This window comes from Neodiprion virginianus, chromosome 1, assembly GCF_021901495.1.
Source record: "Neodiprion virginianus isolate iyNeoVirg1 chromosome 1, iyNeoVirg1.1, whole genome shotgun sequence".
NCBI lineage: Eukaryota > Metazoa > Arthropoda > Insecta > Hymenoptera > Diprionidae > Neodiprion > Neodiprion virginianus.
This window is the reverse complement of record NC_060877.1, coordinates 1,654,339-1,881,275: the sequence shown is the minus strand read 5'-3', so window position 1 is coordinate 1,881,275 and position 226,937 is coordinate 1,654,339. Positions and strand designations below refer to the sequence as shown.

General features: G+C 39.7%; 18 protein-coding genes and 1 long non-coding RNA gene across 32 annotated transcripts; 9 read left to right on the top strand and 10 right to left on the bottom strand.

Annotated features, from left to right (window-relative positions):
* The first annotated feature begins 10,491 nt into the window (after positions 1 to 10,491).
* On the top strand, positions 10,492 to 18,446 carry LOC124310436 (uncharacterized). The gene is made up of 5 exons (XM_046774386.1): positions 10,492 to 11,312; positions 16,301 to 16,517; positions 17,332 to 17,505; positions 17,965 to 18,074; positions 18,165 to 18,446. Exons 1-5 carry the CDS (start codon positions 11,162 to 11,164, stop codon positions 18,329 to 18,331), a joined length of 819 nt encoding a protein of 272 aa, XP_046630342.1. The 5' UTR covers positions 10,492 to 11,161; the 3' UTR covers positions 18,332 to 18,446.
* LOC124310471 (uncharacterized) lies at positions 16,511 to 18,181 on the bottom strand. The gene is made up of 3 exons (XR_006909676.1): positions 17,697 to 18,181; positions 17,444 to 17,611; positions 16,511 to 17,345 (listed from the first exon to the last, which is right to left on the bottom strand). It is a non-coding gene; the product is annotated as an uncharacterized LOC124310471 (long non-coding RNA).
* An 851-nt stretch (positions 18,447 to 19,297) lies between the features above and the next one.
* Positions 19,298 to 21,977, bottom strand: LOC124310352 (CDK5 regulatory subunit-associated protein 3). Its single transcript, XM_046774198.1, has 9 exons — positions 21,723 to 21,977; positions 21,423 to 21,597; positions 21,071 to 21,309; positions 20,700 to 20,970; positions 20,492 to 20,613; positions 20,135 to 20,410; positions 19,839 to 20,050; positions 19,525 to 19,696; positions 19,298 to 19,417 (listed from the first exon to the last, which is right to left on the bottom strand). The coding sequence occupies exons 1-9, from the start codon at positions 21,726 to 21,728 to the stop codon at positions 19,343 to 19,345; spliced, it is 1,548 nt and encodes a 515-aa protein (XP_046630154.1). The 5' UTR covers positions 21,729 to 21,977; the 3' UTR covers positions 19,298 to 19,342.
* Positions 21,978 to 22,540: 563 nt separating this feature from the next.
* On the top strand, positions 22,541 to 24,449 carry LOC124310441 (UPF0389 protein CG9231). Of its 3 annotated transcripts, none has more exons than XM_046774406.1 (4): positions 22,541 to 22,748; positions 23,142 to 23,332; positions 23,435 to 23,528; positions 23,632 to 24,449. In XM_046774406.1, exons 2-4 carry the CDS (start codon positions 23,152 to 23,154, stop codon positions 23,852 to 23,854), a joined length of 498 nt encoding a protein of 165 aa, XP_046630362.1. In that variant the 5' UTR covers positions 22,541 to 22,748; positions 23,142 to 23,151; the 3' UTR covers positions 23,855 to 24,449. The 3 variants fall into 3 exon arrangements, with proteins under 3 accessions (XP_046630362.1, XP_046630372.1, XP_046630353.1); XM_046774416.1 differs by having other exon boundaries at positions 22,736 to 22,862; XM_046774397.1 differs by lacking the exon at positions 22,541 to 22,748 and adding an exon at positions 22,913 to 22,953.
* LOC124310457 (protein MIX23) lies at positions 24,004 to 25,907 on the bottom strand. Its single transcript, XM_046774444.1, has 2 exons — positions 25,640 to 25,907; positions 24,004 to 25,243 (listed from the first exon to the last, which is right to left on the bottom strand). The coding sequence occupies exons 1-2, from the start codon at positions 25,679 to 25,681 to the stop codon at positions 24,857 to 24,859; spliced, it is 429 nt and encodes a 142-aa protein (XP_046630400.1). The 5' UTR covers positions 25,682 to 25,907; the 3' UTR covers positions 24,004 to 24,856.
* Positions 25,908 to 26,136: 229 nt separating this feature from the next.
* Positions 26,137 to 30,330, top strand: LOC124310308 (importin subunit alpha-7). The gene is made up of 4 exons (XM_046774122.1): positions 26,137 to 26,332; positions 27,168 to 28,262; positions 28,376 to 28,679; positions 28,769 to 30,330. Exons 2-4 carry the CDS (start codon positions 27,168 to 27,170, stop codon positions 28,963 to 28,965), a joined length of 1,596 nt encoding a protein of 531 aa, XP_046630078.1. The 5' UTR covers positions 26,137 to 26,332; the 3' UTR covers positions 28,966 to 30,330.
* Positions 30,331 to 30,722: 392 nt separating this feature from the next.
* Positions 30,723 to 33,785, bottom strand: LOC124310397 (uncharacterized). Of its 2 annotated transcripts, none has more exons than XM_046774288.1 (3): positions 33,617 to 33,785; positions 32,330 to 33,226; positions 30,723 to 32,235 (listed from the first exon to the last, which is right to left on the bottom strand). In XM_046774288.1, exons 1-3 carry the CDS (start codon positions 33,632 to 33,634, stop codon positions 31,942 to 31,944), a joined length of 1,209 nt encoding a protein of 402 aa, XP_046630244.1. In that variant the 5' UTR covers positions 33,635 to 33,785; the 3' UTR covers positions 30,723 to 31,941. The 2 variants fall into 2 exon arrangements, with proteins under 2 accessions (XP_046630244.1, XP_046630253.1); XM_046774297.1 differs by having other exon boundaries at positions 33,523 to 33,772.
* A 56-nt stretch (positions 33,786 to 33,841) lies between these two features.
* On the top strand, positions 33,842 to 36,109 carry LOC124310406 (palmitoyltransferase ZDHHC6). The gene is made up of 7 exons (XM_046774310.1): positions 33,842 to 34,099; positions 34,429 to 34,610; positions 34,723 to 34,807; positions 34,899 to 35,173; positions 35,253 to 35,465; positions 35,549 to 35,736; positions 35,854 to 36,109. Exons 1-7 carry the CDS (start codon positions 34,045 to 34,047, stop codon positions 35,993 to 35,995), a joined length of 1,140 nt encoding a protein of 379 aa, XP_046630266.1. The 5' UTR covers positions 33,842 to 34,044; the 3' UTR covers positions 35,996 to 36,109.
* A 976-nt stretch (positions 36,110 to 37,085) lies between these two features.
* LOC124310450 (putative defense protein 3) lies at positions 37,086 to 42,229 on the top strand. Its single transcript, XM_046774432.1, has 4 exons — positions 37,086 to 37,490; positions 39,770 to 40,019; positions 40,593 to 40,800; positions 41,874 to 42,229. Exons 2-4 carry the CDS (start codon positions 39,791 to 39,793, stop codon positions 41,953 to 41,955), a joined length of 519 nt encoding a protein of 172 aa, XP_046630388.1. The 5' UTR covers positions 37,086 to 37,490; positions 39,770 to 39,790; the 3' UTR covers positions 41,956 to 42,229.
* Positions 42,230 to 46,205: 3,976 nt separating this feature from the next.
* LOC124310418 (uncharacterized) lies at positions 46,206 to 71,750 on the top strand. Of its 5 annotated transcripts, none has more exons than XM_046774354.1 (7): positions 46,206 to 46,256; positions 47,781 to 47,953; positions 66,039 to 66,191; positions 66,322 to 66,462; positions 66,997 to 67,111; positions 68,639 to 68,853; positions 70,633 to 71,750. In XM_046774354.1, exons 2-7 carry the CDS (start codon positions 47,833 to 47,835, stop codon positions 70,770 to 70,772), a joined length of 885 nt encoding a protein of 294 aa, XP_046630310.1. In that variant the 5' UTR covers positions 46,206 to 46,256; positions 47,781 to 47,832; the 3' UTR covers positions 70,773 to 71,750. The 5 variants fall into 5 exon arrangements, with proteins under 5 accessions (XP_046630310.1, XP_046630300.1, XP_046630320.1 ...); XM_046774344.1 differs by lacking the exon at positions 46,206 to 46,256 and adding an exon at positions 47,339 to 47,651 and having other exon boundaries at positions 47,779 to 47,953; XM_046774364.1 differs by lacking the exon at positions 46,206 to 46,256 and having other exon boundaries at positions 47,339 to 47,953; positions 68,639 to 68,826.
* An 8,752-nt stretch (positions 71,751 to 80,502) lies between these two features.
* On the bottom strand, positions 80,503 to 82,375 carry LOC124298674 (zinc finger protein 830). Its single transcript, XM_046751000.1, has 4 exons — positions 82,083 to 82,375; positions 81,531 to 81,978; positions 80,958 to 81,127; positions 80,503 to 80,847 (listed from the first exon to the last, which is right to left on the bottom strand). The coding sequence occupies exons 1-4, from the start codon at positions 82,193 to 82,195 to the stop codon at positions 80,703 to 80,705; spliced, it is 876 nt and encodes a 291-aa protein (XP_046606956.1). The 5' UTR covers positions 82,196 to 82,375; the 3' UTR covers positions 80,503 to 80,702.
* Positions 82,376 to 92,816: 10,441 nt separating this feature from the next.
* On the top strand, positions 92,817 to 146,858 carry LOC124298689 (calexcitin-1). Of its 2 annotated transcripts, none has more exons than XM_046751049.1 (7): positions 92,817 to 92,967; positions 136,305 to 136,369; positions 139,932 to 139,984; positions 142,331 to 142,450; positions 143,427 to 143,541; positions 144,931 to 145,028; positions 146,031 to 146,858. In XM_046751049.1, exons 2-7 carry the CDS (start codon positions 136,312 to 136,314, stop codon positions 146,142 to 146,144), a joined length of 558 nt encoding a protein of 185 aa, XP_046607005.1. In that variant the 5' UTR covers positions 92,817 to 92,967; positions 136,305 to 136,311; the 3' UTR covers positions 146,145 to 146,858. The 2 variants fall into 2 exon arrangements, with proteins under 2 accessions (XP_046607005.1, XP_046607015.1); XM_046751059.1 differs by having other exon boundaries at positions 92,821 to 92,967; positions 136,308 to 136,369.
* A 2,450-nt stretch (positions 146,859 to 149,308) lies between these two features.
* Positions 149,309 to 152,261, top strand: LOC124298678 (leucine-rich melanocyte differentiation-associated protein-like). Of its 3 annotated transcripts, XM_046751025.1 has the most exons (5): positions 150,424 to 150,502; positions 150,814 to 151,065; positions 151,219 to 151,479; positions 151,564 to 151,759; positions 152,028 to 152,261. In XM_046751025.1, coding segments are annotated over exons 1-5 (744 nt in total). In that variant the 5' UTR covers positions 150,424 to 150,500; the 3' UTR covers positions 152,061 to 152,261. The 3 variants fall into 3 exon arrangements, with proteins under 3 accessions (XP_046606990.1, XP_046606981.1, XP_046606971.1); XM_046751034.1 differs by lacking the exon at positions 150,424 to 150,502 and adding an exon at positions 149,309 to 149,724 and having other exon boundaries at positions 151,564 to 152,257; XM_046751015.1 differs by having other exon boundaries at positions 151,564 to 152,259.
* Positions 152,262 to 152,356: 95 nt separating this feature from the next.
* LOC124298592 (uncharacterized) lies at positions 152,357 to 161,307 on the bottom strand. The gene is made up of 14 exons (XM_046750790.1): positions 157,151 to 161,307; positions 155,702 to 157,051; positions 155,485 to 155,626; positions 155,147 to 155,390; positions 154,844 to 155,055; positions 154,596 to 154,769; positions 154,320 to 154,507; positions 154,054 to 154,249; positions 153,782 to 153,979; positions 153,556 to 153,706; positions 153,327 to 153,483; positions 153,058 to 153,228; positions 152,782 to 152,980; positions 152,357 to 152,614 (listed from the first exon to the last, which is right to left on the bottom strand). Exons 1-14 carry the CDS (start codon positions 161,288 to 161,290, stop codon positions 152,436 to 152,438), a joined length of 7,701 nt encoding a protein of 2,566 aa, XP_046606746.1. The 5' UTR covers positions 161,291 to 161,307; the 3' UTR covers positions 152,357 to 152,435.
* Positions 161,308 to 161,955: 648 nt separating this feature from the next.
* LOC124298639 (peroxidase-like) lies at positions 161,956 to 174,690 on the bottom strand. Of its 2 annotated transcripts, none has more exons than XM_046750909.1 (14): positions 174,560 to 174,690; positions 168,539 to 168,663; positions 167,470 to 167,578; positions 167,036 to 167,247; positions 166,011 to 166,187; positions 165,753 to 165,949; positions 165,293 to 165,488; positions 164,818 to 165,015; positions 164,580 to 164,727; positions 164,261 to 164,423; positions 163,284 to 163,454; positions 162,995 to 163,193; positions 162,592 to 162,697; positions 161,956 to 162,505 (listed from the first exon to the last, which is right to left on the bottom strand). In XM_046750909.1, exons 2-14 carry the CDS (start codon positions 168,657 to 168,659, stop codon positions 162,394 to 162,396), a joined length of 2,109 nt encoding a protein of 702 aa, XP_046606865.1. In that variant the 5' UTR covers positions 168,660 to 168,663; positions 174,560 to 174,690; the 3' UTR covers positions 161,956 to 162,393. The 2 variants fall into 2 exon arrangements, with proteins under 2 accessions (XP_046606865.1, XP_046606874.1); XM_046750918.1 differs by having other exon boundaries at positions 174,528 to 174,656.
* A 3,951-nt stretch (positions 174,691 to 178,641) lies between these two features.
* Positions 178,642 to 185,388, bottom strand: LOC124298636 (peroxidase-like). Its single transcript, XM_046750895.1, has 12 exons — positions 185,253 to 185,388; positions 184,830 to 185,136; positions 184,509 to 184,726; positions 182,111 to 182,290; positions 181,832 to 182,028; positions 181,566 to 181,752; positions 181,117 to 181,465; positions 180,867 to 181,023; positions 180,613 to 180,783; positions 180,268 to 180,466; positions 180,080 to 180,185; positions 178,642 to 179,970 (listed from the first exon to the last, which is right to left on the bottom strand). Exons 1-12 carry the CDS (start codon positions 185,383 to 185,385, stop codon positions 179,883 to 179,885), a joined length of 2,292 nt encoding a protein of 763 aa, XP_046606851.1. The 5' UTR covers positions 185,386 to 185,388; the 3' UTR covers positions 178,642 to 179,882.
* Positions 185,389 to 185,395: 7 nt separating this feature from the next.
* Positions 185,396 to 214,567, top strand: LOC124302732 (uncharacterized). Its single transcript, XM_046759205.1, has 24 exons — positions 185,396 to 185,768; positions 199,534 to 199,572; positions 199,692 to 199,853; positions 200,412 to 200,574; positions 200,657 to 200,778; positions 200,867 to 201,108; positions 202,513 to 202,691; positions 202,795 to 203,223; positions 203,290 to 203,417; positions 203,509 to 203,626; positions 208,684 to 208,764; positions 208,889 to 209,193; positions 210,235 to 210,264; positions 210,827 to 210,886; positions 211,133 to 211,294; positions 211,392 to 211,554; positions 211,629 to 211,750; positions 211,833 to 212,077; positions 212,291 to 212,448; positions 212,528 to 212,717; positions 212,881 to 212,995; positions 213,108 to 213,267; positions 213,326 to 213,453; positions 213,529 to 214,567. The coding sequence occupies exons 1-24, from the start codon at positions 185,726 to 185,728 to the stop codon at positions 213,603 to 213,605; spliced, it is 3,621 nt and encodes a 1,206-aa protein (XP_046615161.1). The 5' UTR covers positions 185,396 to 185,725; the 3' UTR covers positions 213,606 to 214,567.
* Positions 214,568 to 214,793: 226 nt separating this feature from the next.
* On the bottom strand, positions 214,794 to 222,868 carry LOC124302729 (uncharacterized). Its single transcript, XM_046759190.1, has 24 exons — positions 222,572 to 222,868; positions 222,372 to 222,425; positions 222,146 to 222,307; positions 221,902 to 222,064; positions 221,679 to 221,800; positions 221,354 to 221,598; positions 221,102 to 221,280; positions 220,858 to 221,041; positions 220,660 to 220,774; positions 220,404 to 220,563; positions 219,964 to 220,131; positions 218,892 to 219,030; positions 218,418 to 218,553; positions 218,296 to 218,349; positions 218,061 to 218,222; positions 217,804 to 217,966; positions 217,612 to 217,733; positions 217,301 to 217,545; positions 217,041 to 217,222; positions 216,789 to 216,969; positions 216,576 to 216,690; positions 216,327 to 216,496; positions 216,109 to 216,236; positions 214,794 to 216,032 (listed from the first exon to the last, which is right to left on the bottom strand). The coding sequence occupies exons 1-24, from the start codon at positions 222,708 to 222,710 to the stop codon at positions 215,849 to 215,851; spliced, it is 3,672 nt and encodes a 1,223-aa protein (XP_046615146.1). The 5' UTR covers positions 222,711 to 222,868; the 3' UTR covers positions 214,794 to 215,848.
* A 69-nt stretch (positions 222,869 to 222,937) lies between these two features.
* Positions 222,938 to 226,657, bottom strand: LOC124298656 (synaptic vesicle glycoprotein 2B-like). Of its 3 annotated transcripts, XM_046750967.1 has the most exons (13): positions 226,374 to 226,657; positions 226,162 to 226,309; positions 225,983 to 226,036; positions 225,611 to 225,772; positions 225,110 to 225,272; positions 224,875 to 224,996; positions 224,542 to 224,786; positions 224,275 to 224,453; positions 224,031 to 224,211; positions 223,817 to 223,931; positions 223,554 to 223,713; positions 223,359 to 223,486; positions 222,938 to 223,260 (listed from the first exon to the last, which is right to left on the bottom strand). In XM_046750967.1, the coding sequence occupies exons 2-13, from the start codon at positions 226,166 to 226,168 to the stop codon at positions 223,208 to 223,210; spliced, it is 1,569 nt and encodes a 522-aa protein (XP_046606923.1). In that variant the 5' UTR covers positions 226,169 to 226,309; positions 226,374 to 226,657; the 3' UTR covers positions 222,938 to 223,207. The 3 variants fall into 3 exon arrangements, with proteins under 3 accessions (XP_046606923.1, XP_046606913.1, XP_046606930.1); XM_046750957.1 differs by lacking the exon at positions 226,162 to 226,309; XM_046750974.1 differs by lacking the exon at positions 226,162 to 226,309 and having other exon boundaries at positions 225,868 to 226,036; positions 226,374 to 226,455.
* Positions 226,658 to 226,937: the final 280 nt, after the last annotated feature.

Here is a 226,937-nt window from a genome sequence, read left to right as displayed (position 1 = left end):
AATACAAAAATCGCAACACAGCCACTATAAGAGGATCAAATGAGATATAAAAAAAGTTCCGTCTTTCTCTATTTTCAATAATGATCGTCGAGAATCTGTTTGTTGAATTACCACTATCGAAAAAAAAAAAAAAATAAACAGACTGCGTCAGTCTTAGATGAGAAGAATAAAAAGACAAGAGCAAAAATACAACCCCTAGTTAACCGAATGCGGAAGGAAAGCTGCGGTACAACTTTGCCAAAGTAATTAATATTCACGGATGCAGAATTCTTGAATGCCAATACTGAAACAGCAAATTGAATCAAGTGTTTAAAAACTTTTATTCAGAATTAGCTGAAACGCGAATTTCGGTAACAAAAATTGAGTGATCGAAAGCGTTACATGGATTCACGTTGATCATGAACACTGCGGAATTTCACAGCGAAATTGCAGGTCACGGATGGCATCCATCCACTCCATTGTTGGTCAGGTTTGACACGTTTGCGGGGACTGGATTTAACGATGCAAGACGAGAAAAGTCAGACAATGCAGGGTGAATAGTTCCGACTGAGGTCTATAGCTCGTTTCTTGGCATTGGATTTGACAGCTCAGCTAGACCTAGGTACATATTTTGAATAAATTTCCGGCAGGGTGGTGAAATCGATGAATTATAACAAGAACGAGGGGCTTTATAAAATCGCTTGTGCAATAATCGTCGGATGCACGAGGCGTGCGCTTTTGATCGGCTCAACGAGCCTCCGCGGCTAATCTGATTTACAAAATTTTCCACGTTAATTACCGTCATCGATATTATATAATATAATGCGCATTTGAGGTCAGCGTTGCAGGTTTCAAATCATGGTAGATTTATTTTTCTCATTTACCGTAATCTCCCACCATTAGTTACTAACTACTATAACTTATACTGTAAGAGACGTTGCGCAGCGCGAGAATTTTTTGACATTTCTTCGGGTACTCGGAAAGCAAATTTAATGCGTTATACGGGTAAGGGGGAAAAAGAAACACCATCGGCGAAGAAAGTGGGAATTATCCCCCTTGCAAACTCACTTCTCCGTTAGCGCTGGATTTGAAATCTTTCGAAAGTGCCATATTCTGAATTTTTTGCGGGCAAAACTCCGAGTAAAGAAATCAAACTTTGACGAAATATTAAAATTTCTAATGGTCCGAAGCCCGATACTCAAAGTTCGGAAAGTCCAAAGTTCCAAAATGCCAAAAGGGAGTAACTCGGACAAGTCAAAGTTCCAAAAGTGCAAAAATGAAAAAACTTAACAATCTGAAACATCGAAATACCGAATGATCGAAGATTTACAGTTCTGAGAATTTCTGACTTGGTGAAAATTAACCACTTTGAGCATTCTTTGTTTTAGATGTTCGATACTTTTACGTCCGGTCGTTCTAATTTTTTACACCCTCTCGTCGAGTAAACTACGCTGTGTGAGTATATTTTAATTTTCATAATTTTACTCTATCGAAATTTTATTTTCCGGAACTTTGCTCGGTCGGAAAACTTCTATATCCTTATTTCAAGTTTCGCCACCGAATAATTCGGAATTAGGTGCTCCCGCACCTTCAACCCCGTCACAAATATGTTGTCAAAAAAAAACACCCAATAAAGAAACTAAAACTGATCCAAGTGAAGCGTTAACGAACGTCAAACGATTAACGGCGAAATGCAATGGGGGATGAAATCACAGGTAGCCAAGTTCAAAGCACTCTAGTATAGAGATTGCATTCGCAATTGGCAAAAATAAGTATAACTCCGTGCTCGATTAATTTCCGGGGTTTGAAAATAGAGCCTGACGGCCACGACGTCGATCGTCGAGAAATTCACTCTTCGAATTTGCAATCCCTGCAGCAGCTAGATCGAACGATGCAAAAAAGGAATTGAAGCAAATTATAACTTCTGAATAATTAATCGGAAAGATAACAAAGTTATTCCCATATTTGTAAATTATCACAGACAGCTTGAAGAAGAATTCCAGGCATCATCCGGCATAGCGAGATGTGCGGAGAAAAGCTGCCGGCAAGACGTCGTGTCAGGGCGGTTTCGCAAACAAATTCTATTACTAACAAAGTACACTTTCTTCACCCTCGGGCCTCGCCTCCGGTTTAACTCGGAACAAGAGAGTCGAGACTCTGCAACGTCGCTCCGACAGATTTAAACGCTTTTACGATCTATCATTTTTATTTTCATTCTCTCTCTCCCTCTTCCTCCACCACCTCGAGTCGAACCGTTTATACCTCTAATTGTGATCCAATTCTTCCGCGCCAATCAATCGTCGCGTGGTTTTCATTAGCAGATCGTTTCGATCTGTACTCGAGTAGGTTGGTTGGCCGAAATAAACACGTTTTATAATTAATTTTATACCGAGTTTTTCCTACGTTTGGTAATTGACAAATTACCATATTCGTGAGCTCGGATATTTTTGTAAAAATAAATGTACGGAAGATACTGGAAGTGTGAAGAAAATCTTTATACACAGGGATAAAAGCATCGAAGATTCTTTCGCTTTCATTCTGCAGTGGCACATTTTACTCTAAAGACTATCTTCTAAAAAGTTACTGGAACAGATTTTCGTTTCCTTTTTTTTTTCTCAGTAGTCAATTCGATATTGCCGCTTTTTGATAATGATCTTTATCGGTGCGATGTTGTGAAATTGAATATTTAACGATGCCAAAACGATGAAAAGAAGTGTTCGGTAAATTTCGAGAAAATAGTCTTCCGATGAAATTGAAATAAATATCTAACAAATCTCCTAGACTTTTAACCGTTTTGAAAAAATTTGAAACGAAGCACCGATCGATGAAACTTTTGTTTATAATTCTAGTCTATTTTATATCTGTGTTTGTATACACAGTTTCATCGTGCAACCATCTCGTAACGAAAGTAAGAAAAAGTATCGATTTTTGGCACCCCAATCTCCTCGAGATAATAACTCTGGGCTTAAAAGTTGTAAAAAAACCAGTCCCATTTCTGTGAAAAATCAAAAAAAAAAAAAAAAACAACACTATCGTATAGAAAATCCAAAATGCCAAATTTCTTCGAAACGCTTTATTCATCCCTACAGCGAATGTGGGTATTATACCTACGATAAGTTACCTAAAAAGCGATAACGAACGCGGTCTTTGTAACGCGAGTAGAAGATCTTGTCGCCGACGTAAAACCACTCTGTAGAAACTAGGGCAATTCAATTTCAGTCGTTAACGATGATTTGTCGCGAACAGTGTGAAAAGTTCTCTACGTTTTACCGCGTTACGTTCTCACATTTGAGTGAAACGTCCGTTGAAGTAACGCTGCCGAAGCTGTACGTTAAAATCATTTTCCATCCGCAGGGATGGGAACGAAGAACCGGAGGTGCAGCGACCAATGATCGTTTTGCTACACTGCATGAGAGTTGAGAGCCGCACGTTTCTGCGATTAGAGAGAGTGAAGCGACTTTCCCTCATTTCCACTCTCATCTCGTCCGAGGCTCGTGCGAAGGGCGATTTTAAAAATAAAGATCCGACCGAAACCGAACTCGGTACGATATTAAATTATCCTCCAAGTCTCGCCGTCTGTAGACGTCAAATTTTCTGTCTGGTAATAGGATCAAAATTCCTGAATAAAAATTTTTCTCAACAAAAATCGTCCGCTATAAGAAATAAAAGAGATATTTTCATACGTTAAAAGCAAAGCAGGTATGAACTGTTGACATGTTACGTGAAATACGTTCCGCTGTGTTTGAAAACGCGGAAGAAATATGTCTGAAAAAACTAACCGGACGCGAGTACGAATTAATAAAAGAGAAAAAAATATAAAAAAAAAAAAAAACGGAGAGCTTTTAGCCGGCAGTCACAACAGGTTATAATCATTCTCTTATATGTGTATAATATATATGGACAAACCGATTGAACGGTACAGATATGGCAGGTGAAAAAAATTAATATGTAAGTAGAACGAAAATGTTTCGAGTGATGACGCGTAACAGGGTATAAAAAAATAAAAATCTTTATCTCGTTCATTACTATTAATTACAAGAAAAAAATCTCAGTTCCAATGAATTGACGAAAGGTGGATGAATGGGGTCTGAGATGAACAAAATTGATGAAATCACGCGACACAGGTGCTCGAAATAATTATTAAGTGACACGGTGACTGCGTAAAACGACGAACGGTACGTAGATTTAGATTATCTCCCTCATAAATTCGCGATGCCCTTTTCAGGCACGTGTGTAAATCTCGGTGTATAAACCTTTAATATAACAAAACGTTCCCTAATTTTCATAAGGTTGTCAGGGGTGTTGAGAATAAAAATATACAATCCCTTTTATTACCCCAGCGAGTAAACTGTTGTTACAAGAATTTCGCTTAGGGAACAAAAGCTTGCCTTGAGAGAATAAAAATTTCATTATTATTTACTTTTTACAGCTCCACGTGTGGTGTGCAATAAGGGATTAAGGATAAAATTTAATTTACATGTTACACCTTATAACCTGTGTTTTCAAAGCAGTGACACATAAGACTAAAATTTTCATTATATTTTTTCATTCAATTCTTGTTTCATCGTGTACGAGTAATCTTAGATCTATTTTTTCCACAACGCGGGTTTATATAAATGTTCGCAATCACGAATCGCTTACGCGTCGATTTCCCCGTCTTCGAAAAAGTCTCAGCCGGTCAATCGGCGATAAAATTGGATGTGATTGAAGCGCGTTACTTGAAAAGAGCGATGGATTGATGCTCGAAATCGTAACAATTTCGAGTAATTGAGGATAATGTTAGAAAATCATTGAAAGCACGAGGTTACATTCAGTCGAATTAGTTGCCGAAGAAACGTGCACGAATCTGATAAAAATAACAACAATAATAACACTGATAACACGAGTCTTTTATTAAAAAAAAAATAAATAAAAAAAAACAATTCGATGCGGAATATGTGGGACATTCCATGATATCTCGATCAGGATCCTACGTCAATATCTTATATTGGCTTCATAATTTTTTTTTTTATGAAAGTACATGACGGAAAACGCAATCGCAAATTTTTTCATAATTTTTCGACTCAGCGTATCTGAAGTATGAGTTAAACACATTGAGCAAAAACTTCGACTTTTTAAAAAGTGAAAAAATTTTGTTGTATTTCATAAAAATTTTCAGAATTTTTTCAGATTTTCGAAAATGGGGGCTTTTGCATCAAGTTTTTAAATCATACGTCAGACAAGCTGGGTGAAAAAATTCTGAAAAAATTGGGATTGCGTTTTTCACCATATAATTTCCTACAAAAAATTATAAAGCCAATCCGAGACATCGACGTAGACTTTTGATCGTAACGTCACGCATTGCCACGTATGCATAATTGATTCTAGCAGCCCTTTACCCTCCCTTGAGACACCGCGAATTTCCTCAAATTAATTACACCATTGTTACGATACGTGTACATTATATAATTTTTCCCAAGAAACCCTTCGGCCAGCTTCAATCCCCTGCGGAGGGATGAAATACCGATCGTTGCGTTTTTCGCAACCGATGATAGGGATCCGAATGAATATCTCGGGTCGTTAGAGGGGCAGCTCTTTCGATCTTCAACGCACCGTTGGAGGGAAAAAGTTTCAGCAATGCGTGACCAGCGGCGTTCATGAAACCGAGCTGAAATCGTTACGGGGAAGAGCTTTTCCGCGATGTAAAAGCCGCGCAATTCCCAACGGAACGTAGACCGATTGGTAAGAAAGAAAAGGAAGATCCGAAAGTATCCCTCGCAAGGTGAAGGTGAAATTTTGTGAATTAAGGCGATCACGTGAAGAGGCCAGCCGCTGGACCGCCGCTTCACGCACAATTTGCAATCGAATTATCGCACGTGACAGGTTTTCACCGGATAGTGAATATTGCGCAGTTCTCGTGGTATAATAGGCCGATCGGAATCAGTTTAAAGAAGATAAAGCCGATCCAATATGCCGTGGGAAGTCGCCGCCTGTACATTAACGCACTTATTTTTTCACAGTTAAGATTATGACGAAGCCGAGCGAACAACAAAAACCAGCAAACATTTGCTCTATCGTCGATATGTGCAGGGTATCTTGACTGTTCGTCGATATTTTTTCCCTTCCAGTTCATTATTGCCGTTATTATAATCGTTGTTTTTTATTTATCCATTTTTTGTTTTTCTTTTTTTTATCAAACAGTCGGGTCTTATCGCTGTTCGAAAGTTTGAAAGAACGATAAGGGGAAAAAGAAATTTTCTCCCTTGGATTACGAATTGTGGGTGATTAAAGAGCCGCGGTATATCACAACCCCTTCTCGATTCCCTTCGTGGATTGATTACCGTTCTACGCAATCGGCAATTTCGTATAATATAATATGGTTTCGACAGCCGAGAGTGAGGGAGGAATTCACGAAGCCACATATCGTTACCGAACGTCACAGATTACCGCGTATCGTTTCTACGGCTAATGAAATTGACGGCTGGCACCCGCATGCGTATTTAATATCGCAGCGTAAGCCGGACGGTGGATAATCCACCGAGACGCCGATTCCCTGTGGATTTGCAAAATTTCTAAATATAAACATAAAGACGAACCGCGCGGTAAAGCGAGAATTAAACAAAAATCTTTCGCAACGCTGGAAGACGGCAACTGACCACGATGACGTGTGAATAAACGTGTAACGAACGAAGGCATGTGACCGGAACATAACGTGACCGGTCGCATTGCAGGTGTTAATTTAATAATCACACCCCGCTAAGCCTGCAGATAATAAAGCAATTTCAGAGGTATTGAAAGTTCCACCAATAAGATACCTCGCGATTGCACAATTTGGGACCATTGAGAGTTTCTATCCAATTAGCCGCAAATATTAATTAACGTTCAGAGTTTAATGAGTTAATTGCCAAATCGAGAAAAACAGATTCATATCCTTACGCAAAGACGCCTCGACCACCGGTCGTAACGTTAAGGGATTACATCTGTTTCGAAGAGCAGAAAAAATTGTTATTTTTATTCAAAATAATAAAAGAATTATTACGTTGAAAACTCACCAAAAAAATTAGAGGAAATATAGCGGTGCAAATGCCAAAAATGCGTATAACTTTTTTTTTTCTCATCGCCAATCGTTCCGCAGACTTATTTCCAAACTGAATACAAAAAAAAATATACATACATATATATTATATGCCCTTTTAGGATTATCACCGCGACAATTCTTTCTTCGCCCTTAAAAACCCACGTAACCCCTTGATCCAGTATCCTCGATAAATGGGAATTATCCTCTTCGCGGTATGCGTGCCTAGAATTGCACGCTCCATAAATTTCGACCGTGCAAATAGGGCAACAGAATGTAAATTATAAGCGTACGAGGAAAATGCACGGTCGAAGGTAAACCGGATACAAACTGCAGCGGAATAATTTCACCAGAATGCCAGACGCCTTCTCTCTCTCTCCCTTCATCTCTCATCTTTCACCTTTGAATACCTATAACGTACTTACGCAGGTACGTACGTACGCATATATAAATGTATATGCAATATACATGCGTGTAGATATAAAGTCTACCTATATTTATCGTACGCATAATTTTTTATACTATAGGCGCTGTCTGCTTTATTCGCCTCCGCAATTTGTCTATACATATATCTAGATGTATATATAGGTGTATGATAAATTTTCATCATCGTTGCAACAGGTGGAAATTTCTCTGCCGATTTTTGCTTTCCACGCGCATGTTTGACGAATTCAAAGTTTCCATCGTCACTGGACGATAATTGTTCAGAAATGAACGACTCTTCGTAGCACGGTAAACGATATCGAGACCGAGCCAAAGCTTCTCTCGATTCGTTCTTTCGATATTTAATATCAGCAAATGAGTTTTTCAATTACCTGCGAGTGAACGCGTATTCCGTTATTATATTATTATTAATATTATTATTAATAATAATAATAATATTACTATTATTACTAGCTGCTGTCGCAACAGATGCGTTACGTCAAATATCCAACGTTGAAAGATAGAACTCAATCTATTTAAGTGGCATTCGCAAATGCCTTCGACAACTTTCGCTGCTGCAGCTTCCTAATATAAATTGCACGATAGTTTGTCTTCTTCAATTTCACCCCTGCAAGTTTTCAGTATTACCGAATATGCACGTAGGCGGGGAGAAAAGGCGTTCGTATTATAACACGTGAGATTTTGCCAAGTCTTTTGTTACCTGTACTACATTTTTACTCTTCTCGAAACAACGTTGAAAGAAGCTCTGCGCGATCGTGATATAAAGAGAAAAGTCGGAGGATAGTGTTTCGCTTAAAATATAATTTCAGGCGTTTAGTCGTTGCGTAATTGAATACTGCTTATACTTGTCCCATACGAGCAGATAGAATAGTACCACAGACGAAGAAACGAGGTGCGAAGGCACGTGAGATTGAAACTGAAACTGAAAACTGAAATCTGTTTGTCACTCCGTACCTTGTAGACGAGAACAGTAAATGCTTTCAGAACTTTGTGCACACACATACGTACACGTACATGTACCAGATATTCTGCCTATTGTTTCTATTACAGAGCGATGTAACAACGGTTATACCTTCCAACAGTTTGATATCAATTCATTCACGGAGCAGCAGCGTTCGGTTACAATTAAGTGGATCAACGAAATATTTCCATTGTGCGTATCAATATAATTCTTCTCGTGTTAAAATCGCGGACAATACCGTGACAGGTGAATCGATCCAAAGGAAAATTGAACAGAAGACTTGACGGCTAAGAATGACCAAACATAATCGGTTTTTGTTTTCTCGCTCCCATGAACGACGCAACGCAATATCAATTTATGCGATTAAATTATCAATTATTATCATTGCCTTGCTTACTAAGTACCAGTTTGATATAACAAATGAAAGATGAATGAATATTTTCGCCTGATATTGACAAATGGTTTGAATGAAACTATAAACTATCAAAAAACTTTTCCGCCATCAACACTGCACATACCGAAATTTACGAAATTTTGATTTCGTATGCTCTGTTTAATTAACAAGAAATACGAAATGATCGATTAATCGATTAATTTCACCGATTCAATCTAGTCGTGTTCGATTATTTTTTCGGACGCGATTGATCGATGCATCGATTATTTGCAGCTTACAATTACTGCGCGTCTCTATTAACGGCAATTAGTATATTTTTTCCGCCCGCTCGTAGAACATGTGTAAAATCTTTGGGGCATCTGCCGAGGCTTTATACCCATCATAAACCGGGTCGCGTAATTGCGGAGGCGAGATAAAAAGCAGCTGAAACGAGTCCTCGACGGGTGTCGAGAAGAAGAGATTACGCCAACTTCTTCTCTTCATTGACTCGGTAGAGATTTCAATTTCCCGTCTCGCGCTCGAGTCATTTCACGGCTCCCGCCCTGCGAGCGTTTACTTTCTCATTTCTTTACTCCATTTTTCTGCTTCGCTCTCTTACGTCTAAATTTTTGAACGCGAATAATCTCACCGCGGCGCTCCAATTCGTTACTAGGTAGGGATACAAAACAATGCGCGGCCTTAAGACCATCTAGTCCTTACACCGCGTAGTGCGACAATATCTGGATGAGAGAGACAAAGCGTTACATACCTATATTTGTGAGTAACAAAAGGGGGAGCTTGGAATGATACAAAATACCGATGCGTGTGCGGAGCCGCGGGATTTTCGCATCACTTTCACGTCTAATAACTATAATACATCCCCCGACTGATCCAGCTTCGTTATTTGCATTTTATCATTATTCTCAAATAAGGCCAACCTTAACGAACTTTAATGGCCTTCTGTGACCTACATAAGATCGACGTTTTTGAAAATTAGAATAAACAATCGAAAAGAGTAGAGAACGAAAGGCGTGCAACGCACTTAAATCCATTGTTGGAAACTTTTGACCGTCTCTTGATTCAGATGATACGATTGCGGTAGATCTCGAAAATGTTTCAAGCGTAACCGTAACGGGTTCCTTTCTCTTGCCGCGGATCATTAACATCGGTAAAGAAGATACACCGAGACGTATAATGTGAAAATAAATATCGCAGACCGAATAATAGCAACGCACGCACGGCGGTGAACTTTCGCGTATTTGGATAACGAACAATTAGGTATTCGGCTTGAGTGTAAAAGATTGCGGGCATGGGTCACCCACCGCAATGTCAGACAAGCGCCAAGTCCCGCCATTGTCGTAACAACAAACACTGGAATGTTCGCAACGAAATGGAGTATCAGAGCAATCGCGCAGGGTCTTCGAAACAAACGGTGAAAGTGAAATCCCTCCAGACCCTCTTGCCTGTAGTGTCGAAACGAGGGTTGTACAGAGCTTGAGGTACACGTGGGTACAAAGCGTGCGTATGTACTTTGGTTTAAACGAGGGACGACGAGAAACGTCGAGGACTCATAGCCGGAGAAGGTGGAAGGCTCTGTCTGTCCGTACCGGCGAAGAGAGAGGAGTTGTTTGTCCGTTCAACGGCTAAAAGCTAGGAACAACAGTCACTCGAATCGTAACGTCTGCGAGTAGTGGAGCATTAGAGTCGGTGGAAGCTTGCACCTTTAACCATTTAGCATGGTAACACGTTCGTGGAAAAGCCCTTGACAAACTTTGTCAACGTCGTGCACATCGCACGGATTATATCCTCCGACATCTCGGCGCGTTATTATAATAACGATAGTTTAATTAATCCTCGAGCGCGTAAACATTCAACGATAAAATATTACAGAGGCGTACGGTAACAAAGCGAGAAATCAATCGCCTCGATCCGATGAATCCGAAGCTTCGAAACGGCGAGGTCGCATAATTCGGGCTGTTTCATTTCCGTGATTCGTCATAACGATGAGGCTTTATCGTACAATCAGTGGAATTAAATACACGTGACGTGAGGCGTGATGAAATCGGTCGGATGGTCGAGCCGATCGGCAACGCTGTCGCGGACTGAAATCGACTTGTCGGAAATCGGATGTCGTTTTAATATCGATGATCGTCCGAGCGTCGTGAGCAGGTCGGGAATTTTTCACCCGATACCGGGAATTCGGGCGAGCTTTTCCGCTCTTTCTCTGCCGCCCGCGTGCCTGTGTGCTTTTTAACACGAACCCTCCTTTTGGATTTTACGCGAATGGTACAGCCGTTGGGCTTCAGGTTCGGGAATTTCCGTCCTGAGCGCCCTTGATTAGTAGGGCTCGATGTGCCGCCCGCTCCACGAAGGGATTATCGCCCAACGCTCAACGGTCTTGTCGGAAAAAATTTACCGGACCAATTCAGCCGGCGCCGGATTACGAACCTTCTGCATTCTGGCGCTGCTCGTCGCGACGCCCCGCGGCGTGGAGTCTGCAGGTATGTACAATGTGTGTACGATATACACACATGTACATGTACGTTAAGGTGTCGCAGATAAAAAAAAATAATCCACGATTTCACACCACGACACCCTCTGACAAGTTTGTTCAGGTTGAGAGAAAGGTTCTGTCAAAAGATGAACGTTCTACGTTACGTGGAAGATCGCGCTCATTGATTTTTTATTTTTATACATTTTGTTTTAAATTTATTTAGTATCGTTAGTGAAATTTTTTAATTTTTTTTTCGTTATTGCTTGCAGCAATCGTAATATCGATATGCCGTTGGGTTATGGGTCGTGATCTTTCGGTTGAATATAAATTTCGGGAAGGAAATAATAATTCAAGTGCCACAACGTATTTCTTCTCAAAAAATGTGAAAGCAAAGTGAAAAATGAAATGAGCGCGATCCTCCGCGTAACGTAGAAGGCTAATATTTTCACAGAACAATCTTTCCTTTAACCTAAACAAATTTTCTTTGCCACTGTGGAAAATCGTGAATTACTTTTTTTCCGAAACACCCTAATGTACATGCATAATCGCCCATGTGAGAATATAAAAAGCGTGAAAATGAAAAGAAATATACGAGTGGGTGTACGCGTAATGCGAAATAATTTTTCGCGAAAGGTAATTAATTTTAATTACGTGACGTCCGGGAATTTAAGACTGCCGAGTGTGACTGAGGATTATCTAATTTTCGAACGGGGGATGATTACCTCACGTATAATTATTGGCAACCCGCGCTCAGAGCGTTTTTATGAAATCTGGGATGATTATCGAAATTCATTATACGACGGCTTGATTTCCCCAACGCTTCAATGTTTTCTTTTTTTTTTAAATAAAGAAGTCAAGATAAAAAATTGAACAAACACAAACGGAGAAATTTATACGCCTATACCTACTCTTTACTTAGGTGTAGTAAGGGAATTCAAATGACTACCCACCTAATTCACGATGCAAATTAATCCAAGACATGGAACACAGAACCACGGACGGAATATAGAATGACGTTACATTACACCACCTCCGAATTCGCGAGCAAAAATGTCAACATACCGAGCCAGCTGATACGCTAAACATGCGCCATAAGTTAGAGGAAAATGTAAAATATGGACATTAAATTAGAGAAGACGTCGTCGGCACCTCGTGCGCGTTGTTGGGAGTTGGACAAGATTCTGTGAAACTGATTTTTCACCCCGACTTCGAATTAACGGACGAGTCGTACGGTTTGAAATAAGGTAAGGCTGGAAAACCGTGATCCGGCTTATTTGCTTCGCACGAGATTGCGATTTTGGCATTATATGTTGGACCATATTCCGTACCTGCACACGGCAATGGACACGAGTGGTAATTTGAAACCGTGGAAGAGGCGAACAAAGACGTGTAACGAGAATATAGGAACGTTACACGAAGCACATGCACCGTTGACCCAAAGTAAAACAAACTGCAATACCGGCGCTGTTAATAGTTATACGCGGTATAATAACGAAGACAAGCGACTCCGATGCGATACACCGGACGTCGTACGGCATTCCATACAAATACGGAATCTCAACTATTGCTAACAAGTTTAATTAACGTATTCCCAGGAAGGGCAACCGCGGGCGAATCGGACAACGCGTGGGAAGATCCGACTGAACGAATCGCTTCTTCGGAAAATCCAATTCATAAGTCATTGTCCAAGTTCAGGGTTCGTACGCTTTTTCGAATCTGATATTCCCCGACTTTTCCCAGCTATTCCAGCATGAAAGTAGAATTTTTCCGATAAACTTTCAATAAATATTCCGCTGATAAACGACAATTTCTTTACGCATTAATGCTAATACCTTCAACATTATCTAGTAACCGACTTACTGGCTGACTGTCAATTACAAACAAGAGCCTGCGAATTTTCTTAAGAAAAATACAAAAGGCAAATCCTTGATTCAAAAAAGATCAATCCTCCGTCAAACTTCGATATTGTCAATAGTAGTTCCAGTTTCTCAACGAGCCATTCATCCGCCCTGAACGATGACTCGGTTGGGAAAAGTTTCGCGAGGAGAAAATTTTTACACGAAATCAGCACGTTTCAAATTTCCTTTCGCTCGTTTCGCGCTGTGGAAAATAAAGTCACGCGGTTGCAGTCTTGACATTTTTCCCCGTTGCTTGCTTTCCGAATTTTCCGTGCTTGGCGATTGAATCCGACGAAGCAGACTCCGGTCTTTCGGACCCGATACGCCTACTTGTAAGATTAAATACCCGTGCGGCGGTTCGTGGTCGCCTTGCTGCTTTCGTACCGCGTTAATTAGGAATTTCCTGAAATTAGAAAGAAAGACCGTTGTTTGTCCGGCAAGTAGACTGCGGATCCGAAATCCGTTACAACTATTGCAACAAATACCAACCCGAAACGGCGGTTTCGAGTATAAATCGAGCATCGTACCGTTGTTGTAATTTCAGCAGTGATTGCGAATTGAGACTCGATCCTTTTTCTTTTCCTTTTTTTTTAAATTCTCACTAGCACCGTTATTCCTTGCAGCTTACGCACCATTTCAGAAACGAATCGCGAAATCTCGCACGATTCGCGCACTTCCAGAGATCTTAATACCCGATTCGGACGTGACAATGACCGTGACCAAGTATACGGTTACCGCTAATTACTCTACGCGCTGACCGCTATTCCGGCCAAGTTGCTAGATACAAGCTTCGTTACAGCTGGCTGGGAACATAGATGACACGCAGGTGTTACAGCCGCTGGTTCCTGATATCAAATAGCGAAAAAGGTTGTGCGATTTCTGAGCTTAATTCGTAGGCAAAGAGTAAAATCGTGGAATTTCTTTACCGAGTGAATATCAGCAAAGCACACTTAACAGCCTTTGAAGATATATGAAAGTTAGACCGAGTCACGATTCCCCGAAGGGATTTTCACCTTGGAAACTCGAATGTAAAGCTAGAAGCGCAGAGTCCCATGTTACATACATATGTCATACATATACACCAGAGTACATATGTATATCTGTCAAAGTATACGTTATTGGAACTCTGAGTGGATTTCGAATACCCGGAAGTTTGCCGATCGAATAAAGACTCGCAGCATCGAGTATCGGATGAAAGGAAGTTTTTCTTTTGACTTTATACTTTTAATACATGGGACGGTGTTAAAAATATGCTCCGAAATTCCAGTAATTTGATGGGCTGATTAGCGCTCGGAGCTTTCTTCAATAATTAAAATTTCCAGCATCCCGGCTGTTATACTTTAATTTTGCGAATGATTCGGAGAGCGTTGAGAGAGAAATTCGCCGGACATTTATTATGCGACACGACCCTAAAGACCTTGCCTAATTGCACGGGTACTCCTCGAAATGTGTTCTGCTTGAGAAAATTTCGTAAACGCAACGACTGGCTGATTTATATTTATTTTTATTATCAGTTTAACTATCAGTGTTATTACAGCGATTCACGCTGTAAACAATTTCCATCGTACTCGGGGGATGTGTCAACCCGTTATATAAACAAGCAGCGACATTATCGCGGCATTCCTCCGGTCGATTCTCCCTGCGAGAGTTAAGGAACGAGGGTAAAAGAGGAACCGAGTAAAGGAAAATAAGACAAGTGCAGGCGAAAAAGAAAAAAAAAAGAACAAACAAAAAACAACAAGAAAAACACAAAAGGAACGATTCTCACGGGCAATTCCCGACAAGCTGGAACAACAACCTGTGCGCCACTTACTATTACTCGTATTTAGTTGATTTTTTTATTTTCACAAGTGCAGTTGTGCCAAACGGAAACTCTTGACCCTTGGCTGCGGGGTAAAAGTTATACGCGGAAAGAACTCGTTTTTTTCCCCGCTCACTTTCTTCTTCCAACGCGGGTTTCAAAGGTTAAAAAAATGATATCGTCTGTAATTATTTTATTTTTTTTAACATAATAAAAGAATTATTTCATTCAAACTTTAAGCATACGAAAGAACAGCATAGGAACGACATTTCATAAAATTTTCATGCCAAAAATTTGGAAAATATAATTGTTGAGAACTGATTTTTGTAAACAGGGTATTTTTGCGTTGGACACGACAACTCACGCTAGCTTTATCTGAAATCAAAAAATCAAATATTTTCTGTTAATAGGTGAGTATAGCTAGTGATTGAACGAAGGCTTTTCGATTTCTTCGATCACAAATTATCTTACAAGGCAATAAGTTTTCAATAATTTTGCCTAAAATTCTACGAAAAATTAAAATTTCAATTATCGGAAAATATTTGATTTTTTGATTTGAAACAAAGCTAGCACGAGTTATCGTGTCCACCGCAAAAAAACTGGGCTTCCGAAAACGACTTCTCAACGACTAAATTTCCAAATGCTTTCATGAAAATTTTACCAAATATCGTTCAAACGTTGTTCTATCATACTCGTAAGCTTTGAATGGAACAATTCTTTCATTGCGTGATAAAACGATTAGAGAAAACATCATTATTTTTAAAAATTTTCAACAATTCGTATCATTTATTAGACGGCTTTGCCGGTCTTGCGTGGCTTCTCATCAGAAGCAAAAATTCAAAAAGGGTTAACATATCATCTACACAATACTGTTATAAAGGGTGAAATCATCAATCACCCGTGTTATCGTCTTTCTAATGATCTAGTAGGCTTCTTAAACTGAAAGCTTTCATACGTCTTAAAATGAATAGGGTTGCTGGTCAACAAATATTATTGTAAAAACAGTCAGTCTCTAGACTTTAAAAATCGAACTTCGTGACCAAATACATCCACTTTCTTTCTAAAATATTCCTCGTTTTGTGAGATTTCTTTCGCTCGGCGTTCGCTTAATTCGCACAGAGAACCCATTGATTCTCTCAGTCCTTTCTTAATTTTCCCCGTTGTTAACAATACATTCTCACAACACGCAGTGCTTGAAGAGACAAAAATTCTTATTCGTTATTTTTAACCTTCGAAAAGAGAACTTTGCTTATTCGAGGAAATTATCGAAGGTTCGTTGCTGTTTCATCGTTTCAGGGGTGGACCCCTGTGTCCCGGTGAGACGGGCGTATTCCTGGCCGCCCGGATTCGGCCCTGCAGGATCGTCGGAATCGGTATACCTGGGGTACGGGGGTGACCCATGGGGCACGTCCTCGGCAACCACTCACGCCGCGAAGGAGCGTCACGCGCGTTTTTCCTGGCAGACACAAAGTGCCCCGGCATCAAGAAACGTCTCGAATAAAACGGAGACCGAGTGAGTAAAAAATACAAGCGCATTCGTCAGATGGCTGGGTGGCAGCCGTGTTCCCGGGTTAGTGGAAAAATGGGGACCTCACGGAGGGTGGAAATTTCAAACAGACGTGGTCGCCGTGTCCGATAAGAGTGTTGCTGATTAACGCTTTGGAAAAAAGAGAAAAAATACCGTCGAGTAAAAATCTGAACGATAGTTAACCCTTTGATTCGCCCTCGATTTCGATTTCGATTTATCGCACTGGTACATTGGGATTTTACAAACAAGGGATACAATTCACTGATGTCATTCTTCTCGCGATATTGATATGAGCCCAGCGTCCCACCTTTTTTTTCTACAGCTTTCTATTTATTAAACTACTTTTTTTTGTAATAACGGCCAAGTTTTTTGGTTCCACATGGTCTGTGAAATATTGCCAAGTTTAAAAAAATACAAAATTTATTTATTCATCTATTGAAAAAACAGCGCATGTAAACGAATGGTCGAAATTCGTACTCTTCCACGAAAAAATTAATTCCATACCAATCTACCACGAAAATTCGAATGCCAATTTTTACACAAGATTAATACACACCGAAATACTTTACAGAATTTTTTCAAAATTTTCCCTCTTGTCGTTTTTCCTTGTCCGCCGTATTGAATCAGCAATTTAAAATTTTCACGATGAACAACTCGAGAAAAGGTTTCTAATTACAATTGTATGTTCAAAATGATTAAACTCTGGTGTCTTGTTTATTTTCAATCCAATTCCGATGTTCTCGGGCCCGTTCGTCCTTTAGGCCTCGATGTATAAAATTACGAAAACCGATATTCTCAGACTCAATTCCGAAGCTGAAAACAATTCGTCCCGGTTAAGAAGATCAAAGCGGGGCGTGGTACACCTCTACAACATGGTATTTTGTGCAACCGGGTGTAACCCCCTGGCTTACAAGGGATACGGATGTTACTGCGGTTTTTTAGGATCAGGATTTTCCATAGACGGTATTGACAGGTGAGTCTACGAGGAAATAAACACTCCTCGATTTTCTCTTTCGAGTACATTTCACCTCGAGTCTATACTTTTTACTTCTGCATAGATATAGAGGAAACTGTTCGTTCTGAAACGGTTTGAAAATTAGGCGATCAAGATAAATTCTCGCAAGGCTAAAAAAAATTTGTCGAATTAGTATGATCGGTACCTACGGTATTACTAGCGTTAGAAAATCTGCAGCCCGCACGTTTTTCTCGTCAAAACCTGTGAGAAACTTTTCGCTTCTCGACCGTGCGGGGGACGTGATTAAAGAGAGAAGGGACGATGCTTCCACTAACAAGCTTCATGCCTGAGGTGAAATGTGATACGCGACAGCAATATAGATACGTTGAATTTCCTGCTTCTCACCTTCGAAAGATAAATGAAAAAAAAGAAACGGGTGAATATGACATAAAATAAAAAAAATTCTCTTATCCACAGATGTTGTAAGATGCACGATTGGTGCTACGAGGCAACCGACTGCCCGATGTTCTTGGAGTACTTCGTTCCTTACTACTGGAAATGCTATCGCGGCTATAAACCGATATGCGGTGAGTCTACGTCGGACGATGAAAAGAACAAAGCCGCGGTCGGCAATCGTTTGCAAATTGCATAAATTAGTCATCGTCGTCTTATTACAGCCGTCGAGCACGGGGAGTGGGGAGGGTCTGGATCGTGTGCCCAACGTTTGTGCGAATGCGATCGTGCCTTGGCGGAATGTCTGCGTCGGTATCCTTGCCCAACTACCAAAGCCATGTGCACGTCTTCCGCCTGGAGGCTGGTGCAAAATTTATTTATGGTTATGTAAAGTTGAACTACAAATATAGAATTTAACGAACCTATTCAATTTAAGACTATTTAAGACTAATTAAACCTAATCAAACCTATACACATACATATATGTATATACATATAAGACTTTCTCTTAAGGTTGTAATTGTTAATTTGTAAAATTGATTCGTTCGTTCTTTCAAACATTGATAAATGAAATCTTTGCATTATTCCCATAGCACCGAATGTTTTTTATACCCTTCTACCCCTAATTCTATCTCTCATCCCCTGATTCTGCAAAGAAAACCGAGCGTAATTGAACGGTTTGTTGTCAGTCCACGTTTTTGCGATGGATAATTTCACCTGCGCGTTTCTTCGTCAAGAGGTTGCGCCCCTTAATTCATATGCATGAACTCACCCTAACGGGGGTTGGAAACTTTTAGGTTCTTTTCGCTACGGGAGATGAAAAAGGGGGGATGGAAAGGTGCTTCCACTAACTAGCCGTATGTCTCAGGGGTAAACGCGATAGCCATATAAATAGGGCACGATGTTATCGTAGGGAAACGATTGGAAGAATTTGGATATACTTATAATTGTTCGTTAACGAACAAGCGAACAATCCCCGTAAAAGCACTTGGAAGAAAAAAAAAAAAGAAAAATTCTTTGCAGATGCGATTTTGTGATGGGATGTTTCTTCGTATGATCGATAATATAACATGGGACGCATATACGATTAGGAAAAATATTCATTTCGATACGTACACACGAGTAATATTATACATGTATAAATGATTCTGTGTGTGTGGGAGTGTGTTGTTAAAAAATACTAGACTCGCGGATAAACGCTGTTGATTATCACCGACGTTTTACAGCGTGTGAATCTGATTGTGAGCGCAAATCTTGATTCATAAATTATTTGAAACGAAATAAAATAAAATAAAATAAAGTAACATAAAAAAAAAACCAACGAAAACAATAAAAACCCTCAGCCCAAAAATAAGTGTCTTCTCAAAGTCTGCGTAGCTTATGATGGCAAGAAAGCTACTTTTTATTGAAGGTTATTTACACCACCAGTCAAATGTACAATCCTGTTCTTGTACTTTTTCGATATATCTTGTTCTATCTGTAAATGAAAATGTAATTGCATTAGGTAATAAGTTACTAGTAAGGATGAGAGAGAGTATATATACATATATATTTTTTTCTTTGTAGATAAAAAACAGCAATAACCTCTGTCTGCAGTTCCTTGGTTCGTCGAATAACCATTTTCAACATTGGTTGAAGTGCCAGAGCTTGATTTATGATATCTTCTCGCCTTTGACTAGTTAATTTTTGTAGCGAAACCATTTTCTCAGCCATCTTTAATTTCTGTCTCAGCGACGCGGCGAGAAGATCTACGTACCTGTGAAAAAAAAACAACGTATCCTGATCGAGAATATTTGGTTCGTTACTAATCTGCGGACAAAATTTTCTCCTAGAGTCAAAATCCCGCTTCGACAAGAAAAGCTATTGTATTATTATTATATATATATCTATATTATTACCTGGGCGAATGCTTTATGTTGTGCAAATGCTGTACTCTGCTATCCAGGACCTCAGTGATGAGGACCTGTACATGGTCAAGCATGCTTTTAGTGCTATCGGGTGTGGCGAGTTGAAGGATAGGAGATGCTTGCTGCATTTGGCTCATGCTGAGTACATTGTTTCTATTGTCTCCTTGAAACTCGTACAATCGAAGTTTTAGAAAAGATTCGAGCTGAAAAGTTGACGGTAGAGGACTATGAAAATTCATGTCAATATGAAAGAGGTTGAAAAATTAAAGTATGTACTCTGTCAATACCTCTAATAACTGGTCTATAAAGTCGTTTCTAGTCGATGGATTGTCAAGAACCGTCAAAGCCTCAGTCCCAGTCGCGATACCGCCATCAAGACCAGCAGCTTCTACAACAATCCCAGATTCCTCTAGAGATATGTTAAAATCGATTTCTTCCGCGGTACCGTCGGCAGACTCGATGTTACCCCAGTCTATGTCACCCCTCGCACCGAAATCGATTTCCCCTTCACCGTCCAGTTGACCAAAGTCAATTTCTTCCTTCGGCTCATTTCCAAAGTCAATCTGTGGCAAACGATTGACAAATGATAAATATAAAAATCCGACAAATCGTGCACGATAAGTTTTTGTAGATTTATTCTTTACCTCGCCATGTTCTTTAGCTTCCTCCTCTTCGTCGTCGTCAAAATTGACGTTCAATGCAGTTTCGACAACAGATAAGGGAGCTTCTCCGTAAGTCCATTCATAAGTTGTCGTGTTACCCTTATCTGGAATTAAAAAATAAAAATAACTTAGCGTCGACCGATATATCAAGGTGAAATTAATTCATCAATGCAGCTCGAAGCTTGCTTACCGATTACGTATTTAACCATCGGAACGCAACCACCGTCGTGCTGCCTTCCCAAAGTGAATTCCACAAACGAACTATAAAATTCGACAACGTTGTCGATGGATTTTGCTTTTTCCACTAATCTGTTGTAAATCTCGGGCAATTCCGATACTCTCTCAACTAGTTCCTTCTTTATTTTTTGCCCAGGTATTCCCAGCTGCTTGCAAAGTGTGCTAAACTCTGTTCGAGCTATATTTTCTGACTTTTTATACTCTGCCTCCTTTTTCTCTAAATCCTGTGGAAGAAACATTGATTGAGATGAGCACGATTACAATTGCTTGAAAGATATAAATCTCTGAATTGCTTTGGTAAAAAACAGGTAACTGGTTAATTACGTTCTGTGTTTGTTCCAACTTCTGAATCTGCTTTTTGAAGCTTGGTACTTCGAAATTGATATTTCTCATCAACATTTGAGCAGCTTCCGCAAGGTACATATTATCTTTTTCATAAAGTCGAACGATCTCTTGCCAATCTTTCATTCTCTTCGAACCGTAACGACCAAATAAATTTTTGGAGTCAACCTCAGTCTCTTTTAAAATCTCTATTATCTTCTTGCAATGAAAATAATTGATATCTGCAAAAAGAAAAAAATGCGGAAATAAGAAGCAGAAAACAAAGAATTGCTTCATCATACAATGAACTTAGTAAATGAATCTAGAATATTTAATATAGTGTAGGCATACTCACATGTGCCAGAGAGTAGCTGAGCGATTCCTTCGTGTACGGGCATGTCCTGAATGGCATTATTAATTTTTTCTCTGATGGCGATAATGTTTGCCTGCCAATCCCTGGTACAGTGACGTCTGTTTATCAACCATTCTAACAGTTTACCTGAATTTATATCAATCGGAATATCCTGTTCCTGATTTGAATTTAATAAAAAAGAAGAGGTTAGTTTTTGGTTACGTTTCCAAAGGTTTAGTAAAACCGCATTACAAAATGTATAAATATTCCGGGATTCGCGATGTAACTTTATCTTTTACTTACCTGCATCCTGACTGCTGGAAACCGGCCTAATTAGTAATTTACAAAAAATCGTATCACAAACAGCTGTTCTGTTGACGTTTCCAGCATTCATACGCATGGAATTTACGTTTTTCATTCATGCACACACACCCACGTGTGTACGCATTAATTCCAAAAATGACCGTGAGTAACGCTGCAAGCATTCATATAATACAAAAGGTTTCTCTCTGTAAAATGTCGTACAAGAATGAAAATTCTGACACCCGGAACCACCTATCAGAGATGCTAGATAGCACTAAAAATATCGGCAGATAATAAAGGATCTCTGTATTATTTACAACAATAACGATCATAATCATATCGCGTCTCGGTTTCCTGGAAATTGCTGTACAATCTCATAATTAAAAGACTAGCGCTATTCTGCGGCGATAATGCCTGATCAATGAATTAAATACCACAAGACAACTGTCAAATCATTGTCACGATTGCCAGCCCTTACTACTAATCGAAATATGAACATAATATTATGATTACGTTGCAGGTTAATGCAAAGCATTAAATTTTATCGGCTACAGAAAATTGGAGCAAGGCTCAAATGTGTTTCGAGGAAAAGAATGAGTTGCTCGAAACTCCCGAGATCAAAGAACCCGCGTGTAAATAAAAGACTCGGCGCATCGTGCAAGACGACATGTATGTACGTTCCCGTGTTTGATTCTTCTCATTTCTACCCCTCGAGCATAATATAAACCGCGGTGAGCCATCTACGAGTCCGAAGTCACGTTGCCCAGCCACTTCTTACGAGCTGTATGCAGTACATGCAATTACTCCGTTACTCTCGGGCATATAATACCTGGACCAAATGTCCGTAGAGTCAGTACGCATTTTCTATGCGACGATAGATGTCCTCAACGAATAATCTGCGTGACAGCAAAGCATAGCTATATAATCCTTGAATACTGTATCGCGTAGCGGAAACCGTTCCAACTGTTCTCAGAGCTTAGTTTGGCATCGCAGATGTGGATATAAGTAGTCAAGTTTTTATCAGCGGTGAGTAAAAGGTCGAGGCTTTCGATTTTCGAATATCATTGCAGCCCAGAGATTCGGAGTAATTTACCGTCCCTCGGATCTGTCAAAACAACAGTGTCATTAATTCATCGATAGGTTCGAATCGTTGCTTCAAATTGCGCGAAATTCGGCCTATGTGGCGAATTGTTAATAAATAAATTATGTTATGTCAACTTGATGCAAGAAGGTTATGTAAACGACGGACATTGCGCACAGTAAAAGTTGCTACATAACTATAATAAAATTTTATTGACGTTCGATTCTCAGTGATGAATAAACACTGGCAGTAACCTATGACGGATATTCGTTAACAATTTGGGATTAACCTAGAACTTGACGCAGCGTCTTACACTTTGATAATCAATGGTTTTTCAGGATTTTAAACATGTACTCCCTGCGGTTGGTCAATCGGGTCTGCCAGGCTCAACGCGGTAGATTAATTGCCACTTATCCAACTTTACGAGACTCTAAGTCGACTAGCGCAGCTACGACAAATTCAGAATCTACCACCAACGCTACTAAGAATTCTACGCCGAAAGAAACTCCTATTGATTCAAATGTCTTTGGTGCGTGAGAAGATCCTTGGTCTATTAAAATTTGCCTGATATGTTTTTTTTTTTCAACATTGTACGTGTTCAATCTGACATGGAGTTTGGTTTATTTTTCAGGTACAAGATGGGTAACGCCGACAAAACGTGATAGGAGAATGCTTGTGTGGTTAAAGTACTACAAAAGCGTTGACGAAGTACCTGAGAAAATGACGTGAGCATCTTGCATTTCTACGCAAGGTCCAATTTTGTATGAACAACGATTAGAAAAATAAGCCTTTCGCTTTTCACCGATAAATATTCCTTTGCTCGTACAGGTATGAAAAGTTGGACAAAGCCCAAAACAAATTCAGGATAAAAGCTTGCACGTACATGATGATTGCTACGCTCATTGGTTGCTATATCTCTGTGTACTGGGGAAAAATGAAGGCTGAACGAGGGGAGTCTGTCGAACAGTGGAACATTGACTGGCACAATAGAATGAATGCCGAATATCAGGAAAGTCTAAAGAAGGAGGCACTTGCAGAAGATAAGAAATAACCATTGCTTGTATCAATTAAGTAGATTATTCAATGTTATTTATATCACTGTGCAAAGCAATTGGCGTTCTTTCTCCTTCTTTCTAATATTGGAGATGAATTATTTTTTTTTTTTCTGTAAAATATACAACTATATTTTTTTATGCATTATCCCACGTGGAATTTGAATTTTTCTGCAGAGTGGAACTGTTTCTGATTTTACTGAAAAGGAAAAAGTGTCATGTCATGTTTATTAAATTGTAGCAAGTTATTTAGAAATTATATTGATGAAAAATTTGTGTTCGTCATAGTAGAAATCTATAAGTGGAATTTAGAGTGTTTAATTATTATAATTCACAATTGTTAACCAAGGTTGACAATTAGCTATTGCTCACGTTTTAAGATGAGCGTACATTATTTGTGATGATTAGATCATTTTAAACCAAGCTTCCTAGTTTGGTCGAAAAATTTTCATGTTATATGTTTGGGTATCCTGTACAAATTATAGTATTAAATAAGTTTGTTGATCTCTGATCATTGTTAAAAGAATTCTACCTTTATAATATGCTTGTACAGAAAATCTACATTTTGAATTAGAATAAACAATAACGAAAATAAAGTGCTGACTTCAGCTGCTAATTCTTGATCATCCGATTATGCTGATTTCAGTGAATCACAAATTTATTTCATTGTAAATATGGCATTCTATAGGTTGCAGGACATAAGTTTTATTACAGGTATTTATTTACAAAGTCAGCACTTTCATTGAAGGTGTGATATTCATTCATAAGTCATCAATATGTTTATAAAGGGTGTAAATAGAAAGAAATGATTTCATTTAGATCAAATAACACTTGTAATCTGACAGTAACGTTGTTTCACTCAATTAAACATTGATTATACGACTTCTGTTAAAACACCAGAGGTCAAAAAAAATTTCTAGTTTATACACATGACTGACAGTATAACGACATTGTATAAAACAACTACTTGTCATAAAAATAATGTCCGGATAAAAATTTTTTCACAATTGTTTACTAGGTGGTTTATAATATGAACGGCATCGTTCACTATAAACCCGGGTTGTTTGTTGTTTAACAACGTCTTCTACATTCAGTTCAGTCTGAAGTAAACGTAACTTATTTTGTTCTTTTCTCAGAGATTTTAATAGCTCAGGATCGTCTTTTCCAGAATCCCTCTGTTCCTTCAAACTTTTGACACGGTCTTTGGTAGCATTTATGCACGTCTGAATCGCAACTTCTCTCTGTGCGTGACCTGTTTGAATTTGTTGAAACAGATCCTTACACTTTGCGGTCGCATTCACCTGGCCTTTGAACGAATCGGTGGGTATCGCAGTGTTCAATGTATAAATTATTTTGTCATCTAAAAGTCTCATTTTCTTCAGATTATCCTGAAAGTAATTAATACCATCGTATTTCAAAAATGCACACAATAGTCATAAAAAAAATTGAAAATAGATTAAATCAAAAACTGGGTCTCATCCACTTTGGTTTCTACATGTTTCTTCAACTGTATTTACGATTGGGTTGACGTTGTGAAATACTGATACTCCAATAATTGTTGGAGTATAATTTCAATAACCGAAAATACTTGTTCAACAACGTTTTTCTTTTCTTTTTCAACACAAGATAACCTTCAACAGGGTTAGCGATTTGCCGGTACGAATGAATCGATGTCGATCGTGACTCGAAAGATAAGGAAAATATTCTAACGATCAAAGGACAGTTACTTTGCTAACAATTAAAGAATAGTTTGCACATAGTTAAAAATTTTTATTCACAAGTACCTGGAATTCTAAAAAATCGCCACAGTCTGCGATCCAAGCCATGATCACCGTGTCTCGGTTTAACGAGTAACGATCGAGTCGAACGACAAACTCGAAGCGCTACGAGAAGCGGTTCTCGATATGTCGAACATTTGCATCACTATTTGAACAAATTTTCTTTATTAGCCTAGTAGAGCAGGAATTTCGGCATGTATCGGTGATAGAATATTTCCAGGCAAATATGCAGGAAACCGATAAATATGTAAAATACTCGTTCTCGTTATTTCCCGTAGGATATAAAACGTCATGGGCGTTGCGCCATTTTGTGACCAGCTTCAGCAGGTTCGGAGAAGTATTTTGGCGAGTTTTGATTGGTCCTTGCCGTTGGGTTTTGAGCTATTTGTGACCCTGATTGGAGGAACGTCTTTCCTCGGCCACGGCCGTACTTGTGATGCCTGCGACCTACCTACCTACCTATGTATGGTATAAATAGGCATTGGTGTGCGCAAGAAGACAGGCAGCAGGCCGAAGAGAACTGAAGTGAAATGGTGATTTGAATCGGCCTATCAGAAATCAAACCCGTGATACCTTGCGGCATATCTTGCACATCACGCCAAGGCTTTTCGTTCGCCTCGCGCAGCCAAAAGTGCGGTAGTGACGAATTATTCTTATGATATTTCACAGATAGCGATACAACTGAGTCAACTAACCACCGTAAGTAAAAAGATTTTTTCATTTTCGCATACCGACAGACCCCCGGGAAACGACCATTGCAAGAATACTATTGCAGATAAAATAAACCGTCGAGAAAATTCGAGAACTAAACGTCAACTACGCTGGTCTCTTAGCCTTGCTAAAATGTCCATCACAATTCCACAAATAACCCGAAAATATCGTCGGCATGAGTAATACCCCGATTGAAAATATGACGTTCGCCGCGAGCGAAATATCCACGATTTCGAGTCACGATGCTTCTTAACGTCACTTATTCCCCTCGACCTCTCCAGTTCAATTATACCCCCCATTTGACCAAAAAATCTTTAAATAGCATCAAAGTTGCACTATAAATTATAATCGAATCTGTACTATATAACTATGACTATGCGAGACATGTTCCATTTTTTCCGTCTTTTTCACGTAACGTCAATTGCGCCAATATAAACGTGTATATTTAGCTCCGATCATACCACAAAAGCTATTTGTAGGAATTCTTCAATCTCAAAACCTGTACCTTCATATATTTTTACTCGCATCGTTGTTTCATACCGTCATATAGACTAGGCTGTGAATCCTGTAATACAAAGGTTAAACAGAACCATAATATACAGACCTTGTTGGAAGCGTAATTAGAAAGAAAAGATCCTCCTAAGATTGAGTGTAAAATCTAATTGTAATACTTCTATAACTACCCATGGTATGTTCGTTCACGTAATGGATGGAAATTTCAATTATATCGACTATTATTACCTATTAATGAATTTAAACAAATACAAATCATCTTCGATTCTTTTGATCAAGTTGTTACTTGCCCCTTAACTTCAATTTTCAGATGTCCACCGGTCAAACGCACAAATACCGATACAAAAATGCCGGGCTTGACGCCACCGAATTGCGCCGGCGGAGAGAAGAGGAAGGAGTACAGCTTCGCAAACAAAAGCGCGAACAGCAGTTATCGAAACGACGAAATGTCCCTAGTGTTGTTACAGACGAAGACACAGCTCCCGCAACAGACGAGTATGCCGTGCCAGCTGCTATACCCCAACCACCAGTGATAACAACAGAGATGATACAAGCGTTGTACAGCACGGATCCTAAGGAGCAGCTAACAGCGACTCAAAAGTTCAGAAAATTGCTGTCCCGGGAACCAAATCCACCTATAGATGAAGTTATACAGACAGGAATTGTTCCAAGATTTGTTGAGTTCCTCCAAAACGATACAAACGCGACGCTACAGTTCGAGGCCGCATGGGCGTTAACGAACATAGCTAGCGGTACTTCCCAACAGACGCGAATGGTCATAGAGACAGGAGCTGTGCCTACGTTTATAAAACTTTTGGATTCGGAATATGAGGATGTACAGGAGCAAGCCGTTTGGGCCTTAGGCAATATTGCTGGTGACAGTCCCGAGTGTCGGGATCATGTCCTTGCCAGCGGCATTCTTGTCCCGCTACTCCAACTTCTTTCAAAAGCAGCGCGTCTATCCATGACCCGCAACGCCGTTTGGGCATTGTCAAATTTATGTCGAGGCAAAAACCCAGCTCCAGCCTTCGCAAAGGTTGCTCCTTGCCTCCCAGTACTTGCCCGTCTACTTTTGCAAACAGATCGTGACGTCCTAGCTGATGCTTGCTGGGCTCTTTCCTACCTCAGCGATGGGCCAAATGACAAAATTCAGGCTGTTATCGACGCCGGAGTTTGCAGGCGTCTAGTCGAGCTTCTTATGCACGAACAAAACAACGTTGTTAGTGCTGCGCTGCGCGCTGTTGGCAACATTGTGACGGGTGACGATGTGCAAACACAGGTAGTCCTGAACTGTTCGGCGCTACCTTGTCTTCTACATCTCTTGAGCTCTCCCCGTGAAACCGTACGTAAAGAAGCTTGCTGGACGATTTCTAATATCACTGCTGGTAATCGTCAACAGATACAGGTTCGTGTTGTTTTATTTACTACATTACTCGCATTCCAGTTACGAATTATCCACAACTAGCCTCTCACTTTCACAATCAGTAAATTCCTTGGTGTGTCTGTTTTTTGTTGCAGGCGGTAATTGAAGCCAATATATTCCCAGTTCTCATCGATATCTTGGGCAAGGCAGAGTTTAAAACGCGTAAAGAAGCTGCTTGGGCAATCACCAATGCAACGAGCGGCGGCACGGCGGAACAAATTCGATACTTGGCTACACAAGGCTGTATCGCTCCACTTTGCGACCTTTTAACAGTTATGGATGCCAAGATTGTACAGGTCGCGCTGAATGGCTTGGAAAATATTCTTCGATTGGGCGAACAAGATGCCAGTACACACAATGGTGTAAACCCATATGCCGTTCTGATCGAAGAATGTTACGGTAAGACGATGAAGAATAAAACCTCAACTACGTTGATCGCTGGCTCCATTCGCATCTTCATTAACAAACGATCGTCACGTTTATTTCAGGCTTGGACAAAATAGAATTCCTGCAGTCCCATCAGAATATGGATATATATCAGAAAGCTTTCGATATAATAGAACATTACTTTGGTTCGGAGGAAGAGGACCTCAGGATTGCTCCGCAGGTCGATGCTCAGGGTCAACAGTTTCAATTTACAACACCTGATTCTTCTCAACTACCTGTTCAAGGTTTTCAATTCTAATTTTTCCAAGTCAGCGCTGCAATTTATTCAAGTTGACACCGAAGCCAATTCTTGTTTTATTTTTACAATTTATTTTTCGCTTGTATACAAGCGACCATTCGTTGTTGTTGACATTTGAAAAAAAAAACAATATATAACTCGTCGCAGCAAGTGTTTCTCCACTTGCTCGTACTCGACTCGTACAAGAAAAGGTTAACGCATACGTATTGGCGGATTTAATTTGATTTCCAGGATTTTAGAGCAAAATATATATTATTTTATTGTATGAATTACAATTGTACGAGTAGGTAATGTGTACGTATGCGTACACGTACGTATTTTGATAATTGAGGCTTTCATCAATTTCTAAAATTCAAGTATTCAAATCGACTAATTTGTTTTGCATTATAGGTATCTCTTAAGCTCGTACCCTGTTCGTATATTATTAGCTAATATATGCTATACATTTAGTTTATCAGAATGAAAAAAAAAAAAAAACATCTAAATGTTAAGTAGTATTATAAAGTAACTACTAAAATGATCATTGATAAATACACTAGAGGCAGAAATGGGCCCCGCTCGACGCTCGACGTTCGACTGACTGATAATTACTGAAACTTGCAAACGGCAAGATACTAAAAATGACTGAAGTACGCGACTACGTAGCCAATACAGATAACTTTACGCAACGCGGTACTCAACTCTTTATTACACTAGATAGGATCATGACCAATTAAAGTTTTTTACTGTAAATACGTATCTTGTAATTATAAGGCCGTTATATACAGATTGCCCCTAAAATGAAGTAAAGAACGAAAAAATCTAAGAGAACTAAAAAATATTCAGGGAAATTTCCTTCTTTTGTTTACTTAATCCAATCTGGTTTCTTACTTAGGTAAATCTTTCTTATTTACGAATACATCGATCAGTTTTAACTGTGGATTTGTTTTATGAATGGTAATACCAAAAAGGCTATTCAATTGAAAATTGAAAAAAAAAAAGTCAAAATATCCCGAGTGTTACGTTAGAATATTATTAAATTTGCTCAGAATTTCGGATCTACTTACTTTTTTGACATCAAATTCTTACATCGAATATTCGAAGTAGAGATTGGTGATTGTTATGTATGCAATATGTTTAAAAAGTCTCTTATAATTCTTTTTGTGCAATATGACTTTTACCAACCTTCCTTAGCTTTAATTAAAAGAAGGAAAATATATATATATTATGCATCGTAATGATAGATGAATCCTCAAAATTTTTCCATGCTTGCTAAAGCAATACCATAACACGAAAAGATGACAAAAAAAAATAAGATCACCTCTGTTGCAGCTAATGTAAAAGTATATTAACGAATAAATTGAAAAAAAAGAGAGAAAAAAATAATACTGCATGCGGTTTAAATGAAAAAGAAATTAGGTGGACAAAGCCATACGTATAGTTAGATTGGTGTTTGTTATGCGTAGCAAGTGTAAACAAAAATTTCGATCAAATGGAATAAAAATTCGTATAAAAGATACGTATCCTCGAAATCTGAAATCAATTGTTTCGGAAGTAATTTGTACAGCAGTTTAAATTTCGGACATTCTGTATAAATGGTCTGTGACTGTATAAAATGTATTTATTATTTAGGTTCGACGATACCATACTATATTATACAAACTATATATACTACTCTACTTTTAGTTACCGACTTCGATCATTACGACAATTAAACTTTTGTCATATTACTCTAAGGCTCTCGTTATGCTTCAGATGAAATATTTTTCAACATTGCATAACAGCTCTTGAGTACCCCTTGCCAATTTTTGATAATTTGATAGTTTCTTGTGCACGATTCGTTTTTGTATGTAAAAAAATTCCTCTGGAATTTTATCACAAAGGCGGGATTGCATGTGTAAAGTTCAATAACATTTATTTTATGCAAAAATATTTGGGAATAAATATTCCCAATTATTGTGGAAGAAATATTGGAGTTGAAATCAACATATCTTTACCCGAACGCATTTACCCAGATTGTCGTTCCGAGTAAAATATGGACATTTATTTTTATTTAATATTTGAATTGAGGCAATTCTGGGTAAAGATTGATTACAAATTGGCAATGGGAGCAAATCTATGTGATTCGTGACGTTATGTATAACAGTACAAGGACTGCTGACTGCTACGCCACAATGCCAACACAATGATTCAACATCATACACATAGAACGTTATTTTGATCTTATTTTTAACTCTACTTCATACATACAGGTTGAAGCTAGTGAAACATTACTGCGATATGAAAAATTGGGAATGTGTTCTTCATTATGGAATACATATTAATTACAAAAAACAAATAGATTTTGAAATAGTTTATGCCAATAGAACCAACGGCAAAAAACCTCAGGAAACGTTAATCAAAAGCAAATACACAACAGAGCTAGATTTTTTCTCATTATATTACTAATGAGAGATTCATTGACATGAAACATTGTGTTTTCTGTGTATGATCATTTGGCATAAATAAAATAAAATTGAAATAATAAACCATCTACAATCACTTCAGTTTAGACGGAAATCCTATCCAAATTTAAACTGTGAGATACTAATTATCAGTGTCAAAATGTGGTAAGTAAATTCACTAATTTTTTTTTTTTTCTTTTCAAAAACAAAGTTTTACTGCTTTAATAAAAAAACGACATAAAAATGTATATTATGTTATGTTTTCATTTAACATTCACATTAGTCCTATCCTTCAATTACTTATGATATTAATACTTGAAATAATTACAAATTTAATGTAGAATTAATTTACGGCACTTAGGGTGATGCAAAAAAATCTTTGATAAAAGCAACAAAACGTATAAAATATTATGGTTGAATATTATCAACTTAGAGTATAAATAATGATCAGCTTCGTGTACAGTTAATTTATAATATTTATAAATCAGGTAAGGATTAAATGGTTAAGCATCACATTGTTACGTATGTATAAATGTCGGTGAGCAGCTTTAAGTTATGATATATCGTATTTTGAACATGGCAGATTCTTTTCTGCTCTAATAGGTAGCACCGCGCCTGCAGTGATCCTGGTAATTAATGGACGCAATATATCTTCACTTATAACACTTGAAAACGTATTGTTAAGTTGCTGCTCAGCAAAACCTACCAAATTTTCGGATTCTTTGTATAATTCCGATTTCATAATAATCAGATATACAGCCTCCTTGACCAACGGATAGTCCGGATCACATATATCGTGTAATGCCCTGAGAGCCTGTGGTTTAATGTTCAATAAGTCCAAAAAAATCTGCAATAAAAGATTAGAAGTGATTAATACTTGCTTGCTTCAAACCATAATGCAGTACACGAACATCGACATGAGTCTTAAAATGATTAAGTACCGCAGTTTTGGTTCTCGTGACTTGCTCCTTTATCAATTTGAATACTTTGTTGATATCATTCTCCAACTCATCCGGACTCAGCATTGCGTCGCCGGTACCCCCAAGAGTAGAACGAGTTACTTCGGCCACCTTCTTAGCCAAGCAAATTGCTGTAGTATCACTTACAGGCGCCAATAGTAAAAATACTGCAGGTCTGTGCATTTTATTTTTCACTTCTGCTATGCCAGATGTGAAATATGACCAAATACTTTCGTTTTGGGATGGAAAAAGTTTTACTATGTCATTCATCCTTGAATTCACATCATCAAATACATCAAAGTCGACTGTTGCGTTGCTATTTTCCGCATACGGTAGATTAAAATAAACAGGTACAAACACAATTACAAGTACAATTACAAACAATACGAAGGCACCTATCATAATCTTCGGCATGAACCAATTCGATTTTTCGTCTTTATTTCGTTTCAAACGTTTTTTTGATTCGGGGGTAAATTTTGGCTTAGAACTGATACTGGAGCTTGAAGTATCTCGAGACTGATTGGCGTGTTGGTTGCAAGTTGATAGATCCAACTTATCATTCACTTCCTCCAATCCATCAAGCAGTGGGTACAGATGAGGGGATACAGGCCCTCTTCTGCAGCGAAGAAATTCAACTCCTTCTTCATCCCTGATAGGAGAACTTTCAGTACTGCTAAAACTAGGAGAACTCGGAGAACTTGGGGAAGAGCTTTCTTTCCGTGGTTCGAGGCCTGCCTTAGCTGGACTACTACACGAACCATTTTTGAGTGATTTTTTCTTACCCATTGTGTCACTCTGATCGTTAAAACGACCTCTTCTAAATTCAGATAAGGATTGACGTTTCTTAGGACCAGACGGTTTTTCTACGCCATTTTGTGGCTGCAACGTGAAAATTAGTAATCAGTGAGAGTCCTCTTCAAATTCTGTAAAAAGGTCAATTGCTTGCTCAAGACCAAAAATTTCATTCATCAATGTTTGCCAATTGGTTTTAATCGAATGCGAAAGCTTGGTATCTTAGGCTTTGTCAGATTACTCGAGAGGTACTGAGGTTTATTCATTTTTTGTTGTTTTTTTCTACGGTACAACTTATTTTTGCCAAAGTCAGTCAGATCAGCGAACGAATAACACGACATGTATTTTGAGATTTTGGAGAGTTAAAAAAGAAAAACCCATACACTCGAATTTCACACGCTGTAAGTGTGGATGATCGTCATGGCATTGTGCAAAATATAATTTATCGACATAGTTTCAAAGTAAAATTATACATACGGGGTCATGATCGTTCATTCCGTTGCGAAGCTTGACGACTTGACGCAATTCGCACGGAACTCGGCTCCAAAGCCGCAATCAAGGTGTGCGTCAGTGTGCGTGAATGTGGCGAGCACTCCTTGGAGCATATACCGTATATGCTCTAAAGGACTCACATGTGCTCACATGCTCTTACACTTTTGTGTGCATTAAAATTGTGCAATGATGCCAACCTCAGCTGTGACGTCACAGATTCGTGAACGGCATGACGTGATACGCATGAGTGAATTGAGAAGAAACAGGTGACTTTTGCATTACTTGATTCTGCAACCGGCGTTTTTCTCGGTCGGTGAGTCGGCGAGCCCCGAATTTTATAGGTTATCTTGTTGTCAAACAAACAGCCCGTCGACGGAAATCCACTCGCCGTTAGTTGTGTGTTATGAAAAAAAATGTGCTTTGGTCCTTTCAAGAGGATTTGTCACTGGGGACCCTTGACAGCCCTTGGTAATCTTAGTTTTTTCATTAATCTAAAATCTTTTTTACAATCCCCCTCCCCTTCCGCCTCTTGAAAATAAGCAGTCGAGTTGTAAAACAATATTTTTTATTTGTTTATTAAATTCATTTATTTATTGTATCTAAACGGGCGTACACCCTTTGAACACTCGTTCAAAAAGGGTTCGGCTAGCCGAATGTAAAAATAATAGATGTACACAAACATTTTCTAGTCTTTGAAAAACGATCGTTCAATTTGCCGGGCGTGGCGATTGCTCTGACTTCTGTCAATTTTGACGATTGGTCAGGACTGGATTGTTTAGCGCGATTTATTTTTACAGGTATCATAAAAATTATTACGCTGATGACGATACATTGCAGCAGACAGTGGTGGCCCCCCGAAGAGAGCATTTCTGGCGCCGTTTATTTCCTCTGCTTTTTTAGTCTCAGCGGCTCTACGCTTTATCATTTCATTAGTTCAATTTACGAGGGACCAGGATACCTGCCGTTGAAATGGACGCCGGTAATTTGTTGCAAATTTTTGTTACCACATAGGTTTTTGACCTTTACTCAGAGTTCCGTTCTTATTTAGAATTGTAGCAAAACTTGTGCAATTCTCTTTTTCTACTTTGAAGGCGCAGATATCCGACGCTCAGTACTTGCAGTTCTGTTCGACGTGTCTTGGGTACAAAGCGCCTAGATCGCATCATTGTAGGAAATGTAAGGAATTCGATATTGCCAGTAAATATACAAAAAGCTTTTGCGTCGCCAAAATTTTTCCTTTGAAAGATTGTTATTCGTTTATCAACAGGTAATCGCTGCGTTCTAAAAATGGACCATCATTGTCCGTGGATAAACAACTGTGTGGGACACCACAACCACGGCCATTTTACGGCATTTTTAGCGAGCGCGGTTGGCGGCTGCTGCATGGCAACGTTCACTCTCGTTTCATGGCTCATGAGCGTTTTAGCCCTCAAAATTCACCTGTTCCCACCCCCTTCTGTAATTATATTGATTCTAGCAGTCTTCAGTAGCGGTCTGTCCATTGGAGTTGTTCTGGCTGTTGGAATGTTACTTTATTTCCAGGTAAATTTCACCTTTTTTTAAAATCTTAGCACGGACTGATCGATGAACAGCTGTCACACAAATTTTTCATGTCATTCAGCTGAAGGCGATATTCAGAAATCGCACCGGTATAGAAGACTGGATAAATGAAAAAGCAGAATACCGGAGATACGGAACAAACGAAAAATTTATACACCCCTACTCCAGGGGCTGGCTTAAAGACACGAGAGACGTACTTACGTGGAACTGCATTCCAAAAGGTGACGGCATTACTTGGCCAGTCATCGACGGATGCGATCAGTACACTTTGACCGTAAGATACAAATTTTTGTCTTTTTTGTTCCTCCACAAAGGAAACAAATCAAAAAGAAATTAAAGAAACGAATAATTTTACAGCGTGAGCAGCTAGCGCAAAAGCAGGATAAACGCAAACGAGCTCTAAGGTACAGAATAGTCTCCGCCGCATCTGGTTCCTGGGTGCCGATCACTTACGGATGTGCAGTTTTGTGTCATCCGCCTTGTACAGACGAAACGCGTATCAAGCTCAGTGTAAACGACACTGTTATAGTGACGAGATGGCGAAGGTTAGTTCAAAGTTTGTTTGACGAAATAAATGATCGAATACCTGTCGTCAATATACAATAGCTTCATAAATATTTAACTAACCGATAAGAAGATAAATAGTATAATTTCTGCGATAGGTACTGGCTCTTCGGGGAAAAAGAAAACAACGGCATAGGAGGAGCCTACAAAAAACCGGATCGCGTTCGTGGCTGGTTTCCAAGAGCGTGCGGCGTTGAAATAGTAGGAAGTCAATATGTACAGTCGTTTAAACGCGATTAGGATACAATAATGGCCTAGTTAATGCCTTAGTAGAAAAACAGTCAAAGAGAAAAAAAAAAAAAACTTGACAGAGTGCGCGTAATAGTATGTCTGACATTACTTTAGCCAAGGCGCGTAATATTGCGTGTATTTATGTGTGTTCGAGCATATTTTCCATTTTTCCACTATACGTTATATATGTCGATTATTTTTTTTACTCAAATTTTTTATCCGCCAAAGGGACAGAATCAAGCTAGTTGTTAAGTAAGTATTAAGCATAAGCATACCTGTAAACGTATGCATAAGGTAATTTTTACATACGATTTACTTTATCGGATCCATCTGTTCTATACAGTGTATATGCACAATTATACCTCTGATATATCAGGGGATGATTTTTACCAGAACGAATATTTACATCGTAAATCAGTCCGAAGATACTTTGCATAATTATGTATAGTTTACACTTATATAGATTGTTATAAATTTACAAAGAGTATTGTTTACCGTGTTATGTGCAACGTGTGCGTATATACAACGTTGTTACGTTTACGTCATTTTATTTCTACAGGCCTGATTGATTCTGCTATCTTATAACGTGTATAGTATTTTTAATATCTATTCTACTTCTAAAATATTTCACCCGTGCAATTCGTACGGGTGCATATCTATTACAATACGAAAAAGGAACGTTCCATCGGTAAATCAATTATTTTTACATTTTTGAAAACTATATGTTTATATCGAACGTACAGTAAGCAAAGAACTTTAGCCGAATAAACTGTACGGAAAACACGGTACATTGCTGAAAAAAGAAAACCACCAATTGTGTATCCATATTCTGCTACACTAATGAGTGGAACAGTCATCGACGCTTTGAAAATCAAAATGTATGGATAATATTTGCAATCGTGCAGGTATCAAAAGTCTCTCTCTAATTCCAAAGATATAAAAATGAAACAAAAAAAAAAAAAAAAGTAAATAAAAGTAGAATTGAAAAAAAAATTTGTAAAAATCCTAGCCTATTCCTTATTTGCGCCTAAAGAAGCATACTCGTTATAAAACTCAGCGATCGATCCGGAATTTGGAGCAGCGTTGTGAATAAGGAAAGGAATGTACTCCGTGCACAACACTGCAACACGTTACGTCAAGTATAAAGTAAGGGCTGAGAGATTAACCGAGTGAGTGAAAGTAACAATTAGCAAAAGTGAATTGCGAGTGGTTCGTCCAGGTTTTGCCCACCTTTGCTCCTTCCGATTCATATCAACGGTGGGGATTGTACGGCAGCAAACCTTTGACTCCGTACACGTATTTCATTCATTTACGTCTGGGTGAGCGTATTTCGTACGTTACGTATTAAAGTATTAAACCGCATACGTTATTATAGTACGTGTAGCTGATTGCGAGAGGAAGAAGGAGGAGAAGCCGTGAGAAATGAAACCTGGATAAATAATTTACTTTCAGTTACTTTGGAGCGGTTCGTTCGTCGGGACGTTTGTTTTATATACCGTAAAATGTAAGTCGATCATATATTTTCCTTTCTTTGTTTCATTTTAACAGCTTTTGAAAAACAAAAAACCAAAAAAAAAAAACATTCATTCACACTCGTGTTACAACTTCGAAATCATTTACAGACACACGATACAAAATATATAATCAGTACGATTTTTACCGTATTTTTGACTGTAAGAAAAATTTTCTTTTTTCTTCTCATTATAAATAAATAACTGATCCGTGAACAATTTTGAAATGATTACGCTCGTTGAATTGATACCGGAGCACGTTCGTTTTCACTGAATTGTTTAAAAATAACAACTTGTATCGTACATGTTTCAAATTTCTTTTTCTTTGATATTAAACTATACAATTGAAGCATATGAAATTGTTCATCGCTGCAAAGCGAGATAATAAAATTTCAATCCCCGTCTTTTTATTCAGTCTCTTGCCGCGTCAAGACTTTATAACTGCAATTATTTATTACTCAACGCCTTACAGCAATTGGTACAGATTACACCGTGAATCGTGTATTCTCTTTTACCTCCACGTATTCTGTATTGCGAGATTTGTAAAAGCGGCGGCGTAATCCCCGAGAGCATTCTCTTTGAAAATCGCCAGCTTATACTGCACGTACGTCCCGTTCTCTCTTCAATTATAAGACCCAGGTTAAAGTGCACTTAAAACACGAATGCAGCTCGTGTAGGTATTAAACAATTTTACCGTATGATGAAATGCTGCAAATTCAATCTCACAATATACACAAATTTCTTATTTTTAACAATGTTTCCTCTTCTTTTTTTCCTCAATTTTTTTTCTTCCATTATCTTTTTCCTCGATAAATTAAACACAACTCGAGTATATCGATACGTAAATAATTTTTAATCGGTCAACTGATTAATTGTATCTCCGAATCACGTTTCGTCACGTTGATGTAATTGCTTATTTTCAAATCGGTTTCACAATTTCATTTTCCAAAGCATAGTTGTATTAATTAATTAATTAATTAATTAATCACTCAATTCATAATCACCGTATCGATGTACAAACATTAAGTTCAGTTAATTAATCGATACACCTATCTTTCTAAAAAAGAAAAAAAAGAACGGTTGAACCTAGAAACGTGACGAGACGTGATTCAGAGCGATTTCGGAACGATACGCGATCCTTGTCAGTCGCTGAGTGCAGCAGGGAAATCCGCAAAAGGTATTCCGTGAGGGCTGGGTGGCTGACCGGGTTAGCCGGAGGCGATGTTAGCACATCGCCAACTATCTCCTTTTTAACGCGGGAGAAAAGAATCGTCGATAAAAAGACTTTCACCGTCTAATCCGCGATACCAATCAATTATCCTCGATCAATTATCCGGTCCGGATAGCGCCCGAAGCGACGCTAATTAATATCTGTTCACCCTTTTTGTACGTTTCAAACTCCCTGTCGAACGAAGCATTCCTCATATTTTCAACAAAATTTTTATCTCACTGCGTTATCCAGTTCTCCAAAAATCTCCAAAAGTCTCTTTGTTTTAATATTTCAAACGGATTATCGTATAACTGTAGAAAAATTCGAAAGACGATTTTTTTCGTCTTGTCCGATTTCACCTGACGAGTCCACGAATTATAACAAGTATAAGGAGACTCGGAGATTCTTCGAGCTTGATTGAAAACAATGCTGCAATATTTCTCTCTCTATCTCTCTATCTCTCTCTTCGCGCTGTTCTCGCGATAAACCAGCGGTGATAAATTATTCGCGAGAATATTAGCCCAGCCATAGGTACGTATTTGAATCTATAGAAAAGGTACCCACACGATTATACATATCGTGCTCGAACGCGGAAGGCAACAGGTGAATTCCTTACCGTATTCAGTACTAACAATAATCTGCAGTCTGCGGGATAACTGTGGCAATATCGACAAGTGTTGACCCGTTCACGTCGAAATGTGAATATTGACTGAAAATGCTTTTCTTTGAATAAACAAACACTTTCCCAACGATTCTGAGATGTTTCGAATACATGTTTGAGAAGTCGAGTTCTTTTACTTGGTCAAAATTTTCGTTTTTCTTTATTTTCACAATGTGAGAATAATTCTAAAAAAATAAATATATACAATTGATGTGTCAGAATATTTTACCCCTATTTTCGTACACTTGACAATTTATTATTCAATATACGGTACATCTCAAGAGCATCGTAAAAAACAAATAGAAAAAGAAAAAAAAGAATGGGTTAAAACTAGGTATAAATCCAAGACTTGCGCTTGCAAACCGACAATGAAATCCATCGTCGAATATCATCATCCACAGATCGTATCCGTGGATCCGAAGATGGCCTGGACGAATATCGATCGGATCGCACCTTTGACGATCCTGTTATCACTCCTCGTCGGGGTGAATTTAGTTTTTTGTTTTCCCGACGGAGCCCCCGTCGACGCCTGCGTAAAACCTCGCCCCAATCAACCCTATCACGGCCAAGCCAGGCCACAGCCACGGGAAACGAATCCCTACACGATAACGGCGTCCTCCGCCGAATACGGACCTGGTTCGCAGATAACTGGTAAATCGAACCAATTCTTAGAATCGATATTTAATTTTACAGACATAGGTAAGAAAGGTATCGATAATTGAAAATAACAGTTGCGCGAAATTCTATTCGAGAAACTATAAAATCCTCTTCGCGTTATAGAAAAATAATTGAGAACTATGAATTTTTGGAAAAAAATCTTCGGTAATTTACAATCATAGAAAGCGTCTAATTCCGAATTGCTTGGCGGCGAAATCGGATGTAAACAAAGTCAACTTCTGCGAAACAACAAAGTTTCTAATATCCAGAAACCCGACGGCTCAAAGTTCCAAAATGCAAGTTCCCGAAGAGGAGAATTCCGAAAAATAAATTTTCGAGAGGAACCAAGTTTCGTCGTAAAAGAATTCGGAATCCGTCGCTTTCCGAAACTTTTGAAATTCGAAATTTAAACCCCGGCCCAAATTGCCAAGACTATCCGACCAGCCGCGTTAATATTGAGCGATACGAATAACTCCGCACGTCTTATCCTCCGTTGTGTTACAACTAATACAATAATTATCGGCGAATGAGTTTGTCAATTGTAACAACGAATCGTTAACGACGCAGTGACCATCGAAGGGGCAGCTTTCAAGGGATTCTTTATCCAGGCGAGAGACGCTCAGACCGACAATTGGATCGGGTCCTGGGCCCAGACTCCGAACACAAACACTCACGCCGAGTGCAGTGCGGTGACCCACGCCGATCCTCGGGACAAACAGCATGCGACTCTGATATGGAACGCGCCCCACGATGCTCGAGGTCGCGTGTACTTTACGTGAGTAAACCTAACGATTTCACCTTCTAAGGCTGCTGTGATAATGATAAAAACAACAGCAGCAACAACAAGAAACAAATAAATAAACAAATAATTCAGAGGTCTCCGCACTCTTGTAGATTAATTCGTTCAACTTGTCGTCTCATCTCCTTGTTCGTTGCATTTTTTTTTTATTTATTCTTCTCTTTTACTTGCATACGCTTTTTGCCCGCTTAATCGGTTGCGGAATACGAATCGGAAAAGGTAGGGAAAAATTCTGTATCAAACGCGGCTTCCTGTAAAATCATTTAAAAATCTCGAATGTGTTGTAACGACGAGGAAAGTTGGGTTTGAGCTGATTTCCAGTGTCGAATTATACGGCAAGATTCGATCAAGAGTCGCTGATGATCGAGATTGATATACGAATAATAATATAAAAAGTAAATAAATGAAAAAAATCACTACACGTTCGCGTGCCCGTGAACGCGAAATGGGGTTTATAAATTTGCGCGTGTTAAAATCGCGTGCAATAAATATATCCGATGTGTAATTCGAGATCGACGATGAATAACAACGATTCGGTTACACATGCGAAAATTCCTTCTTACAAAATTTCGCGATTATATTTTATAGCATGATTCGTGATTACAATTGTTATACGCGGTGCCGAAAATTGCACACACTTAAATACGCATATACATAGCGAACTGTAACGAAACAACTTTCGCACAGCTGACTAACAACGGTCTAAAAAGAATTGGCAAAAAATTGAAGAAAAAGAAAGACTTTCGCAACGAGTTTGAAATTTTTTTCTTTTTCTTCTTCTCGAGCTTTTGACTTTTTGCCTCGTTGACGGTTGAACGAAAAATTGGCGTAATAAATTTTTACGCAGACGCAATATATATACACACACAATGCACAATTCAAGTCTCGTGACGCAATATATTTGTTCGCTATTTAGACAAATTGATCGCTGCGGGAAGTTATTTATTGGATCGCGATCTTTCACGTATTTCATCAGGCCGATTCCGCAGTTTTGCAATTCCGCGCCGAGCTTCCAACGGACATGTAGAAATTTCTTAATTTCATTCCAGGGGAACCGTGCTGAAGGATTACGGAACTTTCTGGTCTGACTGGAGGCTGCCCGAAAATCCCCCGGCTCGTTTCGGAAAGTAGAAAATATTACTGACCTCTGAAACTGGAGCTTACTCTTTCTTTTTGCCTTTTAATTTTCTCGAACATTGTCAGTGTCACGAGTCGAAGGGCCGTTAATTATTGGTACAATGTCAAGGTGGGCGAAGTCGAGGTATCACATTTAAAACGCAATAGAGGTTCGATGCTGTGAATTCGAAAAAAACCGACAGAAAATTGAACGGCCTAATTCGAGCTTGCGTGTCATTCAATTATTTATGTATATATTAAACAAATGAAGAGTGTGAGGCCAATTCTCAAAAAAAAAAAAATATAGAAAATACCGTGCTTGTGTCTGTAATTAACGTACGTATTATATTGATCATTGTCACGAATCTGCTTTGATTATCCAACTAATATATAATTAATATTTACGTCGATACATTTAAAGTAACGCTGACAATTGTAATATATTTTCTAATGTGAATGATTTTTTTTTATACCATAGTAGATATAGATTAGCATACATATAGACATAAATGTTAATGGATAAAAATAAAGAATTTGAAGTAATAAAGAAAACATCATCAACTGATCGTTCCCTATAGAATTTAAAATTATTTAAATATTCTATGTACGACATTCATCTAGCCATCTAGCAGTGTGACAAACGTGGTCGGAATACTCGGCCCGGTTTATTTATTACTCTCGACACGGATCTAATACTTCGAATGGATTAATATTTCTTCTCGCGTCGCTGAGATGCGTAAATGTATGGTGAATGTATTCGTACACCTCACGGACCTCGTGTTATGTAAGGATGAGAAGAGAGAAAAAGCGTTCCACGGCAGATTCGGGTTAAAAATATATATGCACATGTAACCATACGATAAATAATAAATACACACTTGCCAATTGGTTGTATGTTATATAAATATATTTGCAGTAACGTAACACCGTTAATGGATTTCTCTTCCTTGACATATGAGGAGAGACTAAAGTGGGGGATAAAAATTGGAGCGAACGAATACACACACACACACACACACACACACATATATATATATATACCATGTATCTTGCAGAACACAAACAATGACCGGTTCGCCGAGCTTAAAAGGTTCCGTACATTGTACACATGACCGGCATGACTATTCGCTAAATTTCGTACGACACTAAAGAAAAAAAAAAAAAGTTAAAGTGAACAAAATATTTCGGAAATTGTATTTTTTTTTATGCCATGTGAATATTAATTCGGAATTTGGAGCAGGTGAAAATTATTATTTGGCAGCATGGAAAAAAGAAAAAACAAATTTTAGGGAGTGGTTTTCGATTGACGTGAGCGTGAAGAAAGTGACTTCATAACCGCGGCTGTACGGTCGGTGTAAAATTCAAAAACAACGTACGCAAATCGACGTCTTGCGTGTGTGCTGGAGAATTTTCGCGAATTTATTTCTTTTAGGATTATTTTATTTTACCGCGAACCGCGCGAGTTAACGCCGTATCTTGTTCAAGTTTGTATGGGAGGTACAGTCAGGTCAAGGACGTGACGTAAGATACGTGATGTAGAAAGTTTTTAACTACCTAAGATAATAAAAATTTTAAATATAGTGAGAAAAACTTGTGTAAATAAAAATTTTGAAACATCAAATTAGAACTGTGAATATCCTTGTTCTCGACAAAGTGCAAAGAAGTCAAATTATTCAGACGGAAAATTTCACATATCTGTTTGTACGATTCTAAGTAAAATTAAACAATATCGCACGCTTTATTTGTCGTTGAACTTCTTGAAAATCATCTCAGACTTTATTCTTCATTTTGTCAGTCGGTGTAACAACAAGATATTTTAGGTGTATAAAACTTACGGTCGCGTTTTAGTTTCGACACTTTTTCAACCGGACTGTACGTCCCATAAAACCTTAATACGGGCCACCGTAGAGTAAAGGCCATAAAACACGTTTGTTACCTCCAAATTGTTCGCGTTAATCCCATAAAAGAAGGACCAATGTCTCGGAGGCTTTACGTGTAAGACACAATAAGAAACTCGACGAGTATAAATATCAAAACTGCAGCCCCGAAATTGTCAGAAAAAAATTAGAGAAAAAAAAAGAAAAAGAAAAAAGAAGACGAAAACGGTAACGAGAAATTTTATTTTTACAATTTTTGATCTTACCGGTGATAGCAAAAATATAAAAATTCCACATTTTGCGCAAAGACTTGTAATTCATCGAGCTGCGTAGGCGTTCGTTTTGAAATTGATAAGAGGCCAATTTGGCGCGAGTCAAGCTTGCCGATTAACCCACTTCGTCCAAGCGGCGAATGGTGATTCAAAGCGTTTACATAGATCTAGTTTCGCGACAATTTCTTAGCTATCCGAAAATAAAGGAAGCAAACTCGACGATTAATCGAAAGCTGCGTGATCATCGGATGAACGAATCAATTAATTATCCAGACAGCCGCTATCAGGTATATGTATACTACACACCTACGTATATACGTTATACGTAATACGTATCTCAATATAAACTCGTCATCGCGATCATGCTGCATAAATTGTTAGATCGATTCGTCCGAGTTGAAATGTAAACGTACGTGTTTGAAAAAATGTCACGCCTGCAAATCAAATTATAACAAAATTGCATTAATCAAGGAAAATAATTCTGCTGATTTCATACCGTCTTACAAATATCGATCGGAGTATAAAACCCTTCTTTAATAACCATGCATCCATATCCTGATGAGTTTGCATAAAGTTGTACGAAAATCGGATAGAAAGTGATCCCCCCCACCCCCCGTATGATTAACAAGTATAACCTACACAACGAATAAATTTTTCTTGGGTATGTAAAAAAAACAAACCTAGGTAGGTATACATCGCATTCAATCGTGCAAACAGGTGGATAGACGGGAAAGAACTGTGGGTCTTCAAATGTGTACAATTTCACCGAAGAAACAATGTTTATGTAAGACTAGAGAACCCGGATTGACATTATTTGCTCTGCATACCGAAACTGGACCGCGTCTAGACGACTGGTCGACGTTCGATAGCGAATTACATATAAATATATATATATTTATACACAACACGCACATGTGATGCATGGTGGGGAAATTCTCGTACATTATATAATAAAAGCTGTGCAGAATTCGGTTGACCTGTTTCGTTATCTTTTTTCTTGCTTTTAAATTCACCGCGTTACTTTTTTACCGTCACAGATCGACTTGTATTTATTTATTAATTTATTTTTTGTTCATATTTTATACAAATTTCGATAGCAGAACCCGATAACAAGAACAAAGTAATGTAATATCAATGTTAAGGTGGTTCGTCGAAATTTTTTTTTTTCTTGTGTCGTCAGTCGAAAAATTTGCGATAAATACTGAAAAAAAAATTATCGTAAGACCTGGAGAAGGTTGGAAAATGTATATAGGTCGCTACCAATTATTGCAATATTTTTTATTTGTTCTTACATGTGCATCTTAATATATATATATATTAGTTTATTTTTTTTGGGTATCGTGGTCCAATAATCATTGTTCATAAAAATCAGTACTGCAAACGAAACAGGGTGATTAAAGTGATGCGATACTCCTATTTCCGTAACGAAAACTGTTATTTCAAACTTCTCCGAGACGATTAATCTTTCCGATTTGAAAAGACGAGAACAGCCAACTGCGGAATTGTTAGGCGCAATTTGCTGCTGATTGGTGGATGATTAATTGGACCACGGTACAAAATAAGACACAAACTAATATACGTACAAGTGTAGGCATAAAAATGAATAAAAAATATTATTATAATCGTTAGCGACCTCTAAAAATTTTCCTACTTCCTCCAGGTTTTACAACAATTTTTTATTCAGTATTTATCATAGATTTTTCGAGCAATACCTTTATAAAAAAAAAAAACAAAAAACAAACAAACTTAAAACGAACCACCCTAATCAAAGTATAAAGATACAAGAATTATACCAGGACAACTGCAAACTGCGTAGGTACACCTCGCATAGATATAATATTGTTAAAAACCGGGTTTATAATAATACAGAGAACGACACGCGATTCCAAAGTTGTCCTACGTCGATTGAACCAACATTCAGACGTCGGCGTGTCTACGCGTATGCGTGTGCAACGGGTACACGCGTACGTGCAGGTATACGCAATTTACACCTACGAGTATTTGTTCCATGCTGAACGCAAAACGCTGTGAGTCAGACGTAGGTATACGAGGTACATGGTGCCAGAGCTTTATTCGCCACGGGTTACCATCGAGAAACTACGGAACCAGCACGTTCGCGAGCTTACCGTACAGTCGGATTCACAATTACAAATGGAAAACGTTACGGGTAATGTAATAAAATTCTACGCGTAATTACGCGACGCGCAACTGGATTTACTGAAAATTTGACTGATCGTGAGAGTAGAATTTTTGAGAAACGAGTACGGATAATTTGCCTAGCTTGGAGAAATTTCCAAAAATTTCTGTTTCAATATACGCCAGATATACGTGAGACGAAATATTTTAATTCAAACATTCCAAGAGACAAAACATACACGCGATTCTAATCGACAACTTAGAAAAATTTGCTTGGTAGTGAAAAAAATTCCGTACGTAAGGTTGAAAACTTAACCCTTCGTTGACACCTCGGATCATTTTTTGACACGAACGAATTTTTCACAGAACGCTCACTTCAATTTCTTCTCAACAATTTAATTCTATATTTTACGAATTTTAATTTTTCCACACGTATTAAGGAATGTTCAATGTATACGTCTGAATCCTTGAGCTGAAATCCAACCAAAGCGTTGTTAACGAATGACGAACGAAGCACCATCGGAATAAAATTGACCCGGTGTGTCAAAGAAGGTTTAACAACGTCCGCGCTATTGAACGACGATAAATTTTGTTGTGACAAAAAGGTTGTTAAGGAAAAAATTTCCATAGAAGAGAAAAAAAAAAAAATCATCGACGTATCGAATTTCGCAACAATTCTTGCACGGCGCTGTACAAGAGTCACAGACGAATGTGACGCGTCTGCGCGATGATCGTCGCGACGTCGTCGTCGCCGTTGGCTCGGGTCAAGACAGTTTGAGCTTCGCGTGGCGTTGGAGAGAATCGGAGCTGCAGGTTGCAAGCTCGCAGCCTATACATGATACGTGGTGGCCTGCAACGAAGCTCCGTTGAACGCGAACGCCTAGCGCCTGCCTGAAAAGCTCGCCGATTGTCGCGGCAAGAATGTCAAAAAAGTAAAGAGAAAAAGAAAAGGATTTACAAAAAACAAACAAACAAAGCGACGACAATTAAATATCGGAGCAGTGTGTAAGGAGTCAACACCCTGGTTGACATCGAGTCATCGTGGGGCCACGGGGGGCGGAGGGGGGAGGGGGGAGGGGCGGGTGGGTGGGAGTGGGGAGGGGCAAGAGAGAATTTTCAAATTCATTACTCATAAAGCCGCAGCGGTCAGTGGAGTGCCGCAGTATAAAAGTGAATATCGCGAATGTGCAGGATTGCATCGTGAGCAGCCGCGTTGTGAAGCAGAGCCGGTGAATCCGCGTGCGGCGGAAAGGCGGATTTATAATATGAGGTCTTCCCGATAGCGAGGATCGAACCCCGTTCTACCCCATTTCGTCGTTCTCGTTAATCATAAAATATAGACACACGCGCACACACACACACACACGCGGTTGGTTAGACGGACAGACGGACGGACGTGGAAACGTACGATACGAGTTGAAAAAAAGGTGATATACTCGATATTCGATAATTTTGAGGGTGACTACGAAGAGGGTGAGGGGATGACAAGGGGGAGGAGAGGGAGGATAATATCGAAGTAATCGCTTCTTCTTCTTCTTATCTCCTATTATTGCAGCTGCGTGTGTATAAATATATGAGATGTGATCGGAGCCGCCGTTGTCTGCAAAATGACTGCGTCGTTACGACGGATCTGCGCCCTCCGGGTCCTCCTCGTTGGCTCCTGGTGGCTGCTGCTGTCCCGGCCAGTTATCGGGGCGCCGGATTCTTCCGAGATAACGACACCGCAAGGTGAGTCGCACACCGGCAATATCTGTTTTTTCTCCCCCCATTTTTCAACGACGGAAATTGATTTTTTCTTTTCTTTTATTAACCTTTATTATACTGCGATAATTAATAGCTAGATTTCTTTTTCTATGTCGGCCTTAACGCTCGTTTTGTTCGTAGGTATATAATTAAATGTAACGTTTCGCGCTATTTTGTAAAAATCTTTCGTTACTCGGTCGAGGAAGAAAATAAATAAATAAATAAACAAACAAATAATCGATGATTTTTAAATTGCCGGTAAAACCTCTTTTATACTCGCGTCTAATGCCGGCATTACAATGTGTAATAAGTCATGTAATAATGGATAATGCCAGAGGCAAATTGTTAAATATGACACTCGACACGCGCAACGATTATACGTACGTATAATTACTGCATCGGCTGCATATGTACTGAAAACATAATACAGTTATTATCTTACGTCGCCGGTGCGATTAATACGGCTATCATTTTTTTCTCTTTTTTTACTTTGAACAAACAACGATGATTTCAGTCGTATCGCTGTACCTGCAATCAATCAGCCACACTGTTAAAAATGATTTGGAACTTACCGAAATTTATTTATTTATTTATTTTTTAAAAAGTACTTTGAGTTTACTAAATTTTGTAGTAACTTCATTATATTTTCAAATTGAATAAATAGTGAATTAATTCATTGTTCCATATCCGAATAAAGCTTCCAATACAGTATAGGAAGTTCCATACAGAAATTTTTAACAGCGCAGCGCTTATTTCTCTCTCTCACTCTCTCTCTCTTTCTCTCTTTCTCTCTTTCTTCGAGTAAACATAATCGATATCACCGCCGTTTCAATAATAACGCCAAGAGATCATTTGCCTACATGTATGAGGCACGATTTGCATCGTACACTTGAATTGTGTGGAGAAAAAACATAAAGAAACGGGTTCAATCACAGCCTACGTATAGTCAGAAACTTTATCTTTCGTACTCAATGACGACACTTCGATACATCCATTCTTTCTCTTTACAAATCAATATCTCATTCATTCAACACTGACTTGCTTTTACCGTTGTGTTTATAAATAATCTGCATCATTGTACGCGTATTATCTTCACGATGCGGAAAATCTATTCGATGGTTTGAACCGACGCCGAAGTAAAAGAAACGAAAAAAAAAATTAACACAATCATTATTACGAAAAGCATAAGCGATAAAAATTGCCGATGTTTTTGAATCCTTTTCGACCTCAAATCTGATACAAAACTATAATTAATGTACATGTACAAAAATTCTTGCTAATACCGCTAATGGAACAAAAAGATTGCCCAAAAATTCAACGAATGATCATCGGATAAAATTCTGTATACTTTAAGCGGAGGTTGCAGAAAGTTTTTCGGTATTGAAATTTTCCCTATTGGCACGGCTCGTAAGGGAAAGATTGCACGTCAAGTTATATACGAATCATGCCTTGTACTTCCGTCATCTGTGTCGCATTGCAAGTAGATACTTAAGTACATGTACGTATGTAAAGTTGTGCCGATAACAGAGCCACTGTTCATCTAATCACTGCTGGCTTGTTTCTTTCTCCTCATCTATCGTAGATCTGTAGATAATTTGAAACTTCTAACGTAGCTGCAGCGTCTCACCCTGATATATATATATATATATTTTACGCTTCGCGAAAATAAAACGAGATCCTTCGATATCGAAGGCACTTCGAATCGAAGATTCAAAACGCCAACTCACGATTTCAAGTTTTAAGTAACAAAAGCCCATTTTACTAAGACAATAAGAAAAAATCCGGGCAAAAACGACTGGTATCCATAATTATAACGAGTAAGTATAAGAAACAATTTTCTTCCTTCGTCCAATTATTTCTTCGAACAAAAGAGATCAAGCGAGATAGAAGGAAAGAGAGAGCGTAGATCGGACGAAGTGAAGAAAAATTCGGCTCAACGTAGAAACGAATTGGCAAACTTGGTATATTGACATCGATCGGATCGATCACCGACTGCGAGAATTTCTCATTCTCCACAAGAGACTAGAAGGGCTGGGGGAGGGGAAACGTGACGTTGCCCGGGATCCTTGTCTCCTCACTTGAAAGGGTTTACAGTCAAGGGTCCCTCTCTTATTCCTCCCGGCTGTTCGCGATCTGCGCCGCTCCTCTCATCGCCGTACTATATAATGTATATATGATGCGGTACATGATACCCACTAAATGGATTTATTTCTGTCTCCACATAGCCGGTTATCTTCTATTTTTCCCTTCAATCTACAGTTTACAACGCCGTTTTGCATCGAAACCTGCATTATTTTTCACAATTTGCACTCTCGGATCAAAAATTAGTGCCATTTTTTTTTTTTTCTTTCCAACCCTAGAAAATGAAAAATTTACAAGTAACGAAGAAGAAGCAGGAAGAAAGAAATTGAAGGTTAGATCATGCGTAGAAGTGAGACCTACTGAAAATATACACGTGTAATAAAGAAACCTAAGCGAAGAATTGACGCAATTTTGAAAAATCGAATTTTTGTCCCCGTCAGCTTTGCTGTTGTTTAGTTTTTTCTTCTTCTTCTTCTTTTCAAAAATAGCAAAGGGAGAAAAACCTGCGTATTTTTCCCGCTACGCACAGCAGCGAATAAGCGAGAAACCGAGTTTGGATTCGCAGGATCGATATTCCAGAGTCAGCACCACTACGCCGTAAAGAAGTTATACACTTAGGCCCGCATCTTTCCTTCACAAAGCTTTCCACTCCAGCTTCTCTTTCACCACAAAACCGTGTGCTTCGTACTTTGAGCATTTATACACTTCTCCCCCGTTTCTTTTCCACAATGTCCCTTGCAAAAAATTTCAAACTCCGCGCAATACGAGGCAACCAATTTTCCCCCCGAACGGCAGCAAAAATTCTCACGCCTACGTGAGTTTAAAATCAATTCTGAATCGTGTGTAAAGAAGAACGAGAGAAAAAAGAAATAATGTTAGTTACTGGATGAAGAAAAAAAATCTAGTTCGAATGCAAATACAAGTTGCGTATACAAGTCTGGAGTATACGTAATTGTTCGATAGCTTGTATTACACGTGACATATTTTTACACAACAACCGGAAATTGTATAACTTGTAAATACATAACGTATAAATTGTATAATAAGATCATTTTGGATACACGTGAGAAGATTGTAATAAAAAAGAAAATAAGAAAGAAACGAGCTGGAGAGAAAGAGAGAGAAAAACGTAATCTTGTACATAAATCATCCGCGGTTGTAGAGCAGAAAAGGAACGAGCTTCAGGGATAGGAGGAGGTAATATTTGCCTGACAAAGTGGTCAAGAGGTTAACACTGTCAAATTACTCTTATGTCGTGAACGCAATTTCATCGAAGGAAGTCGTCGACGGACCGAACGGCGTCGGTGGTCAAACAACGGAAGACGAGGCCTGGACAACAACAACAACTGTATTCAACGTCGTATTTATATACATCGTGTGCGCATATATATATATATATATATACATATATATGCCTATATTCATAGCAAAGCCGGTAATTTCCCCGCACAAGCCGCAACAATAACGCGTGGGGTAAATGAACAACAATTATCACGCCTGTATATTTTAATTCGCGTTCAATCTCACTTCATATTTTTGGGATGGGGTTGAAATTCCGAAAACGCCAAGTGCCGAATTTTTCGACGGCGAAACTTAAAGCAAAGAAATCAAACTTTGTCGAAAGATCCGAGTTTCGAATTATCCGAAGCCCGACGCTCAAAGTACCGAAAGTGCAAAAATTTCTAGAATTTCTAAATCTAAAACACCGAAATTCCGAAATTTGATCTTTCTTTGTTTTGGATCCTCGGTATTTTCACGTTCGGAACCCTGGTAATTCTGATTTACCGTTTTTCGGCTGTTTTGCACTCACTTGTTGATTAAACTACGCTGTGCGAGTATATTTTAACTTTCGGAACTTTGCTCTTATACCGTAACTTGAATCTTCGGAATTTTGCATTTCCAAATTTTTTGATCCGTCGGCTTTCCGGCCGTTCGAAACTTTGTTGTTTCTGCAAAGTTTGATTTCTTCACTTCAAGTCTTGCCACCAAATAATTCGGAATCTCGGCACTTTCGGAACTTGTCAAATTCGAAACTTCAACCCCAGCCCACCATGATTTTGAGATCAATTCAGAATCAGAATTCGCGAAAAATTGACTGCACGGGTTCTTCTTAATACCGGCGCTGTTATTAACTTGCACCCTCTCAATTCCAGGGAAGATTTAAAGCAGGGGGGAAATCCAAGGGATGCGTGCGATGTAATTAATTAGCTTCGAACGAGTGGCTGTCGAGGTGCAGGTGAACCGGGAAATTATAAACGGACAGAGCGAATTAGCTTATTCGAGCCGCTGCTGCATGCGAGGTGAAAAGGGATATCAAATAATTAGACCGCATGGAAGCTTCGGCCGAAGGAGTGTATGCCTTGAACAAAGTACACATAATTACAAACTTTTTGTCATAATTAATTGACGCGCAATATTAATTAACGTATCCGACTTTAATTATTACAATTACAGTCTTACTCGCTTTACCGGAATCGATGTGCGGAAATAAATGCACCCTGTAAGATTATCAGCTTTGGCAATATTCGAATATGTCGAATAATCTTTGCGCGAAAATTTTGCACCACAGTGCCATGGGAAATAGTAAAATGTACATGATTTAACTTTTCAACACAGAAATACAATCGAAGAATCTTTGTATAATTGCCTATGCTTCGAAATAGGGAATAGATAAAAAAAAATGTTGTACAAAAAGTTAAAACATGGCCGCATATTTCTTGTACTGTATAATGTACGACTATGACTTCATTGGTAATTGCTTTTCCGTGTTTCAAGTGAAGTCGATTCTTGCGGAGCTGAAATAAAGGTAAAAAAAGAAATTAAATAAAAAAACTTGCGGTCGTGTCGTAATCTGAAAATCGCAAGGCAAGCAGGTAGATCATCTCGTCAAGCAGCGAGGTAAGGAGTTTCAGAAAGTTCAAATCGTTCGTACTTTCCAGATATTACACCTCTTGCCCATTGTAGGCAATTTTCGATAATGATCGCGTGGGCGGCAGTGAGAAATTCCGCGAAAAATTAAGTCGCAATTTATCCTTGAAAAGAGAGAGAGAGAGAGAGAGAGCGAAAAGCCTTACAATAAGATAAAATATAGCGACATCAAGATAAGCTCGTGCACAGCTGATACGAAAAAGCTTTTAGTTTCTGTTCCATCAAGCATTCTGAATTCCTGTATTCAGGCTGTCGCTCGGGAGGGTTGGCGTAAAAAAAAAACAAAATGTAATTACAAATGACGGTATCGCGTTCGTGAGAAAAAAATAATAAAATAAAAAAAAAAAAAAAAAAAACAGGAGTCACAGTTTGCAATAGTTGATGCAAGTAGCGAAATCGCGCAGCCGTCGAATCAGCCAGCCGAGCTGCAGTAGAAACAGACTCGTACGTCAGACGGAACAAGTAGAAAAGGAAAACGTTCGGTTCGTCCCACTGATTTTAAGACTGTAAGTAGTGTGAGTTGGCGATGCACGGACGCGTTCCGATTTCGCGATGAAATTTCAAGGCGGACCGCATAGAAATAGTTTCTAGTAAGAATGACCAAAGATAATCAATTTTTGTTTGTTTTTTTTTTTACTCCCATGAACGACGCAATGCAATATCAATTTATGTGATTAAATTACGAATTATTATCATTGTCTTACTTACTAAGTACCAGTTTGATATAGTAGGTGAAAAATGAATGAATGTATTCGCCTGATATTGAAAAATATTTTCTATGACACTATATTATCTAATTATCAAAACACTTTTCCGCTATATATACTGAAATTGACGAAATTTTGGTTTCGAAAGCACCGTTTCAAAAAAAAAAAAACGAAATAATCGATTAATGTTTACCGTTTCAATCAAGTCGTGTTCGATTACTTTTTTGCACCCGATTAATTCGACGCATCGATTACTTTTAGCTTAGTAGCCATCGCTAGACTTTCCGGAGAAAAACTTGACAAAAGGAAGAATAAAAAACATTTCACTTCTATCAGAGATTGGTCGCATTTGCAGATCTGAGAAAATATTCAGCACACGTCACCGCGTCGCTGGAATTTTCTGCCGTGTGCTGAAAACTGCCTTGACCGTAAAACAAGGCTGAGAATTTTTAGTGCCGGATCAATCATTCAATTTACCGCAATTCGGTTTCATTTAAAGTTAAACGTAATATCGCATAATGACACTGCGAGACGATCCGCATAATGGGATAATTATATTTTGACACACGTATATTATACAATGAACCAAAAATTGCGGCGTTTACAAATTTGTCGATTTCGTAATATTAAACTTTCTAATATAATCGTGTAGGATTATTCGCCGTTATTTCATGCAAATCAACAATTCGTATAATATACAAATATCCGTAATATAGATTTAAAAAAAATATCGAGAGAAGCGAATAAAAATCCAAAAAAAAAGAGAAAGAAAAAACAAAACCTCTTCAACCGAATTCGCAATGCACGAATAAAGTGGAGAAACACATTTGAACGTGACTTAAAATTTGGTAAAAAATGAATCATTCGACGAATTTCAGTTCGTTTCTTTTTTTTTTCTTTTCCTCTCTCCATTTTTCCCATCGTCACCAGTTATTATATTCACCTGACAAAGGTAAAGATAACTTTTGCTCGATTAACTTTTTGTGGTTGATATTCGGAGGCCTCGAAGAGTTTAAAAAGTGTATCAAACGGTTGGTTACTTATATTATATGCCTACAGCAGAAACTCGGAGTACAGGATTAGCTTGCAGAAACAGCAAACTGGGTGCAAACGACAGCACGTTTGGGGGTAAGATTGCGGTTGGCAGGTGCGGACAAATAAAGTTTCGCAGTTTGCGGCAGTACGAACCACGTTTGTCAGTTTAAACCACGGATGTATTTTTCACCTTCTCAAGCTTTAACCAAGGCGTATTTGTAGCAAAGCTCGAGCGCCGAAACTTCTCTGCAACTTCTCTTAAATCCCTGAAACCGCGATTCTCGTCGTCCTCGTCGCCATTTCGCAAAGACAAACTTTCGCGAGAGAGTTGCATAAAATGTTCGTAATAATATTATCTGTCTGTCTGTCAGTCTATCTATATACGGGGCATTCCACACCAACTCAGTAATATACATATATATATACACATACGAGTATCTATCTGCTTATCTATTTAATCACGCATAATTCCTTCGAATTTTCTTTTCGCTCTATTGTCAGGAGACGTACCTATGTATACTATACCTGTCAGGATTTTTCAAGAGGTTCGATTGCACGCGAAAATCGATCGCGAGTCGCTTAAAAAAATAAACAAATAAATAAATATATATGGATAATGACACGGTCACAATATAAATTCGCGAATGAATTCAGTACGTGCGTATATATCGGAACTCGAAGCACACACGCAATAAAATCAGCAAGCGAAGGTTCGCACGCAAGGTTTCAATACATCGAATAAACCAACCCTGATCCTAGCGTCCGTCTACGAACGAAACCCTCGGCTCAGCGAATAAATCGTTACCCACACCTAGAAGCTCCGGTTTCTAGCTTATCCCGAAGCAAGCCTCTTGCGTAGTCCCCAAACACTGTATACATACATGATGCAACATTCCACAAGTTACAGACACCCGTACATATGTACATGTAACTATATAATTTCGTTGCACAGAAAGCACGGGAATAAAAGAAGAAAAAAAAAAAAAAAACACGCTACAGTTAAATAAATTTCAATATTACGATGCATGGTAGACATAAATTTTACAACTTGTGAAAAGCAGAGCCTCGACTTGTTATTTATATCGCATATTTCGCCTTCAAGATCGTAATATTATAATAAATCAGTCAAACTTTGCGAATCGGTGACTTTAAGCTTTCGCTCATTTTTTTTTTCTTTCACCCCTGACCCGCACGACCGTACATCACAAACAAAAAAAAGTCACGTCTGACATCACCGTGGAGTGATACGGAAAGAAAGAACCGAAACAAAAACAAAAAAATAAAAAAAATAGTCAAAAGATGAAGAAAAGAAAGAAGCGAGAAAGGTAAGAGGTTAAAAAAAAAAAAAGAAAAGAAAAAATCCGCAACGTCAATCAGCGAGGACTATCGGCTCTTGTAGCGGGAAAATAAACGGATGATTTATCGGGAGCTGAAGTCCTTTGCGCATCGCCGTAACAAACTTAAGTGATCTATTGCTTTGCTTTTCCTCCGATAAGAATCCTCGTTGCCATTATCATCGTCGTTATTATCATTATCATTATCTTTATTGTTATTATTGTCATTATTATTATTATTCCGATACCTTTGCTGTTTTTCAATCATAATTGCATATTTAAAGCCATACGATTATTGAATTTCATTCCGTACATCGTTTTTAAATTCAACAAACAGCTGCAAGCGTGTAAAATAAAGCTTACCCACGTAAAGATAATGCATCTTTATATTTGTCGCAAGCTTACAATCTAGACGCGTTGCGTGCAGGTCAGCCGCACGCGTGTTCGTAAACGGAGATAAGAATTCTTCGCGAAAAGAGAAGAAACCAAACGAGAATTGGGAAAAAAAAGGTAGGAATTATCAATAAAAGAGAAACCCGCGAAGATAAATTGAACCAACTAGAATTAAAATACATCGATGGCGAAAATTGTCGTATCAATGTAGGATAATTTGTTATTATTTATACACAATTCTGAATCGTTCGAAATCACTGACAGGCGATTATTTCAATTCAGCTAACAGTGGCAAGAAATGTAAAAAATGACTGAGCGTCGATAGGCAAACTAATAATGATACAATAACAACAAAAAAAGAAAAGAACTGCCATTAATTCTCAGTTTATACGTACATTCAACTCCAACTCGTAAGAGTAACGATGTTCGAAAAAATTTATAATTGAGAGATTACAGTGAGCGTTAGCTGCTACTTTGCGAGAAAAAATTCACATCATCGTACCAGATAATCTAGAAAAATTGCGCACTTCCTCCAAGTGGAATAAAAGTCACATTTCGAGGAAGTGCAATTCGTCGAGATTGCATCATACGGCGATGTGAATTTTTTCTCACACAGTAGAACCAACGCCCATTGAGACCTCGCGGTTGTAAATTTTTTCGAACATTATTACCCTTGCAATAAAATATATGCCAAGAATGGGAAAATCCACCCTCTTTCAGTCACGGGTTAGAGTTGAGATAAAATTCTAATAAAATCAGGGTATTGTTTTTGAATTATTCAAAGTTGATTTGGGATTCGGCCCGGAAAAAATCATCACCATCCTAAATGGAAATCACCCTAGTATACATACACATGTATGTATTGTATACACTCCACGTACTAATGTACGTAAAAATGAACTTCTCTCAAAGGTAAAAAATATTTCCTCCATTTTTCGCATAAAATTCACCGTGAGATTGAACCTTCGATTTCTATACCTATATATTACACATGTAGTACCCACGCATTGATCCTACAGTATATACATTATACATATGTTTGCATATAATATTTTATAAAGTGAGGCAATAGACATGAAAACATACAGTACATATGTAATACATTCGCTCGGTCGAGTGCCGTATACGTAAACACATACTATATAAATTCGCAATCGGAAAACTTACGAGAGTTGAGAAAAATCGGAGTTTCCTCTCCTTTCTTTCTTCTTCTTCTTCTCAAATCTTTCTTTGTACGGCTGCTGTAGCGTTGATTAGATATTTCAGCAGCTGTGTTAACAATAAACGCGTGTATAACGGAAGCGTAGCTGTACCGCGTGTAGAAGAAAAAGAAAAGCCGCGAAACTTTGTATTGTTGTACAAATATCCGTACAAGGTATATTTCCCACGTACACAAATGCCAGATATGTGTAATCCACGATTCTTTAAGTGGGTCAAGACCCAAGATTTGTCTAATTGGATAGCAAGTTCTCTCGAGTATTCACGTACAACAAGTGAGTATGAAAGAAGAAAGCTCGAGACAAATTAGCCGGGTTTGCGACGTAATCAAAGGACCCCGCCTTTCGAGATATCGACTCGCGAATTTTCTTTTCTTTTCGCAAACAACAACGCTGACCGAGGCCACGTCATCGTTACTCTGTACATACGGTATTACATTGTTCGCTTAACAGTTTATTTACTTTAAACACGAGTGTTATTCCATGTCCCGGAATTGAATTACAACATTGTTTGAATACATTCACCCCGCGGCGTTCATTTTACTCCTCATTTTCGACGTTTCATTCCTTTCATTTAACGACTTTATTTTCTTTACATTTTGTATTTCAATTCAAATTAAGCACACCGTAGTAATTAGATCCTATAACGGGTTGGAAAATACCCAGTTCCATTACCTTTTGTGTTACGAGTAAAAATGTGATTACTTGGTCACGCACATTTCTCCCTTGCCCCCCCCCCCCCCCCCCCCCCCGTCTTCTCCCGAATTTCACATTACGCGTCTCCGTTTCTTGGCGGGGGTAAAATAATATACACAATAAATTGGCGTCTTTCGTGCAAAAATAATTTTTTGCCATTTTCCGCTTTGGCATCCCCTAAAAAGTTTGTTCAGGTTAAAAGAAAGGTTCTGTCAAAAGATGAACGCGTTATACGTTACGTGAAAGATCGCGCTCAATTGATTTTTCAATTTTGTACATTTTTAAAAAAAAATTTATTTAAAATTTATTTATTTATTATTGAGTGTTGCCGAGTCGGCGGTGACCGAATGCGAACTTTCAAGATATTCTCTCGGTATATACCTGTATACGTACAATGTTGCACCCAGATTAAATCCAACACTGAATACTATAAAATTATTAAGTATAATAAACAGAAATAATGATGAAAGCGTTAAAACTCTAACGATAAATTCAACTTAATAAAAAAAAGAAATTAGCACAATAAATTAATTTGAATAAACATTTATGGGAAGCAAATTCTGTCAACGAGGCTCTTGCATAAATAGCACAGTAAAACCTCAACAATCTGTCAATTAAAATAATTACCAATTACTTAGCAGATACTTATCGCTATAGCAGTTGTAAACTGAAAGCTCAATTTCTCATCGTGCACACCCAAAAATCAACGCACAAAAATATCATTCGATTTACTACTAAAAAATATAATTTAAAACAAGTTCAACCATATTTTTCACAATATCAAGTCATCACAGTTTACACGTCAGATTGAACAAATTGAACCGTTCGTTCTAGTTTAAGTGATAAAAAATTCACGTACTACGTACCCCGGTATATATACACGGTAGGTATATTATCATTCGCGATAGTTACAATTGCGGAACGAAGTTTATGCCGCGTTCGCAGAGAAACAGTACAGTTCTCGTTTCGATATGCGAATATGTGGGAAAATGTTGGTAACCGTTTCGCGTGTTCGACTAAATTGGTCGTGGCGTTAATCACGCGGCGTCGCGCGTTTTATGCAATCGACAAAACGTGAAGTCGAAGAAATTTAGTCACAGACTTGATACTTGCAAATAATAATGGTAAAATCGGAGCAGGAAAGTAAAAAAACTGTCGATAAATTCTATCACGCGACCGTTCGATTATTAATCATCGGTTACGCAAGTATAAAAAAATCGTCTCAACGTTCGTTTAAATCGTCCGAAATTTGTCGATTTTTTTTTACATTTAATTATAAAGAAATTGAAAATCAAGGAGCGAGTTAAGCAAAGAGAAAACAAAACTGGATCGACATTTTATTTGGCCGCATGGCAAAAATGGCGCCAGGCACCGCGCGACGCTCGATACAATCAAAACGTATGTATAAAACTTACGTAAAATCGTGCGGTACGTATAATAACATAATATACGTAAGTCAGTCGAAGTGTAGGTGTAATATTATACCCGTGTATGAGGCATTCCGCGGAAATTTTTTCCTACGTTAGTACGAGCCCTGAAAAGCGTCCGAAACAATTTTCAAATTATTTTAGTCACTCGACCTTAGCCTACGATTCTTTAAACCCATCTCAAAAACACCCTCGCCTAAGTTTCAGAGCGGCCCCCTCAGTTTCTTCTAATTTTTTTGAACGTCATATCTCGTATTTTTTAAATCGTTTTTTCTACCGCGTCTTTGTGGCAAAAGATTCAGAATAGAATAAAGAATTTTTGACAATTATCGAAACATTGAAACGTGGCGTTTAAAACGTTTAAAGTGCTCGAGAAAAATAAAAGTAAAATACGATTTTTGAGAATCGTTTGAGATATCTTTAAAAAAAGATGCCAATTTTTAGATAAGTTTGAATAATCGAAAAAAAAATTGAAATACTCAAGCAAATAAAAAATTGTGAGAGAAAATAATTGGTCGCGTTTACACGGAATGCCCCGTATGTATATAATATTGCACACACATATACAACGTGACAAAAAGCGACCGGCTTCCACCGCCTTCGGTGATATTTCGCGTGCTCGTTCGCCTTTCGCCGCGATTAGAACGTTCCTTACTTCCTTCGCGTATCCGCATCCGCATCCGCATCCGCATTCGCATTCGCATTCGCCCCCCATCTCTCTGATTCTCCTTTCCCCTCGTCCCCCCTCCCCCCCCCCGCGCCCCTTCCGGAATTACGTAAAAAGTTGTAAAAGCTCGCCGAGCTTGCGGCATATTGGGTACACAACTTTTAGGGGTGGGGAAATTTCTTCCCCCGTACAAGATATAATCAATTCGTGGTGAAGCTTAAAGGGTCTCGTCCGTCAAAGCCGAGGCAATATCGCAGCAGCTTTCGGTCTGTGAGCACGATTGACTAATATAGTTGTTGCGTTGTTGCTGTTCTTCTTCTTCTTCTTCTTGTTGTTAGGTGTACAAAAAATGCGGTACGATATCCGTTATGGATAAATCGAGCGACAAATATTGCAATACGGTACTAATATTGTAAAATACTTCAAAGTCTAAACTTATACTCTACGCCTTCGATCCGCAAAGCAGGAATTTAATCTATACGTTATAAGGTTATACGCGCATAATACACAGCTGGTTCATAGGCAGAGAATCGCATAATTACTCAAGGAATTATCCGTTTCAAACTTATATATACACATATACGTAAGCGTGTATAAGTATAGAGCTATATTCCACTCGCGTTTATATATCCGCACTGCAGGTTTTACCCCCAGCAACTGTAGTATATACACATATAGCGTATTACACAAACCTCAGCAATTATACCTAATTCTTCGAATGATAGTCGTAGAGCAGCGTATTTTTTATACTCGTTTATATTTTCTCTTCCGTTTCATCGTTGCCGACCGATGAGATTCAACTGTACGTTATACTCGTGTTTCTTCGGACTGATTTTTCTTCACAAGTTTGTGAGATTGTGTGAAATTCAGTACAATCTTGTACAAGTGAAACGAATAGTAAGTAACTCGATTCAACACTCTGTGGCGCAGCGTCGGTTATTCAAGCTTTATACATTCACTTTTTTGACACATCGCTCTTTTATTTCGCATAATTGGACTACTAAAATGTCAATGTTCATGTTTTAAGAGGGATTATGATGATTCTGCGAATATAGCGAGCGCTGTAAATAAACAAAGTGTTGAAAATGCCTATTTTTAAAGAACAAATGTAATTATGGGAAGATCAGAGTGACTAGAAAAGCGAAACTCGGTACTCGGGTTTTTGGTGTAGCGCTAAAAATGAATCCGTTATCAAAATTTCGAAATTCAAGATGGCGGCTCCGATAGGTCGGAATAAAAGTATAAAAATTAATCCGATTCGCTTGAAATTTCTTACTCGTGAATTTTCGGGGTCATATTTGTCGACCGAAAAAACACCCGAGCGTGCATTTCCGAGCCATTCCGATCGCTTTCGCGTTTTCACTTCACCATGTTGAATTTCGTAAATATCTCCGATCCGACCCCAATTTTTCAACCTTCAACCAGCGACCTCGAGAACCCTTAAATTGTATCTCCGGTCTCAAGGAATTTCAATGCGAGAAAAAATGTACGCATCAAATGGGTGTAAAGCAGAACTCGTACGTCTTTACTGACATTTTTCAAGCTCAATCCCGAATTCATTAATCCTCTGAAGGATTGTAAATTAGTAATAACGTAGGTACAACGAACGTCTTCAATTTCGCGAAAGAACTTGAGTCGGTTATCCGCATTTTCACACGTATTTCACACGATTATGGATCGGTGTAAACGTCGACTTTTACGTACATCCGCATTACGCGACGCAGTCCTCGGCTTGCGGGCGAATGTGTTTGTAGTCGTAGGCGTAACATGCATTGTACCTCGTAGATGGAAATGCGGTGGATCACGTGCCCGAGGCCTCGGTTCTGCATTACGTAAACGTTCGTGCAGAAAAATGCGGGAAGAAAAAACTAAAAACCAAACTCTTCAAAACGGCCGAACGACGTTTTTATCCGCATTTTGATTTTTCCATTTCACCGCGACGCAAATTATCGATTCTCAGGCTAAACCTACGTGACATATGTATTTAATTCGATCGCGAACAATTTTTTGCAAAAGTATTATCTTAAAAATATATCGAAGAAATTAAAAATTTTTCAACCATACGTTTGATAATTACAGGCGAAATTTTGCCGATTTCTACACGATTTGACCCTTCGAGCTTTTCGATTTATCAATGTTAGTTAGCCTGTTTTGATCCTGACTTCGGAGTAAAAATTTGTACATTGCGGAGAAGAAGACGCGGCGTAGCGGGTATTGATCGCTTTTATGGGCCTCAATCACCGTGTTTGTTTGTTTGTTGTTTTTTTTTGTTTTGTTCTCTCCCTACCATCACGATACACCGCGTTAAACTTGAACTTTACCAAGCTTCACCCAATTCTGTATTCCAATTTTGCCCCGATAATGTTTATAGTATATATACGATATATGTGATCGATAAAATTCTTTCATCGGATTTTTCTTTTCCGTTGTAAATTCGAATATAACGACAGACGAATTCTTAACGATAAAATTGCAAAATATAACAAGCGTTTCTTTTTCACGTTCAACTCTTTTCCTAAATATATACTTCGTTCAAACGCAGTTCCAAAATTTATTCTTTCTTCCAAGTTTTTTTTTTTATTTTATTTCTAACCATGCACTTGCGTGCTCTACTTTACTTATTGTATATCCAATGTATATCAGTAAATCGTACTATACACCGTGTATTCATTTAGTCCGAACGATAAGAATTTCGAACAATAAATTTAAAAAAAAATATATATCATAAACTCCGTACAAGACGACAAATATCATAAACGGTTAAACTTTAGAACATTGCACGGTAACGGAAATTGGTTGGCATTGATCCGAATACGAGGCAAACGCTACAAACCGGAAAGGGATCTGCTTTATACGCATCAGTTGAATTTCATCGTTTTTCGTTAAAGCCCAAAGGACTCGTTTCGGCGTATCGACGTCGGTTTTACCGCAGGTATATTTCCACGCTGCGGAACAGAGAGAATCGAGAATATTATACCTTGTGCATGTATATATCATAGCTTCGTACCCAACTGCGTGTGCTGCCCGAGAGAAATGTAGGGAAAAATGGGCGGTAAGAGGAAAAGAAAAAAGAAAAAGAAAAGAAAATAAAAACGATAAAGGCAAGGAAGGATAGAATGAAAAAAAAATAAAATAAAATCGCACGAAAACAAATTCGTCTGCAGGTCGTAAAAACCGTGAAATAGATTCGCAAGAAACCTTTTTGAAGTTGAAACGAAACGTCATATTAGATCCTCAGACCCATTTTTTTCGGTCACGGCTGGAGGGAGGGAGTAAAAGAAAAAACTTCAGATCGTATAACGTAACGTGTAAAATATTGTAATGCAACTGCGCCTTGCGCCTAATGTTGCGCAGAAATTTGCGCGAATCTACGTTCAAACGGTTTTTCATTTCCACAAAGAGAAATAATACAAACAATAAAAATATTGGATAGAATTTTAACAAGCAAATAAGAGATATGAATTTTTATCGCAGAAATTGAAAGAAACGCTTTCTTGGCGTTATTAAAGGTAAAATTTATTATCCTATACTACTTTCCGCAAAAAAAACATCGCTCGTGAATTTACAAATTCCATATCCCTAACCCGTCGTTCATTTTTCAGTTAAATTATTCACTCGCGAATGTTACTTCACGTTCCGTCCGGGGAAATTTATATTCCCCAAGAGAGACGGGACGACGAGAAGTGGATAATATAACGTATACAAAGATTTCCAGAAATTCATCATCTCTGATTTTTTCAAGAGCTTTATAAAAGCTTCTCCGCGAAAGTAAGATTTATCTCTTGCTATTTGCTTAAACTTATAATTATTTTTTCTACCATGTTGTAAGAAGAAAAGACAAAGTAATATTAATACAACTGCCGCAGGCAAATGATAATAAATTCAGACTGTAACAATTTTCGTGTCTCTTTTTTGTATTTTACACCACATGTATATTACAATCACAAACGGATCGAGCCTGCAGACTATATAATATATAACGTAATAACGGTAATTGGTAAAAATGCAACATGTGAGGGCAGACTTGCGTGTCGGTCTGGTTCGTAGGCCCTGCAGAATCTCGCAGCAATCGCCACTGTGGCGGTAACGTCACGCAACAATGGGACCCTTGTATGTATTATTACGTTCTCGTACCAACCGTACTCACGTACCTCGCGGCTTGGGTCGCAAAAACATTAATTCATTGTATGCCAGAAATGAAAACGAAGCCAAGAGACCGGTCGTGACCGATAAAAGAATTAAAAAAAAAAAACACACACACACACGCGCAGACAAGTTTTACGATAAAGAAAGAGAGAGAGAAATAATGAAAATATAAAAGAGAAGAAAAAAGGTTTCAAAAAAAAAGTGTGTAAAATTTTGTAATCTTTTATGCAACATGCAGCGTAACGTGACGTGGTGTTCATCTCGCCGTCACCGTCTGTCAATACGAATGTTATCGCTGTTATACGCCACGCATCGTGTATAATTTACAAGGCGTAGGTACGTGTACGTATAGGTGTGCAAATATACGTAAATATGCACTCGAGTTGACTCTGGGAACGAGGGCATTGTTACCGTTTCATTGTCTCTACTGTACGTACATTATATACTTATATTTCCCGTCAATATTTCATTACTTCGCGTTGCTGCATCGGTGGGGGTGAAGGATTCCGCAGTATAGGTATTACACGAGTCATACGTTATACGAAATCATACATTTTGCGCAGATATTCGGCTGTGCGCAAATTTGATACGCGTGTGAAGCTTACGGACAGAATTAGCAGCCGAACGTTCCGATGATGTTCGTACGAATAAGGTAGCGAAGTTCAGAAATCTAATTTTTGTTTTTAATGTCTTGAACCCCCGAATACTTATTTAAATACTAATTTCGCCTGCGGTAATGATATCATATTGATGTAAAAATCGCATGCGCGCAAATTAGAAATCTTGCGCATTCCTCCGATCGTCATGAAATATCTGCTTTAACGAATTCAGTCTTGTTCGATGAATTGTATTTGCCGAATCCTTGTTATAAAATATAACGTGCCGCAAAATTTTAACAATACCTCACGAGGTATAAAACATTTGTACAAATTGTCGGTTTTCCGATTTTATTCAATAATTCGTTATCAGGTGTACGTATTATCGGTACAGCAAAAACGAAATAATGACGAAGTAAAAAAAATTTCCCATTAATTATGTGAAGAAAAATAAGACAAAGAATGAAACAAGATACTTTTCATAATATGAAAATAGTGCGTCGCTGTTATAAAAATCTGGCATTAACAAAATGTGCCTAATAATTATATACCCGTCTTTGTTAGATTATTAATTACTGAATTATTTCGATTGAAATTTATGGTAGACATTTTTTTTTCCTCTCAACGAAGGAATAATTTTCCGATAAAACTTATCGCTTGTCAGAACTCTTCGTTCAATACATTGATTCTGAATCCCGGTTAAGTGTTTCTCAATGATTTCTTTTCCCTTTCGCCTTTCGAAATCCAGCATTCGTTTTTACTTCGATCTATCCGTATGAAATAAATTTTATCTCAACCAACCGTTGTCTAGACTAAATAATGATAAAACCCGTGTTTCGCAGGTCCAGCGACGCCGGGTAAGCTGAAATTCGCAGACAGATGCCAGCAGGACAACGACTGTGGATTTGTCGGTTCTTACTGCGAGCCAAGAACGAAAAAATGCAACTGCAAGGAGGAATTTCCGGCAACGAATCACATCGACAAGTGCGGAGTCAGTAAGTGCGAAAATTTTATTACTTTCATATTTTAATCAATTACAGCGCAGATTTTCGCGCGCCGTTTCATTGTAGAACTTTCACAAGTGTGTATAATACCTCGTACATATTTTTCGACCTAATTTTACAGAGGCTAACATCAACGAGTCCTGCTTCTTCCGGGAACAATGCGAGTCGATGGTAAAACAGACCGAGTGCCGGGACGGAAGATGCATCTGCATTTTCGAAATGATTCCTGTACCTCGATACGACGGCGAGATAGAATGCATTGGTAATACGAAAGCAGATGCGAACAGATCGGATCGGATCTAAAGACAAACAAACGAAACGAAAAAAAAAACAATTCACTATGCATGCAGGAAAATAAGGGCCACGTAGTACTCCTGCCCTTACCGACCGAGCAAACTCAACCATATTATTCAGATTTTCGGGATATGAGTGATTTTTTTTAATTCCGCTAGAAGCGATCCATGCACCGTCGAAATTTGAACCCTTTCCCGTCGTTTGTTTATTTAATATTGGAAAAAAAAGATTGAGCATGCTCGGTCGGTAAAGGTAAAGGAGTACCACATGGCCTTAAACTCGACTGTCGGTTGAATTCGAAAAGAGATACAAAAGAGAGCTAAGCTTTGACCGTAATTTCTTTCGATTCAACGATAAATATCAGAAACTTTCACTTCACCGAAGAATTATTTGTCACGCCAGTTTCCTTTCTTTTATATCTCTGGGCATATATGTGTAACACACGCGACAGTCGCAAGTCGTGAATTTTCGGCCTGTTTGTTTAATCTGTTCAATTTTTTAGCCGAGCACAAGGAGCCACCGAGTCTACAATACGTAGATCCAGCAATGATTTGGGTTCTTGTAGCCATGGCACTAATGTTCATTATATTATGCGTCGTGCTTAGACTTTTCAGCAAGTGAGTATCCCATTTATTTACACCTGAGTATTTACCGACACACACACGCACGTTCTACGTGTTGTGTGAAACAAAAAAAAAAAATAAATAAATAAATAAATACCTTTCCAAATTGATTTTGCGTCCCAAATAAAGGAAGAAAAAAAAATTTCTTTGAAAAGGGAAAAAAGAATGTTTCCGCACGACGACATTGACGACCGGGAAAACCGTATGAAAAAAAAGTTTGAAAAAAAATTTCAAGCACGCTTTTGATAATTTCATTTCCCCCTCAATCTGTCACATATTTCTACCCCCCCAGGCCGCAATCGCGCTTTTCTCATACATACATCAGTGAGTAGGAAAATCAACGAGAATCCCTCGGGCGAAGTAATCTGAACTCTTGTTCTCCGCTGAAGAGAATATAATGATAATAATAATAATAATAATAGTAACCATGCATGACTATAGCGGTAATCATAGAAACGCGATCTCCGATGCAGCATCGAAATATCACGATATAACGCTCATACGGTAAAAAAGAAGAAGAGCAACTGTTCAAAAATGTAAGACCGAATGAAAAATTGCCTCGCGGAAGAAATTTGTAAAGATTATAGAACGAAGCACCAAATATTAACGAAAAATCGCTCCGATAAATGGACAATCCGAGTGTAAAAATTGCGTGGAAAAAAATATGTTTACAATATATGTACCTAGTAAGCCTTATATACCGGTTATAAGGGAATAGACTAGCGTGTATAAGAATCCAACCACCCCACCTCATCAATCATTTCCTTCGTCGAGTCACATTAATTCCGCGTACAATTCCGTATTACACACGTCATACAATACAAGATCTAGTATATAGGCATAGTGCAGGTATATGCATATATCCGAACTAAAATGTAACATGACTCACGGGCAAAATAATTTATATCTGCGCAATGTATGACAAGACTGCTTCTCCAGTCATGACCGTCAAAATATTTTTACAGCATAGTAGTAAAAATGATGCAAATGAACAATTACCGTTATTGCGTACGTTATACAGAAATTGAAAGTAATTGAATACTTCGATGATGTGCGATTGATAATTTTTTTTTGCATGCACAGATTAGTAGAGTAGCAAGGCCGGTTCTGGACAAAAATTCCTACATTACCGACACAGAACCATTTTCTAGAACGTTCAAGCTTGGGGGGATATCCTGATTACGGATAATTATATCGATGATCGGATCATTTTGTTGTCCGTCCAATAATATCCCCACCCTCGAACGATCTGGAAAAAGAAGGTTTACATGCCGGGCAAGTGTCGGTAATGTCGTCAATGTCGGTAAGTGTCGGATACAGGTTCCTGTCCAGAACCAGCTTTGCTGTTCTACTCAGATTTGAGAAGAAAAGAGAGAAAGACAAAAAAAAAAAAAGAAAAAAATAACAAATAAATAAAAAAATACGATAACGACTGTTTGATCGCGCGTGTATCGAAAAATGAATAGAAAAATAAAAATTCAAACTCGATCGATATCGCGATATAAAATGATCGTTTTTCAGGGCTCGCTGGCGGGAAACCCGGACGATATTCAACACGCCGAATCCGCGCTTAATGAACGTGTCCCTGCTGAGGGACAGCAAGCTTTTGCACGGACAGGAGCGTCGTGGCTCCCGAGGGAGCGTAAGGGGCCCGTCGAGGCAGCCCTCTGTGGCGTCTCTAAGGGCTCACTCACCCTCGGCATCGCAAGGTGCGAAAAACTCTCAACGAGTGAACCGTACGGGTTTTTATCCATTCATTTACTAAGCAAGCAACTTTCACCCAATAACTAACTCTCCTATAATACGCATACGTAATTTACCTACCAAGAAAGAGAAGAAGTGAAAAATAGAGTGAAAAAAAAAGAAGCACTCTCTTCTTGCAAATAACAATTTTCAACACTAACTGCAATATAGCCTCTCGTTATACAGACGTATCTTCTACTAATGCATATACATATATATATATATACACCTACTATACTGAAATAAACTAGTACGTATTTACCGTCATATATACATATATTATATATACTCGTACTAACATAGATTCTGTATTTATCTGTTCGATCGATCTAGATGCCTCTATACTATCTTGATTATGGTATACCTGCCTATTTATTTTTTCTCTTGTATACCTTTCTTTTTCTATATAGATTCGCATCTGTTGTGTATAACGACCTTATACCCTATTAGCTACTGATAGATTATATATACATACACACTATAGAATCGTAGATGGTATATGGTCAGAGATTTGTTCGAGATTTTTTCATCAGAAGAATAATTATAAATAAATTCGTTACGGCCATTGATTACAATCTTGTGCAAAATTTCGTCGCTGTATAAATTATCGGGATTATTCGGCGTTTTGGATAAATTTTCTCATCATCGCAAAACAAACTTTTCAGATAGTTAAATTTTTGTTGAATTGAAATTTTGTAAAAAAAAAAATCCATCAATCAAAAGTTCAAATAGAAATAGTTATGTCGAGACATAACAAACTTCGACGAGTTGAATCGAGATTTTTTTTGCCGTTTTCAAATGGGTTTTCCGACCGTGTTATAATAATGTATCGACATCTTTATCCACTTATGGATTCGATTAAGTTGTTTATTTTTTTTTTTTTTTTCTTACTAATGTTTAAACCGCAATGACCGATCAGTTGAAAAGTACAGAGAAAAGATTGAGAGAACGAATCTTTTGATCGTCAAAGTCATATTATATCCGTGAAGCTAGTTGCTTGCTGTAGTAAGAATTTCCGCACGAATGCATGGGTTTATAAAACACTGTATACATATTATCTGACTTGTATCGAATATTGGTTAACGGATGAAGTACGAATTTCTCGCTATTTCGTACCAAACATTTCTCTGCAGGCTCTTATATTACGTATTGTATAACTTCGGGATTGTCGGAAATGTGGCAAAAAAAAAGTTACAGGTTGAATAACGATTTTTGAAACTGTGAAGGATCGCGTAAGGTGAAAAAAAAGTAACCAACATCGATCAAAATTCGAAGAAGTTATGTAATATGAAGCGTTCCACTGAATAACTGCAGACTTGATTCGATCAAGTGAAAAAAAATAGCAAGTTGATTTCAAGTATACAAAAATTCAACGACGGTCAATTTTTTCTCCCATGAAGCGTCCGTAAAATTACAAGTTCAACAATCGCTCTTCTAACGTACACGGGATCGAAGAAGCTAAAATATGACTGATTTCCGGTAATAAGTATAATAAAATCGAACTTTCACAAATATACAATAATTTTGCAAAATTAAATTCACTCTACTCAACAGTTAAACAGAAAACAATGGATGAAGAATTTTTCGCACTTTGTATACCAATAATTGAATCGATTTAACGTAAAGTTTATTAAAAATATCGTTAAAATTTCGTCGCGTAGTGAGCAAAAAAACGTACGGATCGTTGAATTTTTAACACTTACATGTATAGTAAAAAATTACCGGTAATAATCAAACAGCTACAACGTTAATATTTAGGGATATGTTGGCAGGATCTCGAACAGGGTCAAGAAGAGGAAGTCGAGGAAGCACAGGAAATGCATCAGCAACATCAACGAGATCAAACAAATCGCCACCAGCAACGCAACCGAGTAACATAACCGTCGAAATTCAAGACGCCGCCGTCGCGTAGACGGATCGATCAATAATGCAGATAAATCAACATTCGTTATGTTTTCTTTTTTCCATTATTTTCCGATGCAAGAACGCAAATAAATTTTAAAGCGTCACAAAATGATTCGTCGTCCGGTATGTGAGATTGACGCGTTATTTAATACGATTATTATTATTGCTATTATTGTTATCGTGAGTCTGCATAAATAATATATACTTGCGAGAGAAATGAAAATTACAGCGCAAAATTAATCAGCGTTGGCCTTTGCTTGACAATTATAAAACTTTATATACATACACATGTATATATATATGTATGTATGTATAATCGAATCATGCGTACAATCAGCCATTCTATATTCTACATGCCGCGTGATTATAATACCGTATTATAAATCATATTATTAATATATATTAAACAGTTGCACAGTTTCTCAATTTGCGCAGTTTTTGCACGATTAGTTCGTCGCGATAATTTTTTCGAAACATTATAACTAATTATAATACTATTGATAACTAATTTCGTCAAACAATATATTATTGTTAAACCGTTACTCGATGGTTATTCTGTACGCGAACGGAATAACATTATTTCATAATCTAGTATTACGTAGATAAAATAAGCGCGTTTTGAATAGACCTTGATATACTTGAGATAATTCCAAACATCACCTAATCGGGCACCGCGTTATATAAGAATAATTAATCAATTGGCACAAAATCGCGAAGTATAAAATTATAAATCTGCACCCGCGCACGCACGCAATTAGTATTTAAGCGTAGTACGTAATATAGATAAATAATGGCGAATTATTATCGAACCATGATTACTAAATTCTCAAAACTGAAGGTATAATAATAAAGGTTAAATCATCCCTCGTAAGAGACGATTGATTTTGCAATAACTCTAACAGTTGTCATTTTCGCAAGGGACCAGAGGACGAAAGTGGGTTGAAGTAATCATCACGCTCGACGGAATCTAAAAAGTGACGAATTTTACAATGTGAAAAACAAAACAAACCTTCGAACTTAGACACTCACGCTTTTGATATAGAAATTTTCATCCCAAAATATATTAATCGTATAACGATATATTTATAAAAAACTCTTCTGTGCCGAGTTAAATGTCACGTTCCGTTTTCACTTTACCATTTTTTTTCTTTTTTTTTTTTTTTTTTTACCTAAACACATAAACAAGCACCGCGTATGTTATGGTAAAAAACATACGTCCCACGTAATCTAACTATGTACACTTTTCGATGACGAGTAAGAAGAAAAAAATAAAAAAAATACATAACAATAAGCTTATAATGGCAATTTTCGACGGTACAATTTGGTATTACATACTTATATATCATATAATATATATATATATATTTATATATGTATATATGTTGTATTATATATATCGTTTACTTAATGGTGCGCGTAGTAACTGTGCTACATTGTGATTACCACGACGAATATTTCGACATGTTAAAATCGATACCCATGATACATGCCTATATATGCTTAGAAATGATGTAAAACAATTTCGGTATATTCAACCGTCTACAGTTTCGAGTTTCTGCGAAAATTATATGTAATATTATTAAAGCACCGATAGAAAAGTTTTCTAATCCTTTATCGAAAATCGATAATATATAATCACCGTGTAATAGTAAAATTTTTTGTATAGCTTGATTAGTTTAGTAACGTTCAGTTTTTGCGGCTGGCCTAACTCTGCAGGTGAAAATTAGGGGAAGATTTTCACTTAGAAGTTTTAGGTTACAGCTAAAAGCTCTCTTCGATTCAGCCGATGAGTAGATAAATATATTCAATTGTTTACGATCAGTTGGTCAGAATTAGAATAACACCCCGATAAAGAGTGCAGATTAGAAGTATAAAACGTTGCAATTAATTAATGCGAACTATACGCGATATTTGCGCGAGTTGAACGATAATAATTTTTTATTTCAAAAATCTTATTTGCAATATCGTTTAATTTTTGTCAATAGTGAGTCGCGCGGATGTTTTGCAATTGAATAATCAAATAATTAAACCCGAGGCTGAATACACATGATGAATTATTACGCTAATTATTACGTATAATTATATAATATACTCGATGTTGTAACGATTAGGTAATGAAAAAATCACGGTGAGGGGAAAAAAAATGAAAAAAAGTAAATAAATAAATAAAAAAAAAAAAAAAAAATACCGCGGTTCGAGCGATATTCATTCAGCGAAGAAATATCTGACTCTGACAAATCATATATTCAGTGTGGGGACCAAAGAAAATTTTTCCTCGAGAGGATAATCGTTTTCTTGCGTCGAATACGTCCTTACTCTTTTTCAAACAAATCGTCGATAAACGAAACGATAAAATTTTTCACATCTTACTTCAACGTTCCAAAGCAATGAAGAGATTCGTGCAAAAAAAAAATACTGGATCATAAAAACCGAGGACGGTTTATATTATGAAAAAGAAGTCGTTTTTTTGTTTTTTTTTTTTTCTTCAAACTAAAAAGTCGATTCGATTAATTTCAATCGAATCATACAATAAGGACCGTTTAACCTGCCATGCGTAAATTTAACTATGCCTCTAAATATCTATACAAAAGAAGAAAAATAAAAAAAAAATACAATAGAAATATGTACCTAATTAACGACGTCTGTCAAATAATAAACATAAATAAACAATAATATGTCACTAGATCTTATGACAACATCACAATCAGCCTTGTATTGAATTAGAAATTCGCTAGTATATAAAACTTTTAGAATGAGAATTGCAATCTTTTAGAAATCACCCTTCACAATTTTGCCGCTCAAAGAAATATACGACACGAGAAAAAATAAAAAGAAAAAAACAAGAACAAAAAAAAAAAAAAAAACGAAAACACTGAACAACCTATTTTCAAGCTAATCTGTGAATATTTGTATGATATGAAATATATGATATTGTATACATATATATTACGCAATAAGAATGAAAACGTGCTTCAGTGAAAAACGTCTGTATACAAATATTAAATTATAAATACACCCGTATATGTATATCGGGTAGCCCAATCATGGGGAAGTGTCTGGGCGACCTGATCATAATATATATTCACACATCATTATACAACGTTCACATTTCAGCTTTTCGTTATGTTTTCCACATTATATACGGTGGATAATTTCGTATTACGACGGTACGAATAATTAGAGCCAAAGCTTTTTTTCTCACCGCTGCACCCTTCACTTTACATCACTTGTATTATCTACATGACTATAAACGCACTTTTTATTATGATTAATTATTATTATATATATAAAATATATACTATACGTATAGACCTGCGCAATTTAAACTGTTGGATTAATTTTTTCTAGAGCTATTTATATACCTATTATTATTATTATAGATACGACGATATTATAACGACGTATAATATACAGTATGTATATATATATATATATACATATGCTATACTATTCATAGAAACTTCTAGTCCAATTCGTGTCTGTGATTGACATTGTTACGCGGTATAAATAATCACATGAAATCACTCTATATTATATATATAAATGATGAAAACTTGCTAGAGAAATTTAGTGAGACAGAAAGACAATTGAATCATGATCCGATGAGCAGAAATTTTGCTACCTTATGAAATATGAATAAATAAACAAAACAGACGTACTCTGTATGTAATATAGAGAATCTTGAAGAAAGAAATTCAGACACTGATTCTGCTTGAATATACATAAATACGAATCGATGATAGAACTCGGGTTTCAGAAATATATACAGGCGATTAGCCGTAACTAGTTTCGTATTTATGCCTGAGAAATTAATATTTCCAACAAGCTCCATTACCTGCATTATACCTATACTATGCCAATGTCGCGCGAAAACTTTTGTGAGACAGTCTATTTCAGTCTGAAGATTACTTTATACTATAATAGAAAAAATATAAAGTATATAGATGAATAGATATAGTTTGGACCATAAAAAATGGAAAGTAAATTGACGATATTAGCTATAATACATTTATTTACGTATACTATATATTGAGGTGTGTAAACAAAAGAAGATGATTTATTTTTCTTTTAAACTGGTTCAAAAGTTTCATTTAGATATAAAGATACGCCTGTTAAAATTTCAGCTCCTAATATTAACATTAAGAGGATGCGCATCGCACTTTTCTATCTGTCGTAAGAATGACACGGGAAAAATCTTTTTTATAACTAGGTAACGATACGTCGTACAGAAAACTCGCGGATATATTTTTTTATTCAACTTCAACGCTCTAGAAAAAAGGTCTCGTATCATTTTACGATAAATCTACTCTTTCAAAAGTTACTCAAGGTACTTGAATAATGTTTAACCTCAAATAACTTTTGAAAGAGTAAATTTATTATAAAATGATAAGAGACCTTTTTTGTAGAACGTTCCATTCGCTGTAAAAACATGTCTGTGAATTTTTTGTACGGCGCATCCTTAGCTAGTTATTGAAATCAAGAGGAGCAGAGACCATTTTCCTCCTGGAAAATAGAAAAGTGCAATGCGCGACCTCTTAACGTTAATATTAAGAACTCAAATTTTAACGAGCGTATTTTTGTAGCTAAATGAAACTTTCGAACCTGTTTCCGAGAGAAAAAAAAATTTCTTTCGACACACCCTAGTATATGTATATAATATTGATTCTACGTAAATACAATCCATGATTTGTATTAGATATTAGTTTTAAGAATTTCACGTATTATATTATAATAACGAAGACGATTATATATTATTATAGATTCCCAGCTAACGATATTATATAATTCTATAATATACTACATGCGTCATAGAGAAAGAAAAGATATGAAAAAAAATGCTTAATACCACGTGATATACATAATACTGTGTAGCTGAATATACAATATACACATTATAGCGAATTTAATTAAGAAGAAGAGAATAAAAAACAATAACCTTCGCGTAACGCGTGTGTAACGATAAAGTAACTTTATAGGGCGTAACAAGATTATTATATCTATAGCTATCAGCCTAGTGGACCCGAGTCCCTCTTTTTTCACTTCTCGTATTTTATATATATATAATATAAAACTAACACGCGTTATTATATAATTGTGTGACATTCTCGATTACATAGACTTATTGTTAGTCTCCTCTATCATAGTTCTTTATATATTATATATATATATATATATATACATACATATGTATATAAATATATAAATATATATATATATATATATATATATATTCATATACTACTTTAGCTTACAAAACTGCGTATTTAAAGACCTCGTATATTATATCGTAATAACCACTCTTTGAATCAATTTTAATAAAATCATAATACATAACACGATATGCTGTGCAAATTTTAACCACCCACGTTACTTTCAATAGCCTAACCTTTTTTTCCCTTACACCTCCGACATACCTCGCAAATACTAACGACAAGATTCTCCGTTATCACTGTACACTCCGCGATTTTTATCCCCGTGAATTGGCTGCCAGCCTGACAATGCCGCACTTTCTCTCAGAACTAAAAAGTATCACATCAACGCGCAACAGGCACGGTCAGCTGAAGCTTGAAAACTCAGTTGTTGGTAAAAAAAAAATTGATCGAAGCGCTGCGGGCTTCGCACATTGAGATTGCTTTATACTTTTTTACATACCGATTACGAAATCGCTAAGCAAAAGGCACGATCGATCGATTAGCATTATCAGGGTGGCGACAATTTTGCTCAAGTATAATATTCCTTAACTTTTCTCTGAACTTTTCCCGTCAAAAAATTTAGAAGTCCCTGACGTTTACCCGCGGAACTTGGGTGATGATGGGCCTGTATGCCTTTACGGCCAAAAAATCCAGAAGTTATGCACCGTGAATATATAAATTTGGATCTAAAAAACACGTAATATTGCTTCGTTTCACATGAATAATTAGAAATTGATCGATACCATGTCCGAAAGGTGGCTTAGCTGAATTTACGAAGCATAGCTGAAGATTGAAAACAATTTATAAAAAAAGTGCATTCTTCCCTATGGTACATCATAATTCCCTGACTTTTTCCGACGGACAAAGTTCCCCGACTATTCCGGGTTTCCCCGGGGTTCCCGATTTGTCGCCACCCTGTTTATCAATCATCGAGCAGAAGACGCGTCCGATTCCCGTGATTAATCTACGCGCAAAAAGGCGCGACCGATTAACCTGTCGAAAAACCTTACATATCTAGGACTTGTCGCAAAATTCTGTAGAAATCCAATCCGTATCTGCGTCTTTTTGAATCCGACACATTGCGATGCGAATTGGTCTTCGGAGATGCGAGTCAAGTCTGGGAGGGAGGTTGGAGGGCATGCATTATTGTGTGGCGTGGCGGTCGGCGGTCCTCTTCGACGCGAAGTCTTCGAGCTCAGCATCTCTCCCCATCTAGCGTACCACGGAACGCGATAGATGGTCCAGAGATGCGTTTTGCCCATTCAGACGATCACAGAGATCAATCGAGTGAAATGGTTATCGACAATGATTGAGTAATTAAATTGAATAACGACTGGAAAATGATTGCAGAGCGACAAGAAATGGGTAATTGAACCTCGTTAAAACTTGAAGGCTCACTAATAGTTTGGAGACTCTGATACCGAGTCTTTCGCGTGCTTCTAGAGGAAAATCACTGTGATCGTTTGACGCTGTGGATTACAAAAGTTAGTAACATCACGGTACATCGCGACCTTCCTACCCTTGTCTGATTCCCAACGGAACCACCCAACGGAAATGTTGAAAAGAGATTCACACGCGCATCTACATACATTAAGCCTCGCGACGGATCCCAAAACGACCACATACCTACCCGATTACCTATATTCGGTCTAAGCGATTCTCCATTCTTTCCAACACACATCATTCTTCCTCATTTGCGCCGTGGTCACTGTGACTTACTTTTTCGTTGGTTACCTGTCGGGAGCAAAATGTTTTTGTACCGTAGTCAGCGAAAGTACTATTTTAGTGATTGCTGGCTGACTATCGGTACATCAACCTTTTGTAAAATGGATTAAAAACATCCTGTATGCTAATCAGCATTTTTCTAAGCGAGCTAAGCCTGTGGTTGTACGACAGTTGCAGAGTATTAAAAAATTGAAAATGATTCAAAATATATCGTGCAAGTTGAATATGTTACGTTGTGCCAGACTTTGAAATGTTATTGATTAAACGATCATTGGAATATGTTTAAGCCTCAGGCGTATCCAGCACTTAAACGACGTGATTTGAAATTTCAAACATACGTAGGTAATCATATCTGTAACTAAACACTACTTGTTTTCGCGAATATCGAGTAAGTGATGGTAACCTGTCGCGATGCTCATTCCACATTCGGCAACGTGCAAAATTTCTAACTTTGAGTGACTACGGTAAAATAGGTCAACTGCAGCAAAAAAAAATAAAAATTATCCAACTTGAAGTCAAGCATCGTTGCGATCATGAATGAGCCTGTCCATGCAGGTAAGAAATCGAACATTCATATAACAATTGTTACCGCCACGCCACGTGATGGAGGAGTCCCAGGGAAATACCCGTAACCTAACGCATGCAAACTCACCAACGTTGCCGAGTAATGGAGAAGTTACTCGGATGTCTCTGCTTAACTCTGAAAAAGCGAAAAAGGAAGCTCGAATTAATTTCGTAAAGAGTGTGGAAACTGTTATACAATAGATTCATAGTTTTTGTACTCATCCCTATCGCTACATTTTCTTGCATTTATTCATGCTTCGTTAACATAAAAATTCAGATGCAATCGTACCATCTCGAGTTATTGAACTAGTATTTAAAAAATATTCTCACCTTTTCATGGCTGCTCCATACTTCACACCTTGCTCACGTTACATCTGTCCTGGTCTGGTGTTGAAGTCTCACTAGATGCACTGAAATGACAATGAGACAGAAAATTCAGGTACATCATTTATTCAGTTAGAGTTCATGCGGCTATAGGCTGTCTGTGTTAACAATCTATTTTTTTTTTTTTTGATAAAATCTTGGATTTTTTTTGTGCGTGTATAAGTTAACTTTAAAATTAGCTAATCGGAGGCATAGATACCACAAATGAATTGAATATGTGAGTAGAAATCAGTATCAGAAATAATGGACGATTAAAAGTCACTGGGTAAATAAATCAATCATTTCGATTACACACCTTTCATTGTTATTCATTGAAGTCATTTGGTTTTATTATCACTTCGTTTAAAATAATCAGTTGATCGGGTTACTCAATTCAGATCATTGCCAACTGCAATCAATAGTGCTGAAGATGGTTTAGTTCTGTATAATCAGGGGTAAAAAGAAAACAATATTTCGTTAGTATTGTATCTTGAAAATCTGTCTCCGTTTAACAGCGCTGAAATCATATTAATATTTTTAAGAAATATGTATACTATATGGAAGTAATAGTAATATTTTTCAACGCTGAAAACGGATTATGATTGTACTATAAAATGGTTCGATTGTTTACCTGTTTTTCTTCACTCAGAGGTAGTACAATTTGTTCGGTTTTCGTATAACTTTTCTTACGTAAGATTTGTCGCTCAGGACACGTAATTCGGACAGTTTCTAATTTTGACTGATGTTACAGCAGTTAATTCTTCTAATGAGGTAAACCATGAGAATGCACTGTCAATATTTCACCTCCAAAATCTACAAACACGTAATTCAAGCTGCTTAGATTTCTCATAAACGTAATAAAAGGCCTGAATAACAATCCACGATAAAAAATTGCTTGCATTTTATACATTCGAACGCATCACTTCGTCATTACTTCCAAGATACGCAGCATTATATATAAGAATGTATATAATAATTATATAAAAGAATTTGATAAAATACGCAATGCAGGCTCACAGTATCGATCCGCAAGAAGAAATTCGAAAGAATTGGATACAACTGTCGATTCGGAACTTGCATGAATACTCGCAACGGCATAGTACATAAATTAATACTTACAGAGGCTTATTTACGATGAGTTATACGCTGCATCGCACATTTCTGGATCCCAAGTACAGCAATTTCCGAATGAGAATTCTTCGATGCTCGTTCGACACCTCGTCTTTCAGCTAAACGTCCCGATAAACTTTTTCTTACAATTAGCCGTTAGAAATGACGCTGAGAGAAAAAAAAAAGCGAACGACGCGAAGTACAAATTTGTTGCAGCTCTGTTCAGACTGTTCCGCGTTCCGCGACGCGGATAAACAATTGCGAAGCGCGATTCAACAAACCGTCGTATCACCGGTTTCTTCCAACGTGAATCGATAAACCAAATAGAACTCGTAAACGCTAAAATTTACCACAGCAATGAAAACGAGACAAACAACTCACTTTCAATGTTCGCAGGCTTTTCTAATTTCAATAACTCCTGTCTTTGTGAAGGTCAAGCGTCCATGGTTTGTGTACTAAAACGAACGTGCAAATTCTGGACCGAACACACTGAACCTGCCTCTTTTCACAGCCTGATCAGAGGGCTCTGGATTTCGAATCGTCGAAGTGCGTGTTACTCGTGAAATGTCTCGGAAGCGAATGACGTCGCGTTAGCCGAAATTATCGAAGATTTTTCTCCGGGCAGTCTCCATTTTGTCGAGCCGATCGCCGGTCTTTGTGTTTAAACGAACGCGTCGCGAAGCTGAGCTCCTTGCTTTTAAACAAGGTATGGTCGACAAGTTTATAAAGAATAAAATAACAATAAAAGTGAGTTTATATTGAGTAAAGAATTGGTCAGTTCGATTTCTCCAAACTGTTCTAGGAAAATTTATTTCTTTCATATCAGATTATTCAGACTTAATTTCTATACAACTGGGGAATTGTTTGTCACGCTAAAGCAACGTGAATTTCGTATACCCTTGCGAGTACGACAGACAATTACGAGAGTATTTACAGATGAAAAAAATAATGTACACTCGGCGATATCGTGACAAGTTTATTCATTATTTGTACGATTTTTTAGCCCGCCAATCGAGGAACTCGTCAAACTCAGCCTCGTCTCCGCTGGAAACTTCCTCCTCTACAGCTATGCTCTTTCTCTCGACCTGCTCCAGCACTTCTTCCCTGCGTCGCTCCAACTCTAGGACCCTGAGAAAACAACAGATTCGATCAAGGTAAGAAAATTGAAAGAAACCTGTAATAATTCCGTATAAATTTTGGTGGCAAAAAGGTTTGAAGATTATTTGAGATTTCGTCACCTAGACCAGTGTCGCATCTGTTCCTCTATTTCGTCTAATTGCCTCTCGGTCGTCGCTTCCTCCTGATCATCCGCTATGATCTGAGCCGACTGTGCAGCCTCCTCTTTAATCTCTTTTTGAAACTTTTCCCACTCTTCTTCAATCGGGTCTTTGTACTCGACGTTTCTTACCTGCAAAAACCAAGAAACCTTAAATATGAATATTCACTCAAAACAAGCAACGGTTATTGTCGAAAATGTATTCAAGACAGTGAGAAACTAGCTGAGAAGTAGAATTTAGTGGAAATACTATCTTGACCTCAATGTTGGTGAAATGATAGATTCTTGGATGTATAGGTAAGTAAAAACCATGGGGTTGATGTTTTGGCCCGAGATCATTAAAGATGATTCGCATTGAATAATCCGTTCTGAGGAGAGCTTTCGCTTGGGCTGAACCGTCGACCATTTTTTTTTCACTGAACAGTATATCCAAGAATCTATCGGCTCGTTAGAATTTAGTTTTCGTGACGTTGCCTCAACTATTTAAAGTTTTTCTAGTCAATCACCAGCTTCTTTTCACCCAAGTCTACATCACCTTAGCGTCCATGATAGGATCGTCGAAAAAGCCCTCTGGGAGCTGAGCCTGACTGAGATCCTTCTCCTCCTCCTTCTCTTCCATCTCGACATCCTCACTTTCCGCCGATTCCTTTGTCACTTCAGTTTTGGCCTCGTGAACATTACGAGGAGGTTTAGATGCGGAGGTTTTGTCGAAGAAATCATCAGGCAGTGCAGATGACACTGCAGGGCCATTTTTCAAAATACTCTTCAACTTTTTACTCGGTACTTCCACATTCGCAGATGAGGTAGGCCGTTTAAAACTGTGTGGAGCGATCGGAGCAGGTTTGGGAGGCTCGACATGTTCCTTTTTTGCGAGGATGATGTTTTCTTTGTGAATCTTGGAGTTCAGGTGGATATTCCATACCGCTTCACTGCGCACCAGTGTCTTGCAGAGTATGCATATCAGCTGACCCGAATCTGTGTACGTGCTTACATTCATAAGGAAATATACGAGTCAAGTTATAGCGATGAGAGGGGGATGCAAAAATCGTAAAGTATGATGTTTATTCTATTTTACATAAAAGGATATTTTGCGATTGGTGATTCGATTCTCGTCACTGTGGTCAGCTTCTTTTTGTGCTCATTCATAACTCGACGCAAGTCTGTCTGCGTCACTTTCTTCCCAACGTTTCTCAGAGACATAATTGATTCTGGTTTTTGTATCTTGTCAAATATCACCAAGTTTACGATTTAAAACAAAATTAGGTTAGGATGTGTACGTTGTGTGTTGTTTTCGGGGTTGTGAGAGATTATGTCAAGCAGATTGTCAGGTTACGATAGATTTAGTCAGTCTGTTCTACCCTCACGGGATCTACATACTTACCGACCGTCATTTTAACTACAGAGAAATCAACGATGCATAAATCCTCGCCAGGTAGCGCCACCATGCGTAATCTTCCATGGCGGTGGAATAGGCTGCATGTAACTAGGCGAACCTACTTTAAAGTTTATTCAAAAAGCGCTGGTAAAAACAAGTAAAAATAAAGAGAATAATCACGGAAATAAATTACTGCGACAAAAAAAATTTGCAGTGGAGAAGATTGTCTTTCTCTCGTCGCTTCTCGTCTGTTGTACGTCGTAGCTATAATTTTTTTTAATACCTTCTGGTATATTGAATGAGAGTATACATGCAGGTTGCATTAAATCAGCCACGTATCGCGTTCGATGGTGCCATATATTTTAGTTAAAAATTCACTACAGCGGGTATTCGGAGTCGAAATATGTCAAAACACGATATCGCGCAATTACGATTGAATTGTGAAATTTTTTTAACCAGCTAATTCTCGCCGCACTACGGGGTATTCCAGATGACGGTGATATTCCGGAGTTGTTGTATAACTTGTTAGATTTATGACAAAGAGAGAAAGAGAGAGCGAGAGAGAGAGAGAGAGAGAGAGAGAGAGAGACAATGCCAGAGGGAGAAACGGAGAATAGCACACGTTCTGTGTACCCTTAAATCACGCGTGGGACATATTAGTTAAGTTCGTGGGTTTCTTGGGTATGATCAATACGTCGTACGAAGCTGCTTTACTCGTATATTAAATGAAAACGTGAAACATGCTGTATAAACGCAACAGTATCGATTATCGGTCAAACGAACTTCAGCCGTGTATACATACCTATACATGCGTATACACACAACTCGCTCGCACCTCGCACCCTCCAGCGATAACTTTTCCGCGCAACCGATGATATATAGGCTTAAAAAGTTTTCCATTCTTAGCCCCATTCTTATCAAAATTTTACGAACGGCTGTATTTGTACACCGAGTATTTATGCCCACGTTGCAAAATATCGCCTCCATTGTGAAACGTAAAATTTTAAATTTTCAATGGCAACACTGTACAAACGCACATGCGAAAACAGAACATCTTTTCGAGGCGAAGATATTGCATTTACGTGTTTCGAACAACGATTTGGAGCTTATCGTCTCTGGTGAGAATTTAGCTCATTAGAAAACTTTGAAAAGATCAATATAATATATTGATGAAAAGATTATGGCTATAATGAAGTTCCTTCCGTGCACAAAATCTACTTAATTAATTAAACAACTTTCGAAATGCGCAGGTAGCTGGAGGGAAATACGTTGTATAAGGAAAATTCACAACATGTACGTAAAGGTAGCAACGCTGCGTATGTAAAGGTAGTAGGTGGTCGGGTCCTTGTTGACAAGATGTATACATAGTTACCACATACATCTACGATGTACAGAACTAGCTTGCGGTAAAGTTTCCTCGGCCTCTTTCGAGATCTGCGAGTCTAGGGAGGTTTTAGACTGAAATTCGAGGTATCTGTGCATCTGCTGACTCGGCGATCGAAGCGATTTGAACTCGCTACGTATGGCGTCTTTCGACATTATTGCTCCTTATAGACGATTCGTCGAGTGCTTCGTCGCCTCGGGCGTTAGCGTACCAACCCAATATCTGTAGTGCCCTGCATAGCTGCTGCTTCTGCTGCTTTTGCTGCTACGGCGGTAAATTGACGACAAAAAGTAAAGAGGCGCAGTCCGTCGTGTCAGGGTCCTCTTCACATCGCCGTCTAATTACAGGGTGGAAGAGTTGTGGGGAGAAAAAATTTGACAAGTAATTGGCCCGATTCGACTCGATAACGGTATTAAAAAAGCATGGATATAAATCGGTTGAAAAGCTTATAAAATCTGATGAATAAATAATAGCAAAAGTGTCGATCAACATTTCAGAGCTGAACTCGGCCGCGCTATCGCGAAATCAAGATGGCCGCCATTGGCCCACTTGCGATTTAATTTTAACCCTGCCGTTATTTCCTGTGCTCTTCGATCATCGAGCGATATTTAATGCGAAACACAGCGATGGCAAGAACGGTTTAGTAACGATTTGCATCATCGTCGAAGGTCTGATAGCCGAAAATTCAGCTTCGAAGATAATCGGCCAATTCGTATGCGACTAATTTTTAATCAAGACCTTGTTGCATGGAATTGAGAAACTCGGGCACGCGATCTTCGCAGCGAGCAGGAGTCCTGCCGAGTTTCAACTCTATCCCGGAATTAGTTTTACCCGGGAATATCGTCGTCCTACGGCTCGCAACGTCCCTCTGCTCACTACTAAGGGAGGACCACGTGTGCCTAATGCCGTGTAGCTGACGTAGCTAATGCTGTACGTCTAGTCGCGTATACGGCGTATTGCCAGCGGAGGACCGGGTGGAATTTTCAACCCCCAAAACCCCCGGGCCTCGAGGGTGTTGCTTTATGGACAACTTTCCGCCTCCGCAGTAGCTGCACAGGGTACTTCCACGCATGGCCGTCGTAATTCTTACCAACCTCGCCGTGTATTTTCTCTTCAAGTGATTTTTCCTCTTCCTTTCATTCATTCGCACTTTAGCGTTAGTCTCGATAATTTCACGCATCTCGCGAAAATCGCTGATTCGCTATTTATACACACACAGAGTGGCAGGCCTCATGCCGTATTTATGCACCAGGAAGTTTATACTGCCGCAGAGTGAAATCCGGGGAATTTCAACTATTCGATTACCCTGGCAAATGATTCGAATCGAACAGAGTCTCGGTTCGTCTTTCATTTTTATTTTACCCGTTATAACCGTACTTTCGTTCACCGATGGGCTGAGATTCTGAAATCCTGCCAAGTTTCAAACTTCCGCAGGGACAGGGACCGCTGTAATCCGCAGCATCTCTCGAAATACACTGCAAATGAGTTTCCTCACACTTTTCTACCCGACTCTCATGTTTTGCACTCGTTATTTCATTTTCATTGTCCTTTTTTATCTATTTATCTTACGAATTTTGGCATTTCCACAAATTTGAATCCTTTTTTTTGTGAAACTAGAGTTAACTGTACAAATATACGTACTACGCAAACGATCCCTGTTTTTTTTTCGTTTACTTATTTTTTTCCCGGACACTGGGTATATAACCTGTTCGCAATACATTCAATACTGTGCGCACGTCGACATAAATTAACTTTGTCAATTTCACGGGGCGGGTGTTCATATTATATTGACTAGGAGAATGCGAAATTATTCAAACGACCGATTACGCTAATTGCAACGCTATATGCGCACCTATATAAACCTTGTTTTACGCTATCGTACAAATTCTTCGCGGGTACGCAGGTCCGAGATTCACATTCAGAATTACCTAACACGAAAGACCTCCACTGACCCATAAACGTACCTTAACGATTCTATTAAACATACCGAAATGAATTACAGAAATGTAATATTTTGGATTGAAAATTTTGGGAAGGGGGTCTGATCAGTTTAAAATCATACTGCTTTTTAGAATTTTTTTTTAAAGAAAATGTGAGCGCTTGGAGCAATTTGAGTTTTAGGTCGTTATTACGTATAATTTCAGGAACATCTTTGAATTTTGTTCGTCGAAATTAATAACAAAATGGCGGCATGGCGCATACATACTCCAAAAAATATATATATTCCGCCCTTTTTGGAGTATCCGCAGAAACTGACCGACGGGCGGTCAAGGGTAGTTAATTTTCATTAGCGTCTTCGCGGAGTGTTTTCGGGTAAAAGGGTTTCAGGCTAGTATGAGATCTGATTTATTCCTGGTCCCGCGTATACTTAGCTCGTGCGGGAAAATTGCTCGAGTTATTTCACCAACAATTATCCCTTCTCATTACTCCTCCGTCGCCCGTGTTGCGTTTGTCCGAATTTCTCACCGGCGTCTCATCCAACTTTTCCGAATACCCGAGTCCTTCGGGATCTTCTTCTTCGAGCCCGGGATCGATACACTCGAAAACGGAAGCTGCAGGGGTGGCTGGCCTGACATGAGAGTGTAGTAGAGTTAAAGGTAAACTATTAGAAAAATCATTGTTGTTTCTTACATTTCTGTTGATGAATATGACACAATTTTTTATAATTTTAACATTTAAATCGTGATATTAATCAACGGTGAATTTGTAATTTTTACATATTCTTTTTTTTCACTTTGTTATACGTTACAAAAAATGGTCAAATCGATCCAAAAATTTTGGCGCACTTGCTGGGACATGTTTTTTTTCTAACAGTGTAAAGTACGCGACTAGATTTAATCGGTTTTGCGGGGGTTAAAGCGGCCACGAAATACTAGAAAATTCCAATTTATGTCCGGCAGTGGATTACAGCGGTTTGGAAAATAAATTCTCGCTCTTTTTTCCGTCTTGCTTTTTTTTCCTTCACACTTTCCGCAAGGACTCCAAGGCGGAAGGATGAATTTAAGGGTCGTCAGCTCCGCGTTCTCGGAACCGAGTCAGCGACCCTCCATCCTTATTGTATCCACCAACGCGGTAGGAGCTAAATGAAAATTGCCTTCTTAGTAAAGCCCCTCTTCACCTTCTTCTTCTTCGTCTTCTTCTATTTTTTCTTCTACTTTCACCAGCTATACAAACGACGTTGCGCAAAGCCGACGACGAGCCCGTTCGTCGTTCGACCCTCTATCTATCATCAACTGCGAACATGTGCAGCGGTTTTTGGGGCCCGAACATTAAAAAAAAACTGACACAACATTAATTTCGGTTTTGTTTTGACTGAACTGTACATCTGATACGTTCTGTCAAACTACGGTTGAGAAACGATTGCGAAAGTTTCTCAACGAACGTAGTAAGATCGGCGAGTAACGTGCAACAGAAGAATGTTCGAAATTCCTGCTTCCGAAGAACGGAAGGAAGGAACGTAAGTGGAGTGCAAAGATATTGCAGTTTCGGTATTGGCTCTCTCTGATTACCCTTCGCAACTCCCTGATGCTCAAAGGTAATGGGAAACTAGTGATCAAGTTCAGTGCGGGCTGCCCAGGGCTTCGATAATCACTTAGTCTGCTTGCGTCGCGGCAATTGTGACAAAATCGAATCCAAACTTACACGAGATAACGACTAGCGATGGCCACAAGATAAAGGTAATGAAATCGATGCACTCGATTAATCGAGGCCAAAAAAATAATCGAACGCGACTCCATTGAATCGGTAAAAATTAATCATAGATTATTTGGTATTTTTTTGAAACGGAAATTTTATAGATTTCAATACGTATTCTTAATAGCGGAAAAGTTTTTTGATAATCTATAATTTCATTAAAAAAAATTGTTCAGTATCAGGTGAAAATATTCATTTATCTTTCGCTTGTTATATCAAATAGATAATTAATAAGTAAGACAATGACGATAATTGATACTTTGATCACATAAATCGATATTGCATTGCGTCGTTAACGGGAGTATAAAACAAAAATCGATTGTACGGTAAAATAATCAAGTCGGTCGGTTAATCGAGTTTGAAAAATAATCGATTATACTAAATCGATCGGGAATTGAATCGATTATTTTTGGTAACTTTTAACAACGACTCACCACGATTCGAATCGTTCTTCTATAAGATGTATGAACTTTCGCGTATATGGTGTCGAATCCGAAGGGAATTTGAGCCGGGGAAAAATCGAACGAATCTACTGTACCTAGTTATACACGTAACTTTTCAAATCATCGCCTCTTCCGGTGCAGAGAGGATTGCATCGATTCTGCAGAAACTTTTGAGAAATAAATCAATTCTTTGTTCAAGGTACCTAGTACACATACTTGTACAAACGATTCTGCTGTCAAATGAATCAATTTACATATTCATTTTCAAGTTCAATTTTGAATCTCGAATTCCGGGGAAATGCACCGCGATTATCATGGTTATAAAATTTCTTACGAGGCTGAAGTTAGTAATTTTAGAATGACTTTCAAAATAAGAGTACGTTTCGTTCATCACGGTTTACTAAATTTCAGACATTCCTAAAGGTTCCAAGTAATTAATTTTATCCAAACACGCATCGTTACAGTAACGTTACCAACTTCATCCTCATATTTTTTCTCCACAGTAAATCCAAACTCCGAAATGCAACGGATAATTTCCGTGACATTGTTTTTTTTTTTCATTCAGATCCTGCGATTTTATTCGGAGTATTCCAAAGCCGAGAGAATTTCGAAAAGAACGCAGTCATTCCGGAATCCGCGAACTTGCGGGTAAAATAAGCTCGGCGTCGTTCGCCGATCCCGACGGTATCTTCCGTTTGAAATTTTATTTATCCATTCGCTTCCGGCCTTTTTATATTCATTCAAAGCCCCGCTCTGTCTCCCCGCATCATCGGCTGCAGGCTGTTTTAGGATTCCGTCGGCCTTTTCCACGAGACTACAGTGCCTGTAGGGTGAATTTCGACGGTTTCTTAGTCACGTAGCCGGCCGCACGCGTCTCGCGCAGCATGGCAACCTTCGTGATACCAACGATATGTACCCAACCACCTACCTGGAACACACAGGCTTGTGTGTCTAACTGTTTGCCCCGGTCCGCAGATTTCGGTAGATATCCGCAGCAGTCAGGAGCGGAAATAGTTCCGCGGGTCGAAGGTGAAAACAGGGCGGCCACCGTGGTCAGGGGATTCCGGAAATCCTGGAAATGTCTTGGAATTCGGTAATTCTGGAATAGTCGGGGAAATGTCGGGGGTTTTTGCCGAAAGTCAGGGAAGCGTTTACTACATTTCTTTTTCGTACGAATACGTCCCGCAATTTTTTTTACCTTTAGATAAATTTAGATCGAATACAAATTTTTTTTATAAGAAAATTATAAGATTCTTGTCTGAAAAAAAACTGGACAATTCAGAGAATTTTGCGATGGAGATTTAGTGGCCACCCTGTGAAAATCGTATAAATGAACGGGGGGGTGAAAAAATAGGGGATCGAGTGTTTTCTTTTTTTTTCTTTTCCTTGAGATCCAGGCGCGCTGCTTTTGCAGATTGTACGAAGAAGATTACTTTCGCAAAAAACGCGCTCGGCCAGCTGACGACAACTTTTTTCACCATAGTTATCTATGGAGGAAAATCTGCGGCCTCGAGGATCGAGTCTTCCGCCGCACACAAGCCGCGAATTCCACGCACGTTTTCAGCCTTTTTCCATCAGCTTCCTACTCTGCTTTTTTTTTATCATTGTTCTTATTTTCATTTTCATTTCTCGTTCCTCTCCTCGTCCAGCTTTCGCAAATCTGTACTGCCCGGATTTCAGGACCAGCGGTTTCCAAATTGGCCGTCCACCTTCCGCAATACGTCTACTTCTCTAAATTACATCAACCACTCGAGCCGAGATGCGGTGCGGAAAACGTCACGTACCCGTCCCGCAGGTTACGTATGTACACGTATACCGTATACTTCGCGTCGAGGAGGGAATTTTACACACATGCATTAAATTTCTGCGACATCACGATGGGTGACAACCGCACGAGTAGGTATAATTTTACGGATGATTTTCCCCGATACCTTACTGTCGGCCAATCCGCAGCCTGGAAAAGTGCCAATTTTCAATTCTTCCGATTTCCTTTCCTTTACAAATTCTCAGGTATGCACTTGTCGGGAAGTTTTACAATATACTAAAATCAATTTTCGATACAGAGGCTTGAAATTAATATTTTGAAGACGAAATGAAAAATAAACGCAGAACACTTTCGATACGATTCTGAAAGAAAAGGAAAGGAAAAAAAAAAAAAACTACCAGCAGTAAAGGAAAAATTTCCGTCTGCATTAGGCCAGTTTTTTTTCTATGAACTTAATTTTTTTCTTCTTTCGCACCCTTCGAAAAGTTAGTTTTTAACCTCAAACGAAACCTTTTGAAACCGGAATTCGGTAGAAAAATTTCAAAACGCGTCTCATCCGGGTTGAATTTTTTAAACACTCTGATCGAAATATCGAAGGGTACGTAAGGATAGGAGATAAATAGTTAAAAATAAATCAGCCTAGTGTACATACAATAATGAGTCACAAGTGAATTCACGTGACATAATCGTGATAAGATTCGTATCTAAATAACGTACATCTCGCGCGAATCTGAATGCTGTGATTTAATTCGCGATAAGAAACATTGCATTGACGTAAGTAAATGATAAAAAATCCCGTCTCTCTCGCCCCTCGCATTACTGTCGTTTTTTTTTTTTTATTTTTTTTTTCTTTCTATCTTACGCCGCTCCGTGCTAAAATTATTTTACACAAGATACCGTTGCAGCAGACAATATATTACAGCGTGTTTTATTTATTTATTTTATCAAGATTGTTTCTTCTCTCTTGTCTTCTCGGGTTGCAAGCAATTACTAATGAATTTCGAAAGGTTTTCATTCTTCCTTTAAGGTTTTTTGTATACGCGATTGATGAATGTAAATCTGGAGAAAAAAGTAAAAATATGAAAGGAGAAAATCGTCGGTTATAAATTCGTACACATATTTGCAAAACAGCAAACGCCGAATTTGAACTAAAATGTGAGAATCCTTCTCGTGTAACGCAAGTTTCTGACGCGGGCGCCTTCGGGTTGATTAAAATCTAAGCATAGGAGGCTCTAATTACTGACGCAAGTAATCAAACTGCGAGAGTTTCACTCGGTACACAATTGTGTAAATTCTTGTCGCTTGTATTTTCACCGTTAAACGTGCCTGCCTGTAAATGTATCCATAATTTACACGCGTGTTTAGGTTTTTCATATTTTCAGGTAATTGTAGACGAAACTGATCATTGACGAGTCTACTTATTTTTTACCGACTCGGTGTGCAGAGTTTTGTTGGATTTTCGGCAGGTTAAATTAAGGTGGCGATGTAATTTCTCGACCTAATTTTTCACGCAAAACGCAGCAGCTTCGTTCCGTATCGTAAATGCCTGTATTTGCTTTTACGATAAAATACAACTTGGGAGACTTAAAGTATCCGGAATATTATGCACGTGTGATATAATTACGTGTGTGTGTAATCAACGATTAACGTCAGGCGGGGAAATTAAACGAGAAAAGACGTCACGATCAGAGATTAACTTTATATGTTATATTGTTGACTGAGAACGATTGAATGATAACACGAAAAATAAATAAGATCTCGCGAATTGATCGATGATCTGAAATCAGATCAAAGTTACCTTTTATTTTCGTATAGTATGAGTAATTCGGTGATATTTGTGTAGAATAGAGTGTTCTCGAAATCAAATTTTGACTAATTTCGTCGCATTTGTAACATCCGAGAGATGATAAGAAGAAGAAGAAGAAGAAGAAGCAGAGATGACAAGAAATAAGAGTATAGAAAGTAAAAGAATATGGGAATGGAGAAGAAATGTGATTTTCGTGGAAATAAAGGGGAAAAAAAGAAATAGGAAAAATGTGAAAAGAAAGGTGAGGAACGCGAGAAGCGAGGGGGGAAAAATGGGAAAACTTTTGACTACTTGGCGTCGATCAATTTCAGGACAAAGACGAACGGTTCTGTACGGTGATTTAAAACTTTCAGGGGAAATTGTTTACCGACCTGAGTGAAAGGGAAATATGGGTGGGAAAGTGGCGAAGGCAAGGGGATGTTGTCTTATAACGTCGTTTCGTCGGAAACACGGATATCTTATCAATGAGTAAAATACGAAGAAAAAGGAGTAGGTGTCGAAAACGAGACGAAATGAAAGCCAAATTTCCGAAAGTGCGAAAATGAGAAAATTTTGCAATCTGAAACATTGAAATTCCGAACGATCCAAGATTGTCGGTTCCGTGAATTTATGGCTTGGTGAAATTTCACCACTTTGAGCTATCTTTGGTTTAGATTTTCGATATTCTTACGTTCGGAACTCTGGTCATTCTGACTTTCGGTTTTTCTAAATTTTTACACCCACTCGTCGAGTAAGCCACGCTGTGTGAGCAGACTTTAACTTTCGTTATTTTCCTCTATCGTATCTTGAATTTTCAAAAACTTGCATTCTAGAACTTTGAGTTATCGGCTTTCCGACCATCCAAAACTTTGTCGTTTCTTCAAAGTTTGGTTTCTTCGCTTCAAGTTTCGCCACCAAGTAATTCGTAATCAGGCGCTTTCGGCACTTTTCAAATTCCGAACTTCAACCCCGCCCTTTTGCCGTTAGAAAAAATCTGTGCGTTGTTTAAAATTTCTCTTCGATCTCTATCCTCTTCCTTTTATTCCCTGCTGCAAGTTTCGTACGTTAAAATTTGAAAGTTCGAGGAAATTCGAGAGTAAGACGTTTCTTTTTCGTTCTCCAAGATCGACGCACGTCATCGGTGCCTAATTGGCAGGTGAAATGAATGAAAATTGTATGTCCTTGGATGTTCCGGATCCTCCGATCTCTCGAGGACGACGCGGGGTGCAGCTTCGCGTCGCCGCGACGCCGGGCCTCCTCCTCTCCTCTCCTCTCCTCTCCTCTCCTCTCCTCTCCTCTCGATCCGAGGCGGCGAACGGCGCCCTCTGCGCAAGCACAGGTGGGCAAGCTCTCTCTTGCCACCGTATAAATGGGAAGCAGTAGACGCGGCGGGACACTCCGTGTTTGGTACGTGGGAAATAACGAACTTCTCCATCCATTCGCTACTTGCGTTCTGCAACTTTGCACCCTTGCGCTTCTCAAAGGACCTCTTCTACCGCCAAAGAATATAACAATCCTCGCCAAAGGTGAGTCAAGGATTAAATACCTAGCAATGACAACGTTTTTAGTGGAGGAAGGAAAATTCGTTTCATTTGCGAAAGAAATCGATCTTGACCGGTGATTGTTTTTTATTTTTTTCACTTTTGCAATTCTCCAACTCTTTTCTTATTATATCTTTCCTCTTCGCAAATTCATACATTGTTGATATATTTACCTTCGATGGGAAAAATTGTGGATGATCGAAAGATATTTATCATTATTATTGTTGTTGTTGTTGTTGTTATTATTATTATTGTTATTTGCATGTTTTATGATACCAAGTGCGTAGTGTGAAAATTGAAGAATAACAATCGAAAAACAAATCGAACGAAATAGCGACAAAAAAAAAAAAGAACGAAACAAATCAATTAAAACCGAACGTGAATAAATAAACAATTTTTAAAAATTCGTCCAACGATCGTAATAATACCCACGACTGTATGATCAATAGTATAATTATTAGCACCGCGATTGCAAAGGGAGGAAATATTTCGGTCGGCAAACCGCGTGAGCTTTTTTTTAATCGTGATAAACAAAAAAAAAAGGAAAAGAAAATAGAAATATTCCTGGGTTTTTCACACCGTACGCGTGAATTTTTTATTTCTTCGTTTATTTTCTTCTCTTCATCATCGTATCTTCTAATTCTTTCGATTCGTTCCCTCATCTCTTATCAATTCATAACATGTATCGCGAATTGATCAACTTGAATTTATATCATTGAATACTGAACGCCGTTTCGATATCGGAGTTCTCGCTTCGCAATTAGCCAAGAGTTTGTTTTTTTTTCTTTTTTTTCATCTTCTTTTAAACCATCGCCCAACAGATTGCGTACATCGCTATACATATACATACCTTGCATCTGTAATTTGCATGAAAAAAATCAAAGCGGTTTAAACGGTGATCGAGATTTAATATTCTTCATTTCCTCATCGAATACGCGTTGGGTTTCACCTTTTTTTTTTTTCTCTCTTCTTGCAATACTGGAAATTCGTTTTTCATATCGTTTCGTATTTTTTTCTCACCTCTAACGCAAAATCGTTTCGACGACAAATAATTAGCCCCGATTATCGAACCTCGTAATTTTTATTCGCACGTCACTCTTGCGTGTACAATGTGATAATAATAACAACAACAACAACAACAACAAAAACAATAAGATTAATAATAAGAATAATAATATTATTAATGATTTTCTGCAACGCATCGCGTACTCGTGCAGAATTGATTATATAAATTATAGTAGTTAATGCGGTGAGAGGATTTATTATAAATTACATGTGGAAAATCTTGGCTTCGTCGCCGAGGGAAATTGAATTCGTACAGCGACGTTCTCTCGCGCATAGATTATACACGTTGCATGTACCGTGACGTACGTATATAGGTATGTATCAGCGTATCCGCATTCTCCAACTGTTTCCGATCTGACGAGAGGAATTCGATACCCGTTTCCTATCCTCCCTCCCAATGCCGCCAATATTCAGGGTGCCTAAATCATACCGGCCGCGAGGATAGAAATCGAAGCTTCGAGCCGCATTTCGCGTTCCTCGGTTCATCCGTTGTGTCGAATCGAAACATCGAGCGGATTCGGCAACGGCACGATTTAAACGCGGAAGCGAATCCGTCGACGGACCGCGTTAATCGGGGTTCGGATCGCGGTCCGGTTATTCATTTCTCGATCTATCTGATCTAGTTGATAAGAAATTTTATTTTTCATGCTTATTACCTAAGTCAAGTTTACCGGTTATCGATACGCTTGGACCATTTTATTTTCAAAAATTATAAATTTACGGCACAAATTGCGAGTTTCTCAATAATCGAAACAACATTCCTCGCGGATTAAAAACTGGAAATTTATTTTTTTTTTCATTTTTGAACCAAGGATCGAACGAACGCAACCAAAAAAATGTTAATAATTGGTACACTTACTTTACCTTTGTACGTATTGTGATTGAAAAATTGAGCAAAAGGAGAGAAAAGATTTACAATACGTTGTGTCTATGATATAATAATAATAATAATAATAATAACAACAACAACAATAATGATAATAATGATGATGATGTTATACGTTTAAGACAATGGCTTCGTAAATCATTTTCTAAATCGACACAGCGTGCAGCATGAAATAGGCGATATATTTTTAGTGTGCAGAGGATTGAACGGAAACGCAATACGACGTCAATCGATAGCCCATATGCGATGATAATATAGACTAAATTTCTTGAAAATAGAAGAAGAAGAAATAGGGGAGAGGAATAAAGGACCGAAGTAAAATCGAAAATACATGACGGGTATAATAACGCGTCGGAAATTGTTCGACAAAAAGTAACTTTCATCACATTTGTGCCCGTGTGTGTGTGTGTGTGTGTGCGTGAACGTGTTTCGGAAAAGTTTCATCCCTCGCAGCTGCAAAGAAAAATTTTATATTCCAGGGGGATGAAATCGAGTCAGGCTTTATTACTTTCGATTCTACGATTCGAGTTTTGAGATTGAATTTTTCTTTTCTCTTTTTTTTTTTATCTTACTATTTACGTAGGCACGATTATGGAGCTCATTTCACGAATCACGTAATTCGTACAAACGAGGATCTAAATCGACTCTGATATCGCTGCACGCGAGATGCGTGAGACCTGAGTATATTTTTTTTTTCGTTTCTTCTTTTTTTTTTCTCATCATTATTCTTCACTTTCCTCCCCCAAATTTTCGTTTAATCGATAAAAATGATTAACGACTGTGCGTAGGGGGGAAAAGATTGAACTCATCACACCTGCACTGCAGTGGTAGCCTGTTTTCTGGTTTCTTTCCCCCCCTCATTTTCCTTCTCTTCTCACAATCTCGATTTCTGATCTCACGTACATCGTTGTGCAATAATCAAGACTGAGAAAATTAGCTCCTATATACTTGAGTGTGCGTAATTAACATGGTAATAAACGAATATATTACCAGGCTGATAATCGTATCGCGGTATGAAATTTCACGTCGATTTTCAACGACGATACAATAAATAATCGCGAAACAAAATAAAAGGCGAGAATCAACTTTTAACCCGAAAAACTCGAGGCTCTTTGAACAAACGTGGAGCCTTATCGTTTCCTGGGAAACGATAACCAGCCTGTCGATATCTCCTCTTGTAATATACTTAAAAACTTTTCATTGTTCTTTTCCAAACATTATTCAGCTATCATTCAATACCGTTAATTAAAATCTGTAGAGCCATGAAAGCGAGAATCGCCAAAAGTTGGGATAATTATATTATTATTATTATTTAGGAGATGAAAGATGAGAAGGAGGAGGAGGAGGAGGAGTGATGAAAAAAATTTAATCAGCAAATTTCAATCAGCTTTTATTTTTTTTACTCACAGTTCTCAGTTTTTCCCACGCTTTTTCGCTTCAAAGGTTCGCGTCTCCTTTTCTACGCATCTTCTCATCTTCTCAACAGACAAGTTCACAGCTGAATGGTGCAGACGTTGGATCGTAAAATCTATGCACAGATCGCAGGAACGGGAGCTGGGAAATTGTTTTTTCTTGGTTAAATGTTTTGATTATATAACCATAGCTGCGTGTGTAACAACTTCAAGGAAGAACTTATGGATGATACGAGACATGAGGAAATCGTTTCCCTTTAGTCACTTTGTTCCGTTCATTTTTTTTCTACAATATTTCTAAGTCAAGCGTCTGTTAAACAAGCTAGAATTCAAAGAAAACGTGCAGGAAAAATTGGCATCTAATTAAATGGATCAGAATCTTTGTTAACAGTTTAAGTTTCATTGTATCGTTGAACGGTTGAATATTTGTATTATTTTTCCAGTCGTATGACAAAAAGAAGAAAAAGAAAAAAAAATAAAAATCGTACAGAAAACGAAAAGAGTGAAGTGAAGTGAGGTTGTAATAAAGTGGGGAAGAAAGAAGTGAAAAAGATTTATAACACGAAGTAGTTGGACGCGCAAGACTTCTAAGTTTACGCGACGGAAAGGTTGAACTTTTATTCGCATGAAACGCTTAAAGCTCATCGGTTATTCCCAAAGAGAAAAATGTTCGTACATGTATAACGGAGTCGAAGTTTGGCTCACGCGGATGGAATTCGAGCTGCTTCGGGAGAGCCGTAAATTTCTTAACGTGACATTTTTACGAAAAGTCGTTAAAATCGAGACGCGGAACCGCCGTACCTGCCTCTGCGGTGTATATATTCGCGGCTCGGGGCCGATTAGTTCGTTACGTTTACGGGGTACGAAAACTTGGAGAGTTGGCAGAAGAAGAAGACGAAGAAGAAAAAAAAATCGAGAGAAAAAGGAGGGGCGGGGGGGGGGGGGGGGCGGTAATTACTCCGCTGATATAGCGAAGAGCTAATTCTTTATTCTTCATTCCAGGCGTTTAAAAAGCTATATCATCATGAGAAAAGTTTTATGCAGCGTTACAGTTGCCGGAAGATTTTTGTAAAACAAGCATAGTTGTGAAAGCTGTTTCAATTTTGTTGAAATTATGTTAAAAAAATATCACTTTGAGAAGGTATCAAGATCGATGGCGGAGAAAATAAAAGAGCAGATTTTTCTGAAAACTGCAGAAAAAGAGAGACGCGTTAGGGTTTTTGGTGAAATGTGTTTCGTAAAATGCAGAAATGAATGATAATGTAGAAACATAAAAGATTTGTAGTAAGAAATGTACAGTCGACATGTATGGATATTTTTTACCAAAAATCTTCGCGTCTTTCTTTTACTGCATTTTTTAGTAAAATCTGCTCGTTTTTATTTCGCCGTCATTTATTGCCGAAACAATATCATATTATCGCAATAGTCAGAAAAAAGTACAGTGACGGTGATTGGTAATCTAAATCAAATGTTACACAGACTAGATTTTCCGACTACCGCAGCTATGAGACTGTGATTTTCATTTTACAACCAGAACTGTATTTTTCGAATGCGTTGAAAAGCGACGAGTAGTTAGGGACTCTGTGTACTAATGACGACAAAAAATTTATCTCGGTTATAGAAGAGGAAAAACAATCGCGTACGTTCCTGTCAATTTTCCGTAAAGTACAGATATAGCAACAAAAAAGGCGAATTTTCCACACCGTGCGAGAAATATTCACGCTAGACTTTTTATACAGTTCCATTCCAGGTTTCGAGTTTATAAATTTTGACGTGCCGTAGAAAAAATGTAAACCGTCGATTCTATATAAAGTTTAATTGCAGGCGATTCGTAGGAATACGCAAACCCCCGAGACTCGATGTGTTTGACCTCGTCTTACAGAGTCAGGCAAACTCAGCGATCTCAGATTCTAGCTGCTACGTCTATTTAATATCGTGTTTGTATTTAAATAAGATGAAAAGCGACTCTAACTCGCCTTTGACAGAGTCAATCGGTCAGGAATTTTCTCCTTTGGTATCTCGTGCGATGATATTGTGCTGTTTTGTGTGGGTAAAAAATTCAGGCTCTCCACCAGTTGAAATTTAGTGGCACTTCTTCAGGGTGGCCACACTCCTGAAAAAAAAATGGAAAACCTGGAAATGTCGGGGGATTTTTAATTTGGTCATGGAAAAAACTGAAAATATCAGTTTTACCATCACGGATGATAGAAATGATTTTTTGAGGTAAAAAGTTTACTTTTTTTTTCTTTTTTTTTTTGTCGAAAAAACAAATTGGCTTAGACTGACTTTTTTGTAAATTATATATATATTTTTATTTTTTTTATTTGAATTGACTTTGAACCGAATATAGAGTTAATAAGCTGAACAATTTCGGTTTTAGTAACTTACCAGAACTGACAAAATGTCAGTGAAAACTAGTTTTTTAGGTCCTGGAAAACTTGTGGAAGTGTCGTTGAATTTTTTTTCGCAAAAATTAATGACCAGCCTGTTTTCAAACTTTTGATTCATCGCGTTTTTGCTTGACGAATTTTTCTTCCAACACATCCTCGCATCGAATCTCGATAGTCACGTTCGATCAAATAACGTCTTTCCACTTTAATTCCACATCACCGAACATCTTCCCGAAATTCCTGCTCCCTCCGTCCCAATAAATCCTCTCTCTCTGATACACGGCGGAAGTTGTACTTCGAATTAATAACCTCCTCCTCGGGTCGCTGTTCATTGAAACATCCCGTCATTGGGTCGGTTGGTCGACAGGATCAGGCAGGCACTATATATTATATAATGCATTCGAAATCGAAAGCTGCACACTCACTCAATGTAGCTCGTGGTATAATGATACACACTTTTGCACAAAGTGCTCCAACTCTCTTCGAGTTTAGCGATGTTATAATCGATCCGTCCTGCAGCCCCAGGACTCGCATCCTTACGTGTATAACATACGTATCTATAGGTATACCATACCTTGTATACCTTATAATATCTTCCTCCATATCCCATCCGATGAAGCATCGAATCCAATACGCTTCGGAGAATTTCAGGGCCATTGATTCGAATCAAGGGTAAATAATTTTCTTTTCGTGTTCGTGTTTTTTTTTTTTTTTTTTCTCATTTTCGTTTACGAAAGAAAGAGAGAAAGAAACGAACAAACGCCCAGGTATCACGAGGGTTGTCAAAAGTTCTTCGAGGAATGAGGTAAAAGAGAAAGGAATGAAACAAAGCTTGTAAAACGCGTGGAGATACGGTGGAAAAAATGTACGAATGACGTATCCAATTCAATTATCTTGCATAATTAAAGGGTGTGTTATATGGTGGCTAAGCTTCGCGCTAGCTTTACGACGAGCTCGCAAAGTTCAGGGACGTGTCAAACGAAACGAGGGGCGGGGAAAAGGGGGGAGGATTCCGGCGATTCGAGGAAGAAAAGCTGGACGCAGAGTTTCGACCTGGCTAGTTTGGTAATAATCTCGGTCCGCTGATTAACATCTGTTCTGACCCAAAAACCGAATTGTTATTAAAGTTAAGCTCGAAATGGAATTATCAGGAAAATCCGAGGATTTCGGCGCAGCGGTCGTAATTTTGCAGGGAACGAAATTACGAGCAACGCGTCAAATCTCCGCTCCTCGCTGTTATAATACAAATGTATAGGTATATTTCAACTTGGCGAAAACAATTACGGGACTTGAATTCTTTTTTCGCAAAAGGGTGAAACTCTGTGAAACTGCTCTTACGCAGAGACAGCTTGGATAACAAAGCTGGGGGGAAAAAAGAGCTTCTGCAAACTATCACCTTCCGCCACTTTGTTATTCTTTTTCTTTCTCTTTCTCGTCCTCTTACCGTTATCTTTGCATTATAAATTAGATTTCTCATATTTATATAAACAAAATAATAAATGTGGATAAACGGATGCAATATTCGTTCAAAAGCTTAATTTATTCTCGCTTTCGGTTATTCTTATCTGATTTATGTTTTGCGCGCAGCGGGAGAATCGCGTATCAACTTTTTTCGAATTTTAGTTTACGATCGCCCCGAATTTCCTTGGTCAAACACGACGTTTCCGAACTCGAATTTCGCGTGATATTTGAATATTACCTGGAGCAGGATGGCCGGACGTCTGGAAATCCTGAAAAACCTAGGATTGTCAGGGGATTTTTAACGTGGTCGTGGAAAAAACTGAAAATATCGGTTCTGCTATCATGGGAATTGAAATGATTTTTTGAGACAGCAAGCTTCCTTTTTTTCGTCGATAAAATAAATTGGTTAAAACTCATTTTTATTTTTTTCACAATATTCTTCTTCAATTTGTACTGAACTTGAATAGAATTTCAGTAACTTACTACTAGAATTTTTTTCCAATAAATTTGTCGCGGCGACACCCTGTCGAGGTCACACCTCGGATATGTCGCAGACGATATCGAAGGGTCGGAATTTCTCTCTCGACTTGTTTGCAAGACGCTGAGCTTCCAGCGCGCACTCCACGGTTTTCGGAAACGCACGAAGTTTCAACCGAAAGTAGGACACGGTTTTCCATGTGGGCGTGGCCGGCAGCCATGGGATGTAAATAGGAAGTCCCTAACCTCTGCAGCTAGTCCGATAGGAATTCTGCTCCGACAAAGTTATTTGCAAGGGTCAAATACTGATTAAGGTCGGCAGGGCTTACCGCTTTTCGCTGCTCGCTCAGAGCCCAAAACTGACGTGAAATTTACACTTGTCAAGCAGCGCGAAGAGTTTGAAACGATCGATTTTCAAATCCCTTCACTTCGCGTGTGTAATGGATCAATTTTATCGGCGCGTTGAAACTTGAATATATTTCCTCCGTCAAACGTTTGTTTCCTCAAAGCAATGAGCAAGTTGAAAAATAACTCGAGCAAAAACTGATTAAACGAGAAAAAATAAATAAATAAATAATTGCTTGAAGTAATCGTGAGGGTTCGATTTAATCAGAGTTCGGAGGGAAACAGGTGAATAAATTTCAACAACCGCGTAATTTTTCCACACCACACGGACACATATTTCACCGATGAAATTAGAATATTTAATTAAAACCGGTGTTCGGATATCGATTCTGATAAAAAGAACGAAGAGAAGAAGAAAAAAAAAAAAAGTATTGGAATTATAGTTGCTGAAATTTAGCGAAAAGGAAAAACTTTCGTGATTCGATTTTACTTCCTTTTTCCTTATCTCCTGCTTTTTTTTTCTTATTTTTCTTACCGGATAATTTTTATCAAGAAAGTTCTGTTTTACAGCCGGCAAAGGATAAAAGAGAAGCGCTGAGAAAGTATCCACCTACACACGTATAAAATCGAATTTCCCGTAAAGTTTGTCGCAAAATTTTTGCACCGAATGGATGGCGAGTTTCGCGAAGCGTCGCCGGTTATTTCCTGGTCCTCTGCAGAAGATCGACCCGCTGCAGTTGTCGTATCAAAGCTCCTCGTATCCTGCACCCGAATAATGCGATATATCTACAGTTTTGTGCGCGTGTGTGTTTGTGTAACGTACGTATACGTATACATGCGATGTAATACAGCTCTAATACTTTTCCGCTGCACGTCGATTTTCTCGTTTTCTTTCTTTTTTTTTTTTTACATTTTATACTCGTCGTGTTTTCCTTCTCCGCTTATCCGTACATCCTGTATACTTATACTATATATAATACATGTATATGTATGTAACTATGTATGTACGTGTAAGCTATCTATCTATTGTCAACGAGGAAAGGAGCCTCGTTTTGTCGTCGCGTTGCAGTGTACCAAGTGCGGCTACAATAATAAAAAAGAAAAATAAAATGTAGAAGAAGGGTGAAAAGGAAATAGATTGCAGTAATGCCGCGGTGATGGGTAAAATAGTTATATCGAAACTACTGAATTTCAGTCTACCTGAACTTTTATGCCTCTCTCTCTCTCTTTGCGGGAAACGGAAATTCCTCTAAAACAATTTACTTTCCCGCCACTCTTGCATTTTATGTAATACGCGTGGGACGAAAATTGTCACGTTTAAAATTGTTGCCTAATAAAATGCGGAAGAAGAGGAAGAAAAAAAAAATACACATTTACTACATACGATATGTGCAAGTTATTATTCTCGTGGGGATTAAACCTGTGGAACGATTTTTGCAATTACATTTGCTCGAGTATAACTGGTTGGAATTTTTTTTTCTCCCAGATTTCGCGTTAGGAAATATTAATTGAAAATGTAATGAATTATTAATTCTCTCGTCGCTGAAACGTGGCACCGATTTTATTTCTTATTATCCTGCAACTTCCATCAGATCATTAATTATTATACATGTGTATAGTAATAATAATACATCGGTTGTACAATCCTCATTTATTATTCACAATCTTTTGTCCATATACTTAGCCTATAAACGTGTATTACACGTATTCAGTGCAACGTAAGTTGATCGATAGATTTGTTACGGGATCGAGAATCTGGAATTGACACAATATATATATATATATATGTGTGTGAAATATTCTGTGTATTCTGTATCCAAACATGATGAGGCGTATTATAAACCTACCTTATGCAGCTTGCACAGTTTCTCAATCTCCGATGCATATGTATAGCTACGTATATACGGCACATACATTCTATATGTATATACAAAGCAAGCATATACATGGCACATATTCCGGCGGGTCGCAGAGCCTTTGACTCTACTCTACGAGTGCGTCTCGCCATTAATCACCCAGGGTAAACCTAAATAATACTTCGGCTACATATGTATATATATATATATATATATATATATATATATATAATATACATATATATAGGTATAGGTTACATGTAATGTTGCAGCACTCATGCACGGGTATATACTCAAACAATAAAAAAAAAAAAACAATGAATATTATATGGACAGCACTTTTTTATGACGTTAAAGTTAGCAAGGTTGTCGTAACGATTCATGCTGACAAAATCCGTTATTTTGCAGTTTTGGAATTGCTTGGAATTGAGCGAACCGTAATAAAACAAAGTATACTCATATTTCAAAATCTCTGTTTCTTCAAAGTCATTTCGAATAATGAAAATTAGTTATTTTTTATCCTTCATTTTTTCTTTACGATAACATTCGAAACTTCAATCTCGTACTTTTTTCGAGTTAAATCTACAGCACTTGTGGTAAGATATAAAAAAATCGATAATTAGAATTGCAAAACAAATAGTAAGAGTTAATATGCTTAGAAGGATACACCGCGATTCGTGTAGATTTGACTCAAAAAAAAAAAAAAAAAAAAAAAAAAAACCTGCGTACTGTCCATTTCATATTCATCACATGAGACCTGAAATGTTGAGATATTTTTGTCCCGCATAGACGTGCGTATGTAAATTCCTCGCGTGGAGAAAATTGTGTTCCAGTTTTTCACGTTCCTGTGAGAAGTAGAGTGAAAAAAAAAAAAATAGATGAATAAACAAAAAATTCTTCTCCCGAAAAACTTCTCTCCCAAATTCAACTTTTCACTGCATTATCGCAACGGCAGCTGCGGCAGCAACAGTTTCACTTGCCACTGGCAGGCGATAAAAAAAAAAAAAAAAACATAGAGAGGGGAGGGGGGTGGATGAAAGCTATTAAAAAAACTCTCGTACTTCTGATCGTTGTATGTACAAAGTGAGAGAGAGAAAGAGAGTGCACACGGAATTTAAGATCAAATTGTGAAACTGAATGTTTTACGGAATGCATTATATATGTATGCATTATATATATATATATATATATATACATATTAAACCATTGACCGCAGGATGAAACGACCGTTGAATTCCTTCGTACGATAAATTTGCTTGGCGCAATGTTCTGTCCGCTTAAAACACGCGGGGTGGAAATCATTTTAGGGATAGCTACACTCACGTATGCGTACATATATGTATATGTAGTTATGTTACATACAACGCACGATTAAGTCTCACGTAACTGTTATATCCGCTTAGGTAGATCGTTGAATAAAATTACACTCTGCAAAGGGCTACGGAATGGAATTTAGTCTAAATTAGCGCGTATAAGCGTATAATTGTTGAAACAAAATTGAATAACATGTCTAAATTAAGAAACTTGTTTTTTTTTTTTCTTTTCGATCATATTTTACGTCAAAATCGAGGTATCGCAAATATTCGCGTATCGATATACAACGTAATATTACAGTATAAGAATACAACGGAAGTAAGAGGAAAAAACCTGAATTTTGTGGTTAATGTTTTTATTTTTCCCTTTATTTTTTTTTTTTTTTTGTCACTTTGCCCAAACGTTTGACATGAAAAAAAAAAAAATTCACCATCGCAAGTCAATAAATTGCGCAACGTCGGGAATTTCATATTCGTTGCACGGAAAAGGTATACAGACGTACACGCGTGTGTGTATAAAAAGTTGCGTTACGGTTCGATATGAAAAAAATTGCTTTGAGGAAAAGTGAAGGGAGGGGAGGAGAAAGAAAAAGAAAAAAAAAAAAAAAAAAAATTAGCGAGCGAGCGAAAAGGCGAGGCGATCGTGTTTGTCGGGAAAATCCCGGGGGAACATCGTTTCGGTCTGACGTCTGAATTTAACGTTTAATTTTCCGTTTTAAGAGTGCCGCCCGTTCGTCTGTCTGATGCAGGTATTGCCAAACTGAAAACGGCAACTTTGATCCCGCAGGCGTACGTTATATAATGCGAATTACCCACGTAGGTATAAAACGCGCGAGTGTTCGGATGCGGGGAGCGAAATTAAGGCATTGCGGCAATTAACAGACTCAATTTAGCGGGAACTCTATCCTCCTCTTTCTCTCGATTCTCGCCTTGCGGGGCCAAGTTATTTGCGTAAATAGCCAAGCGGTAGGTTTCAACCTACTACCAAGGTGCCCGTTGAACCCGCAGGTCGCCAAATTGGCTCGCGGCAAAGCGGCTGCGATACTTTACGCGATTATAACCAGCTCATAGGTAAACCACTTGTAATCAAGACGCGAACCTCAGATTCTACCAACTCAATATCGCTAAGCGATCCTCAACGTTGAATTCCTAATTTTACATCGGAAAAACTCCGCGATTATGTAATTCGAGATTTATTGTTTTGGTTAAAATCAAAATATTTACTCAAAACGCTTTTATTTGAATAAAGAAACAGTTTTTGAACGAATTTTTGATGCATTGAATACATGTTTCAGAAATTGAGTTGCTTTTTTATTTTTTTTTTTTTTTGGTAATTTTTTTGGGCAAAATTTTCTTTCCTCTCGCAATGTAAGAATAATTTTAAACAATAAATAGCGGCAGTCGATTTGTCGGAAAATTTTACCCCTATTTCACGTACTTGACAATCATTTAATACTTAATAATATTACGCGTGTCGAGAAAATGGTAAAAAAAGCGAATGCGTCAAGTTCGATCTTCCGGAGAGTTGTTTACCTTGTCATATTATTATTATATTGGATCGATCGATTGCGTAAATTCCTCGACTCCTCGAACCAAACGAATAATACTAGGTATAGAATATCACTGTCAAGATACAAATTTACTCCCTGAATTGTCTAATCGATCGGATGAGATCGATTCGCGTATACTTTATACGAAGAGTATAACGTGTATCAGAAATCTATACCAGGATGAAAATATTTTAAGACGCGTTGTATTATATACGGTATACAGGTACGATGTTCAGCGTAGCTGGTATAATGCGGACTAATTTACGACGGCGGTAAAATTTAACAAGAGGTATTAATAATCCGGGATTTTGGGGTCGTTACTCCTCCGAGGGTGGCAAGTCGGTTATTATCTAGGGAAAAACGAAAAGAGAAAAGAATAAAATATCCGGCTCCTCGTTCAATCGAGTCGATGATTTTTCACTTATTTATACATGAATTTTTACGAATACGCCAAGTAGGTAAGTACGGGTCAAAATCATCACGAATGTTTCGATCAATTTGTTTGAACGACCAACGGTAACAATGATCGAAAATAATCGATTATCGTTCCCCGAACAATTGAGTGTAATCGATTATTTTTCGAACTCGATCAATCGATACATGGATTATTTTTAGCTTACCAGCCATCGCACCAACAACGTAATACATATTTGATAAACACTTACTGCACTTTATTAAATTCACGATGCAAAATACACGTAATATGCATCGACCTTGCGACGAAACAGTTATACCCATGTACCTAAAATACTTGCAGTAGCTGTTGAATATCGAATTCGCGGGTCAGGTCGGTTTCACTTTGGGGATGAATTTTTTATCCCTCGAGAATGAATAATTTTCCAGGTTCTTCGAAATATTTAAAAGAGCTGTATATGTATAGGTATATTTTTTGTAATATATATATGTGGAGAAAAAACAAAACAGGCCCGGGAACAGAAACTCTCGACGCACGCAGTAAAATCCGTCCTAATTCACTTCGTCAAATACATTATACATTACACATTATATATATACATATATATACATATAATTCTATTTATATACTTTGCGACCTGACAAAATTCTTTCCTCTTTTTATGCCAACGCAATATTCATAAACTCCACGTTCTCCAAATCAGCATTCGGTCAGATTAAGCTTTCGAGTTTTTTTATTTTATTTCTTGTTACCTTTGTTTTTTTTTTTTTTTAATCCTTAAACTGCGTGTGTTGGTTTTTTCATTCAGGCATCATTCCACGCGACACTGAAACATCGATGTATCCAGGGATGGAATAATGGTAATAAAAAACAGGCAATTGCAAACAATCCGTTTCTGAATTATCTTCTCCGTATCATCAGTCGGATGGATACAATTTCAGCCATTCTTCGAAACGTGGATTGCATTCTGCCCACGCGGATGAAAAATTGAGCATGACAAGGTAGACGGAAAGTGGAGAAATAAAAAGACTGAAAACAAATAAAAAATGTCGGAGCATCGTGTCGCGTCTTGTCGTATACTTATATAAATCGTTGAGACGTTCTCAGGCTTATCACGGCGAAAAAGGGGGTAAAAAGAAGGCGTGAGGATGGTGGAAGAGGAGAAGAAGAAAAAAGAATGCCGAAAGCGTGAAGAAGAAGAGAAAAAAAAAGAAAAATTTCAACGCCTCGTTAGATCGACTTACGCGTTTTGTTTTTTTTTTTTTTTTTCATATAATAATAATAATACGCTAAGTATGCGGAAAGCAAGATGAAACGAAGGCGCGGAAAAAGAAAGAATTTTTTTATTCTCTCCTCTGTCACGCGTATAATAAGAATGTATTTCTTTGTTTAAACCGCGGGGTGACAAAAACCTGGAACATCTCACAGCTTCTTATCTATAATACATTATTTAGGCATACGATACGAGTAAAGATGATACTTGGAACGAGATCCTTTTGAAATTCCTAAAGGATGAGGGCGGCTCACCCCAACAATATTATCTTAGAGCCTGCAGGCGTAACCTAAAATGTGAATTGCATTTTGGGGGCCGGGTTTATGTTCCGAATTTTAAACCTTCCGAAAGCGCCTAAGTCCGAATTATTTGGTGGCGAAATTCGAAGTAGAGAATGCAAACTTTCGAAGAAACGACGAAATTTCGAATGGTCGGAAGGCTGATGGCTCAAAGTTTCGAAATTCAAGATTACGAAAATTCAAGGTACGACATGGGAAAATTCCGAAAGTTGAAATCTACTCACACAGCGTGGTTTACTCGACTAGTGGGTGTAAAAAATCAGAAAAACTAAAAATCAGAATTACCAGGATTCCGAACATTAAAAATATGAAAAATCCAAAACAAATAAAGATCAAAGTGGTGAAATTTCACTAAGCCATAAATTCACGGAACCGAAAATCTTGGATCAATCGGAACTTTGATGTCTCGCAAGTGTTTGATTTCTGTACTTTAAGTTTCGCCACGAAAAAATTTGGAGTTTCGCGCTTTCGGAACGTTTCAAATTCGGAACTTCAACTCAGCCCCGCGTTTCGCTTGACAGTTAAACCGCGATTGTCTTTCCCTGATCAAAGCCGATATAAATCTGTGTCACCTTATACGTGCCTGTACATGATACGTGCATAATATATCGCATATAATCTGCGCACACAAGAAATTGGAATACGTGCGGCGGCTAGTCGGCTTTGTAACGCCGTCGGGAATTGTCAACTCGGCAAGATAAACGAGCGAAAATAATGATGGAGAGTGAAAAAGCGGCGTGGGGGGGGGAGGGAAAAGGACGAAATAAGGGAAAAAAGTCGGGGGTGGTTCGACCGGATTTGCATGTAAAGCTACTCGAACAACAACGAATGTATCCGTCAGGATCGGCTGATCCGAGGCCTTTTCTTCTCCCTCCTCCCGTCCTCCATTTTTTCTTTATTTTTCCATCCCATTTGTTTCCCCGAAAATTTGTCGTACCTTTCTCAGCCAGCTTTAAGGCCGACGGAATCCCGACGATTTTCCTTCGCTGCGAGACAACGTCCTGCAGGACGCGGGCGTGTCGGAATTAATTGAAAAGGTTATCGCTGCTCCTGCAGCTATACGCGATCCTGGAAAGAGTGCAGCAGCATCGTAAACTTTTCTCTTAACTGCTTTCGGCAAAGCATCCCTAGGGATGCAACCTGCGGAGCCAGGACAACTATATACGCGAGACGCGAGACGAGAACTCGAGACTTACAATCAGACGCAGGCAGTTTTCTCAATTCTATGCGGTCGGGTTACTCAAACTTGGACGGCTCACTTTAGGCGAATGAATTTCTTTCTACTACCGAAACCAATTACACAGATAAACCAGAAAAAATAAAAAACCGTTTTGGTCTGTTTATATTTAAATAAATAAATTTTTATTCTGTAGATACATCGAATGATAACAAAGTTCTTCATTTATTATACTTATGAAGTTTGAGCTTTGCTCGTTTTTACGCTGATAAACCATGACCTGTCGACACGAGTTTTGTGTCTAGATTCTAGATGTCAAATTTTTATTAAATCCACGTAAGTAATAAGAGAAAAAATAGCTTCATTGGACAAAGTTTGCTGTTGTAAAAATCAGAACGATATTTCGAATTTTGAGAAAAATTACCGATTTTCTCAAACATTTATCGTAGATAGTAATTAAACAAACTTCAGTTTCGTATTCAAATCACTTTTATCCAAAAATTCAAATGCGAAACTGATGTTTGTTTAATTATTATTTTCGATAAATGTTTGAGAGAATGGGTAATTTTTACAAAAGCAAACTTTGTATGATAAAAATATTTTTTCTTTTATTACTTACTTTGCAGAAATCAAAATTTGACGTTTAGAACACAGACTCAAAATTTGTGTTTTTATCGTTATTTTCTTAACGGTGAAATAACGCTGCTTACAGTTCGACGAAAATCAACCGATCAGTTGCGTGATTATTAAAAAAATATTTGATTTCAACGAAATATTGTTTCGTGCAAATCCAATTTGTTTCCCTAAACGCACCAGCTTGATTGTAAGCTTTCATTTTACCGCATTCCACGTCACTTTTCTATACTTATTTCTCTTCTGGATCGCGTTATAGGCTTTGCAGATCCCTGGATAAACAAGCCGGTGTTTACGATGGGGGTTGAATTCGATGAATAATTGAATCGTGACGAAGGCCCGTTTCGCGCGGCGTGGTAGAAAAATTTTCTGACGAGGGTTGAAAAGATCTATATCACAAGCGCAACGGTACCAAATTGCTATTTCCCTAATGATCCCCACCATTGGGGTATGCATGGGATGTGTGGGATAATGCTTCGTGCATTTTCATTATCTATACAATAAAGCGTGCACGATGTTGTACACGCTGTTACACGAATGCCGAGACGATGATTAGACGCTCGAGGAAACACGTGATGAGCTTTCTCCGAGATTTCTCACATGATCGCCGTCTAACCGCAGACCGCATTTCACCCTCCGCTTTACGACCTGCTTTCCAATCTGGCTTTTATTAAAGAGTGTACGAAGCGTAGAGTCGGGTCAAAAATCTGCTGGTTGAAAAGCGCGATGGCAAAGCGAACGGTTCGTTTAACCCTTTCGGGCACAGTCGGATGCTCAGTTTCCTACCCCAAATATTTCACCCGATAATATCTTAGGCCCGAATCATCGAGTTAATGGAATAATACTATGTAATATTATTAACTTGGAACCCCTTCTATGGAAATTTCACCTCACGTATAAGAGGTCTTGACGGTATTTAATGTAAGTTGTCTCTGCTCAATTTAACTAGGATAATCAAATAATTCTCTAATCTGAATAATATACCTTGATTGATGATGAAACTTGAGTTCCTGACTTTTTTATTCATCCAAACGTCGAGAATTATTCAGATATACGAAGATAAGGTCATGAAAACATACAACAATAATATTAGGCCACTCTATCGGAAGGATAGATAAGTTCTGACTTTACATTTGTGTTCAGCAACCTCAAAAACCCCCGAGTAACAAGTTTCGGTTAATTTTTTCGATTTAACATCCACCGTACTGGATCCGTCATTTTGGATTTAGAAATGATCAAATTCTGACTACAGATTTGTGATCAGCGACCCCAAAAATACCCGAGAAAAATAATTCAGGCCAAAATATCGAGTTGAAAAACGTGTGGACCGAATGGGCAATAATTTTCACCGAAGCAGCTATTAATAATTTACTTACATCGACGGTATAATTTATAATAAATCATAAAAAAGACTCAACGTCGGTACAAAGAAACTGTAATTTTTCAAAATGCGCATTTACACAAATTATTTTCGTTCCAGCCTCTTCACGTTTCCCGGATTCGTGCATTTCACCCTCACAATAATCACAACCGCACGGAGAAAATTGATTCCAGTCTCTGCCGAATAGCGAAAAATTAGTCAAATTAATTCTAGCAAAATACGCTCGCAATTATTTCCACAAATTACCTACACCGGTAATCACATCACCTTGGTTCAATAACTGTACGCCATAACCTGCATGCAGTTCGCGACTAACACGGCCGAACGTCAGAATTCTCGTTACATCTACGCATAAGAAGTAAAAACGTTACGTTACAATTAATGTTTCATCGCTTCTCCACCTTCTTTTCTTTTCAATATCTTTTTTTTGCCAATTAGAAAGGGACTCTGCAGGTGATGAACAAAAAAGCAAAACAAAAAACAAGGTATTTGTTGGCTTGTCAAAGAGGACTAATTGCAGGGTCTCTCTCTCTCTCAAGGATCAAGATTAACCGCAACGATTTCTCCGTCGAAGATTAACGCTCGATTCGCCATATATATATATATATATATATATATATATATTGTATATATGTGTATATATATACATAGACTAATAACACGCGTTGTTTATGGTAATCCACGGGTTTACCCGCGGGCTTTGCGTTTCCCCCGCAGCTCCGTGGCGACCAAACTTAAGCCTCAAGGTTCACGCTCGACCGAATCACTCGATTCATCAGTTTTACCCTGAATTAGCGGACTTTCACTTAATCGTCTCGCGGAAGTTGAGCTGGGGAGTAAAAATGTGTAGAAAGATTAGCAAACGGAAGGGTCATCGTATCGATTTTTCGAAAACGCGAAAATCTGGTTTATAAAATTGTATCAAATGTAGAATATATGTTGGAATATAGAAGAGACAAAATTTAGACGGTTGAAATATATGGAAAACCAGAATACAGAATTTTCAAAATTTTGCTGTACTTGAAGTCGTTCTGACTTTCTTATATCACGGATTTCTACACTTTTATCTTTCTAGATTTTGACTTTCCGAAGTTTCGATTTTACGTGTTTGAGAAATTCGGTCAAATACATCTTCGAGTCTTTGAAAATTCGACGCTGTGAACCTTCTACACTCCGATATCTCTACGCTTTTTCACTCCCATACGGAATTTGAATTCGATTTCGGCTTTTATTATTCTCACGCGCAGATGTGATAGAAAATAAGGAATCAGTGATGCGCGCAAGATATTGGAAATCGGTTGTTAAACGCGGTAATTAAATTAGCACATGTGATTTCCAGGCTTGAATGGGATTTTTAAAGAGGCGGCCGCAAATCCGCGCTTCAAACGCTTATTAATATATAACCGGGGGTTAGCTTTTCTCATTCATTGTCGGTTAAATTAATGTCCTCCCCCCTAATGGCTTTGGTTCACGAAATGAGCCTCGAATCGTTTTACGTAGCTTCGTTATCATACCTTATACCCGTACTTTATATCGCTATATATTTCGTCGCTTTAAATTCATCGAATTTTCGGAAAGTCAAGACTTGGGAATTAGGACTTTTACATAATTCCAGACCGCTGTAGTTATAACCGTATCGGCCTGAAAAAATAATATTTTATAAAGTTTACGATTTATAATATTTTACGACACATCGCACGTACGTATAAAATAATCTGTATACGTATATATTATATAACGTATAATAACTTTGCCAAAATCGACCCATATAACGTCTATATAAACGATGGCAAAAGAAAAACAAAAGAAAAATAAAAGTATATAAATACGTGTCGCTGCCGTTGGTCGTAAAGTGTCCGACGCGTTTCCAGACGTCGTAATAGCGTTTCTAATATCGCTGGGAAATTACTCATCGATATACGAAACTCCGATACCTACGTATATGTATGTACACGCGTGTATATGCTCGCCTCGAAGTGCGAGTTAAGGGGTTGACAAACTGACGCGAAACGCTCGATGCATTTCTTTTATTTTTATTATTCGCCTTTCAGACACCAGCTGAAACGCGTTTGATTATATTTTCGATCCCAAAATTACGAAGTCTCTCTTATCAACTTCTTGAAAAGAATGAGATTGCGGGAAAAGAAAATCGCGAAAACGGTAGGAGAAAAAAAATAATCTTTTTCTCCTCGTATTTAACGAAAGAAAATAAGGGCGGAGGAAAACTTTTGAAGAAATCCCTTTGAGAAAAAAGAAGAGGAGCGGATGACGAAAAGACGAACGAAAACTGATAAATTGTAATTCTGTTCACGAAACGCGTAAGAGTAAGGGGAGGGGGAGGAGAAAAGTTGCCCGACCGTGGGAAACAAAAAAAGGAAATAAAATTTCAGATGATTTCGCGCCAAAGAAAAGCTCTTGTACAACTGTGTCTGTATAGTGATGCGTATTTTATACACCCTGCCAGATCCGAGGCACACGTCGATGAGCAGAACCAGATGTAGGAGGACTGGAGGGTTCTTCTAAAAATTCTTCTTTATTCTCTCTCTTTCTCTCTCTCTCTCTCTCTTCGCCGTCCGACCGAGTCTTTCTCTTCCGCATTTCCGCACGCTGTGCAGCAGCTTAGATCTTCTCCCTTTTCTCTCGGAGAGCCAATAACTATAAGCGGCCGAATGTTTCATCGAGAAGTATCGTATACTCCTTGATCGAGGCTTCGCGTCGCGTTGGAGTCCTCCTTCAATATTTTTTTTTTTTTTTTTTCTCAAAATGCGATGAACGTCTTCTCCGATTCCGTGCTGTGAAAAATTTTCGAACGTCAGTGAGACGCCCGACATTTGTATAACGGTTAATACAGAACATCCCCGGGATTTTCATTCGTCGATTTCGAACCCATTTTCGTTACATATATTACATCCGAGATCTCGTATCTCGCTTATCCGTGTCTTTATATTTCTTTATTCCCGATTCAACCACAATGCATGTTAACTTTTTTGATTTGAAAAGCGGGACGACAGTAGCATATTATTCCATATTTACTTTTTCTCTCATCCTTTGGGAAAAAAGTAAGACTTTTCTTCCGCGTTAACTTTCAAGTTTTTTTTCTTTCTTCTTGTTTTCTCTATTTTTTCCGTTTCAAAACACAGCTCTGTGTATTATTACAATCTTTAAACAATATTACAATTTTCAGGCCGACAAATCACACTTGGACTTAAAAATAAAACACTCTTAAGTCAATAATGTGGCGCCAGAGTTGAGTCGGGGATAAAGTCCCATATGCAACACAGGAATAAAAATCGATTATTCCCTTGGTACGTAATGTATTACTGCATTATACGTACACCTAAATCTCTCGTTTCTCGATCGTCTTGTACCCAATTACATCCCCTTCTCTATCTTAGCCCTCTAATCCCATGGATTTTTCCATCTGCTCAGGGAAAACACGATCCGATCTCACGTTGTATTCGCGGAGCTTGCAAGCATGCACGTTGTACTTGTTCCTTTGCCGTTCGAACTCGTCAGGACCCTCAACGCGCGGTCGACTTCAGGTATAAGGTACTCCTGCAGGATTAAAGGGGTCGCGGTCCCGGAAACTTCCCCGGGAATTCCAACCGTCAAAATTCAACCCACCGGAGTAAAGTCACGGAGGAATTGATCCTACGGGACCGCGCATTGCGGGCTGCCCTATATCCGGGGCTTGGATAGGTCCCAATTCTCTCCATTTTTTTCTCTCTTTACTTCTTTCTATTTATCCGTTTGTTTACTTATTTTGTGGGTAGAACTCGTCTCGGCATTGTTTAATCTTTCAAAGAACCGCCGGTTCGTTGCCTATTTCGCGTTTACCGTTATATTCACTCCGTTTCAACTTACCTCAAATTATTCTTTACCGTATATTTAATGGAAATGGCCAAAAAAAGTCCAATCCTTAAATCAATCTCATTCAGTCTGGATAGCAAATAAAATAAAAAAAAATTTGTTCGATGCCGCAGATGAATTGGAACTTACTAGATTGAAATAATTTCATCTAGGTTGCAACGTCGTGAAATAAATTTACTAAATTTAGGTCACGGTTATTGTGTTCAGGCTCTCTTTCTGCTCTACTTTGCTTTTCAAAGTCTCTTATTCATATTCTGCCAGAGCTACCATTCATCGATATTAAAAAATCTATAATTTTCTGTGCCAATTAGCCCTTTTCTTTTGCTCTCTCTCTCTCTCTCTTTATCTCTCACTCATCTATACATCTATCTCTATCTCTGTCTCATCCACTCGACTCACCGTGCAGTGAAAATGGGTTTCAATTTGAGAATCACACTCGGGGAGTGAAAAGCGGCGCATAAAGCTTTCAGCTGCAGCACGCGAGCTGCCGTTTCAGCCGGAAACGGGTCGACATTAATTTCGTGTCAAAGAGCAAGAGGTGGGCAGGTGACTGCGCGATAAAAGAAAAAAGAACGAAGCGCAAAAAGGGACCGAAGAATCATTACTGCAGTGAAAAACTCGTAGGAATTAATTGACCCCCGTTATTACACCCTGATATTTCGGTGAAACACGCCGCTCAACACCCGCAGCATTTACTACGTTGTACCTTGGCATGTAAACGTAGCTTCCATTTCCTGCAAACTGTGGACGTCGAGCGATCAGTTTCACCGAAAACTCTCGGTACATAAAACTGCAGGTATACAATGATCCGTTATACAACGTACAATGATTATACCTGATACATCCATAAAGACTACGGTGTTTCTGGAAAAGGATCTCAAATAACTTTTGAAAGAGTAGATTTGTCATAAAATGATAAGAGACCTTTTTTGTAGAGCGTTTAATTCCGTATAAAAATATTCCTGTCAATTTTCTCCACGACGCGCCGTTAGCCAGTTATAACAATCGGTAGGATCAAAAACAATTTTTTCCCGTGTTATTCTTGTGGAAAATAGAAAAGTGCGATGCGCAACCTCTCAATGTTAATATTAAGAACTTTTTAAACTGTTTGGAAATTATTTTTTTTTCTTCTTAAAATCCTAGCAAACACTGTACCTGCGTATTATACACATCGAGGCGTGTTTCGTTGGAGCAAAAATCGTCACCATGATTACATGTTTCAGGATTACTTACATTTTGTACAGTAATTGCGAGAGATTACTCGACACAAACAATTTTACTTCGTTTGGGTGATTTCGCGCGATTTCACGTGTATGTGATTTTCTAATATTACAAAGAGACCTCTGTGATCCCAAATGATTTTTGACGAGTCACCAATAATTACTAATGCTGAATTTTATTTGAATACCAGTGACTTCGGTGTGAAATTCGTAGATTACGAAATTATTTCGAACGATAATATAATTACAACCTGAATCGCTTCGATTAAACCACCCCTTGATACACAATATATTGTACATACGATAGAGACAGAATTTCCGAGGATCGATTTTCCGGTTCGTGCGTTGAAAAGTGGGCGGAAAGGCCGTTCGTGCAGCTTTAGAAACCTGCAGCGAAACTCGTGTGCGTTATAGACGAGGCGAGAGCAAGAGGGACGTGTAAGTAAGTAAGCGAGTAAGTCGGTAAGTCGGAGAGAGCCGAATGGAGGCGAGATAGGAGGGTGGTTGTCGGGAGCCTTTGGGGTGAGGGGGTGAAGGGTAAAAGTGGCGATCCTTTACGCGCCTCGCCATTACTCGCGCTTCACGCGATGCACGCGTGCATGCCTTTTATACCTCTTATACGTGTACGTATACGGCTGTAACATATACGGTGGATTCCGTGCCAACTCGACCTGGTTCCGACCCTCGACTTCTCCGCTGATTTGGATCGTGATTTTTCAAACGATCGTTTTTACTCTCTCTAGGGAAACTTTCGAACGGGTTTGAACTGTCTACAATTTTTGAAAACGAACATATTTATCGAGTCAATTTAACAAATTTTGAAATAAGTTTGAAAAACGATGTGTCATTTGTCAAAATTTTCAAGATTTGAACCGGAGTGGATGAATTCTTTCTTGTAATGTTTTGGAATGTATCTGTCGAAGAACACAAGTTGGGAAGGTATCAACACTCCAGCTCAAAGCTGAAAAATTTCGATACCCGACACATGATTTCTCAGAATTATTTCAGATTTTTGAACAGTGTCGTAAAAATTGTAGATAATTCGTTCAAATCGGTTCCCAAAATTTCTAAATAAAAAACAGAGTGTCTATGAGAGTCAAAAGAAACGTAAAAAAAATCGTTAGCCAATTCGTAGAGGTCAAGGACCAGACCAAGGTCGAGTTGGCGTGGATTGCCCCATATATAATATATACCTAATACCCTTTGTTAGCCACGTGCAGTTTTTCGCTCTTAAAATCCCCCGAGACGAGGTCGTCAAAGATGCAGCGATACTCGCGTTGTACGCATTAGTCCGTAAAAAAATTATGCCTCTCGGGTTGACAGGCTTGCAAAAAATTAAGACACGAATCTCGTCTCGAATCTTTTACCCGACTCTTGCGGAGCGGCAGTCAAGCCGCTGCTACGGAGAGGCGAGCACCCTCTCATTTCATCCCTCGACTTTAACGGTAATGAAAACCCTCGCGTCTCGCTACCCTGCAATTTTCACGACCGGGAAACCCGGCGTCAATTTCGTACGGAGTTGACCCTTTTGGTCAGAATTTCCTCCTCATCCTCCTCCTCGGCGGAGTGTAGTTTTAGTTTTTTTTTTCTCACTCTTCGGACTAAGAACGTCTTTGTATTTTACTCCCACGAACGACGCGACGCAATATCAATTTATGTAATTAAAGTGGCAATTATTATCACTGTCTTACTTACTAATTACCTATTTGATATAACAAGTGAAAGATAAATGAATAAATTGATCTAATATTAAAAAATATTTTGAACGAATCTATAAATTGGCAAAAAAACTTACTGAAATTTACGAAATTTTCGATTCAAATGCACCGTTTCAAGAGAAGAAGAAGAAAAAAAAAAAAGGAAATCATCTACGAATCGATTAATTTCAACCGATTCGATCGATCCGTGTTCGATTATTTTTTTTCACACGATTAATCGTTGCATCGATTATTTTTAGCTCAGTAGCCATCTGATCAAACCATTTCATAATTCGCTCTACATTCGATCCATGGAAAATCTTTATCGTACAGAATTTAGCTACTTATTACTCATAAGTTAATCACTATGGTCGCTAATTTTGGAAAAAAATATGGGACAAAAAAAAAAAAACAAACTAAAGATGCTTTTAAAAATATTTTATCCGTTCCGAATTCAACTTGTAACACGTATCGTCAGTCGATATCTGCACTGCTTATTGTTACGTTGTATATCCGTTGGTTCGAAGGGTCTTTCACCAGCGGTTTCATTGGGAAGAATTTCTCTGGCCTTTGCTCATTTCACCGAGTTGTACAGAAGCGGCGTGGAGGAGGAAAAATTTAGAGAGGGCAGTTTATACCCGTAAAGGGAATACGCGAAGCGATCTGCAGGGTGATCCACTTGGTCGTTGAAATCCCTCCCCTTCCCTTATTCTTCTGCTTTTTTATTTTTTCTTCTTTCTCTCTTTCTTTCTTTTTTATTTTTTTTTTTATTCCGTTTTCTAGCCCCTTCTCAATTCCTACCTCGCCGAAAAGCTTCCCGATAGCTTTTTTGAACGGTCTTTTTGGCGCCTGCGGCAGCTCTTACCAAGCGGATTTTTCAGCCTTTCGGGAATACTTACGGCCCACTTCATCCTCCCTACTTACTCTGATTCTTCGTGGGGGAAATTACCCTGCTATAGATCGTCGAACGACTCGATATGTACGATCTGCTTTTCAGGAATTTTTGTAAGTACACGGGATATAGCTGCACGATAAGGGGACAGGTTTTGAAACATTCCGTTACGTATGGCATTCCGTCTTCTTCGATTTAAATATGTTTAACCGAAGATAAGACGTTTCGGTAACGCGATTCGACGATCACGTCGTACTCGTCGAAACTGACAGCGCCGATCCGTTTTCATAAAGAGGATCAATTATTTAGGCGTAGCCAAAGTCTGAGCTCGCTGCTCGAGGCTTCGAAATCGGTTAACCACGTAGATCTGCATACCTTTCTCCCTCTCTCTCTCTCTCGTGCACAAATCTGAGCATATTAGCCCATACTACCGTATGCTTGGATGGCTTGATTTGGCTGATAGGCGCAAGTACCTGCTGGGAACTTTTCTGTTCAACACTATGATTCTCGGGTCACCTAGTTATATCTCTGATGAGTTGGTTTACTTGTCAGCAGTACGTCACCGATTTACTAGAGGTGACCCAAAGGATCTGTTTGTTCCTTTACACCGAACAACTGTATATCAAAGATCGTTTCTTGTATCGGCTTGTGTCCTCTGGAACACATTGCCCACCTCAATTCGTGAATCATCTTCCGTAAATGTCTTTAGGTTAAAACTTAGGGAATATTTGGCCAGTAATACTGTTTAATTCTATTTCAATAAGCGCAAACTTGATTTAAATATTTTCTATATATTGTTGTATGTTTATATAACACTTTATTTTATTTATATTTCATTTTATTCTATTTTTATTTTATTTTATTTTATTTTATTCTATTTTATTTTATTTTATTTTTTGTATTTTTCATAGAGAGCTGTACATGTTCAGCGCATTTTGTGTTGTCCTTAGGGGGCACATTGCTCCAGGACATTTTTTAATAAACGCTTTTCTCTCTCTCTCTCTCTCTCTCTCTCTCTCACACACTTTATTTCTCTTACCTCTCACTCTCCTTTTCTATAATCTCTCCCTTTGTGCTCACTCAAAACGTCTCGTACAGATTCACCGAGCAGTTTTCAAACCCGATGGGCGTATAAAATCTGACGTGAGACATGATATTCCCCCCCCTGATTTTCCCCATCCCAGTTCAACCCCCGGAATTTAAATCCGGATCCGCATTTTAATGGCCGCCGTGCCTTCGTCGTCTCGACGCTCGTCGCGACGCCGCTTTTTCCATGCCTTTTGCGGTTTATTTCCATGTAAAGAGGATTTCAAACCGACCGAGCGAACTGCCCCCTTTCCTTTCCTTTCCTTTCCTTCCCTTCCCTGCCTCTCCTGGTCCTTCAGCTGTATTATTATTACCCACTAAAAATCCTGCCGACGCTGCTGTCGCGAAATCTGGACTCTGATTTTTTCCAAAATCCTTCTAACCATTCTCCGATATTTCTTCTTCTCTTCTTTTGAAAAAAAAAAAAAAACATTGTACTTCTTTGTTTTTCATTCCTGCACGACGTTTTACTGCAGAGTCGAATGTAGAGAGAGAGAGAGAGAGAGAGAGAGAGAGAGAGAGAGAAAGAGAGAGAGAGAGAGAGAGAGAGAGAGACAGAGTGAGACAGAGAGAGATAGTACATTTATTGATCCTGACGTGAAACTCCTTAAGGACCGCAGGCAGAAATAAAAAATAGATAATTATCTTCTAGCAAATTCATAGGTACAAAAAGAAAAGGAAAGAAAAATACCATAACGTAATAAACATATACGGTTATAAAACATACAAACATACGGTTTTTCACCGACCTTCATATGCAAGAATTTCAACGTACTATAATAAACTTGGCGATAAACAAATAAAGAAAATAGATTAAGGTTAACAAAGAAAAGATAAATTTTGGTCCCTTTTTTGTTTACGATATTCGTTAAAATTGAAACGAAATTCGAAGATAATTAGAAAGAACGGATATAACGTAAATTACCGTTTCACTTCTTTATCAGGCACTAATAAGTATAAACGTGATTTTCTTCTTTCCCACAGTTACAGGCACAAAAACACATTCTGCGAAAGATAATAAGCCGGGATAACGTTCTCGTATTACGATATCGCGGCAATATGCGGTGTATAATACAGCAGGTCGTTGTACAAGAAACACAAAAACACAGAGGGAGAGAATCTCCGTGTATTCATGGGACGGGGTATTATTACCTCGGCATTAGAGGCACCGCATGGTTTTACTTTACACACGGTACTACAAACACACGTGCATCGGCACGGATACTTTAATTCCGCGAGTCTCTTTTTGCTCTAGAAAATTTGAACGAACAACCCTTCGAGGCTCGCGGGGACAAAGATTAGAGAGAATCGCGATCGCTGTGCGGCGATTAGCAAGGCACCCGAAAATCTTTGCCAAATCTGGAAAATGTTGGCCAATTTTTTTACCACGACAGAAACGTCGATCTGTAATTATTTAACAGGACATCTTGTGGTATACACTCTAAAATCACACGTGATAATAAACTTCAATTTTTATCCTCACATTACTGATCGATTTTTGAATTTTTTTAACATTTTTCCGTCGTCGGAGAAAAATATTGAACCCGATGTGTTTTCGTTGGGGAAAAATTCCGATCTTTCCCAATACGAAATTCATTTTTACGTAGACTCTCCGAATCTGCCGTAAAAGCAGGGAGTTTGTTTTTATATTTTTGGCAATGTCTTCGGTCCTTCGTGCAAACGCAAAGTGGTTGAAAACTAATCATTTTAGGATATATTTTGAAATTTTTACAGTGACGTGAAATCAGGATCATAATTAAATTTCAATAAATGTTCCAGAGATTTGGAATATTACGAGAAATTTTTAAGTTTCTAGTGCGACTTACGTATTACACATGTATGTATATGTATACTTTTTAGAATCATCGGGCACAAAAAATTAAACTTGTACGTCTCCTGCGAGATCTAAAATCCGAGCAGTGTTTCATATTATTTTTTATTCATTTGGTCTAATAAGATAAAATTTCATTTTATTTAACGTTTTACACATTTCTGTCACGAATAGCGGTCCTCGGACGTGTTTTTTGACTCGTTTACTCGGGTCACGGTTTGCGGCGGATCGCGTGTCGAAGTGGAAGTTAAAAGTATATACGAGCTTCCGGTCAAATTGCTCGGCGAGATGTTGGAATCGCTCGTTACAAATCTGTTACAGCTATCCTCGTAAACCCGGATCGAACTGATCGAGTTTATCACACGGTTTAGAAAACTCTCCTTCAGTTTCACTTCTCTAACATGGGCATGTTATTTGGATCGATGATTTACTTACTTATTTTCATTAAAAATAAGACGCGGACTGGACGGAATCGTTTCTTTGGCTTTTCGAGGATTTTTTCATCGGAAGGTTGCATTTTCGCAACGTGGATCATTCGGACTTTGTCGGGTGAAACTGGAGAGCCTGCCGAGCGATAAGCTCGCGAGGTTCGTTCGTTCGAGATTGAAACTTTAAATAAACACTGCAGCCTGAGGAATGTTTCTCTAAATCAGTTTTCAATATTTACTTTAGGTCGGGTTATAGCCAGAGACTTGCCTCTCTCTCTCTCTGCCTCTCTTTTATCTTGAGCGTCAATAACGTAAACAATTATATTTCTCAAATCTTACTTGAAACCAATTTTTTACACTCTTCTCATTCATTTTTTGTTTCTCAATTTCCCTTCTCTGTTTTTTCTTCTCTTCGTAATCACAGCAGTGCTTCAGCGTTATAGGTACACCTCTACTCGCATCGTGTTCGCAATCATCCGTGACGATGAGATAGTTTCCTTTTTTTCTTCCGTTCTTTCATCATATCGAAGCGCCATTTGATCTCGATTGTACGTATGTATTTATTTTCTAAGCTCTGTTTCTTTTTCTACAACGCCAGATTAATCTTTCTACCTCTTTGGATATTCTTCGATAGTCGGGAGTTTCCGCGTCCGATATGCTGGTAAAAAATCAAAAGAGGGGAAAATATGAGAGGAAATATGATGGAGCAATTTCTAGCCTATGTCTTCCTTCACCCTTTTTTTCTTCTTCCTTCTTTAATTCAATAAATAAGTTTCGGCCCCGTAATCCAATAACATCTGCACTTGGCCGATTCCCAAGCGTAGGAAGGCATGCGGCATTGCTTTAACCGAGATTTCATCATATAAATATGAATTTAAGTATTACCTTGTCACGTGTACGCATACATGGTAACATATACACGTGTGCGGTAAAACGTTGAGTGGAAAATCTAACAGATCGCCGGGTCGTGCCAAGTTTGAAACTAAATATCGTACGTAGATACGTAAGAAGTTGGTGTATTTACCCCGCAGTCGATCAACAAGATTGATGTTTATTTATTTATTTATTTAAGGTATTTCTCGTATTTTATTTACTTTTCCTTCACGCTCGGCGAGAGGGAAGACGTTCGATACTAAATAACGTACTGCCTATACGCAGAATATATAACGTACCTGTACACATATGTGCATATGTACGTATACATATACTGTGCATGTACATAAAGATATCGCAAACCCCCTGCTTGAAACGAAATCGCTTTTTCCTCAAGCGTTGCAAAAACAATTCTCATGTACCGATACAGCTATCATCCTTCTGCTCTGCGCAGCTTATTTTATATACATGACATACGTTACTCGACAGGCTGCCTGTGATATCGTATGAATAGGCGAACATGATTGATGATACGACTCGCGGAGCGGGATATCTTCTTATTCTCCCTGAAGAACAGTCTGCGAAATAATGTTGTACGCAGTTAGAACGACCGAAAATAATCCATTATTTTTCAAACTCGATTACTTTTCCTCAAAATCGGTTTTTGTTTTCTTACTACCGTTAGGAACGCAACGCGATATCGATTCAAGCGATCAAATGATAAATCATTATCATTGTCTTACTTAGTAATCACTTGTTTGACGTAATAAGTGAAAGGTGAATGAATATTTTCAACCGATATTGAAAAATATTTCGAACGAAACCGTAAATTGTCAAAAAACTTTTCCGCTATTAAGACTAGGTACCGAAATTTATGAAATTTTGGATTCATGTGGACCGTTTCAAAAAAACACGAAACGATCGATTAATCGATCAATTTTTGACTCAGTGGCCATCGCTATTGTTAAGCGAAGTGAATTACGTTGCGGTTGAACGTTACGTGCAAAGCTTTTCAGGCTATACATAATTAAAAATTGCCCAACCATATTCCGAAATAAATTAAAAAACTGTTCGTTCACGGGGGGAAAAAGGGTGCTGGAATGGCGGTAAAAAATTAATAATCGAAAGTTGGTCGGAATTACTCGAACGTGCGATGGAAGTAATTTTGGGAATGGGATTATTCCGGGGAATTCGAAACGCCGCAGGGATGTCGAGGGAAATCCGTAGGTATACGTTACGCGTAATACGTAGAATCGTGCCGAGGTATCCAGGTATGTACGGGAACTCGAGTGGAGACAGGCGGACGACTTGATCATACCTTTAATCACTGCAAAGTGCTGCCGCGATTCCGCGACTCGGATTCAGGTATGTAGAGGCATGCATGTGCGCACATATGTAAAGGGTTGGTTATGTGTACGTGTACGACGTACGCGCCGTAAGCGTAGATACATGTGTAAAACCGTGTAAATGAAATCGTGACAGGTGCGGGTGTCGAGAGCTTTGACGAGATGATTATTCGACGTGGAAATTGAATCGTACCTAGGCAAAATATATTCCATCGGGATGACGGGCGAGGATGGAAGGTGAGGAGGATAGAACGCGACTCGTCTCGTCTCGTCTCGTTTCGTTCCGCTTTTCCTCCCCCTCCCTTATTCTCCAACGTCTTGAACGAATAAATTTCCCTCGTTCTCCGGCAAAGAAATTAAAAAGAGAGACAGAGAGAGGGAAGGAGAATTGTGCACAAAATTAAAAAACTCGAGTTAAATATAACAGTACGGATATTTCGCATCCATCTTATTCGTCGAGATATTGTTACAATAATAATAACAATAATACAATATTTAATATGTATGCGTTGCACATACACACATGTACATATATACGATCAGTGGATTTGAATAGGTAGCGGTAATTCGCTGAATATAAAAGTGATAAATTTTCCAGTACGTATATACGAGCAGATAGCGATACTATAAGTGCAATATGTAAATCCTCGACGGTAATAAAACAGAAGGATATAGCAATAGTAGTAAGAATAACAATGGCCGATAATGTAGGATCGTTTTGCGAAAATATACTTGTTTTATCGCATGCAGTGGAAGCTTTTTAATCGTCGATACGGCTGCTTATAGTACTGTAGTAAGTGTGAGAGTTTGAAAGACAATTCCTCCTTTTCTCATGCTATTATTATTGCTATAAGTACTCGATTATATTGATCTGATTTCTCAACGATTTTTCAAACTTGCGTTGTTTCCACGTTACACGTTGTAGCCTCAATGTGTAACGAAGGCGTGAACAAAAATCAATCAATCAATCAATCAGTCAATCCCTCTCCCTCTCTCTCTCTCTCGTCCCAACTTTTGCGGAAAACGCGGTAAATTTTTGGCAACGAATTTCCCCCTCCGAATATTAGCCGCAATTTTGTAGCTAGCTGTAAGACTCGTAACGATTTTCTCTACTTCGATGATAGAAGCCTTTTTACCCTTTTCCCCCCCGGGGGGTTTCGGGAGGTGAGGAAAAAGCACGAATAAAGCTTCGAACCTCGAGTGTAGATCCCAACCCTTCTAATCTTCGTTCGGTTAAGGGACTGAGAATTTGCGGATAAAGAAAATTCGGGGGATGAAGAGAATTGAAAATATATGTAGGATGTAAGAGCCAACGAAATAAAATCACGTATTTCTTACTACGAGTCATAATTGTCCTGCGAGAAATAATTAGAGAAATGCAATAGTTTGAAGTGAAGCATAATTCATCCCCCTTTCTCGCACATTTCATCTTCTGTCTCCTTTTTCGTCTTTCTTCGTTTATTTTCGTTTTCTTTTCATACGTTTCTTTTTTCTTTCATTACGGTGTTGTTTTTTTTTCCCCCGTTTTTTCATTCATCTCTCCTTCTGCTAAATATGACACAATCTCGTCAGGCGTTCCTAATTGGACGCCTCGTTTATCCCCGGGGTTTCTCGGTTTCGTTTTTTCTCAGCACCGTTGTTGTTATTACTTTCTTTTTTTTTTTTTTCTTTTACCCAACCAGTTTTTTTTCGCCACCCTTCCGCGGATATTCGGCATGCAAACACGTTACAGGTGTACGCACATTCGACGCAAACATGTGTGTTATACGTATACAACTTAGAGCTCAGCGGCGAGGGCAAAAACTTAATCGTACAGATAAAAGTGATAATTTCTCTTGAGTTTTTTCTTTCTTTCAATAGTCGAGTTTCTCTTCTCCCCAAACACTGTTAGCTTTTTCTTTTTCTTCTTCTTCTTCTTCTTCTTCTTCTTCTTCCGAATATTCTTACTCTTTAGTTACAGCGGCAGGTTTCGTGAGCTAATAAGCTCAGCCCTGCTGCGACGAATTTCGCCTTTTGTTGAAGGACGAAACGCGATTCAAGCATCCTCGCAAAACACGAGAAACACAATGGACCGAGAGGAGCTTGAAGCGATCTTTAAAGAGCTCGTTCTACCCTCTCTCCTCTCTCCTCCCCCCCACCCCCCACCCCCCCCCCCCCCCCCTCTCCGCTCAACTCACCGCCTTTGAACAACTTTCGTTGAATGGCCTGTTTTACGAAAACTTACATTAACGCGGTTGTTAAACAATGTACAGATCGTTATATATACTTCGATGGAATTAGCAAGAGGGGTTTAAGAGATTTTATTGTTGTTATACCTTTGATAAATTTTCACCGCGATTTATGCGAACATTTGCGTGACTGCTGAAACGGAAAATTCTTCCTCATTGTGCAATATTTTTAATAAAATTCTCCTTGCCGTAATCGAGAGGAGTTTATTTATTATATTATTAAGGACGAAATTCATCCTTGATCAGCGAAGAATCTGTCTATTTTATTCTCATACTTGGGGATCTGTTGTTTGGAGCGGAAAAGGAGGGGGATGAAGTGATTAAACATCCTCGGCGATAGCCGTAGAGGATAAACTGAATTAGTTGCGCGGAATAAGGCCGAGAGTGAGAGAGAAAATGAGTGAAAATCAAGCCGGAGCATTCTGGTGCGGAACTACAGTGTAAGGGCATAATCCGTCCGTCCAAACGAGCTTTAATTGTTCTCGTATAATTGAACGTGATTAATTAATTAAGCTGCGCGCGCGGGGCACAATGGACTGATACAAACAATTAGACCCCGAGCTACTGAGCAATTATATACCCTATGTATATTTATATGTGTATTCTTGCATATTACACATTCAATTTTCTGTAGGTGTAATGCGTTGTTTATCGGATAACGTATGAGATAAACCTTCCGTCAAAATCAAATCGAACGACGAGGAAAATTACAGAAGGTAAAAAGGGGCGCGAAGACGACGAAACCTAAATTGGCGGGAGAATTGATTAACAATGTTATTCTTCGAGTAGGTTTTTATTTTTTTTAATTGATAAATAAAAAATTAGAGACGAAGATGAAAGTGAGAGTAGATGGATTTTTACGGGAAATCAATTGACGATGTTTCAAATGTTCAGGTTTTTATTAGGTGTCCTTTGTTTTAGAAAAATCAGATGATAAAACGAAACGTTTTTCGTGAAAAAATAAAGTATTCGAAAACTTTTCATCCGTGTGATAACGATGATTTATGCTTTATAATTTTTAAACTTGTAGTAATTACAAAATAAGTTGCTCAAGTTGAAAATTAATTCAATGACCTAATTTTATAGCGGTTCAAGTGCTCCACAAAAAAAAATTCCATAATATTTTCCGACGAGTCTAATATTTTCGCTGTTGATCTTGAAAAAAAGGGAATTTTTACATGATTTCAACCTTAACCTTGAATAACTTTTGAAATAGTTTAATTATCGAAAAATCATAAGAGACCTTTTTTGTAGACCGACAAAATTAAGAAATCATTGAAATCATTTTTGCGTGTTATTGAAATGGAAGATGGAAAATTGCGTTCGGGAACCACTAAATACTAACGTTAAAGGCTCAAATTATAACAGGCGTCTTATTTCTTTCTCTGACAACTATTAAACATGTGACTTTGAAGAAAAAATAGTCGATTCTTTCGGACCACCCTAAATTGCACACCACAATGTTAGTGTATTATTTTATACCTATTATAACGAAATGTGGTTCTGGTAGTCGTATATATATATGTGTGTGTGTGTGTGTATAACCGAGGCACCTAAACACCTTCTAAACCTGCAGGTGTTTAGAACAGTTCTCATTGTCGGTCGAAAAGCAGCACGGCAAGAGAGAGCCGAGCCGACCACTGCGTTTTGCAAAATGTGGCAGAGGGCGGGTGGAAGGGAGGGTGTCGACTCCATTCGGGTCCGAAAGTTACGTCGCATCCCTCGCGTTATACATCCTCTCACTCTGGCAAAGTTTCCTCCCTGCCAGAGCATCCCTTACGCCAAGGCGAATTTCATTTACTCCGAAATGTTGCGGTGTGAGGTATGTGCGATGAGATATTACGGTAAATTCGCGAAAATCGTATCGTGGAAGAATACGCGACTCGTGCGAAGTTCGGGAAAGAGAGGAGACGATAACAATTTTCTTAAAGAATCGCCTGAAAAGTTTACGGGTCGAAGAGGAGGGTTTGAATTACGCGCTAAAAATTAGCGTCGCAATGTACCGACCGAGTAATCGAATCGCTTCACTTTCGTACTTCTTCCCCCCTCGCGAGTAATGCAGAAGTCGTTTCGAAAAATTAGAAAATTTATTTAAAACAGAGATTGCCATGATGCGCTCTTGTGGAAATTGAAAAAAGTCGGAAAGACCATAAATTTACAATTGCGGCCGATTCTCGCTCCCTTTGAGGTTACGTAGGTCGGATTCTCCGTAATTTCACGAACTTTCATCCAACTTTTCTACACGATTCTAATTAAAGCTCGTGATAATAAGCCCGAGTTTGAAGCGATCTTATAGCTCGGGAAAGAAGGGAAAAAGCACATTAACGGAACCGTTACGAATCGAATTAGCGACTCGCAGTGGAAAATTTGCAGATCTATGGAGGCGAGGTCGAGTTTCTGCCGACGACACCCGCGCTTCCATATCGTGTAATTCCTACACTTCAAACCTCCTAAAACACACTGCGAGTGTATCGCGAAGCCGCTGCATATATAATTGAGATAGGAGACGACGTCGACCGCATGCCGGCGGTTCATTTGCCTGCATGAACGGCGAAACGGCATTGTTTTTATTACTCCGCCGACAAAGTTGCGAACTCTGTTACCATTCGACCCTACGAGTGGTTAAATTTGTCCCTGGTTGCCTCGGGGCTTTTACCTCATCGTTTTGTAATTTTCCCTTTCAATTTTCGTACTTTGTTGGCTTTTGTTTTTTAGTTTTTTTTTATTTTTCATTTAACTTTTTTGTCGCTTCTGTATTTTTGTCATACAACTTCTGGATGTGGTGTATTTTTTTATTTTTCTAACGAACAGAGAGGGAGAACGGGATCGAGTCGATCTAATTATTCCGTGTCCCTTTTCATCCCTTTTCCTGTTTTTTTCGCCCTCCGATTGCAGGTTACTTATAGCTTTTCCGGAATCCCAAGGGTAAAACTCGTTTGGAGTAAGCTAACCCGGTCAATTCGTTCCTATAATATATTGGCTCACCTGCAGATGGGATGCGGTGACTCGATCCTCTTTATACACGATATGTTTACGCGATTTTTTTCCCTTGTCTACAGGGATATTAGTTTATAAGTGATCAGCCCTTTCTACACGTTATTGAGACTTGAACAATTTTAAGCAACTTTCAGCATTGTCGATTATGTAATTCTTCTCCTTATTTTTCTTCCTTTAAGAGGTAAAGAAAAAAAAAGTGAAAACAGTTTACTGTATCTTCGCAGAAATGTAATTTAAGAAATTTCGGTACCTTGTGTAAATTGAATTTTATACAGAACACATTGGAGGAATATTTGAGTTTCGGTTTTTTTTTTCTTTCCTCCGAAGTTGCGCAAGAAATCATGATTTTCTTTTCCTACTCATATAATGACGCTGTACTTTAAAAATCTCCACTCAAAGTCTGATGAGAAAACTTTAAAATTTGCTTTCCCTGTACATTATGTGGTTAAAAGTAGTGTACATGATGCGGACATGTAAGTATATACATTACGCACATAGGAAACGACAAGTATAATACGTACATGAGAATTCTGCACGTCTTACATATCTATATACTATATATATATACTTCGCCGTGCTGATCAGCCTAGTTTCGGCACTTCGTCCTTTTCCTTCTTGTTTCTCTTCCCTCACACTTTTCTCCACCTTTTGTTCGGTCTTATATCCTTCAGTGGTTTTTGGTTACATACCTTATACATACATGGAATACTAAACCGCGAACCGTTTCGTAGGTGTATTAGCATGTGTACGTACGCATACATTATACCTACAAAACAGCCACGCGACGACGTGCCACGAATTTCGAAAATCGTTGTCACGTATGGATGTAAACGCACGTATCAAGCTTCGGTTCTTCCCGATACTCGCGGCGCGTTACTCAAGTATATATATATATACGCATACGTAACATGGACGCTTTGGATGGGATCGCAACTTTAAAGCTTCGATCCGCCGTTATAAAAAATCAATATCTATAATCAGAGGATCACCTTTCTTGGTACATTTTTAGGAAAATCACGTCAGCTTACTTTTTTCGATAAAAGACATCGCAGTATCCTTATGAAAATTGGTTCTTGGTTGAGTACATATCTTCCCGATCAAAATTTCTCACGGATACAAGTCCCAAAAATCACTAGTCACCGAGATACAGGCCTCGGTCGAAGGGTGTTCAGATTTATTTGATATCCATGGCTTTCGTGATTTTCATAAATTATGAAGTCTTAAGGGGACTTGAAATCAAACAAATCACTTAAAAAACTGCACGGCCGATTCTCAAAGATATGCGGGAATAAAAGTTTTTTGTAAAGGTGACATACTAACAATCCAACCAATATTCGATCGCAAGCCAATTTCCATCAGAATTCTGCGGGGTCCTTTGTCGAAAAAATATTAATTTCGATCCCGTTGCGATTCGTGTGAAAAACGTGGGTACATACGATAGAAAACAGCGCACACTGGTCGGCAAAGAGAAACTGAATGAGCGGCGACGAAGAAAAGGCTTAGAAAACCGAACGAGCTGTGGGAAAAGGGTCTCCGAAGGTGATGAGAAAAAAGAAGTTTATAAAGAGAAGGATATATACGATTTACTTTCCAAGCTTCGCACGCACGTGACACAAGCATATGGAATATACCATATGTATACATATATACCTATAAATAGGCTCTTCGCACATTTCTTGCTCCATGTATCTCCCTCGGGATCTCGTGTCATTTTTCCAAAGGGTTGCGTATAACTTGCGTGTGCGCGCGTTCGCGTACAAACGTCCGTGCACCTCCCATATAGAATATAAAAAACATATAAACGTGTCGGGCCGGGGATGGAAAAGATACCCTCGACGTCGCACGTATTAGTTCTTGTTTGGTATAAAAAATATGCCGCGTATGGCGAGAATCGAAAGTCGTCCTTCCGCGTGCACGCGTGTCGGGATCGATCTTACGGGGGAAAAGCAAAGGCGAAACCCCGGGCCGCCAACCTGCAACCTCCCGAATTCCATCTTCATTATCCAAAGATGGCCACCGACGTCAACTTCTAATTTAATTAACGCATTTCCACCCAGGCAGTAAATACCGGAGGCTCTAAAGCTCCGCCTGGGTTTTATGTACACGCAATATACGTATATAGGTATGAGAATTTGTATCATTTCATCTGCTGGCTATTAAAACATGCGTGCTTCGGGGTATTATCCCTACAATGGAGACGATTTTTCAAAAAACCTCTGCAGGATTTTGCTGATCACGAATTGAAATCTTACACACCTGCTCATATATATTGCATATACATTTTATTGATAATTATTCTTCATTTTTTTTTTTTTCATTTCTCCAGTCTTCTTACCTTTGTTACTCTTTATTGAGACTCTCCCTTTTTTTTTTCTCCTCACCCTTTCACTTTGTACCATTGAAATTCTCGACTCAAGTTTATACGCCCGTTTCTTTTTTAATATAAAAAAAATGTGGGACCTTGAGTTATACGGAGGAGAGCTTTATGTCGGGGAAGGTAACTCGATAGGATTTATTCTCGTCCCCCTTTCATATCACGCGCGGGGCGGCTAATTATTAATACTGCATCCGACATTTTCCATGATACATATACGTATTAGATATAATAATAGATACGATGCGCGAGGGATTGAATTTCTTTTTTTCATACCGCAGTATACGGGATAATCTTCAAAGCGATACGGGAATTACGAGTCCACGATGATAAATCCTTTTTTCATTCGGGTAACCATTTTTAACCACTTTTCTGGTCAAGAGCTTTTTGAAACAGTCTTGTGTTTTTTTTATTCTCATCCTCTTGTTCCGATGAAAAATTCGATAGCAACGAATCGTGGGTATACGTATAGTATTTGCGTGAAAGTTTAATCGAAATCGTTGCCGTTTGATTTTATATATGACACAGAATCGGTGCAACGATGTCGAACAATTTCCTATCGCGAAATATTCACTTGTACTCCGCTTTCGCGTTCGATCGTATCGCCGAAATCATGTAATCATCGTATCTTTTAAATTGATAACGCAGTACGCGTACAACTTGCACGTACGTATACGTATAACGTGAAATAATAACGTGCAGCGTGAGTATTATTTTTCAAACACGGGAATTGAAAGAAAGAAGCAAGTGAATAAGAATAAAAAGAGAGAAATAAAAACGGAGAGGAAACGACGAAAAAGTCTGTCACGTTTTCCGACCAGATTATATATGTATCTGTACGTATATACATACATATATATATATATGTAAACTCACGCGATATCAAAACTCGGTCAGTGACACATCCACCCTTAACTTATGTGTCGGTAAACAAAGGGTGTAATATATTACCTATCCATGCGTGTACAATAATTTACGATAATTGTTCATTCGCGCGTTTTTGTATATTATGTTGTCACGAACTAGGCGTTACGGAATAAATAATTAGGTTCGCGAACTTATTAAGCGAATTATCAGATAGCAAAGTTAAATGTACGGAGATATGCTTTACATGCTTACAGTTTAAAGTCTGAAACAGGATTGTTTTTAGGATAATGATGGTTGGCGCGGTAAGCTCACTTTTCTTTTAACGCGTGAAAGCTTTGCGAAACTTTTATATACGACGACCACTAGAAAGGGAGGGAAAACGGATGATTTCACCGTTTGGAACAATATTACGCGGACAGGTACTATAAATGTACGTATTTAAATGATAAACTTTCACAAGCAATAAATAACAAGTTTCAATTACGTGCAGCATAGGTAAAAGAAAAACGAATTCTTGAACTAGTTTTATTTCCGATTCATTCATTATTTTTTATTATTTACAATCATCGCGATTAATCGCTTGCCCGCACTGTTTTACAATAATTAGGTATACAGAAGCTTGCACGTTGTTCAATGATGCATGTACATACAAATCGTGAATTTCCGTTCGTAGGGAAAGCTCGACTTTAGCATCGTATTGTCACCGTCCATTGACAAAAAGTTAAAGCTCGTCGATAAACCCGCGAAACGAGTCTGCGCGGTGCTGCGGCAGTTACGCGAGTAACAGCCGTTGCCATTTATCCCATCTACCACGTACCATATACCATATATATGTATCGTACACGTATATGTATATATACATATACACACACACCTACCGACCCAGACATAATATTATACTAAAGGAGCTTTCTTATTCCTGAAAGAATGTAAAGCTCCCACTCGAAGGTGAACAAGAAAAATATCTCAATCGTCGAGGTCCGCGCTGTCGTTCACTTTTTCTTTCCTCTCTATCTCTCTCTTTCCCCTTCTGTTTCGTCTATCTCTTTCTATTTTTTTTTTTTTCTCTCATTACCTCGACAGTAAAAGAGGAAAAGGAAACTCCATTATCAGAGTCTCTACTTTGCAGTGCTGCTTGATGGACGCGGATTGCATCCACGTGCGGTCATTTTGTAGGAAAAAAGAAAAGAAGAGAAAAAAAAAAAATATGGACAGAAAGAGAAAAAGAAGCGTGTGTATAAAGGAAGCAAAATGAAAACAAAAAGCTTAGCGCTCTTCTGCTATGATTATTTGCGAAACGTGTCACCTTTACAAAGCCAGCTGAGTGCAGGATCTGGTGTTTGCTTTCAATTTCTTTTTTTCTTTACTATTTTCTCCTTGTTTTAGACGATTTTTTGGATACCAGTGTACCGCAGCAAAGTCCATCCTCCTTTATCATCCTGGTCATGTCTAAATTGAGGGATGCAGTCCGTAGAGGAGTTTTGAAAAAGTATATATTATTATACGTACATGTCTTTTGTTTTGTTTTTTACCTTTTTATCTTTTACTTATAACTTTGCAATTTTCGGTAGTCGGACACTCGACGATCAAAATTAATAATCAATAATAACTATACCAGCGACATTGTAAAAATATATTCACAATCTGAAAGCTCTCAGATTTTTACAATCGTTTGTCGATCAGTTTATACTTGTATAGAAAACATTTATACAAAATTTATTACAGAGACAATCCGTTCGTATAACGGCAGGTATTTTTTAACGCGATAAATTTTCCGTCGCGTTTCATTTCCTGCACGACACGCTTCAGAGGATCGTGAAATATAACGAAAATAATTAAATCAACGCTTGATAAGAGACGTCGCGTAAGACTGAACGGAGCTTTTTATTCGTACTTTTATTTTTGTACATCTCCGGAATTTGAAGCTGCTGCGATAAGCTTTCGCTACGTTTTTTTCTGTATTGTGTATATATATATATATATACATATTCCGTATCTTTTCTTATTCTTTTAAATACGTTTCACGCTTTTCTTCTCCTTTTGCTCCCTTCTCGCTTTCTATTGGTTCATTCTTGGACCGTGTATTGCGAGATCGTAAAAGGCGAGAGAATCTTTTCTCGTCGCCTGTCGCAGCCGGCGAAACCTTCTCTACGAGTATAATCTAAGGCGTAACCGTAAAATTAGATCTCGTTTTACGGAAAATGGGAACCTGCAAAGCAGTCTAGGCGGCATTATAATTCTCTTGTCAGGCATACCGTCCCCTGCACTCGAGACGCGGAGAGAAAAGCCGTCAAGCGAAATGTCCTCTCCTCCCCCCAGCCCCATATATATATATACCTATACCAGATTAAATCTATCTACATCCCGACACACACGTATTACGTACGTATATTATAATTATACTCATCGTCCGTCTCCGATTCTACGGAAATGCAGATACATATTCTCTGATACCTAGTCGCATAATAGCATCTCGGACGAGTTTACCTACATAACCGTTGCGAACTTTCCACGTGTAGGCGAAATTATTGAACGCGCTTTATACATATTATATACATATATGTACGGTGTACCCACATGTACGTATACGGAAGTAAAACCGTACTCGAAATACAACAAAGGGAATAATAATTATTCAATTTGGCTTTTTCGCCACGCCTGGTGATGACCGTTCATCTTTTTCCGTCCGTATTTGCATACGTGTGTGTAAGATGCGCGATTTGTCAGCAACAATCGTTTCTCCGAATCAATTTCATTCGAAGCTGCATCCTATTGCACCAGTTTGTTTTATATGATCGCAAAGAAAAAAAAAAAGAAAAAAAAGAAAGAAATCTACAACGTCTTGTTTTATCGTAGATTGCAATAAAATTTTTTTTTTTAATTATAGAGAAAAAAATCCTACGCCCGAATGCTGACGCTGAGAATTTTTTGCAGGGTGAAAAAAGTAATGGAAACAAAAAAAAAAAAATAAGAAATAAGCGAACTGCGACGGAAATTTCGCGAGACTGAGAAACGAGAAGTGTTTTTATCCCATGAAGCGTTTATTTTAATACTCGTATCGCAGATTCTATGCAGATATTTTGTTTTTTTCTTTCTTTTTCTCTTCTCCTTCTTCTTGTTTTTTACCCGCAGATGTTAATATTCACGGTGAATTTCGGTGAAGACGAACGATTAAGATGAGAGCTTCCGCTCCCGTGCCGGGATAAAATTTATTACAGCTTTCGTCGAATTGTACGAGGCGAGATCATTGCGTGGGTGGCGAGGAGACGGATTGTTGCGGATTTTGGAACCGTGTGCTTCGCGACGAGCCACACGCTGTGCATTAGCATAATTGTAACGCCCCGCGAGGGCGCGACGAACGTGAAAACGAATTTTCCTCGAGTTTCGCTCGACGGAGGGGTTGATCCGAAAAAATTTCTCAACCGGCGATGATGTATTCCCGAGCTTGGTTGATAAATATAAATTCACATTAACCCCTCGCCAGGACCACTTTGGGGGACTCGATTCTCCCCTAATTTTCCCGTTTTTCACGAGGATTGTTTCCGGCCGTCCCGTTGATCCCGACTTGAACTTCCGGGGTGGGGGAGGGGAAGGGGGATATTTTCTTGATACCGCTGGCGGCTCTCGACTAATCACAACCCCTGAAACTAATCAAACTTCTTCCTCCTCTTATGTTTCAGCAGCAAGATGCCGATCTCAGACTTCCGCAAGAACAAGCTCCTCTACGTCTTCAACGTTTTCTTCGGTGAGTTTTAAACGGAGGCGAGATGAAAACTTTTGATCTCCTTATTTCTCATTTTATAAACAAGTTGATAAACGCAACGGGAATATTATACGTATTGCATATACAGGTATGCGAGTATTTTTCCTCTAATCAAATTGATTTGTCGGCATGTTTTTTTTTTTCTTCTTTGCACCATCCTTTTGTTTTCGATGCGAAATTTCGAAGCAACTGATTTTCGTTACGCCGACGTTTCATTTTCGTTAATTCATATTTTATTAACACCATTTCTCATCCTGACTTGGACGTGAAGTGAAGTAAAGTTCGAAAACTGGGTGGGCTGGTTGGTACTCCTCACTTTCGGAGGAACCTCGACGCAAACAGCTTATGCCTGTCGAAACTTGGGAGGTTGATCTAGGTGCGCATGCCTGTCTATATAACCATTCCGTCAGTCGAGACTACCTTGAAACTCATTATAATTCCCCCGGACTCCTTGCCTTGGTTTAACCACCCATCCTACGACGGATTAAAGGCGTGCGAAACTGCGTAGGAAGAAAATAGCGACGAAACAAGAACTAAATCTAATGCAAAAACCCCCCGCGATGAAGAAATTTTCTCGTTAATCTTTAAAAATAAATAAATAAATAAATAATAATGATAGTAAATATCCGTACAGTCAGTTCGATTTTATGTAACGATATGGAAAATCTTACTAGAACACGATAAAAATTGAATTACATGTGATAAAAATATTGAAAACTGTTCGGAATCGCACGCATACTCCGGAAAGTGAAAAAAAAGCCCGGGTATACTTGTTTTCTTTCGATCTAAACTCGGGGAGCTGAAAAATCTCTCTTGTTCGGGATAAAGCTGGGGAAAAATTGAATCGAGGACGGATCCGATCCGCGGAAAATATCCCGAGAGTGTCGTCGAGGGGGAATATCTGAAACGCACCGAGACGAGGGGTGAAAAAATACGAAATTGCGGGTACAGGTATAAGACTTACGGAGGGCATAAGACGAGGATGACACCCGCGGTGACGGAACGAGATCTCGGAATTATAGGTACGATCCGGGAATATCTAGGAACACCCGGGGATTTCCTGGTGGAAAATTATCGAGTGGGGAAAAACGAAGGATGTCTATTTATGGGAGGCAGGAGCCGGATGATATCGTGATATAAACAATAGGCGAACCGGCTGCAGAATCTCCGGCCTGCCTCGCAAGCTCGTGCGGCCATCACGCCTCGCGAGCTTTGAAAAGCGGCCTGCGGGAAAATTCCCGGACGCCTTTCAACCCTTTGCGCCGTTTCAACCCCTCCGGTGACACTTGTTATCCGATTTAACCGCTAGGGCTATTTATTTATAGTAATTATTATCGATCGTCACGTTCGAGGCGGCGGCTCTGAGCTGCGGGAAATTGTCTACGATTGTCACGTTTGTTGGGGAAGTTCGTTTTGGTTGGCCGATAACACAGGCCTGCGAAATATAACGCATCGTTTGCCCTTAAAATAATAATGCTTTTGGCTTTGGGATTTAGATGTGTTTAATTAAAATGTAGCGCTAGGATGATTTTTAAAAACGTGTCGAGATTTATTTTTATGCAAGGTATGTTTACGGATTTTTTAACAATTTTGTCGTACGTAGCTCTAAATATGCTTAAAATCACCGTAAACAACAACTGGTGAAGGTAAATGAATATTTAAATATCAACGCTATCATTTTTGACACAGAAATTCGAAGTTAACTCTACTGGACCTAAAAAAATAGAAAAACATACTCTTCCAAGGAAATTCACGCGATAGAATTTTTTTAATACATATTTATTTCATAGATTCGTACCTAATACCTATCAAAATTACCACTCAGTCTTGTCATGGGAAATTAATCGCAGGTCTGTGTAATGGTTATTTTTTATTCAATTTACGAAGGTTGTAAGAGGCTATTTTTTTATTCATCATACAAAGCGTGTATCGTATGTTATAGATTCTTGGCCAACGGTCAGATTACCTTTCGAGATTTCACAGGATTTGCTGAGAATTGCCATAATCGGTTTTTCGCAATGTTTCATATCGCGCACTTTGTACTTTATCCTGCGAAGAAGAGGAGGAGGAGGAGGAGGAAACACTGAAGTCGCGTCAAAGCTCCGGCTATGCAAAGACGAAATGCACCGCTGCAGCAGCCAGACTTACATTATACATATAACTATGCATGTACACCGAAGTCCAAAAAATTATATGCGGGGCCTCGGATTTAGATAAACAAAGTTTAAAGAGTTAAACACGAGTATGTCAAATCTATTGACAGATTGACGGATATAAACTTTGCGTAAATACGAAACGGCGCTGTTGTTAATAGATAGATAAATAGCTGGATATTCATGATTATAGATGAAAAAAAAAATACGCCAGTAACGAAAAGTGCTTAAAAAGTGAGCTACATTCGCTGCACGGTAAATAATTTTTTTTTTTTTTTCATCGATCACAGAGAGTGATTTTTTATTCCTCGCGCGAAATGTGAGCCGTTAAAAAACTTTCGACGACTTTGATCGCGCTTTAAAAATTCTAGTTTTTGAATAATTGTTGGAATTTCAGGCAATAATTAGTGAAGTTAATATGCAAGAATCACACCCTCTTGGTTTTCGGGAGAATCGATTGAAGGGGTGATTAATCTTTAGATCTTCACACTATTCCGACGAATGAGTAAAGGTTTCGTTATCGGCGGAGAGGCCGTAGGGATCGTTCGCATCATGGATGAATATGCTTACTGCCAGCCCTCGGTATTCGCGAAGAGAATTAGTAATCCGTTGGTGGAACGTGTGAAGAACGCAGGGTTGAGACCTGCCTGTTGGGCGAACGTGTCGGAGGATCGCGTGATCGGATCAGTTACAGAGGGTTCGAAAGAAGTGCCTGCTTTTTATTCCATCTATGGGGCATTCCGTGCCAACCTCGGAATGTTTCTTTATTTGAAACTTTGTTCCACAACGACGAGGCCTCTAAGATCCTCGATTTTTTCATTCAATGCCTTTTTTTTTTACGGTGTGAATATTCAAACGCATTCCTTAAATTCTGGATGATAAAATTTAGATCTTTATCTTTCGATCACTTTCAACGATGATTTAATATTTTAGATACTTTGATTCATTTTCCATTAATCTTCGAAGATTTTGCATCCACGCAACTAACCAAACGCTCGATCAACTCGCCTGGAATTTTTAAATATTCACGAATATTCGCGCGAATCCGTCCCTCGAACGTGTTGAATTCACAACAGAAGCTGGTAAGCTCGCTCTGATGGATTAATTGTGTTAACGCCGGGTCGCAAGGTTCATTAATCATTCTATACGATGAAACGTCGATTGGCTAAATGTTGGGGAACGTTGCAGGGAGCGAGGCAAACGCTCAATTAGCCATAATACCGCCGGTGCATGCCGCTCCTCGGAATCAACGATTCATCTATTAGCCATCCATCCAGCTATTATCCGAATCCATTCTTGTCCAACAAATTTATACCCTGAAACACCTCGCGGCTGTATGTGGAAATTAGCGGGAAAATCGATAACCGTTATTGTTTGTTTCACGCTTTCAGATGTCAATCAGAGCGGCACCATCGAGAAGAAGGATTTCGAACTAGCTATTCAGGTAAGCATTAATCAACGTTGACTCGATTTGTTGTTGCGACAAAGTTATATTATATTGAATGGTAAAAATAGCTATAGATATCTAGGATATTAAGTTGAAGTAAATATAATTTATTGCCGGAATTTGGATATATTTGCAGCATCGAGGAAAAAAAATTTCGTAGATATGTACAGCCTCGCGTATGTACGTATATTTATATAAGGTAACGTCCCACTGGCGCTTTGAAATATTCTGAAAGAGAAAGAAGAATCAGAAATGAATAAAACACGAAACGGAAACGACCTCGTTTCGAGCGATCGTATCGATATCGTATATAATACGAGGATATAAAACGTCCGTGGAAAAAGAAGATCACACGTGAAAGCTTGGCATTTTTGTTTCTTATTTAGAAGAGAAAGTCGAAAGAAGGAGAAGAGAAAGTGAAATAAAGGAAAATCGCTTTTATCTCAAATCAATCTCACTATGCTTGAATACTCCCATTTATACGATTAACACCCTCATCGGTGTTACAATGCATTGTATAAAATCTCCGATTTGGAATATTAAGCGGTACGAAAGACAAGAACGAAAAAAAGGGTTACGCGAATTGCAGCGGGGTGATCGTTACACGAGGGTTAATCTGAGATTCAGGTAGGGTAGGTTTGATTTCAATCAAAGAACTCTCGGCAAAATTTTTTTCGCCATATCAGCCGGGACACGCGTATATTGCGCAAGCGATAAGGAGCGTTAGGCGGTGCGGGAAGACCGATAGATCCTTGCCGTCATACCGCCGGTTGATTCGCGGCCATCCAGCCAGCCAGCCAGCCACTTTCCGACACAAAAGCTGCGAGGGAGCCGAGATACAGATAACGGAGTTTCACCGTCAATCCCGAGGACGAGAAACCCCCGCGGAATGTGCAGGAACCAAGTTATGGACGGAGGAACGCGGAACGCGGAATGTCGAAGGAGGAAGGGGTGGGTGAAGATCTCGCCAAAACGCGTTGCCAGAAGGGCTTCTCGGCCCTCCCGGATCCCGGATCCCAGACCTCCCTCCCCTCCCTTTTTCCCCTCTATCTACCCTCTGGCTCTTCCACTTCGACCTGACGTCCCCCGGCTTCTTGCGTTAAGACAAATAGGCTCGTGATTTATCTTTGCCCCCCACCCTTCACCTCCATTATACCAACCTACGGAAAACTTTTAAGCCCGCTTCCGGGCCCCGCTTTCTCCATCCAGCAAATAATGGCGTTCGATCTTGCCAATTGTCCGATTCAACTTTTTCCCTCGCCTGATCGCCTTCGCTATCGAAATCCTTGTGTTCTTTCAGACTTCCTACATTTTTTTTTTTTTTTTTGTGAAACTATGTTTAAACAGCGCGCTTAGTGGCTAATTCAAATAAGAAAAAAATTAAGCCTGCAGTGAGCGTGAAGGAACGAGTTTCACCGATTCACAGTCTGCGATAAGACGCCGAAGAATTAACGTCGGACCGATACCTCGTAGTCCTTGTTTTAATTTATTCTTTTACCTGTCGATTTGTACAATTTTACAATATACATTTCTTCTCTATTCAGTTCCGTCTAGTCAAATTCTCTTCTAAAACTGCGAGTCAAAATTTGTCAAATTTAGAACGTTTGTAAGTGGAACGAAAAAAAAGAAGAAGATAGATGAAGAGTAGGGTGAGGGGAAAAAATAAAACTTGGAACATGGTAATTGGCTCGTAATAACAAGCGTAGGATGGTTAAAAAAAAAGATGAGAGTATTATACAGCCGAAGGGAAGGGAAAAATGAGAAGCTAAAAGAAAGAAAGTAGCCGAGGGAAAAGTCTCCTGATACATGCATACATACTTATGATGCGGATGAGTGCAGGATACATGGATATAGGTACAGATAGGTGTACGTAGTATACCTACAAGATACTTAACGTTATATACCGTGATACTCTCGAAAGATAAAAAAGCTCTTCCGCCCGAAGGTGCAAATTTATACACGCATACTATTTAGTTACGGCGCAGATCGTCCATCCTTCAAGTTGCGATATCAGCAAAGATTGAAGATTTTTCAAACGGAACCTCGAGGGTCGTTACCTTATTTCTTTCTTACCTTTTCCTCGATTATTCCAATGGACTTGGAAGAAAAATTGATCGCATGCAGGTATGCGACGGTTTTATTCATGGCCATAGATCTATATCGATAACGACATAGCTCTTGGAATTCATAGGAATCGACTCGTTAACCTGATTATTCAGACACGGAAGATATTCGGGAAGCAAAGAGAATCGATTAAAACCTCAGCAGTCGAGGTTATTTTTACTATGTAGGTACTCGAATGCTGCAGAATCCACTGTAAATGGGCTCTTCGTTAATTTGCAGAAGATTTGCCAAAACAGAGGCTGGGCTCCTGGCAGCCCGAAAAATCAGCAGACTCACGACAGTCTGCTCAAGGTCTGGGACGGTCTTCGACAGCGTGCCGACGCCAACCACGACGGTCAGGTTAGTGAATGCGAAAAAAAAACCTCGTCACTTTGTTGCCAATCCAAAGAGTCGGTGTTGAGTGTGTAGAGAAAACAAAAAATCAATGAAAGGAGGCGACCAAGCAAAGGTCAAAAGGCAAGAACAAGCCAAGTCAAGTAAAGTGAGTCAAATTGTATTCGGGTGGGGGTCAAAACTTGGAAGGTTTTAGCAGTTTAGTAGTCACTCTAATCTGTGACACTTTCGGAAATCAAGATTTCGTTATTTTATTTTCGCATCTTTGAAATTTCGATATATCGGACATTCCTAATATTGATACTTCCAAGTTTTCACCCCCACGCTTGAATTCAAGTGAAAAGATGCTACATTGGGGTGAAGGAAAATTTTTAAAAATCGTTTCGAATTGTCAGTATGAATGGTAACTGAACTTTTCTTGTAATCGTGATTGTCCAATTTTTGTCTCGATCTTAGGAAATGATCCTTTGGGTACTTAAGTACAATACGATCATCGAATAGAAGGGTCTCAATATACGGTTTTCAAATCTATCAGGATTTGATTCGTAGAGTTGAAAAAAAAAAAAAAAAAATAGAATGTCTACAATAAACCAAAGAGTCGTCAAAATACAAGGATTTTACATAAGACAGAATTTTTGACGACTCTATAATATTTTGGCTTTCCGGACTTTGAAATACCATGAAATGGATCTTCGATAATTCGGTATTGCGACCTTTCGAAAGAGCGATCACTTTACTTTCTGACCCTCTTCCTTCCGCCATGATTGTTTTGATTACAAAATTCAAGGAAATCGGGTTGGGTTTCCTCGTTCGAACCTCGATCGTGTCGTCGTTTTTTTTTTTTCGATCCATCGGTTCATCACTGCGCTGTTAATCGTCCGGTTATACATCCTTGACACCGAATCAGCGGCTTCGCGACATTCGGAAGCAGACTAACCCGCCCCGACCAGAAAAAAAAAAAAAAAATTGTTCCCGATTACAGGTGAGCCGCGACGAGTGGTGTTCGATGTGGGAGGAGTACGCCAAGGACCCTACGCACGCTTTGGAATGGCAGCAGCGCTACATGAACTTCATCTTCGACCTGGAGGACACTTCCGGTAAGCCGGATGTTGAGACTTGATTCCCCGATCACGACGCGGCGGTGAATTCTAAAAGCAAAGAGAGGAAAGCGGGTTTATCAACGATTTCCGTTCGCGCAATATCCGGCGGGAAGAATCCAGGGAGCCCGCCGTCTCTTATCATTCCGATCTTATCTGATATGGCTTAAAGACGGTGGTTATGGTTTTTTCTTGTTGATTCTTTATTATTTTTTTTTTTTTTTGGCTCCACTTGTTTTTTTCATTTTTCATTTTATCCTCACCCTTCGCTCAGCCTAGTTTCAGAGGCTTAACCACTCCGTAAGAGATACTTTATTTTGCGGCGGGTTGCCTTTCATGAGGACAAGTCAACAACTCCGGGATCAAGTGGAACTTGAAGCCGGCGCTTAGACCCCTCTAGATCGGAGCTAAATCTTATTTCGTTAAAAAAGTACCTGTACCGGTAGACTGGGAGAAATTTTGTTTTCATCTTATTAGACTTAGTGAGGAATGAGCGTAAAACAAGTATCGTTATAGTTAAGTTTATACAATGTTTTACTTGCAAGAAAATATAGTACCAATATCACAGGTCTGCAACGAAATCCTCCTTCGAAAAATAAAAGATATCACAAATATGTAGGTCTTGATGTGCCGAATCTATATCTGCTTTCCATTTCTTGGATATTTTTTTCTTACTGTTAAAAATTCAGAATTTGTTGTGTTTTGTTTTTCCATTTACGCTACTCTAATCTACTTGAATAGTATCTGTTCATACAGATAATATAGAAAGAAGTTACAAAATAACTAAAATTTTACTAGTAGATAGATTTTCTGTCGATTATAATGTTTAAACTTTTTAACTTTGTAATTTTTTTTTATCAATACTGTTGCCGTCATTAGCGTTTGATTATAATTAGTAAACAAAAACAGCGTTTTATTAAGAAAAAAAAAAAAAAACATTACCTGAAATTTGTACGTGGTACATATTTTTTATCATCATATTTCGATTGAAGATCACCAAATCTATTATAATTACACGTAACAATAAGAAAGAGAAAAAAGGATTTTTTTTTTTGCAGACCAGTGTATTCGGTATTAAAATTTTCTTACAACTGCAGCATTAATATAAATATACTGATCAGAAGTATATAATTTATCCGGTTGTTGTAAAAAATGAAAACGGTTTTTCACCGTATGCTAATTACGCAGTTACATCGTAAATATTTCTCAGTTTGAGTACGGTATAAATACTAATGAGTTACATACCACGTCGTCACTGTTTCGAAGTCACTTATCCAGATGTAGAATTCTCCGCCGTCTCGATTCCCTCCAGGCATTCCTTTGCGGCAAACCTAACCCAGAACTTACCTATAAACTCGTCTCGATTAATTAACCGACATTTATCAACAGACGACGGACGCATTGACGAGGAGGAATTCACCAGCGTTTGTACAACCTACGGCATTCCAATAAGCGACTGCAGAACCGCGTTCAGCAAACTGTCGGGAGTAAGTATAATAATCGAGAGGATATTCTCCCTTCTCTTTCCGCACAATTCTTTGCATCTGATCTTTGCCTGTGAATGTAATGATCTACCGTGTCTTGATTATTTTTTTTCTTCACGTTCGTTCAAGCTTGTAACCAATGCCCCGGAGATGAAGGGAAATTTTTCATCTCAATAAAAATCTTTGACTTTGTAAAATCGAAAGGATTCTCAGTTCCGCAACTGAAACAGCGACTTCAAGGGCTGCGGTTAGAAGAGGGCAATTGTTATTTCGGTCGCTTTTGCTCGCGGGCTTTTACCCCAAAGTTACAACTTGGCAAAATTCTCGTATTATCTTTCACCGAGCGCGCGGTTCGCCTCGGATCGTTTTGATAGCGAGCGAACCATTTCTGTGTGACTTGTATCTACTATATATACATTTGTGTGTGTATATGTATATATGTGTGTGTGGATGTAATCAATCTACAGCTACCGGTCAAAGTTTCAGCAAGACTTGAGATGAAACTGGCGCGGCTCTTTGAACGATATAAATTCGAAGCGAAGATTAGCATCTCGAGTTACTAGGTTTGATGAGAAAATATTTGTACATGATATCGTAGAGAAATTTTTTCACATGAGACAAACTTGTGTCACGTTGGTATTTCGATCGGGATTATCTTGCGTTTGGTGGTATTAAAATATAATTATGTATACATAGACTCGCAAGCGCGGAGAACGGTATATTTAAGCGAAAAATATACAATGTGAATCTTAAAACAAATTTACCAACTCTCAGCACGAGGCAGGAAGCTTTCAGCTCCTAGACACTTACCCGTTGGTAGATGTGAAAAAATTTATTCGTCAAGAGATTGAGAAAATTTATACATACAGGTTTGGAATCTTTTCGTTTCATTCAAGTGATTTGACCAATTTTTTATTTTTTCCCTTTTCTACCTATGTAGTTGTATCGTCGGTTTATGGGTGGTTGATGTTAATATCGTTGCGATTTTTAACAACGTCATTTCAGCAGAAGAAAGAGGTTACACGCGAGGAGTTTACTGAACTTTGGAAAGAGTACTTTTCCTCCGACGATCCGTCAGCGCCTGGCAACTTTATATTTGGCAAAAATTCGTTTAATTAAACTAAAACATCTATTCAGCGCAATAAATACACCCTACCCTGTATCCACGTATAACGAAGCTCCTATGCATTCATTGAACGTCGTGTAATAAACGAATTATCCTATCACTAGTCCTAGCCAAGCCATATCTACGATATTGTAATAATATCAATAAAATAATATTAGTAAGAACATAATAATGATAACGATAACGGTAAATCGAGCGTACGCGTAATAAACATATTTATTACGCGACACAATGCGAAGATCGTCGAGTCATTGAAAAGGAGTCTGTATTATTATTAACTAACACTACAACGATGATGTTCAATCAATATTATTCACCGGCGAAGTTACCCGACGATCAGCTTGATTGATACGTATATATGTCAAAAATTTGATCGATTATTATAATTCTTCGAATGTTATCGTAGTTTTCACAGAGAATTCGCAGTGTGAGCTGTGACCTCTTGTTTGGTTAATTTCTTTTAATGATGTCTAGAGTTGAGCAGGACGATGGATGCAGACTATAATTCAGAATATATATATATATATATATATATATATATATATATATATTTATATATTTATATATGTATATATATTTCTCGACCCTTCGCATTTTGAAACAATGAGATAAATCTTATGATTAGTGTTCTATGATATATAATATGTAACAAAAAGAGAAAATGGAAAAAAAATACCAACAACAACAACAACAACTAAAAAAGAAAAGAGCAATTTAGTATACATATATATGTATATAAATATACGATAAAGATTATTATGGTGTAAGTGATTGAATAAATGTAATGAATAATAACGATATCTAATTATCATTTATAGTATTCGCCTCTTCGCCGTTTAGTGAGTTCAGTTCGAGATTGTAATAACATATCAAGTTTAGGAAATGAAATCAATTCAGTAATTAGAGAAATTGCATAAAAGAACGGAAGTGAAGAAATTTACTTTTATCGATCACTTCAGTCGTTGGGTAAAAACCGCAGGAGCTTGCAGCTTGCAGCAGTTCAACTAAAATCGTACCTATAATTCTCTACTGATTATATCGTTGTGTCCTCACGGTAGCACGTATATGTAATTATACATTGAAAAAAAAACCGTCGTTTATTTGAGTTCGTGAATAATACGACCATGCATCATATCGCAGTCGCCTGCAGTTGAGTTGAATGAATTTCCGATTCACGTATAAATATCCATGCCCGCAAGGGTAATTTGAGTAATTAATCATTAATCACATGAAAGTATGATAATAAATTTTTTATAAATCGAAAAATATATACCACGATCATTACATCGCGTTTATTATAATCCTGAGCGTTACAAAAATAAAAATATATAAAAAAGAAATAAGTAAAAAAGGAAACGAGACAAACGGAAATAGAGACAAGAGAAGTTTGAATTGATGTCAAAATTTTTAGAAGCATTTCGTTCCCTTTACGTGTTCTGTTTATCTTAGTCAAATTTATCGTCTAATGAGCTAAGAAATAAAGCTTCTTTGCGAGCACCCAAGAATCAATATTGATCGAGTAATAAATGCGCTTTGTGAAATTACAGTATCTCCTTTATACCCATTCATTTAAGACTTGCCGCGCGTAATTCCTAAACTTTGAAAATGCTTTGCGACGAGCCGTGTTCTCTCAAAACTTGGTCGTGACATTATTATGCAAGTTTTAAAGAGACTCAAAGTGCTCCTAAACTTTCGTCATCCTATATAATCTTGCCGTTCATTAAATAAATCATAATTCACTGCTGGTAGCGATTTAAATTACCGATGACGCGACAGCATTTTTCACTCATCTCTTCCGCCTTTGTTTTTTTATTTTTTGTATCGTTTTTCATTAGCTCTACAATTTTAGCGAGTCAATTATTCGAGTTTTAATACACGCGCGTATATCGAAATTGAATGAGTCGGCAGGTGAGTCGTGAATCGAAATGAACTGTAAAAATTCAACGTTCAGATTCATGTGATTCGGATTCGATTATGAAACACGTAATTGTTGGATATTTGAAGTTGCGTTAGGAATTCACAAATGCAGATACCTAATTACGTGGGTTTGCCACGCTTGCGAAATCTTATTATGCCGTGTAATACATATGACTGTATAGGTTTATAATTTATAGAGAATATATAAGTATGTGTTACATTATTATAATATAAATGGCAATGCTGAAGCATCGGTATCTTGCATGGGTATAATTGTTAATTATATAAAAAGTTATGATGATTTTTTTTTGAATTATGATTAATATACAATATATTATACATTACACTATTACGGTTAAATACATAATAATATAAATGTTCTACTTCTCCTATTGAATATTATACATATATATTATATTATATCTGTTATTGTACTTCTACTGTAATATTATCATCGTCAAGTGAAAAGGGTTCAACAAAATAAACAAAAGACTAGCATGGGTATCGCAGAATCGGATAAGCTAATCTCAACTTGCCCTTCATGACACCGACATGAGATACAACAATGTACGAGTATTATACAATATCTATGCCCTACATCAAATAAATAATGCATCGCGTCAGCCGTAACTTCTTATTTCCCTCGGGCGAGGCTCGTCTATTTGGAGGATTCAAATCGTAGTGGCATTTTATTTTTGCTTTTATTCAAATATTATGCCACGGCGTCGTATAATAAACATGGGAAGGGGCCACTTTGAATATCTCAAGACCAAAAATAGAAAAGTTTCTCCATAACGAAGGCCGCGCGCTACAACAATCCTCTCGGTATGCACACTCGTCCGAGTCTATGCCAGTGCTGAAACTACGAAACCACTAGCCGTCAATACACCAGTGCAAATATTTATCTTAGTGTTCCCGGGGAGAAAATATCCTACGGACGCTATTAAATCAGAATTTACTTCTACGCTTATCTCGACTCCGAATAATCTGTAGTTCAACAAACATTGCGGTGTAACCGGTTGCCTATCCTCCTCTCTTACCAACTCCAACAATACTCCGGTACATTCGTCGACATTTTTATCGAATTCCGGGATGCACACCTATCTACCTTACCGACCCGACGCTTTGTTGCGTCCTTTTCAAGATGGCGCTACGGTTAAGAAAAATTGAATTTCAATCGTTGGATATGTATTGCATATTTTTTAGATCGATTACCTCACAGTCGAGACGGTGCCGTCGTCACTGTCATTCAGCGTGGAAACGTCTGCCCTGTGAAAAGCACGGTCGGCATACTTGGGTGTACGGGAAAAAAATATGAAAATAAATATGCAGACGCTACGGCCGGCAGCAAAAGTCAAGCTCGATCGGTCAATAAACTGATCGATTAATCCTTATCGCCGAGCGGAGTGGGTTGTACGAAATCCGTGGCTTCTTCACCTCTCGTACCGACCGCCGAGCTCCGAGTTTCGTGTGCTAACTACACGTGACCAAAGAGCTTCAATTCGAAGTTGGGGTGTCGGGAACTATGATGGGTGGCTTAGGGTACGCGTGGGTTATTCCCCTTATTCCTGGGGCAAAGAAAACACCCGTAAGGTTGTAAACCGAACCGCCGAGCTCGTTGCAGCGATGCTACAGACGCAGAAGCGCTGAAGTTTGGTGAGTTTTGATAATGATAATGATAAGAACGTTGATACGAAAGAATCGAAAGGAATGCAGAGATTTTATATCATATCGTATAAATACTTGCGGCAGGCGAATACCGACTCGACGATTTAATGCGAGATAATAAGTCGAAGTCGGAACCCAACCTAACCTAGCCTAACGTATCCTAACCTAACATCGGCTTTGAGTCAAGTCCGCGGTATCTGTTACTATCAGGATTATTATTAAGGTCGTATAAAAGTCAGAACGTTGAAACTTTGTGTCTCATTTCTGTTATCAGTTTACATTTTAAGACTAAAATTAAGTATCAATTGTTACAAGGCTACTTATTCGATGCCTATCATCCGACCCTCACGTGGACGGTGCCGATGATAGATATACTTACATCCGATTTATCATCCGCGATACTCGTTCGTAATTCGTATGCGTGCATCGATACGGCCAATCTGCATCCCGCAGAACCGCCGAACAGTCGCTGATTAGTCATGTAAACAATTCCAAGGAGCGTGCACATGTTGTATTTACATTTATTATTTGGGAGCTTCTTCAAACAATTAGATTGTGAAACGATATGCGGGTACAAACTCCTTCTCCTCCTCCGTCAGAAGGCTGTTGCAGCTGAGGATTTCAACCTTGTGCTTATCAGAAATAAATTGATATCAAGCGACGTGGTGGAACGCAGAAGAACCATAGAGCATCGTGTACATTTTTTAATTATACAAACTAATTATCGTTATCCGTGACATTTTAAACGATTGCAACGAGCCAGCATGTGAGTATATATAAAACGACTAGAACTGATAAATTTGTTCGAAAATATTTTTCTCTAACTTGTGCTCCGTCCGTTACTTTGTCTTCTATTTTTCCTAACAATTCTGTATCGCGCACTCCCCCTTATCTAACTTGTGTAAACATACAAGCTAACTAACTTGTATGCATCTTTTTTTCCATCAAGAAACAGACTAAATGACAAGACATGCGGTTTTCAACTGAGCAATAACAATTAGTCGTATCACAGTGCGTGATCGCTAGGTTCATTCGCTCTAATTCATCACTCAACACGCTTTTATTTTATCCGCTCAGGTTCGACCTCAGCCATGATCTTGAATCGATAGACGATGCGGAGGAGGTAGAAGAGCTCGCCATGACGTCCTTAGCTAAACTTGTTTTTGTCGACACTCATTCGAGAAGCACTCAAAACGGTGCTACTGAATCTGAGTCTGACAAGGCGCTCTCTTTAGCTTTTGAAAATTTGTTTCATATGCCGTTCGACATAATAGAGACCTACGGCAGCACTCTTGGAACTCTAGACATCAGCTACAACAAGTTTAGTAGGTGAGTTCAGAAACTTTCTTCTAAATAGAATAATAATTAATTCTGTTCTTTGTCACAAAGTTCAACATGAAGGGGAATAAAATTCAGTGACTGTTTCATCATTTGTCATGAATTACTTGATTTCAAAAGTAAGTTTAACTTTTTCTCTCACAGAAATCTCCAGTTCTTAGCTGAATTTGATAATATGACGTCGCTAAATCTTGACCATAACAACATAGATTCATACACGATATTTCCGCCGTTGCCAAAGCTCCAACTGCTGTGGTTAAATCATAATAAAATTGAAGATTTGTATCCATTCGTGAAAAATCTTCGTGCCAGTGTGCCGAATCTTCGCTATCTATGCATGATGGGCAACAAGGCAGCGCCGAGTTACCTGAACGGCGGATCGTTTTACGAATACTTACAAAGCAGGTAATGACGTGTGTAGCAATTATTCGTTTTGAGTCTGTTCGTAATCCTGAATTTTTGTTACTTTACTTTCAATGTCCGTTTCAGACTGTTCGTGATATCATGGTTTCCACATTTGGTGCATTTGGACGACAGAGCCGTGACACCTGAGCAAAGATTGGAAGCCAAGAGGCTTTTTAAAAGGCCATTGTTTGACCAAATAGCTGAAACGACACAGGTTCCAGAGTGTCTCAAGCACTTACGCAACAAAATGTCGAGCATACTCTCTAAACCTGCACTGCCAGTAAGGTCCAAAGTTCCAAAAGGTTCTAATTTTATTATTTAATGGAGTATTAAAAGATTTCATATCGAAAACCTCGCCGTTTTTTACATAAAAAATAAAACTACGTAACGCAGGTATACGTATGTAGAACGAGACTGCGGTAATGCGCGGTTCATAAGACTGTCTGACCGCTACACTTTATATTATTACTGAACAATGAAATGAAACATTGAGTCGTTAGTATACACACCAGTGGTCCGATGTTAAAACGTACACGTCTCTGTTAAAGGTTGAAACGACTCTCTTCGTCGTTAATTTATGATGAAATTAATCGCCCCGCACAATCCATGTTATGAGAAACGAGAAAAAAAGAACGATCTCTACGGTTCTGGTTTGCAAAAATTCATATATCGATGACAAATATAGGTACTATTTTTTTACGAAAACATTGCTTCTATAAAATTATAGGGGATTTACTGTATTTGTAATAATTATCAAACAAAATCGCGGGTCATTATAAAAATATGATGTATTATATATATATAATAAATCACGTAATATCTAATTTGTATACAAATAAACAAAAATGTACGATATTCGTATATATATGTATATAATATATTATATCTTGCTACATATTTTTAGTTTTACATATTGACACAATCGACACGGTCGACTGGATGACAAAATGTCTTCTCTAACTGCACTCTGTCTCTTGCCACAGAGAAAGATCAAGTCGTGGCAGAGCAGAGCAGGATGTCAGAGGATTGTTGAATGCAATTAATCTGAAAGGTTCTGGTTGAATTTCTTCTATATTATCACCTGTGTCACATAAAAGTCTGGCAAGGGATGCCTTCTTGATTTCCTCGAATTGCTCTGGAAATACGGTAATAATCAATGGTTAATGCACAATGCTATATACCAGTGTATGATATACATCCCAAAACTGTGGAAATAGGTTTAAACGAAATTCTCTTGCCCTAATATTGCAACATATTTTGGAATCAACGATATCGAATTCTACATGTCAACGCTGATATTACCTGGAGTAAAGGAATGCGGCTGATCGGCATTGTCATAAAAATATCTGTCGCCGATTCTACTCCTGTAGAATTGCTCGCCAAGGAGGCATCTGACAATAGGACCAAGAATGCTACCAGGAGGTTTTCTCTCCATCACTGCACCGACTATCAAATCGATATCGTCTACGTGAGCGTAGACTTTTTTCAGCTTGTTGATGTTCTGAAAATTGGATTGAAACCACCATGAAAACACACGTCTTATTCTGCTAGACGACCGCAAAGATCTAGCATACGTACTTCGAGCGGAATTTCCCGGCGTAGATCGTCGAAGTCGGTCGCATATGTCAGTCCGCATATTTCACGATAACGATTGTAACCTGGAATGCCATGGTCTCTGCCACGCTGGATATCGAGCGATTCCAAATCCAGGCCAAACTCGCTCCTTGACCGAAATAAATATTCGGTAATCTGGTGAGAAGCGTGTGTTATACCGATGAAATGGTAGATTGGCAAATTTATCGATGGTTGATCTGAGTCATTAACTTATCACATTACACGAACACTACCTCAGGGTCGAAATTGATGTCGGATTTTTGCATCGGCTGAGTTACCAGTCCTCTAATCAGATCATCCAGATTGTCATTTCGCTCTATGACCTGAGGACGGAAGTAATGGTTGCTCAGACGGAGAGTGTGCGATATCTCCCTGCTCGCCGGGCAGAGACTGCGAGAACAAGAAAATCATTAGGAAAATGATAGACTCGATTTACTCGACTGGATTTAATGGTAAACGCACTGGATATGTCCGTCCAACATCGAGTGGAATGAGCGATAAGCTGCCGTGGTGAAGCCGTTGATCGTCGTTGCTCTGACACGTGGATCATAAGCCCGCGACATCCCGCCCTGGTTTCGTGGCGTCAGTCCGTATCTCTGGCAATACTTCTTTCCTGGGATCAAACAATTGGTGATTCAGGTTGTACATGGCTGAACTTCACAGGAGAAGAAATAGGTTTTTACTTTACCGATTACAACTGGAAGCCACTCGCTGTAAGTGATGTGCTGGTACTCAGCGATCACGATTTTCCTGGTCTCCTGAAATACGCGTTCATCTTCCCAGTGCGGATTCAGGCGCTGCAACTCGTCCGCTATTCTGTTGTGCTCCCTCAGAAGACATATTTGCAATGCAGTCAGATGAGGGACTTGATTTACCCGGACATCTCCTGAAAGATGAGGCAGTTCAGTCCGGAGAGTGTTCCGATCAGATGTCACGGCAAACGTGAACCTATTATCATACCTGCTAGGTAACAGACCTCCGATGGACTCATTACATCGCAATAGCGTGAACGGTTCGTCATTACGGGCGGAAGTTCGCGCCCCCGTCTAATGGACACCTTCAGTCTACCTCCTTCGAAGGCTCTGAGCCGATCGGCAGTTTCCTTGTCCGATCCGTAGAGCTGCGAAGCGTCCAAATAGCTGGACACCGTGTTTATCTGACGACAAGTTTGAATTGATACCGTTTGATCCCGTGTCACTAAAATTGTTCTTGAAACGGTATCTTACTTGCTCGGCTGGACCTAGACTGCAATCCTCCCTCGAAACTGTCATCGACCTCACGAACTCCATGCACTCACTTCCAAATCGTGAATAAAATTCGTCATTCTTCGGTATTTCTATCGGCAGACAAGAGTGATGCTGCAGACTTTTGGAGAGCTGTTTACCATCAGCGCAACACCGTATCCCACCCTTGGCTGTTGCAAAAGTGTAGAGAGAGTGAAAATTATTTTCATATACTTTCAAAATGACTGAAGAGGTTGTGCATCTCTCAAACGGACTCACCGGTTTGGTCGGGCGTCTGCATAGCCGTATCGTGTGCGAGCAATTGACCCCACTGAGCAACGGCTAAAGTCAGTCTTCGATCGCTTACGCCGTTTTGCGAAAAGCACTGAACACTCAGCAGGCGTGGATTCGGCAAATCCTCTCCAGTGACACTCTTCGGCGGTTCATGTACTCCTGTATGTTGGAATTCAGGGCGTCAGTCAAGTGCTTGACTGTTCATCGGCTCAGAATCGAAGAAGTTCTCTTACCGTCAGAATAGCGGGATTGAAGAACCCTGGCGAATGCTGTATTAGTCTGTCCCCAAGTGGGGTGTTTCTGGTTGTTGCAGGAGCCATCGAAAGTTCTGTACATCTGGTTAGTCGGACAGCGTTTTGGACGAACGTAGCAAAGCCCGGTTCCAATCACGCGGAACGCGTGATGCTGGAGGAATTCGAGGAAAGTGTTTGGCGTCACATCGAAACTGGAATGATGAAGAAAACGAATGTCGCTTTACTCGCCGGAATAATTTTTCAAGTCCGCTTGCTGCTTGGTAAGTAAATAATTTTACTCACTCTGAGGATAGTCTACGTTGCAGAAGTTTTGTACCAAACAAAGAGAACTCTGACTTTTGACTGATTTCCACCGTATTTTCAGTTGCCAAGCTGTTGAGGAGGTGAAGCATCGCCGGTGTATGAAGTTTTGGGATGAAACCTTCTTCGCAGAGCCACTTAGCACGATTCTGCATTTCTTGCGCAAGCTCTTGTCCGTGGCTTAAGTACGTTTTGACGGTTCGGAGGGTGATTGACATGCTTGAATCTGTGAAGTGAAACGTTTATTCGTAAAAGTGTAAAAAGAAAACGTGAAAAAAGACTGTGACAGTTGACAATGAGTGAATTAGTGAATCACTAGCCTCGTGGATGTCCCAGGTTTGCGTTCAGCTGCTGACACTCGGGGTTCATGAACGCAGTTTTTCCAGTGCAGTTCACGTCCAAGTTTATGAGGCGGTGATGAGCGTTGGAAAAAATGCCACCACCTGTGGAGTATTGGGTATTCTGTCGACACCACGAAATCATCGTAAGTAAAGATATCTCAGAATTATTTAAGTAATCTTATCCTAGAACGCTCACCTCTCCGTAATACGTTCGGCCAATGTTCGATTGATTATCGTTGTCGCTAGTGAGCAGCTGTCCGTTAGTGTCCGGCATTGGTTCAACATGTTCGTCAGCATATTCGTTGTTTCCTTCTTGGATCAATTTCTGCTGCTCCACGTCTTCTTGCAATTCGATTTCGGTATTGTGTAAAATTTGATCCTCATCTTGGAGATTCAGTGAGAGTGTGGGCTCTGCAAGACACACCGCTGGGAAGATCTTACTTTGCACGTTGATTGCACTCCCAGCGTTCAAGTTGACGTGCAATTTTCCGCTTACTCCGCATTGTCCCAACGCGCATTCTGAATCAATTAATTGCGAGCCATCTTCCGCTTTCGCTTCAAACGAGCTTCCTAATTCAACTGACGATTCGATTCCTGAATTACTTGTAGCTGTGTTGGTTGTTGAATGATTTTTGGTGTTGAAAGAACCAGAGAGTTCGCTACTGCTACTGCTCGCAATTTCTACGTTCGTTGGCTCACTGACCTCTTTTCCAGAGTTTTCACTTGAAGAACTTGCATTTTCCAGACTTTCTTGCATCACCACGTTCACCGTTTCTTCTTTGAGCGCTTCGCTAGTACCTCCAGTTTGTTTTGTTACCAAATTTGTATGCAGATTTCTGGAAATTTGCGCGTTAGTCTTATCCTTGTTCGCAGTTAGCGATATCTGAGTTGAACTTTCAACAGAACTCGAAGAACTCGACACAGCGACACTGCTGGCGCCAGTTATAGACGACTGAAGAGAACTTCCTCGATTTTCAATTTTCGTCGTTCCGCTGGTGTTTCCCAATTTGCCGTCTACTTCCCCAGACAACTCACAGCTTTCCGAACTTGTCAAAGAGTCATTTCTGCTGTAGCCCATTGTCAGACTCCCTTGTAAGTCGCTCGAGGTCTGACCGTCTGTTTGAATGTTCTTGTTCACACTCAGAGAGATGCCGTTTCCTTGATTGCTAATATTCGAAGAACTTGATATTCCAATTTCTCCCCGAACAGCAATGTTGCTGGATCCACTTGATGACGTCTGAATAAGGCGTCCTTGACCTTGAATTTCGGTCATTCCACCGGTAACTTCCACGTCATCGTCTAATTCCGCAGACAACTCATGGCTTCCTGAGCTTGTCGAAAAGTCATTTCCGGTGTATCCTATTGTCAGACTCCCTTGTGAATCGCTCGAGGCCTGACCGTCCGTTTGAATATTCTCCTGTACACTCAGAGATATGCCGTTTCCTTGATTGCCGGCATCCGAAGAACTTGATATTCCGATTTCTCCCTCAACAGCAATGTTGCTCGATTCACTTGATGACGTCTGAATAAGGCGTCCTTCGCCTTTAATTTTCGTCGTCCCACCAGTGACTTCCACTTCTTCGTCTAATTCCTCAGACAACTCACAGCTTCCTGAACTTGTCGAAGAGTCATTTCCGTTGTAGCCTATTGTCAGACTCCCTTGTAAGTCGCTCGAGGCCTGACCGTCTGTTTGAATATTCTTGTTCACACTTAAAGATATGTCGTTTCCATGATTGCCGGCATTCGAAGAACTTGATATTCCGATTTCTCCCTCAACAGCAATGTTGCTCGATCCGCTTGATGACGACTGAATAAGGTATCCTTTACCTTGAATATTCGTCGTTCCACCAGTGATTTCCACTTCATCGTCTAATTCCCCAGACAACTCACAGCTTCCCGAACTTGTCGAATAGTCATTTCTGCTGCAGTCTATGGTCAGACTCCCTTGTAAGTCGCTCAAAGCCTGACCGTCCGTTTGAATGTTGTTGTTCACATTTAGAGAGGTGCCGTTTCCTTGATTGATGGCATTCGAAGAACTTGATATTCCGATTTCTCCTTCAACAGCAACGTTGCTCGATCCGCTTGATGACGCCTGAATAAGGCGTCCTTCGCCTTGAATTTTCGTGGTTCCACCAGTAATTTCCACTTCGCCACTCAATTTCCCTGACAACTCAAGGCTTCCTGTGCTCGCCGAAAAATTGTCTTCATTATAGCCAATCGACAGACTTCCTTGTAAATCGCCCGCGTCCTGGTCATTAGTTTGAATTTTCTTGTTCACATTCGTCGACATATCGTTACCACGATTAATACTATTCGAAGAACTCGATATTCCAATTTCTCCTTCAACAATAATGCTGTTAGATCCAGTTGAAGTCGATTGAACAGAGTTTTCCTCATTTTGAATTGTCGTTGTTTCACCAGTAACTTCCGTTTGGCTATTCAATTTCCCAGATAAGTTAAGGTTCCTCAAAGTTGATGAGGCCACAACTTCACTCTGAATTGTCAAACCCGGTACTAAATCGCCATCGTTTTGTGATATTATCGAATCAATTAGGTCTTCCTTGGCATTGAGTGCTTTAATAAGTGCGTCATTGACCGTGGCTGCATTACTTCCTGTCGTGACTGTGTCAAGCAGACCCTTTTTCGTCTGAATTAATTTTCTCTTCAAATTTATGAGTGATTGTAGGGAATCCGCACGACACGAGTCCCTCGCATTATTAGCTATCTCGACTCTAGTTGATGTGGCCGAATCCAGAAGCTCTTTTTTAGCATCAAGCGTTTTCCTGAACGCTTCACTAAATTCTGTTTCAGAACCACCGGCAATAATTGGCTGAATTAAATTCTTCGTCGCTTGAATTATTTTTCGCTTAGAATTCGATACCGATTGCCGTGATGCTTGATTTTTTTGACGACTTGCGTGTACAATTTTTCCCTCGTTTTTAAAACTTCTGTTCGACGAACTATCCATTGTAGACTTTCGAACGGCGTTGGAGTATTTTTTAGTAGCACGACACGTTCCAGTAGATCGCGTCGTGTCAAGCAGCTCCTTCTTAGAATTAGGTGTTTTCGTAACTACTTCGGACAAATCTGCTCTACCATTTTCACATGTAGTTTTACAACTCGAATTCTTTTTTGCGTCGATTCTTTTTCGCTTAGAGTCTAACCTTGACTGATATGAGGATTGAGGTCGGAGATTTAATAAAATTGGAGCAGCTGCCTGATCATTCTCGTTCGAAAAACTATCCAGTCCAAGATCTATTGCACCAGAAGTGGAGTCTTTTTCGTTATCAACGCCTGTCTTGCCTGAGGGTGATATCATTGAATCAACTAGATCTTGCTTCGCATTTAGTGTTTCCAAAAACGAATTATTCAATCCCGGTTGATTGCCGCCAGCCACAGCAGTTTCAATCAAATTCCCCTCTGCTTGAATCAGTTTTTTTTTCGAATCTAAAATGGAGTGAAAATCGGCCAAAATTTTACCATTTTGTTGATAATCGCTACTCAAAATAGTATCTAATCCGAGATCAATACTAGAAGAAGCTGATTTTTCGCTATCGTCAAAATTCACCAAGCTTATCGAATTGAGAAGATCCTTTTTGGCAGCAAGCGTTTTGAAAAGCGCTTCAGTTAACTCTAATTTAGTGTCTCTTGCAGCAACTGTACGTATCAAATTCCCTTTCGCTTCAATTAGTTTTTGCTTCAACTGTAAAACCGTTTGAAGTGAGAGACGAGATTGGAGATGAGCAACAACCTTACTAATTACGTCGTCATCTTCATTCAATAAACTATCAAATCCAATGTCCAACACCACGGAAATCGTCTCTCCGTTGTCAACAGTCTGTGCTCCGGTAGCCAGCACAGAGTTCAGTAGGTCTCTTTTCGCTTCGAGTATTTCCAAGAACGCATTATTCAACTCCGATTGCTTTCCTCCCGTCAGAGCTGTTTTAATGCAATTCCCTTTTGCTTGAATCAATTGTTTTCTCGAATCTAAACTTGACCGAATATTGGCAGAAATTTGACCATTTTGTTGGTGATCACTATTTAAAATCGTATCTAATCCAAGACAAATACTAGGAGAAGCTGATTCTTCTTCATTCCCGAGGTTCACTGATTCAGCAGGTAGGATTGAATTGAGGAGATCTCTTTTAGCAGCAAGCGTCTCAACTAGTGCGTCAATTAATTCCGATTTACTGCCTCTTGCAGCAGCTATACGGATCAAGTTCCTTTTTGATCTAATTAGTTTCCGCTTTAATTCTAAAACTGTTTGAAATGAGATATGAGATTCGCGATTAGTAATAACTAGACTAATTACTTGGTCATCTTCGTTCAACAAATTGTCCAATCCGATGTCCAACACAGTCGAAAGTGTTGCTCCGTTGTCAACAGCCTGTGTTCCAATAGACACCACTGATTCCAGGAGGTCTTTTTTCGCCTCGAGTGTTTTGATTATCGCAACATCAATTTCCTCTTGACTACCTCCCTCAGCTATTGTGCGAATCAACTCCCCTTTCGCCTGAAGTACTTTTAGATTTAAGTCTAGAGTGGACTGAAGGGATCCATGTGACTCGACATTACTATTAATTTGACTATTTCCCTGATAATTTTCTGTCCAAAAACTGTTCAACCCGAAATCACTGGTGGCGGAACCTAATTCTTGATCGTCACCGTCCACACTTTCTGTTCGCGGAGATGTTATTGAATCGAGCAGATCTTTTTTCGCCTGAATTATTTTATGCGTAGAATTTAAAACCGATCGAGACGAGTTTCTGCTCCTGCTCTGCGATCTGGTTGTAGTCGAACAACATTTTCGTTGATGAATGTCTGTCGCGAGAGAGTCAACTAATGCCTTTCTGCTCTGCACCGCGCTGATAGTCGAAAATATTACCGAATCAATGAGGTCCTGCTTGGCCTCGACTGTCCTCTGCATAGCTTCAGCTATTTCTGCCTCGCTGGCGCCTGAGGCAGCTAAACTGACAAGGTCCTTCTTCGCCTGCATGATCTTCCGCTTAGAATTTCCCAACGGTTCGATTTGCATGTTCGATCTAATCGACCTGGCTTCCCAGGGAGCTCGAAACGCCTCTGGAGACTCCAAAGCACTTTCCATTTCATTATCAATATCAAGCGAAGCCCTCATACCAACCGCACTGCTCGACTCCGATCGCTGGGTGCTTTTCACGCCGTGATTAAAACTCGACGAAAAAACCGCACTCGCGGAATCCTCAGACCCATAAACCTGCCCGTCTTTATCGGTCTTGAGCGCCGTTGAACTCTCAGAGTCCCCCAGAGACTTCGCATCGTAAAATTCCGGCCGGTTAGTGCTCGCCATTCGAGTCTGATAGTCGGCGTCCCCGGAGGGTCGAGATACTACGAAATCTTCTCCAAGCCCTCTCGGTGGCGAAGCGTTGCGCTTCACTTGGATCGTTTCCGGGTCTTCATCCTCCACCAGGTCGTCCATGTCCATGAAAATCGTCTCACCCTCGATCACCGGCGGCTCCTCAAATTCCGGGACGTCGTCAGTTCCGTAAATGGATTCCCAGTACGCCACCGTGTCGTCCAGTTGGGGCAGGACCAATGGGACTCCATCCTCGTACGAGTTCTCGGTGTTTCTTCGATACACCGGCGCCGCTTTGTAATCGTCCTGATACTCCTTGGCCTCATAAGAGGCGCTTGCCGACGAGGATGCGTCAGAGACCTCGAGGGAACTCAAGTCTTCGTACGAGGCTAGACTCGCGCTGATGGGCCCCAAGAGCAATATCAATACGCCAATAATCGGGTATTGGCACATTTTTGTTATCGTGCTCGATGCGATCTTTGTTTCTTTCTTTTCTCTTTTTTTTTTTTTTTTCTTTTTTGCTGCGATTTATACGCGAAGGGAATGGAATCGTTAGCGCGACGCGTGTAATTGAGTTACTGAAATTTGATCGAACGCTGATTCTTTCGAGAGGGTACGAAAATCGTCGGAGTGTTTTTGCAACGTTGCACGTTATATGCGCTATATTTGCGTAGCAGTGCAACCGTATACAAAAGTAACGATAATAAATAACAACACGTTGCGCCATTGGTGAAAAAAACCATAATGTTATGTATGCGATTTATTATTTCGTAAAAATGTATGTGAGAAGTTTTGTTTTTATTTTTATTCGTGAAACTTCAGACGGGGACCATATGTATATAATAATCTGGGTTTCAAACGTTGGCAAGAAACTTACCAAATCTTTATTCATATATTAATGTATTATGTATGTAGTCTGTTGATATAACTTAGGTATGTACAAAGCTACTGAATCATTATTGATATACATTATAATTTATGTAAAATGTATACGTATTATAAATGTATATGTACACTAGGGTGTCGGTTGTTTAGAGTGTTGACGATATTTTTCTGGCGCGCTCCCCAAATCAACTTTAAATAATTCAAAAACGATTCTCTAATTTTTTCAGATTTTGATCTCAACTCTAATCCATACCTATAAGAAACTGGATTTCTCCATTTAAAATACACATGTTTTGGACACTTTCTCAGCATATATTTTATTGTAAGAGTAACGATGTTCAAAAAAATCTATAACCGCGAGGTTTTAGTGGGCATTAGTGCTACTATCTGTGAAAAAATTCACATCATCGTACAGAATTGTTTTTAAATTATTTACGGTTGATTTGGGGGTCACTCCAGAAACAAATCGTCGACATCCAAACTAAGGGATACCCTAACGCACACAGGCAAACGTATCTACGTACGTAGCGTATACATAAGTGGGCATTTAATGTTTTCGAAAAATTGTTCGGGCAGTCAGGCTTAACAAAATCGATATATGTATTATTATATCATAGTAAACAACGAAACGCAACAACACTTGTCCACATTCGGGTATAATCACGATTATACTATTGTCTGAAAACATGCGGGCGGTAATGTCTTTCGCGGTATCGAGGATCGACGGCCCTCCAGAGCGAAAGATCGATGCCAGGCAAGTCGTTGCACTTGATGAGAGGATTCCTAAAAAAAAAAAAAAGGATCGAATCGTCCGTAATAGTAAATTTTTATCAATTTATTTTGCTACTAATGCTTCATTCGGGACTTACTGTTCCGAAACGATTTCAAAGCCTCTGGGCTGCATCAGTTTTATATTATCCCCGTTGTCGCAGAATAATTTCGATATGCTGCTCTTTCGTATCTCGGTTAGTTGCTCTGTAAAACGATAATGCATTTCGTAACATGAGGTAGGAAAATATTGGTTGTATGTAAATACCGATTTTTGCAGCATAAAACAGAGTTACGTTCAACGTGTTTTCTTTCGTTTCACCTCGAATTACCTTCGTCGAATTACACGGAGTGCACACAAGTGAAACCGAACGTTCGCCATCAGTATTTACATAACAGTTGTTCAACGCATGCACACGTCGCAGATGTCGCAAGACACTTGAAGGAAATGCAATAATTCCCGTCGTCAAGCTAATCTTGGAACAAGCATATGAATAAGCTCACCAGGTGTAAAGGCGACGTCCTGATCAGACGACTCGAACCAGAATCTGTCTCCGGCTCTTGTACGGTAGAATTGTTCGAGAAGAATGCAGACGAAGGTTGGACCCGCCAACGCTCCGTTCACGTGCGATTCCAGGGAACCTCCAACCGTCAGGTCAACGTCATCGGGAGTCTCATAGAGCCGAGCCAACTTCTCGACGTTCTGAATTTGTTTTTTCAAATTTTAGTCCAATGGGTCAGGTTTGCCTGGATGTTGTTCAAGCGGAGAGTCCGTCAGTGCGGGAAAACTCACCTCCGGCGATATGTAGTCAGTGAAGTCAGCCCACCGACGTGCTTTCGGCAATCCGCAGTATTGACGGACCTGGTTGTAAGAAGCGAGCCCGTGGTCTCTGCTCCTCTGAATATCGGTGGCTCGGAGGTCAGAGCCGAAGGTTTTTCCAGCACGGAACAGGAATTGGGTTACCTAGACGAACAATACCGGGATTAAGGGGTGGACCCTCTAAGATCATACCTATTTTTAGGAGTATTTTTTTTTTTTTATTTTCAGAAAATGAAAACACTTGGAGCAATTTAAAATTCAGGGTTTTATTATTTGTAGTTTCAAAAAAATTTCAGAATTTTTCCATTGCAATTAATAACAAGATGGCGGCATGGCGAATACAAGTAGCAAAGGACCACGTTTTCAATCCAGTGGCGAAGATTCCTTGTTCAATTTTTATCCGATCGACTTGAAATTTTGATACGATCTTTAAAATTTGTTTATCGATTCGAGCTTGTGCCTAGAACTTTGAATTTCAATTCCATAAATTTTTGAATATATTTGAATTTTTTTTAACTTTTGGGCTACGAGCTCAAACCCAAAAACGTGTTTATAACTCTAAAATTTTTTCTACCCGTTACAAGTTGGACAGTGATGTCAGGAAATGGGCCACCGCAAAAGCCCTTGAGTTCGAAGTCGTTCGCTACTTATACGCGCCATGCCGCCATTTTGTTACTAATTTCAATAAAAAAAATTCTAAAATGTTTTTGAAACTATAAATAATAAAGCTCTTGAACTGAAATTGCTCCAATTGTTGTTATTTTCTTTTAAAAAAAAACTCCTAATAATAGGTATGATTTCAGACCGTCCAAGCTGAACCCCCACCCTTAAGATAGTTTCTCAGTGGGATGGGGGAATCCAGTCCATGCGTTCAATCTCACGATCAACATCATTGTTTTGAACCGTTGCAACGCTAGCTGCGAAAAGTGGGTAAGACTAGATTTACATACCTCGCTGGTAAAATATTGGTCACTTGCTTCTTCGGGCTGTGTTCCGAGACCGCGGATAAGGTCGTTCATATTGTCGCCCTGCTCTATGACTCCGGGTTGATTGAAGTGGTCACTGAGCCGCAGGCTGTTGTACGTGAAAGCGAATCTGTGCTCGTTCACCAACCTGCGCAAATCGCGTAATGGATAGAATATTTCACCGTTCAATCGGCAAAGCTGACGACGGTAAATTACCGGGAGATAAAATTCGACTTAAATCGGCCCCGCGATGCTCTTGTAAGAGACAGACGGTAATAAATAAATAAAGAAAAACAGAACTCACTGAAGTCTTCCAGCAATCAACGAATGGAAGTATCTGAATGCGGCAGTCGAGTGCTCGTTTAGTATGCTCGGGTTTATCGAGGGTGAATAATCATCGACGTATCCGTTCGTGTCGTAAATTATTTTATGGCACAGCGAGTTCTCGACCCCTGAAATGAAAATTACTTTAGTTTCTTTTTTCAACAGGGGGAAAATACCGTCAAGGGTCAACAACTACGGAGGGACAATTGAATCCAGACCTAAGAAAATTGGCAGCCACTCGTAGTAGGTGATGTACTGGTGCTGAGCAATCGCGATGCGTCTGGCTTCTTGGAAAACTATATCATCGGTCCAGTGGGGATTGAGATGAGCGAGTACGTCAGCGATTCGATTATGCTCCCTGAGGAGCATTATCTGCATAACCGTCAGCTGAGGATTTTGATTCGCCCTGGCGTCTCCTGGCGAGAGAAAATTTCGGTAAGCAATTCAATTTTTGGTACACTATTTTTCTCCTCGTCCTCGAGTACAGGTACTATTTATCGTTTCACCCCTCCATTCGTCTTGTTGCGTGGTACGAATTTCCGCACCGCGCGTTGTGCTTAATTAATATCGTTCGGAGAAAGTTCTGCCACAGATTTTTTGTCTCGTGATGGATAGTCCGTACGCAACCTGTTTTTGTTCCGTTCGCGATTTTCATAAAGTAGTTTGTCAAATAGCGGCTGAACTCGGACCCACCTGTTCGGTAGCAGATCTCGGCGTCGCTCTCCACGTCGCAAATCGCGCTCTTGTTCAGTGCCGCCGGTGGCCATTCTCTGCCGTTGCGAACGTCGACGTTGAGACGACCTCCGATACCAGCCCGAAGACTGGCCGCGGTCTGATCGTCCGATCCGTAGACAATGGAGAGGTCAAGCCAACCCGTGACGGTGGTCAACTGGTGGAAAGAGCTTGTTCGATTAGTCGGTTATAACAGTAGGTAGAACGAAAGAAAGAAAGAAAGAAGAAAACGATTGATTGAGCGACGGATGGCGAATGACTCGCATTACACTTTCTATCGCCCATTGTCGGGTCTCTCAACATGTTTTCGATCGGTGTTAGAATTGAACTCGACGTGAGAGAGTCGTGTAATTTCCCATGCAACGTGGCCGTTGCGCAACGGAATGTGTGCACAACCGTGTGTTGACATGTTTCCACAAACCTGTTCCGCAGGCTCGTTCAACGAGGAGCATCCACGGTCGAGGTCAGTCGTACTACGAACAAAGTTTAAGCACTTTGTTCCGGATGGAGCGTGAACAGGGTCGTTGGGCGGTACGACGATGGGGTAGCAAAGGGGGCTGTTGAGGGCTGAGGTCAGGAACTGGCCATCGTCGGTGCAGCATCTCGTTGGATGGGCCTCTGCGAAGGTGAAACTGTGTGATTAGAAGCTTCCGGGTGATCGGTGGATCTATCGACTCACTGGACTGCGTGGATCCGTCGATCATGGCCATGTCGTGGGTGACGATTTGGCCCCACTGCATGTTCGCCAGCGTCCACATCTTGTCCTCCACCTTGACGTCCGGGAAAAGAACGAGGCTGACCTCCCGGGAGAGAGGAAGACTGTTTCCGCTAACGGAGCGGGTCGGCTCGTGAATTCCTGCGAACGTTAGAGGGCACGGGAAATCAGTCGGCTGGACTGGACAGGCCTCCGAGATTACCCGAAATTCCGGTATGTAATGCGAGCCGGATTCGTCGCACGTGGATCCGTCTCTCGGCCGGACGTGTAGAAAGTCGCTCGGCCGCGACCAAACGTAGCGGCGAGATTCAAGAGTTGCAAATTTATCAAATTCATCAAATTTCACCGACCGACGCGCGTCACGAGGCTAGTCGCTTATTTGGTTCGCTCGTTACATACCTGTACTCTTCTCCAAAATTCATTGTTCCGAGCGACTGGCGAAACGCGGTCGAGGTAAAAGCGAAAGCTGTGGATTCGCGTTGTCAAGACGTCTTCGAAATTCTTACGGTAGTCGGTTATTAGTTCATCTCGTTAAAGCCGAAACACCGACCCCAGAAGCCTCAGGAAGTCCGCTTTTCTTTTACAGGCGATTGTCTCCGGGGTCGACGAAACAATTTCGAATAGCCTATTTTGTCCATATAAGAACTTTAGAAAGTACGATATGTCGAGATTTTTTTAACCGCTCTCTGCGTCGTTGCAGGATTCTTTACTCTTATCACAATCGCTTCCGGCGAGTTTATTGTTCCTTTACACGTACCAGGTTAATCTTTTTCATTTCTGCGATTTACTCAAAAGCCGAAGCTTCATCCTTCCATCGAATAATAGAGTCGAGATTGCCCGCGTTAGTGCGAATTGTAAATTGCCCGTAGCGATATAACCTGAGCTGGTACATTGCTCGAATCGTACAGATACGGAGTATCGAAGTTACGAAACTTCTCTGCAGTCCTAGGCTTATAGACTCATTAAGACGTCTATAGTAATATAATTACCGTCGGCGTAATTGGAGGGCAGGAGTCGAGCGTACCGGGTATTTGCCTGGCCCCAAGTAGGGTTGTAAGGATTATTGCAGGACCCGTCGAAGGTCCTGTACCTCGATTTTTCACAGACACCGTTGAATCTATCGCCGCAGGTCGCTTGGCTCTGTTGGCTGGATTGATTCGGCTGACTATTGCCAACGACTTCTCCTGTTGCAGCGCCGTACCTTTCGAGGAATAAAAGGAATGAGAGTAGAAATTCACGGTCACCGATCGAGTCACAATTAAGTTGAATGAGCCTTCGATATTCTGGTTCTTCTTGAATTCTTCCCTTGGTACAAGGACAGCGGAAACTTTGACGACATGATGTACTTTACAGTAGATCAGAACCTCGCTGATTAAAGCAACCGGAATATTATACTTTCCGTATATTCTAATGTTATACTTACGGTTGATAGACTACCGGAGTTTGTCCAAAAAAGATGTTGTGCGACGAGATTGGGAAAAGTAACGGTACGTTATCACCTGCATAGCTGACGTAACGACTCTTCCTTGACTCTGAAACCACGACAGAGTTCAATAAATTAAATCCGAGGAATTGGCCATTGGCCTCATTGACAAGTGACGTCATCGAAGAGAGAGAGAGAGAGAGAAAAAAAATGGCAGAAGGGAATAAGAGCTGGAATTACTTGGCATTGAGTAGTCGCCCAGTCTCGTTTTTCAAAGACTGAACAGTCGATTCGTGGCACATAATAAAAATAATTGCGGATTGCACATTTCACGTCAGAGTTACAATGATGCTTGAAAAGTTATTCGCAAATAAATAACCACCGGTATAATGTACTGCATTTAAATACGTAACAGGCAAGCTGACATCATTTCTACAGTCAGTTTCAATACCCGTGTATTAATACTAATGTAACTGTTACACAATCCTCTTTGCACACCGCGGCGTGTGTTCGCTATTAATTTTGCCGCACAGATTTTTTATGTGTAACGGCTAACGCTGCTGCTGGAATCCCGGATCATTGGACCAGCTTAGACACTGGATGTGTGGGAAAAAAACTCGTAACTTTCTAAATCGACTCGAAGATTCGCCTTCAAAGAACCTGAGGCCATTATTCGGCCAAACTACTGTGCGACCTCTCGGTCCACAGCCGTCAGCATCTGTCACAACATTTCAAGACGTCGGACATGGCCGAAAGAAGCCCGACATGCCAAGGGAGAAAAGGCAAGAAATATCGGTGCAGCGATACGTTGATTTTTTGCAAACCACTGGAACCAGTCTTTTCAATCCCCTTGACAAGTCGTAGTCTATGTTTGGGTTCAATTAGATTAAGTGCACCAATCTAATCAAGCTCTACATAATTTTGCACTTATTCTGCAGACCTTTTTGGCAATTTTACTTGCGCTCGTTAATCAATCTTGTACGTGCAGTACGCAGTTACGTGTAAATGCATGCAATATCAATTGAAAAGCGAATGACTCAGCAGCGCGTAAAGTGTAAAGTGTGCGTACCTGTTCGTCTTGGAACTGAATTGCCGCTCGGTGTCAAGTTCAGGAAATCGTCAACCGTCGCCGATGCTTGAGCTATAAAAATTATAGCGAAGACGCCGGCGAGCCTTTTTCTGCTCCCCATGATTCTGAAACCGTGAAGCGTAACATGACGTTAGAAGTAAATGAGCGTTAGCCTGTTACGACGTCATGATTTTGAGTTCAAATGTGGTAAATGAACCATCAGCATCATTACTTCTTGTTACTCTGTACCCTTTAGAAATGTTTTTTTTCTTCATATTTTTTCAGCGAAATGAGATCCGCAATCAATCATCGAAACCAGAACTGCGTTAGGTACGAGCTACGATACTTTCTTCTTTGACGTCGAATATATTTACGTGTGCATTGCACGTATAACAATTATTGTGTCGTCGTTGTTAAACATCGAGTCTAATTACCCGCGTATAGAAACGCGCAATATAAGCTCCGAAAACTGACGTAAGATATAATATATTTTCGACGATATAACCCACCTCGTGTACTATCAGGTACACACACTGCGGATAACGTTACGATGTGATAGTTGGTTTAAGAAAAAAGACATCCAATATTTGAGCAATAAACTTGCGAAGTCGCATTGCAAAGGTAAATAACCGCCACGGTTAATAATAATATTACATAAAAGTTGGCCAAGAAATTCAGCCTTATAAGTAGTTTCGAATAATTTTTTCATTTCCTTATCTGAATAGCTGTAATCCAATAACGACACTTCAACGAGGCTACGTTTAGCTCGAAATCGTTTGGTTTACTCGATTCGATTTGACGAACAAAAAAAAAGAAAGAAGTCGGGTATTCGAAAAATCATCGAGTAAAAATGTAGCAACCGGTGTCGCCGTTTCCTCACCATCCGCTTGCTCCATTGCATCCATAGATCACGACGACGTGTAAGTTCTAACTGCAGTATATCGGCAGAATCGGTGTTCAACGGGAGACTTTCGTCGCGGTAGAATTAACCCGGACACGTTTTAGCGTTTTTCTGTGACGATTCGCCGCGGCGTGTCGACGTGGGTATATCAATGGTACGTATGTGCAGCCTGCGACGTGTAACCCGCAGAAATTCCACCGCTTTCGCTTATTCGTTCGAAGCTTTTTGCTCTCGGTAGAATGTCCGACTATTATTCGAGGGTTTCGCAATGCACGGCTGCGATGCACTTATCCTGCCAGACCGTTAATCGTCTATTAACAGGCGCCTGCCTATCCGTGGTTTGTCATTTTCCCAACAATAGACAATTTCATTTTCTGACGAAAGATCCGACACTCGTTGCACCTTCGGGTGTTCGATGGCCGACTCGAACGATCTACCACCACTGATCTCACCCGCGTCTGTCAAAACATTCGACCTTCGACACGACCAACGGTGTCAGACTTGGTCAATCCATCCGCGCAATTTCTTTTCCTCGATACAATTGTCTGGAGGTAAAAAATCATGCCCAGCGCCGAGACTTGATCCAATCGTTTAACCGCTTTCGATGTATGTAATCTCCGGGTTTCCAAACTAAACCGCGGCCATGAAACTGATTGTGAATTCGTTTATAGAATTTTTTATTTCCTTGAGAGGTAAGGTGTGTTTCTCGCTTGTTTCAAAAACAACCCTAGAGTCCAAGAAACCAGCGGCGAAAAACAGAGTAGAAGTCAAACTTGCGATGAACTGCTTATATGTTGAATGCCTCTTAAAATTGTTGTAAAATTATTTTAATGGGTGCTTCGAAGCGGCAATGGTTGTTTCTTTCATGACCGTTAATCGGGATGACCGAGTGCCTCAGGCGTCTATATACAACTGTGTGGGTACCCCGTACGTGTACATAACTACGATTTGATAGATGGAGTCAAAGGCGTTCTTGCACACGGCGGTTAAAAAATGGGCTTATGTAATCGCGTTAGATCCCGAGTACCCGAGAATATCGAGCGAAGGCCGGGATCACGCCGTCGCAATTAGGCCGATTTGCTTGCGTTATCCTGGCACACTCTACCTTCGCGTTATAAAGCATGTTATATGAATTACACAACGATTCACGTCTACGTGTATTGTAAGCAGCTCTGACAGATGGTTAGAGAAAATGTGATCCTGTTGCTGCTGCTGCTGCAGACGTTTCACTCTCGTTTCACAATTTGACTGTACCGACTCCCACGTGTATGGATGCATGTAATAATCCGTGACGTTAGTCTAGGAAGTATTGAATTCAATACCAAGGCGACCGTAATATCGACACACGAAACGTCGGTCAACTTTGACAAACGGAGAAAGTTCATATCTGGTCACGTTATCGTTATTTCACGAGACAACGATCTATTCCTTCTACCCTCCGAAAAGAGGGGAAAAAAGTCTCCGACGAAGCTTCGGGCTTTTCAAACTCGGTTCACTTTCTATTCTCGTTATTGTTGCGTATCGCTGAATTAGAAATCGAATTTGGATTCGAAAATTATTCCTCCAAACTTCTGATTTAACACCGCGATGGACGTGAAAGGTTTGAAACGCAACATTCATATTCTATACATTCTCATCGCCTGGTAGAATTGATGGTGTTTTTGTTCACGCCGTGTAGAGACAATACCGAACGTGATCTCGTTTGCGTTACGTATCGCATCGATCCTGCCGGCAGCCCAACGAAGTTGAGGTAAAAGGTACACACGAGTCCTGTAAGAAAGTGAACCGTGCAGTCTCCAAGTGTGCGGAACCTGTCCCATTCACCGCGAGTATTCTAATATTCTAATTTCAAACTCATAACACCGTTAAAACGATAATCGGTGCGCGTTTCAGATCGTGGTGTAAATAGTTATATGGACCGATAGAACTGGAGGGAAATAATTTTATAACGCAACTTTCGAACGTTGATTAATCTCCTTGCACAACAAATTTACCTACCTTATGGGTGTGTGTTTATTATACGAATCAAGTTTCGCGCGTGACGTCGACGATTATCTGTACGAATTAATTACTGCCTTTGGGTATAGTGCACAGATTATTACGTTGCCGATGGAAAATTCGCACCACTTCCGATCTTTTTTAATCGTTAGATTGACGAGGTTGACGTTGATATTTCGACCGGAAATTGATAGCTACATGGAATAAGCTGCAACACCTGATCTAGAAATCGTCTTTGCGATTGTTTAACCAGGCAGAACCTCGATGATCTAATTTCGCAAAAAGTGTATAACTTGTGAAGAGAATGGTTGAAAATGTCATCCGATGCGTGTGAAAGAAAGAATTGTACCGCGAGTTCTCATGGAATTACAATGTCGATGGGAAAATTGGGATCCTGTTGACCCGTGGAAACCGGATGTTTATTTGGGAACGTTGAAGCGCTTGGAAACCAAATTCATTATTAGATAACACGGATAATGAGGTGGAGAATCGATGTACCGGAACGTGCCGCCGGCTCTTCTCAGGATTACCACAACATCGCTCAATTCTTGTCTCTGATTCCTCGACGCACGCGTGAGCGATTTGTATTCTTGCGTAATTTTAAAAAGTGATAAAAAAAAAAACGAACAAATATTTGAGAATATTCAGCAGACAAACTGAACAAGCGCAAAATTTTCTCGCGAATTGGCACAAAGGAAATTGCGTGGTTTCCGTCTTATTGTACAAGCCGCGATGCGGTCGATTGGGCAAGGCGACCTTCGACGTACGGAATCGAAGGGTCCGATTTTGCAGACGCCAATTTAGAATTTGCCCGCGGGCCATCCGATTCGATAATTTATCACATCCCGGGTTAGACACAGGCCGCGGTTCGAACAAAAAAACGCCCATTAATCAACGGTGGACGAGCGTCTTTAACCTATGGTTAAGAGTTTCGGTTAAAGGGCCAAACCGAATCCCCCTTTTTAACCGGGCCCGATGATCTAGAAAACGTGTAACGATTAGTTATAATGTCTGCTCTTTGGCAACGAGCACGAAAATTTTGGTGCACGTATAATATGCGTTAATCTATTGCCCAACCGTCCGTGTGTTTTATTGCTCCAATTACGATATCGATCGGTGCGTTAATCACGTGATTCATAATTATCACAGCCATGAATTGCTGCCAAATTCGAAGCGAACGTTGATTCATTGCTTGATAGATGAGGGAAAAAAGGAAATCAATAAACAATATAAGTAATCCAAGCGATGGATGAAAAAGTTGTAACTATTAATTGTAGGATAAAAGAGATAAAGCAGTTCCGGAGTGTTACATTGTGTAGTATACCATATATCACCGAGGCGAGTTGACACACTTCTAATTGAGAAATATACGGACTAATTATGAAGCGAAAGACACGGATTTGTGTAATAAGGAATTAATAATTATATTTAGGTTGTGTACGAAGCAGCGATGCGGGAATTCACGTTAGAAAATTTCGCAAGGTTTTTTTGATACAGGTGTTACGTATACATGATATACATATAATACTTAGGCTGCACGCACGATCCTCATGCATACCTGTAATTTACGTTTGTAATACGCATTTTACACTTTCAAACTTTTCTCGTGCATTCGATGTATTATTTCCAACTCGCACATTACGTACGTATGTATTTCGTAACCGAATAACTGCGTGAGAGTTGTAAAATATCATTTTTCGCAAGATTTATCTCCTCGAGAGAAAATTGTTGCAAACCAAATGCGGTTGTTAAACGTGTGCATACAAGTACGCGGAATTCTTCTCGGAAATTAAAACGTATCGTGCACATATTATTTGCGAGCAAAAAATCTCGATGGAAGGTAAAAATAAAAGAATAAAAATGTAAAAGTCGTTTCTTTCACGCTCGAATTCAATGTCCGAATAAAACCATGGGATTAGAATTTTCAAGGATTTTACTCCCGGCGAATAGAGGCTGTGTAACACGAATGTGATTATTGCGCTGCATCAGTTCCTGCTTGTTAAATAAATTATTCTATTGAGCGACCTTCGCAAGAAAAGAAAAGTTATACTCATATAAATGTCATATCTACAGATATATTATACTTATGGATATGTAACGATATATTATTTCATAGATCAAAGTATATTGACGACGATGAAATTTCTGGGAAATTCTTTCCCAGTTAACCATACGTGACAAAAGTAACGGCTTGAAATTCTATAAACATATTATACATATATTTATAATAAGCAACAGCGTAGACAAGAAAACAAACAGGAAATAGCTCGTAGAAAAAAAGGATTTCCTCTTTCCGCGATTATTTACACCAGCCTACGATAGAGACATTAATATTAATTAGGAAAGACGAGGAAAGAAATCAGATAAAAAGAATCGCGCATGCGACCATTCACGCCTCTTCACCCATTAGCGATATTATGTATTATATATACGAGTGATACGTAGCAGTAAACCAGGCGGCGATTTCACACTTCGTAATTTGATGCTAATCAATAATTCGATCTCCCTACACATTTATCATTCCAACGTATTCAACCGCACGCGATATGTGATTATAAAATCATTACTCAGGCAGGCAAACCGCGCACCAAAATGCGAGCAAACCGCACGGAAGAACATAAATGTCAGATATAGTGGAAAATATATGCTGCACGTACGTGTATGTATATAAATGACACGTTACTATTATTAATTATTATTGTTACTTATTGTATAATTTACTCATATTTATGTACGACAAATATTGATCACATGTATTTCAAACGGAGATTTTTTTTCGTGCCGACAGGTAAAAGTCGCCGGACACGAGAAAAGAGAGAAAAATAAATAAACTAATAAATAACTCGTGTGGCAGAGAAATAGAGAAAATTGTAAATTTCTAATAAAATTACTGAAAGATACTCGAACGATTGCTGAGAAATTTTACGTATAACGCGTATATCGATACGTTACAGAGGAATAAGGAAAACTTTGTACTTCCCACTGATCAACTCCAATTCATGAAAAATTGTGCCTTACCGAGGGAGAAAATGAGATCGATTTTTCAAAAGCATATGCTAAATACAGAAAAATATTGAAACGAACACGAACCGCAGTTGGGTAAAAAGTTGGGCGCACAGTACCTGTCGTGCAGGGGTATAATCCGGTAATTGTTGACAGGACGGACTGAACAACTGGAGTGTTTGAACGAAGTTTATAAGTAGCGGTAGAAAGTACCGGTGGCCCTACCCGGGGCGAGGTGGGTGCGATCATGCAGTCCCACCATAGAGCCGAAAGCTCGAATTATTGACACCCTCGCGGAGCAGTGAACGTTGTCTTTTTCGCAGATTTCGGACGAGTTGGTTTTCTCATTTTATTGTTATTTACTCAATTTATTTACCGTCGGCTAAAAATTTACTCCCGGAAATGCCGCTATCTCAAAACTATTCCGCAATATATTGTGCCACTTGACATTTGTTTGGACAAACGGCCCGGGGGGTCATTTAAATGATAAGTCACGTTCTCGGTACCGTGACAGGAAGGGGATACACTCGGAATGTTACTTCGAGCTGTTTTCATGCGTATTTAATTGTTGTTTGATCGTACGATTAACGTTATCCGTCATATTATTAATAAATATTAGATATTACGAAGGAGGGTGGGGATTGAAAACTGCCTGACGCGGTATGACGTGGGCGAGGATCCAAAATGGCCCGAAAACAGTGTGACGGAATAATCGTATGGCCCATGGGGAGAAATAAACCGTTGTAGCAATGGGAAAGATGACGAATATTACGTGCAATTGGAAAACAAGAATTCCAACTTGTCGTACGAAAGCGTCACGTATTTTGACAAAATGACTGGCAGTCAAATTGAATATAAGAGGATACACGGAGCACTTGAGAAAACATTATACTACGCGTTTCGTATTCAATATATATCGATTATTTTTATAAAGTTCATTCGCCTTCGTTTTACATTTAGTTTATGTTTTTACGGTTGCATGTGTAGGTCGTAATTGCACAAGTGACAATACTCGTCCTCTCTACAGCTGTTCATGCACAAGCATTGCTCTACGCCCTCGTTTAATCGACGTAGAAAAATCACCTGCGAACGGTATCGTTGTAATATTATTCCTATATTATGAAATATTAGTATAGGTGAAGTGCGATGCAGCGAAATTCCTTTCAAAAACGAGACTCGCGTGTCAAGGCGAATTTCTAAAAGTCAAACCTGTCGATGATCCGTAATTGACGCGGAACGGAATATTAAAAAACCCTTATCACGGGCTCGTTTATCCCTGAGGTAATTGGGCCGAGGTCCGGTTCGTTTAATATGCCAAACGAGTGGGACCATTGATCAAAATCAATAACATTGCCAAAATGGAAGAATGGCGAGGCGACGAACGCTCGCGAAATGTCGTATCAAGAACACCTCTTGAGACTTCCATCTCCCCAATATTATCCATCCGTTGTCTTTCGTTTCTTACAATTAGCGCCAACTCCTGTTCACTCGACCTCCTAATTCATCCAGCGATACATAATATCGAAAAGCCGTCACGGCTGCGTGTAACACGTTCGTTCTATACGGACGTGAATAACCCAGCGGCATAATGAATCTCGAGCCAAGGTCCCTAGCCATGAGAAACAGAACTGGTCTGACAATTAGACAAAGCGTACTCTCTGGGCGTCGAGAGAACGAGAGAATGCAGGAGCTACACCGACGGTCCCGTGATCCGGAGAGGAGTGCCAGCCTCCGGTAGTCGAGCTGCTGATTCAGCCGGTTCACCTGCGTCTATCAATTACGGGATCGGGTTACGTCAATCGCCGATCGATTCACAATCAGTCTCGGTAGCGTGCCAACTCGAACACCGTCGACGAGTTTCCATCCGCGAAAACTCATCCTTATCGACGTGTTTCGCGGATTTACGACCGATCGAATCGGACGAAAGGTTTCGTTTGTACCGTGGTGTTTAAGGATGTACCGGTGTACGTTCTCGACCAAAAGTGAGCCTCGTCCGCAATATCGATACTTTACGATGAGTTAAAAATTGGAAAAAATCAATGACGATAAAGATGATGAGAAAATTAAATTTTTATAATAATAACGATGGCCAAAAGTTGTTGAATGTTTTGAGAGATGTTTTTTTGTTGGCATGTCTAATGAATTCGTTGATTTTTCCGAATAGATACGAATTTTTAAAGGATTTTCTCATTATTTTGAAATTTTCGTTTCCGAAAATTTGTATAGCCTGTACTTACGATACAATTCGTTAATGCCCTGGAAACTTCTTATTTGTAACGTACAACGTTTCTACGTAAACATATCCAAAATTCACGATTTTTTTTTTCCATCATTCAAAGTTGCAAATTTTCGAATACGGAAATTTCAAAATTATGAGGAAGTTTTTGAAAAATTCACGTGTATTCGGAAAAATCAGCGAATTCATTTCACGTGACAAAAAAAATATTCCCTACAAACTTGTTTAACAATGTTTTGTTTAAATAATTTTTGATAACTCTCAGGCATTATTATTATTCAAATTTAATTTTCTAATCCTCTTTGTTGTAGATAATTTTTATCCGATTTTTATCTCATCACAAAGTATTCAATATTGTCGACGAGACTCACATCCTTAAACGTTGCTGGAATTGAGAGAAAATCTGGCATCTAGAAAACTTGTCTATTCACTCGATATATGACAAGTCTTGTGGTAATTGCAACATTGGTCAATTTGTTCAGTTCACTACGAAATTTCTTCATCCGAGTTTGATTGTCCGGCAAAGACGACGGCTCGTAACCCTCGTGGAGCTGTCACGAACCCATCACCAATCATTATACCAGCCGTGACGATTAACGAACTTTTCGTGATTCGACGCTCCATCTCGTCGTAATTGCAGCTGGAAATTAAACCGCGGACCGAGTCTTTCAGTCGTCGCGCTAATGACGCTCTACGGCTTGTCAATCCCGCGAATGAGAAATATGCTCGCATTCTTCGTTCCAGTTTTCGAATTCCTTTTTACTCTCTCGGATCTTCGCTTCCTTTCGGCAGGCGTGAATCACTCCAGGCGATAAATCCCTCCGCGAATCGCCGCTCTTCGTATTCCACAATTTGCAAATTAGCTTCCTCGAATTCGCGCAGTTGACGTTCTGCCTTGAGCCAAATAGCTCCTAGTTAATTGTAAGTAAGTACGAAGGAATTCATATTGTGAAACATGTACTCCTGCATGCGTACAATTCGCAAGGCGAATAGGTGTTATATGTATATGTACGCACATGCATACCATGTATATGCGTATATGTAAGTTGGTGTCACCTGTTGCACAGCCAATGATAAATAGCGATTTGTCTGCAGCTCTAGTCAATGAGTTATGTAACTCGCATACGTACGCGATTAATGATATACGCTTCGTCCACGTAATGCATCCATGCACACACATTATGGGTGTACATGGTATAGTTCAGAATTGCAAGTAATTACACGCATATAATACTATGTATACGTACGGATAATAGTAATTCGAGCGTATAATTGCAGTGTTCTAATTTATAATATATAATTTATATGATATATGCTACACGTGACGCCTCGAAACCGTAATACTTGCACAATATTTCGTTTCATTTGTGGATTCATTTTTGTTCTGCATTCATATTTATTTTTCTCTCATAATTTTACCCACGCAATATATTTTATGTGGTGAAATCATTTTCTTCGATATTTATGCAACGTTACCACCAACGATAGACTTGCTTACTACTGGCGTATTTTGTCACGTTCCGATCGACGGGGATATTAAATGTAAAATGAAAAAATTTATCCTACTGAAACGGGAGGCTTCACGCGTGAATCAGAAGCAGAGAAAATTTAACGACTCTAATGAATTTTCCAATACTTCAAGCTCAATTACATCGCACTCAAAAGTTATTAAACATTTAGTATTCGGTAATTAATATGGATTGCTGGAACGATTATGTATCTTCGTTCTTTTTCATTCTTTCACCTCTAATATAAGACAAGAAGTTGCAGTACAATTCGCTATAACTTATAACTAATATTCTCATAGGTTAAATTTACTAAACTAAATCAATTCTGCGATGCAGCGAGAGGCCAAACGCTGTTGAAATAATGTTAAAAAATGACTTGCTCTTCATTTGCTGCGAATTATATGGCGAATTTTTAGTGGGGAATTAGACTCGGGGAAAAAAGATACACTCTTTAAAATATGATTGTTAATCATATTAAATTTATTTAATACATATAGAAAAAAACTGGGTAAAGTAACAACAACGACTTCAGTTGCCGTTTGGTGTATGTTTCGAATTATGAACGTGTATAAGTAATGCGCATTAAGTATTATGTGAGTAATAAGTCTGGTGAACTATTTGTAACATAATAATGATTTAATAAATTTATCATCTAGTCAGTCGATATATTGTCTCCGTAGACTAGCGTGACGAGACGTAAGAAAATTGATCATTGATTGTTCGAAACACATATTTTAACATTTGGTAATTGTTCCTTGATTTTCATCTGCGCGCGTGTTCGATACAAATGCACAGTAGTTAAAATAAAAACACGGCCAAATTAAACAGCGAGGAGAACAATAATTACGGCAACATCGAAAAAAATGCGTCCCCCGAAAAAACCGCCGACAATGTACAAAGTTCGAATATTTTTAACAACAAGTAAGACGACCTTCAACTGCCACGTAATATTGTCAATTATTAAGAACAGTCTCTCCGACAGCGGAATCTACTTTGAGGATTTTTGTACACCTCTGCAGAGAATTAACCTCAGTCTCATGTACAAGGACGTACGTAAATACTAATTACGTTGAAAATTCCCTCGCGTATACGCGTGTGTTTTTAAAATTCTTAAAACTATAACCCAAACTGAATTACGATATAAAAAATAAAAATAAAACGATATTCGATCTATCCTCCGTATCTAATTTAGGTAAAACCTATATAAGTACGTTAGTCGTACTTCGTTTAGGAGTAGAAGCAAAAAATTAAAACAAAAAAAAAAAAAAAAAAAGAAATAACAATTGATTTCTTCCTTCTTTCGTATCATCGAAGTACGTATCGTACGTTGTCGTTTTTGGTCCTCTGAAGACCGAGACGATAAGAGAGAACCCCCTCGGATTGCTAATCGATCGACTAGTCACGTATTTATCATCGTATTCATCAGCTAATTGCTTTCTTCTTGATCTCAGCCGTGATCGCAGCTCGTGTGACTTCTACATTTGTATAACCACACGCGTGGCGGTAATCGTGTGGTGATAATCGTTTCGGACACACCTCCACTGCACACGGCGCCCAGGAGAGCGACTCCGTCCTCCTGACGCGGGATCAGTTGCTCGTACATTCATTAACGGAATGCCCCTTGAGTGGGAACGCACTCCGAAAAATCTCCCCAAGACGCCCCATCCAGATATTGTGACCAGTCAATCAGCTAGACATTCAACGGTAAGCCTTGGCCTTCTCGGCCCAGGCAAATAGGTCGACGGTTGGAATGGCTTCGTAATCGTCGCATGGCGCCAGCTCGTTTCTACAATTGTTCGGAAAGGAAAAAAGAGCAAAAATGTAAATACGCACTGAACTACAAATTTCCGAATTACAGAAAGAAATGGAGGAAACTCGTGTTATGTTCAACTCACCCAAGCTGAAGCTTGAGGAAAACGTGAGGCTGCATGCTGGTGATGTTGTCACCGTTTTCGCAGAATATACGAGCCAAGGAAACATTGCGGAGAGCGTGTAATTGGTCTGTAAGTAGAGCAGAGTGCAAGGTAGAATTAATTAACGAGGAATGATAAATCGGCTGAAATTTTTCGGATCAATCACTAACCTCCGGTGAATGGGTGAGGCTGCGACACCGAGTTGTAGAAGAAACGATCGGACCGACGAATAGTGTCGAATTGCTCGGAAACGAGGCAGCTCAAGGTTGGGCCCAAAAGACCCCCGTGACTGGGCCGCTCCGCCATGCCGCCGACGACGAGGTCGACGTCGTTAGGGTGGTTGTACAGCATACTGAGCTTTTCGACCACCTGTCAAAGCAGTCTTTGTTAACAACGATACGCGGTTGAAAGTATAAGCATTCGTCATTCGTCGGAGCCGATTACCGAACATCGCAGCATCGAGCAAAAGTTCGCGACTACTCGGTTCGTTTCGTTATAACTACGTAATGCGTCACCTCGATTGGTATCGTGTCAAGGAATTCGTCAAAAGTTGACGCCAGTGACAGGCCACAGTGCTCGCGGTAGTGATTGTAGCCTGGAATTCCGTGGTCTCGGCCTCGTTGGATATCCAGACTCATCGAGTCCAGACCGAGATTGCCGTGGGTTTTGTGCAGCTTGTGGGTCATCTGAAATTTGCGAATGGCGAACGTCAGCCAGTGGAACCAACGCCGAATAAACGCTCATAGATTCTTGTCTGTTTCACACTTACGTCTGACACAAGTTTGACATCCATTTTTTGGGAGTTCTGGGTCGTTAGTCCACGAATCAGACTGTCGAGAAAACCAGCATCCTCGATGACTTTTGACTTGCCGAAGTGCTCGTGCAGCTTCAGGGAGCCAGTAACATTGCGAGCCTCGTCGTGCATTCTGCGTGTAAAAGGAAAAGTGCAGTTTGTGCTGAGTTTTCATCGGACAGTCAAGAATCTGGCAGAGGAACTTATACTCGTGGCGGACACTTACCGCAGCTTTCCCTGGACCAGGGAATTCATAAAACGGAAAACAGCTGTCGCAGCTTCGTTGGTAATGGACGGATTTTCCCGGCTATCGTAGAGCTGTGAAGCTCTGTTGGCAGTGACGGGAAACAGATGCCCGTATCGAGTCTGATTCGTTCCAAGGATGACCGGCAGCCATTCGTTGTACGTGATGTGCTGAATTTCGGCGATGACAACGCGACGAGCCTCCTGGAAGATAATCTCGTCGGACCAAATCGGGTTCAGCCTCGCCAATTCCCTGGCAATTCTGTTATGCTCGCGAAGCCAAATCGTGTGCATCACTGCCAGGTGAGGTACGTGGTTCACTCTGAAGTCGCCTGATTTCGGAGAAGAAGAAGATGAATAAAGACGTGATAACCGGAAACTCGTCTGGTTAAGTAAACTTGTAAACCTCTTTAAAATTGGAGTTAAACTTGCCTGCCGCGTAGCAACCGTTGTCGCGACACAAAGAAGCAGGCTCCGAAACAGCTGTGGGTAAATATTCGCTTCCGTTTTTGAGGCTTACTCGAAGAAGCCCGTCACTGAAGGCGCGGAGTTCCCGAGCGGTTTTCGACGTGGAACCGTAAACCGTCGAGCCGTCCAAGAAGTGGGTCACTTGATTCACCTTAAGAAAGAACGAGTCGAGGTCAATCGCAGCACACGAAAGGACTTGACGTCCGAGTCGAAGATTAATTTTGACAAACCTGCTCGGTCGGTCCAAAGCTGCAGTCTGGCCTGACGGTCGGCATCGAACGGACGTAATTCATGCAGCGGATCCGTTCCTTGCCATAAACGGGATCGTTGTCGGGTATGGAAATCGGCGCGCAGTCCGGATGCGTGTGACGCGGTGCCAGGAAGAATCCATTCGACCGGCAGCACGTTATGGGTTTGTTGTTTGTGACTGGAAGAGGGGGATGAAAAGTTCGCGGTCAGGTCTGCTCGATTTTTGGAACGCTTAATTAAGCGACTCGAAGCCGACTTACCCATCTTGCGCATCGGGGTGTGGGAAACGTCGTTCGCGACAAACTGAGTCCACTGCATAACGGCGAGCGTTTTTGTCGAGTCGGTTTCCTGGTTGTCGCTTGGCGAGATCGACGTACTGACGGATCTTGGACCGGGCAATTCCTTTCCTCTGCGCTCGGGGCGTCTCAGCGCTTGGATACCTGAACCCCGAACGAGAATTAGTGCAGGAGGTCAAGATTGCAGAGGTACGGTGCTAGGTACTAACGTTTACCTTACTCAAATCGGAATAAGATTTAGAAAACTTGAGACGACGAATTTACGAACAAGTATTTTGCAGGGCAATTATCACGCCTCGTTTTGAGCTGAGTTATGCTTAGCGTCCACACTCCGATTTGAGGATCGTTTTTGCACCGCGAGAGCAGAGCTCAATATGTGGCACTGTTACGTATATACGTCACGCCTAAACTCGCCCGTGTGAAATGTAAGGATCAAACTCTCGTGTTGCAAGAACGCTCTGAGATATCCATATTTTAAATCTGATCAGACTCGAAATCGACGATCCGTTGCACTGATTTCCAAATCCAATGAAATTCGAATACACGTTCAGACGCGAAGAGATTATGGGTAGAATTTACATGCAGGTGTAGAGGAGATCAGTTTCCGTCGATATCGATTGTGAAAAGACGTGCCAAGTACTTGAACAAATGATCGATGAAAGCCACGAGTAGAGCGAAAGCAGTAATAAGGGTTTCTTGTTATAAAAAGCTGCAGTGTCGTTGAATTATAACTGCATCAAGAAAATTGAAAAACATCTCCCTCGGATAGCTTTAGCCAAACTCACAACCCGCCCTAACTTATAAAAGTATAAAGTTAAATGCAGAACCGCGTAATCGAGTTTCGACAACGTGATATTAAAAGGACGTTAAATAGTTATAATATCTATGTAAATAAATATGTATAATACATATGACAATACAGTAGGTATTAAAGGTATATCCGAATTTTGTTACATACACTTCGCTATTGCTGGATAGAATCTCCAAACCGGGTCACCTATAGTAGCCAGTGAATAATCACAGCTATATTCACGTAGCATATTCTAATGCCATATCTGTGCCTTTTATTCGCACAACGCGGCTGTAATGCAAATCACAGAATATATATATATATATATATACATATATGTGTATGTATATTTTTGAGGTAACCAATCTTTGTAACAGAACGTCGTTCGTCTCTAGATTGTACTTCCAGCCAGGGTAGATAATGCAGCGAAACGCTTGCATAAACAGGTGAGCGAAACAGTGTCAATGATAACGATAATGATAATGACGATGACGGTGGTGTTGGTGGTGGTAATGGCTGTTATACGAATAGCGGGAACCTATTTACCAGTACCGCGCGATCAATCGACGGTTTTGATCTATCGTTTTTCCTCGTATTAATTCTGCAGGTCCATCGGTATACGACTCGCGACTCATTTGCCATGTTCGAACTGTACCAACTATACTCAGAAAAAAGATTAATCGAAAAACTTAATCAGTCGAAACAAAGATTAATCGAAACTGCCGATTGTCCGATTAATCGCACAGCACTGGTATTTACACCGTGTTTCACATATTCCAGTGAAGAACATGAATGTGTATATGTCGCGTCTGCCCGAGTAAACAATATGACAAAACCCATTCGATGATAAAGAATATGAAGTCAGACGTCAACTGATTTAACAAATGCTGATTTCGGAAAAAATGACGATGGCACGCGGTTGTGTTGTTATCCGAACTAGCAAAGATGTGTTTATGCGCGATATCTTCTTTCAAACGTGGAAAATAACAGAGCTGATATCGTTACGGCTAGAAGGTGACGTAGCAAAATTATCTCAGGATAAAATAGGGAGGATGGTTAGCTGCTGTAAATTCAAAGTCTTGGGTTATTATTGCACAGTGTGATATAGCGGTATCTATGTAGAAGGAATAAAAGCAACGCAATACAAACACATTGTTATCGAGACGGAGATGTTGACAAAATGAATTTAATGAAATTTAAGCATCTAATCCAATGCCTCTAAAAGTTTCACGTTCGCATGACGGATTGAATCAGCACAAACAAACATGTCGTTTCTCGACTATAAGCAATACGACGTTAATCTCTGTATGTATACAGCTCTGTATAGTTCGTCGTTGTCACACGTGTCACATGTATAATGTGAAACACTCGTAGACAATAATGTGAAATGTAAAAATTTTATAACGTCGTATTCCGATGCAGAGCAATAATGAATGTAACGACTGAATTCTTGCATCGTACTCGAGTGAAATTAATCAACGAATCTACGGAACGGGGTATCTGGGATATATCGATTCTTCCTCTCGAATTCGCTAGTTTTTTTCCCCCTGGTAACAAACAGCGTATTCTCACCATCGGCGTAGTTTGGAAATAAGATCCTCGAATAGGCGGTCATGACGCTTCCCCATCTAGGATTATCCAAATTGTTGCAGGTACCGTCGATCGTCCTGTACCTCGAGCCACCGTCGCAATCAATTCTGTGCTCATTGGCGCAGTTCCTTCCGATAACCGTGTCCTCCATTTTCAAAGTCGATATGAACCGCGCGCACCTTTCGTTCCTAAATCCAGACCTGATGACAAAACGACCACCGTTCATTGATCCGCGATCGGGAAATTCATTCGACAGTTACGAACCGGCTCGTTCCAAGTTATAGACTTTTCTTATTTTTTTACCTCTGGCAGTTGTTCTGGGCCAGGTAAGACGACGCCTTGACGACGACCAGAGCGCTGACGCTCTTCTTGTGAGCTTCCATCGTCGGGTACCAATGCGCGTACTGACCATGGGTCGGAGAGTCGTTAGAAAAGGATATTCCAGCGCCGGCGATGTTCGCCTCGAGTCTCGCCATTTGGTCGACGAGCATTTCCGCGAAATCAATCGACGAATTGATCGCCTCGGGACCGATAACCGGAAACGAGCTGCCGCCAAGGAATCTTCGAGAGTTCATCCTCAGTTCATCTCGGCGCGTAAGTGACGGGAAGCCTTTTATTTGGGAGAATCGGGAGTAAACAAAGCCGATGGATTAGCTCAACGGTTCTGGCAAGCAGTGAGATCGATGTTTGGAAAGTAGGTCCGACAATAATAAACATCGTACTCACCGGCAGAGAACGAGAGGTAGTTCTGCATGGAAATCGGCAGTCTCGAAGCGTCTATCGTGCTCGGTTGAGCGACGAAGCCCATCCCTTGAAGCGATATCCATAGGACGGCCAGGGTCGCTACAGACCCGGCCATGACTCCTTTTGCTGTGAAACAGAAGGAAAACAGTCTCATCTTATTGCTCGCGGAATTTTCACCAGACTTTGTCGTATGCTTGCAATAGTGCAGTAAAGTTTCCACACGCGGTAAATTTTCACGTCTACGCCGTGAAACGATCGTTGTCAACGACCGACTGTGAGAGTGTTTATTTTTTTTGTTCATTGTTATTAATAAATTGTGAAGCGAAGCGGTGAATCGTCGACAGACCGCAGGACGCAGTTTTTGAGCGCGCAATGGTGGAGTGGAGTTTATTTAAAAAAAGAAACTTGCAGTGAAGAGTATTATACAAGTGAAATAAACTTATCGGCGGTGAGAGATGGTAAACAAATTTGTTGCAGCTCTGGCATTCGTTGACCAAGGCAAGTAAGTGTACGAGTCATATCTAAAGTATGGATGAAAATCTGTTGTTGTTGTGTCGTCGTTCTTATTTTTGTCTTCGGTTATTCCCAAGTGCCTAGAAAGCGACAGTTAATCTTTGCCCGGTTTAAACCAGGCGTAAATCGATCCCAGGATCCGAAGAACTTAACAATATCGAATAGCGTAAAAATATTTATCGACCTCGACGAACCTACGCAAATAGAATTGAAAGACCGCGGAGGTCGAAAGGGGTAAAAAGAGGGTACGGAATGAGCGGAAAAAAAGGAAAAAAGAAAAACGGATCCAAGAGTAAAGATAAAACCGAGCACGAATAACGAGAATAAAAAAATGAAAGCAAAAAAGTATTTGAACCTCAGTTTACGTACACACACCGTGATGCATCACGCACGTACGTACATATATGGCGCGGCTCTCGCAAATGCGATTGCTGATGGAAAAATACCACCTCGACTTGTCGCACTCTACACGTATGACGGTGTGCGTGTAATCGGTATAACGCGTGCAACGCGTATACGAATCGTCGCAAGTGTGTAATGCACACGCAAGTCGTGAGCTATTACGAAAGATAAATAAATGTGTGCAATAGTAACGCCGAAAGATTAAGAAGACAGGCGAGGCGGGGAGTAGAATTCGATATCAGATAAACTTATTCGGGAAGTTTCATTGCCGGTCGGTATTGAAAAGATAGCTTCGAATCGTAAAAACACAGCTGAGGTAGTAGGATGAGGGGGTGGAGAGGGGAAGGGGTTACTGATATTTGGTGGATTATCGGATATATGCAAGCGCAGGGAAAGGGGGGTACGGACCGATAACGGAGGTCTTCTCTAAGTTACGAACAGAGATATTAAATCACCACAGTCATCAACAGCGGTCGGATCAGGTACCGAATGCTGAAATGTTTTTGTCTCACGATGCGATTGACAGACCTCGGCATTTGGTCTTGAGTTAGTCTAACGCGTTTTATTTTGTCGGTTAGATCGATGTCTCGGACAGATTCGGAGCGAGTGACTTCTTCGTACGAAAAGCCCGATGATAACTATCATTATACATGTAACGATTGCGTTGTGCAGAGTATCTCGATCGCCCGCAACGCTCGATTCGAATGAAAAATATTTGTCTCCTCTGGTGTATCGCAAGGCCACGTCATAATTATGCGGTAGGTCTGTATTAGGAGAAGACACAAGTGTAATAAAGAAACTTGAACATGACCTGTCTTATATACGATTTTGGCCGATCTCAATTACGCAGTTTTTAAAAATTACGAGGCCGTGACAGCTGAAATAACCTTGAGATACAGCCTATAGCTGGCTTCTTTCGGAGCGATGCAATATCGCGAAGGACGTACAACGTTTGCGCACGGTGATCGGTCGTAAGACTACCTCAACACGCGTTACGCGCCGACACAATTGTCACGACGATGATAATGATAACAAGAACAGCACCGACGTAATAATAACCGCAGCAGACCCGCGGTTTGATGGGAAATCGTTTGTTTACGCAAAATTAATTATAATCATTTCGTCAAGCCGATAAAATTAAACAGCCTCCGTAGCATTCTGGAAATATCGGCGTGACCAGGGGGCGAGTCCAGCTTGCGGTTCGCCGCCAGACGAATCCAGATACTAAAATCAGCTATTAACGTACCGGAAATGTGCTCCATCGGCTTTTCTATCCCGTACATGGCGTACGCCCAACGATCGCTGTCGTTTGGGGCCAGTATCATTTCCCAGGAAAATCACAGTGGTGGTCCGGTCGTCAACTTGGTTCGTAGGTTGATTACGGTAATCGCAAAAGTCAGCAGTTTCGGGCTTTGGTACTTGGTATCACTCTCAACTACGCAGCGAGGATCCGAATTATCACAGTCGGTGCACGCGCAACGTTATACTCGCGTGATAAAAGTCCAAGGGTTGAAAATTTAACGCTTTGACTAGAATATTGTCGCATTCACCTTCCGGATCGAAAATTAATCACCGATCGGAAGCTTCGCTTGTAAACTTCTCCTCCTCAGCCCGACAAGACGTAACGGATCCACGTCCAACTTGCCGTAAACGTCGGCGTGAAGTGGAGATTCGGCTTACCTACTACCGTGCGATTCCCCTTTCGGCTCTGCGACGCCATTGCGAACGCCAATGTATACCGCGTTCTCTGTCAATTGGCCCGATTTCACGTCTCACCCTCATTTTCTCAACAATTTTATTCATTTTTAACCAGCTTCTGGTACTACTTGATAATCGTACTCTCTCTCTCTCTCTCTCTCTCTCTCTCTCTCTCTCTCTCTCTCTCTCTCTCTCTCTCTCTCTCTCTCTCTCTCTCTCGCTCTCTCTCTCTCTGTCACGTTTTCCATATCCTTAACTCCGAATATCGGCTTCGAGTTGAGACTTTTTCAGCAATGCACTAAATGTCGACACAAAATGTACAACCTGTATAACTCGGTGCGCAGCATGCAATGTAATTCCTATCAGTTACTCGAATAACCTTTTGGACCGAAAACGACGTTTTTTGAAAATGTCACGTTTACCCGACGCAAAAAGTCGCCAGCGAAAACAACGGCGAACTTTTTTTTACCGTCACCTTTCGTCTACCTTCGAAAGAATTTTCCCTTTCCGACCGTAAACTGAGTAGGCTGAATAATTTACGAGGAACGCGCCGTATGCAAGAGCAGAGGGCGCGTCTCGAGCTTTTACTTCTATTCACATACCTCGCGGATTGCGTTAGTATTTGTGCGTGCGTATCGGTATGTGCACATTTTCGAAGAACGTGAAGCGTGTCTGCGAATTCCCACCACCACCAGCACTACCTGCCTGTGCAGCGGATCGTTCTTTCTTTTTTTCTTCCTTTCTTTCTCTCTTTATTTGCGAAACGATAAAAACATTCTATCACTCGGTGTCCACGTGCACCGCTCTGCAAAAGCCGGCTGGTCACTCCGCTGCAGCAGGACGCAGCGGTTCTTTCGCACAGCGTTATACGCGTGTCGAATAACGAATTTACCGGTAAGTTATACTTAGCCGAGTGACTTGAGTTGCGGAGTGAGTAATGAGTGTTCCAATCAAAGCTCTAATCTCCGTCGATTTGATATTCGTCAGTTTTCCGAAATCTAAAATGCACCAACGACTTTGAAAAAAATTCTCCACGATGCTCTGGAAGTTTTTTTCTTCTTGTCCTCAAAAATCGCAAACAAATTAAAGTTATACACTTTGGATTTTTGCTAAAAAAAATTTCCGACTTCAACGAACCGCTGGAATTAAGTTTCGCATAAGCTAAACCGATGTGTTTTATTTCGCGAAAAAACGGTTTCGCACAGTCCGAAATCGTTATGCGTAGACAGTGGAAGACGTAGAGTGCGTTTAGTTCTATGCGTACTATCGATGGTTCGAAAAGCTTGGATTCTTTCGAACGAATCGAGGAAAAATAATCGAGTTTGAAAAATGGTCGATTATACTCGATTAATCGGGAAAAAATAACCGATTATTTTTAGCTATTCTTACAATTAGTTGAAGTTTTGAGGACAGCGCTAGCTGCACATGGGGCAGTGTGAATTAATCGATCAGAGCGAAGCCAAATATCGGGGATTTACCGCCCCACGCATGCCTCTTATACACACACACACACGCGCGTACCACGCATCCGAGGCACCAAGCTAAACGGTTACTCAATCAGAGATTCAAGGCTTATCGCCGACGAACCGTCGTCTAGCTCTATATATCGATATATACTGCTTCTTGCGTCATTCCTATTCCCACGTTTACCGTATAACTTATTCACAACATACGCTTTATTTATCAACTAAAAATAGCAGACTACGCACGCACCGTTCCGGAGGCGTGGCACGACTCGAGTTGTTTTTGACCTGGGGCACTGTTTTGCTTCCAAAAATATTATCCGCGATGCGTGAAAATGAAACCAGTTGAGGTTTAAAAATTGTCGCGAAATTCCGAAACGCCCCAGCTATGTATTCTGCAAATTCTATCGTCAGCGTTTTTTTTTTTCTTTTACTTGTCAGTTTTTGCGACGCGTTTGCGTATGATAACAATTTCCTGAACAACCTTGGTAGTTTCAAGTTACTTTTAATATATTTCTTCCTCGGTGTCTGTTGTCTGCTTTGACTTTCAGAAGTCACTGCGAATGCACTTTACGATATTTATTATATATTATTGTTTGTGTGTTTTGTTATACGTGCAAAAGAAGAAAAGGACACTTTGATTCCGGTTTTTTAACCGTCTTGTATCACCTAATCTGCAAAGAATAACACGCGTCTAAAGAAAATTTTATAATTTGGAGTGCTGAATTGCATGTGCATCGATCTCTTCTGTCCTACTTGTGAAAAAATAAAACGCGCATGCGCACGAAGAGATCGAAGGACACGAAGAATGGATTCGCAATAAGACGCGGGTGTAATAAAGAGATTAGCGAATGCGTGCGTTGCGAATTGCAATTGCGTTTTAACACAAGGCGTGCGATAAAATCCGCGGACTCTCCAGACAGAGAAAACACGAATTACAAAACGAAAGAGTGATAAAAAGAGGCTTATTCATACTCCGAGTGCATGCAAGTATTGTTGTGTTTACCGAGAGACGCATCGATGCACAACATGTGCATTTAGGAGTGTGCGATGAATGCGTAACGCCGCGATAACGAAACGCAATAATTATAGTAAAAATTATAGTAATAATCGTCCTCGCTCTGTGTGCAAATAAATGTTTAACAAACAAAAACACGATCGTCCCGTCAAATAAAACTGCAGTCTCGAAGCCTTTGCAGTTGCACATCTGCAGCGATAAATGGAATAAAAAAATAATCGTCGAGGTACTGATTCAACTTAATAACGAGAAAAATAACGTGAGATCTAAATACACGCGGCGGTTTTAACGAAGCAATAATATTTTGTTTTCAACGTCAAATTAACGGCTCTACACGCAAATTTTTGCGGTCATTCACACTGCGCGTACTCGTCGACGTGCAAAATTATTGATCAAACGAACAGTCCGGTTATAGTTCAACTGAACCCTTGTTGACCCTTGAAGAAAAATCGAGCCAATTTTCGCTGTCGATTATATATTACCCGGCGCGAATCGTGGATTGTATAACGTAAAAAAATGTTCTTTGTTTTTTCAATTTAATAATAAAATTTTCTCAAGGTGGTAATATACGACTTGTGATAATTAGCCGAGTGTAAGAGACGCGCGATCGAAATTGTCTAAAGCATGGGGAATGATGCAATTTTTTTCCTCTTCATCCGCGTGCACGTATTAATTATACAACAAACAATGGCGCAGATGCACGTGATCAATGAATGCACGTCAAGATACGCGCTGCAAGTGGACGTCCCACATACGCGTTTGTGTAACAATGAATGGAATGAGGAAGAAAAAAAGTACGAAATATCGAGTTGGCGGAAATCAGCATTCAGCCCTCACTCTCTTCTGGGTTCACTACCCTAGTATAATAAAATTTGTTCTATTCTATTCTATTCTCCATATCTCTCTCTCTCTCTCTCTCTCACCTATTTGAAATTTCAACTTTTCATGGGATTGGGGTTGAATTCCGATGTCGAACGGGAGATCCGATGCAACCTTCATGATTCCTCCAATTCCTGATCTCGAGACTCCGCAGGGAATTATTATGTAACTTTAACGATCGTAGGAGTTAGCCGTTTACAATGATTGCAGTTATTATTATTTGAGTAGTAATTTTCTTTTCACCCTGTCGCAAAAACGCGAGAAATGACTTTTTCTCTATTCTCATTCAATATGGCTCGCGGAAAACTGTCACCCACCCGGAATTTCCTGTTTCTGTTTCATTCGCAGCTTTTCTGTTCGCGCCGCCGCGCCACGAAAGCTCCAGAGGCTTCCATACGCGAAGAGCTTCCGTATGCGCAAGTCGCGATACACGCAGACTCCGTATTTACCCTCTTATCAGTTACAGTCGTTCACCTGTGTCGAGTCGCCGAACGATCAACCGTCGACAAGTGCGAATTCCGAAGCAGGTGTAAGCGCGGTGGAAAAACGAGATTTCAGCAGCAGTCGGATGCAGTAAATTCGAACTTGCAAGCTTATCGCAGACAGCAAATATTGTTGGTTATTGAACAACCGCGATTGCGGACGTAAACAGATATGTAAATAAAAATACGTACTCGAGACTAGCCGTGCTTATCGAAAATTCAGTTGCAAGTTGGATAATAATTAATATTGATTTACCATCGGGACTCGGATGAAAAAACAAAATCTGCTATTCGCGAGCGTTGAAATGCGACCGAACGAATAAATTAATGAATGACGATCGATGAATGAATGAATGCAAAAAATATAGTAAGATTGAAACAACCGTGGCGTAAACCGGCCTTAAGAGTTCCTTTGGCCATCCGGTTAGACGAGCACGTGATTCGAGCGTGAACACCGACTGGTCTCGGCTGTGTTCATCGGTGTGAACCGAGTAGCGAGCGCAAAATATTTAAGTGTGCGTGAAGTCCGACCACTTTGTCGTCTCAGCGCGAACAATATGCGCATATATGCCTGTACGTGTGCGAAGTTTAACCGTTTGTGCACTTAGGCGTGTGTGTGGCCTTGTTGTATGTAAAAATATATCGCATGGCCGCTTGTAATAGAATAAAAATAGAATACAACAGAGGAGGTGCAAGAAGCGAAGAAAAATTTGCGAAAAGAAAGAAAAGCGATGGGATAATACATTTTTACTTGTTATATGTGTACCGATATTGACTATAGGTTACTTTCGTAATCGATACGTCAGCAATTGATCGGCTCTAAAAACCGTTGAATGACGGGTTTACCACCGAAGAAATTAATGCAAATTTGCGGCTCGCAGAGTCAAGTTACTGTTTTATTTTCTTTTCTTTTTTTTTCCTCTAGCGGTTTCGGATGACACATTTCAACCAAGTACAATTAATTGCCACACAATTTTATCTCTGTATCATATAGCTATATCGCACACATTTCAACCTTATGAATACGCATTGTTTAATATGCATATAATCACGGGAATGTCAAAACAAGCTGAAAACTGGTGTGATATCGAGATACGGTGACGAGGTAAGGAATTTCATTAAAATTTTCCACGAATACTTTGGAGCAGCTATGCTCGTGAATCCGAGCTTATACGGGACGAGAAAATACTGCAGGTGAGAAATTTTGCACGGGTCATTCGTATGCGACTTTCTACGAGGCGCAAATGTTTCGATCGAGGAAATTGTCGATGGCAGCCATTTTTAAAAAATATCTTTTACTTTAATGCTCCACTTGAGTGAAAAGGTGGACGCTGAACGGTTATAATATTATATAAAATATACAAGAGGACGAGAATCCGCGGGAAAAATTGCAAGCAGGCAGGGGAGAAAATGTAAATATACAAATAGCAGGATAAATCGTCGGGTCGGTTCGAGGAGATCGAATTGATTAATTGGGGAATTTAGGATTTCATTTCTGCGATTGGAAAATAACGAACACACTGCACGCGTTAGTTTCACCGTCACGTCCTTTTATGCCGGCCTGCAATCCTGCGTAAACTTACGACGCCTCTCAATTTGGCTCGACAAAACAATGTTAAAAATAAATTTTCTCACTAATAGACTGGTAATAAGAAGATACAATATAAACTCGATGATATGATATGCCAATTCAATCAAAATTCTATGCAGTCGTGTTTTTCGGATTAGAAGCAAAAATAAATCAAAAGACACCAAAATATAACATCAGGTTGAAATTTAGAATTATTGTAGAAAATTTCGCTGATATTCGCAAATGTGGTTTTCATTTTCGTAACACACCTTTGGTTTTTGAAAGTTTTAATCTCACAGATCCGTTTTTGGTAAATTGATTTGATTTTCAAATTTTAAACCCCAGCATTAACGTAGTAACGAATGGAAAATTCTTCGGTTTCGAACCGATCCGTGAAAATTTTGGTGCAATTGGTTCGTATGGAAATTCCACCACCGAAGTGAAAACGTCTTGTACGAAGTTGGACGGATGTTTGTGAGAAAAATGTCAGGCGACTCACCTGCGGATAACAGAAGTGGAGTCTAATCTGCTTCCGGTACGAAGCTGCTGCGAAGAATCAATGGACAACGATTATTCCTCCGAAGTCGCGGGTGAATATTGAAAGCTCTGAGTCGCGTCGTGAGCCTTTATAGAAGTTCGACGTGCACACCGGATGCGGCAAGTCGGTGGTGGACTAGCAGATGCAGCCGTTCATCTCTCTTCGCCTAATCTTCCCTTTCCTCCGTTGAACTCCGCGATGACTCGCATTCGACTAACGAAGAGCCCCGACCATCGCAAAAGCAGAATATTATCAACAAACCGATGTTGTTACAATACGATGCGGTTTAGTTGTTACTTCAAAACTGACAAGGCTCGTCTTCGGTCACGGGTCACCGATCGAGTCAGTCCGGAGTTTGCCAATACGTGAACGTTGTTAACGAACACTCGTCATGCGACAACGACGTTCACGGTCATCTGCTTTACGGCTTCACTTTGAAAAAACTAATTTTCAAAATACAATAATCTCGCAGGCTGAAACGATTGCACTTGACCCGTTGCCGATGGTCCGCATGTTTGCGTGATCGGAAGATTTGAACCACCTTGTTTGAAAGCTCCACAGATTTTCGACTTCATTGCCGATTCGTTACAGAAAAAGTCTTACTTCCATTTTATGGCGAATTCGAAAATTGAATTGTAAAACTTTAGTATTTTTCCGAGTGCACATCTGATCTTCGAAGAGTGATCGACGAACTCAAGGTTCACAGTGTTCCAAGCTTTCGCAAGAAGCGTGTTTCTTGTTTTCTGCTGTACAAATAGATAGCCCTGTTTTCTCGACTCGGTCGTAACCCGTGGAGACCCTCGCTCGTGGATGATAGATAAATTGGAACAGGGTAGCTGATACCGATACCGACTTTACAATACCGTTCTTCTCGAGGAGGATAAGGTCGATACGGGTTGATCATTCACACGCGTCTACCGCATACGAGATAGAAACGAACGCTTGAACTTTCCACGCCTTGAAATTAGATTGACTTTCCTGCAAGTCGTCTTTCGTTCGTTCTTCGCCTTTATTTTAACTCATTTTCACGAAGCTGATAGCCACGTCGTGCTTCGTATCTCGGTGAAGATAAACGGAAACGAAAATAAAATAAAAATCCCACGATGCGTACTTTCCGAGAGAATATTAATCATTCCACTTATACATAGGTATTCATTTTTTGCAATAAATGAGCAATAATTTTTTTGAAATCGAATCGATAGAAACTAGAATTGATTGGAGAGGTGCAAACAGTTTTTCCTGTTATGTACGTAGGATATCTTTTCCGTCGGATTACACCCAACGTTTGTGAAACGTTTACGTACGTTCAAAAGTACATTTTTGCAGAAGTGTAATGGGGAAAATAGCGAACTACGATCGTATTACTATACTTGAGTTATTCGGAGAACGATTAATTATTATTAATCGCGCGGGTTTTACCTGTGCATCATACTGTAGCGTGTATTGACGTATTGTTTTTACGTGTAACGGGAGAAATTACCAGTTGATCGTATAAGTAATCAACGCTGAATTATTGCAAGCGCGGTTTGTGTTAATTCGATTTAAAACTTTATTTTTTTAAGTGCTACTCGAAAAATTTATGAAAAATATTGAAAAAAAAACTGTCGTAAAACCTGGAAGAGGTAGGAAAATATTTAATATACAAATCCTCAAGGTGTAGACGTAAAAATGAATCAAAAATATTACAATAATTAGTATAGCAACCTCTAAATATTTTCCTACCTACTCCAAGTTTCACGACAGTTTTTGTTCAACAATTGTCCTTGCACCTTAGAAAAAGAAAAAGTTAAAAAATGAGCCACCCTGAGGTAGGTGAAGAAAAATAATTTAGGTGCGCCTGATTGCAGACAACAAAATACGTAAGTATGTATGAAATTGCCTGCAATTGAACAATATGATAGAATCATTCTATCGATAATCGACTTCGAAGTAGCGATTTATAATTTCCAGAAAAGCCTGTGTGATATTTTCTTCTTCTCTGACGTTCGCCGTTATTCGATTGCCGTTTAACGTCAAATGTTCGGCTTTTACACGGATGACCAGATGATTCGTTTAAATTGACTTCAATAAATTTAACGATAATTTTGCTAATTTTTCAGTCGTTTCGCGAGTCACGTAAATTCGCCGCATCCTTTGTTCGGTTTAGTTTCTCGCCGACAGTTTCATTCGAAAATCATGGAAAACGATAACAAGGAAATCGAAGCGCTGAATGAAAATTTTTCGTACAACAGCATGTTGGCTCGGGCTTTGGTTCAGCTATTTGCACAAGAAGGTACGACCCTGCTATTCTCCTACAAAAATGATCATTCTTGAAACTTAATTTTGAAATTCTTCGACACAATCGCTACGCCCAACTTTATCGATGCTTTTATCGCACCCACAGTCAGTTGTAGAATTTTCTCAACGCAGCGGGTCTCATACCAACGGATGGTATAAATTTGTCGCTGCTATTCGCCGATATCATAGCGTTGAAAGGTAAGGCAAGTAAGTGTTTAACCAATTCGCAGAAGCCTCGATCATCGCGTCGACTATGATTTTTTCCCCCGGCGGATCTTCGAGCCTCTCAAAATAGGCCGCGTTCAATGTTATCGATAATTATCGCACAACATTTTTCGGTAACGTTAATCAATTACAACGAAGCACAAATCGTCGCAGTTGTTCAAACAAACTTTTACTTGTTTGTCGGTTTTATTCTTTTCACCTTATTATACCTATATTATCATCGTATATCGCTACACTGCAAGTGCACTTATATCACGCGATACCCTCGTTCATACCTGATGCAAAAATTCGTTACCTGCAAGCCTTTGCAGTTACGATAACTCGAATATGAAATATTTTAGCAAAATAACAAACTCCGGGAGATGAGTAGAAAAAAAGTATGACCCATGGGATTTCCTCCCCTGGTTCGAACCAATCGACTCGTAATATTCTACGGAAGGTGAAGAAGTCAGGATTTATAGTTTCGAAACGGCCCACCCGTTAGACGTAATTACCGGTCGGTGATCGATTGATCGTGGATTTTGTATGATTGATTTTACAGAGAGGGCCCAGATTCACATGTGGCTTGAAAAACTACAAAGGGTACCCCGCGATGACGTCGACGCAATGATCATCCGCAACGAGTACATGTGGCTGCTCCTCCTCGTTATGCAGAGCGGAAACCTTACCGAGCCCTTCGACAAGCTGCCGCCCTACGCGGAGGAACTTCCTCCGGTCTCGGACATCATGGTGACGACGCGATTGGAATCTACTTATTTTTCTTATTTTTCTTATCTTTTCTTTTTTTTCGTCGTTTTTTTCCCTCTCCGCAATGTTCACGTTTTCCTCGTTGTTTATTTCTCCTCGTTAACGAGCTGTTTCACCGCGTCCAGCCGACCCGGATTTACCAAGAAGTCCTCGGTTCGTCGGAGCAGAATTTTTCGTGGATCGACAAAGTGCTTTCGGAAACGAACGCGGCGTCGGCGGCGGACGAAGATAACGACGTGAAAGTTGGAATAGCGCCGCACACGTTTCTCGATCATCAGCCACGGCCGCTGAACGGAATCGCATGTTACTTTTCTGTCTTCAGCAATAAATCTTGAGACGTTGAAAGAGCGTTTTTTCAATACCGAGAAGCATTCCTTGCGAATCTGCTTCGCGAAAAGCTTGCAGAAATCGGTTGTTTTAGAGCCGATGAAAATCGTTAGCACCGCGACCATGATTCAAGTAATAAACAGACGGATTATGTGGTGTTTCTCGTCGGAGATAAGCGGGATTAGGAAGCTTTGCGGTTAGCAGACCGAAACAGATTGGATTTGCCTGATTATTCTGACACTGACTGAGAGCTCGCCAGATATACGAGCATGGCGAAAAACGACGATAATAATTGTTCGCATTTTTTAAGCTCCATGCGAGTTCTCCTATCTGAGCTTGCGCATACTGACCTGACAAGGTGAAATATATACCGCGAATATCAAGATGATCGCGGGATAAGGTCGACCTGATCTTCGACTTGACAGCCGTTTCAAAGTTTCGTCATCCACACGACAGTCGAATAGTTCGTTGATTATTATCTTTCATGTTGTCGGACGCCATCACGTGCCTTCTGTATCCACGAGCTACGCTAGTTTGAGTCACGAGATTGAATTTCATAAGGTTGACGCGACGAAACGTCATCCGTGTCCAGAGAACACCAAAACAGAATCTGCTTGAATGATCCCAATTCCATTTTCTGTTTGAAAAATTTGATTCCAGCTTACAGTTATAATAAATAAACAGAACAAGCACGTCAAATTTGTGAAGAATCATAATCCGTTAATCATTCCTACGGTGTACGTGATTTCTATTCATTCGTGATTGTTCGTTCATTTGTGATGTTTTTTCTTTTCTCTGTCGTAGTTAAAATTCGATTTGATGCGTAGGGAAAATCGGTCAGTCTCCTCCAAGATTGAAAAGTCACAAAATGAAAAACATCGGGTAAAAATTAGTTTCGATATGCGCAATGCATCATCAGACGTATGAGCACGTGTCAAAGATTTTTTTTTTTATTTTCGCTCAGCGCACGTGCGGTGCATCCCTCGTATACGATGTGTTCGACACAGTCACGTATAATTCACCTTGTCATTTCATAATCCGATAAAATATTCCCACCGTATATGCGTTATGTTACACACTCGAGGGTATTACGCGCCGTAAATATTACGCGATATTGGGCTGGAATCGCGCTTGATCAATTAGTCGTAAATATATCCAATGAAGTGAAACGTGACAGGATTATTTAACACGTTTTGACCGGCGCATAATTCTGATATAGAAATAATCTTGCGTATACTCGTCTAAAAAATAAACTCTCGTTTAACTAATCGCATTTGTTACGTATGTAAGGCTTGTGTGTATTTTTAGTCAAATTCCAACAAGTACATTTTTAGTATAACAGACGACGAAAATTACGGAGAATGAAATATTCCGATGCGAGTTTTCATTCGCCAGTTTAAATATTGCGAATCAGGGACTCGAGGATCGTTGGCAAAAATTAGTTCCAGAAAATAAGCCTCGAATAGAGAGGAACATACGTTGCGGAGAATTGAAGTTAATTTATTTGATGATTAATTTACGGCTACCTCGATTGTCGTTTTTTCTGTAAAAACTGATCAGTGAGGAAGGCCAGTTATTGGCAGCTGATAGGGGAAGTATATCGTAATAATCGACCGGACCGTAAATAATCTGTTTGTCGCAAACGTCGGTCGAGATTTCGGGAGGCGAGTTTCACGATGAAAAATGGCGATAAGAGGTCTTAGGGTTTGCGTAGAAGCTGGCAGGTGGGCATAACGAAGTGAATTTCGTCCTCGGTGACAAGACTCTGCTCTTGTCCCCGACCGCATTAGTGGATGCTCATTAGTAGCTAATGATAGATGTTCGAACATCAGTTACCTCTTGACCACCAAGAAGGACGTTTCGTGTCGGTTGTTCTACTTTCGGAGAATCCGCAATAAGGAAATAACGATATAACAGGAGCGCGGACATTTCAACATTAAATAACATTCCCCAAGTGATATGAAATTAAGACTCGGTACGAAGTTACGCGAGTTTTTTTCATCATTTTTCTAAATTTCTTCTCTCAACTGTTCAGTTTTCAAGCGCATAGATTTCTTTTTCTCCTTCTGACAGAAAATACTCGAAGCTTACAACTATACTAATCGCGTTTCGATATTATTACAGAGAAAGGATACGACTTTGAGAACGCGATAGCTCAAGTTGGTGAGTTAAAAAAATTGACCAACTTTCTTCATCAATTTCAAAAACAATTCACTGCTTTTTATTTTCTTGTCTTTCGTATCTTTTCACTCCGCGATAAAATTTCTCTCGTCCGTTACCAGGTTATGGAAAATATCAAGGACTCTTGCTGGCCGTTTGCGGTACGATTTATGCCGCATGTGCGATCGGAACGACGACCCTTTCCTTCGTACTTCCGTCCGCGGAATGCGATTTCAAGCTGACTTCTGCCGACAAGGGGCGGCTCAACGCGACGCCCCTCGTAGGTGAGTGAATGAAAACACCTCGATGCTTGTAACGAGAGTATCCGATTTGACTTCTTTTGTAACATGTTACAGTAGACCAAAAACTAAGCGATAAGCATTTTCTTTTTTCTTATCTGCCATGAAACACTCGAAGGGGGTGAAACCGCCCTCCGAAGTAAGACATGTCAAGGGGTGATTTGGCAGTTCTTTTTTTTTCTACTTGAAAAAATTACATTCTTCACTTCTCTTCATGAGAAAACTTTTCCAGTTGGATTGATTAAAAAATGTTATGTTCTTGTGGGTGAAACTGCCAAATCGCCTCTTGACGTGTCTCACTTTGAAGGGTGGTTTCACAAAATCTTCAAAGTGTTTAACGACGGATAAAGGAAAAAAAAAAAAAAACTACGCGTCGCTTAGTTTTTAGTATACCATAACATATTGCAAAAGAAATGAAACCTGTGTTACCTTTCTCGTTAGATGCCCTGAGCATCCTGATCGCCTGTTTGAAATTCCGCATTCACCGTAGAGAGAAAAATTATTCGAAATCAGACTTCAGCACCGAAATTCGACTATTTTCAGGCATGGTTGTGGGCTCCTACATTTGGGGAAACATAGCCGACGCTGTGGGTCGTAAATGGGGCTTGATAGCAGCCTTGCTGATGGATTCGATGGCTGCTCTGTCGTCGAGTGTCGCCCAGTCTTTCCCCCTCTTCCTCTTCTTCCGATTCTTCAACGGTTTCGGGTGAGCCACAGACAGGAAACGCGACAGCAAACGAAATAGAGGAAGACCCTATGGATTGTAAAAATTGTTCCTTTTCTCGCAGGATCATCGGGGCCACCAGCATCGTCTTTCCCTACTTCAGCGAATTCCTAGCCGCTAAGAATCGCGACGTGATGCTCTGCAGGCTCGAGGTCTTCTGGACCGTCGGCGTCATTAGTCTGCCAGGTGAAGATTCCGTCTCGAGTTCCCGCACTCACCCTCGGCCTCGACTCTTCTTTTTAAACTTTTATTTACCCCTCGAAACGACGTTTAGGGATCGCTTGGGTGGTGATACCGCACAGCTGGAGACTCGGCAGCGTCGACACGTTCTCCTTTACCCCCTGGAGGATGTTTGTGGCCCTCTGCGGTGTCCCGAGTCTGACAATGGCTATGATCCTTCTCCTATTCCCGGAAAGCCCGAAGTATCTCATGACCCACGGGAAGATGGATAGAGCGTTGGTCGTCTTGGAAGGAATGTTCGCTATCAACAGCGGATTGGAAAAGTCCGATTATCCGGTAAGTAAAAGTACGAACGTTTTTGCGGCCACGTTATGCTCGTGTTATCGGTTCGCGTCAATTGCCTGAAATACGATTTTTGGAGAAAAATAGGTGCATCAAAATTTTACTCTAAATTTGACTAGATTTTTAAAAATTTTTAAATGAAAATCCAAGCAACTTCACCCGATCAAGTCAGTTCGTTTATACGTTCAGAATGTCAAGGAGTGAAGAGAAAACGAAAATTGACATTTATCAAATAGTTGAACGGTTAAATACGCACAGGTGAAAAGTAATAAGAGGGAAGAATCGTTCCTTAAGAAGCCGGATCGTGAAAAAACAGAGCTAATGATTAGGATCATCATCGATTATTCAGTGATTTTTATCGTGTCCGTTAATCTTATCTCGGTGGCTGGATGTCTCGGAAGAGGATGATCGCCCTTGATGACGAATAAGCTCATCCCTCATTCTCTGTCTTGATCGATCATACAGATTAGCGTATGAATAGTCAAAAACAAAATTCCTTTCAACGTAACACACGACTTTTCTCAAGTTGCATACTTTTCTCTAATATCTCATAATGATCGATAATTAACCTGCAACATTGAATTTGTGAAATTTGACAAAACTCAGACCGGTGTGTAAAATTTGTACAGGACAATTTTGACCGGCTCTATTCCTTCGTATTTCTCTTCTCTCGTCATTCGTGCTCTTGCGATAAAAATTTCCCGCGGATGCAAGCTGCGTTCACCAATATCAACGCGCAAATCTGTCGATGAATGTTGATCGTATCTCTCGAGTGGCGATAATTCAGATCTAAACGTGGACCACTCGAGCAGCAAAGTGGGGGAACAAAACCGGATTATCGCGAAGAACCGGCGACTTCAATGACGATTAGGGTGGTTCAATGTTTAACTTTTTTTTTAATCTAAGGTACCGCTCGAACAATTTGTGACAATTACTGAAAAAAATTGTCGTAAAACCTGGAGGAAATAGGAAAATAGGTATGTACTCGTATTTATTAGTTTATTTTTTTCGTATCGTGGTCCAATTAATCAGATACTCCTATTTCGGTAGCAAAGACTGTTATCCAAAATTTCTCGGAGACGATTAATCCTTCGGATAAAAGACAAGAACAGCCAACTGCGGAATTGTTAGGCGCAGTTTGCTGTTGATTGGTGATCAATTAATTGTACCCCGATACGAAAAAAATAAACTACTATATACATACAAGTCCTTAAGGTGAAGACATAAAAATAAATAAAAAATATTACAACAATTGGTAGCGATTTTTAAATATTTTCTTACCTCCTCCAGGTCTCACGACAATTTCTGTTCCAGTATTTGTAAAAAAAATTTCGAATCGCACCTTGAAAAAAAAAAAGAAGAAAATGAACGAACCTAATGAGGAAGCTTTCGTTTCAGGTGAAAGCTCTCATCAACCCAGGGCAAATACACAGGGCAAGCACGAAGCACGAGCCGCGTTTGCGGAAGCTCACGATTCGCCTTGGCGCGATTTGGCGTCAAAAGAAGCAGCTCTTCTCGCCACCGTATCTGCGTTACATCGCCCTGACATGCTTCGCCGATTTCGGACTGATGTTCAGGTGAGCGAGACTTCCTTTTTCCCTTGCGGGGAAAAGTCGTGATTTGGAAGACGGGACACCTGCACTCTTTCTTTCTTTCTTTCTCTCTCTCTCTCTCCCGCAGCTACTACACCCTGATGCTCTGGTTCCCGGAGCTCTTCGAGCGGTTCGGCCAGTTTCAGGAAGTCCACCCTGACCAGCCGGCCGGAGTCTGCGACGTGACGTCGATCGTGGTCCAGGGTGTGCACAACGAGACGACGATATCGGCGAGCTGCGACAAGCCGATCGACGACAAGGTCTTCCTCTACACCGTGATAATCGGTTTATCCTGCATACCGACATCGATATCGCTCGGTCTCTGCATCAACAAACTCGGGAAGAAGTTCCTCCTGATATTCAGCTTCATGGCGGCCGGCTCCGCGGCCCTGGGACTTAACTTGGTCAAGAACCTCACTCAGACCCTGATTCTTTCCTGCATATTCGAGGCCCTGACAAGCACCACGGAGGTCATAATATTCTGCGTGATAGTCGAGCTGTTTCCCACCAGCCTTCGGTAGGTCAAAGGAAAGAGGTAATCTCGTTTTTCGCGGTTCGTAATTTTTTCTCTTTCCACTTGAAGAGCGTTGGCGATGTCGTTGACGGTGACTTCCGGCCGTCTCGGAGCCATTGTCGGTAATGTTGTTTTCGGGACGCTTATTGACCTGAACTGCATCATTCCGATTTACACGTTCGCGGGGCTCTTGATATGTGAGTACGCCGAAAAAAGATCTTTAAAAATTCTTTAGGTCCTTTACTTGCGTTCATATTTAATAACCATTAAAAATTTCACGAAACACAGCCGGCGGATTTCTCTGCATGTTGATACCGAGCAAGGGTCAAATAGTACCTTCGCTATCTTCGCCCCCGATGACGCCGTTGGGAAGTTCATTTAAGATGGACGCTTGCGACATCCGGTAGTGAGAGGCTCAGCAGACCGGAAGCTGGAGAAAATCGCGTCAGAGAAACAAGAAAGAGAAAACCAGTAATGACAAGAAAAAGAGAAAAAGAAAATGCAGCAGAATCAGGAAGGAAATGCGGAGTGCTCGAATTGACTCGGTCAAGTTTATTCGGTGAATTTTACAGGAAAAAAAATTAAAAATAAACTGTGCAATAACCAAATATATAATATGAACGGTGAGATCGAATCTCCGATCCGATTGCTATTCGCGAGATCGCGTCAAAATCTGAAAAAATCAGCACTCTATATGTATAATAAAACATATCGTGCGTCTTTTGTTTTTGAAAATAATTTTCAAGGTCACCGAGTCAGTCGAGATTTCGTATGTCGTAACCAACTGCACTGCTGCATCGCTGATCTGTCAGAAAAAAAAACAAACAAAAAAAAAAAAGAGAAAATCAAAAAAAAACATAAAACGAAAAAAAAAATATGAAACAGAAAGGAAAAAGAAATGTTTAATAAAAGAATATATTTTTATTTTTTATTTATTTGTAGGTAACCGCTTTGTAATTGAAATTGTATAGCTTCCTTTTTGTTTTCAAAGAAAAGAAACTAAAAAAAAAGAGAAAGTCACATAAAAACCAAAAACCGATCATCGCGTTAGATTATATGCATTTACGAACCTGTTAACATTACACCACTCAAGGATATGACGGCAATGCAACCTGCTCCTTCCGTCAAAAGTAAACCATGCGTTCCCATCGCCATTCCCAAGTATCCAAGACTGTTCGCAAACCCAACGCCGAGAACCCTGAACACAATAAATTGCACAACATGGGCTTATTATAACTGAACACGTTAGTCAGAAAATACATCGGGATTGAATTTATCAATTTTCCGCAACTGAAATGAAACTCTTCGCGACGTCGAAGAAAGTATTCTTTCTCTCACCGAGTCTGCGTTTTCGACAATTCCACGACGAGGCATGACGACGCGGTCCCGCTGACGATCCACATTGCTTCCATCAAGCTCGTATAAAACAGAGTGTATTTCGTACCGATCACGTAATGCACGCAGAACGAAAGAAAGCCACCGATTACGTGACTCGTAGCTAAAATAAAAAATAAAGTCGAAAAATTAAGATAATGACGAATAAATGCAGATTCGCATTGCAGATTACCTATGAAAATAGGTCTGCCCGATTGATCCATACGCATAATCATCCAGGCCAAAAACGGCAGGGTAGCGAGAGCGACGAACAGCGCTCCTGTTTCGAAACCGGGGTCGATTCTTAACGAGCTGCAGGACGATGATGCCAATTCTGAAATACCGGTTATCCGGTCACCCGCGTAAAAGGACCACGAAACGAACCAAAGGAAACGTACCGTTTCCGTTACGCGAGGAGTATTTATCCTCGAGTGATTTCACCCCGAGTTTGCACTCGGCCCGGATCGTCGGAATTTGGAACCACAGAACCTGCCGGCACTTCAGATCGGGAAACCAGTAACTCATGGTGAAGTAGCTGTAAGTGCGAAGAAACTCGGAAGTGCATTTCCTGCAGACCGTGTTACAATTTATCGGCGCACTCACGACAACTGGAAAACGAATTGAATCTGCAAGACGATAATCGCGCTGTAACAGGGCGGCCGGACGCCCTTCGGGACGTAGGTCTTGAATTCTCCGGTGCTCAGCGTCCCCGAGAAGGGAAGATCGTCCTCGAGACTGTCGAGGGACGCCTGGAAGGAAGCGGAACTTTAAGGATGTATTGGCTATACATTCTCAACCAAAAAAGAGTCTCGTCGACAATGTTGAATACTTTGTGGTAAGATAAATATCTGAAAAACATCAACCACGATAAAGATGATAAGAAAATTAAATTTCAATAATAACAATGCCCCAAAGTTATCAATAAATTTTTTAAACGAAACATCGTTTAACAAATGTTTAGGGAATGTTTTTTTTTCTTTTGTTATGTAAAATAAATAAGTTGATTTTTCTGAATACACATAAATTTTTAAAGAATTTTCTCATTATTTTGTATATCCGTTCTCAAAACTTTTAAATTTCGAAAAATGGAGGAAAAATCGTGAATTTTGAATAAGTTTTCGTAAAAACGTTTTACATTACAATTAGGAAGTTTCCGGGGCACTGAACGAATTGTTTCGCGAACAGTCTTTATAAATTTTCGAAAAGGGAAATTTCATAATAATGAGAACAATCTTCAAAAATTCATGTATATTAAAAAAAATCAACGAATTCATCGATTTACTTTAGTCTTAGGCAACGTCTATTATAATATGTGCAATAGTCATCCCTTCCATTCACCCACCCAATACTCCAGCTCATCTTCGTTGTGCGGATAATTCCTCCTGTGAATATTTCTCAGGCATTCAAGAGCCCGCTCGCCCTTGCCCATGGAAAAGAGAAGCCTGTGACTTTCCGTGAGGTAACGCACCGCCAATCCAGCCACTATGAGAGCCAGGGAGCCGAAAAAGAACTGCGAGACTCGCCAGGAGATCGGTAACGCTGGTAAGGAAATCGACTTGTCGTTACGAAGCTCGTTTTGCCCATCGCTTTCAGAGCCGCCCACCTGGAAACGCGACGACGCCGAGCAGCCAGAAGACCTGGAAAGAAACCAGGGCCCTTCCTCGGTGCCGAGGAACCTGCAGCTCGGCGACGTAGACCGTCGTCACACAGAGCAATGCCGATGACCTGGAGCAGTATTCGCTATTAGGAAGGTTCGGGGACCGGGAAATCCTCCAGGAGCTACCAGAATGCTCTGAAGGTCGAGAGTGACGCCAGGCAGGAGTAGCCGGTGCAAAAACCGAGAGCCAGGTTGCCGAGTCCGTAGATCACGAGAGAAACTACCAACGATTTGAGCCGACTAGCGAAATCCGCCGGGACTGCGATCAGCAGGGCTCCGATTACCAAAGCTGCGGGTCAAAGTTCAATTTTCAGGAGGTTTTAAGGACGCAAGCGTCAGTTTTCGGTGCATTTTCGACCTGACCGTACGTCCGACGCGCCCTTAAGAATTATGGAACAAACCGATTGTGGTGTAGGTGTCAATCCTGACTCGTTGATCGCTGTCGAGATGCAATTCGCAGCCGATAATTCCGCGCGATTCTGTCAGAAAACCTCCTGGGCCGGATATCGAGGCGATGACCAATCCGCAGAGGATCAACACTCTGTACTGATAGCGGCCAGAGCCTGAAGGAAGAGGAACTGGATGTAGTTTGAACTTTGATGCGTGCAGAGAGTAAAACGAGGATAAGAATGAACTCACCGGCCTTTTCTACCGCCAGTGAGTAGCCGATTGTAGTTTTTTCCTTGACATCTGGGGAAGAATATATAGTGCATATAATTTCGATGATCTTATTCTAATCTCTTCATTTATATGAGTCAATGCTGAGGAAGCAATGGTTACAAGTCGAAGGCTGCGTAGAATATCCGGCTGTCTCGAGTCAGGCTTGAAAAACCAGCTACTTCGTGTCTGGAATTTTTCGGCCGCAAATTAAGTTGGTAGCACTGTCCGGCTGAATGCGAAATTCGTCAGCGCTTCACAAAATTCATACAAGCTCCTTTTTGTGAATTTAGGTATTATATGCTTATCTGCATAATTATAACGCAGAAATGAAATCATAAAGCATCAGGCGTATTTTGAGATGAAATTAAAGGTTATCATTTCGGCATAATGACATTAAATTGGTAATGGCCAGTTTTTCAAGCGAAACTTGAAATAGCTGGTTTTTGAAGCCTAACTCGAGTTAGCCAGTTTTTCAAGCCCGACTCGAGATAGCCGGTTATTCTACGCAGCCGTTGAAGTTATCGTTACACAGGACTTATACTTCTCTTTACCATTCTCCCCAATTTTTACGCGGTTCGCCATTCCAGTTACAAACTATGATCTCGTGTTTGACATTTACATACAGTCAGCTGTTCAAAATTCCTCATCGACCAACTCGCGTTTTCTGCAAGTTTCAATTCGATGCTTCCGAATTTGATGAAGTCGTAAGTATTCAAAATATTGTCGTGAGAAGAACAACATTTTGCTGCTCATTAACTGCGAACAATACCGAACTAACTTTTTCAGGTACACAAGTTTTTGTTCTTCTTTACTTTATCATTTTAATACTGTTCTAAGCTGTAAATATTTCCATAGGCTTGAAGCACTATTAAAATTGTGCGGAATGCACTGTCAAAACTTGTGCTATTACGTGAAATTAATGGAGGACTGGCAGCTGAGCGATTTTTGATATAGCGCCTGACTGTACAGCAAACTTCACCCATGAACTTATAAAAAGTCTCGTTCAGGTAACAAACACTATCCTACTCCTCGTGACCAAATCATCCTTTAGATGTTCCTGAGAATATTCTACATTATCGTGAATATTAATCGCAAGCTCGCTAGTAATTCAAGAATTATTCGAATTTCATATGTTCTCTACCGGTGCATTGTGCCACGAACAATTCGCACACTAGACCCTGTGAGAAAAAAACAACAAAATTCGTACGTCGATTCACATGTGTCTCGAAAAATGTCGTATGCACGTTGTCGGCATACGCGATACTGATTTTGGACAATTATGTTTATATGATAATGCCAATACATCTAAACCCATCATACCATTTCGGGTATGTCCCTATAAGCGATTAGAATGTACAGGGTGAGGGAGGGATGGATAATTAACCGTTATAATGCGCCTTGTAATTTTATTATCAACTGTCCAGAAACGTTAGTGGAGATGACATTAAGGCTAAGGCAAACGAGTTGTGTGCCAATGCTTCGATACGTGTAGATTGCGATCAGAATTTTTTTTAACTTTCTCCTATTCAGAGAAAAAAAACATTGCGAATCTTACGGTAGTCGCCAATGATGTGTAACATATGACCTCGATATCGAGATAGATTTTCGTAAAAATATTGGAGTCGGGTATTGATTCAAGTGATTATTTCACAACGTCGCACCGATCAAGACTAAGGTCGCGCTGCAGGATCATATTGTAGCAAATTGAATAAATAATAAATGTAGAAATGTATTAGAATTGGATATTAATATATTTTTCTGTGAACTTGAAGCCTGCAGTCCCCAAACGGGAACGTCGAGGGCTGGCTCATAGTCAGCCTAGAGCCGCTTGTTAAACGTTTTATTCAATGCGGGTATGTGAACGAAAAACCTTGAAAAAATGTGTTCAAAAAATGAGACACCAATTACCTCATCAATGGTGGACAATACATTGCCAGCGACGACGTAATATGCGGGAAGTGCGGACTATCGAAAAAGAAAGCTAATCGATATTTTGATAACGCCATGCACCGTCACAAAAATCCAATTTACCGAGTCGTTACCAAAACTGTGCTCGTGCTATATATACAACACAGGTGTAACGACTAAAGTTCAGATTTATATAAAAAAAAATTTTTTCCTCAAAAGATTGAGAGGCCAAGTCTTGGGTAGCTTCTTTAATGGCAGTGTGCAGTCCGCAGTTATCGTACAGACATCGCTGTCCCAGCATGCAGCAGTGCAACTGTTACAAAAATTCCGTGGAATATTGTTGAAAATTTGGAGCTATAACAGAAAAATTGGACGTAAATGGCAAAACAAATTCGACTTTTTCACACATTCTGCCCATTTTACTTGTCATTTCCTGAATTATTACTAGCATAATAATTGCCACGGTTAATCGTACGGGAAGATCAGCGCAGAGACCTAAACTTGTTGTTTGCATTACTAACTACGATTGAATAGTTGTTAATTTTTAATTTAGAAAGATCAAACCTCATAGCCGAACTCGAAATTTTTTTACGAATGCCAAGAATTTTCCTTTTCCCATTGCTTGCGTGAAATCTTGAATCTGAATTTACTCAAAATCATCCAAGACCAACGAACAATTCGGTATTGAAAAAATTTCACAACTTCTTTACGGCCTAGTTCAAAACGATTCACAGTGAGTATTGCGAGTGAAAAAAATTAAGATCAATATCCGCAATCTTCATTTATATTCTAACATTCAAGCAGGCAAATAATAAGAGATCAAGTTGAAAATTGCATTCCTGAATTGTTTCCACATTTTTTTCACGCATGGATGTTTTCCTACTTGACGGACTGTCAGGGGCTAAGTGACGTAATTACCCGACGTTCACGTAAACACATTCTTTCCCTAATCTATGTCATTCCGAAGGTAGTATCGCTAAATGTACAGGTAATCACCTATTGGGATATACATACCTTTTGAACGGTTAATTTACCAACGGATTCTCGTATTCGCGAGGTTTTGATGTATTGGCGAGTACACGTAAATAAGCCAATACGAAACCACTGTGAAAATATTAGACATCGAAGCCTTCACGCTTGTTCACGGTAAATTGTGTCAGTGAATCTCACGCTCCTGCCGGGTTAACACTGCAACACGTGTCTCTGCCGATCCTTTGTTACGATACTGTTCTTTGCTTTCTTCCGAGCCGGGTCGCCTTCGTTTCATATTCTCAGTTAAAAAAAAGTTTTTTTTTTTTTAAATCAAAAATAAGAATATTGAATCGGGGATATTATGTATAAGTCCTTAAAACCTTGCTGCTTATTATCTGACAATAATAAGGATAACAATCTATTTACAATTTCTCTTCCCAAAGAACGAACGGCAACTGTTGACGTAACTGATGGTGAGTCAGAAATAAATTCTATTGTGTTAATTTAATTGTCAGTCCCTTATTTAACTCTTTACCTCAAGACGAAAATTTCAAATTAGATGATGATCCTAGCCAACAATGTCATTTAGTGATTAAAAAAAAAAACGAGAATATGGTGTAGACTTCAAATCACCTGTGTGTACGAAGCTGTATTGACATATTGAAATAGACCTTAGAGTTCACGAAACAATCAACTGGATTCGAACGATGTTATATTGTTGGCTTTTAAATTTCTTCGAATACGCTACATTTTAGAAAATTCCTTTTGCCTGTCCGTATAATTTGAGACTATTGTCGATCATACGAAACCGTGTACAATTTTTTTTCTCCACAAATTTGAAATCACGTCAATTGGGTGACTAGTGTTTCTGTTTTTCGTTTCTCTTTGGTCTTGACACTTAAACAGTGTTGACAGGAATTAAATTTAGATGTATTTGATGTTCATAGAAGAATTTCTCTGCCGGTGAGTTCTTATCGTTAGACTCCGAAACGTGATTCGTACCAGCTAAATTGTTTGAATGATTTTGTGTTGAAGGTGACAATCCGAGAAAAGAGGAAGGACCGGTAGATTTTGAACGTGCAATAGAACTAACAGGTAATAACTATGCCCATGATTCTCGTTTCTGTATTCATCGCTCGTGATCACGCTGGATCGGAGAAGACGAGCGATTAAAAAAACTAGGCTACCCGGACACAACTCGACCTCCTTATATACAAATGAAACGAAATTATTCCTATTCGTATAGGAAATACGTTTTCTCAAACACATTTTCACACTTCGATTATGAAGGATCACTTAATATCACGGTGTAATTTAAACTATAGTATCAAATCCCGACAGGCTATGGAAAGTTTAATTATCTTCTGCTGCTGGCCGTCCTACCAGCAGGATGCTCAAGTGTTTACGCGTCCACAGCCATGTCCTACGTCCTGCCGTCTGCCGAGTGCGACCTTGGACTCACCTTGCTTGATAAGGGTCTTCTTAATTCTATGGCATTTGCAGGTAAATCATGTTTGCCAATTAGTCCGACAATCGCCAAATTACTCCGAGGAAAAATCCGCAAACTTAATGTACACTCTTTGACTGGATTTTCCCACAGGGATGATTTGCAGCTCGTTCGCATGGGGATTTTTGGCCGACATGTTCGGGCGTAAGACAATACTCGTTTACGGCTACCTCCTCGACGCTATTTTCAATCTGGCAAGTAGTTTTTCCCAGGTTTCATGGATGCTGTTAGTTTTCAAATTCTTCAACGGCGTGATGTAAGTACTTGCGACAGCAGCTACTGCTTCAAGACGTAATCGATACGCTTACCTAAAAGATGTTCCCTTTACAGAATTTCCGGCCCATACGCCGCTTTGTTATCTTACCTGGCGGAGGTTCACGGTGAAAAGCACAGATCGCAGAGTTACATGTGGCTCGGAGTATTTTTCTCGTTAGGCAATATTTCAGTGCCATGTGAGCTCTATATTTAACTATCGCGGCCTTTCCAACAGCTGTTAAAACGAGACGAAACGACGTTCTATCAAGTAATTTTCAGGCGTGGCTTGGCTGATCATTCCGCTCGATTGGGAATGGACCTTCTTCGGTGATTCGATGGTCTTCAACTCCTGGAGACTCTTCCTCGTGGTCTGTACCGTGCCTGAGTTCATCGCTTGTCTGGCACTCTCCTTCTTTCCGGAGAGCCCGCGATTCCTCATCGCCAAGGGACGCCACCAAGAAGCCCTTGACGTTTTCAAGAAGATCTACTCGATCAACACCGGAAACCACCCTGACACGTATGCTGTGAGTTTTTTCCGCCAATGACGAGCCGCTATTCACGTAGATTCACGTTCCGGTGACTAAATTTCTCAAGTCCGTATTCACTAACGATCTTGTGCAATTGCCCGCATCGCAGTCCTCGTTCATACGAATATTAGCTTAAACTTCGCAGCGCGAACTCAGTGAATATGTTCCCAGTTTTTCCAACCGGTTGACGGGTTGCCGTAATTTCAACAGGTCAAAAGTCTCGTTCAAGAATCGTCGATAGAAGCTTCCGGGAAAAGCTTGGTCCACATGTTGCGGTGCGGCTTGCGTCAAATGAAACCCCTCTTCGAGGTCTCGAACCTCTCCCGACTGATTCTGATCACATCCATTCAATTCGGAGCCACTTTAGGGTGAGTACTGCAAAACCAACGAACCTAATCCACCTAAACAACCCTGAAAAACTACTCGGTTCGACTCGCGTTTTTTCAGCTCCAACTCCCTGAGACTCTGGATGCCCCAGCTGTTCGCGATGATCGAAACCTACGAGAAGCTACATCCCACCTCGGCGTCCGAAGTGAAACCCACCATGTGTTACATGCTGGACGCCACTAAATACCTCGAAAAAAATTTAACCGACCCAACGAACATAACGACGAGTGCTGAGCCAGGTTGTACACAGGTGAGAATCGCAGTATCGGATAAGCCACTGACCATGCAGTCGTAGCGAGAAGTGCGTTTTGCGGAAGGAGCCGCAGGAGCTGCGATCCTTGGAAATGTCGAAACGGAAAAAGGTGAAAAGTCCGGTTTTCACGCGTTAATTCCTCACGCTCGCTTGTTTTCAGATGATACTGGACTCCACTGTTTACATGAACTCGATGATCATCGCTCTGACCGGTGTGATCGGATACACGATGGCCGGAAGTCTCATAAACGCGGTTGGGAAGCAGAAGCTTATGAGTGAGCCAACTGTTATATCGGGGATGTCGTGGAGCACAAACTGCTCGGGCATCGCTATCACCCGTTCTCTGTCATTACCCTAGACTCAAGTCGCAATTCCGAACTGTTACAGTCGTGTGTTTCGTGGGTGCCGGTGCGTGTTGCGGAGCTTTATACTGGGCCCAGGAGACGAGCGTGATTCTGAGTTTAACGTCGATATTCGTCGCTCTCGCGAGCATCGGGGGTGCGACGGTGATGAACGTGATAGTCGATAACTTTCCAACATTCCTCAGGTAAGCGCTCGAAGTTTTGACCGTTTTTAAAATTCACTCGAATCAATCCTCCACGCAGAACCATGGCTGTCAGTATCACAATGATGTTCGGACGAGTCGGGGCTGTAGTGGGAAATATGCTGTTCCCAATTCTCTTGAACGCCGGCTGCCTCGGTCCGTTTATCATGATCGGGACCGCGTGTCTCGGTGAGTGAATATTGAACTTGTCTTTCTTTTTCCCGGTTACAACTGTACGTGACAACTATCGTACGCGTGTTTCAGCCTGCGCGGTTTGGACGATAATTTTACCGTCCGGTAAAATTACTGCGGTTAGTAAAGAAGGGGATTTAAAACAGTGATACTCATAGGTTGAGACGTCATTTTTGTACATATGCGATGGTGATTAATTATAGCGCTGAATTGCACGCTATTGATTCTAAGTCATGGAGTATGGTATGTAGATAGGATTTAAATGTCAAGATTTTAACACGATCGTTGCAAAATACCTTTACTATATTCCCACGGTGAGTGTGATGCACGTATCAAGTTTTACAAGTATACGTCACTAATACGTTGCTATTAAATGTATAGTACAGCGTGTCGGATGATACGTGCGCGGCCACGTCGATTTTCCAAGAGATATAATATATATTAATGTATACGTCTGAGCATAAAATGGCAAACAGAAGTAGAAGAAGTGAACAATACGTTGATATACTTTAATAATAAACAATGATACGCTTTTGTTCGTTCAACTTTTAAACATTGTCCTCTGATCTTATCCTGTATGTACGTGTGTTGTAACGTTCCCGGCTTTTTCAGAACCTTGGTTACCGAAACCGTGACACTGTGAATTGTTTGACCTTTTTGTTAACAAATTTTAACTATCAAAAGAATTATGAAAGGAACCCCTCTTTCATTTTTTTATAATTTTTCTGTTGAACTGTCGCCGGACACGGATGACACAGCGCCGTACACATTTACTTGTTTCACTGCTATGTTGTTAAATAAGAAAACAAACTCCGCTTAAACATCACACATTTTAATCAACTAATTGCACACTGTGCTTTTGTATCTACATTCTTACAAAGGAATTATAAATGAAAATCGCAATAAGCAAATAAAAAAGGAAAATATAAAAGAAAGTGAATTAAATTAAACAGTTAACTATCGCCTGGTTTCTACGTTTTACCTTTAGGAACATACGTAGCTTTTACGTAAGCTGTGAGAAATTCTATGTTTGATGAAGAGTGCAAAGGTTCTTTTAACACTCGTCCCCTAAAATTTTCTATGTTACCTCCTAAATGTAAAAGCTGCCGAATTTTGTTAAGAAAGGAAGCTAAATTATCGCACTGCCCCTTGGCGAGTACAGCTGATTTACAATGACACGTCGCGATGAACTTCGAGAGATAAAAACTACATGTCTTTCCTCAGTTACGTTTTACTTTCTGAATGTATCCTTGAAACCATGTACCAAAGAGAGAAAAAAAAAATTTGTATCTGAACAATGAATTTTGCATCTTAAATTTTGGTGTAAAATATAATAATAACAATTCAGCTTTACGAGATTTGTCCAATTCTCAAAAAACAATAACAGCTGTTTTCCCTGAGAGATAAATTTATGCTGCAGGTAAGACGTATACAGTGTATTACATTATGTCCATAGATACATAACCATATGCTTGTACGTATGTGCTGTGCAGTGTGAAATAAACAAAAAAAAATTAAACAGCTGCTGAGAATTCATAAATAATGACAAAGATGATCCGAACGTCTTCTGTATCAAATATTCACTTGAGTCTTGTACAATTCCGCTCGAAAATACGATGATACCAGCTGTAACCTGGTTAAATATTTTCATGTGAATTTAGACGATAAATCATCGTTCTCTTCTGGAATTCCGTGAAATAAATTATCAGCTGTAATACGGGATTGTTTGCACGGTGTGTCGCAATGACATGACTTGCTCTTCGTTGGCGAGTTAATGGTGTATGGAAATCGAAAATCGCTTAAAAAATAAACGATCTCTTTCGGGCTGTGCGTCGTGATACTTTCTATTCTACTATCGCCTTGAAGAACATACATTTGTCAGTAATGAAAAAATTATTCTTGAACGAAGCTCGCTAAAATATGCGATAATCGATACCAGATTACCTGCTCAGCATACAGAGTGACAAAATTCAAGTTATACCTAATACATAGCTGCTTATTCTAATAATTATTCACGAAAGTGAAATTTTTTCGCTTGTACAGATGCAAAATCAATGAATGAAGAGCTAACTAGTTATTTGCGAAAGTAATTAACATTTGTTTCGATAACTCAGTCAATGAAAATAGACAGAACTGTGTTTGAGAAGAGGAGACAAATATTATTATTTTCAGTACGCTCGTATATTTCGTAAAAAAATATTCCCGTCTTATACCAGACACCCGCCATAAAAGTAAAAATGAAAAAATGTACACTGCACCCTAGCAGGACGTGCCTACAATTTAATCATAAATATACGTATTTTTATCTCGTCAGTTAACTTGAAATTTTACAATATATGAGTATTTTCGGACTGTTCACTTGTGTGCGCTAATTCCTAATTGTGAGTAGCGTTCACAATGAGCACTGTTTTGGAAAACAAGAACAGTAATCTAACACTGTGGAACCATCGACGCATAATCGGTACAAAAAAACAAAAAAACGAACGATCTTGATGAGCGTAAAGAAATCGTTGTTTGAGTATTTTACGTTAATTTGGTGGGAGGTCTCGGTATGAAAGTGGTAAGCACGATGCAGACTGAAAAAGAAAAGAGACGAGGATTGAAGGAGTGTATTTCTTCACTGATAATATTTAACTTTCAGGTAATACGCACCGACTAAAAACCCTGCGACGAACGCAAAGGGTGACATGCATCCTGCGCTTAGAAGTATCGGGAAGAGGAGATTTCCAATCGTCGCTCCACCGCGCCCAACACACATGGTCAGGCTCACGGCCATCGTTCTAAAACAACGGAATTATCTCAGGTAAATGACGTCACGCGGTGAACTGCTGAAATTTCGAATTGAACACTTTGTCTCGGTTTGACTCGACCTCTTCGGACCTCAGAGACGTGGGCATCAGGTCAACGATGAAGCTGATGATGCTGGTGATCGCGATGTTCGTCGCAGCCGTGTACAGGGAAAGAATTGCTAACGTGACGTCCGAACTCGAGGACCAATTAAGTCCCAAAATGCAGGTAACTGCAGCAACGTAGAGCACCTCTGGTTGCGAAAGAAAAGAAGGGAATTAGATATCAGGTCAAATTGATTATTCTTCTTCCTTGTGATATGAAATCCTTACGCATGAGAACCTTCTTTCCTATCAAATTCACCAATTTTCCAGCAAAGGTGTAGCCAATCACCGAAGTTGCGGAAATGATGATCGAGTTTATGTAAACTTTGTTGGAAACAACCGTCTGCGAATACAATGTTCAAGAACGAGTTGAAGTCCCATCGTGGTATAATCGGAATCTATTATTAATTCATCGCTAGCGTCATAAATTGTTGAGCTTACCGCAATACACGTGTTCGGAACAGTGTCGTTCGAAAAACTATTCACCGCGTAATCAGTGTCATTTTTCATAGTTATGATTTCACACAGAGTCGGGTTACCCAAGCTATAGTCATAGTTGGCGTAGTCAAAGTTTTCCATCATCGCGAACAACTGAGGCATCCACAATCTCAGCGTGTTCAGACTGTAAAGGTACACGAATATTCGATTGAATTGCTTAAACTATTTGGACAACGAACGGCGATGTCGACGCACCTTAGGATGCTACCAAACTGAATTGTGATGATCAGCAGAAACCGGGCGAGATGCGGCTTCTTGAAAAGCGGTTTTATCTGAGCCCAACCGTTTCGCATCTTCTCGCAAATGGACGCGCTTTTCTGGTCAGCTGGTGTATCGTGGATTTGCTCCGTTTGACGCTCCTGGCAGAGTTCCTTTACCTTCAGTGACAAAGAAGAAGGGTTACACGGTGTTCGTGAGAAGAACGTTTCTTCAGAAATCACAGCAAGCGTCCTTACCGCGAACGTTTCCGGTGATTTTCCGGTGTTCATCGAGTACATTTTTCGGAAGATATTCATCGCCTCGGCGTTTCGACCCTGAGACATGAGGAACTTTGGACTCTCCGGAAAGTACATCAACGCCAAGCATGCCAGCAGCGAAGGCATGCTGCAGACCAGGATGAATATCCGCCAAGAGTTGTAGACGAAGGCTCCGTCGAACAGAGTGAACGACCAGGACTGAGGTATTATCAGCCACGCCAAACCTGTGCCGAGTTTCGTTTGATATATTGTGTATGCAGAAGGTGCGATGAATGTTATTCAAAATTTACCTGGAAGCACGACAATACCCAATGATGGAAATAAACTGCACCAAAGCAACGTCTTTGCTCTGTGCTTGGAAGAGTGAAACTCCGCGAGGTACGTCATGCTGATTGCAAAAGGGCCGTTTATGCTGTAAAGGAAATTGTTGCGAAATCAAACAGACGATTCCGTGCAGCGACGTGCCCGGATTCTACACTCACATGAATCCGGTGAAGAATTTGAAGAACGCGAGGACGTAAAAGCTCTGCGACATGCTGCACATCACGTTGCATATCGAATCGGCCAGGTATCCCCATATCAGCAAAGACCGTCGACCTCTCACGTCAGCCAAGAAGCCCCAAATGAACGCCGAAGACATCATTCCTGGTTGAGTGAAATGCAAGTTCTTACAGTCGGATTTCTTTCAATTCCTACCGCGTGTGTAACGGCGGTACAGTAACTATGAGGAAAATCTTGCCTGTGTAAGTAACAGCGTTGAGAACTCCCTTGTGAAACAATGTTAGACGCAAATCACACTCGGCCGATGGCAAAACGTACGACATCGTTGTAGAGTCGAAGACGCTTGCGAATCCCCCCGGAAGGGCTGCCAACAGAAGCAGATAGTTGAAGAGTCCGTAGCCTAGAGAAGAAGATGAATGACTGAAAAATGATTCGACAGAGAACGAGGTAGTCGGGAAACCGACAACGCTCACCTGTGGCCTCAGCAGCTTCCTCGAAGTCGCGTGGTGTTTCCGTTTCATCGTGTTCTGAAAACGGTACTCAAAATGATGAAACTTTGTCGTCACTGTAAGATTAAAAAAGCGTGAAAACTCACCATTCACAGCTCCGACGGGTGGCTGAGGTTCGGTTGGAAATGAGACGGTGAATATCTTACAAGTCCCTTTCGTTTCGTCCTGTTTCTCTTCGTCGGGCATTTTGTCTTCGTCGTGCATGTAACTCAGGTCTGATTGAGTTTACTCCGGGATGCCTTGGTGCGCGAAAAATCTACTTCAAGATTTATTTACCTGCTCACTCATCGTCAGCGATAATAGCGTTTAATGATACCAAGCATTATCGCGCACACATAACGTTGTTTACTCTATACCTGAATAATGTAGACAGTTCAAGTATTCAATGAAGAAGAGAGAAAAAGATTTCGCCGTAGTATCAGTAGCGGCTAGCTTACGTGATATCCGATTTTGTGCCAGTGGTTGTGGCCCGACGATATTCTAAAAATGAACGATCAAACATTGACGACGAGAACACTTGCAAACTCATGACAGGTCATTATTTATAACTTCCCCCGTACCTTTTCACTGACGCTACGCTGAAGTTCACCCAGCTCATGCAAATGAGCTGCCAGGGCCTGCGTGGTATTTGCCATATCTGTTTGCCTGACTCCGTTTTGAACATGCTTGCAGAATGATGAAGTGGATTTCAGAAGACAGCTTACACGACAAGCGACATTTTAAACCATTTTTACTGCAATTATCTTCCTTAAATTGCGTTTTCATCACCCATACCATACATCAAGGCTACCGTAATTACTCGTTGCAATAAGTATTGGTATCTTGCTGAAGCAATAATTCAAGAAAAGATAAAGTTGCTCAACTCATTGCAAGCATATTTCTCTGTACTGCAAAAATTGAGTGTTTGCTTTACCCTGATAACCCAATCGGGTTCTTCTCTGGGCGGAAACGGTATTCGTTTCTTGAAAAGAAAACTAATTCATTTTCCAGGTCATTTACTATCAGAATCAATGGTTTTGTGCGTCTCTGATGATATTAATGCAATCAGAAAACAGCACCAGCTGCCACTCTGGGCTGTCGCAAGGTATTCCGTGAAACGATTTCAATTGTATACTAGATTTAGAATTTCTCGGGCATCTCCACTTAGCTTTATATTCGGAGATAGGTACGCTGATTGATACCAGGTTATTTTTACACAATTGAAGTGACCCCTAACACCTTGGTTTTAATCGAAGTCACTATCGCGACCTTGCTGTGTCAGCATTTGACGCAAGTCTTCTTCTCTACGCACGGTATCATATTATACTTTAGATAACGATGAGTACGGGATGCTTGTTTGGAATTAATTTATTTAGTTGGAATTAGCATAAATTCAATTGTCGAGCTGATCAGATAGCGCGTTATACGCACGTCTATATACAATATTTTCCTATGCACACTCTGCAAATACACTTCCAGTTTATCACAGTAGAGATCATTGCTCACATTGTCCATCGATATTTATCTGTTACAGAAATTCTTAACAACTGTTAAACCAATTTCGGTGGCGGCTTTGGAATGAAAATGGTCAATACTAAGCTGACTGAAAAATAAACGAATCACGAGATGTCAGTTGTTATTTGTTAATTGAGCAAAGTCTCGAAAAAATAGTCTCCTTTAGCGCCACACTTACCCAGTAAAAAACACCCGATAAACATGAAGGGAACGATGCAGCTAACGTTCAAAAGAATCGGGAATAACAGATTCCCAATCATCGCACCGCAGCGACCGACGCACATTGTCAAACTGACGGCCATCGTTCTGAAACACGGTGGAACTTCCATTACCTATAGAATGAAGTGATTTACTTGAGTGCGCGTAATGATAACAACAGTGAGAGTTCTCTTAATGAACACCTCCGAATAATAGATTCCTCTTCACAATAGACAGTATAAAAATTTCCAGTAGCACAATTTACACGTTGATGTTGTTCTGGATAACGGACGCTCCTCAATAACGGACAACATTTTCAGTCCCGAAGGTGTTCGCTGTTGGGAAATTTTACTGCATCCGTGGATTTAATGCTAACAAACCTGAGCGACGTGGGCATCAAGTCAATGATAAAACTAATGATGATGTTGACAGATAGGCTGGCTAGCGCCATAAATATGGACACAATGGCCAAGGTGACGTCTGAATTCGGTGACCAATTCAGCCCAAAGCTGCACATTGCTGGAACCGCGTAGGCCATAACTGCAGTGAAAAAGACATCATATGGTTAGTCCTGGCGAGATAACGCTTATCAGTTGTGATAATTGATTGCACTTAGCTTCTTTCTGGCACGCTTACACAAGAGGTTTTTCTTGCCGACTAAATTGACCAGATTTCCGGCAAGCATGTAGCCTATGATAGAGGTGCATGCGATGATCATCGAGTTTATGTAAACTCTGCTCTGAACGGGTGCCTGAAAACGCTTGCTCAAGAGTAGTGAAATGCAACAACCGTGGTACAACCGAATGCTGCGGTGTATCGGTCAGAGGAACTTACCACGACGCAAGTACTCGAAACCGTAGAGTTAAGGTACGCATCATCTCGTGTCACGGTTGAAGGGTTCGAAGCCAGTATGATGTCGCACAAAACGGGAGCGCCCAAGCTGGCATCGCGATTCTCGTAATCAAAGTTTTCCATCATTGTGAAAAGCTGAGGCATCCAGAGCCGGAGAGTGTTCATGCTGGGATGAAAATTACACGTGAATCCCCTGCGCCTTGTATCGAAATGTATCGATACGTACCTGAGCATACATCCGAGCTGGATGGCGACAATTAGGAGAAACCGGGCGAGATGCGGCTTTAGAAAGAGGGGCCTTATCTGAGCCCAACCACTCCGAGCCTTCTCCCAGACCGAGGCGTGTCTTGGCTCATCCGAACTTTCGGTTTGGCTCTTCTGACGTTCCTGACAGAGTTCCTTCACCTTTCGTGCAAGAGATCGACGGTTAGAATGAGGATGTGCAAGTTTCTTCAAATATTGGCATGGTTTACATTACGGGAAATGACTCCGGCGGTTTTCCAGTGTTTATCGCGTACATTCTTCGGAAAACCTTCATCGCCTCGTCGTTTTTGCCTTGGGACATTAGGAACTTGGGACTTTCTGGAAAGTAGAGTAGCGTCATGAACGCCAGCATTGCGGGCACGCTGCAGATCAAGATGAAAATTCGCCAGGAGTTGTAGACGATGGTCCCATCGAAGAGGGAGAATGACCACGACTGAGGAATTACTATCCACGCCAAGCCTATTACAAGTTGGAGTAGCAAATGCCTTTAGCAAAATTCGGTGACAACGTCGACGCTTCAAGTTGAGACAAAAACTCGCCTGGAAGTGCCACGCTGGCCATGGAGGGAAACATGCTGAGCCACATTAGCGCTTTAGTCCTGCACTTAACGCCGTGAAATTCTGCCAGGTACGTCATGTTGATTGAAAAAGGACCACTTATTCTAAACACATGAATTCGTTCTACAGATTATACTGATATTATCCTGGTGTGTTTTGTTTTCTGTCAACCATGGTAGAGCCATTTCGTCCCGCTTTTACTCACATGATTCCACTCAGGAATTTGAAGATAAGTAAAACTTGGAAACTCTGCGAAGTACTACTCAGAATATTGCAAACAGAATCGGCCAAATAACCGACCATTAGCAAAGAACGTCGCCCCATCGTGTCAGCTAAGAAACCCCAGAAGAACGCCGATGTCATCATGCCTGAAGAGCTCCGTGATCAGAATATCAGGTTTTGAAAAGTGATTAACGTCAGAGTGAATTTTCAATCAGTTGTTTTATTACCGGCGTATGTCACCGCGTTGAGGACTCCCTTGTGAAATAGCGTCAGCTGAAGGTCACATTCGGCCGATGGAAGCACGTAAGACATTGTCGTAACGTCAAAGAAGCTCGCCCATCCTCCCGGAAGAACGGCCAGTAGAAGCAAGTAGTTGTACAGGCCGTATCCTGGAAATGTTCATCGAGAAATGACGACCTTCCCTTTTCCGAATTCCTACCATGTCACACATACCAGTCGCTTTAACGGCATCCTCAAAGTCACACGGCGTCGTCGATTCATTCGGTTCTGCGAGTGAGAGGAAGAACAATGTTTCGAAACTGAGAGCTGAGGGCGTTCGACTTGCGAGCGCGTAACTGACTTGACTGAGATTACATCATCTTTGCCAAAAAAAAGTGATAACGAAGTAGCGGATAGTGATCTACACGACTCACCGTCCACAATGACGGCGGACTCAGCTGGAGGCGAATACGAAATAGTGAACACTTCCACGGTATGTTTTCTCCCATTTGACATCTCACCGTCAGACATCTCGTTCTGATTGAAAATGAGAGAAGAGTGAAGGAATTTCATGCAATAGAACTGTGACCGGTAGGATTTTGAGCTGATGTACCATCGTACGTATTGTATGTATAATGTTTGCACCTGCTTTGATAGTATCGCTGATTGTGAGTAATGGTATTAACATTGTTCTATATTTATATACAAGTACACCAGGTATACCGTCGTATCAACACTATCGAATAAATTTTTCACGTCGCAAGTGTTTACGGAAGAATTTTATTACGCAAATAACTACATACACCTACATATCCGTATGTACAATCGTGACGATTTTCATGCATGCACACGGCACATGCTTTGTTGAGAATTGAAAGCACGTCGAGTAAGTGTCCTGCAATAAATACATTAAGTATACAAGAAAAAGTACTTCACACGAATGCAAAAAGATGCAGTCTCCTTGTACACATTGTGAGAAAACCGTTCATATTCAGATGAAGCAGGTACGAAGGTAAAAAATTCAAATTCTGATGATGATCTTGACGCGCCAAAGAAATCCATCCAAAACCTTATATCAGCCTTGATGGAGGTTTCGGAATAAAGATGGACAATGAAAAGCAGGCTGCGTGCACATGAAAAAACATTGATTTTGGTTAGTATGATAAAAAATTATCTTTAGGGATTTTGAACATTCCTGAATAAAAGCTTAAACCGACTCACCGAGCAGGAACCCTCCGACAAATATGAAGGGGGCCATGCAACCTGTACTCAAAAGCAGCGGAAACAGGAGATTTCCGAACATCGCGCCGATCCGACCGGCGGCCATGGCCAGAGTAACAGCCGTTGCTCTGGAACAAGAAAGTTCACGTAAATTTCATTTTCCACCACGTGTCGATAGTCCGAATTTCAACCAACCTGAGAGTCGTCGGCATTAGGTCGACGGTGAAACTGATGATAGTAGTGACCGAGACGTTGCCAGAAGCCATGTAAATGGCGAGAAGCGTCAATGTCGCGTCAGAATTCGGCGACCAGTTCAACAAAAAGGCGCAAACAGCTGGGATCAAGAAGGCAACAACTGCAAGGTGAGGAAAATAATAATTTCTTCCAACGAAATTCGATTTGCAGTTGAGTAAAATTAATCGAATGTCCTGCGCTATGTGACCTTACAAAATACTCACGCAAGAGATTCTTCTTCCCGATCCGATTAACCAAACTCCCGGCAATTGAACAAGCTATGGCAATGGTAATGGCCAAGATTATGGAATTGATGTAAACCCTGCTGTAGACAGGAACCTGCAAATTATTTTATTTCAAAATACCTCGAACGACGATTTTGCCATGCCGAAAGATCTGAAGTAGACATTGAACTAATTTTGCACAAGGTAAACTTACCACGTCACAAGTTTTAGCCATCGTGGAGTTGATTTCATCGTACGTTGTAAAGTTTGAATTGCTCGGCGTACTTATCATGTTGCACAGAGTTGGACGACCGATGCCGACGTTGTGTTTTTTGTGTTTAAAGTCTTCCATCAATGTGAAGAGCTGAGGCATCCACAGACGCAGCGTATTCAGACTGCGCAGAAAACGACAAGTTGATATTCCGCATGTCTACTGTGAGTGAATGGTGACAACGTACCTGAGGAGGCCCCCGAATTGTATGGTGATGATCAGGAGGAAGTGGCAGAAATGTGGCTTCTGAAACAGGGGCATCACCTGTGCACCACCGTTTCGGATTTTTTCCCAGACGGATGCTCTTCTCGAGGTATCCACAGCTTCTGTTTTCCGTTTCGGATCATCCTGACGAAGTGCCTTCACCTTCGCAGATAAGAGTTCGTGGTTTATACACGGATCGGTTAATCACTTACGAGTGTTTTTCTTCATGCGTTGAAACAAACGGCATTACGGGAAATGTTTCCGGTGCTTTTCCAGTGTTCATCGCGTATATTCTTCGGAAGACCTCCATCGCTTCCTCGCTTCTACCCTGGGACATCAGGAACCTCGGACTTTCTGGTAAAAATCGTAGGATGATGAATCCCAGGAGAGCTGGCATACTGCAGATCAAAATAAAGATTCGCCAGGAGTTGTAAACAAATGTTCCGTTGAATAAGGTAAATGACCAGGGCTGAGGAATTACAATCCATGCTAATCCTGATTGAAAAAAAATCAAATCAAACATTTTATTAATCATACAGTGCAGGAGAAGGTGCTCAACGCATACGATTGAATTATTGATCACCTGGAAGCACGATGCTTCCTAACGAAGGAAAAAGGCGAGCCCACAGCACTACTTTTGACCGATACTTGCCACTGTGAAATTCTGCGAGGTATGTCATGTTGACTGCGTAAGGGCCGCTCATTCTATAAAACCACAATGTTAATGGACGAGTGTTCGATCACTTTAAAAATATTTTAGAGATCAGGGGAGAGCACAAGTACCCAACACTGCATGCTAATTCAATTGTTCTACCCACATGCATCCACTCAAGAATTTGAAAGTCAGTAAAACGTAGAAGTTCTGAGACATGCTGCACAAAATATTACAAATGCAATCACAGCAGTATCCCAGTCTGAGAAGCGTTCTTCGGCCCTTTGTGTCTGCTAAGACACCCCACGGAAACGCTGCGGTAAACATTCCTAAAAATTTAACATTTTTATGGTACATGTTGAATCAATTTCAACGTCTAACGTTGATTAAGGGGGTCTTCAAATACAGCTCGTCAGTTCGAATATTAGTCCAGTCAGTATGTCGCTCAGAAAAGGAAAATCTACATGCGGTAACATAATTTTTGCGATAGTATGATTTGTTAAAGGGGTGTGTTCTGAACGTAATTCCGGATTTGTGATGTTCCCAGAGTGTCAATGACGCCACAAATTACGTTCCCGCATGTAGCTTGATTCACCTACTGACTGGACCAAATGTTCTACACTTAAACGATCTTCAATAATTTTTATTACTCAGTCTTGTCTAATACCTGCGAAAACAGCAGCGTTGAGCATTCCTTTCTGGAAGAATGTAATTTGCAGATCACATTCAGCTACTGGAAGAACGTAAGACATTACCGTTGTGTCGAAAAAATTTGCCCATGCTCCTGGCAGAATTGCCAATATTAGCAGGACATTAAACAATCCGTAGCCTGCAAAAGAAACCACATTACAAGGTTGGAATTTTTTAGAATATCTGAACAGTTAAATTAATCCTCATAATATAGTATTCAATAACAATAATCACAAGGATTTCCATTTGACTCTATCAGTGTCCATTCATTTTGTTCTTTTCAGACGCTAATCCCATATGAGCTATAAAAATATATTTATGACTGATTTCAACAGCTTAAAAAACAAACCGGTTGCTTCAATGGCTTCATCAAAGTCATGTGGAATATTCAACTCGTTAGAATCTGTAAAATTAAATTTGTTATTAGTTATACATAATGCATTGAACATACTTTGTCGCTTTAATGAAAATTTGATGCATTCATTTTACATTCGCATGTTTGCACAGATAGTCACAAGCAATACTGACTGAGCATTTTAACGGAGTATTTGTGTCAAAAAATCCAATTAATAGAGAAAATTTCCAAACACAAATAGGCGCAAAGCGATACCAAGTTAGCAGTAGGATTGAACGCAACGGGCCAATAACATCGTTCGTGTCAATGTGTGTCGAAAAGCTATGGCAAAAAAATTTAAAAAAAAAAATAGATTAACCGATTCCAGTAATTATCAATAACTTACCGCCGGCTGAACGCGAATAAAGTTGGACTTTTTCTGCATCGTGTTCTTTGGTGTCGTCATTAAACATGTTAGTTAATCGAATTACGTGGGTTAGGCAGATATAATTCGTCGCGATAACGTAGCTGGGAAAATTTACGCTATCCGAGAGCAACAATATTCCTGTACTAGATGATCGAACCAGCCACAGCGAATGGTGGTGAAAAAGTAGCGAGTACAGAGTGGATTAGGTCTATCGATACCTCAGCCTCTTAGCATCTGAATGTAATTACTCGACGGCCTTCGTTGATTTACCGCATGATTATTACTGGGTATGGCTTACCGCGCAATCGGCGGCATTCGTTTGAAACCTTAGCGAAAATATGGACGGTCAAAACCAGTTAACATTTTTAAGACAACTAATATTTTACCTCGTCTCAAAACGAATGAACGCTGCGCTATAATTAGCTCTACGAGGATTACGTCATTTGTTTTTTCTTATATCATTAACATCCCGGTGGTAAGAATCAAACGATTATTTGTTCAATTAATAGTTGAATCCATGAGCGAAGACTGATATTTTTTCAA

Bases quoted from the DNA above. Each gene is read 5' to 3' on its own strand.
- LOC124310308 (XM_046774122.1), top strand. From the start codon at position 27,168: ATGTCCACCGGTCAAACGCACAAATACCGATACAAAAATGCCGGGCTT. The intron at 28,263-28,375 runs GTTCGTGTTGTT...TTTTTGTTGCAG, and splicing joins GTAATCGTCAACAGATACAG to GCGGTAATTGAAGCCAATAT. The intron at 28,680-28,768 runs GTAAGACGATGA...CGTTTATTTCAG, and splicing joins TCTGATCGAAGAATGTTACG to GCTTGGACAAAATAGAATTC.
- LOC124298592 (XM_046750790.1), bottom strand. From the start codon at position 161,290: ATGTGCCAATACCCGATTATTGGCGTATTGATATTGCTCTTGGGGCCC. The intron at 153,707-153,781 runs GTAAAGTAAAAA...GTTTGATCCCAG, and splicing joins GTGGCTTCCAGTTGTAATCG to GAAAGAAGTATTGCCAGAGA. The intron at 153,229-153,326 runs GTAGTGTTCGTG...GCTTCTCACCAG, and splicing joins ACATCAATTTCGACCCTGAG to ATTACCGAATATTTATTTCG.
- LOC124310450 (XM_046774432.1), top strand. From the start codon at position 39,791: ATGGCCTGGACGAATATCGATCGGATCGCACCTTTGACGATCCTGTTA. The intron at 40,020-40,592 runs GTAAATCGAACC...TTAACGACGCAG, and splicing joins ACCTGGTTCGCAGATAACTG to TGACCATCGAAGGGGCAGCT. The intron at 40,801-41,873 runs GTGAGTAAACCT...ATTTCATTCCAG, and splicing joins CGAGGTCGCGTGTACTTTAC to GGGAACCGTGCTGAAGGATT.
- LOC124302732 (XM_046759205.1), top strand. From the start codon at position 185,726: ATGGTAAACAAATTTGTTGCAGCTCTGGCATTCGTTGACCAAG. The intron at 211,295-211,391 runs GTAAATCATGTT...ATTTTCCCACAG, and splicing joins TAATTCTATGGCATTTGCAG to GGATGATTTGCAGCTCGTTC. The intron at 212,718-212,880 runs GTGAGAATCGCA...GCTTGTTTTCAG, and splicing joins CTGAGCCAGGTTGTACACAG to ATGATACTGGACTCCACTGT.
- LOC124310441 (XM_046774397.1), top strand. From the start codon at position 22,928: ATGTTATGTCAACTTGATGCAAGAAG. The intron at 22,954-23,141 runs GTTATGTAAACG...ATGGTTTTTCAG, and splicing joins TGTCAACTTGATGCAAGAAG to GATTTTAAACATGTACTCCC. The intron at 23,333-23,434 runs GTGCGTGAGAAG...TTTATTTTTCAG, and splicing joins TATTGATTCAAATGTCTTTG to GTACAAGATGGGTAACGCCG.
- LOC124298636 (XM_046750895.1), bottom strand. From the start codon at position 185,385: ATGGCCGGGTCTGTAGCGACCCTGGCCGTCCTATGGATATCGCTTCAA. The intron at 185,137-185,252 runs GTGAGTACGATG...CCCAAATAAAAG, and splicing joins CTACCTCTCGTTCTCTGCCG to GCTTCCCGTCACTTACGCGC. The intron at 182,291-184,508 runs GTGAGAATACGC...TTCGGGGTTCAG, and splicing joins ATTTCCAAACTACGCCGATG to GTATCCAAGCGCTGAGACGC.
- LOC124298674 (XM_046751000.1), bottom strand. From the start codon at position 82,195: ATGTCTCTGAGAAACGTTGGGAAGAAAGTGACGCAGACAGACTTGCGT. The intron at 81,979-82,082 runs ATATCCTTTTAT...GAATGTAAGCAC, and splicing joins ATCGAATCACCAATCGCAAA to GTACACAGATTCGGGTCAGC. The intron at 80,848-80,957 runs GTGACGAAATCT...TTGTTTTCTCAG, and splicing joins CAGATGCGACACTGGTCTAG to GGTCCTAGAGTTGGAGCGAC.
- LOC124310457 (XM_046774444.1), bottom strand. From the start codon at position 25,681: ATGGCTTGGATCGCAGACTGTGGCGATTTTTTAGAATTCCAG. The intron at 25,244-25,639 runs GTACTTGTGAAT...AATTACTTTCAG, and splicing joins GCGATTTTTTAGAATTCCAG to GATAATCTGAAGAAAATGAG.
- LOC124310406 (XM_046774310.1), top strand. From the start codon at position 34,045: ATGTGCTTTGGTCCTTTCAAGAGGATTTGTCACTGGGGACCCTTGACA. The intron at 35,174-35,252 runs GTAAATTTCACC...CATGTCATTCAG, and splicing joins GAATGTTACTTTATTTCCAG to CTGAAGGCGATATTCAGAAA. The intron at 35,466-35,548 runs GTAAGATACAAA...ATAATTTTACAG, and splicing joins GCGATCAGTACACTTTGACC to CGTGAGCAGCTAGCGCAAAA.
- LOC124298678 (XM_046751015.1), top strand. The intron at 151,066-151,218 runs GTGAGTTCAGAA...TTTCTCTCACAG, and splicing joins AGCTACAACAAGTTTAGTAG to AAATCTCCAGTTCTTAGCTG. The intron at 151,480-151,563 runs GTAATGACGTGT...TGTCCGTTTCAG, and splicing joins TACGAATACTTACAAAGCAG to ACTGTTCGTGATATCATGGT.
- LOC124302729 (XM_046759190.1), bottom strand. From the start codon at position 222,710: ATGAAATTCCTTCACTCTTCTCTCATTTTCAATCAGAACGAGATGTCT. The intron at 221,801-221,901 runs GTGAGTAAAAGC...TCATGTGTTTAG, and splicing joins AAATTCCTGAGTGGAATCAT to AATAAGTGGTCCTTTTTCAA. The intron at 216,691-216,788 runs GTAAGCTCAACA...TTGTATTCGCAG, and splicing joins TTCCGAACACGTGTATTGCG to ACGGTTGTTTCCAACAAAGT.
- LOC124298656 (XM_046750957.1), bottom strand. From the start codon at position 226,440: ATGTTTAATGACGACACCAAAGAACACGATGCAGAAAAAGTCCAACTT. The intron at 225,773-225,982 runs GTTTGTTTTTTA...TTTCTTTTGCAG, and splicing joins TGAAGCCATTGAAGCAACCG to GCTACGGATTGTTTAATGTC. The intron at 223,261-223,358 runs GTGAGTCGGTTT...ATGTGCACGCAG, and splicing joins TGTCGGAGGGTTCCTGCTCG to CCTGCTTTTCATTGTCCATC.
- LOC124298689 (XM_046751049.1), top strand. From the start codon at position 136,312: ATGCCGATCTCAGACTTCCGCAAGAACAAGCTCCTCTACGTCTTCAAC. The intron at 136,370-139,931 runs GTGAGTTTTAAA...TCACGCTTTCAG, and splicing joins CGTCTTCAACGTTTTCTTCG to ATGTCAATCAGAGCGGCACC. The intron at 142,451-143,426 runs GTTAGTGAATGC...TCCCGATTACAG, and splicing joins ACGCCAACCACGACGGTCAG to GTGAGCCGCGACGAGTGGTG.
- LOC124310397 (XM_046774288.1), bottom strand. The intron at 32,236-32,329 runs GTACTTAATCAT...CTTTTATTGCAG, and splicing joins TCACGAGAACCAAAACTGCG to ATTTTTTTGGACTTATTGAA.
- LOC124310418 (XM_046774354.1), top strand. From the start codon at position 47,833: ATGACTGCGTCGTTACGACGGATCTGCGCCCTCCGGGTCCTCCTCGTT. The intron at 47,954-66,038 runs GTGAGTCGCACA...CGTGTTTCGCAG, and splicing joins CGAGATAACGACACCGCAAG to GTCCAGCGACGCCGGGTAAG. The intron at 66,192-66,321 runs GTAAGTGCGAAA...CTAATTTTACAG, and splicing joins CATCGACAAGTGCGGAGTCA to AGGCTAACATCAACGAGTCC.
- LOC124310352 (XM_046774198.1), bottom strand. The intron at 20,411-20,491 runs GTAAAGAATAAA...CGTTTGCCACAG, and splicing joins AAGCTAAAGAACATGGCGAG to ATTGACTTTGGAAATGAGCC. The intron at 19,697-19,838 runs GTAATAATATAG...TTTTTTTCACAG, and splicing joins AACATAAAGCATTCGCCCAG to GTACGTAGATCTTCTCGCCG.
- LOC124310436 (XM_046774386.1), top strand. From the start codon at position 11,162: ATGTGCCGCCCGCTCCACGAAGGGATTATCGCCCAACGCTCAACGGTC. The intron at 16,518-17,331 runs GTGAGTAAAAAA...CGATATTCTCAG, and splicing joins TCGAATAAAACGGAGACCGA to ACTCAATTCCGAAGCTGAAA. The intron at 18,075-18,164 runs GTGAGTCTACGT...GTCTTATTACAG, and splicing joins CGGCTATAAACCGATATGCG to CCGTCGAGCACGGGGAGTGG.
- LOC124298639 (XM_046750909.1), bottom strand. From the start codon at position 168,659: ATGGGGAGCAGAAAAAGGCTCGCCGGCGTCTTCGCTATAATTTTTATA. The intron at 167,579-168,538 runs GTACGCACACTT...TCGTGGTTTCAG, and splicing joins TTCAGTTCCAAGACGAACAG to AGTCAAGGAAGAGTCGTTAC. The intron at 162,506-162,591 runs GTAAGTCCCGAA...TTTTTTTTTTAG, and splicing joins TTTGAAATCGTTTCGGAACA to GAATCCTCTCATCAAGTGCA.